This window comes from Megalops cyprinoides, chromosome 14 (assembly GCF_013368585.1).
Source record: "Megalops cyprinoides isolate fMegCyp1 chromosome 14, fMegCyp1.pri, whole genome shotgun sequence".
In the NCBI taxonomy this organism is placed as follows: domain Eukaryota; kingdom Metazoa; phylum Chordata; class Actinopteri; order Elopiformes; family Megalopidae; genus Megalops; species Megalops cyprinoides.
The window spans coordinates 6,581,036-6,815,000 of record NC_050596.1 but is presented as its reverse complement, the minus strand read 5'-3'; the positions used below and the strand labels follow the sequence as shown (position 1 = coordinate 6,815,000).

At 46.4% G+C, this 233,965-nt stretch overlaps 5 protein-coding genes across 8 annotated transcripts in view; 2 read left to right on the top strand and 3 right to left on the bottom strand.

Annotated features, from left to right (window-relative positions):
• The window catches only part of oca2 (oculocutaneous albinism II), a 79,383-nt gene extending 8,650 nt beyond the window's left edge, over positions 1 to 70,733 (bottom strand). Inside the window, exons 1-22 of the mRNA XM_036545995.1 lie at positions 70,492 to 70,733; positions 60,087 to 60,182; positions 57,876 to 58,067; positions 56,036 to 56,093; positions 55,472 to 55,544; positions 52,773 to 52,930; positions 52,016 to 52,098; positions 51,145 to 51,298; positions 46,043 to 46,114; positions 45,526 to 45,591; positions 44,270 to 44,326; positions 40,244 to 40,368; positions 37,517 to 37,655; positions 31,231 to 31,363; positions 25,034 to 25,181; positions 24,395 to 24,452; positions 23,601 to 23,709; positions 16,936 to 17,063; positions 15,124 to 15,183; positions 14,049 to 14,153; positions 10,327 to 10,420; positions 8,602 to 8,695 (exon numbers count right to left, since the gene is read on the bottom strand). Coding sequence (XP_036401888.1) covers positions 8,602 to 8,695; positions 10,327 to 10,420; positions 14,049 to 14,153; positions 15,124 to 15,183; positions 16,936 to 17,063; positions 23,601 to 23,709; positions 24,395 to 24,452; positions 25,034 to 25,181; positions 31,231 to 31,363; positions 37,517 to 37,655; positions 40,244 to 40,368; positions 44,270 to 44,326; positions 45,526 to 45,591; positions 46,043 to 46,114; positions 51,145 to 51,298; positions 52,016 to 52,098; positions 52,773 to 52,930; positions 55,472 to 55,544; positions 56,036 to 56,093; positions 57,876 to 58,067; positions 60,087 to 60,182; positions 70,492 to 70,733 — 2,444 coding nt within the window. The remainder of the gene's footprint in view (positions 1 to 8,601; positions 8,696 to 10,326; positions 10,421 to 14,048; positions 14,154 to 15,123; positions 15,184 to 16,935; positions 17,064 to 23,600; positions 23,710 to 24,394; positions 24,453 to 25,033; positions 25,182 to 31,230; positions 31,364 to 37,516; positions 37,656 to 40,243; positions 40,369 to 44,269; positions 44,327 to 45,525; positions 45,592 to 46,042; positions 46,115 to 51,144; positions 51,299 to 52,015; positions 52,099 to 52,772; positions 52,931 to 55,471; positions 55,545 to 56,035; positions 56,094 to 57,875; positions 58,068 to 60,086; positions 60,183 to 70,491) is intronic.
• Positions 70,734 to 82,586: 11,853 nt separating this feature from the next.
• Positions 82,587 to 155,392, bottom strand: herc2 (HECT and RLD domain containing E3 ubiquitin protein ligase 2). The gene is made up of 93 exons (XM_036545373.1): positions 155,322 to 155,392; positions 153,916 to 154,026; positions 148,998 to 149,091; positions 148,220 to 148,351; positions 145,233 to 145,455; positions 144,827 to 144,927; positions 142,916 to 143,057; positions 142,450 to 142,560; positions 141,594 to 141,765; positions 141,101 to 141,274; positions 139,287 to 139,475; positions 138,562 to 138,713; positions 138,089 to 138,246; positions 137,801 to 137,914; positions 137,085 to 137,336; positions 136,462 to 136,655; positions 135,065 to 135,265; positions 134,487 to 134,715; positions 133,418 to 133,542; positions 132,669 to 132,847; positions 131,958 to 132,142; positions 130,787 to 130,942; positions 130,177 to 130,362; positions 129,627 to 129,797; positions 129,107 to 129,210; positions 128,521 to 128,671; positions 127,885 to 128,099; positions 127,065 to 127,197; positions 126,499 to 126,626; positions 125,745 to 125,940; positions 124,447 to 124,583; positions 123,621 to 123,800; positions 122,893 to 123,029; positions 122,321 to 122,472; positions 121,543 to 121,734; positions 120,512 to 120,699; positions 119,896 to 120,088; positions 119,425 to 119,607; positions 118,927 to 119,111; positions 118,118 to 118,265; positions 117,752 to 117,948; positions 117,236 to 117,466; positions 116,642 to 116,780; positions 115,820 to 115,966; positions 114,786 to 114,928; positions 114,267 to 114,534; positions 113,076 to 113,218; positions 112,595 to 112,693; positions 112,137 to 112,305; positions 111,891 to 112,016; positions 111,581 to 111,689; positions 111,038 to 111,177; positions 109,901 to 110,091; positions 109,011 to 109,116; positions 108,805 to 108,896; positions 107,542 to 107,717; positions 106,400 to 106,511; positions 106,221 to 106,302; positions 105,845 to 105,988; positions 105,671 to 105,761; positions 105,400 to 105,577; positions 104,993 to 105,074; positions 104,362 to 104,533; positions 103,802 to 103,946; positions 102,769 to 102,994; positions 102,135 to 102,306; positions 100,996 to 101,182; positions 100,112 to 100,255; positions 99,497 to 99,688; positions 98,730 to 98,883; positions 98,203 to 98,310; positions 97,853 to 97,984; positions 97,418 to 97,576; positions 97,069 to 97,187; positions 96,758 to 96,883; positions 96,476 to 96,631; positions 96,253 to 96,368; positions 95,759 to 95,957; positions 95,170 to 95,384; positions 94,633 to 94,810; positions 93,916 to 94,077; positions 93,144 to 93,235; positions 92,162 to 92,301; positions 90,104 to 90,291; positions 89,734 to 89,931; positions 88,426 to 88,509; positions 87,530 to 87,671; positions 86,807 to 87,001; positions 86,517 to 86,629; positions 84,840 to 85,030; positions 84,150 to 84,255; positions 83,515 to 83,727; positions 82,587 to 82,888 (listed from the first exon to the last, which is right to left on the bottom strand). The coding sequence occupies exons 2-93, from the start codon at positions 153,985 to 153,987 to the stop codon at positions 82,616 to 82,618; spliced, it is 14,496 nt and encodes a 4,831-aa protein (XP_036401266.1). The 5' UTR covers positions 153,988 to 154,026; positions 155,322 to 155,392; the 3' UTR covers positions 82,587 to 82,615.
• Positions 155,393 to 156,182: 790 nt separating this feature from the next.
• Positions 156,183 to 160,588, top strand: nipa1 (NIPA magnesium transporter 1). Its single transcript, XM_036545985.1, has 5 exons — positions 156,183 to 156,475; positions 156,674 to 156,721; positions 157,091 to 157,181; positions 159,409 to 159,569; positions 160,027 to 160,588. Exons 1-5 carry the CDS (start codon positions 156,343 to 156,345, stop codon positions 160,533 to 160,535), a joined length of 942 nt encoding a protein of 313 aa, XP_036401878.1. The 5' UTR covers positions 156,183 to 156,342; the 3' UTR covers positions 160,536 to 160,588.
• A 386-nt stretch (positions 160,589 to 160,974) lies between these two features.
• nipa2 (NIPA magnesium transporter 2) lies at positions 160,975 to 168,140 on the top strand. 4 transcript variants are annotated; one of them, XM_036546078.1, is made up of 6 exons: positions 160,975 to 161,046; positions 163,842 to 164,079; positions 165,167 to 165,223; positions 166,026 to 166,116; positions 166,714 to 166,874; positions 167,133 to 168,130. In XM_036546078.1, the coding sequence occupies exons 2-6, from the start codon at positions 163,941 to 163,943 to the stop codon at positions 167,780 to 167,782; spliced, it is 1,098 nt and encodes a 365-aa protein (XP_036401971.1). In that variant the 5' UTR covers positions 160,975 to 161,046; positions 163,842 to 163,940; the 3' UTR covers positions 167,783 to 168,130. The 4 variants fall into 4 exon arrangements, with proteins under 4 accessions (XP_036401971.1, XP_036401969.1, XP_036401972.1 ...); XM_036546076.1 differs by having other exon boundaries at positions 161,004 to 161,081; XM_036546079.1 differs by lacking the exon at positions 160,975 to 161,046 and adding an exon at positions 162,311 to 162,389 and having other exon boundaries at positions 167,133 to 168,140.
• A 99-nt stretch (positions 168,141 to 168,239) lies between these two features.
• On the bottom strand, positions 168,240 to 229,714 carry LOC118789592 (cytoplasmic FMR1-interacting protein 1 homolog). Its single transcript, XM_036546075.1, has 31 exons — positions 229,457 to 229,714; positions 220,378 to 220,498; positions 219,991 to 220,080; positions 218,980 to 219,057; positions 218,368 to 218,469; positions 217,796 to 217,977; positions 215,305 to 215,401; positions 215,066 to 215,194; positions 214,657 to 214,761; positions 213,888 to 213,979; positions 213,386 to 213,503; positions 210,290 to 210,412; positions 206,411 to 206,536; positions 205,885 to 206,051; positions 205,182 to 205,329; positions 203,336 to 203,489; positions 203,060 to 203,216; positions 201,398 to 201,494; positions 200,806 to 200,882; positions 199,226 to 199,334; positions 198,511 to 198,630; positions 197,626 to 197,825; positions 194,281 to 194,368; positions 185,225 to 185,368; positions 182,509 to 182,599; positions 180,133 to 180,263; positions 172,078 to 172,150; positions 171,094 to 171,188; positions 170,667 to 170,905; positions 169,990 to 170,137; positions 168,240 to 168,987 (listed from the first exon to the last, which is right to left on the bottom strand). The coding sequence occupies exons 2-31, from the start codon at positions 220,492 to 220,494 to the stop codon at positions 168,823 to 168,825; spliced, it is 3,762 nt and encodes a 1,253-aa protein (XP_036401968.1). The 5' UTR covers positions 220,495 to 220,498; positions 229,457 to 229,714; the 3' UTR covers positions 168,240 to 168,822.
• Positions 229,715 to 233,965: the final 4,251 nt, after the last annotated feature.

Below are 233,965 nucleotides of genomic sequence, written 5' to 3'. Positions count from 1 at the left end.
TGACAAGAACTGCTGTGCGTGTGAAATGAGTTTACATACCTGTGCCTAACAAAGCAGAAAATGGAAAAAGCTGACGGCAAAATGCGTTGTGACATTTTTCATCGGGTTTAATTTGATACATCTAGGAAACACAGCGAGAGAGCCTCTTTACAGTGTTGGCAGGAGAACTTTCATTTGTCAAGAGCAGATTTACGCTTTGGGATGCTACCTCATTACTCCGTAACCCTCCTGGCCGGGCATGCAATTCCAACCACTTGGCTTGAAAGCCAGAGCACTTTCAAACACCTGTAAATGTGTCACTACAAGAATTTATTCGGCACCTTTAATCCCTAATTCTGTAAAATGTGTTTGTGGCAGAGCGGATATACAGCGCCAAGCTATAGCCATTAAACTTTTTACTGCGAGTCAGAGGCCAACGCTGGGACTCTTCATTAACTTGGAGCAAAAGCACAACAATACAGAAGCCCTGTCAGGACAAGATGGATGTCGCTGCACATGCTAGTCAATATTCAGAGTGGTAGGACAACCCGATAAACGATGAGCGGGAACTGCGCCTGCCGAGTCCAATCCCATTCCGGTATGCACTCGGACTGACAGGGAGCCAATGGAGGGGAAGGAAGAGGTTAGCAGGGGTCAGAGGATCCTTTCCCTCAGCACGGCTGCGACACGCTGCCCTGCCGCGAGGCCGAGCAATAAATCAGTCAGCGCAGTGCTGACGGAGCAGCGAGACGCTAGGAGTGACGGGCCAGCAAAGAGGGCCACGGCGATCCAGCCCCCCGATCCAGCCCTGCGCCTCACTGGTGCAGAAACGTTGCACTGCACACTGCACTGCATTCTGTCTATGCTAAGTGGTGGATGTGAAATATACTTACAGAATCACAACTTGCTGCATCACCACCACATCTCCACCTATTGTTGCCAGATGATGGGTTTATAACATTGATATCACATTTCCATTTTTTTATCTACTGAAGTTCCAAACAAAGAGCTGGGAGGGGAAGAAAATACCTACACAATTAACCAAACCTAGACAAACCACTTCAGTCCATGTCTATAGAATCCCATTCGCCACTTCCTCTGTTCATGGCATCCCTCCTCCATCCCATCTCCCCCCTTTCTTTTCCCTGATTATGATGTCCAAACAGCGAGGACAATAACCTCGGCCCACGGCCAGGTGTGATCCCTTCGTCTGAGTCAAAGCCAAATCAAAGTACCACTACAACCACATCAAACGCAACCTTCACACTTTGATTGTATGGAAATTCACATCTGCTGAACGGTAGGTGGTGGGTGTGAAATGTACTTATAACATCACTGCCACGTTTCCCAGCTTTTATCTACGGCAGGTGGGAGATGTGATACATACGTAAAACATCATGACCACGTTTCTACCTTCATGGCAAGCCTTTTGGGTCAAAACGTGTAAACCTTTTGTGTTTTACGTAAGATAATGACCAATGACTGATATTATATAGGTTCCCTTAATTTACATGTAAGACAAATGTTTAATTTATGTGTTTCTTATGTTATATTCCTTGCTAAATAAGAATATAGCAGGAAACAATATGATTGGACATTAGGAGAGAAAAATGATTTGTAGTAATCATTATCCTACACATGCCTTTACTAGGGGATGCATAAAAGTTCACACATTTTTACCCAGACGGCTCATGGTACAGCTTTTGGTAGGTGGAGGCTGGTTTGAAAGGGGGCAGTACCCCTGCAGAGGTGAGGTGCAGCGGTAAGGAGCACAGCTTATAACTAACAGGCTGCCCATTCAATTACAAGGTAGCTATAAGGCACTACTGTTGTACCCTTGAGCAAGGTACCCTGAAGGTACCCGAATAGCTTCGATAAATATCCAGCTGTGTGAATGGATACATATGTAACACAGTAAGTTGCTTTGGTTGAGAGCATCAGCAGAGCAAATAATGTAATGTAACATTGCATTAGTGAACCAGACCCAAGCAACATATAGCATCATGCTGGAAGCGTCATGAACTCAGTACAGGTAAACAGCGCACTATACTGTGCATCTGTGAGGTATACCATTCCTGTAAGTAATTTGCGTAATTTTCCCATGATCCAGTTGCTTGGCGGTTCTCACATTGTATAGCTGCTGCCACAAACACAGCATCGCATGCATCAATAGCAAGTGAGTAATGGAGGGGGGGATGGGATGTACAATGGGCACAGTGCAAACCACCAAAGGTCCCTCAGATGAGGCACATGAAGCAGAGGTCAGATGTCACTCAGATGAGGAATTGGAGGGAACGAGAGGCTTTAGCCGGCTCTCTCAGTCTCTCGGATGGGGCATCAGCAACGTTCTGCCTGATAGAAGCCACAGCAGACCAGCACGGCCCCCCACACCTGTTCTCCCCAAAGAACAGAGCTTCCACATCCACAGCCAGCCAATCACAACCCCTACCTAAAACAATGCCATGCATCAGCCGCTATCAAATGCATGGACAAAGAAAGAAAATGAAACACATTTTGATGCAAATTCTGCAGAACAGAGGACACAGCCAGCTGCAGGCCTTCCTTGTGTGATCCAGCCCCTCTCTGCACGCATCTCCAATGACATTTACTGCCAATAATAATTATGTAACTAAATTCTATTCCCAATAATGGGGGGAGGGGGGGGGGGCTGATGATAAATGAGCAATTACCCAACCATCTGCTGTCTTCCTGTTTGTTTTGCAGCCACTAAGAAACCCCAGGGTGATCCCGACCGCCTGCCCGTTTTCCTTGGCCCGCACAGCTGTTCTACCTGCCTGGTGACTCTGCCCAATGGGAGAGAAAGCTCCTGGAGCTGGGCAGCGGAGCTCTGTGGAATGTGCCCGCCTACATGAAAAGGCCAATTTCAAACTGAGAGACAGAGATAGTTATCACTAGGGAGACCATGTGCTCTGTATTCCTTCCTGATGCAGGAGAGGGAGTTCCTTAGCAAGTACAGATTCTAAGAAGTTGAAGAGTTCGGATGAAATGTTTTGGTTCAACAACAGCAAGAGCACTCATTTCTACATCAAGCATACAGAGCCCATTATCTTTGACTATAGAGTCCATTATCCTGGACTATAGAGAGTCCATTATCTGGACTATTGAACATCTGTAGTGAACCTGCATGTAGAGGTGCAGCCACTCTTACAGCTTATATAACTGCTGTCACCTCTGTGAATACTTTCTGATACTTGCGTTAAACATTAAAATTCACTTTCGTTCTGTCAGCATGTGTCAGTTTAACTTAAGCCAAGCTTGATGCAGTATCATCGAGCTTCTTTCAGATTCTTGCAATCTGTCTATCCTCCAGTGTGTTCATCTATAGTGAGAAGACCTGAAGTAGCACTGACCGCAGCTTCTCCTCTGAGCCCAGCACTTGGTGGCTTATTTCAGTTTATTTAACGCTGACTGGTCACTCCTCAGGTCTAGTGGTTCGCCATTAGACACCAGCTGCGTTAGGCACCCATGCCCACGGTACTCAGTCCAAAGGTTTCTAACTGCGCCTCGTCCCAACATGTAATGAATGTAATTTAATGTATTCAGAGATACGAGGGGACCAAAACAGCAGAGGCACTGGGCAATCAGCCAATCAGAGATGGTGGGGGAGAGCAGACACAACAAATCACAAAAAGTCTAGGAATGATAATTGAATTAAAACTTCTGGTTTTCACCATTCCGAATGAACCTCTCATCCACCAGTTTATAGACTTAACTAAATTCCTGCGACTGCCAGAGAAGTGCCAGACCTTGGCACCCCAACAGACATAAAACAAAGGTAAGGCACCACCATGGCAACATCAACAGATCTAACATCTTTCATCTGTGATTCTCCCCAGCGAGATCCACTTTCACTCACTGAAACAGATAGGAGCATAAGAAAATTGCACTGGGGAGAAAAGGCTATGAAGCCTGTCCTGGCTAAAATAATAATAACTTATTTAATTAATGTTGCATATTCATTACTAACAATTAAAACTGGAATAGCAACAAATATGCCAATTTCAAAGGAAAAAATAGATTTCATTTTGAAGAATGTTTTAAGACAGATATGAAAAAGAAAAAATTAATTTTAATTGTTTTTTGGAATTATAATTACAATGACAGATTGCTGGGCTCCCCAGTGATTCAGTTGGCAAGTGCGCAAGAGTGCAGCTTGAGTGCAAGCTGAGGCCTAGCGCCTGAGTTTGGTCCCAGCCATATCATCAGCCGACAATGACCGGGAGCCCAGAGTGGTGGAACAAATTGCCTTCACTCCTCCAAGGATAGGGTTGGGTTGGTCAGCCAGGGTTTTCCTTGTTTCAGCTCTCTCGGACATTCAGTTGTTTGTATGACATCAGTGGAGTGGCGCCTATCCTCCAACTGCTGCCCACTTTCCTCTGCTGCATTGTGAGACTTGTAATGGCAAAAACAGCCATTTTCTGAGTATATAGGAAGATTGAATTTATCTCACTTCAGTACTCTTCAGCCTACATGACTGCTGCGCTTACCATGATGAGACAAGCCTAAAATGAAAATGTTTGGCATTGCCTTTGTAAGCACTTTATTTTTTGTTCAAAAGCAACTCATTTTTACTGGGTCAGTTAACCTAAAATTAATAAAACATGGTTTCCCCTTCCTGATCCTCACTGTGGGCAGCAAACATTCAAGCTCGTGTCCAATGGCTCTGATGCATTTCAGCTCCTGGCACAACCTCCCGTCCAACGATCATCTGCTGAATTCCAGCTCACAACCAATGGCATTTCAGCGGCCTGCTGACTGCTGATATTTCCCGCCTCTTTGTGCCCGCCCCCTAGTTTTGCATCATTCAACACGGGCGACGTTTCGCGTTCCCGCGACTGGATGCAGCGAATCAACTCTCCCAGCTGCAGGTAATAGATTTCTACACCAAAGGATGAAACGGCGACAGCGGCTCTTTCACCGTGGAACTGTGGGGAAGCAGGAGTCTGGAGCGAGTGCATCTGGGTCTTTGGGCTGCAGCGTTTCGACAACGTCGCCCGTGCTTCTGGTCGCTCCCTTCCCCACAGCCCCTCTAACGTATCAATTACATTAATATTATCAGGAGACAGCAAAAGGAGACTGAAAGCTCCATTCAGTTTCGCGTTTTGACGGATGAATGTGCGAAGCAGTCTCGAACAAGACGTTTCAATGCGCCCTTTCTTCCGAAAATGGCTTTGCAGTGCGCCACTGTGTTTGGCGTGTCTGCCTGTCTCCTTCAGAGGCACTTTACAAACTACCTTTCACTGCTTCACACTGTGCATTCACAGGCTAATCAGCCTTGTATTCAAGCTTTTCTTTTAACCAGCAACCCACTGGTGCCTCTTACACTGCAAAGCCACAAGAGATGTGTTTGCAACATTAGCATGAAGCAGGTGGCGAGCTGGAAGGAGAGAAATCAAACGAAATAAAACATAACCGCGTCGCCAGCTACCACGGCACTCGAGAAATAATGCGATTTATATTTCGCATTCCAGATTCTTTCTTTTTTTTTCAAATCCAGCTGCCTCAGGCGTCTGACTTGTGTCATATCTGTTATATGCCAGCCCCAACCCACCACCTCCCCCTTCATTCCCACTGCCCCGAAAAATAAAAACAGGGTTTTGAAATTGCTGCTACCAAGCCGTGTTGATCAGAAAGTTGGAGAAATGAGAGAATGAAAAGAAATGAGAAACAAGAGGTGGAAATGTGATATGGGCTTGTCACTCCGTCTTTGATTTTGTTTTTAAAGGAAAGTGACGGGGACCATTTATTAATCGTAACTCCAGCATGTAGCTGCTGTGCAGACGGTTGGATGAATTGCACCTGGCTCCAGGGCCGTAGGGCATTGTCAAAAACAGTACACAGGGGTAATCTGCTGCTGGTGCAGTGGGATTTTCAAAAAAAAAAAAAAAAAAAAAACTGAACCCTGCCAGTCCGCCCTTCCTTGGGGAACTGCGCTTTGCTGCAGCCTTATTCTGCAGGGACGGCACACTGACCAAGAGTGCAGACAGAAGTGTGAAGTGGGTAAAGGTAGGCCCCCAAAACTCAGGGCAGCTCCACGTTTCACACCCTGCAGGAGCAGTGCACAGGGGACAGAGTACCATATCCAATCAGCCAACAAGGATAAGCTGCGATTTAAGAACAGCTCTGCGGCCAAAAAAACATGTTTACTTTGTTTTGCTTGGGTGGCATTGAATGTAATGAGTGCTGCGTTTCAGCTATTTACATGGCATAAGAGCTGGATGCACCTGGTCAGAACAGCTGAAAGTCGGACAAAGGAAAGCGTTCCAGAACGAAGAAATGCACTTTCATTTTTGATATTTAAAAAGAAACTGCTTATCATAAAAAAAAGTTAGAACAAACTAAAATTAAAGTTCCCTAGCTGTATTTTTTCCTTAGCTGTATTCTTGTCTCCTACACTACCGTAGCTTGCTTGCTGTTCCTCACTTGTAAGTCGCTTTGGACAAAAGCGTCTGCCAAATGACCTAAATGTAAATGTAAATGTATTTTTTGTATGTGAACTTCAATCAATGTCATCGATGTCTCTGATTAACTTCATAATGCAAAATTTCAACTGCTTGTTTTCAGTGCTAAACAAATGTAATTGGACTTTCATCACCAATTTGTCCTGCAGTAGTACAGGATCACCTGCAGCTTAGTCTTTACGATGACATCTTAGTCTATAGAAAGTTCACTTCAATTAATGTTTGTTTTCATGTCTTTAGTCATTAAATGACTTTCCAACACTCATCCTCAGTAACTTATGCAGCTAACAATTTTCACATTACCTGTTCATGACTGGATATTTATTGAGGAAATGCAGGGTAAGTACCTTACCCATGGGTACGACAGCTCTGGCTGACCTAGGAATCAAACCGGCAACCTTTGACCCCCAGACTTGATCCCATGAAAATCACATCACAATTCCACGAAAACTGGGCAAATTCACCTCGTTATTCTCAATCCCCAATTACAAAGGTCTTTAAAATGTTTAGCTTCTGTCCAGAAGGGACTATGACATCAAAGGATTGTCTAAGAGCAAAAGACCTTTTTGTTCTTTGCCGGGCATGTGGCTGAGGAGAAAATTTTTCTTCTCTGAGAAGAACAATTGTGGCCTCGACCACAAATCCCATCATCCAACTGCAGCACAGCCCTAGCCTCCAGATGCACACCTGCGTGTTTTAAAGGAGCAATAATCATTTAGAAAGCACTGATTATCTTTACTGCTAACTGAGACATACATTGCAAGTGTATATTTTTCAACACTTCTTTAACACTTCTTTGTGCTAACTGTAATACTTAACCATAAAATGTCATAATAACCTATCAACACTCAGCTGTATTACCCACATATTGCCTATTCTACCCAATTTATGCCCATCGATCACATATGTCAATATCTGAAATGAATAAAACATACATACCTACAGGACACGGCATCATCGTTAAAGAAATGTGACATGTGTGGCACACTGGCTTCATAGCTCACAGAGACGACCGTGAGGCATTGATTTGGATGACCGGTGTTCAGTCTTTGCGAGAAACTTTCCCTCACATACCAAGGAGTAAAAATTACACAGGTCAGCAGTGTAGCTAATGAAACCTGCATTTTTTCCTGATGTTCAAACTGTTGTGTTAAAATCATAATTTCACTTCAAACTATATTTATATCGTTTTAATAAGTTACTGAGATGCATTCAGATCTTCAAAAGACAATGTTATTAGCTAATGTAACAGTTTTATTGAGGTAACTTTCCAGTTTTATATCAACTGTTGATTATTCAATTGACTGTACCTGGGTTCCACCTTCGATTTAATTTTGTGATTAAATTCCATTTTTTATATGTGAAATATGTGCTATGGCATTTTCTAATTACAGGTTTGCAATTTTTCTTATTTACTTTGTCTTATTTACTTTCTTCTTACTCATTCCAAACATTCCTTCTTTAACTGAGCAAGGAACAACCTTCATGTTATGGCGTCGAACAAATAGTGGTTCAGCAGGTGCTGACAGCATACTACCGCAAGCAAAAGATTCAAAAGAACCTTGCAATGAGGACCAGCAATAGGGCTCTTCACCTTCATAGATTGCATGGTTTTTCTGTTCTCTTGCTTGATCCATGCAGAAACGACATGCTATGCTAAATCCGTCCAGTGTTGTGCAAGTTCACACTTCACAAGAGCTAGCTCAAAGTTCAGTTCACACAGATTAAAATGAACAAGTGCATGTTCATAGTTCACAATTTTGAGTTTTGAACAAGTTAACAGTCCCAGTTCATTTCTTCCATTTTTTTTAAATGAACTGCTCTGAGCTTATCATTTTCAGTAGAACCTCCTCCTACCCATCCATCCCCAGCCCCCAATCATTGCCACTTCTCACTGTTTGTGTATACTTGTACATTCATAAGTTATGTATTTTACTAGTGGAAGTGCACAAGTAACTTTAACACACCCAAGGATTCCGAATCTCACGCAAACCTGAACGAGCTCAAGTTTACGTTCTTCAGTTGCAAACAGATACGTTCAAGTTCACCGAAAGAATGAACACGTTCAACACGTTTTAACGCATCCATGCACAACACTGAATCTGTCCATCCCTCGGTTGTAAAATGAATGTGTACGCACCTGAAAAATTCCATGAAGGAGAACCCATAGCCGTGTTGCTCAGCGATCCCTGCACACACCACATTGGCTGAGGCACCGATAAGTGTCCCGTTCCCTGAAAGGACACATCGGTAACACAGAGGATATTAGCACCCCCTGCCATGCCATCAGCAAGTCTCAATGCATGCCAGCTTGTGACAAGGACACACTTCTGCGTTCTTGTCTGCCGTCTGTCATGCTGTCAAATTTGTACCATGTCAACTATTATGTGAACACTGGGAACGTCTGCTGAATGACAAACTGTGAACACCCAGTCACTTCTCCACAGTGCTTTTTTAAGATGTTTTCTAAACACACACTGCAACAGGGATTTTTTTTTTGCTGTACATTTTGTTTGTCGTACATTTTGTTCACTCCTTGTTTGTACTGAGTGTGTCAGCACCACATTAAATCTACTGGATAAAAAGAAAACAGAGATATTAATGTGAGGAAATCCAGCATGTCTTCAACAAGCGCTGTGTTTTATGCATGCCCGTTGCCATGAGCACTGAGAAAGCATATAGGTAGCAAATACTTCAGAGAGATCATTTCAGGCTTTTTGATTGCAATTCGAAGGTCCTGAAAGAGCAGCCTTCCTCTTCAAGTAATTAGGTGAATACATCAACAGGAAAAGAAGCAACTTGTAGGACGGTGAATTAACCAAAGTCAATTTCTCCATTGTGAAACCACATATACATGAGAACACAAGAACATTAGAAATTTGTGGAAAAGAACAGGCTATGCAGGCCAGCTTAGCTGGTCATATACAAGACATTTCTGAAGTGAACACTGTGAGGTTGTCTCATTCTGTTGAGAAAATTACCACATTTGATTGGTTTCAAAAGGGCAAAGCAACGTCAAGCAGTGCATTTCTATAACTTTCAAAATCATGAAAATCATTTTAATTTTAATTATGTTAACAGTAGAGGAACCCCCTGAACGAGCACTGACCATTGTTAAGCCTAGTGATTGCACCATTGTAAGTAAATTTGCTCTTCAGTCCTCTTGCAGGCTTTCTGATAAAATAAGCGAGTGCACATTCACTTTTTTCTTTTCGAAATAACCTCTCCCAGATTTGTGTTTGATATTTAATCTGGAAACATGTAGCACTTTGCCATTTCCAAAGATGTCCTCGCAGGAGCGCGCCTCCACCGTGCCAGCATCGCAGCCCTCGGTCGATATCAAGCTGTCACCGTGCTGCTGTCGATTGGACTAAAGTGCCACAGCTTCGTTTTTTTTTTCCTCTCCTCCGCCCCCTCCCTGCTCCCCCTGCGAGTGCGCGGCGTGAGTGGAGAACACCTGCAGCTGCCTCTGGGCCTAATGCCCCCCCCACCACCACCATCCCCCTCCAGGAACAGCCATTATCCCCGTCAAAATGGATTCATGGTTTTCGTCACGGCTAAGGACAGCTGAAGCAAAGCAAGGGGAAGAGGACGGAGGGAGACCCTCTTACAACCCTACAGGACACACCTCAACACCAAAATGTGAAGCGCTAACTGTGACTCCACACTCTGTCCTCACTGTACACCCCCCCCCCCTTTACCTCCAACCCCCTTGAGGTGGTCACCTGTGGAGAGCAGACAGTGACTGCAGCGTGACGCAGGCTGCAGCAGCCAATCACAGCAAGTTAGAGACACTTTTGTGAACTTTGAACTCTCGTGAAACAGTTACGCATGTGCTACTCAGACGCCACTTCCCTCCACTCACCTCCAAGACACGCCCCCATGGCCAGTGCGAAGATGAGGGGCTTCACAGGCAGGTTGACATCAGCGTCCTGACTCAGGTTGAGCAGAACAGGGATCTATCAAAGGACATAACCAAGAAGAACATTGTCGTGAATTACTGGCATGACGCAACATGTCTGCTGCCTTTTCACTCTCTGTCAACTACTATGATGAAAGGTTTTAAATCGAGCACAGAAGTGTGAAGCAACCAGAATAGTAATGTACAGATGTTCCAGTGACTTAGGGGATCTAATATATGTAGGAAAATTATGCAAAGCCATTAAATTGCCACAACTGGTAAGACTAAGTTTAGCTAGCGCCAGTTGCTTGCATGTCCATGTGGAACCTAGACTATGCTGCCAGAGGGATCGATCCTGACATGATTACAGACTGACATGCTCCATTTGAAAAATATAATGTGCCCAGGAGCTCTATAAAGTCTGTAGTTTAATTCATTATTCGGCAGTGATTACACAAGGCAAAGACGGATCTCGCGGCCAATTTTCAAGACCCAGAACACAGCTGACATACTGTCAGGGTCAGCATCATAAAGAATATTTTTCTATATTTCATTTTTTTGACCAGAATCCACGTATTACACCTCTGATGGAGCAGTAAATCTCCAGGCCTCCCAGTGACAAATGGAGTCATAATTCAGCCTGCTCTGACACAGCACTGAGAAAGCAATAAGCCTGGGAAATCAGGCCTATTTTTAGGCGCGGACAAACAGCATGAATCATGTGAGATTGAAAAGTTAACTGAAATGAAAGTTTCTGCGCGATTCGGGGAAATTGCTCCCCCGGCCGTTCGCGCTATCCCTGAACGGTGGCGTGACACGGCGTGGCGTGTGGCGCAGGGTGGTGGCGCAGGCAGAGAGTTCACACTCCCCAGACAGCAGCCAAAACAGCTGTGCGAAGCAGCGGGGCGAACATCGCGCTAGATAAGCGCATCTGCACAGCAAGTGAATGCTAACTAGACAGCTAAGGCTAATTCTGACATCAATGCTGACAGCCATAATCATAACAGTTCAATAATTCCAGTGACAATAATAACTCAGCTATGTTTGGAGATATTTTATTTGCAACTTATATTGTCAAAACATTTCTCAAATAGACAGCGTATTTGTATATAAATGTATCCATTGTTGCTGATACTATAGTTATGCAATGTCATGTGTGAAGACTGGATCAAGCAGTAAAGGTCATAAGTGAGTGTACAGGTCAGTCTGTATTAATTGTAGATTATTAATAACCAATGCAGAAAATAATGGATTCATTGTCCCTTTCATTTGTTATTCGCTCAGTCTTTCAGCGGTGACTGCATCTGATTTTCATGCATCTGTGCTGTTTCAAACTTGTAATACTCATCTACTGATTCGCCAAATATGTCCTGCATGGACGTTTGTCATTTGTGTTACTTTATTAATAAATCACAGGAACAGTAGAAACAGGAAAGAGTGTTACGAAGCTTCAAAGGCATTTCAGGACATTTTAATGGACTCTCCAGATCAATGAATGAAATCATAACCAGGTTCACCGATCATTCTGAGCCAATTATCTTTTTCTGGATAATGATACAGCTGTTAAATTCGACAATACAGACAGACAGTGAGGTGCACAGCATGCTAACAGACTAGAAGGGTTTTTTGGGTCTGGTTTCATAAATCTGAGCATACACAGAGCGAAAACGCTGCATTTTAAACAATGCCTCAGTCTGGAGTTTGAGTAGTGGAAAGTTATTCACAACAGATCCATCATATGCCTTTCTCTCTCAGAACCCAGTGCGTGAACACTTGGAGTCTTACCAGCTGGATTACAGCAGAACAGAGTTTGCACAGCGCGAATGTGATCGCATTGCCTTCAATGTTTCAGCTATGTTTATTTAAACTACAAGCACAGACTGGACAGAAAAACCCAACTGACTTTGAGTTCAAAGGCAACTGTCTCACCTATTACAAATCACCACATCAAACACCTTTTTTTTACAAATGTGCCGAGTTGATAAATACTAGTTTTGAAGGGAAACTGAAAACGCTGGCACTGCATTCAATACGGCGGGGCAGGAAAAAAGGCATCTTTCATTTCTCCTGTAGAACCACTGCTTAGACATGTTGCTGTCACTTCTTTTATGAGAAAATCCTCATTCATAGGAGATACTCTCACTCTGTTTGTGTGTGAGAAATAAGATGTGACAACTGAAACATCCTGGCGCTGTTTCAAGTGGGCTTCCAATGGATAGAATAAGCTGAGGATAACATAAGAGACTGTGTATATGCATCACCATCTAATGAGCCAGCAGTCTGAAATATGGCCTCCACAACCTGGATGATCTTCAAAAGCTATGGTTTTCCCTGGCTCCAATGGTTATGCACTGACATAAAAAAACAAAAAGGTCTCTTAACAAAATAGGGCAGAATTTCCTTCCTAATTATTTTTACAGTGTGTTATGAAATTGATGTTTAGCTGGTAGTCTGTGTGTGGCCGGGTGACAGTTGATGATTTTGTACAGTTTGAAAGTTCCGTGTCATGTGTCAACTTCAACCTGCTGGAAGCCAGTATTCTTTTTCAATTGGTCATTCATGTTACCATTTGCTTGGTCTGTCATGTGCAAAAACAGCCATATTTTTTTCCCACAATTTCTCTGTATTTAAGATATCTTTATTTTATTCATCTTTTATTTAATCTTGTAATTATATTTCATACAACCACATGTAGGTTGTCTGAACAAAATAGAGCTGCAGTATAGGTTTTGTGGATTTTGTTAACTTTCCTACTGTAACATAAAAACTATTGATATGACTATGATGTGATATTCTTTTTCCTGCAATATTTACAGGAGCACAAAAAGCATGGGTCGGGAGATACAATGATTTATTCTGAACAATCTGTTTTTATGCCATCATGTCCTCCTCTATTTCAACAACTTCTTTTTTTTATTTACTTACTTATTTAACCTTTATTTAACCAGAAATTCAGCTGAGATAAAATCTGTTTTTCAAGAGAAGTCTGGCAAAAATAGCAAACAAATCAAATATTTATATATTTATGAACATGACACGATACAGAGACTGCAATTAATTGTCAAAAGAATTGTGTTTAAATGAATAATTAAGGAGCAGTACACAATCCACAAACAATTGTCGAATTATAAATGACTTTAAGCATATGGAATGTATAAAGCACTTCCAACATCACTGATATTTAATTAGTAATCTTAAAGTACCAGTTTTAAAAAGTACATGTCATTCTTTTAGGAACAGCGCTAAAACAATGAACATTTCCGTGAAAAGTCTTGGCACATTCCTGGAAAAGAATGAACACAACCATCCATTTGAGTAATGGAGCAAATGTGGCCATTCGTAGTAGAGACACATCAGGAACATTAAGTCACATGTAAACAGATTGCCCAGGCCCATTTGACGTGGTGAGGCATTCCGCTTAATGAAACATGGACAGTTTTACTCCAGAGAAGCATAGAGCACTGCACGTTCTATTTAAAAATGGAAGGAAGGAGAACGATGAAGGAGCAGTTGCTGCCGCCGTATGAAAGCATGATGAATTTTAATGACAAATAAAATGAAAGATGCATGATGTGGGGAAACACATTGTTCCTGTATGTGTGTGTCTCTGTGTCTGTACCTTCCCCTGAGTTTGAGTGCAAATGCCGGTACAAAGGGGGCAGACGGCTGGGGGGGGGCTGACTCACCATGGTGGCGGTGAAAGGGATGTTGTCGATGAGGGAGGAGGCCAGGGCTGACACCCACATCACCAGGATGATTGCCACCGCCAATCGCTGCTCCTCCGGCACAGCCTTGGAGGGGAGGAGCAACAAAGGAGGAAGGGAAGTTCAAAAGAGCCAAATTCAATTTACATTCCTTATCCTATCTTTACTTTACTGTCAGAGAGCAAAAAAAACTTTAAAAACTGGGTGAGATGAAACCATTTGAGTTTTGACACCCCTTGCAGGGGGGGCCGGCTTTCTGTTCCTTCATACATGCAAACCGTAGCCAATCCCTTTGAAGTGTCAGGGAAGGACAGGGCATCGCATATGAAAAAAGACCTAGCTGAGCTGTCAAAGCATGACATGACGGTGGGGGAAGTATTAACATCTGACTTCCTCTCCCCCGGCGAACCACACCCCCTTTCGATACTGCGTATGCTTTAGGTTGAGAGAACGAAGGGGAGAGAAGGGGAGAGAATCAAATCGTCCTACTTCCTATCATATATCATTACAATGGGCAAACAGAACCTGACAGGTCAATCTGACTGTGATTTGCTGACTGCGGACAGGTCCATCTGACTGTGATTTGTTGACTGTGGACAGCTCCATCTGTGACTGGCTGTAAGAGACACCTGCCCAGCCCCCACAACTTCTGCTACATCTGCTTTGCACATATACTGAGAGGCTACAACACAGCTGCCAAGCAGGGCAAAACAGCCCTGCCTCCAAGACCTTGCCATCTTCCAACTGGCTGCAAGGAAAGCAAGTGTAAAAACAATAACTGAGTTCACATTATCACATTATATTACTAAATGTTTGGCTGGATGAAAAGAAGTCACGTATGTGTTTACATACCAGATCTCTTACCTCCCTCCCACCACACGCTGTCTGTGTGTAATATGCAGACGACCTACACTGTTCACATATAAATGCCTATTGTATAGACCTTCCTGGAAGTGTAAACATCTTGTTCAAATAAGCTGCTCTCAACATCTGCAATGTGCATTATAAAATATGTAAAAGTTACAGATGAGGATGAAAAAAAACCAAGAGTGCCCACCTTTATTAACAGTGCTGTCTGTGCTCCAATGTAATCTATGAGCTGAAGCTGGGCCAATGCCTGCAGGAAACACACAGTCAGAAAAGCTCTGCCGGGAGGATGCTGTCGTAGCACATTATTAATGGCACTTTGAAGCAAAAAACCCGCAATTAATGTTTCTGACCAAATCAATTTACCATTGCATGCTTGGCCGACCACAAACAATTTATAATTTGAAAAAAATGGACACAAAATGAAGCTTTTGTTGTCTGATACGTTACTTTAATTGCTATAATTTAAATGCTTTAATTAGTCATTGCTGATTAGCTTTGATTTTTTTTCTATGTGGTTGGAACACATCTTTTTTTTGCTTTTTAGAGTTGCTACATGCTGTTAAGCAAACACTTTATTTCCAACTTGAATTCAGCCTCCCTCTGGGCCTCCAGGTTCTTTCTGAGTGTATTTGTGACCTTCAAAACACAAAGGATTTTAAAATTGCATAAAACTAATAAAGAATAAATGTATCTATTTTAAAATTACCATTATTGTGAAAAAAGATAGACCTTCCCATCATATTGAAAAGAATATATATGGGTAGCAGTGGAAAGGCTATGTGCCCGCAGAGTGGCTCCATTGCCTGGTGGATTGAGGCCAGGCCACATCATCCAGCCAGCCCACAGCCACACACCTGTTGCCAATGAACTCTCCCCTGGCTTATTTAAGGTTCCCCAGTCTTACCCTTGAGGGAAAAGTGTGGAGAGAGAGAGTGTGTGTAGTGTTTTGACTGAGCCGATAATTGAATCTGTGTACTGAATAATTTTGTAGGAGAAAGTGCATTGGTGCTTGATCCTGAATTGTGTTTTGACTATGCTCTTGCCAGCTTATTTGGGTTTGTTTGTTGCACTGGGAACCAGCTTAGCTGGCCAATGATAAAGAGGGACTCGGGGAGGTGGATGTTAGGACAAACAGAGTCAGGATTTTTTTTGTTTTTACTTTGTTTTCTGAAATTGCTGTGGGCAGTGCATACCTGTCACACTGTCTTATGGTCCTTTCCATATTACATTCTGTTTGGTCCTTCATTTTATTGCACAACCCTCTGCCTCACTTCTTGTCCAGTCAGTGTGTGTATATATATATATATATATATATATATATATATATATATATATATATATAATATATCTATATATATATATATATATATATATACTGAAAAGAGTGTATAAGTATCGATTCAATATTCAATAAAGGTTTCTATGTTAGGGTACCTATATTAAGCTGATTTGGAACACTTGACCTGTTCTGTTGAATGTTTTGACCTTTTATCATTTCTCTGATTGTAACAAAATTGAATTAGCATAATGGTGTGGTAATATGTATGTGGTTCCGTATTAAATCCTTGCAAACAAAGTGGGATTTAAAAGATCATATGCATATGAGAACAATGTAGCACAGGCTGCCATTTCACAGGTAGTAATCTCCATTTATATTGTCATTATGAAATATAAAGTAGACCCATAAGACCTGTATGACAGCCTTTCTTACCAGGCATACGTCATGATTGACTATAGGACAGGTGACATACCTGATCCATACAGACATAATTTGGTGTTACAATCCCCTTTGGCAGGAGGAGAGTTGCTAAATAGTCAAGTTTTCAGGGAGGAGTTTTGAGGTGATCTTAACTGTAGGTTAAAAAACTTGAATTCTGGAGACAGGCCTCCCACACATTGATTGAACATTTCTGATTCAAAGAGCATTCCATATCATTATCTTGCTGTTGGTGGGTGAGTCATATGACATGCGGTTAAGGAGAGGCTACCTGCACCATACCTCCATGAGGACGAAGAGTGCTGCGAAGAACAGCAGGGTAGCCCACTCCACCCTGTGCAGGATGATCTCAAAGTCCTGGATGTCGGCGAGAACCAGCAGCCACAACGCCCCCAGAATGGCAATCCAGCCTGTGATTGGGCAAAAGGTCAGCCAATTGCATTGCACACCAGGTTAGTCTGGCTAATACAGTCATGATCACACAGCACATGCAGCACTGTAGTCAGTCTCAGCTTTAGTTTACCCACAATTCATTTTGTCTTTGACAAAATGCGTTTAGAATTATTTTCCATTTTTCGCGTAATATAATCAGTTAAGTGGTAATGGTAGTTGTTGTGAATAAGAAAAAAATTTTAAAAACTTTAATTACATTGCCCAAAGTTAAGGACAAGCCGCATATCAATTGGACAGAATCTGGGCGTCTGACCAAAAATTTGTAGTTTCAAGCATGAACTGAGTGAGCTTTGCACCAGTAACCAGAGAGAGTACTGAGAGTGTAGAACATCCTGGAAAATACAGGGAAAAACATGTGGAAAATACACGGGCGGAGACACACCCTAATTTAATTAATATCCCAACAGTCAAAGGAAGGGTGAGGGACAGAGAGGTTGTGATTGCTTGGGAGCTCAGAGGAGTAGAATACTTTAATTAATTCAGTGGAATATTATACAGCTCCATCTGTCTCCTATTAAATATCACTTAAATGCCACTTCCCTAAGCGTCGCTGTATTACTAAAATAATAATTACACTGACACTCCCTTTTCTCCCAGTTTATGTTACTCTTATATAAATGCTCTACATGTGAGTACTTGCTTGATTCATTGTGCTCTGGTTCAGTAACACAGGGAGGGGCCTGAGCAATTAATCAAGTTTGAACTACAAACAGAGATATGGTTTTTTAAAATTATTTATTCATTTTAGCCATTAGCTAATAATCTTGCATGCCACAGATTAAAAATCACATTCAGTGAATTAACCCCTCTTTTTATGGTGTGTCAATCATTACGACAACTCACATTTTTTGACAATGAACACATGAAATGAGTGGGCAAGGACAGGATGCGCACTAAAGTGTTCAGGGTGACTTCTCTCTGCTGCTTTCGAGTGGACAGACAGCGCTCTCACACTCAGCAATGCTGTGGGATATGTCCGGGCTGTGACAACAAACAAGATGACTGGCTCAGCAGAAAAAATGGTCTCTCTATCTCCTTTCGCTGTGCGCATTTCGATGAACGAAAAGTACCACAGATGCCAATGGATGATTTTTCATATATTATTTTACTTGATTTTTTAAAATAATGTATGGACTGTTAAAGAAAATGGCCTTGTTGGTCCACACTGCTGCTCTGGGCATCGACTGTATTTCCTATAGTTTACCCACAAGTTTGTTTAACCCTTACAGGGCTCAGCAGCTACAGGTCAGGGAGTCTTCCCTGGTTACCAGAGCTCCTGCTAGTCAATGGCACCCCGACACCCAGTACCTTGCATTCACCTCCATTCATGACTGACCACTGTGACTTCTGAATGCATTCAGATCAACTGTGTCCATCAGAGTGATTTCCTAACAACTTATAAATTTCCTAACAAGGGGGGGACATGAATTAGAGTAATACCTTAAATAATGTTACCAGTCTCACTCAAAAGGAGGCCTATTTTTTAATTGTCTGAGCTAAGAAAGGCTGCTTGCTAATGGCAGGGTGGAGAGAAGCTGAAATGTCAGCTTCCAGAATTTCCTTTAAGTGTGAAATAGGAAATAATATGACTGGCAGCCTTAGTGCCAATTACAGCATTTTAGAGGAAATGGTTTTAGAAGAATAACCTTTTTTATGGGTAACTGTTTCATCTGTTTTTCCAAAAGACTCTATATAAAAGACGGAATTAAAAAACATGAAAGATATGGTTAAAGAGCACCTATTTAAATGGCCAGTGTCATTGACTAAAGGCTTCATTTCTTTATCACTTTCAAAGGGGAATCTCTCACTATCTGGTGGGCACTCAGAGGTGGTTCCCTATTAGAGGAATGTGGATTTCAGACACCTTTACTCCTCAGAGAGGAAGTGTTGAGGGAGATTCACCATCAATCAAATGAGACATTGGCACCTGAAATCCAAAACAACCAACAGGTTCCAATCTTGGAAGATCTTCCTGTTCCAACCCAGCCAGTCGGCACAACTTGTAGAGTTGATCAATTCTCCATTTCATACTTCTGTAGCCCCTGGTTTAGCCCCAGGAGCACAGGCCTCACAGGCTGATCCCGGCTCTCCTCTGCTCCAAGGCAGGAGATTTCATTTAAAGGACTTATTACAGCGGCAGAACTTTTAAACAGCTTAGCTAAACCTTCACAGTGATGCAGACCACTTATTCATGATAGCATACTGCTTATTGAGTTACCCAGCAATAAGTTAATCACAAGTCTCTGAGTGAGACTGCGTCATAATTTCCCCATCTAGAAGCCGGTTTCGGTGGAAAGCCTAAAATAACCAGGCCACGTCTCACAGAAGCCTCTGTAGGAGGACCATTCAGCCAGCAATTACTCAGTAGAGTCCCTTCGGCATCGGCACGGCCAAAAGACCTCAGCGTCCAACCACCTGATCTCGCGGTTCCACTCCAAACAATGGACACGGCCCTACCAGCCAACCAGCAGATGGACCCTCAAAGATTTAATCAAGTCAGTATCACAACTCATTATCAAGTCTTCCGAGAGCTTAAAGTAACTTTGTGCTTTTTGATAAATTTGAGAGTGATTCGCAGTCTATTCTTATCAACTCACTATTAATTGATATTAACTTAAAGTGTGTATTTGCATTGTTATATTAGTGTAAACCATGTTAACATCATCTTAAGAGATTAATTAGTAACGAACAAATTCATTTATACTGTATATTAGATATGATAGCTGATCAGATATCATTCCAAATTTACACCTTCCATATTCTTCGGCTTCTGTTAATAAATCTGTTGACAAATGTTATGCATTCATAAATAGCGTTATTATCATTTTTCTAAGTTGAGCTCTGCTGATTACACAAACTGTCCCCTCCTTGATTGTCATTAATTGTTAATGTTAACTAATTACTTGGTGTTCCGTAATAACAGAAAACCTTTGATCACACCTCTTTAGTGGAAAGTAATTACCTAATAATGATTTAATAACCAATGTCACTCCCCCACCAAGCCTAATGGATAAGAAATACCAGAAGTGACAGCCACCTACTGTATCAAGTGCTTTTCACTGATTCCTAAAAATATGAGAGGCATATAATGTCCATGCTATCTCCCAGAGTGGCGTATGGCCCTCCATCTGTCTGCTCTCCCTCTGTCCTCCAATCCAGGGGCTCTTTACCTTGGAACGGGGCTTTGGAAGTGGAAAGTAATAAAGGGTGAAGTGTGTTCCAAACACGCTCCTTTCCTAAGTCAGAGAGCCAAAGGATTTCATTTTCATCACACCTAGCCACCCCAGGGCCTAATTTTAGAACAATCAGATTGAGTCAAGTAGCTCCGGCGAGAGACTGATTGACACCTCATCTGGTCAAGCTTGGCCAGTTTAATCAAGCCCTCATTATGCAGGCACGGCATTCTAAACACACACTCCGGCGCTGGGATTAGGGTTGGCAACGGCCACTGCCCGAAATTACCGGCTATCGTTGGTAAGCAGGAAGGGGAGGGGGGTTGGGGGTGGTGGGGGTGCTTGCGGGGGAGGGATTGGGGGGAGGTCGTACACAGCCACTTCAGGCGAAATTTGATTATCCAGGTGAGTGTGAGTGATTACCTGGGGGAAATCATTTCACAGCTGATGAGAGCGGGGACAGGGGGGGACAGGGAGGGGGGGGGGGGGTGCTACAGGCAGAGGTCCCCTCCATGGATCCTGAGCGCTCTGCCTGCATGGGTAAAGGGTGCTTAGTGGGTGTGTTTAGTGAGTTAGACAGGGTGTTTCAGTCCTGCGGATGAGCCGGCACTGAGACACACAGAGAGCTCATTACAGACTGGGAGCGCAAGCAGATGGCCAGGGAACACAGCTGTTGCTGAAGGTGTTACTGACTTCTGGGGTCCTTCTGTTGAAAGAGGTGTCATCTCAAAGGCCACTCTCCTTCAGACGAGAATAGACAAGTGCCCCAGGCCCACAATGCACCACCAGGGGGTTTTGTGTGTGTGTGTGTGTGTGTGTGTGTGTGTGTGTGTGTGTGTGTGTGTGTGTGTGTGTGTGTGTGTGTGTGTGTGTGCGCGTGTATATGCGTGCATGCGTGTGTGAGCGTGGTGTGTGTGTACGCATGTGTGTTTGTGTGTAGTGGGCGTGTGTGTGGTGTGTGTGTTTGTGTGTGTCTGTTTGCGAGTAGTTGTAAATGTGTGTATGGACACACATGTGTGCATGCATGCATGTATGTGTGCATATGGGGGTGTGTGTGCGTGTGTGTGTTCTGCACAGTATTGCCATTTTTCTTATTTACACGATGGAGTATAGGCCGATCCTGCAGTAGGTGCGCAACACTTCTGTACCAAGCTAAGTTAACATAAGTTTAAGAAGTGAGTCTTTTTATAACTTTTGATTTCCTGTCTCTGCTGATATCCCCTGTGGTGTCCCCCTAACGTGGGGAGAAAGAGAGACACGGCAGACCACAAGTGCTCTCCAATTAAAAACTCCTCGTGGAGGAGTCTGAGCGAGCTGATAGGATAATTTATCATTTACAGCCCAGCAGATTTCAAAGCTCCAAAGTGTGCTCTGCATATCATCCCATCTCTGTTGTTTATTTAAAGCCAGTGCGCTCTTTTCCAAGAATTCACTGCAAAATGCCAGAAGTGATAGATACGGCTATACTCACACCTTTAAATAGTCTGTTAAGGATTCATTTTCAACCTTCACAAGGTATTTTCCATTGACAGTATTTTTTTATTTGTGACAAATGACTATGTACCGGTCCTTATGGATTTTCTTTCTTTGTTAAAAGAATTCCCCTTAGATCTTGGAAGCCTAAATAACAAGCAGACATGCTGAAATCTTTGGATCACAAACACACCCCTCTCAAAAAAGGGGGGTGCAGGAACACAAAATATGAGGGCAATGCATGATGGTCTAAGTTCGAGATCCGGTCTAAATTGCCACCTGTCTTTATCTCTGTACAGCAGAGAACATTGGAATGACCTCACATTACAAAAGAGCAAATTAAATCTAGCCAGTGGCAGCTTAATGAGGCTTTAATTACAGCCCATTTCGAAAATATCTGCTCCAAATTTATAAGCACTGTCTTCGCTATCCTGTCCTGGTCTCAAACCGCACGGTTTAATGAGAGAGAGCCCGTGCTGCTCTTCAGAGGAGAAAAAACACGACATGCCACGGGTCTTTCACATTTCCAGCCAACAAAACATCTGTTTTCTACCTCCCCCTCACAGTCCACTCATATTAGGGAGGCGAAAGCCTTCTTCAAATCACAACTGGTAGAAAGTATTTACAAATAGTGCAACTGCGTGAGAGTCATATGTCAGGGACACTGTCGGGCTGACAAAATCGCATCCGCGGCACTGAATTTAGCATTACATCGCCTGCCTGATGCTTTCATAACGCCACACCCTAACGCTTCGGAATACCACTGTGTCCTGAGACAATTGCTACAGGTGCAGCAGAGCCAGAGTGATGACAAAGTGAGAGAGAGAGCGAGGGAGAGTGCACTTTCACAAAGCGAGACATCGCCTCATGCACCTGAGGAAATCTCTGTTCCACACTGAGAGGGATAAATGAAAGCCGGGCATCCGAGGCAGTGAGCATTTGATGATTCAGACAAACTAGATATACAAAATTGCGGGGCCTTCTCCTCTAGAAAATAAGGACACAAATGAAGTCGATGTAACGGCACAAAAAAAAGAGCCGACTGCCCAGCACTAAAGCAAAACAGTAACATGGATGCCATTTTAGGGGAGCCTCTCACGTCCTTACCTTTGCTTTATAGGACATAAATCCAGTGACAAACCAGTGCTGGTGACAAACACAAAAGCATAGCACTGGCAATTAGTGGGGTGACCTTCAGGCATACAGAGATGGAGAGGAACGCTCTGAAGAGAGCCGACTGATCCAGAGACGGACGACGTCCCACGAGCGACAATGAAAAAGAGCGCTCCTCTGACGCCGCATAATTGGTAATAGTGTTTAGGAAAACTTTCCTGTTGTGCTTACAGCATGACCTCCTGCAGTTCCATATCTGATTAAAGTTGTTTTTCTGTCGCGCACAACACCCAGATACAAACAGAATTATGGCCCTGCTAAGCAGACAGATTAATACATGCATGCGTTAACATTCCAAGAGAAATTGGCTGATTAGCATAGCAATTTCTGCACTTCTTTTCGTGGCGCTCACAGGCAAACTTGGAGGCATTCCGTGTGACATTGTGGATGTTCAGACAATGGTGTCTAAATTTATTTGAGCCGGTGGCTATTCATCTGGGGAGCGTGTAAATATTTTGCAGATTCCGATCACTAATCCATGCCAGGTCCTGCTTCCATCCTCCCTGCCATCCTGTTATTACGGGATCTCTTTAAGCGCTCACTCGGGAAGAAGGAAGTCATGCTGCGTAATTATAGACCGCGGCCCGTGACTCCACTGCGAATCCGCGAAAACAACGCCGGGGACTCGTAATAATTAACTTCTCCCGGTAATGACGAGGCAGACCCCCTGCTCACCCAGGTCGAGGTGTATGCCCGGGACGAAGGAGTTGAGGAAGAACATGAAGATGACCATCCCCAGCACCGTGACGCACTTGACCAGGAGGATCTTGTCCGTTATCCTGTGCTGTGAAAAGGGACAGGGAAGGAAGAGGGACAATAATAAAAAAAAAAATTAACCATCGACATGAATCCGCCGTTAGGTGTCGGCTTTCAGCGAAAATCCTGCAGCCTTTGTTAATGAGGTCACAGCTGCAGATTTGGAACCCCGAGAGCCATTTTCTGCAGAGGGTACTTTAAAGTAGGAGTCGGGGGGGTGCTTGGAGCACTTGTGTCTACTTTGTGCAATAATGTGATATTGTAGTAGGGTGGAATGAAACTATATTACCTCAACGCCAAGTGAACTCCGTGTTATGGCTCGGTGTGTACTAGCACAATGTGTGTTAGCGCTAAACATGGTGCAACAATATGCACTATATGAACTTTTCATAGTAGCCTCCATCATACTGGATAAGAGTCTCAGCCAAATGAAAAAAATACTACTAATAATAATAATATTACTACTGCGAGCATGTGCATAGTGTGGTAGAATTTCAGCAGCAAGAGAAAATCTGTAGTAGCCTAAGTCTCTGAGCTGACAGCACTCTGCATGATTCTCCAGTGTCAGCCCTACACACTTAAGGCCAGGACTCAGACACAATCAGAACAGAGAGATTAGCTTTAATGCTAACACTGGAGGGGAATCAGGCTTTGTTCAGAGTGGATCAGCATTATACCTGTCTCTGGCTGCTTTTTTCCACACTACTGCTTACCTTTTTCTGCAGCTCCTGAATGTTGTTCTCCCAGTTTTTGTCTTCTTGTGAAATTTGCCTGAAAAATGGCAGCATCGAAAGGCCATTTAAGTAAGGATGGTTGACGGGGGGGGTTGTAATTAAACATTTTAAACACGCCCTGCCACTCTGGAAACCTAACTTACGGATCTTTATGGGAACATAAAAGAAAAATAGAATGCCTCAATTGTCCCACCTCAGAGCAATGTTGCCTTCGGCACCAAGAACCAAATCAGCATATGTCGGGGTCATGCGAGGATAGCTGCCTAAGTTTCAAGGGCAATGCTGAAGGCTATGCAGCAGTTATTGTAAGTACTTGAAACTTAAACTCCAGGCACTTTGTGCCCTGTGACCCGAGTTATTGAGCCACTGAACTGCTGTGTATTTTTAATCCTCTGGGAGCTGCGGTACACAGTGTATATGCTCTCATGCCCCAGGGCCACACACCTGAGGAGGCAGTGTGTCGTGGAAAGTAAGGAGACTGTGACCCCAGGTGGGACACCACAGTCATGCCCTTGAGCAAGGTACACTTTGAATTGCCTCTGTAAATATCCCACTGTATAAAGTAAGAGTATGTTAAAGAAATGCCCTCAGTGAGAGAACAATGATAACTCCAGTCACCTTTGAAAGGTCCTCAGCTTCTTGCGCAGAAGGCTCTCCAAGTTGAGCACCTTCTGCATCAGGAGGCACTTCACCGCCGTCTCCTCACGGCTGGCGGGGTTGATGCGCTGAGCAGTCTGCCTCCAAACCAGGATTTCATGTTTTAACTCTACAGGCAAGAGACACAGAGGAGCCGTTAGGGAGAGAGTAGAGAACAATAATACAGTCAGCTCTGTATAACTGTGTATTGGATAATTGTATTCTCCATTTCGAAACAGAATCTGTTACAACGCCGGTTTTATCCCATTGGCTTTAATTACTCCTGTTATGATAACCTTGGATAATCTTTATGAGATTAAACAGACTCAAAATTGATTTGCCCAGCAATGTTCATGAAACTCTAACTGTTTTCAGTTAAAACGTTAAGCGTCAGATTTGTGTTTTTCAACACATTGACAAAAATGTATATTCGGATCGCACGCTCAAATCCAATTTCTAAATCCCAGTTTAACAGCGACTGTGAAAGAATCCACTTCCACCGTGAATTTGAGGTGCTTTTCCTATTTCTCGTACCAGAGACCACAGCGGTAAAGGGACCGCGTTGTATTTTAGCCGTGCTGTAACTAATGGTGGCAGAAGGCCTGCGTGCGGCCAGTCAGCCACAGTCGAGTGGAAGCTTTCAGCGCAGCGGCTCTCAGTGAGCGCGTGGCTGAAGGGAGGGGCCGTGGGCCCGACGCTGAGAATGTAAACAGAGTGCGCACTGGCCAGTAAATGTGACTTCTCCATCATTGTTATCTCGACCCCCGCTGAAGGCCTAATCCCGCCGCGCGGAGTAGGGGATTCGCGGAGCCCTGAGTGGGTAATGCAGCAGCTGCAGCCCAAAAGCCCGCTGCTGCCGCCGCTGAAGATCGAGGGGCCTGATGCACGTCTCCCCGTTGTGAAGGGGGGCCGGTGCATTATCAACGCGGCGCCCCTAAACGGGGCTAATTAGAATAGGAAGAAACACGCTGTTCGCAAACCTACACAATTACCAATCCCAGCAGGCAGGCCGGCCGATATCGCCCCATGACCCTCGCGCCCCTGCTTCGGTGAATGGCAGGCCAGCTTTATGGGTAGGGGTTAATCTGCATCAAGCTACTGGCAGGCTCGGCGGTGGCTGCTGGTCCAGCCCCGGAGCCCACTGCGTCTCTGCGGGCCCCAGCAGCTGGCCTTCCCGTCCCCGAGCGGATGTCATTAGGCTTAGCTTCCTCTCACACAGCCGCTAATAACACCCCCTCGCCGGCTTTCAGGAAATCAACGGGCGCGGCCGTGTGGGCGCAGACCGAGCAGAACCAAGACTCCCTGACGTTCGCTCCAGCCCACTGCTGTAGGCTCAGAGGGCGAGAGAGGTCTGGCGGTTTAGAAGTTCTGAGATTTTGAGAATTCTGCGGTGGATCTCAGCCATTGAAACAGTTTTCAAATAACATCGAAGAAATACTCTATCTTCTTCTCACTGCCGCCATTGTTCATATGAAAGTGTTATTTGTTGGTCTAAAAGTGAGTTGTTATTCTGATATCCTGCTTGGATAAGTCAGTGAATATCCTATTCGGACGAAACACTGTGGGTCACCATAGGAGTGACAGCACAGGAATAGGCTTTTCAACCTGTTACATTTAAATGAAGTGTATTTCAGTAGAGGTAGTGGTTAGAGATAAGATCTGAACTTGGCTTTGCTTTTGAGTAGAAAGTGTGAATGCTGCACAGAGTATTCACTTAGTCTGCTCTTCTTTTTAAGGAAAGGATGTTCCGCAAAATACTCTGTCTCTTTGGAGAAGATATAAATGTGCTGATAAATTGATTGACCAACTGATTGGCTGACTGACTGCATGATAGATGTGATAGATTGACAGCTCTACCTCTGTTTGTGAAAGTCAGAGGTAGTCTCCCTCTTACTGCTGAATGGACTGACTCCATATGAAACACCCCCTATATTATCTCTTTTGCTGCCAAGAAAAACCTTCAACATTTACAAAAATGCATCATAACTTCCATGGGGCAGTCTTTGAATTGGGTATGCAGGCAGATCTGTAGTCAACTCAATCAAATCAAAACCACTGACTGACTAATAAGTGGCATTAGCAAGCCCCCAACAACACCTGCTGTGATTAGCTGGTGGGAAATGTGCTATTGTAATGTGTCACATTAACCACAATGCCTCAGCGATAACTCCGCGATAACAGGGCATGAAGGGAGGACAGGACTGGCATGGCAAGGTCACACATGAATCTCTTCGTGATTGTAGTGGCGCGTTTCCTTGAGCAGCTCGATGGCCTCAGTGGACACAGGTCCATTTAAAAAGCAGCCTGGGTTTCCACTGCAGTATCCTGAAGTGCAGTCAGGTTCAGAGAGACTCTCTGCCCATTTGGTCACAAGTGTAGTGGCCTCCTCCTCCCATGCAGTGGTCAATGTCTCAGTCTGGCTGGACATGTTCAGTGGTTACTCTGGTGTTCTCTTAGGTCTCCAAACCAAAGAAATATCCTAAACTATTTACATGCCATTGCACCAGGCTATTTCCTCCTTAATCATATGACAAGACTCCATAAATACACCTACGTCCACCAAATGTGATGTAATCACATCCTGGCCCTACTGAGTTCAAGTATCCTTACTGGATCCAGAGCCTACAGGTGATGAGAAGTGGAAAACAGTCTCAACAGCACAGCCTAGTTCAAGTACACCTGGGCACAGAACGCTATAAAGGAGCCATGAAGGGACCTGGGGCTGAGTGACAAAAGCCTCTATGGCGAAGGACAACAGGACTTGTTCCCTTTTCACAGCAATCAGCCCCTGGGCTGCTCTGCCTTCAGCTGTCCCCAGGTGAGTCTCCAAGGGGCTTCCCCAGCAAAAGGGCAGACCCGGGCTCAAACGAAATGGATCTCAATTTTAAAGTGCAAAGGATGTAGAATGCCGGCTCTGAGCAGTGACAGACTTCTCAGAACAGAGTTCTCAGAGAGCAGTAATTGCCTCCCCGGCGTAAGGCTGCAGGTTGCGTTCAGTCATATTCACAGGAATTACAAACCTGGCAAGAAGGAGGACTCATTCAGGGGCGCGACTCGCACTGAGAATGACAGCTGTCACTCACAGTGACGAACTGCTGCTTGCGCAAAATGAGCTTCCTCTGACTCAATGCACATATTGGCTGGTTTTTGAAGAGTTTTATATGTTCTGTTAGTTTTTAAAACCTTGTTTTTTATCTTAACAAAGGCCTCTATTTTGGCATTAGGCAAGATAAACACTGCAAAAATTTATATTGTCAACTTTTTTCAGCATTTGACATATTTCACCAGATGAATACATTTTAATGTCATAGTTATCAAACATTTTGAGGTAAAACACATATGATACATATGTATGATGCACTCTGTTTATAAGAATCGCATTTTATAACCACACTTAATCATTGACTCTTATAAGCTCCAATTTTAAGAGCTTCAGTTCAAAGGTTTGCACCGCCCTTTCATCCTGTGATTCAACAGGTGCCTGTAATTCTCCCAACGATGACTTCTCAATGATATCAGGGAACAGGGCAATCACTGCTGGCATATGAGCTTCTCAGAGGACTGCCCTGGCCATGTCCCAGAATTGCTGCATGGGTGCACAGGATGTCACAGTGAGATGAATCTATTGAACAACCGGCAATTGTAACAGGGTGAAAACTGGAAAGCAATGATAAAAATAAATGAAATAAATTCATAGCCAATGAAAGGGTACAATGGGAATTTATCTTTTAAATAACGTTTTTCTCTAATTGAGAAATTTCTTTAGCAGGAGCTCTTCAAACATATAAACACATTTGAAATCTTCAGTGTTTTTCTGCTTTCTTTATGAAATACAACAAAAATAACATTACTCATGGTAGTTACAATGCCACAGCGCAGTCAACATTTTTGACTGGATTAAAACATAAAATGATACTTTGACTCACATTAATTATTTTTCAGTGTGTCTATGACAATTGGCGCCATGGTGCCTTGCCTGTTAGCATTCATTTTCATGACATGACGCCTCCTTAGTTCTTCACAAAATCTTAAGAAAGTGCAGGCTGTGGTATGCCCAATTTCTCAGCTGCATTTCTTTCATTCATCTTAAGGCTACTGTAAGACAAAAAAAGCCCTTTTTTCATCTATTGAAAGCATATTTGTTATACTTGTCATGTCAACTGGTATCCAGGCACTTAGCTAAACTTTCTAAAAAAGTTTACTTGCCGGGTGCTTTGAACACTCATTTCATTAATTATTCCCCATTATGCTCTATTGAGTGCCACACAACATGTTGCAAGAGAGCCCAGATTGATTATCATAAATGGACTGCTCTGTTCTTACCAGCAGGGTTTTTAAACAGCATTAGAATAGGGATGATTGAGATGGTCAGGATCATGAAATGAACAGTTTTATCTCGTGCCAAGCCCTGGATGAGCTGAAGATGGGCTAGAGTAGGCCATCTCAAAGAAAAAATCTTACAAAGGTTTTGAAAGTTTGAGTTACCTGGTGATGTATGGCTGAAACGCCGCAGAACATTCTGTGTTCCTACCCTTACGCTACGCTGTCTTGCCAGAATAAATGAAAGTGCTGTTCTTATCAGGACGAAAGAAAACAAAAACTGCAAGTACAACAATCTGAGAGTTTGCAGACTCCAGAGTATGGTTTTGTTGGTGGCTGGGATTAGGTTTGTGTTTCTTCTCATGGTGTTGTCTTTTTTAATGTACTATCTACACTGTGCACAGCTCTCCAATGAATACGTCCCGTTCTCTGAGTTCAGGGTTAAATTGATCTAGGCAGGAGGCAGTGAACCGTAGTATTGCCCTTGTAGATGAGGCACTCTGACTGTGTTAGCACCTTCACATACAGATTGCACTCAGTGGGTCCCATTTGACCAACAGCTACGATAACACTTTCTATCCCCAAGTCACTAATTCGTTTACAAGCAACTGAATCTCACGTACGCAACACCAAGGCTGAAGGAGGGTTTTTGCTCTCCGCTCAAGGAATGAAAACTATGGGACCCACAGGCAGTAACTGCCATCGTAATTTATGAACACCATACACAGTATTTTGAAACAATAACTGCAGTCCCCCATGTAATAGCTGGAATATTGTGAACACGGTGTGAGGGTAAAACTGGGTTTCATCATGACGTAAAGTGTCCGTTCAGTGAAATGTTGAAATGGGCAACGTGGCCAGATTCAGATTTAGACTGCACAAATGAATGCAATATTCCCATGGGCAGTTATCACAGTTTTGGCCCAGAACTAAACCACGTTCATATCCCACCATAATTATGATCATCCCAGAATGAATGAAATATGCAGGGATTTTGTGGTTATTTCTTCCTAGCATCTCACTTTTGTCAATTTGTCAATTTGACATAAATTATTATCAAACAATAATGCAAGCTAATTTGACTTTATTTTGTAGTTTTCTCACGAGGTCTATGGTAACCAATGTCACTGCAAACACAAACTCAGTGCTAATGCACCTGTTAATCAGGCATCAGTTTCCACCCCAAATCCAGGAGTTAGCCACAATGTTAATGTGTGCATATATATTTCTTATTATCATTTTTGCAATATCCAAGTAGCAAAAGTGCTGGATAACGTTGTGTTTTGCTCCAATGCAGATTCCTCGAGGGGGACATACTACCCTCATAGAAACAGTTTGAGGGTATTTCACTACTGCATAGCAGGTGCTTTTAATAAATAATCCATCAGTTTGCATGATTTTTCCATACTATTAAAATCACTTCACCTATAAACCAAATAACATGCCTGTGAAGTAACCATTTTGGATTTTAAGTGTGGCACTTAATACACTTTTAATCTTCTAGATGTAGGTCACTGTGATGAGAGTGACTATTCTAAATTCAGATTAAATGAGTACAAAGTATGAAAAAAATCTTCAAATATCCCACTCCAGGAAGTCAGTCAATTCCACATAAAGTCTTTGCCTTTGCCTCTGAAGTCCTTCACGTTGTTACCAAGGACAAACAGATGAAGATCACGAAAGAGATGGATTTTGTGGTCGACTTGCATTTTTGTCTCAGGTTATTAAACATCAAAGCTTTTACGGCCATGACCCCTGTGTCGCTGTGTTATAAAAAAGAAACCGTTTTCACAAAGTAACTCAAAACAGTGTGTCACTTGCTACCTCCTCACAAATGGGAAACAAGCACTGCAACTCACCCACAATCTCCATGGGCTCTTTGTTGTAGAGCTTTTTGTTCCAGTAAAGCATCCGTAGGAAGGGGAAGGAGAAGAGCAGGACCAGGCAGATCCCAAGGAACATGTACCCAGTGAAGGCCGCAAAGTCAATCCCCTGCAAACACGCAAAATGAAAAACACGAACACATGGCATGCTTCATATTTTCACTCAACTCTTACACTGGACATTTTTCATTCATGTACTGGATGTCCATCAGAAACAGACAAAACAGAATGGGCTACAATTACATAATGATGTCAGCCTATGGGGTTCCAATTAACCTGGCTGGCAGGCTTCTTTGCGAACAATTAGGTGTCTGTGAGAAATTCGTTTTTCGAGTAGGGAAATTAGTGCTACGTACAGAATAATTCCACTATGGCCACAGAGCACATTAGCATTTTCATGCTGGCCTTCTTTTCTGGATCAGGTTCAAACTGTGAAAAGAATGGCTTGCTGCGATAATTTGAGTAATTCGGATAGAAGGCTAGAACTATAATCCTCTAAATTTTACGTGCTTACAGGATATTAAAGATTGCGTGTACAAAGAAATATTCACAGCGTGCATGCATGATGTCACCAAAGATGAATGTACATATGTACAATGTTTTTTTGTCCCTCAGAAACATGATCCAAATAATGACTCTCCTAAAGCCTTATCTCAGAATAGCTTTTTTGTAAATTACACAGAGTGGAAATATGGGCTTTTGTACATTGTTAACCACACAGATGTATGACTATTTCTGGGAAATTACATAAAGAAAGCTGAAACTCAATGAGGGAGGGGAAGGATGATTGTAATTGCCTGCTTGTTATAATTCTGCTCCACACAGCGAGCATTTGGCAAGGTCTCAGGGCTTACATCCCCGGAAAAACCCTGCCTGCTTACAGCGTAACCCTCTAAAAACAGATAACACCACCAAATCCTCTCTTGCTGACACAATTGCATCATGTCCCGGGCACCGCTGGAAGTGCGGATGTGCACCTTGCAACAGAACATACAGCAATAATGAAAGGAATGAATTTCACAAAACCGGGAGAGCAGACATGGCTATTCCCCCACCACAATGTCACTGATGGCCGCTTGCAGAATTCTGTTTAAGGGCAGGAGAGAAAGGCTGTAAGAACACTGGTTTGCGGTCACTCTACAGGTCAAGTCCATTGTAAACAGAGAGTGAGAAATGCAGAAATTTCTCTCAGGCTGAGCAACCACACAGAGGCCAGCTTTACCTGGTGCCCATTAATTCTATTTACGTACCTCATTGCTACATAAATCTTATTCAGCTTGAGCTATGAGGTTTTCTCCTTAATCTCAATTCCGTGCTTGCTGGGAGTTAACACAGGATTGGGCCTGTTTTATTTTCATTAAATCATGAAACAACACAGTGGCTCACTACACACAAGTGCGTATTTGCACCAACAGGCTTTGTACATCTAAGTAAGTATATGTTTGCCTGCAAAAAAGCACAATTACTTCACAGGCCATCATACCTGGTAATAGACTGAGAATTTTAGCACTGTGCAGAAAGGCATTCTCCCCATTTTTCCTGCTTTTCAGAGCAGAGCAAGCCCTCAGAAAATGCCACCTCTCCAGTCATCTCTTTAATGCCCTACTTTCAGTGACAGCGGCAGACGAGTTGACAAGCTTAGAAAATCCCTCCCTTCATTTTTCTGTCAGCCTGATGATAGATTGCGGACCACGGCGATGGCATCGGTGGTATCCTTCGATACCGAGGTGCCGGGGGGCACAAAGCGGCCCTGATTAGGCGCCCCTGTGCACCCGCGCCACCGCCTCGGTTATGAGCCCCAGGAAATGGTGCCGAAATAGCTCATGCACTCTGAAGCCCCCTCACCCCAAGGGGGGCCGCTTGTAGGGAGCCATCTACGACCCGTGCCATCTATGCCTGGGGTGACCCATCACAGCTGCACCCCGCCTGCTGCTCCGGGGACGCAATCCCCCCCCCAACAACAGTTATATAAACAAACACACAGCCGTTACCAGGGAATGGCCCGCCACTCAAACACCACAGCAGTCTGGTGGCATCCAAACAGATGGGCTCAGATCCTGTAGATGATGTCAATGCAGAGGTCCCTAATACACCATGCCACGCACAGGTACCATGGACACAGTGTGCCAGCCAACTCGCCAACCCGCCCAGCAGAGAGGGACAATACGCGGGTCTCTCTGCTGCAACACGTCAGCCTTTTACAATGACGAACTCCCTCACACCTACTCGCAGCTGGGCCTCTGCGTGTAACAGCAGGTAAAGCTCCAGGCAGAAGAGGCAGCCAAATTCACCTGCTTATTAAATTACGACCCTCAATGAAAAAATGTATATATTTATATATACATAAAGAAGTCTGTGAGGAAAACAAACCCACAGCTTAATGTTGATGTGTTTTAGGTGTGTGTGTGTGTGTGTGTGTGTCTTACGCAACGTTCATCACCACAGTCCGCTTCACTCCAGCAGACTGGTATTATCTGTTCATTAGTGTGGAAAGAGGGGCTTCATTTAGCTTCCATTTGCTATGAGGATTGAATGGAAGATTGAGGCTTAAGTGTCTGACTTAAGCTGGGGTGTGGGTTTTCCTATTTTTCAAAAAAAGACTCTGCTATTTAAGATATGCAAATACACCCTCTACAGCGTTTGACAAGATCTCCTCTCTTATTTTTTTTTCTTTTTCGGACCAACACGAGCGGCCGAAGCCGAACCCGTAGCCTCCCTCTCTTCTGCGTACACAGCCAGGAGCAATCGGCGACGGGCCGCTCACAAAGAGGCCGAGATGAAAGGTATTTCCATGCGCTTAATAATGAGGCGAGCGCTCTCGCGTGTCACCCGGGTTGCAGCGTTTCCGTCACTCTTGCATCAGGGCCGTGAGAGCCAGCGTTTGATCACAAATTCAGTCCCGTCTCCAAATAAAGAGCCCTTGGTTTGTTCCCGCGCGTAGTCAATAGGTTCTTGGTGGAAATGGCTCTGTAATTGATCTCGGTGTTGAGTGGACCGCAGGTATTCATCTTGACAGACGAAATGGACCCTTGTGCGCCAACGCTTGTGTCTAACTCCGGGACAGGCGCATTAGGCGCAGCTGCCTGCGTGGCTCTGATTCTGTGAGTATCGCTGCTCCAGAGGAGCACCGTGTGCTGTTGAAAGCAACTGAAGAGTCAAACGAACACTCTAACAAAGCATTTTTACCTGGGTATTCAGTTTGGGTACCAAATTAAAACGGGCATGCAATAATTACAAAGAAACACAAAGAACCAGATGTGAGGGTATCTCAGTGCAATACACAAATGGGTGTTTTCTGCAAGTGCAACCATAACTGATACATGGATGTTCTTAATGTATTCAAATTATGAGTACCTGTAGAAGAAATGAAGAATCAGTCACAATACACCAGGAGTATGTTTCCATTTAGCACCCGCATTTGGCACGATCATGTCTACAATTTCTGTATACATAGCTTTAGCTTGTGTAATGTGCAGATGCCAAGAAACACCCTAGTAAATAATTACAGTGGATAAAATCCCCCTGAGAGCACATTAACACGTGTGGCGTGCAGCTGAGTTAGCTTACGCTCATATGGTTTTGCATCACTGCTGTGTTCATGGTTACACTGTCAGTACGCAGTACTGCAAAGAAAGGCATCTGAAAGAAATTCTCACTCTTTGAATTATGAATCTGTATTATAACATGCTATTGGCCACCCTAGACCCCATCTCTTCAACAGAAGCACTAAGGCAGGGATCAGGACCATGAGCATGAAGGTCATGGGTTCATACGGTGGTTTGGGAATTTGTAGGGATTTGCTTGTAAAAGTTTGCCCAAATTCATGCTGTACAAATGACTTGTGAAATAAAACCAGACTACAAAGTTATGTAGTTAGCTGAAAAAGAAAAATAATATGTGATTTCCTTTAATGTAGTTTCCCTGTACTACAGGAATCTGAGGGCATGAACACATACATGCCTGTCCACACCCACACACACACACACAAAAACATAAACTCTCACACACACACACACACACACACACACACACACACAAGCATATACACACACCCACGCACACACACACACACAAACACAAACAAATACACGCACACACGAGCATGTGCTCGTTTGCATGCTCTGCAGAGAGGGGCCAGTTCCGCTCCCTCCTGCATCCCCCTGCAGTCCAGCTCCTGGGCCACAGTGGCGCCAGCGTGCAGCTGTGCCAGCGAAGATCACAGTATCACCACGGTCTCCCTTTATTTAGCAAGGGGTCACAGCTGGGGAACACGTCGCTCAGCTCTCTTTTACACCCAACACAAAATGTCAGAGCCTGTCCCGGCATCGCCCATAACAGAGCCCATCAAATTTTATTGGGTATACAGATGACGGTCACCTGGCCGTGTGGGTCTTACTGCCAGACACCTGGAGGCCGGGCCGAATCGGCGAGCGATATTTCACCTGATCACATGCATAAGTGTGCCTCCGGCGTGATACTGCTCCCATATGATCTCACTTAGTGGGCACAGAGAGCCACTTTAAACCTCCAGGTGGTCGTGGACCCAGCCGGTCAAGCTCTGAGAGGCAATCAGCAATGGGGATTTATGCCTCATTGTCATCTCACTGTTTACAGTCCCAGTCACGGAGACCAGGTGACAAGATGTGGCGTGTCCCCCAGGAAACATTGCCACTTAACTCTGAAGCACTAGAAGTGCAGACACTACAGTAAGACACTTATGAACAACTTACTTTGCAACATGATTTTACTACCTACAATGTACTGTTAAAGCATTTTTTGGCATCTATGCTTAAAATATTTCCCTCTCTCTGAAGCTACTTCACGCTGAGGACAATTCAGTGAGACAGTGAGGCATTGATCACATATTCATGTGCATGTGCGTGACACTGGAAGCTGTATTATGACCAGATATTCAGCTCCACAAGTTCCCTTGCCTTCTTTCTTTCATTCTTCCTTGTCCAGGGGGGTTATAGTTGGTGACACACAATTCTGGTGCTGTCTGGTTGCTCTTTTAGTGATAGCTGTTCTATTTTACACCACTCCCTCAATAATGTTTACAGGGAGCCAGCAAATCAGAAAACTGTAAACGCTCCTGAAAGGGAGTGATTTACAACAGGTACTGGTACAGGTACTACAGTAGCAATGCAAATGGCACTGGAAAGACCCACACTGGGAACCCCTCCCAACCAGAAAGAAAGATGACATTAACTGCGGAGGTTCCTCCCTTGTTCTTTATGGGAGAACATTGTGAAGACACGACACAATCACAGTCCTAACTGACACTGGCTTCCTCAAGAGCGAAGTGTGGAACTGTTAGTGCCACGCCAGCATTGTGTCAGTCCTAGCTCTTCATCTAAAGGTCAGGGACACTGAGGACTACTTCCCTATGTCATCCCAGTGCGGACTGCTCGTCTTCCATGCTGTCCACCTTTACCAAGATTAAGAGATTTCTGTCCTTTCATATGTGTGTCTTGTTGGCAGAATGTTTCCCGGGTACAAGATTTAAAAAATGCCAGATTACTGATCTCTGGAATTAATGTAGTCCTGTGCTGAAAGGGACAGATCGATTTTTGTTGTGATTCACGGCCACAGTAAAGTGTGTTATATGATTAGATTTGACCCTTCGACCCAGTGCTCAAATAGGACATTTCCGATCATCCGAGCTTTCTCAAATCCATTACTTCACTTCCAGGCATCTGAGGCTGACATTATTTGTTGACAATCATATTCACAGCAACATGAACTTTCCACATAAAAATCAATTTGCGGGATAATCTGTGTTTCATAAATGGCCAGCCCAGTGCTGAAAGGTCTTAAGGAATTGACTGGAACTAAAAATGAGAGAGTCAATGCCATGTATTGAGCACAATAAGGATGGAAGACGGAGTGAGAAAGACAAAAATGTAACAATCGCTTTACAAACTTGTTGTTACAAAATTGTGATAATCCCTCTGGAGTAGAGGTAGGTTCTTTAGAAATATGTATATGTATATGAATATGTAGATGTATTTCCACAGTGTGAAATGAGGAACCAGTCCTTATTCAGGTAAGATAGCATTAGTGATAGGACTACAGAATTAGCAGCTGTTGTCACTGGTAGTAAACTGCTACCCATAATCCCTTCCTGTGAGATTCAGAGTACCACTAAACCCTTGAAGAATGTGCAGTATGTACAGTATCCATAAACAAAGACACAGTGGGACACCCCCCACCCCCACCCCACCTAACATCCCTGCCCCCAGACTGTTGAAACGTCACATACATTTTTGCGCAGGTCCTGGTTGGAGACTATAATCACGTTGGGTGGATCACCAACAGCAGTGGCTGCCCCTCCGATGTTGGTGAAGATTACTTCCGCAATAAGGACATGTCTGGGGTCTAGATTAAGCACCTCACACAACCTGCCGGATCAAGTAAAAAACAGAAAAGCCCTTAAGTCTTGATTAGACTGCTGAAAAGAAAAAAAAACAAGCGTAAATTGATTTAAGGTCTTCAATCTGTCCAAATAGTCCTGGAAAGTAAAGGGGGTGGATACTGTGGCAGGATGGGGCAGACTGGGGTCGGGGATAAGGGATGAGCTGGGGGAGGGGCATGGGGCAGGGTGTGGGTACATGCACAGGGGTGGGGCAAGGTTGTAAACTGAGAATCAGGACAAGCAGCGCTTGATAAGCCTTTATACAGCAAAGCTACTGGTAATTTAGCTCTTCTTCCTGCCAAGCATTAAAATAGAGGTGCTTCTCTTTGACTTGCAGGCTGAAATGAAAAAGATCTCAGCTCCTAACATCTTATTCAAGAGGCTTCTGTGGGTTACCAAAAGTGATGTGAGGTGCAATTTTCCTATTCCCAGATTTACTACATTTTTTTGCCCCACATATCCCCAAAACTTTGATTGTGTTTCATATTTGTCAGGTTTCAAAATAACAACTTCAAATATTAATATCATGTTGCAAAATTAAATATTTAAGATCAAATGCAAATTTAACCTAAATTATTTTGCCACTTTCATCATTTAGTGAATATTTCAAATGTAAATTTGAACTTTAGAATACATATATCAGTTAAATGCATGATTTATGTACATAAGCCTTTAATTGACATATCATATGCTTAGTAAAGGTTTCATTATATAAACATTCTAATCATTTTCTGAATGACCAAGAGATTTGCATGGATATTTAATACATTTTACTAATACTTTATACATTTATTCAATTTTCAATTTCTTAAATGTTTCACACATTTACTAAAGGTTTCAAATATCGAGCGCATGTGTTCACCATTGGTAAACTTTGTTACCATAACCATCGTTAACATTCCTTGCATTTACTAATATAGACAAGGAATATAACAATATAACAAGGAATATTCAGCTTACAGGTGGGAGGGGGCTGCTAAAATGAATAATTTCATGTCACATGTGGCACCCCATAATGTTCTGTAATCCTCGTGCATATTACGACACTCCTCTCTAAAGAGTTATAAAGGTGCGGCCTTTCCTGTCAAAAGCAAATAATACATTCAGAACAGTGAACACTTAAGGCCTTGAAAACTAGAGCAGAGTAGGTTAATCATATTAATACAGGAAGAGTTTACAAAGAGGCAGTTGAGAAGATGAAAGGAAGGAGCTCTCATTTTTCATGGCTGTTTACAATATGAAAGGGATGTTTCCCCCCATGATCAAAATGCACACTTTGATTCTACACAATGGAACAGAGGGCTACAAGCTGGCATGAGAGGAAGAGAGAGCCTATTAGGTACAAAAGGTGGCATGAGCTCTGTCGCTGAGATGGTCCCCTGCATCTCCATCGCCCTTGCTTTCCGGTCCTGTCTTCTCCGGAGCCAGAAAATTGGGAAAAAACATCAAAGTTTTCAAAAGAGTTTTTTTTTTCTTCTTTCAATTTTAAGACCAGGAAAAATATAACTGGTAACAATTCTCTCATTATTCCCCTTGCCTTTTACAGCTTTATGGCTGCAAATGGAGTTTGAAAGAGAAATCAGCTGAAAGGAACAGGGGGATGACGGAGCAGAGGAGGAGGAGGGAAGTGGTATAATTCAGTGTCATTCCGTATAAAGCTCAAAGTAAAAGAGAAACTCGCAGGAGCTTTCTCATATTACAAAGTACCCCCTAGGATTTCCCAGTCCTTCTGTGGAAGCGAAATTTCTAAACATAGCCTCTAATTAAATTCAAAGAGCAGTTAATGCTGTGAGCAAAGTTTTCAGCCAAAGAGAGGCGTTCTGGAATAAAGAATGCACCCAGCTGGAGCTGCACCAGGGGCTCAGGACATTTACGGAAAAGCCCTGAGGAAAAGCACCTTCAGCTTCCTCTGCCCCATCTATGCTACACTGACCAATTATACTGTAATCCATTGCAGGAAAGCCCGGGATTTTTCCCATCAATACAAGTCTCTACAGACATCTCACTACACTGGGGGTTAATTAGTTTAAATTCATGTGAGAGTTTAACGATGTTCCATTTGTCTCTCTAAATGAATGTGCAGTTATACTGAGTCCAGTAGAAATGAATTTTAATACAATAAGAAATGTAAGCGTTCCTGTCAATGAGGATATAGGGGTACGGACCTTTGGCTTGGAGTCCGATGAAGGGATCGCACTAGGCCATGAGCCGAGGTTACTGACTCTCCCCCATTTGGACATCATAAACAATAACAGAAATTAAAGGCAGAGATCATGAGGAGGAGGGATGTTATGAACAGCTGACAGGAAAAGGAAGTGGTGAGTGGGATTCTTATAAATGCAGGCAGGTTTGTTGATCATTTAGAGACCAGTTGGAAATACTTCTCTCAAATTTTCCTTTGGAACTTCAGTTGTTTTTTTTTTTTTTAGTTTTTGAACAATCAATCCAGTCTAAGAAAAAAAGGAAAGGGCCATGCTATTTCTGTTTGCACCTACATATTACCACAAATGATGAGAAGAGCTGAAACACAAGGGAGAGAGAGTGGCATGAAGTACGTGAAATCATGGACAGCACCTTATAGTGACAGGAGTGAAGAGCATCATGGTGGTCACATTGTCCAGGAAAGCTGAGAGAATGGCCGCAATGAGGCAGAGGATGATGATCATGGGCCATACTCTTCCTCTCGACAGCTGGTAGGCCTGATGGGGGAAGAAAATTTTCACAACAAGGAGAACACGAATGGAGATGTCAGCAGATATGCCTTCCTGAGAACGCCAACAATCGTCTTTGTAAAATAACCCACAGTTAATTAGTCATTGGTTTGCTGCCTATTGATCACCCCAATCAGTAAAAATAAATCAAAGAATCCAGGAATCAGTGGTTCTGTTGGAAAGTAGGTCTTTTATTCATCTTGCAATACCTCTTTTGTTCAAACATTGAGTACTCTGATCCTTGAGATTTTTTCATGCAGATCACTTAATAAAAGTTTACCTACACAAGTCACCAAAAAGGGTTTTTTTAAACTATGGATATGCCCAGTTCTAAATTCATCCAACTGATTCCAATCAGAAAGATTTGCGGATGTTTGATGTTATCTCAAATGATATCCCGTACTATAATGCAACCTGCAAGACAGTTCGCGGCAGGATGGCAACGCTCTCGTGCGCTTAAGCATTTCCACAGAGACCATTAGAGCGGGAGGTACAGAGACCGCGTGTTGCACATCCCAGAGATGGGAGCGGAGCCAGTAGGATTTAAGGTGCTGTCACAGAGCCAGTGACAGGCAGACATAAATCGCCCCCATCAAAGCCCCCATGTGGAGGGAGGGGCACTCGTGTTATCGTACCGCCGTGATTAAAAAGACACCGATCCACCAAGAGGGTAGAGTGTCCGCCCCGCTCTGGAGTCCCGTCCGCCTCACTCACCCCACCCCCTCCACTCGGGGGAGGAGCCTTACCGGAAAGGTCGTTTATTTGATGAAAATAAAAGGAGAGGCCGTTTTCTGTTACATTTGTAAGTGTGAGGCTAAATTCTGAATTGGAATATGGAATTGGCTTTTCAAATGTATGTGTGTGCATGAGACAGAGAGAGAGAGAGAGAGAGATGGCCAGGGATAGATTAGTAAAAATTTTGTTAAGACCTCTTGATTGCATCAAAGCTGGTCACAAGAGATCACTTACTGAGATGAACACAAATACGACTTGCTGATAAATCTGTTCAAGTTGAATGAAATATGACCGAAGACCTTTAAGCAAATGGTACACATCAGCTGGTTAAGCTTCTCCTCCTCATTTAAATAGCTATCCTTATCTCAGCACCAGCCCCTCTCTTCAAAGCATCTGTATTGATAAAAAAAATGTTGTCAGTAGACTTTTTACTTTCTTTCTCATGACTTGCGGTAAGCCTTTAGAAACGGTGATACGTTGAAATGTCTCTTTTTATCATCAAAACATTCTTTGTTGTTGTGTTGGTGTAGGAGTCAGTAGCCAGTAAAGGCATACATACTGTGTGTGTGTGTGTGTGTGTGTGTATTTGTGTGTGTATTTGTGGGTGTGTGTGTGTGTGTGTGTGTGTGTGTGTGTGTAATAGATAGATAGATAGATAGATAGCATATCAGAATGTTTAACCAATACTTTTATCCTCAGTCTTTGGTAAATCTTTGCCTCTGCACTGCATTAGAGCATATCATTAAAGCACAATCTTGTCTATCTGGAATACAGAGGTTATCACTGTTAAACTTTCTGTCCATTCCACTCACAGGGTATTAAGTACATACTGTATCAGCAGTACTCAACAGAAGAGTACATTAAGCATTCACAAGACCCCTCTCTGGTGAGTAAATCTAAATATCCCAATGAGCAGCCATGCAAAAAAAGAGTACATGTGGCTCTTTGATGAAAAAATCAAGTAGTAAACTAACAAAAAATAAACTGATAATAAGCAGAGAATGTGTGAAAACACAATAGCCTCAACGTTCTCTGGGTTGAATGGAGAGATGTGAAAATATCTACACCAATGTGCTCATCCCCACTGCTTCAAACAGAGCCTTCATCAAAATTTCACCAGCAATTTAACTCTAATTTAATGTGATGGAATTTCATCTCAAAAGCTGCAGAGTAGATGCAAAACTTCCTAAACTCTGACAAACTCAGAGAAAAGACACCGTGCTGGACAGCCGTAGAAGAGGGAGATTCTCTCCGTAGGGAGAAAGAGAATAAAAAAAGAAAAAAATCACAGATTTCCTAAGAACAGACGAGCACTCAAACAGTGCGGGTTGGTAGCCAGCCGAACGTTCACACATGCCAACATCCCGACACAGTCAGAAAAATGTTTTCATTTTATTAGAGCTCCTAACATTTCATCGATTTTCAAAGCAGATAAGCAGGCACAGAGTGCCCTTAGTTTTAAATTGAGGTCAACTCTGCTAAACACAAGGAGAAATCAGATATAAATACAATAGATTACAATACATTGGCAGAAAGTATTTATAGTACTGCATAGCCGATTGAGAGTCACAATAATGTCTGTGAACGTTTAACCTTCTTGATGTACTGTATGGCATATTGCTGTTGTATTCACAATGAACCCATACAAGCTTTGAATATCAAGTAGATAGTATGCATCCTGATCTCCTCAACAGAGAGAATCAGGATTAGCATATTTTTTATGAATTACATCTGAAATATCCCAGGGTACGAGAGCAGAGGTGTTCAGCTTTTGTGATACACACAGTGAGATGTTTACTTGATGGGTATATCTAGACAAAGATGGTTGTGCAATTGCACATTCAAAGGGTTCAGAAAAGGATGCATGAAATAAAATTAAGATGCCACCAACATCAAGATTCATGCTTCCTTTATAATTATGTTTTTACAATGTACAGTATATTGGTAAAATAAGGCAGTACTTATGTGGTCATTACACATCAATAACATTGTTTCTGATTTTGGGGCTCGAAAGCAATCTTTGGCTGTGTGGATTATTTAAATGTGTGTAGACAGCCTCCTCTTATCTTTAACGATACAACGTTATTTCAGAGTTGATCTTTCAATTTTTACAGCTCGCCCTTGTCCCGATACCCATTTAAAATTCATGAACTCAAGCGATCCCCTTGAATTCTGAAGGTCTAAAAGCTTATATTATTTGAAAGGCAGAAGAAGAATGCTCTGTTGTAATCCCCTTATAAAAATAAAAATGCAACTAAAGCCGCAGTGACTCTTTTAGAGGTTCACCTTGCGCCAAGTGTGATCAGGGACACAGCACTCCTCAGCCAACATAAGCCAGCTGCATGCCTTTGAATACTTTCATCATATATCACACAATTTATGTGCTTTCATTACACCACAAAGATTCCTTTGCCACAAATTTAATTTTGTGGCACTATAAGGGCCTTGGTATCTCGCCGTAAATTTAAAGACGAATCGTTTTTATTGCCCCTTCCACCTCACAGAGGGGGAACGATGGGGCTTTCAAAAGCAGACTTCCTGGATGCATTGCATTGCCAAGCAGAGCGGAGACCGCCCTGATCCCAGGAGTAACGGGACGGCTCACATCAGGAAATGAGCATCTTCTCTGCTGTTTCATTTCCTGCATTGCGGCCTATCTCGAATAAGGGTGTTATGTGTGTAATTAGGATCAACTGGTACTGTGAACTCTGGAACACAGTGATGTCTTACCCTGAAATCAGGCTGCGAAATCTGGTCCCCCCCCCTCCCCCACAAAATCAAAATGATCCACATCTCTGGTAGTGTAGGCTGAACATCTCCTGCTGCGTCACTTGCAGATACCCTTCCAATGCTGTGGCTACAAGCACATTTCACTTCCACTTCCATTTTCATCATTTAGCAGGTTCTCTTACCCAGAGCGCCTTACAAAGAGCAAGTACAACATGCTGATCTATTAAAGTGGCATGAGAAGTTGTACAGACAGGGAGGTACTAATCACATTTGGACATGCGTCAGCGCCAAACATAGTGCTGAGATCACGAATGCATGCTTGGATCAACACATTAGTGCAATGCATTATACCCAATAGCAGGACTACACCATTTTAAACAGGGAGCATTTTTTTTTTATTTCATGTGAAACGCAATCAACGTACCTTCACTGCACAGTAATCGAAGAATCCAGTTTCTGAAAATATGGCCACCAAAATCATCTGGAATAAACCCAAAAGAAACTGTATTATGTAAAAGTTATGGACTATTCTTGGGCAACGTCAAAATACCACACAGTTGGACAAAATGTCTTCCAGCAAATATGACGTGAAATATGAAATATAAATGCTATATCAAGTGTACTTTTATTTTGGTGGAAACAATATTTTATTGATGAGGGAATATATATTTATATTTCACAGCTGAAACAGTGTAGTTTTTAAGATTTTCCCATTAAAATGGTAGAAAGCCTTTCTGTTTGGATGCTCAAAGACTTTCTGTTGTGCTTCCAACAATTACACAACAGGATTCCACTGTTAATTACTGGAGCATGCAAGAGGCAAATGCAGTCCTATTCTTTCAACATTGTCTCTGACACTGTCCCTAAGATACCTGCTTAATTCATTATTAAACATGATCAAACTCAACAGGATATGCTTAGCATCCTCTTTCTATAATTCATTTGATGTTACAATAACAGGAAATCTAAATGTGACAATCAGTGTGTTTTTAAAGCAGGTATCCTGTTTGCGACTTTGCTGGCCACAGTAGATAGCATTGTTTACGACAGCAAATGATAAACAATATCTCATGTAAGGCCGGTAAAAAATTGTAGTTATTAGGCAAACAAAAAGACTGCATATTTTACAAGATCAACAGCTTCTCACCTCATTTGCGTTTGCTCTAAGCTATTTCTATAAAGCCTGATCTGTTTCATAGTTTCATTACTGTCTGCTGCATTAACAATCATTTTGACAATTAGGTAGGTAACTAAGAAGAATGAAATTCAATATTAATAACATTGTGTGGGTAACTGGACATTATTATGACATTACAATCTTAATTAAAATATTATGATATACATAATACTGAAGTAAGGATTGAGATAAATATACAACTTAGGTTTATTAAGTAAAATAAAATTAAATCATTATTTAAGTAAATAAAAGTATCACCTTGTATCAACACTGATTGTTATTGTTTGTTTCAGTGGAGATTTTGGAAGTGTGTGGATTGTACTAATTATTACTGTGAACTTAGCTTAGTGGATTATAAAAATAATAACAACACAACAACTTGCAAAATATTACGGTTACAAAACAGCCTTTGCAATCATTTTATGCCTCGTGTCCTCAAAACAAGGAGTTTTTTTAACATGAGAAGTTCTGACAGATTTACAGTTGTGAAAGGTTGTAATTACCATGCCAAACAACAGTGCTAGAGTTTCGTAGTCAATCCAGGCTACCACTGTCAATAGACTGGGTCTCTGCAAAACATTTGGAAAAGAATGTTATTTTTTATATGTTCAATCTCTTATTAAATGTAAATTAAATGGCTGGCCCTGCCACTCACAAACAATCTAAAAGTGCCCGCCTTACAGTAAAATAATGGCAATATGATGAAATAAACATAAATTACTTGAGAATAAAGTCTATCCCTGGGGGTAATCAAAGTGATTTCCTTTTTCAGCGGGCAATACCATTTCAGACCACTGTGAAATCATCAGACACCAATCTAGAGTAACCCTCCAATCTGAATAAAGACCAACATTTCAGCCTTCCCATAATGCATTGTGCATGTGTGCGAGCTGGTAGCGCTTCAGTGGATTCGTTTTCTCCTAGTTCATTTCAGTTGGTGTAAAGCAATATGTTGGTAGAGGTAGTTATAACTGCAGGCATTTTAACACAACACAGAGGAGTAGAAAAATCATGTCTTACATCACCAATGAAGGCCAGGGCAGCCAGTGCAGCCAGGGATCCCAGCATTGCAGCCAGAGTCCGATGAACAATCTGCAGGGACATGACACAATCCATTATACACTCACACTTCACCCAGCTCTAACCTAAGGTATTCCACACAATTACTTGTCCAAGCCTATTGCCTTAATTACCAATTTAATTACAGCTTGGCAGCCCTCTGTCCTGTTAAACTGAACCTGTTCTGTTGCACATTTCATCCACTGGGTCCCTTTTGCAGCTTAAGTAAATTTAAAAACAAGGCTCCAATGTTCTCCAGCTTCTCATAATCTATCTGCAGTATCATTTTTCACACATTCCCCCTGTCCAGAGACCATCATTTCCTGTTAGAGAGACAGTTTCACCTCCTCATCTTTTCTATGGCTAAAATGCACCCTTTCTCTGCTCTAGCTCCAGGGTGACAAAGTAAATTGTCTTAAACACCAGGACTGTGCAGTCTCCTCTTACGTTTCATAGTTTTCTAAAAACACATTTTGAACAGTGACTATGAAGGTCCCCTCCTACTCAATCTCAGGCTCATGTAGGCTGTTGCTTTCCCTTCCAGATATTGTCTGTAAATGGCTGTTTTCTTATATCTGAACCAGAAACCTACATACAAAATTCCTTGTATATTAAGTGCATAATTTCACATATCTAATATATTCTTGATGTGCTGACACCTATATAGTTTTATGCTTGATTTCGTTTGATATGGTATTGGAGTAATATATGTCGTAATTTGGAGTGATGTAGTGTAATGTAAGGTGGACTGGATAAGGCCGGATGCTAAACAACACACAATCTTACCTTTATACGGAAAATTAGCTATTAAAGTAAAATGGTCAAATAAAAAGTCATACTATGTCTTAAACCAATTAAATAACTTGATTATCATTGAATTGTGTGCATGGCCAGTAAAGATAACCTCATACAATGATCTTGTGTCCTTTGCTCATATGTTGCACTCTGGAACCACCAGAGAACCACCTTGGCATAAAAATGCTGCAAATAAAAATTCTCTCAACATTTTAGCCGCAGACTTCTCATAGAGTGGTCACTGCCATTCAGTGGTTTGCAACTCCTGGCAGTTCGTGATCATTCGCTCATAAGCAGACTCCTGAGGTAGTTTAGGTGCAGGAGGGATTAGGTCAATTCCATGCTGAAGAAAGCTGTCCCTTTCCGAGGTTTGCGAAAAGACACACTTTCAGTTTGCACCCCAGGCATGCTCTCATTACAAGGCCTCCAAAAGCAAAGAGAAATGTTTTGGGAGGAGCACAAAACCTCAGCAAGAACTGCAAACAAAGCACCAGCATCATTCTAAAGGCAGTAGTCCCTGAAGCTCTATTTATCACTGTCACAGGTTTATCCCAATGGGCCAGAGTTACAATTCAGGATGTACAGTATTATAACTCAGTGAAGCACACTGAATGAAAAACATCAAAAACTAGAGGGCCTTTAACCAGACCTCACCGAACTGTTTGTTACTGAACACACCTGTTCCCCGATTACTCCATTCCTTGACCACAAGACACCTTAGATAGACGGTAACTTTCCAAAATCCCAGACCAGTCAGTGTAGTGTTACTGAAGCAAAGTTCAGTCAGAACCAGTTCTAACTGGGAATAACCGATCACACTATCCCAGTCAGAGCAGCGGTGTGACCTGCAGCCCTTAATGCGGTGATGATGTAAGATGACTGTCTTTTCAGAGCCTGGAACAGGAAGCCATGACACATGGCACTATCAATTACAGGAAGTCTCCAGCCACGGAGAAGAACCTCCCGCAGTCAGCTGTCCTCTCTAGCCCATGACACCAGAAGCCAAATGATTTATAGGCGATACAGGACATTTGATGTGGAAATTAGATGGATGCTTTTGATGGATTGCATGTGGACTGTAATGATTAATTAAAGCATATAGCTTGATTCTTATGTTGCATGAGAAATCAATGCCACCATGACAGTTTCTGAGACATACAAGCAGACAGCCTGTCAGAATATATAGTAATTACTATGTAGAGTTTTACCCTTGCTTTCACCTCTATGTTAATTGTTTCAGACCTCCAAGTATCATTTATGCATGGTTACACTAAAACATGAGCATGTGTTTTAACCTTTTCTAAATCAACATCTGACAAGAATAAGCTCATCAAGACAAATGAAATATTCATAGAGATAGCACACTAGGATCTGACAGAAGAGTAGACAAGGTATTGTATGTTCTGGAATGCCTTCATGTTACAATGGAGTGCATACGTGTGTGGTGTGTGGCATTCAGTTCCACAGAGATTGACTTGTAAGCATGTTATACTGCATGCCATCATTAAAAATGAAAGATTACAGTGAGTATGCCAGTTCATTCTGGGAGCAAAGCCCTTTTCCTCTCATGTAATCTTTATTTCAGCGCAACAAATGTCAGGGAAATGGGTCGTTGGATGTATATCCATGATTAAAACAACACTGGATAATAGATCACTCAACCAGCATCACTCGACTAGCTTGCCGGAGGTCAACAAGATCTCAGGGCTTCAAGTATGCATTTTCTATAGGGTATAACAGGCAGATGTATGGATCTTCTCCTCCAATCTGACTTGAGGGCATTTGAAGTATGGCTGCCCATAACAGAGTCAACCCTTGAAGTACTGCAGTCAATGGCATGCACCAATCTACCCAGAATGCATAGCGTCCTTCAGTTTCCCTCTGAGAGCTACTGACGCTTGTACTCTAGCTTTGGCATTTATTGAGGGGACCAAAAAAAGAGGAAAAAAAACTATCACTTACAAAGGCTATAATCTCTGAACATTCCTTTTGGCAAGCAGAGCTCAATTTGCCGTAATGGTGCAGATACTGTGTGCAATTTGTAAAATCAAATAAATAAAAGGAGGAGCTCACTCCAATCCACCATTACTGAGTACCCCAGGCTTTAGAACAGAGAAAGACAGTACAGGAAAAAAAACTGCATGGCAAAATTACTAAGGTTAAACAAATGAAATAGTGACGCCATTAATTAGGCATAAGGAGTGCAACAGTAGAACATTCTATTAAAATCTTCATAGAAGTTATAAAGGGTTAGTTGTTAAGTGAGTAATTCTTCCAATAAAATGAATCACCACAACCTGAAATTCATTACTTTTTAGCAGGCTAACTCCTTGTAAAAATGTGCTTGTTGTGCATGTCTTTCCAACTTACATGATTGACACAGCACCTTCTGATTTCTGTAAAGAATCAAGATGGCATTTCTTCAAAGTACAGTAAACGCATATAAATCTCAAGTGAGAAATTTGTATCTTTCAGCTTGAGGCCACAGACCACTTCTGCAGATGAACAGAGATGCAAAGGATAATTAATAAATAACTGGGGGGATGGTAGCCCCGGAAGGACAAAAGAGGCAAGTTCTGCACTCTCTTTGATTAGCTGGTATGCCACCGAAAACAATCAGACATTTTCAGAGGACAGTGTTTGGAGTGGAACAGACAGAGGCTTTTAATTTATTGCAAAGTTTCCACTCAAAAAGATGTGTGTGTGTGTCTGTGTGTGTGTGTGTGTGTGTGTGTGTGTGTACAGGTACAGGAGGTCGAACTAAGAAAAAACATTTTTCATAATTCTGTCATTTACTGGAAGAATCAACTATAAAATCAACAAAGCATTTCCACAGTGCAGCCAGACTCTTTTCAGGTCTGTACGCATACAGTAGAGACAAAAAGAAGATCTCTATTCTTCGGCACTGACCACATGTGGGCAAGAGAGAACCAGAAGACATTCTCCATGGAGACCCCTAGTGCCACCCAGTGGCCATTAGCCAGACATCATCCATTTGTTCAAGTTAGAGGCTTACCTACTGTCCTCAGCAGAATGTGTGTGTGTGTGCGTGCGTGCGCGTGTGTGCACATGCATTTGAGAGTACGTGTGAAAGTCTGTCTGCGTGCATGTGCATGAATATGAGTGTGTGTGTGTGTGTGTGTGTGTGTGTGTGTGTGTGTCTGTGAGAGAAAGAATGTCCTCTCTATATAGTCTTGATTAAAGACATGACTGAAGACTGTTAATACCGCGCTCTCTGAATTTTCAGTCAATACACTGCTGCTGTGATCATGCAACCAGCTCAGAGATATTGATGAATGATTGATTTCTTTGTGAGATGTTATTCTTTTTTTAGTCAACTAATCTCTGAAATAAAACTGGATTATTCATTGCATCATTTTAAGTCAATTTATTTTCATTCCTTCGACCAAAAACTAACCATGAAGACGAGTGACCGATAATACACATATCTGATTTTCTCAGAGTAATGATGGCAGTGGTGTAGATGGCATTGATTAAAAGCTGTTCTGTTCTGTGCTTTGCTGTGAGTTGACTTTGTGACAGGACTAGAATGGGAATAGGACCATGCTCTTGTCTGTACTGATAGGGAATATGTGTACACGCTAGTCTGTACCACTAGGAATGTAACCACACCCTGGTCTGTACTATTGAGAATGTAACCACGTCCTGGTCTATACTACTGGGAAAACAACCACACACTGGTTTGCACCATTGGGAAAAGAACCACATGTTGGTTTGTACTACTGCGAAGGAAACCACAGCCTTGTTGGGTCACTCTAGCTCTGCTACACTCTGGATACAGGAGATGATCTGTGTCTGGCCTAATGTGAGGAGATTATTGGTTTCTATTTTAACTGCACAGAGGTCAGAAAAGCCCCAGACATCCCCGCCAAAGTGCATCAGGATTTGTAAGATATAGAAGTCCATGATCTAAATAGGCTGCTTATTCCAGGGGCTGTCTATAAATGTTGCTAACCAATCCCAAATTTTGTGGCTGCTATTTCTGTGCTTGGCCACCCGTGGCTGCGTGCCGGGCTGTCACACGTGGGTGAGAGACAGAGAGTGTGCATTTAGTGAACTGTGTGTCAGGTGTCATGACAACAGCAAGCCCAGCTCATACTGGCTGAGACATAAACATCAATCTGTTGTTGCAGGTAATGCAGCCTTTAACATGTCAGAGGGGAGGGGGGGTTCCTCGTAGCGCGCTGCTCATGAGGAGACACCGGGGGGGGGGGGGGGGGTGTCAGGTGTGAGACAGGCGCGTTCACCTCGAAGATGATGAGGACGTAGACCCCGGCCAGGATCACTCCAGCGATGACGACCTGCGTCTCCACGTTGACGTAGAGGGACTGGTGAGTCAGGGTGAGGGGGACCACTTGGCTGTCACGCAGGAAGGCCTGAATGCTAATGAGGATGGGAGCACTGTGGAAAGCAGGGAGGAGGGGGAAATAATTCATTACCAGACCTCACTTTAATTACACAGTCACCGCGCCCCCCTCCCCACCCCCCACCCCCCATACCCCCCACACCCCCACCCAAACAGAGAGGGCCGTGAGGGCTGGGGGACTCCCGCTCACAGATACATCCCTCCAAACAATGGCGCTAGAAGAGAGGGGCCACGCGAGTAACGGCGTCGGACAAAAAGAAACACCCCGACAATTAACAAACAGTGCGCCCGGCGCTGACGAGGATCCGGCTAAATCCCATCCCAGGGCTCTGATCGATACAAATGTCTGTCTGTTCGGCGCTCGTCTTTGTTCAATCATCCCTCACCCAGGCTTTGTTCGAGCACGTCTGGCTTTTTCACATGACAGGACAGTCTGAGCCCAGGCAGGGGTGTGGAAAGGGGGGGGATTACCAAATTCAGTCCAGAGTCCTGGCAATGAGCCATCTCATCCCCCCCAATCCTGAATGCAACACAGGCCAAGTGTGAGTTGTGTAAACCTGAGAGGCTGCCGTTCCTAATGGGGCCTGTCTGTGGTTTTACAGTAATACCTTCGCTGCACACGGCTACATCAACACACACTCAGTTATGTCATGTCACACTCCAAGCTGCTCCAGTACTAACTGTGGGCGAAAGCGTTTCTAAGATTCATGTACTCCCCACATGAAATACAATTGCAAGATCACGCTTTATACCTGCTTAGCATCTCGAAGGTTCTGGTTGTCAGCATCTGATCATCTCTTTGCGAGTGTAACGGTATTGTCCAGTTGTGCAGGACCTGTTAAAAAATAATCAAGAGCAATCACTTTCAGTACTGTAAATCACGCATGACGTTCAAACCTCGTATGAAGCTGTGTATGATCAATACATCCAAAATGTCTGTTTTCTATCCAACTCAAACATGACACCATGCTTGAGTTGGAGAGAAAATAAATGTCTACTCAAAAATACCACAAGGACAAATTATTACAATAGCAAGAGATATGTAGCCTCTGAATATTGGCTGCACAGTTTCCACTATCCATACAGATGTAAAATAAAAAAATGACTGTCAGTCATTTCTAAAGAGAATGTATTGCTTGACAGATGAACCAGAGGCTGAAGAGAGCTGATAATGATTGCAATCGCTGTTACTGAGCCATGCAGGCTAATGTTATTTTATGGAGATATGCCATTTCTGTATCACAGTAAAGCCTGATTGATTAGACTTGAAAAGGAGCGGCACTGCTAGCAATCCGTTTCTTCTATGACATCACAAAGGCTTGTATGTGTGCAGTGGTGTGGATGGGGGCGGCTGGCAGCAAAGAAGGGAGGAATTGATTGCACTGTTACATTGAGTCACAGAGAGAATGGATCAGTGGGTGGGGATCAATCCGGGGAAGGGTGGCCGCGGATTCGCTCAGAGAGCAGGTGAGGGTGGGGAAAGGGGCATGGGTCCAATCCGGGGCTCACCTCCTGCGTACGCCTTCTCCGGGACCCCGCCTCCTCTGTCTGCTCCACCTGCACCAGGATGTACTCGTCCGTGGAGCTGTCCGCTGCCCCACCCACAAAGGGGCCACCCACCTGCAGCTTCAGCAGGGCGTTGTCATGGAAGTCTGTCAGATTCATGGCTGGGCATGATTGGTTAAATACAATAACTTAAGAAATGCGTGGTAGTGTTTCAGCAGCACAACAGACTGCTGTCTGTGTACCTGAGCTAACACCATTTTGAGGCAGATGCCATTAGCAGGGTGAGTGTCCTTTGGTATAACTGTATATTCAATCATCCCCCTAAATACTATGCTTTAATTGGTCATTGGAGTGAGAAACAGAGTAAAAAAATAAAAGCAGCACAGCTTTCAATCAATGTTGTGACAGGGCCTATGTGATCTATTGTCTCTCTTATGTGCAATTAGATATGCAGAACTACATTTCAAAGTTTTATGTAATTGGGTGTGTGGAGGTTTACTTGCATGCGTGTAGAATGTGCAATATATTTAGAATGATATTGGCCTTAAATTGTGCATATTGCTTTGTATGTTAATCTAGGCGCAGCACTAGCGCTTGCTCATGTGTGGTTAGCGGCGTCCAGTTTGTGCAGCTTTTCATGTCGCCTTATTACATGCGCTGTATAAGTCACTGTGGGTAAGAGCATCTGCCGAATGACAATGATGTAATGCGATGGCTTCCCAGCACACCTTGCACTGCAGCGTGCGTGGGGTCACCTCGGCCACACCCCACCGGGCAGGTCGACAGACTGCTGAGGAATGAGCTTCGGTTTACTCCAGCCTGCCAGATGGAGCCGGTGGGCTCATAATTACTCTGATTGCAATCAGCTGGAGGGCGCCGTTTGAGAGGGCCTGCGTTTAAGAGCGTGCAGTAGTATGAGGGAGAATCTTCCAGAAGGCAGCTGCCGTCTCTTCGCGCTGCCCCTCGAAAAGCTCGACAGACTGCCGCAACAGGAAGTGAACGATGGCTTGTCAGTCAAAAGGTTTTAATAGGATTACAGACACGAGAGTGCACTTCTGGTTATCTGAAGAAGACATTCGCCACTTCTCTGAGCGCACAGACTTAAGTCAGAAGCCAGAGTGTTTAAACTTTTGAACTGCACATGATAGCATGCTCAGAGTGCTGTATGACAGGCTGATGGGCTGACTATTAGCCCCCTGAATACTGTGGGTGTATTTGAGGTCTGTGAAAAAGAATAATATAAAATCAAAATTCTGAGCTTGAGTCAACAGTGTTGTTCGTCCATTGCAAATCCATTAGACTGCTCCGCACTTTTAACTCTGAGTGGGAAGATGTTATAGTGCCCTTACAGCACAGGGAAAATAAGACCAGCTGAGAAACGCATGCAATCAATGACTCAATGACAGAGGGATAAAAGGAGGTCAGGTTCTCTTCTATTAACCCATGCAGAATTATAGAAATTTGGCTATATAAGGAATAGGATTTATTAAAACTATAACTCCACCTGAAGACATTAGCACACAGTCTTTTATTTGCCAGTTAAAGCTGACATGGCACATGTACACACGTACATATACCCACAACCACACAAATGCATGCATACATGCCTCACGCAAACACACACATACACACAACCACATATACACACAAACAAAGAAGTACTGTACATATATACAATCAGACACACACACACACACGCACGCACATCCACACATACAAAAAAAAACACACACGCACATGCATACCTGCACTCACACATATACACATGTGCACACTACCACATATACACACAAACATAGTGCAGGAATACATGCACACACACATAAGCACACATATACAATAACATATAGACACACCCAAACCCATAAACAAATGCACACAAACACACACACACCCAAACGCACACATATATACGCATGCACTGACTGAAACCCAGAGAGAAAGGAAGACATTCGAGGTGAGTTTCCAAGTCTCTCAGCCATTTTCAGCATAGACATCAGACACATCTCAATGAGGAAGCGGGACCGTCTATCCTAATGAATGCATACTAAACCAACCTCTCAAAGGATGCTGCTAACCTGTGCCCATTGAAATGCTGACCCCATCATACCCATTGGGTTCTGGGCCTGTGGGCACTTAAGCCATCCAATCAGCAGCCAGCACACACTCTCCCTGGCCTGTTACTGAAGCTTGAGTGACAGCAGAGGTGTACAGCAGGCGTCGGGGTGCAGGAGCTATGAGATCCCCAGTCTCTGCTCCTTGTAGAGGACAGAGCCCCAGGGAGGCTGGAGGAATGCCTCTTCCATGCTCTGGGTACACCCACCCTGGGCCAAACAGAAACACTGTATATCAGCAGGGTAAGGGCAGGCACAGTCCTTGAAGTCCAATTTGCTCCTCGTTATAGAGGTGCTGTGTGTTTATATGTGACCCACGCTGCCAATCAAAGGCCTGTGACTGTGCCGTGGTGGTGGATTATAAAAGAGAATGAGCTGGGCCCCCACCTGCGCAGATCTGTCTGTCATCAGCCTGTTTCATTGAAAGAAAGGAATTGTGGGTGTTTTTAATTCCCGCTCACTCTGCCTGCGGCACCTTAAATGGAAGCTTCACTCCGAGGGCATCTGGGTCTCCCCTGACCCACCCACAAAGGGGTGAGCGCAAGCCAGTGACTGACAGCTCCGTAGATGAATGGGAGTTAAGGATACAGAAGCTTTGTGTTGGCGAGACAGTCAGCATTCTCCAGGGGTTCTCGTGGTCTGGATACATACTGAAGAACAGCTGGAAATAACAAGCATGGAAATTGTAACTGTTTAAGGGTTTCCATGAACCCTAGGTAATGCAAGTTGTCACAGGCTTTGAAATCAGCCTCTTTTCAATATGGAGGGACTTGTAGCTAAAAAACAAAAAGCATCAGTAGGAATGAGGATGACCCACACTCCCTAGAATGGGTAATTACTCCACTTCCAGCTGCCCTTAAAGCAAATGGATAGGCCTGATTGAGGAGTATTCCAGCTTATGTCCCCATTGGTACCTCTCTCTGTAAAAACACGCTGCAGACATGGTAGATGTACAACAAAGATCTTACAGATAAAAGTAAATTTCCAAATTCCAAAATTGGAATTGCAGCAATTCAGATTTTGTTTTGTTTTTTATATATACTCTTACTGTAAGAAGCAGACAATCATGCTACAGCAAGACCATACCATTGGTTTGTTTTGGACACACAGTCTTTTCCCCAAGCAACTGAAGAAATATCAAAACACGCTCACCGAGGAGAGAATAACGATGACGAGTGTACTGGTAACCTTGGAAATCCTCAAGCAGTATCTAAAAACAGGAGAAAGAGCATGTCTGAGCGATGTGTTTTTGGGTGTTTGGAAATGTACCACTGTTGGCAGGTGTTTCTGCTTCACCTGTTTTTAAAGGAAAAGGAATTCTCTTCTCCATTTCACCTGCTAGGGATACTAAAATGTTGTAATATCCAATTCTCCTTAAATGCATAGCACAGCTGCAAATATATATGTCATATTATTATCATTACAGTACAGTCATGCGCTTAACGTCCATTCGGACCACGTTTGTTTGCATATACGTCTGTAGTCCCATAAGGTTATAATAAAGTTTTAAAATCCCGATCGCAGAACGGGACATATCGGACATAACCAGACGTTGCAAGGGCAATGCTTCCTGCACGCAACACATGTCTCATGGAAATAAAGCGATTGTGCTGCCAGGCGTACAATGGTACAGTACATTGTATACCATATACTGTATATAGTATGGTTAAATATTGTGTATTATATTCAATATTGCATAATACATTATATTCAGTTATATATTATATTCAACATTATTAACGGATCTTTTTTTACATGTTGTATGAAAAAATACCTTCTTTATCAGGTTACTTTCCTCTACTCTGTCCCATTCTCCTGTTCTACAACTCCCCTATTATCATTGTTATTATAATGGTACAAATTCATATGGAAAAAGCAATTATGCTGGTTTGAGTCCCTGAAGCTGACCTCAGAACAGTGAGGAGCATCGTTTGTTTTCATGCTGCTAATGAATAATTGTGAGGAATGAAGAGAAGGGTGTTCCTAACGGTCTATAAATCTGAGGGGTGCTGTTGAAATAGGCTTGCGATAATTTTGGGGGGTTTACCCATTGCTAAAGGCAACACAATGCAAACAGACAGTCTAAAAAAGCAAACAGGAAAGGGCAGAGGCTTCAAGGGTTAAAACAGTGTTCACCCAAACTGTCATGACCCTCTAATTCATAGTGTATCATTTACAGATTAAAAGATCACCAGCTGCGTTCTGTGTACCCACAGATGGGTTCATTCTCAAGCAACATCTCAACACACACCAGCAAAGCACCAGGAACACAATTAATTTTCCCTCTTTCCTCGAGTAGAGCAGGAAGAAAAAGGGTTTGTTGACCTGAGTAACAAATGTATTGCTCTTCAGCTGGTATTCAAACAGCCGCCAGCTGCAATGGGGAGAGAGAAAATAGTCTTCCTCCCCCCCCGTTCATCTCTCCGTCTCCACAGACAGCCACATTAGCCGGCGCTGATAGATGTAGGAATCTCACAGCTCTCTGTACGCCTTCACATCCCTCCATCCTGGCCATTACTCAGCGCCCTTCTGCCCCCCTTCTCTCTCTCTCTCTCTCTCTCCCTTTCTCACTTATAATCCTCTCATTCCCTCACAAAGGTAGATGGTGCAACAAGGAAAAAAAAGCTTTTGGAAGGTTGGAAATACATGAAAAAAAATTATGATGCAGTACTGATGCTATGCAAACAGAGGCCATTTTCATGTCAGGATACAAGGCAGAGTGATATCCTCAAGATGCCAGTATGCGAATAATATCGTTGCCCTGGCTGACGGGAAATTCTGCACTTGTGAATGTGACATCAGACTCTGACCCTCACCATCTTTAATGGCTCCACTGTTTTTGCTTTCATGTTTCTGTGGAGAATGAGGCCCCCGGGTGAATTGAGGAGCAGTGTACACAAGTTCTCTGTTTAAATGGAGTAATGGGATGGGGCACAGCACAGCAGGTATCTCCCCATAGGGAGTGGGGGGGGGGGGTGTTGGGTCATCTCACCTCATCCTGCCGGAGAGGGTGAAGCTGAGGTGCAGGTTGTCCAGGGGGTCACCCCTGTCGGTGGAGTTGGAGTGGGACAGGCTGGTGACCTCGCTCCCCAGGCGACACCTCCTCTCCAGCTCCATGGAGCCGCCATCCCAGGACTCCTCCTCCACGGAGTAGCCGGAGTCGTGCAGGGTCATGTAGGTGATGCTGAGGACCGGAGACAGGCTTCGTCACGGCCGTCACCAAGGCAACTGTTCATTTACAGCTCATGCAACCACGGCAACATGATTAAGATACATTGTGAAAAAAGGATACATTGTGAGCTTGTACTACATTGCTCCATTAATCCACAATCTGGTTTAGCCCAGGTCATACACCATGGCACAAAATGGCTATGGCTATGGCTATGGCTAAAGCTACCAACATAACATTACTTGAACAATAATTGAGCAAGACAAAGAGGTGTTGAATTCTTGTTGTCCTAGACAATGAAAGTTACATAAGATCTGCATGGTGTGATGAGAGATCGACAGATACACAGGACCAGATACTGTCGAGAGCAAACTGCACGAAGGAAGCAAGAAAGAGATGATTGGACAACAGTGAAAGAGCTTTGTATTCTTTTCACACACAGTCAAATTCATATAATGTGACATAAATGGATCTGAAAGTGACACAAAGGGCTTAAAGAGTGAAGGCAGAGCATTACATAAGAGCATAATCCTGAGAAGTCCACAAACGTGTTTCAAACTATTTCACCGAGCGCACCGACATCTAATTCCCCTGTATATTACAAACCCATCAAGGTTCCTTACGTGAGAAATACGTAATCCTGTTGGACATTACACGCAGATCACGTTTCTTATGTTATAAAAAAGAGGCAAAATTGAAAACCACCCTCACATCTGCCACTGTGTCTGTAAAAAAAAGGTTAAAGCAGCAGGTGAGCTTATCATGTCACTACATCACTCAAAACCTTTGAGTGAGAAACTGCTTCCCAGCTTTCACATAACTCTCACACATTCTTTGCTCATATGGAAAAAGTCTTCAATGAACAGTCTCACATTGCCTTGGCCCAGGGAGCTTACTTTCAGAGGGGTCTCATTGTCCTGCAGCTGTCCAGCAAGGACAGTCACCTGAAGCACAGACATAGGCCGGCCAAGCGATGGAGCACAGATACACCAGCCCTTTCTCTCATTGTACTCAGTGGCTTTAGGTTTTCCCAGCATGATTAAATGATCCAGGACAAGGTGAAGTTCATCCACAGATACCAGAAGACAAACCCGCTGATGAAGAGAGCTCCAGCAGCCTCAGACCACGGTTCGAGTGCACCGTCAATTGCCATAAATGATTTTTTTTTCTGGCAAAGGTCACATCTTCCCCTGTATTTGCACCGCTGAATGGTAAATCGTGTAATTACAATTTTTTCCCCAGCCGTACTTTAGAGAATCATTATGGGAAGGCAGTTACTAGGGTCAACGTTTTAAAGGAAGTCATTTTAAATACATTTTGAAGAGGGAAGTGATAAATCACACTGAACAATATAATATTTAATAGCTTTCTCTGTGTGAGCCTGAAATGGGAATAGACTGTCATTGCCTAGCATTTGAAGCTTTTAAAGAAGACTTGATTGCATTTCATGTGTAATTTGCAGTGGAGCTAGCTCCATACAATATGGCTTCTGAAACGCAGGAACTTATGTAAAATAAAAATTGCTAAATAGAGGAACATGTACTTACCTTTTGGTATAAAACCTTGCTAAAAAGCGAAAATTACTGCATAGACTGAGTACTACTGTGTGGAGAAGCAGACAATAATTCAGCTCAAAACCAGAGAATAGAAAATATCACCGGTTTATAATGGCTACCAAGGCCATAATGCTGATTCCATCCTGAATTGCTTTTCAATGTTAAAATCATCTCTAAAGTCAGCAACACAAAAAATGTTTAACGCTGTTCAAACCCACCGCCCACAACAACTGATCTTGTCTCTGTCACAAATTGTGACACTTTCAAGTCCAGCATTTAAGATTCGAGACATGCAAGCACTGAAAGCCTGATTCAAAATAAACTACAGGTTTCCCAAACCGAACACGCAGTGGAACTATCCAACAGTTCTCATCAAGGGTTGGAACAGAGCTCTGTTCTGGCGTGTTCATCTGCACTGTGCTCACTGCATGGGGGTGCGATGGCTGTTGGCTGGCGCAGGGGTCAGCTGGGACCTCACCTGTCATTTGGGGAGCACTTCAGGAGGGCAGTGCTCTCTGTGCAGGGGTCCTGCTTTGACTTGCCCTTGAGGTATTTCATCACATTGAAGTTGTGCCTGAAAGGAAAAGTGACTATTTATCAAAAACAGCACAGTATCATCTTGCATTGTGAACACAACAAATTAAAGACCACAATCACAAATCAGCTCTGGTTAGTAAGTACACAAATTGCCTATACTGAAGCTTTGAAAGTTTGAACCGCTTTGCATTAAAACTTAATCAGTCTTCCATCCAGTCTCATTGATCATGTAGTATTTAAAGGCTGAATAATAATGTGAATATCTGAATAATTTCTTACTGGGTTTTTAAATATATGTAACTACTAATGTAATTACACCCTGCACACCTATAGGTGTATGTACTCTCCTACAGGTACATGTACTCTCTTATAGTAAAGCAGTGGTGTATGGAAAAGCATTCTGTGTTGTATCTTTTCTCTTATACAAAGTTCACTAATATATCAGAGATAAAATTTCCCATCATTGACCAAAATATTTCAGACTAATCAAGAAATGCTGGAAGTTAAGTGCTCAGCCTATAATCTTTGAATGGCATGTGACTTTTATAAAGGGAATGGACAGCTACAGAAAAACAGCAGTTTCAGTCTCAACAAAAGAAATGCATTTTCCTCTCATCTATTCGACGAAAACTGACAATGCAATGGTACACAGCAAAATGGAACAGAATTTATGGCACAGTGAGAACTAACTCAAAGTACAATTTGTTTCCACGAACATCATTTTATACCACACATAAGTTCTCTGACAAAGACAAGGAACTGGCTTTCCTCAGACACTCCTGTGACGACCCCCACACCTGGGTAGCTGTCACTGGCTTGGCCTGACTGACAGACAGACAGCTGCCTTGCTCGTTAAAAGTTTTACAGCGACTGGTGCGCAGATGGTACCCCTGGTTCATTCGAGAGGTTCATTAAAAAGTTCACCCCCCCACCGCTGCCATCCTGTGCTCTGGGGCTGTTTACAGGTACACAGGAGGGGCCTCAGTGTACAGTACAAAGACACTGTATGTTCTACCACTCAAAGCTATTTTCGGCTGCAGCTACTGGAGGAAGAGGCTCCAAAGAGCATTGTCCCTCTCTCCCTCTCCTTCTCCCTCTCACTGAGTGAGTGGCTTGCCTAGCAGTCTAGTTACGATTTAACATTTAAGAGCAAAAAAGTCACCATGTCACCACAGCAGATGCAGTCCTTGAACTGACTATGAACCGGCATGTGTTTAAATCATCGGCCATTTTGGAAAAAAAGTCACCCTTCCAGAAGGCACGATGCTGATGTCACAGGCCTCAGACCTCCCCACCCAAGCGCCAACATCACGGCCTGCCCCGCCATGGCTCACACAGGCACAGGGAGAATTACCGCAGTGGGAAACAGGATCACGGTGCTATCCAGTTACCCCACAGTGATGCTCCACAAAAAAATAACCATTTGAGAGCAGAATATTAAACATGAACCTATAATCCTGTGTTTGGTTTTCTGCAGAAGTCAAACACTTCAGGGAGGAGGTCTGTGTTGACAGGCAGTGCCAGAGTTTGCACACGGAGGGCTGGCTGATGGCGTACATTGGAGGACGTCCACACACTGTGTTCGATTGATAAACTGTGCCCACAACAGAAAACAAGGGGGCGAGGCGAGGGTATCGAAGTTAAAACAGTCCCTGTGCAACGTTTCTAATCCTGGAGCGCTCGCAATACAAGAATCCCTCGCTATTCGCAGGGGGGGACACCGATGGGGAAATCCGACAGTTCTGCACTGCACTGATAATGATGACTTACACGCAAATGGGATTCACTCCCAACACAAAAAAGGCATTCTCCGTATAAAACAATATAATAATGAAATAAACAAGAGATTAATATGCATATTTGTGTAATAGCGCATAATAATGCGCTCGGAATGTTGTTTGGTTGTGAGAGCGGTGTTGGAAACAGAGGATTTTTTGGGCAAGAGCGGAAAATGAGAATGAATGTCATGGCAACTGCGTGAGATCAGGCGAGCTTGCCCCCACCCCCGAACCTTGCAGAGCATAACCCTGCAATGCTAAAGGCTATGTAGCAATAGCACTAAAATGTACCAAAAGATCTAATTACAGCAGTAGGTTTCCACTCGTCCCAGGAGCATCTCTGAATCAGCCTAATTAAAATCTATAGTGAGTGAATAGCTACAAAGTGATTCTTTCTTCATGTTGAAGGGATCCTTTTGTTACAGTTCCTAAAAAAATGTTGCATTATATTTTTCACAATACAATTAATCATCCCGCTCATGGACACCACATGAACCTTATGCTTCCATCCAACCTGACATGCAAATGTGTTCACGTTGCTAATTCTAAGGCTTATCCCTTCATTAAATCCAAATTTCTACTGCGATTTACAGCTAAACGCAGGTGTTACTTTCTTCCCCACAAACACAGTTTAGCGAGTTCAGCAATCACTGAAATAAATGTAATAGATGCATTTGTGCTGAAAAAGTAGCACATGATTTTGAATGATTGGATGCAGGTGTTGGGTTTCTTTCAACGGCACACCTATTCATAGAATGAACAGAGCAAGACTTTTAATTTAGCGTTTCACAAATTAATCTGATGAATGAATCTGAACAACAAACTTGCCTCTTAAAACAATCTGTACTCTTAGTTTTTTCACTACTTTTAAAAGACACGATAATGAGCAAAGCCAGGTATACATTTTTACCTTACAATAAATTACATTATAATAAAAGCAAATCCCATTCAGTCCCATTCACCAACAATAATAATTCTTTGGCATCACAAGGTAATACAGTTGTAACATAACTGTGTCCTCCTGCTTTTATCTCAATATGATTCACTATGGACAGGTTTACAACTTACTCCTTCATCATCCAGGCTGTTCCTCAGTACTGTTTGAGAGAATGAAAAGTGAACATTGTCCATGTAGTGCACCTTATTAATGTTATTTGACCAAGTGCTTAAAATATTGTGGCTTTTCAGGACTTCTCAATATCTTGACCAGGGCAGGCAGGAGTTAATCTCGTAAAAATGTCAAAAAGCACTCAAACAGATCACGAAGCACAGAGGAAAATGCATGTCTATTCTAAGGAACACTTTTTGACCCGAACTGGGAAGTTTGCACAGATTTGGAGACCTTGCTGAGACTGGTATAGCCAAACATTTTGAAGGCAGGAAGAGGAAACTGTCATTATGAGTTGGCCATCACAGCCACCTGACTTCAATTAGGTTGAGGGGGTCTGGTACCAAACTGTAAGCCAAGTAACTGAAGCAGAACTCTGGGAACCTGCTGAGAGCTCTAGACTACTGCAAACACAGCTATTGCGGGAAGGCCTGCAGATCCTGCCAAACAGCTTGCAAGGAGTATATATGAACCTACTTATATAGGGATGTACAAGGAGTTAAATTATTCATGATCCTTGATCAAGAGGGTGTCTTTCTGCTGAGTTATTGTCTTTGAGTCCCCATTCTGGAACTATATGTTTCACTGAACCAATACACTATCCCTGTGAACCCTACACATTTACAAAAGCACAGTACATTCTAGTAAATACACCTCTCAATACATATTTTCATGTTAACTCCTCACCTCAGAAGCAATCCACATCTAACATTAATAGGCACAAAGGTCCTTAATTCAGAGAGGAAGTGTCTGAACCCTGAGGGGAGGGGGGTTAATATCCTAAATCCCTCTTTGCAGTTACAATATCTTCATTTACATAAATTCATGGATGAAGTTTCTACACTTCAAGGCCTACTATCTCTTTAGCAAAACAAAAGACAAAGTGTTGAAGAAAGTGCTTTTTTCTTTTTTTGAGCTAGTGCAGAAATGTAGAGGTTGATTCAGCCACGCCATATGATCTAAAGACAAACAGGCCACAACCACAGATGAGAGTACCACAACCTCAGCTGAAACCAATTAGTGGAGCCTGTATTCTAATCTTTTAATCCTAAACGGACCCCTCTCTCAGAGCAGTCATTTTGGTCGAAATCTTGTCCGGGCCAGTAACAAACCCCCCCTTGCCGCAAGGGTTCCTGAGGTACGAGCCCTGTCAGGTTTGTTTTACTGTGACAAGCAGGTTTTCCCTTCAATGGGGCATGACTATGTGACAACAGAAAACTATACCATAAACCTGAGGGTCAACCATGAAATAGAGCGCTTTCACCCAAAGACTGTATGTCACTTCAAATGCCTCACTGGTAGGCATAGACCTGGTATCACTTTAAATGCTGCACTGGTACGTATACCACTTTTATCTTCCTTGTTTACCAGTTGCAATCTCTGAGCAATGTGGTTAGGCCTGGTTTGCAATGGGATGGAGGAGTTTTGAGCCAAGCCTGGATTTGAAAAGACTGGGTACCTATGTGTGCACTACATGGGCCTTCCATAGAAAGAGCATGTGCATCTTATCCCTGGGTCATTGCTGTGAAGAGACTTTTCAACTGGCCCAATGAACAAACACAAAGATAAAACTCTGCTGGTAAATGCCCTTGCAAACAGAGGCCTTGCACATCTCCACTTGTGAACATCTTTATAAAATATAACAAAGTGAAAACGGATCTCAGCAATGCCATGCTGGTGAGTGGTGGACCCACAGAGCCCAGATGTGGCCAGGATTCTGTACCTCAGTACAGATGTTCTCTTCCTGGGCCTCTGCCGAACGGGATGCCATATTACAGAATTAAGGCACCAATCTGTAGCAGTATCAGCTTCTCAGAATCAGTAACCCGGGTTTTCTACTGTTTACATTTCCAAATCCTGTTCCAAAAACATTCATTTTTCCAGAAATGATGCACATTTATAATGACCTTCCCATGTTGTTTTGGTGTGGTTACGTCTTCATGCCTGATTTCATGCATGATTCCTTTCACACTCCCTGTCACTTCTGAGGATTCCAGCCGCACCCTGAACGGGGCACAGCTGGGAGGTCTTGTGTAATATCAGGAAGATGGCATGATTTTGCATCCTCCTGGAAATACCCTGGCTTTTTGCAAATCAAATAGATTAAACAGGATATTTCGGGCACAGTAATCCTCCCCGATACTGTTATACAACTCTGAGCAGATTTGTAATGTAGCTCGCTGGACGCTGTGAATTTCAAACGGCAATGGGATTCTATCCTTTGTGCAGGCTCATCCATGCCTCACCCAGATGTGAAATTGGGGGGGGGGTGCAGTGTGAGTGAGCTGGCAAAGAGGTAGAACTGTACCTGATTCATACCCTTGGCAGCGTGATTCACTCAGAGACACCAGGGGGAGGACCGGAATGGCAGGGCATTGTTAACGCACTCAAATGGAGAATGGAACCGGAATGGCACTCCTGACTCATCTGGTCACGTGCGGACGTGCAGCTCAGCCTCTCAGCATGGAGCTAAATCCCCCTGCCATCGTAACCACAAGGCTGGGATTAGCACGGACATCCCTGTGTGGCCAAGGGCCTGGCTGCTGTAAAAACACTGTATTTACCCAGGAAAATCTACACCAATCTCTCCTTCCCCCCCACTGGAGACCACCAGAGTAACCATTGGGACAGTGCTAACGTGACTAAAAAATGTGAGGCCCAATCCTCTTTTCCATCTATGAACAGCTGTTTCACCCTTTAAACCTCTTATGGTGAACAGCAGGTACTGACCTCACCGTGTTCAATGAACAAAAATAAATGGATGTCGCATTCACAGGCAGAAATTGAAAAGAGTAGAGCACTCAACACAACTCATAACAGGCACAAAGACTACACTGCATTCAGGAATTACAGAAGATGGAAACATGCCCTTATTTGGATGGAAATGGTCTTCAGCAAGTGTGAATATTAGTAATCATGTGATAAGCAGTGTGATGCAAGCTGATACAGTGCACTGATCGTGCCACTCCCTCTGTGTATTACAGCAGAAGATTCATGATTAAAAACGTCACATATAACTTTTCATGTTATTTGAATACCATGAGAGGAAACATCAGTGCAGTCAGCACCAGTCTAAAGCAAATTCCTGATAAAAATTTGAAGAAACATCTCTGATGTTTTTCACACACTGAGCAAAAAGTGATGTGATATCAGCAATCCGATAAAATTCAACAAATTCAACCTGATAAAATTCAACCCGATCTAAATAACGTCTCTTCATCCCAGAATTTCAAATTCTACCTTCACATAATTTGTTTTTTTCTCATTTGAAAATGGAATATTAATTGCCTTTGCCAGTTTGGTCCAATTTATTACCTCTTCAGCTGCCACAGATTGTTGAAAGACATGCAACTAACATGACTAATAGTCAGAGTCCTGTACCAGCCAGCATGTGTTTGCTGATCATCTGCTCCATGTGCCCTTCAGTACCAGGCTGTGGCCAAAGGAATGACTCAAATCAGGCAGTGTTATGAATTCAGTGGTCATTTGAACTGAAAATAAATAACATATCCAACAGAACAACAAACTATCATACAGTCCTTAAGAGGCCCATATGACACCCTCAGAGGGTCTCTAGAAAAGGCCTTCACAGAGACACTAATGACACTTTTCTATAGTGCGTTTGGCTCACAGTGTGCTGCTGGCAGTGTTTAAGGTAAATACACCATGTCTCATTTTGCTTGTGCTAACAAAGATAGTGCAGCATAGGCTGAGGTAACAAAATGGTTGTTTAATTATCATCCTTGCTTCACAGCAAGTTCACTCCACATCGAAGATACGAGGCTTTGTATCCAATAAAACTTCATTAATGCTATCTATTGATTTTGCTTGAGCCAGGATCCAGGGTTTGTAATGAAAATGGAATGCATTTTGACAGTCCTGTTTACCGAAGCTCACAGCTACGGCATACGAGATGCGAGCAGGGGCTAAGGGTCAAACACGCTAATGGTGCTCAGAGAGACGCCCATCACCTCTTGGTGAGGAGTTTCTAAGAGGTAGCAAAAATAATGCCTATCAGTGAGGGATGGCCTGCTACACTCTGTCCTCTTTAAGACTCTGACAAGTCAAGGAATTCTCAGGTGTGGAAGCGAAGGGGTTTCTTCCAGACATACAGTATAATATTCCTGTTCCTACAGAATTCTATATACAAATACAGTACAATGTACTTATTATAATAGAACATTATATCCAAACATACAATACAGCTCTTACCATGTGTACTATGTGTATATTGTGCTAACAGCCTTGTAAGTCAGGATAAGAGCATCCTCCAAATTTATAAATATTAAACATTGGCTAAAGAAAGACCTGTAAGCTTAGAAAAGCAGGATTTATTTTCTTTTAAGATGGAAATACATCATTAAATTTGGCGAAGGGGCCCTCTGAAAGGAAATATACAACAGGTGCCTGGTTCATTAGGTACCTCCTAGTACTAATTGGACTGCAGTGAAACAAGATTATGCACATCTGACTCATTAGAGCCAAGACTCGAGTTACCACACAAACAGGAAGTGATGTGTGCCGCTCATAGCAAACTGCCAGCATCAACAAATGCATTCTGCCTGACAAAGAGGCCAATTCCACATCACTCTTCCCATGGAAACATGTGTAAACAGTATCACATCTGTTTCCATAGAAATAAGCATGACACAGTTTACACATGAGTCTACTATATGCACAAACAGCCATGTTAAATATTTCTTTTAAACACACATTGCATGTTGCCATTTCCAGATATCTTTATCTGAAGACACGTCAGCCCCTGTTCTCTGTTGTTGTGGAGAGATGCACATTTGCAACATGCATTTCATGCATTTCAACATATGCTCTGTATATTAAAGCAAAACATACCTTTCTGTTCTGGAAATGACTAGTCAGGAAATGACAAGTCCTTTCCTTCAAGGTGGCCTGATACATAGCTGAGATCTGAACATCATGAATGCATTTGAAATAAAGCTCAGGGATTTCGCCCTGTGGGTCCAGGTTCTCACTCTACAGACAAACAGGCTTCACCCTGCCATCCCCAACATCTCATCCTGTGAGCCACAACATCTCACCCTCTGAGCCCCGACATTTCACCGTGGGAGCACGGGAAGATCATGCTCCATGATGTCGCCTTGTCATCTTCGCCATCCCGCCTTGCAACCCCCAACATGTCACCCCGTGAGCCCCAAGATGTCGCCCTGCGAACCCAAAGATCTCACTCTATAAAACTCAAAATCTCACCCTGCAAGCATCAAGATCTGGCCCTATGAGCCCCAAGGTCTCATCCCAAGAACACAGTGCCATTCACTTCTGTTTTCACTGGCACCATGGCTGAGGATGGCTGAATCTTTGTGCTTTCCAAACAGAGGCTGTTGGAATATCACCAACACACTGGTGTTTCGAACACGTGTGCAGCATTGCAGTAAACATGCTGTTTTGCAGTGTTCTACTGCTGTTCTACAGACTCTATTCCACAATTACGTGAGTGCAGAAATCAGAAAAAAATAATGGACGTTTTGGAGCCAAAGTATGGCGGAAGATGCAGCAATAAATCTTTATAAATAATTTATAGATTGATATTGTATATTATATACAGTACATGCAAAACTAAATGAATGAAAGTGGCAATAATGTATAGCATAGTTGATATATTGTATTTGTGAATTCCTCTAGATTATAGATTACTCATCTACCAATAAAATACGGTGTTCATACGGTGCTCATTACAAAAAAAACAAACTCAGATAACATTTTAACACAAAATCAAACAAATCATTTTACAGTCATAACAGTTAAGCAGTTAAAACTGCAAATCTGACAAAAAATCAGTCATGCTCAAGGGAATGCTTTGGACTCCAGAGGCCCATTGGAGCATAATGATCAGATGACATGATAACTGCAATGACCCTGGGGTGCACCATAACTCTGACAGTTCAAGGCCGCAGAAAAGCACATTTCGGTTTTGAGCAATAGAGAGCAATCAAGCTTTCCTGGAAGGCAAATCCATTACAGGTTGTTGTGCCAGTACTGTCTCCTCTGTCTGTTAGCCTCGATAGTAGACATTTTTAGAAAATGCATTTTATATTATACACCATGTATATGAGATATACTTATCTCTTAAACTACCACATATTTAAAATTTATCTACCAACCATAAGGGACACATAATACAGTATGCAATATAATATAAAAATATAAAAAATATATAAAAAAATAGCATGAATTTCTATATACACGTGGTAAAAATCGAAAGAAAAACAAATTGGCTAAATTTGGAGTGAAGTATCAGGCAGCAAATGAACACTGAACAATTATTCTTCTCATATTCAGCATCTCAGCACTGAATAGTGTTTTGGCTGTGTTTCCTATTTTTATAGCCTCTGCTAAGCGCCATGCACCTCCGGAAGACTGCACGAGGCTTGACCTCTAAGGTTCCAATATTAACTCTAATCTGTGCAGTAAAAGGCACTAATGACAAAGTGCATGGCCTCACATTAGCGCTTAAAAAGGAAACAAATATTGCCTCTTTTTGTTGATGTTCATAAAAGCAGCCAATAGGAAGCACAATACTGTTGGCATAAAGGTTTTTTTTACCCAAGGCATTCACTGTGACCCAGATGCAAATGAGATGCAATGAGTACTATAGACCAATATAAGGAGAGTGCATCCCACAAGCATAGACCACCATGGTTCACTGCATAGACCACTGGGATCTCATGATCCTCTTCATGAATGACCAGACCAACCCACAGCCCCAACTACATTACACTTACAACAATGGGACATCTTGAAGAATGGAAAAATACTGTTTTTAATGTTCACTCGACCAGCAAGTGTCATTCACAGTCAGCTTTGTGCAATCGTATTTCACAAAACCGACTATGGTGCAAGTGGTCTGCAAACCAAAATGCAATTGGGACTGTAGGAAACTGCTTACAGACTGCAAGCATGAGCCCGCATGGAGACCAGTCCTACCAGTTTCATTTTTGAAATTTCATTCTTCATTTTGCTGAAACACTGAAGGTTATGCTATGGCCTTCACTCAGCAGCTGAAATGGTTGCCAGTTTCTTCTACCCTCCTGCTTTCTCACTTTCTCTATCTCACTGTTCCCACAGAACATGATGCTTCAGGCCAACCCTTTCTTCACTGTCATGGCTTACCTAGCAGGGGGAGATGGTGGGTAGATATCTGTTAGAGTACTAAATACACTATTCTCCATACAGAGTTTGTATTCAGTATGGCACCAGTTATTATGATACCATTTCATGTCTTGACATACATCAATTGACATTTAAGATGTGATCTGGGTTTTCTCTGTGCACTGTTGTCTATCGGACCATGTTGTACTACCTTATGTACCTTTGTACGTCACTCTGGATAAGGGACTCTACCAAATGACTAAATGTGAACATAAGAGCAAATTCATAATCGACGCTGTTAAAAGTGTGTGTACAGCAGAGGTGTCCTCACTTACTCGTCTTCCTCGCGGATGGTGCCGAAGTCCTCGGCATGGATGACACAGTGCCCCAGAGGCCCCGCCCCGCCCTGCTGCAGCTTTTGGGGCTCCCTCATCTCTGAGAAGCTCTTGAGCAGGCGCAGCTCGTTGAAGTTCCCCGCCACCGCGTCCGGGGTTCTGTGGCTGCTCCGGCTCTGGTGGCCCTGACCAACTGGCTGTGACATCTCGAGCTCCAGATTACTCTTGTTCTCCAGATACATCCTTCAGCAAGGCCCCCAGTACGGAACCTGCACAGCCAGAAACCGAGAGGAGTGGAAATTCATATATCACTCCTGCGGGCCAGGAGACTAATGTTACTACATTTGAGAAGTATTCTGCTGTTACCTCCCATGTAATGAAACAGGTGTGCAGTAAGATCTATGTAAGCCTTGGGTGTTATTTGTGTACATTCAACAGGAAAGGCCAAAACTGTGCAGCCTCTCATCTGTGCCAGTGTTGCTGCAAAAACTGTAAAAGGGTCATTGTGTCAAAAAGGAAGTCTGGGTAATGATACTGGACATAATGAAATTTGCAAATGACTTGACAGAATACTGAGTGTAAGAATGCTTGAAAATAAATTGCACGTCGCGTTTTGATGAAAGGCATGATTGTTATGCGCGGAAAACACGGGGGAAACGCGCCACGAACTTGCAACGGTATCAATGTGTCGCTAGCGCTGTGAATATTCAGGGTTGTTTGGTGGGGTCTTAAGGTTGCGCTCCCGCAGTCTCATTCAGATTGCTTCTGATTTTCTTGGGGGAAATTTATTTTAAATACAGAATTAGCATAAGTGCATATGCATGTAACGTGAAGTTGTACACAAGGGGTTTAAAAAGACGCGTCAGGTGTTATTAATAATGTGATAATTATATGGCATTATTCCTCTGGTATTTTCGCATGAACTTGTGATATAGATCGCATTCAAATTGATTCACCTGAGACCTACGTCCTCATTGGCTATCAGTACGATCAGGTTTAAATAGGAGAGATACAGAACGCCACCTCGTGGAGATGTGAAGTAAAACTAATACAAACAGCAAATAAGTACTCACGTAGTAGTTTGTAATAGTCGTAATGACATCAGATCAAGCGCTGCATTCTCCTGAAGAATAACAATCCACTACCCTTTAGAGTTTTCATCTGATGGTTGATGCTATAGAGCTGTAATTTGTCACCAGAATCAAATTTTCAGAGATCCATTAAAGATCCATTAAAATGAAGGGGCAGAGATAAACACTAATTCTGGTTAAAAAAATAATAATAATAATAATAATCAATGCCGAAAGAGACAATAAACAACTTCTTAAATAACGGGAAATAGGCTACTAATTCATGTTATTTGTTTATCAATGTCTTTTTTTTAACTTTTTTTCTTTTACCTTATTTTAATCATCTCTGTTGGCTTCTGAATAATCGAGCGTGCTATCATGTATTGCAATTTTATATCAATAAACTTGATTAGACGACCACGAATTAGACACATAAATCATAAAATAATCACAGGCATAAATCATACGCTTGCACGTGTTTTCCTCCCTTTCCTTGTCTGGGGCCTTCTTTTAATAAAGCGCTCTCTGCTGGCCTATTCAGTTCACAGTGAAGGTCAAATTACAAATCGTGACTTCACTCAGAACTGTAGGGTTGACCGAAGGCGAAGTGAGCCGTATCAAAGCTCACATGCGTCGGACAAGGCATGTGAGCGTCAGTTCACACGAACTCAGCCACCCCTGCTGATCCGTGAGTCAGGTGACCATCATACTGCGCATTTGTGCTAGTTTTATCAGATCATCATCCTCCACGTTCCAGAGCTAATCATTTATGTACATTCAGACCAGGAAACGCCCAAAGAAGGATGTGACCCTGGTCCGAATCTTTGCGCAAGGGATATGGCAATGGAGTATCAACATCCAAAGTGCGCTCGAGGACAATAGCGACCAGATATAAAACAAACATAATCCTGTTGCAATTAAGCCTTAGTCAAACATTTCTATGGATTCTCAAAGACCGACCAGAATGTGGGATCGCATTTGTCTCGACCGGCTCTGCGTCGCATCTGCGCAATCATCTTTCATCCGCTTCACAGACAACGCACAGGGTTGCCAAGTTCATCTTAAATGCTTCAATTTGAAGCTGTTTTCACTGATTTTCCCTATTCCTCCATCCATCCCTCCCACATGAACTGTCAACGTCCTAAAGTATTACGATTATTTCATCCTCTACCAAACACCTTCTTATTGATTAATATTTCTGAATATAAATTCCATCCTCTGCAAAATACCTGCCGAAATTAAGATCAAACAGCAATTGTGGGATGCAGCTAGCTGATTGGTTAGCACATATTTGAGTCATTAGGAGAAATCATGCTAATGCAATATTATTTGTAAATACAACACTTGGTTTTACATAATGTAAAACAATTTGGTAAGTGGGTGACTAGCGTGTGTGAGCGTGAAAGAATGTGATTTTGGGGTTGTTTTAGATTTCATTAGCACGCATCCGCAGCCATAGAAAATCTCACTGGCAGAAAGAGGTACCGAAGTTTAAATGTACTGTTTAAATGACCAATTTTGGGAGCAGTTCGGTTATTAGGTCCATAACCGAATTAAAACTCGCGCGTTTGATGGCTACGCTATCCTCAGGTATTTGCACTGCAATGCTACAATGGGGATGGCAGGAATGCTATCCGACAAATTAAAGGTTGGCGAGGAATACAGCGTAACAATGCAGCACCGTCGTTTTTGGGCGTTCCTACAAAGATGAGCACAGTGACCCTGAGGTGTAGACAGGCAAGGACGCTGTAGGATGTCACATATATCATCACAGCTAGGGGGCGCTGTTAGATACAATGCCAAGTTGAGTGTTGAACCAAGCCAATCTAATATTCATTACATGTTTTCATAGCTGGGGCTCTTATCCAGAGTGACTAACATAGCTTATATTTTTGTTGGTGATTATAAGGATGGACTCCTACTGAGGCTTAAGCACCTTGCTCAAGGGGACAACAGCAGTGCCCCACCTGGGAGTTGAACCTGCGAACTTCAGGCTACAAGCTCCTTAACAATACTACCTTACTGCCATCTATAATGCAGCATGGTCTCAAGTGCTTCATTGCACTTAGAAAATGGAATGGCATTGTCACATGTACTGTTTACATCTCTTAGAAACATATTTCTGTCAAAGAAGGAGCTAAATCATGACTTTTTCTATCCCTGCATATAATGGTATGGCATGTTTTTAGCTTTAAAAAATGATTGGGCTCTTATTCTGCTGTCTCTGAAAAGCGAAGGGTTACTTCCAGGCTATTATTTGTCTTATTCTTTTCCTTCATGCAGGTCAGCTTTATGGTGGAGGAAGGGGGAAGCATTGACGTCACATCTGAAGTTCTCTGTGGTTGGTCACCTTTTCAGCAGGTGGCTGCTGTTTCACAGCTCCGACAGTGGGAGTTCAGGTGATGCATGTCGTGCTGTGTGTTAGAGTTTCCTCTCTCTGACCTTTGACCTTTATCTCCTCATACTGTTGCCTAACTTACCCTTGGTATTTCATAAAGGAATCTTTTCTCATTAAGCTAATCCACCCAACAGCCTCAAAGACCATTCTGAGAGGCTGAATATTCAGGCAATATACATTACTTAGAAATAAATGCAAATTATTCCTTATATAGATTGATGGTCCTCTATCACCAGCCAGCAGCGTTACCTTGAGCTCTCCGATGCTATTCATTGTATTCTCCATTAGTTTAGCCAGGTGCCAGGTACACCAGCCAGGTAGCTACAAACACCAGTCACCAAGGAGATGACGCTGTGACACACCCCTTTCTCGATAGAAGCGTCAGTCCCTCACGGCCCAGTCCTGAGGGAGGGAGGGCCAGTCAGAAGGTCTCAAGAGCAAGCCCTTCGGCACGGGCTGTAAACCCTAGCTGCACGTGATGCCTGTCACTGAGAGAAATAATACCTCGTCCACACGGCCACTGCAGACAGTCGTTCAGCTGACATGGTGTGTGAGCTCACAAAGGGGATTGACTTGTGCTTGACTGTGAGTGATTGTGTGTGTGTGTGTGTGCGCCCGTGTGTGTGTGTGCACCTGTGTGTGTGGAGGGGGGGGGGGGGGGGGGGGGGTGCTATGGAATGCAGTGGAAGTGAACTTAGAGAGTGATGAATGCTGCTGAGGAGAATTAACATGCTATAAGAGGAAATGGTTGTATTTCCCACTTTACTCTAAGAGGCTTTAACAATCAGTCTCCAGTGTATAACCAACTCTTCTCAAACAAAGCTGGGGCAGAAAAAGTGAAGTGGCGGTGTGAAATTATAGACAGAATCTGCTGCTCGCAACATTCTCTCTCTGTCTCGCAGCTCGTTAGTTTGTCTGAGGCAAAAAAATCGCGGTTGGGCGTAGATTTGTTATTCATGCGTGACATCAGATGGCCCCGATTTACTAGTACCGCGTGTCTGATTGAGCTGCACATATTGAGCGTGACGTTTTATTTGGGTTTTGTAAAATAAGAAGAAACGGCGCGCGAGTGTCCAGCAAATCAAGAAAACGGGAACTTTTCTACGTCGCAGTTTCTTTGCGAAATGGGTCAGACCGAGCGATGAAAACCACTGGATAACAGCGTCAGTGGTGTTTCTGAAAGTGGGTCGGATTAGGGTTTTAAATGGCTTCATTAGTAACTGGATTAAAACACAACCCTCGGCGTTTCCTGCCCAGTCCTGCGAATTACAAGTGTGAGGTCAGTGTATGCGTTAACAGAATGCCCTGCGTTAAAATGCACGTACAAGGACGTCATTGTCACACCTAAGGCATTATGGAGATGCGAGTGCATGTATTTGGTTACAATCCCACTGCTCGTAAATCAACACAATACTGTTATGGTTGTAAGTGTCCGTTGTACCACAGTTGTTAAAGCATGTGTAAATGATTATTTTAATTCGCTGTGTGAAAAGGAGCTCTTAAGTGTCGAGACTAGGAAATAGAATGGAACTGCAGGTTTTCACTTTTATAATTAGATACCCCATTTGTTAACCTGGCAGGCTGCGTAAAGAGGTGATATGATGTAAACGCAAAATAAGCACTTCTCGGTATCCAGTCATACAGAAATTTGTAACTGAATCACGATGCCTCCCAAAGAATTATAATCATATTGTGTATAGATGAATTAACTCGTAGCCTTGATAACACTGCCTTTGTTCAGAGTAAATTCAAGTGGATTTTCCTGGGGTTTGATTTACGATTTGCGCATTGTTATAGAGCACTGTAAAAATTCTTAACAAAGGAATGTTAAACTGTAGGGCTTGTAACCTGAGAAGTTTTAAGCTCTAATAACACCAACAATCTTAAACCCACTACACACAATGCATGCATACAATGACACTCCTACCCCAACTGTAAATCCAGTTTTTACAGAAAAAATGCATAGAACTATGAACAGATCTTTCACAAACTAAACACAATAAAATATTACCAATCTGTATCCTGAATCAAATCCCGATATAACTTTAATGATGTATGCTTAGTATTTATTGTAGTAATAAATTGTATTTGTAATTTAACTCCTTATAGAAACAATAGAATTGTTAGCCTTACATAATTAGAGATTTATCAATGTGTTTTTGATTTAAGAAGGTAATCTAATTTTAAAATACTTGTGATATGTGAAATCCAATGGTAGTGATTGGAAGAGTAGGTGTGTGAAATCATGAGCAAGTGCAGTGCAGCAAAGGTGAGTCTATAACAACTGTGGTAAGTTTCAATTCAGTTTCAAAGTTTCAATTCATCCAGCACAGATAAATGTTAAATCACCTATCAAACATTAGTATGCAGGTATTACACCTGTCATTATACAGCAGACACTGATTTGAATAGCTGGTCTTTGCATTTTTTTCAACCATTTTCTCTGGAATTGGAATGCATAGGACCATTAGAACAGATGCATAAATGGAGTAAAAAAAATTACCTCTAATTGCTGATGAAGAGGAGGGGGGCGGATGATGAGGATGAAGATGTAGGTGATGATGATGATGTTGATGATGATGATTACGATGACCACAAAAGCGAGCAGCAGAGACAGAGGGTGGCTGGGAAACTCCCCATGAAAAGAGGAGAGGGAGTTTGAACCCTGAGAGCCGGCGCTGGACTGTAAAGCACAGAGGGTTATGAGTGACAGCGCAGTCCTGCTACATGCCGCCCAGGGAAGTGTCGGGTGAAGAGCTCTCCTGGCCGGCTCCTGAGGGAAGGCTGTCTCTGGGTGGGAGGTGGAATGACCCACCACTGGCACTGGCGCGTTGACAGCTGAGGAGAGAACCGTGTGTGATGCTTAATTAGCAGGCAGGCGCTCGATTGCAGAGGGGTGGTACGACTGCAGCAGGGAGGGGCCCGGGCTGTGCAGCAACACCAGAAAGTTAGTGCAGGGAGGGTGGTGCAGCAACACCAGCGAGTTAGTGCAGGGAGGGTGGTGCAGCAACATCAGAGAGTTAGTGCTGGGAGGGCTGCGCTCTCCGCCTCGCAGACTTAACAAACTGTGAGCAGATCAGCAGAGTCCGAGTTCACCCTGAGTCCTCAAGCTCATTTTCTCTAAGATCACTCTCTTTCTCTCACTCTCTCTTCTAAAAACAGACATGCACACACACACGCACACGCACATGCACACACAGACACACAAACTGTGGGATAGAAAGGGAAGGATGCCCCTTTTGGCCTGCCCAACCCCACCATGTCATCCCCTGTCCACTATACTGCCCATAATCTTGAACTGGTGCAATGAGCTGATGCCCTTTTCATGATATTCCACTGTTGACATCTCTGCGGATTTCAAGGAGCTAACCTTTTCCTAGGGTCAGGTAATTTTATTCCAGATTTTTCCCCATTGGCCCTGGGTTGTCTGGTTTTTCTACCTCCAATGGGCAGTGCACTAAACATTATGCTCAGTGCCATGTGGCAATTTCAGTTGTAAAAGCACACTGTAATAAATAAATTTAACTGATGCAAGCAAACAAACACACACACACACACACAACTGTTGATAGTTTACAGTTACCAAATTTTAATTTTTAGGAAATTGTGATATCCGTGGAAGTAGCAGGTTCATGGAACAAGGTTAAAGAGCACTGAATAGTATTAACAGAGGAAAGGCCACTAGATAGGGTTCATGGACACCCCATCACATGTCACTCATTTTCACAATGGACTGTGTGATCAGATTAGGAATTGATTAGTGTCAGTGCTCACTGAGGCTGAAGGTCTGAGCACTCTAAGCCTTGAGCAATTAAGACTATCCATTCTTCCAGGAACTCAGCTTCATTCTCACATCCCTCATGCTTTCAAGCCTCAACAGTATATTTCCTCAGGCAAACGTTTCATTGCAATAGTCTTGTGTATGGGATGGAAATTGCATTCGTTTCTCTGCCACACACTAATGGATACATCAGACACTATTTAAGGTGTTAATATTTGTTGCTGCATTAGAGACTGTCTCCAAATGCCTGGTTCCTCCTGAAAATTGTTCCTCAAAATCTGATCCCTAAAGCTTTTCCCCAAGCTGTGAGAACAATGGAGTCCACTATTTCTCTGCGCTCCTTCTCAGCATCCAGGGTAACTTGTGGAATCAGAGCCCTTCAGGCAGGGGATGCCGTTGAGCCTGGGGGACAGCTATCACATGTTGGGCTACAGCTGTAGCATGATACACACATTTTGTGTCTTACAGCAATTAATAAAAAAAACAAAAGAAAAAGAAAAAAAAAACCCAAGGTGATTTACCAGGAACAAGGCTGTGGCTGTGATCAGTCTCAGACCCCCAAGCATGGTGTGGTGCGCACACACAGTGAAAGGAATTCATTCACTGAATGATTGTTACTGTATACAAGGTTTCAATGGTTGTGTAAATTTCATGAGTACACAGAACAGTCTCTTCCTTTCAGAAAATATCAAGTTTGTTCCATTTCCTCCTCTGTAATAAATTAAGAAAAGACATTTTCTTAGGTTATTAAAAACTATTTTTTACATATATGTTAATTGCTAAGTTTGATCATACCTAACAGTTGCTTCTGAATTTTAAATAGGACTCATTTAAATATATTGCAAGTTTTTTTCTACCTCAAATAACAGTATCTGTATACTTTAAGATGAAAGCAAATGGATGCAGATATACTATGTTTTGCTGTAGCAAGCAACAAGTAATGTCAGTTTAGAAAGGTTTGTGTGGAGTGCTTGTTGACTGGTATCGTGAGCCTTTATGTTGGGCTGTGTGCCAGACTCTCTCCATCTCCACTCATTCTCAGGCTGAAATATTCAGGGTAAATGCTAGCAATCAGACAGTGAGATGTGGGATATTTATCAATTTTTCATTTATTTGGGACATTTATGCATTTTGATATTTTCATAACTCCTTGCACAGTGAATGCTTTTATCCAGGGAGAATTACATTGCTAATAATTTATATTTATAGAGGCAGATATAAATTGAAACAGTTCAGGGTAAGTACATTGCTCCTGGACTTAAAACTGCAATGCCTTTTTTTGGACAGAGATCCATTCTATGCCCCACTCTCTGGGCAAAAGCCTGGAAAAATGCCAAATGCTTTAATCCATCAGTTTAAATGCGGAGGTCAGAGAAAAATGAAAGTATGTATATTCCTATCTCACTCAGCCCTCCTGGGAAGAGGTTTTTGGGTTTGCGCACTGAGACGAATCACGAGAAGATGGGGGGAACGGAGGTCTGAGAGGCGGACAGAGCGCTGGGAGGAAAGGAGAGAGGGAGGGAGGGGTGGGGGAGAGGACCGATGTTCTGCCCGACGCGGCTGCATGTGATTGCGCGGGGAAAGAGAGCTGACGCTCAAGTGATCGGGCTTCACATCTCCAGGGCTTCTCTCTCTCTCTCCCTCTCTTTCACGTGGTCTCTCTCCGTTTGTCTCACATGGGCACCGCTCCAGTTCATTTTTTCTTTTTTTGGGGGGGTTACAGGTTTTACCGAAAGGATCCTGACTCTTACTCTGGGAAGGCAAGCTCCTTTCGTCAACTCCACAGATCGGATCTGAATCCGTTTGCTCTCCGAATGTCCCAGAGACACCGACAGGTTTAATCGCCCATCCACTTCACTAGACACCAGTTCAAGGTGGCTTCCACCATCAGAATCATCAACACAGAATGAAGAAAAGGATTGTGTGTCGACAAGTTTTTTCCCCCATCTGCTGCCTTTACAGAAACTCACTAAATCTTGCCGTAGATTAACGTGGCACTGATTTTTATCTGATTGGGATTTTCTCCACACCCTGCCTGCCTACTGTAGGCTACACCCCATCCACTAAGTCTGAAGTCGGGTGTACCATGATAGCAGTCTCTGGGACATCCCTGACCCTCTCTGAACGCACAGGGTAGGAGTGGAACAGCATTCCACTGTAAGGACGACTGCCTTACAGTGAATGACCACTGGAATGCCACTGCAGTTTCATCGGTGGGCCAGCAGGAATCCCACTGGTCCATTCAGCCCACCATCTAAAATAAAAGTACATTTTGATGAAGAATGTTATGTGTGTCATGATATTTATATGTGGCTGTTTGGATACCAAAGGTTTTCACTAACAGCCTTGATTATCATAAATCTTTTTTTGTCCCAGAAGAAAAGGCAAATGGTGAGACAATTAAGTCTTCTGCCTTCCAGTTCTACAGAATCAGTAATAACCAAGATGATGAATAATCTCTATCCATTTAAAAGTGATCTCTACCTTTTTCCCTGATTATGGTGTGTTTATCTTAAACATGGTACCCTGTACACTCATGGACAACATGTATTGGTCCTAATAAACTATGTGCTCTTGAGCAAAAATGTATATTTACCATTTACCTTGAAAAATTCATGCGTCTCTAATCTCTAGTACATACATGGCATTTCACTCATTCATCCCCAAGTTATGGAACACATGTAGCAGCCATAGATTACAGCGTACGATGACGCAATGAGGATCCTCAGCGAATCAGCCACAGGCATGGAGCAGATCATCAGGGCTGTGAGCACAGTACGGCGTCCCGGGCAATTTTTACGCAACACACTCTGGAGCTGAATGTGTGCATTCTACTCGCGGCCATTCACTGCTCTTTCCTGCTTCAACTCTCCCCCCCCCCACTGTCCGTACGCCCGGGGCAGCAAGTACATGAGTCAGGCACCTGACCAAGCCCACTGTAATGTACGCACTGATTTTTTCCAAGAATGACAAGTTAAGCCGGCGAAGAATGCTTATGATTTCTAAGTCAAATTAAGCCATCATAAAACAGTTTCATGTGGAAATTGTAATCCTTTGAACTGCAGAAAAAAAAAAAAAAAAAAACTTTGCCACAGTTCTGTATTATTCAAGAGGGAAAAGGGTGGAGATCAGGCAGAGGGAGAGACTAGTATTTTTTTTTTTTTTTTTGGGGGGGGGGGGGGGGGGTGGATGACCTTTGACCTGGTCAGCCTATTATGGGCTGGTGAGAAGAATGTGAAAGGAAGCCAGACCATGAGAGGAGAATGAGAGGACTGGATGGCCTTTAAGTCTGCCCTTACACTAAAAACATCACGCTTCTTTCTCAGCACGTGAAAAGGGAAGCTAATTCGTGTCAATGAGTACCACAGCTTGATTTACAGCAGGGAGCTTTTAGGGTAATTATGAGATATTTCAGTAATCCCGCAGCTCAAAGAGCTGAAAGGAATGTGCTCAGTGCCAGAGAAACACTTACTATAGGACGGGATCATGCTGCCCTTTCATATAGATATTATGACTTCATACTCAGGGAATGTTTGTTGAAAAGAAATGGTAGATTCAGATACGATTGTTTGAAATTGTCTGCTTTGCTGGCAATGTACGTTTCAGCAATTACATGCTTTACAATAGTTATAGTAGAAAGTAGGTAGCTTTCAAGCCCCTTTACATTTTTTGTGTAACTGTATTGAAATATTTAAATAAAACTGTCAAAACAATTTGACATGCAACAGGCCCGCTGACTTTGAAATTTGAAAAATGCAAATAAATTTTTATTTTCATTACGTATTTCATAAGTAATTGCCCGCTCCAATACCTTAGGATGTCTCTTTTGTCTCCGTCCTTTCAAAACTGAATATTTACAGCATGTGTCACCACTTCCAAAGGCAGATTTGTACAAAGTACTGCCGTTGAAGTAAAGAGTAAGATAGTTATTGCGATATTTTAGTTAGCGTTCTTCAGAAATACCCTTGGGAGACCACACTTGTCCTCATATTAGGTTTGTACATGGCTATGAAAACGCCCCTGGGGCTGGACCAGAAGATCTTTCAACACATTTCACCCCTTAAGGCACCATCATTGCTGCCACTGAACAGAAAGCATAAAGGCGTTGGGTCATTTTTTGGTTGAAATTTATTCTCAGGAGATGAGACACAGTTCATGAATACATGGCACAATCATATTATATACATTCCCAAACGAGGACAGTGCAGACACACGTGGTGGGGGGGTGGGAGGTGGGGGGTGGGGGGAGGGGGATGGGGGACAGTGACAGACATCTTTAAATGACACCTCAACGGGCTTGCATCTGACGTGAGTCAAGTGACAAACACTGACACTTCCAAAGTCAAAAAAAGGTTCTTATAAAGAAAACACTGCTATCGCCAACAAAAATATAATACTAGTAATTTGTAGCATATTATCTCCAATGTACAACAAACTAAAGTAAGGTAAAAGTCACAAAAAACAACAAGAGAAGTCTACCACAGTGAAAGGCAAAATGCCCTGTTTCAGATGTCCCACTGCTCTCTGACGCTGGGAAAACGCAAACGTCCATCTGTGAACCTCCTCTCCCAGCTCCGTTTTTCTTAAAGAAAAAAAATTAAATAACAAGGAGCACCTACATTTCTCCAGGTTACACTTGCCTTCAAAGCTAATTGCACATTATGATTTACAGGACTTAATATAGCTATTCTTTTTTTTTTTTTCTTCTTAACGTTAAGTAGTATTAGTAGTATTAGTAGTAAGTGGGGTTAAAACGGACATTGTGGTTCAGTTCTGGCATGGCAGCTTCTGAGGACTCGGGTTCGCCTCTAGCAAAGACCGGTTGGGTCAAAGGGTCAGGGTGGGTGGGGGAGGGGGGGGGGCGGTCAGAGGCCCTCAGTGCCCCGTTAAGTAGTCCTGCGTAGAGTCGGAGGCGAAGGAGTCGGCGTCCTCGTTGTCGGAGTCTTCGCTGCTGTCGTCGGCGGCCGGCTCGCCCGTCAGCGCGATGCGCGCATAGTCGTCAGTGTCTATGGACTTGCAGAAGTGGATGGCGTACTTGAGCTTCTCCTCCAGCACCTGCTTGCAGGAGTAGCGCGGCAGCTTGAGCAGGAAGAAGCAGGTGTACGACTCGGGCAGGAAGTGGTCCGGAGGGCTGTACTTATCCAGGACCTATGTGATAAAGACAGACACATTTACCCAGAGGAACCTAAGGCATTTCCTAGTAATAATATATTACTATATTACTATTATAATAATATATCTGTTTTTCTATGTGGCACTTAAGAGAGAGATAAAGGGAAAGGGGAACCCAGTAGTGTTTCCTGCATGAGGGTAGAGATGTGGGGAAAACAGCCTTATAGTAGGAGGAGACTTAATGCTAAGAACACTGAAAACCAAAGAATCCAATACAGCAGCCACTCAATGTGACCGACACTAAATCTGCATTCCCTATGCCTTGCACAATATTGTGAATATTCAAACAGTGTTGTATTTATGGCCTTTTAAACAGCCTATACTTGCAACACGACAGGCTCACAACAGCCACCCTTACCGAAATATGAATGAAATTTACTTATCTACTTATTACAGACAATTTAATTACTTTATTTTTGTTTGACCTCAAAATCTCTACTGAACTCAACTGAAAGGTGGGAGTACATACATTGTGCCTGCCAAGGAGCAATTCAGTTGAAGAAATCGTGTTCTTTGGCCGATGTATATATACACAACTCACAAAAAGTTGTATATATAAATGTATATATGTGAAAATGCATGTTTGGCCGGAGCGCACCCACCTGCACGACGAAGTCCCTGCCGCGGAAGTCGGCGATGGTGCGGGGCAGCCGAGTGCGGCCCCAGACAAAGCGCAGGAAGAGTGAGCGCTCCGTGTTGGAGAAGGACTCCATCACCTCCCAGAACCACTGGATCAGCGGTGCCGTGGGCTCCACGCCCTTGTAGGTGGCCACCGACTTCAGGAGGTGCAGGGGGATGTCCGGGCTCCCACACACCTGGGGCAGACAGACAGACAGACAGTGTTCAGGAGTCAGGAAGGACGACTTGAGCTGGAGGCTTGTGCAAATTATTTACATATTATTTCGACATTCTCATTCAGGAACTTCTTATATAGGAAGTGGCAGATCCCATAAATACTATTATTACTACTAATATGATATTTGTATAATACTAATAATTACTGTATTTTTAGATCTCAAAATTCCCAAACAACCTCTTATTCAAATGGGTCATCTAGTAATCCCTCGTCTTAACTGGGTATGTAAATCCCCTTCTCTCTGCCTCAGCCGAAATGTGGTGAGTGTTGAGCTGCAAAATCAGCGCTCTGACATCCTTAAAAGGCGCTCCATGTTATTGTGATTATTAGTGACAGTGGTAGCAGTGGTGTTATGAAATCTGTCGTGGTTGGCGCCCTTACCATGGTCTCCAGCTCGTAGCCGGTGAAGAGAGAGAGCAGGGGCACAGGGACCACCCGCGCCATGCCCTCTCGCACCGCCCACACCTGCTCGTCAAACTCATGAAGCCTGCAGGGAGAGCAGCTCACAGGTTAGCATAGCTAGACCCCACCCAGCGTAGCCAATCGAACTCACTCTCCAACGCCACCCAGCAGAGTTAAACCCCACCTGCCGCAGCAGGACACCAATCACACTCACTCTTAAACTCTGCCCATCGCTGCAAGACCCCGCCCGGCACAGGTAGACACAGTCCAGCACAGAATACCACGTAGTACAGCAAGGTACCACCCAGCACAACCAAACACACTCATTCTCAAACACTTCTCAGCACAGAAAAAACACGCTTAAGTCCCTCCACTTCAAACACTACCCAGCCCGGACACAATACTAACACACACCAATAGCTTTAACAACACCAAAATTTTACCTGGTTCTTGTGTTATAATCCTGTAAAATTACCATATTAACGGCTTGCCTACACAAAAATGGCCAAAAATGACTACAATCTAGCGTATTTAAAAAATGTTCATAAAAAGAATTCAAAATTTCACCAGTGACTGCATCTCCACATTACAACTGTATGTGCTAACTTAAAAGACACACACACACACACACACACCTCCTCCTCCACACCCTGACACCTGTGGACTTACCTGTAGTTTATTGCTAGCCTCACATACTCGGCACGGTTGTCCAGGGTGATGTGTGAGTACTTGGAGCTGAGCTGGATGTCCTGGCCGCTGGCGTTTGGCACAGTAAAGGGCAGGGTCATGGCCTCAAACTCCTCCGACGTGGCCTCGTTGTCACGGATGTACATCAGTCCGGGGATGAAGTCTTTATCGACCTGGGGGAGGAGAGTTCACATCAGGAGAGGCTATAGGTGTTTGTCCACTGCAGTCTGTCCATAGATCTGTCTGCAAGACTGTGTGGTGTGCGGTGTATAGTGTGTATCTAACGTTAACATTTCTTTACATCAGAATGCCAGTGTGACTGGCTCAATGCATTTTCTTTGGTGCGTGTGTGTGTGTGTGTGTGTGTGTGTGTGTGTGTGTGTGTGTGTGTGTGTGTGTGTGTGTGTGTGTAAGGCATGAGAGAAGGGGTGCTTTTTGGCACACACAGAACATCAGCAGTCCTTCCTTGCCTCTACACCTGTGATCCAACCAAATGCAAACGAATGAGCACTCCTGTCAGAACGGCCTTAATGAAATGTTAAACACTGCCTTAAAACAACGCAAAAACAGGATACGCACAGAGCAACTGGCTGCTTTACCGGCATAAACAGAAGGAGGGTTTGTACAGTCTAACTCTGAAATGGCTCTCAGTCCTACGCCAGTGTGAGAGGGCTGTGAGCCCTGTGAGCTCTTGGCGGGGAAACGAACGCGCGCCTGCTCGCTAGCCGCGTGCAGAACTTAACCTTTCCAATGCCTCCGGGCGACGGGGCTCAACAACGGCCCCTCTGTGCACACCGTCAAAAGCCACCGCTGAGCGCCGCCAGGGCGGGGGCCAGACAGACAACGGGCCGCGCTCTGTCCAAGCACCGGTTGCAATAGTAAGGTCTGGTTATGCAGAGCTGATTAGGTGTCTTAAGAAAGGTTAATGATCTTACATAATCTCAAATTACAAAGACAACAAAATTCCACTTCTCCTAAGAAAAACAAGGTTTTAAGAAGAAGAAAATACATGTAAAGTATTTATTGTAAGTCTTTAAAACTTGAATGGAAAAAGCAATATTTAAGTTTTACTGTATTACAGTTTACTCCGATCAAAAGTAGGTGATATTATTTTAATTTCATTTCAATATACTTTTTAGTGAAAGTAAGTGTTTTATAAGAGTCTGTGGTCGTGACATTTTTCCCTTCACTCTGAGGTTCTTAACAGCCGTCAGCTGACACACATGCAGCCCCAGCACCGAGCGCCCGCTTCCCATGGAAAAGTAGACCGTGTCCAATGAAAAACTTTGGTCCTCCAGGAGCCAAAAAATGTCAGGCCTTCACTGCAGCTGGGTGCCAATTAGCTGAAATGGTTGTTTAACCGGACTCAGCTCCACGTCTGGCCCTGTTGTTTAGCCGGTCTGATGGAGACAGGTCCTTCAGAACAGCAGGTGGAGCCCTGTGCTTTACTCCTGCTCTCTTTACATTATTCAGAGTGTGAAGTCCCTGTCCTGCTTCCCCCCCCCCGCCACGATACAAAGCTCTGACCGTTACACCTTCAGAACCTCTGGAAACCTCCAGAGCTCACACACGAGACCGGTGTGGAATGCGAGCTCTCAGTTCCCTCTCTTGGGTGCAGTCGAGTTGTGGTTAAAACGGGCGACCGGAGAAGGTGGTTACCTCACTGAGGTCAGCGATGGTCAGGTTCATTCCAGCCAGCTGCTTCCACACAGGCTCGGCCAGGTTAAGGCTCAGGGGGCTGCCCGTTCGGATGGCGATGCCCAGGAGAACACCTGCAGAGGCGGGTGACAGCACAGGGGTGAAGAGGAGGACCACAGGGACGAAGCTAACCCCACCCGACAGACTACTGTCACCCTTAGCTCTGGGTAAATGACGGATCTCGAGATCTAAACTTCAGACAGTGTAGTTTTTGTGCCGGGCAGGTGTGGCGCCCCCTTGTGGCGACCCACCTAGGAAGCGGAACATGTTGATGTGCAGCGGGGACTTGGCGGCGGGGTTGAGTAGGAAGCAGTCGCGGTTGGCGCCGGACTCGTCGCGGCCATTGGGCGTGACGATGAGGAGGGGGGTGAGGCCGTTCTGCAGCTCCTCACACATCTCCGCAATTGACTCACTGTACCCACCGCCACAGTCATCCACTGACTCCCCTGAGGTTAGACAGAAAGAGGCGCACACACACACAATTTTACACCCTCCCTTAACACCGTCATCATGCCCAATGATAATATCTGTGCCATGGCGCAGACAGATGCATTTCAGATGGTACAAAAAAACCACAAAAATTCTGCATCACACAAACACGTCTTTGTTGCTAATCATTTATTGTGAATGAATAATCAATGTTTTGGTCAAAGTGCCCTCTTTCATTACTAAGTTCTACATAGTACACATCTCTACAAACGAAAGGAGAAAAAACCTAGGCTATGATCACAAGGTCTATCCAGCTATTTATTTATCTCTTGGGTGGACTTTTCTCTTTAACCTGACCACATCCATTTTCCATTTCTTGAAACCTTAATATATGACAGGAGTGGCAGCGAGATACAGTGATGTGAATGTGTAGTGGTGTGATATGAAAGGTGGAAGGATACAGTGAGATGAAGGTGTAGGGGTGTGATTGGGTGTGTGGAGGGATACAGCAGGGATCAGGTCTCCTGCACTCAAGGCTGACGTACCCACAAACTTGACCTTCCAGACGCGGTGGGGGAGCAACAGGCTGTCTGGACTGAAGGAGCTCATCTTGGCACACATCTGACCGAAAACAGACTTGGTCCCATCTGGGCCGGCCAGCCCCCCTTTGCTCCGCGAGCGCTTCACCTGGAAACGGGGTGAGGGGAGAGGAAGCATACAACGACTGAGATCACAGGTCTCCCTGGGCTGCTGCGGACCGAGGGAGGGGGCCCGACTCCGAAATCCGGGGACTGATCATTTTCCACACCATGCAACAACAGTCCCCCCCCCCCGTCCCCCCCGTCCCTCCACCAGACCCCGGATGGGCAGCGTAGCCCATCAGAAGGTGCGGTGACCTGGATTCGGCTGCCACATTGCGTAACAGTGAGCCAGACCTCCTCCTGATTCCTGACAGGGCCCGGGCACGGCGCGCCCGCGTGGATAACGATCTCCCTCCGCTATGAAAGGGATCACATGCCGAGCGTGGCCAGGGACCTGCAGCTAAAACACCTCCCCCGGGCTGGAGCAGAGCGCGTCCCGGGCCCGGCGTGCAAGACAGGGAACCCGTGCAGCCCCGCCCCCTTTACCGGGCAGCCACTCCCGGCGGTCCACCCCGCACTACCCCTCCCCACGAGGGATCGGACCAAGGCTAGGGAGTGGCACTCTTCAGTTAGCTTCAAGTAGCACTGAACAAAGGCTAAGCCAATCTATCACAGGCAATAAACGCAGCACAGATCCTTTGCGTTTCTAAGGCAAGTCCACAAAAAGGAGGGAAATGGAGGGAACTGTGAATAAACTTGATTCCCCTTCATTAAAAAAAAAAAAAAAAAAAAAAAAATTGCACAAGCATGCCCGCACATTGACAGGAAAGGGGGCATGGTTGGACCTCAGGCTACTGTACCTGAATCCTGTTGAGCTCGACCACCGGCCCGTGCTGTCGGTCCCTCACCATCGTCGCCTGGACCACCTTGCGGAATGCCGCTTCCTAAGAGAGGAGGAACATCGTTACGCACTTCCAAACGGGCGAGGGACGTCAGGCCTAATCACTAACGGGCCAGACATCACTGATCTGCGATGAAAAGCCAGTCCTTTTCAAGTGCCCCTTTCTCCGGGGACGCTAAATATATACATTACTTCTTGCAACGGGGGAAGAAGAAAGACTCTGTTTCAATATTTCATCGAGGACTTGGCGCATTAGCTGGGACCCGCTCTCACATTCACAAACACTGTGCTGCCTCCGGAGAGATTAGCCTGCCTTTCTTGGCTTCCTGGCCTAGTTGCACAGTGAACGGACTGCTAAACCAGTGCAGTCCATGTGCGTCCGGATGTGTGTGTGTGTGTGTGTGTGTGTACTGTATTTAATACTGATCGAACACACACTGTGTATGCATGTGCAGTGAGTGTCTGTGTGTCTATACTGTGTGTGTATATGTTACACACGTATATGTGTGTATACGTATATTAGGATTATCAAAATAATTAATTATAAAAAAAAATAACGCGTTAATTGAAATTAACACGTCAAAAAAATTAACGCAGATTAATCGCACTCTATGATGCCCCTTGACCCCATATGTCACTGTGCATTTAATCATTTATCATACCCAACTGCAGGCTAGCTAGGTTCTTTTATATCATACACGGAAATGTATCCACATTTGTGCTGATGGTAAATGCAAATTAAGTTCACATTGGTGCAATCAACGATTGCATCGGGACGTCTGTAAAGCAGAGTGATGTGTAAGTGTGTGTATGTGTGTGTGTGAGAGAGTGAGTGTATGTGTGTGTGTGTGTGTGTGTGTGTGTGTGTCTGAGAGAGTGTGTGTGTGTATGTGTGCGCGTGTGTCTGTGTGTGTGTGCGTGCGTGTCTGTGTGTGTGTGTGCGTGTATGTGTGTCTGTCTGAGAGAGTGAGTGTGTGTATGTGTGCGTGCGTGTGTGTGTGTGTGTGTCTGAGAGAGTGAGTGTGTGTGTGTGCGCGTGTGTGTGCGCGTGTGTGTGTGTGTGTGCGTGCGTGTCTGTGCGTGTATGTGTGTCTGTCTGAGAGAGTGAGTGTGTGTATGTGTGCGTGCGTGTGTGTGTGTGTGTCTGAGAGAGTGAGTGTGTGAGTGTGTGTGTGTGTGTGTGTGTGTGTGTGTGTGTGTGCGTGTGTGCGCGCGCGTGTGCGTGCGTGTGTGCGCGTGCGTGTGTGTGTGTGTGTTTTGACCTCACTTTGCCCTGCGAGATGAGGATTCCGCGCAGCGTGTCGAAGCCCACGGAGGGGCCCTGGCCTGTGTGTCCGAGGCGGCCCTCCAGGTGGAACATGGGGATGCAGGGGCAGAAGAGCTCTGAGATGTGGTGCAGCAGCAGCAGCCGGTTCCGCAGGGCGATGATGGGAATCTCCTGCAGGTGGTTATACTCCATGGGAACCTGAACGGGAGCGAGAGCCAATCAGAACCCTCGCCTGCTGTCCCACTCCCAGCAAGCCACAGACACATGTGGACACATATTTCCTCCTGCTGCCCTCTTGTGGCCACCACAGTGCATTACTCTCAAACGTCCTCTGGGAACACATGACAGCCGGCCCTGTACATTTTCCTACCTGAGAGGGGAGTTTGCCGGCGTTGGCGGGCTTGCTGGTGGACCAGGCCAGGGTGTGAGCCGATCCGCAGGCCACCCGGTTTATCTTCTTACCCTGCAGCGCCGCCACCAGCCGCGGCCTCTGGATGGCGTTGGTGGTGCCATCCCCCAGCTGGCCTTCATCGTTGTCCCCCCAGGTGTACACTTCACCTGAGCCGAAAAACAGAACTGTGACCCTCCCACACCCAAGCACCACCCATAAGGCCTCAGCTCAGGGATAACACAGCTAAACACAACTAAACATTCCCATAACACACTGAGCACTGGACCAGTTCAGACACCATTTCATTAGAGGCTATGAATCCCAGCTCAATGGCACTGTGCTTGTATAGAATAATGAAATGGTGAAATGCCAATGCCAATGCCTTTTTGCCAATACTGTATGACTAGTCTTTTTGGGCCCATTTTCTTCAGTTCTTGAAGGCAAAATTGGTATGTGTGATGCGGTGCATTTCAGCAAGAAAATGTAATTAGTTATAAAAGGGAGAAATCATTCCATTAATGAATGACTAACAGCAAGAGAGAAGAGAAGGGCCATCAAAAATGCATTCGGTGATGCAAACATGTGTTCACCGTTCCTCAGTAACTGTCGTATCCATCTGCTGAAGCACTACAAGCAGCCAGCCGGTCAGAAGACTACAGCTCCAGCTTTTGAAATGGTGCTGAGAATTTTAAATGACGTCAGCATATAAGTACACAGTCCTCGGTAGCTGTAATGAACAATGAAGTCAAACACCCATCTTTAATTTCCTTTATGCCTGGTGCACACTAGAGGATTTTCAAATCTTAACCTATGTTAAAAACGTGGGAGACCGCAGACATAACGACAGATTTAACCGATTTTTAATATTTTAATCGTAAGAACGCACACACTGGACGATTCAGTCAAGACGCAGGACCACACACTTGGTGTTTATACTAAACGATTTCAGAGTGGCGAATCCAGGGACTTGGGATGTCACAGAAACTCGCGTGATCGTGGACCGTTGTCTTCAGCTTGTTGCACTTGTGTGTGCTATGTTTTGTACCGAAAAGAAAATAGGAGAAAAAAACTGTGGATGAAGTCATGGCTGACAAGACAGAATCAGCATGGCTTATACATTTTGCAGCCCGAGCTGGAGGTAAGTTGGAAATAAAGTTTTATCGTTAGTCTCAAACGGGGCTAGTGCAAGCTACTGCTACAAGCTATTTGTTATTTGTACACAGGTGGAGGGGAGAGTGAAACCTGTGACCATTAGAAATGTAGTCATTTTTATTCATTCTCTGACCTTCCACTGCCATGGAGATGCCGTTCCATATTAATATTACTGTGCTCTGCTCTTGTACAAAGGTTACTGTCAATTGCTGGGTTGGTGACGCTTCCCGGGCAGCTCTCTCTCATTGGCTGTTGCAGGTTTCTGTTCAATATTCCATCGCCGTTCCTTTCACACTACAGGATTTCAAGTCGTAAATATCAAACCTCTTTGATATTTCCTTGATTCGAAATCGGGGAGACTCTGATCAAGTCGGTAACATTAAGATTATGTCTGTAAATCCCTCACACTACAGGACCATTTGGGCAGTTAATCGGTTCAGACCATCCCCGAGTCAGGAACGCCCCCGCGATTGTCTGGAGGGGTGACGCGGACCGAAAATCTGCCCAATTATCCTCTAGTGTGGGGCCAGCATTATCAGACACGTGAAAGAGAGCTGGCGTAACAGTGCCACAGCACTGCAGTGGACAGAGTGAGAATAGCACCTTTACCTCCAGCACATCAGACACAGCTATCATACAATAATGGGGAAAGCAGTTCCCAAGCCAGCCTGCGTTTTACCAAAAGCACTTCAGTGTGCCACCAACAGGCAGCTTCCATTCTGTATGCTAACCTGCGTAGGGTAAAACATGGGCTGGCTCAATCTGCTATTCACTGGGAGAGCTGTGGTTCAAACTGCTATGCGCCGGGAGTTACTGTGAGAATACTTTCTTTACATTAGCCTGTTTGTGTTGTGAGAGCAGTTTCTGTGCAGTAGTGACGCATACCATCCTCTGTGCAACAGACACAGTGCAGGGACCCGGTGGCGATGGCGATGACCTTCTTTCCCTGCAGGCCCTGGACCTGCCGAGGCCTGCGCACGTGGTCGTCCGAGCCGTGTCCCAACCTGTGGTAGTCCCCCTTGCCCCTAGAAACACACGCACAAGGGTTCCCACTCAGATCAGCGCTGAAATTTTACATGGCTTTGTAGTGACATTTCAAGGATAAATGTGAAATCTGTCACAGCTGTAAAATTCCTGTGAAACTGGGCTATTTAGAGGACGAGACTGCAGGGTGAAAACATTCTGAGGCGTTATTCTGAGAATATCTTTTTGTTTCTGCATGGAGACACACTTGTGGAGGAGCTTGGCAGTGAACAACAGTCAACAATGACTAGCCAATTTGTTGACAACATCAGCACATGACACTGCTGGACTTAATAGTAAATGACATTGAATTAATGAGTCTGCGCTGGACAGTGACAGAAATTTTAGAATGATCCATTTAAAGATTTGAGCAGTATCCAATGGCTTTTCCAGGACAGAAGGACACTGTCTGCTTTCTGTGGCTTTATCTTCAAAGACCCTGCACACAGAGGGGTACGAAAGAGCCTTTTCCTGGTAACCTGACAGCGCCTCTTATAGCTGTGCAGTGCCGCTGTCGCCCGCTGTCACGGAGAGAGAAGAGCACCGTCTTACTTCTTACAGGACTAAATTAGTTCAGCTAAATTAGCATAGCGCGCACGGCGCTGTGGCCCATATTAATATCCGAGAGGGGAACAGGCCAGCTGTTTGAGGTCAGCAGGGAGAAAAGTGTGGCAGACTACAGCTACGAATGCAGATGCAGCCAACCAATCAGGGGGATGAGTTTTTGTTTTGTGTTTTTTTTTTTTTTTTTTGACTGCTTTCACTGCCAGTGTCAACGGAGGCAAGCCTGCAATCTGCAGCTATGCGCAATCATTTGGACAGAAGGAGACGGGGATCTGCCTACCATGTGTACACGGCGCCGGACTTGGTGAGGGCCACGGAGAACTGGGAACCGCACTCCACCTTGACCACCCCGAGGCCGGTCAGGGAGTCGATCTGCAGGGAGAGAGAGGAAAGGCCTCAGGTGTTTATGGCATAGAGGAGAGGAGAGGAGAGGAGAGAGCTCCTGGCCTAATTAGTATTCTTTCCAGCTCTCAGACCAAACACACGGAGCATCTCTTCTCAAGAGAGATGTACCAACGTGTGCCAAAAGCTCCTCCGGTCGCACGGACAGGCGAACACATCCTGCACTACTCCAAGAGCTGCAGCTGCTTCCTCATAGGCTGTTCCAGCAGAGCGTGCTTACCAAACCTGAGGTGCCAACTGAGCTGTACACATCAACAACATTACATTATTACATTCTGTTACTGGCATTAAACAGAGGCTCCTATCCAGAGTGACTCATATTTACATTACAATTTTTACATATTATCCATTTATGCAGCTGGATATTTACTGAGCATCCAGGTTAAGTACTCTGTCCAAGGGTACAGCGGCAGTGCTCCAATGGGGAGTCAAACCAGCAACCTTTCGGCCTTACAAGCCGTGCACCTTACCACGATGCAACACTGCCGCCCCATATCCTCATCACATGTGGAAATGGCTGCTGCATCTGTTACAATAGCGTCTTTGTGTCACTCACTAGCAAAGGTAACAGTGCAAGCCAATATGGGGTCCCTAACGTAACCCCACTCCAAAAAGGCCAAACAGGAAGAGGAAGTGACACGCGCTCTCACCTTCATGGGGACCTTGCAGCCGTCGCTGCCGCCGCGGCCCAGCTTGCCGTAGTCGCCGTCGCCCCACGACCACACCATGTCGTCGTCCGTCAGACACAGCGTCTGGGCGTCGCCGCTGCCGCACGCCACATCGATGACCCTGTGACCCTGCAGCGCGTCCACCTGGCCGGAACACAGAGACACGGATTGGAAATCAGTCCTGCCAGGGGGCGGGGTCAAAAGCTTTCTGCGTAGGGCCACGGGCAACCAATAGAACTCGTCCTTCGCGCTTCCCGTAGCTGTGTGAGGTTAGCCCCGTTGTCGTCTCACGGGAACGTGTGTGTGTGTGTGTGTGTGTGTGTGTGTGTGTGTGTGTGTGTGTGTGTGTGTGTGTGTGTCCATGTCAGTTTTTCAACAATTTAAATTTGCCAACATGTGCATATGTATGTATGTATGTATGTGTTTGTATGTTTGTACTGTGAGCTTCTATGTGCCAAAATGAGTTTGTGCAGGTGTGTATGTGCTTATGCGTGTGTCCGTGTGTTGAATGGGAACGTATGTCGGTATGCTTGTTTGTATGTGTGTATGTATGTACGTATGTATGTGTATGTGTGCATATGTATGTATATGTGTGTATGAGTGAGTGCACAAGTGTGTATGTGTTTGCACGTATGTATATGTGTGCACGCGTGTAAGTATGTGCATGTGTCAGTGTGTGTGCGCGTGTGAGTTACACACCAGTTTGGGTTTGAGCTGGTCCTCGCTGTCCCCGTGCCCCAGCCGGCCGTAGCGGCCCTTGCCCCAGGTGTAGAGCTCCCCGCTGGCCGTGATGCAGGCGCTGTGGGCGCCGCCCGCGGCGATGTCCACCACCTCCACCCCCCGCAGAGACTCGATGACGCGGGGCCGGTCACACGGGCTGCAGAGGCAGGGCAGGCACTCCTCATCACCAATCAAAATCACACAGCTTTAAACAGGAGGATAAATCCCCCAGAATCCTCCATATTTGCTGTATCCAAGATCTCACGGTCTTTTTACTGCTAGCCCATTTTCAAAATCTAAACAAGTGATTAGAACGGGAGTGAGTGAAAACGCATATTATTATAGGTATTATGGCGCCATCTGCAGGCTTCATAGGCTACTGCATCGTTAGAATATGAATCCACATAAAAGGGGCTGTGGTGTTATATTTAAGAGGGTGATTAAGTGAATGGCTCCTGTGACTGTCATGCCTGCAGCGTGCAGACTGGCAGACAGGGGGCGACGGTAACTCCTGACCTCCTGTTCCCGTGGCCCAGCTTGCCGTCCTCGGCCTCGCCCCAGGAGTACACCTCTCCCTCGGAGGACAGCGCCAGGCAGTGCTTGCCGCCGGAGTTGACCGCCACCTTCCTGATGAAGACGTGCTGGATGGACTCCAGCAGGGTGGGCGTGGACACCGACTCGGTGCCCCCGATGCCCAGCCGCCCTCCGGCCCCGTAGCCTGTGGCGTACAGCTGGGGAGGGGCAACCAGGGAGATCCCACTTCAATACATCCGCTTACCTGAGTAGTTTACAGTGTACACATCACCCGTTTATCTAGCTGGATGTTTACTGAACCGATCTGGATGCCTTGCTAAGATGTGCAACAGCAGTGGCCCACTTGGCAATCAAACTGGCAACCTTTGGGTTCATGCCCTTTTTCTTAACTCTACGCCACACTGCTGTCCCACTTCATCACTCATGCATTTCCCTGCCACCACAGCTCCACTGGGATCAGCTGAGTCTGCTCTCTCTCTGCCACAGCGCTCAGAGTCTGTGGACTGAAACGGTGGAAGGGATACGGCGGAGCACAGCACTGCCGAGTTTCCTCCGGCAGCGACGGCCTCACCTTGCCGTCGGCCGTCACCGCGAACAGCGTCTGCTCCCCGCCGATCAGCTGCACGGGCCTGAGAGTGGCCAGGGCCTCCGTGGGCGTGGGCACCTTGACCTTCGCCCCCTCGATGCCCCCCAGCTGACCCCTGTGGTTGTGGCCCCAGCCGTAGATGGTCCCGCTCCCCCCCGCGGACAGCGTCCAGTCGTCAGGACGCCTGGAGGGTGGAAATCAAGAGAAAAAGCGTGACATCCTCTGTCTCACCACAACTTCATTCACTGTATTCCAGAGAACAGATTCTGAACCAGGATTTTATAAGAGAACTGCATGAGAAAAGCTTTAAGACAGGTAACGCTGTACAGTAATACAGTCAAGTTCCCTGCCAACAGCCCCTAAATGACTGCCTGTCTCTGCATTACATTAGAGACCAGCTGAAGGAGCCACAGCTGTTGGATAACCTGGTGATCTCTGCGGAGGACAGATTTGGACTCGCGGTACGGAGCAGCCCCTACCTGTTCATCCACTGCACCAGCTGCTCGTCGTGTTCCCTCTTGAAAATGTCATGACTCTCATGCAGGGCGTTCATGTTCTCCTGGTCCGCCATCAGCTCGCGGATTTTCTTAGCCACCTGGTGGGGGGGCAGGGAATTGCAATGAGGCAAGCGGCGGCGGTAAAGGGGATAAGCAGCCGCTCTGAGCTCCGCGGGCTGTGAATGGGGGAAGTCGTGGAGCTCACCTCGTCCAGGAAGGGGCGTGGCAGCGGGGTCCTCTTGTCCAGGGCCACCGCCACCCTGGAGGCGGTGCAGTACCTGCGGAACCACGCCCACTTGTGGGTCTCTGCGCAGCAGGGAAGGGTGTCGAGCTCCAGGTCGCAGGCCAGCGCCACCAGAACCTACGCACAGGGTCACAGTCATCATTTCCCTGAACACAGGGGGACATCTGTGGTCTTAAACACCGGCATGGCAGTACAATGCTCACACACCAACGCACACACACTCTCTCGGGCCGCGGTTGGTACCTTGAAGAAGGGGCTATGGAGCAGCTGCTTCCCTCCTCTCACGATGGGGTCCTCGTACTCATACTGTCTCTGCAGAGCCTCAGGAAGGCCCTTCACCAGGGCGGCCAGAGCACTGCCCGAGAAACTCTGCAACAGGCCAAGGATTGGAAAGCTCACATTCAACCCATACATTTTACGTGTACACGAAAAGTCAAAGGGCAAGCACACAGCAATGACAGAACGCTACCGCTGGTGAATCTTAAACACATTATCAGACCGATAATGGAATCCGATTTTGGCATTGTGTCCAACAGTGAGTGGCCAGGACTCACCAGCGACCGGGCCTCTCCCTCGGTGTCCCCCAGCAGTCGGTTGATGTTGATGGACTGGCCGAACTCTGTGGTCAGCAGCTTACGCAGCCTCTGCAAGGCCCACATTCTGTGACCCGCCGCTGCACAGGAACAGGGGAAAAAACTCAGTGGGAAAATGTACTTTGTTACTGCAGTCAAAAAGCACAGCCAGTCAGTCAGGCAGTGAGTCAGTGAGAGGAGTGCTACCATTTATAAGACTAATTCTTCAAGCCACAGCTAAAAGTGATTTTAAAAGCTGTGGCGAGTTAGCTAATGTTAGCTAGCCCGATTCCTGCACAGTGGTGGCGGATCTGAAGGTGGGCCGACCTACCGAGCGCGCTCAGTTGTGCGCATGCCGCCAGAGAGGCAGCCAGCCGGGGCACGATGCTCCGGTTGGAGGCGAAGTTGAGGCGGAAGTCGAGCAGACAGGTCACCAGGTCCATGGAGGGGCAGGAGAGGATGCAGCGGTCAGACAGCAGGTCCTTAGGCCCTGCAACAGAGGATCACGGGAAGTACCGTCACCTGCAGGCACTACACCTGTATTTCACCCCACACTAGAGTCTATTTACCTGTGGAAGCACTACTGCCATATTTCGCATCACAGTAGGGTCTACATACCTGCTGCAGGTACTACATACTCATTTCACCCTGCACTAGTCTATTTGCCTGCTGCAGATACCACACCTTCTTTTAACATCAAACACTCAATGCTGAAATCTGAGCTCTGTTCCACAGAGTGGGTTGGTGAGTATCCACGGAAGCGTACCCGCAGCAGGCATGATGGGATACACGGTGAAGCGCCAGCCCCAGCCGTTAACGGAGCCATCGCTGGTGAACTTCCACTTGAGCTCGTCGCCGGGGATACGCAGCTCACTCGACCAGTCGGACCACTCCCGGCCTTTCAGGTGAAGGAGAGAGAGGGGACATTATCAAAAGACATTACTGACCCCTTACAGACTAGGTGGGTTCAGTCAGAAAAGTGACCTAAAAGCCAGTGAGACTTGCCAATCCACACTGACATGAAAAACTAAACCAGGGACTAAATAAAATCATCTCATGTCTGTTCTTTAGGTAGCTCAGTGAGATGTGGTGCAGTTATGGAAACAGTGAGGTCACCTGATCTGACAGACACAATCCTATTGGCCCCGTCCATGATGGTGAGTGGATCATGTCGCCTCTCTGTGGAACACTGCCGGTCGAATTCTACCCTCAGCCCCTCGGCACCTGGATAAAGTAAGAGAGAAAGAATCAATTTCATCTGCGGATCAACAGTCAATGGAAACAGTGCTATAAACAGACTGCACAATTCTTCAATGGAAACAGTGCTATATCACTTTAGAGGCCACCTGGAGATGGAGTCACGTTTTATATTTCAATATACATGTCTATATTTTATATTCATAGTCTCCTATAACAATGCTACAGGGGTGGCTCCTCAGTATTCATGAAATAAATATGCATCAGGTTTTGAAACATAAGATGTAGAACTGCCACCCTCTTCATATATGTACTGTTTTTTGTACGTATGTGCTGCGAGCGTATGTATGTATTCAGAATACGTACGTATGTGCCGTGTGAATGTGTATGTACTGTACGTATGCAGTGTGCGTATACGCGCTCTGTATGTATATGTATGCCTGTACCTGGGATCTTGACCGTGCCGCTGGTGGAGGTGTCGTCGGTGTAGGGGTGGCTGCTCTCCACCACCACGGGCTGGGAGGACAGCCGGCCGCTCTGCGAGTCTGTGGCCACGTCCTCCAGCTCAGTCACACACAGCTCCAGCAGCATGTCTGCCACCTGCACGGGCGCGCACATACGCACACACGCATACGCACACACACACACACGCATACACGCATACGCACACACGCATACGCACACACACACACACGCATACACGCATACACGCATACACACACACGCATACACACACACACAGACACACACACACAGACACACACACAGACACGGGCGCGCACATACGGGCGCGCATATACGCGCGCACACACACACACACACACACACACACACAGACAGAGACACAGCCACACACAAACGCACACACACATGTACACACACATGCATGTATGCACACGCATAAACATGCACAGACACACACATGCACACGCACAGAAAAATTCAGGAAACCCATTAGTCTCAATTTCATTGTGGTGGAAAATGTCCGGTGTTCCAGTTTATCAATACTGTCACTCTGACTGAATTCATTTTACAATATTTGTTAATAACATCATTTTCTACAGCTCATTTAGAGTACATTTCCATTCTCACATTCAGTAACCTTTATAAAATACTGACTGCCCATATGAGACTGCACACATCTGACGGCGTGGACAGAGCACAGAACGTGAGATGAGCAGAGTAGAGCTCCCCCTGCAGGAGAGACACAGACCTGCGGGTAGGCGGTGCCCATGCCGGAGAGCACGGCGGACAGCACCTCCTTGCCCTTCTCGCCCGAGCGCACCGACACGGCCAGCTTCAGCAGGTCCACCATGACGCGCGTGTCGTCCGGCACCAGCAGGCTGGTGAACTCGTCCAGGTACTGAGGCTCCGGGCCCACCGTCTTACTCTGACTCTCAGAGTCCTGTCAGGAGACGAGCCCCACGTTTTACCACACCGCTCTCCCATGTGGAGACAAAACCCAAGCAGTAATTTAAAATGACATGACTTTACAGTGTGGAGGAGCACTGTGAAACAGGGCTCACTGCCAACTCCGTTCCCAGGTGGGGCACTGCTGCTATAGCCATGAGCAAGATATTTCACCCCAATTGCTTTAGTAAATATCCAGATGTATACATGGATGACGTTAAAGCTATCTATGCTGCTCTGGATAACAATATCAGGTAAAGTAATCTGATGAATGCTAATGTAATGTACTACATTGTAAATCAATGTAATGTAACTTAGTGTAAGATAATGTAATGTAATGTAAGCTAAGGTAATGTAATGTAACAATGTGATGTAATGTTCTGTCCCTGGTCAGGATGCTGGCACACGCAGAGCAGACCTCTTTGGTTTTGGTCATCGTCTCGGCGATGATGCTGGCCGCGCCGGGGTCGTCGGTGACGGGGATGAAGGGCCGCGAGGAGGCCGCCGCCGCCGACGGCGTCACTGCAGAGGACGGGGTGATGGCGTCTTCGGATGGGGCCACCTGACCATACGAGACACCCGATCACCATGCCGTCCCGCGCCCCCCAAACCTCAGTGTACATGAACACCGTGAGACTGAGACTCAGGACAACACTACCATCAGATAAACCACTGTCTCTCTAACACCTGCACCGAGAGGAGACATACCTGACAATCTCATAATGTGTTCATACACTCGTTTCAAAAAAGAAATGCACTCTTCCTATGATCGCATGGATGATACTGTTTTTCACATCAGTATAGATGACCCTACTCTGCATAGGACACCTGACAAGCAGCTTACATTTGACTGAATCTGCCTAACTAGTATTTTTCGCATTTTTAACCAGCTAGCTAGAAAATTGTGCTCATGATTTTGTTCGCAGACCAGGACTGGAGAGGATAGCTACAGAAAGATGTATCACAATGAGTAATTAATTTAAATCATGCTATTTAGTGCGGACACTTAAAAGCGCATTGATACTTTTGGTTTCCCTCTCCCCAACAGCAGCGACTCCCCACCTGTGACATCCTTTATCTATTCAGGTCTTTCCTGAGCTAGTGGGTCAAAAATGAAAATTTACTATGCTTTGTGATATATGTGATATCTAACACTAAAAAAGTAGAAATAAGTTAGTCTCACTCTCCAAACAGGTCAAAACTGTGGATCTCTTTATCTACCCAGACTCCATGGTAGGATAGTACAGTGGAAGCTGTCCCTGTGGTTTCTGCTGAAGAGGGGATTTTGTGGCCCCTCCTTACCTCGCCCCTCTTGTCCTGCCAGGGGCTGGGGCTGAGGCGCTCCTCTGTTTCCGGGGGTGCGGAGGGCTCCTCTGTCTCAGTGGGGGTGGAGGCCGTGGACTCGTCGGATGGGGGGATGGGGGAGCTGGAGGGGCACTCCACCGGCATGATCATGCAGGCAGGCATCAGCGCTCCCACCACTGCATCCCTGGGAATGTGCAAAAACACAGAGAGCAACAGCCCTTAATACCAGGACAACATCCACCACCACACAGTACAGCAGCACTAAATACCAGGACAACATCCACCACCACACAGTACAGCAGCACTAAATACCAGGACAACATCCACCACCACACAGTACAGCAGCACTAAATACCAGGACAACAACCACCACCACATAGTACAGCAGCACTAAATACCAGGACAACATCCACCACCACACAGTACAGCAGCACTAAATACCAGGACAACATCCACCACCACACAGTACAGCAGCACTAAATACCAGGACAACTTCCACCACCACACAGTACAGCAGCACTAAATACCAGGACAACTTCCACCACCACAGAGTACAACTGCCATAAATACCAGCACAACATCCACCACCACACAGTACAACTGCCATAAATAACAGGACAACATCCACCACCACACAGTACAGCAGCACTAAATACCAGGACAACTTCCACCACCACAGAGTACAACAGCCCCAAATAACAACAGTACAACCGCCCTAAATAACAGGACAACATCCACCACCACACAGGACAACTGCCATAAATAACAGGACAACATCCACCACCACACAGTACAACTGCCATAAATAACAGGACAACATCCACCACCACACAGTACAGCAGCACTAAATACCAGGACAACATCCACCACCACACAGTACATCCGTACTAAATAACAGGACAACTTCCACATCACTCAGCACAACATCCCTAAATAAAAGGGCCACATCCACCACCACACACATTCCCAATGTCGGTCACCATTAATGTTCAGACAAGCCACTGAAAAAGTGTATTACGACCAATGAGTCCAAACCCCTCAGACCTAGGTGAAAATTTATGAATCCAAAACACAAAAATGCAACTGATTTGCATAACCGCTGACACCTGGCAGAAAGGTGCTGCAGGCGTGCTTACCTGGCGTATATGATCTGCAGGGCAGAGAGGACGTGGGACAGGGCCTGCTGCTTGGCCAGGTTTCCGTCCAGAGACAGCAGGATCTTGGCCAGCGACGGCCGGTTGGGCTTGGCGTTGCTCTGGCCGCTCATCTTGTTGCTAACGGCAGACGAGTCGCTGTCCGACGGGACACCTGTGGGACACAAGCGCACCCCTGGGGATTACCAAACAGTCCACTTCACTCCAGCTCCTTACTTCCACCTCCGAGGACGGTCAGCACTGAACACCGAACAGACTGGAATGACCTTTTTCACTCTACTGTGCTCTTATGAGGTGGTTGTTCCTCAGGTGAGTTATTCAAAACAACTGCCCCTAAAACACATATATTATATACACAAATAACACTGTTATGGGAGAACTTGAGATTTTATACACGTAAAACCCTAGAGTACTGTCTGGATATGAAAAATGAGGCATGTTGCCGCAGATGTGTACAGAAACAAACAGATCAATAGCCCTGCAGTGGTTTGAAGCTTGATTAAAAGCATCACTGAATGAAGCCTGAGGTATGACTGAGGATGTTTTTAAGGACTGTAGCACAATGGCCAGACCTCCAGAGAGAGAGAGAGGGTAGAGCCCTGCAAGAGCAGCTTACCCAGGTAGGAGGCGCCCAGCGAGTCCCTGGCGGTCTGGAAGAGGACGGGCTCGTGGACGGAGGGCGTGGTGACGTCCACGGTGGTCCAGGCCACGCTGTGTGAGGAGCCGCAGGCCACGCGGGTGATCTTCTGGCCCTCCAGGCCCTGCACCAGGGTGGGCTTCCTGTTGACCGTGGTGGTGCCGTTCCCCTGCTGGCCGTGGTCGTTGTCTCCCCAGGCGTACACCTGCTCGGGACGGGGAGAGCATGTTCTGATTGTGTGGTCTACTCAGGACTGGCAGTGTGATCGACCCAGAGACCGCGGTCTTCTCAGGACCAACAGCACGGTCAACGTCTGAGACCACAGTCATCTCACGACCAGCGGCACGGTCAACCTCTGAGACCGCGGTCTTCTCAGGAACAGCAGCACGGTCAACCTCTGAGACCGCGGTCTTCTCAGGACCAGAGGCAAGGTCGACCCCATAAGCCACCCTACCATACCAAGGAAATCCAGGCCATTCCTACATTACACTTCAGAAAGCTTTTCTTTGAGAAGCCAACAGTGACTTAGGCTGCCTGAACATAGTGCTTCCGATTTCCGAGAGAAACCGTTAAACAGACTGCAGAATCAGCAGGGCAATCACAGCACAGACAGAGCATCAAGAGGAAGCTCATACATCGCTCCACAAGGTCAGACCAGCTGCTGCTCACGGTGATGGATCACTGATAACAGGAATACAAACGCAATGGGGGAAAAAGGCATCCCCTACTTAGTCTTGTCACAGGGAAACGGGCTTTGTACGGGAACACTAAAACGCACTGCAGAGTGCGAAATGATATTTGTCCCTTTTTCACCCTTCAGAGGGTGATAGCCATACAGGGTCTAATCTTGGATCTGCCGGCTGTGTTTAACAGCTGAGTGGAGCTGCAGAGGCCTCTGAACTGGCAGAGGTCGTTACTCATTCATACAAGGTAAACTTTTAGCTAAGGTGAGATGCCCAGTAAACTTTACTAATGCTGTGTTTTTAGATTGGGGTGCGTGAGAGGGCCCCACCTGTCCTGTGTCGGTCACGGCCAGGCAGTGCAGCGCCCCGACCGCCACATGGACGATCTTCTTCCCCCTCAGCCCCTCCACCATCTGGGGCTTGCGCACGTGGACGTCGGTGCCATGACCCAGCCGGAAGTAGTCGCCTTTGCCCCTGAAACACAGTGAACGAAGACACTAAGCCACAGAGGCTATCCTGTTACAGTGAAAGCTCTCTGTGGCCCATTCAATCATGGGATGAGCATTTCCCTTTGCCCACCCAATCACAGTGAGTGTTTCCCATAAGATATCCAATCGTGGTATGACCATTTCTCCTCAGCCACCCAATCACAGTGAGTGCTTCATATAGGCTGTCCAATCATTGGATGAGCATTTCCCCCTTGGCCATTCAATCATCAGAGTGAGTGCTTCCCACAGGCCAGGCAATCACAGAGTCAGCACTTAGTGATTTACAAATTACTTTCCCTGCTGTACTGTTGAGGGAATGCTTCCATTGAAAGAAGATAGAATTTTTCCCGGGTAAAACTGCTTGTGAGTGTAGCCCAGTGAGGGTGCTTTTCCATGCCTACCAGGTCCACACCACGCCGGACTTGGTGAGTGCCAGGGAGAACTGGGCTCCACACTCGATCTGGCACACGCCCTGCCCGTTGAGCCTCTCGATGTTCTGGGGGATATTGCAGCCCTCGCTGCCCCCTCGGCCCAGCTTCCCAAAGTCCCCGTCCCCCCAGGAGAACACCAGCCCTGCACAGACAGAGAGAGCATGGTCAAACACGGTCATATGTGGTGCCACATGGTCTAATATGGTCAGTAAATAAATATGGTCTAATAAAGCTGCATGTGCCAATCTCACTGATTCCACCTTCCCTTTGTCCTCAGACTTTTCCTCCCTACCAAATGGATGGAACTAATACATTTTCTTACTGCCCTAACCGTAATTGGACAATTCAGTGCCTGCCAGAGGCACAGAGGATCCCCTTTGAACTGAGTTCTACTCAAGTCTTCTTCCTCTGAGCCAAGGGAGTTTTTCCTTGCAGCTGTCGCCTTGGGCTTGCTCTAGAGGGTTCAGGCTCAAGATCTTTGAAAAGCTACTAAAACTGAACTGAACTGAATATGCAGCCACATTTTTGCACCAATTTTTACTTGGTTAAACACTGTGTCGTATGGGGTCTCATTCAGATGCATATATATTTCCAGTGTTACCTTCATCTGTCAGAGCCAGAGTCTGGGCGTCTCGACTGCCGCAGGCCACCTGGACGACACGATGCCCCAGGAGCACCTTCACCTGTGTCACACAAACAGAGAACACAGGGGACATACCTGTCACTCAACACCAAGAACAAAAAGCCCTGTTTGTCACAACAAGTGATGTTTTACCAGCTATTATGCTATTCTGGAGTGACATATTAGTGTGTGTGTGTGTGTGTGTGTGTGTGTGTGTGTGTGTGTGTGTGTGTGTGTGCATGTGTGTGAGTTTGCATGTATTTGAGTCTGTGTCTATGTGTGTGTGTGTGTGTATGTAGGTGAGTATTTGAAAGTGTGTGTGTGTGTGTGTACGTATGTAGTGTGAGTACACCACGTGCTGTTTAAATGTGCAGCGGTAAGCGCACCAGTTTGGGCCTGAGCTGGGTGGTGTTGTCTCCGTGCCCCAGCCTGCCGTACTCCCCCAGGCCCCAGCTGTACAGCTCCCCGCTGGAGGTGATGGCAGCGCTGTGGGAGCTCCCGCAGGCGATGTCCCGGATCCGCTTCGTCTTCAGGGCCTCGATCAGCCGCGGCTTGTCACAGTTCCTGCCGGTTACATTACGAGAGCATTTCAAGCACGAGTTATGGGTGCGCCACTCTGTACCAAGGGGGAGGGAATTTGACAGCGGCGTTCTTTACATTCTGCTGAAGTGGCCCAGCTTCCCGTCGTCACCCTCGCCCCAGGAGAACACCTTCCCGTCCACCGTCAGGGCCATAGCGTGCCGCCCACCTGCAGGAGCACACAGGCGAGTCAGAGCCACTGCTTTACCTGAGAGGGCAGCACTGGGAGTGTGAGAGGGGAGCTGGACTGACCTGAGTGCACGGCCACCTTCTTCACCACGTAGTTGCTGAGGGCGGAGATCTGCCTGGGGATGGGGATGGTGCCGCTGGAGAGGCCCAGCCCCAGCCTGCCGTTGGTGGCCTCTCCGCAGGCGTACACCTTACCCTCCGCCGTCACTGCAGCACGGAGCCAGGGTTAGTGCTGTGCCCCCCACACACACACACACACACACACACACACACACACAGACTTCCCTACACAGACTCTTCCCCTCCACCCTGTCACTAGAGCTCAGAGTCAGTGCTGTCTCACAGACAGTCTCTCACACACACACACACACACACACACACACATATACACACCCTATAGCACTTCTAACACCTCCCCAGTAGAAAGCAGGACGCTCACCTGCAAACAGGCTTTTCGATCCTCCTGCCACCTGCACCACGTTGAGAGCGGAAAGGGTCTCTGAGAACGATGGTACTTTGATCTGCGGTCGGACACAAAGGGGCAGGTAAATGGGCTGATAAATGCACCTGGACACTCCCTGAGCACTGCCATGCTGATTCCGGTGAGGCGGGCCATACCTTCGACCCCTTGAGGCCTCCCAGTTGGTCTTTGTCATTCAGCCCCCAAACGAAGACTTTGGTCCTGATGGAGGCCGCAGACTCCAGGCCAGACGATTTCTTCCGCGCCAGACTACGGGACAGCAAGAGGATCAAAAATCCTCAACATTCAGCAGGCTTCACATTTGCACAAGACTTTAAATCCACACATTCAGTTTGCCTTCCAGCATTCTTATTCCAAATCTCCTAAAGTTTTATAGCGTGCTGGAAAGAGGTAAACCCATATGGGTCGACTTTTAAAGCACTTGCAGTTATTGTAATTGGTTTTAACACTTTAAAGACTCACAAATCCTTACAATCCACAGTAATATCAAACACAATACTTCCACTGTAGCTGGAAACCCCCACCCCCCTTCCTGATCGAAAAGGTATAAAAACAGCTTTCAATGCTTCAGGGCCTCCGTCATGGTGAAAGTTTCACCACTTTTCCTTGTCCGCTCTTCTACCATTTTCCACTTCTCCAACTCAACAGCATAACTACTGTAGCATGAACATGTCCCAGCTCATTTTGGCTCAGATGTTAGATGGTTTCAGTAAGTGACACAGATGTACTCAGATGTAGGGCTGTCATGATTCCAGAATTTCACACTGCATTGAGCAAAATGGTTTTCCCAGCAAGCTATGCTTTTAACTGCTTTTCTTATTTCTGTGTGATGTCTTTTGATTGCTGCTGACATGAAGTGGTCTAATTTTGAAGAGGTCACAGATGCTCAGTGTTGTAATGTAGTGTTCGTGTGTTAAGCCAAACGGGCTCTTTGGTTCTAAGCTGTTAAGCTGAGTGGTCTCTTTGATTGAAATGGCCCTGAAAGAGGCACGTGGGCACACTCTGAGAAATACCGCGAGCTAAGGCCACTTATACACTCAGCTCGTCTGGCGTTTTGATTCTAACTGAAGTGCAGCTCAGTCTGCTTTGGAAAGACTTGTGAAACCCTGGCAGGGACACAATCACACCATAGTGTTGACTATAAGTCAAACCCAAACCACCACAGAAAGGGGCTGGTGTGGCAGCCAGTTTGGATGAGATCCACACGGTCCCGTCCCATCAGATACAGACTCCCCGTCCCTTGGGGGGGTGCGCTCGATCCCCTGCCCTTTCGCCGTACCTGCCGGTGCTGGTCTTATCATCGTCCTCCTCCTCGTTGTCAGATGCCAGGAAGGGCACGGTGGCCAGGTCTTCGTCCTCGGCGCGGATGCGGCCCACAATGCCGAGCCCGTGGATCTTGCAGTCGATGCCGGAGCTGCGGCACTGTTTGATGGCGATCTCGATGTACCTGTGATACTGAGAGACAGCGAAACGCAAACTCAAACAATGAAACCCAAACTCAAACAATGAGGCACACGCTCACAGGAGGAGACACAGACTCAAGCAACGAGATGTAAACTCAAACAACAAGAGACTCAACAACTCAAACGAGACACAAGATCAAATGAGACACAAACTCAAACAACAAGACACGCGCTCAAGACATGAGCTCAAACAGCGTGATCCAAGCTCAAACAGCGAGACACAAACTCAAACAGCGAGGCACACACTCAAACGAGGAGACACACACTCAAACGAGGAGACACACACTCACACGAGGAGACACAAGCTCACACAACAAGATACAAACTCCAACAAGACACAGACTCAAAGGCCACTGGAGTTCAAAGAGCAAAGGTGGCCATCCCTAAGACAGATAACCAACACACACTTCTGTAACAAATAATTATGTCACTTCAGAGACACAAACACTCCATGTCAACACTTAGGCAAGAAGTGGCCCATCTGGCCCCCAGAAGTACCCAGTGTCAAAGGGACACAGTCAAAATGTAGTATGCAATTCCTTTATTGTCCAGAGGACTGTGCATTCCTATCCAGTATAGTTTGCACTTGGCATGAGTTAGAGGTGACAGTATGGGCCACACTAGCTAATCCACCCAACATTCACTACAGTTCCGCTGGTCTTGTAATTCGGGTGAAATGACCCTCCTGACCTCAGCACTCTGTGCTCCCGAATGCCCTCATGTGTCTCTACTCTGTAACAGCACTTCATGTCTTTCACAGGACCCCAAGAGTCACATTTTTAATCACAGCATCAATTCAGTTTACGATTCTCCATCACACTCACTTCACAGATGTCGTGTGTGACCCCCTGAAGACCACCTACTCCTTTATAACACAATAACTGTAATCCTTGAACACTGTACAAGCGTAAGAGGTATTTACTTCGCACACAATGTCAAAAAAGGGTCAGGGAACCTGGCTTATGGCCATATGGAAGCACCTTCAAAACCCAGGTGAGACGCTCCTGGTGTTCTCTTGTGGAGGGTGCTCTATCTTTCTAGCAAATGTATGACAGAATAACATGCACACATACACATACCTCAGTGCAGTCACTGAGCAGGTGAACAGTAGTGTCGGTGGGGTTAATGTTGATTGTCTTCAGCTCGATGAGGTTATTCAGAGAATTCCCGCCTGAGGATGAGAGCAGAACAGAATGCACAGTGACATTAAAAAAAAAGAAACGAAAGAGAGCTCGTGGCTTACACAGGAAAGACTGCCGGAAACTCCGCCGGAGCGCCTCCTTACCCGACACCACCACGAGAGACGGCATGTAGCTGCTGTCCGCTGGGTCCACGATCATCTTCAGCCTGTGCACCAGGACGTCCGGGAAGAGCTCCAGACGGATCCAGTGCTAGACAAGAGCGGAGGGGGACGTGACCCAAAGTACACGGAGTTCAACTTGACCGACTAAATCTGTCCCACTGAACGACAGGAGAAGAAACCGGGCCACTCTGCTACATTTACTACGTGTAAAGTGCCTTCTTAAGTAAATGTTTTCCCTCTAAAGCCTCAACTCTCATCCTAATCTGTGTTCAGAGTCAGGTGGTAGTTTTTGAGAGGTCTATCTGGAGTGGTACATGTGCTGAGCTGATATCTGTAACATTGATGGGACCACTGTGATGCAACTCTATCGCCTAGCTAAGTTCAACACTATCACCTAGCTAAGTTTTCTCTCATGTTCATAGGATACTGTACAGCAGTTGAGTAAGCTTTAACAGCGGTCATTAATTGGCATTCATAGTTTACCCTGTGAATATGGAGAAGAGATTCATGTTTTAACTCAGTTTAACAGTAGTCATCACAGCACTTTTTCTTATTTACATCGATTAAAAAATAACAAGTGTTATCTTAATCTCCACACGATTTCCTCTTGACTAATGCTGCTGGATCAGTCCAATTCTTCTTGTGGAAACGCAGCCTTTACTGGGAGCAAAGTCGTTTTGTCGTTTTTCAAACACATTGAAAATGTCCCTGAACCAGTGAGCCATACTACTTCATCAGAACTATTCAGCTCAACAATTTAAAATGGTGAGCCCAGGCACTCCTTACAGCCGAACAAGGAAGGAACGTGATGTGTGCCGTCTCCCTGTTGACCCCTCTCCCCGCTCTCTCCCAGAATGCCGTGCGGCACGCACCTTGCCCTGAGAGCCGGAGGACTGCCAGCACAGGTCCCCGCAGTCGATGAGGCGCGAGGCCTGGTTGACGGAGGACGACACGCTGAGGTTCTTGACGGCGCGGGACCACTCGTCGATCAGCATGCCGCGCTGGCTGCTGTGGTGCCGCTTCAGCTGCTTCCCCGAGCGGCCGCAGAACGCCGGAGACTGGCCTGCAGGGCGGGGACACACACGCGGTGACGGGGTGAGGGCTCCAGCGGCGAACATTACTGACGAATGTGTCTACACTGTTCAGCACTGACCTGGATCACTGACTGAATGTGTTTCCACTGTGCAGCACTGACCTGGATCACTGACTGAATGTGTTTCCACTGTTCAGCACTGACCTGGATCACTGACTGAATGTGTTTCCACTGTGCAGCACTGACCTGGATCACTGACTGAATGTGTTTCCACTGTTCAGTACTGACCCAGGCTCACTGACTGAATGTGTTTCCACTGTTCAGTACTGACCCAGGCTCACTGACTGAATGTGTTTCCACCATTCAGTACTGACCTTGGCTTAACGATTGAATGTGTTGGCACTGTTCGGTACTGACCCTGGTTCACTGATTTAATGTGTTGGCACTGTTCGGTACTGACCCTGGCTCACTGATTAAATGTGTTGGCACTGTTCGGTACTGACCCTGGCTCAATGATTGAATGTGTTGGCACTGTTCGGTACTGACCCTGGTTCACTGATTGAATGTGTTGTCACCGTTCAGTACTGACCCTGGATCACTGACTGAATGTGTTTCCACTGTTCAGTACTGACCCAGGCTCACTGACTGAATGTGTTGGCACTGTTCAGTACTGACCCAGGCTCACTGACTGAATGTGTTTCCACCATTCAGTACTGACCTTGGCTTAACGATTGAATGTGTTGGCACTGTTCGGTACTGACCCTGGTTCACTGATTTAATGTGTTGGCACTGTTCGGTACTGACCCTGGCTCACTGATTAAATGTGTTGGCACTGTTCGGTACTGACCCTGGCTCAATGATTGAATGTGTTGGCACTGTTCGGTACTGACCCTGGTTCACTGATTGAATGTGTTGTCACCGTTCAGTACTGACCCTGGTTCACTGATTGAATGTGTTGTCACCGTTCAGTACTGACCTGGCTCGCTGATCCTGCCAAAGGAATGCCTGGTGTGATGTTTGCGAGTTTTGAAGCAATTTTCACAGAAGTCAAAGTCGTCACAGTTCCTGCATTTGAACCGGGGGCCGTTGATCGGGAACATCTGGCAGCCATCACATCTACAGCAGAAGATCAGAATCCTTCTGTCAAGTGCACAGCATGTTCAAACACTCCAATAACATACCCTGAAACACACACTCTAGCCTGGCGTGATTATAGACATTTTTCATTTTCCATTGTTGGAATTACCTTTCCACAAAAAGTGCCATGAGCAATGAGTGTTTGACTGTACAAAAGAAAATAATTACGCATACTAAATTAAAAGTTCACAGGTCAAAATTAGTGGAACATGCTGGTTTTCCCGGGCACTCAGTGCTTTAACCCAGGCTTCATTTTAAGAGTTAAAGCTGACACTAGTTCAAAATCACACAGCGTGTTTGGTGTTGAGGTGGGTACTGGATGAACAGGTAGGCCAGGGATAAGCCTGGGGCTAGAGTGAGTCCCGCAGCCCCATGTCCTCACCTGACTCCCGGGTGAATGCTGGGCACCAGCTCCATCTCTGACAGGAGGCCTGTCCAATGGGACTGCTGGGGGAAGTCTACGATCACGTCCTTCCCGTTGGCACTGAAAGCTGGGGGGAGGGCAGACCTGTTAGCCTCCTGCGCTGCTAATGCTTCAGCGCCCCCATATCTCTAATTTCCGCCAAGGTGATAAATGTACAGCTTTTATGGAGTGACTTCACACTCATAACATTTAAAGAATAAACTTTAAATACAATTTCATCTTCAAAATGAAGGCAATCCAAAAAAAAAAACCATCAAACGTTAATTACCCTTCACAACTCCGACGCTCCTGTGAGTGACCGAACCCCATTTGTACTTTGGCGTCGTGACCGACGGCTTCACACGGACTTTGTCACCGATCTTGATGTGGGACGGGGAACTCTGTGGCGGGAAACCTGCAGGTTTTGGGGGGGGGGGGGGACAGAGGGTGAGAGGTCATACAGTAACACACCGCACCTGTATATCTGACACATGTATCTTTAAATGGCGTGAGCGATGCAGGAAGCCTGGCTTACCCAGCAGCTCGGTGTGGATGTAACGGACCCAGTAGGTCCCCCCCTTCTGCTGCCAGTCACACTGCACGTTCAGGTCATGGAGCCCATCCCGGTCCAGCTTGATCACCTTCCCCACATCTCCCTCGTACACCTCCTCGTAAGTCCGGCAGCACTTCACCATCATTCCCACCTGCAGGGGGCACCATCACACCACAGCGAGATGTCATTTTTCCACTTGAGAAATGACATTTTCACAAGACAAAAATCAGACTTTAATCAGAATTTTTCCACAACTAAAACAGCCCAAAATTATTTAGTTGTGGAGGGCTTCTCACTTCATTGGGAGATTTTTGGACATATCACATACTGAAGCAAAACACCACAACAAAGCTATGTATTCAGTCTGAAAAGGGAGATTTCAATCTTATCAGTTAAGAGAAGGCCGCCAAATGTTTTACGAGCCAATGAAAGAGGCTTACCTGAATGTTCTCTCGGACATACACGGCGTAGTCGTCATTGCTTTGGAAATCCGATCTCCTCTTGAATGTCTGACTCTCTGTCACCACGGCTCCAGGGGGCTGAAACCACACCCCACTGCTGTCAGTATCGCCACGGCTTTGGCTGCAGCAGTTGCTCATTTATACAATGTTAATTAACAGTAAATCTCCAGGCGGCACCTGTTCCAAAGCAGTACTGTTTTCCGCCCATTCTTATTCATCACACCCATAAAAAAAGGTGCTGTTAAATGTTTTACCAGACAAAATCCCAATTTGATGCTAAGACTGAGGCTGTAGAACGCAAACAAGAGTGAGCCAACAAGCAAAACTTCTGTCTCTCCTTTTTAATCTATTTTCAAAAGTGGCCCTAACTAGTACAAAGTTTCAGTGCCAGTACCAGTGATGTTAACAGGACGATGCATGAACAGGAAGGGGGGGAGCCTATGCAGGAAGGAACGCTCACCACAGGGAAGGCCGTCTCGGGCTCTTCCAGCTCCTCCAGAACCTCCTCATCCGAGTACTCGTCGGACACGGTGTCGGCGTCGGACAGCTCGGTGATGTGGACGTCGGGGTGGTCCAGCAGCCAGCCGACGAGGGCCTCCACACCTGAAACACAGGCAGAGTTTCTCACACACTCCATCGTCAGGGAGAGCGCTGGAATCTGCCGCTCAGCTCCATGACTAAAGGGGAACAATGGGTTCAAACATACATACATACGTTCTAGTACTAAAGGCAAGGGCACGCGGGTGTCTGTTCCCGACAAGGGCAATCTAGATATTCTGTGTGTGCGCGTGTCTGTTTGTATGTATGCATGTGAGAGGGCAGACGTGACAGGCATTAACTTCAGGTAATGGGACGTTTTCTACCAGTGGCGTTTCCACCAGTGGTGTTGCATTGAGGCCCTGATTAACGTCAACATCTTGAGCTGCAACGTCTTCAGCCACAAACCCATGTTATTTCCTCCTGTTTGCACTCATCTTTTCACATGCCCTCACAGCTTGTAAGTCACCCTGAGTAAGAGCGTCTGGTACATCATTAAATGTAAATGCAAATATTACCATACTGACAATTAACTTCAGCCAACTGTCAGATCTTGTCCTCTAAAACTGTGCCAAGCTGGTTTAATCTGTGTTAGATGAGTACTTGCTCTTGAATGTGCACAATCTGCGCGTACTAATTGATCTTTACGTCATCGGCATGCCCTTGTTGCGGGCACGAAGAATCAAAAGCAGACCTATCCACATGATAGATAATCGGTGGAACCGTGCAAACGCAGCACTATCAACCCGTGCACACAGCACAGAGAAAGGGAGATGCCAGAAGGCTTCACTGAAGTGTCCAGATTATTGACTGCTCGACTGTCAAACCGAGGAAGAGCAATGAAAACAGGCAGAGAGCAACGCTAAATTTAAAGTGTGAGATTTCAACCTCTACCACAAGCTCACAAGCCGCTGCTGCGCTGACCTGATCAATGAAACCTGTGCTTCCATCACAAGCTTTATGATGAATGAAAAACGTGGGTGGCTAAGAATTTGTGAGATGGACAAACTACTGTGGATCAAATTTTTTACTACAAGAAAGACTTATTTTTATTATTATTATTTGTGTCTAAAATATGAGATGTGGTCCCAGGCTTGCAGCTATAATTCTATACCTGGTATCCCAGAGGCACTTCCTGTGGTCCCAGACAGGGATTTGAGGGCGAACTCGATGTTCTTCCTCTGGAAGCCCATCTCCATGAGCTGGCCCACGATGGGCAGGGGGGGGACGGGGGAGGCCTTGTGCTTCTTCTGCTTGGGCGGCCGGACGTGCTGCACTGTGACCGGCGTGGTGGCCTCGCTGGAGCTGCTGTCCTCAAACAGCGGGGAGGACGGGTGGGTGGACTCCACCGCCAGGTACTGGCACACCGCCAGGGCTGCAGCCTACAGACACACATACACACACACATGCGTACACATGTGCACACACGTGAGCAGAGAGAAATATGAAAGAATTAGCAGCAGTGGTAAAAACAAAGGCTACAGAACATTCCCGTGGCAGATCTTTAGGCGATTCTATTTATAACGGCGGCTCATCGCATTTTAAAGACACCATTCATTTGGACGATCGCATGCGCGCAGGCTCTTGCACATCCGCTAACCCTATCCTGCACGTGACTCCGGCGCACTCTCACCTCCAGCTCCTGCCTGTCGAAGATGGCCTTGATCGGGGAGGGCTGGGTGGCGGCCGACAGCAGCTGCTGCAGCAGGATGAGGGGGGGCAGCGGGCCGTCGGGGGACAGGTCCCCCACATCCGGCGACGACGCCACGGCGTCCTCTGCACAAGGAGGAGAAGGGGGGGTGGGGGGGGGACGACAATGTGAGAAGTGCCGCTCTGCTTTAGAAACCTCCAAACCATTGTCTTCAAATGGAGTCCCTTAGTGCTCAGAATAAAATAAAAGAAAAAAAAAAACCTCATAGCCATTCAGATGGCTACAGTTCTCTGTATGTCATCCAAGAGGTGTATACTGGCCTACATTGGTCATTGTTTCCAACACTTTCAAAGAAACTAAAAATGGTGTGTAGCATTAAAGGATAGTCCTCCAGGTGGCAACATAGAGCTGCAGAGATCTCCCAGAAAGCCTAGGCTAAACTCACATCTCAAAAGCAATTATCCACACCCCAGAGACTCGCTCTGCGTCACTAAGAGACGTTATCGGCCAGCAAAGCCATCTGGATGGCTCTGGGATAAACGTGCACAGTAACAGACAGTAAGACGGAGTGCTTTAGGCAGCCATGCTGCACAGACGCGACACAGATTCACTGATCTTTATATCATGTGGATCTGCTGATACTGCGGAAACGGAATGGGCTGTGCAGATGATGTATAGATATAGAATGGCTTTGCGTGAACTGCGCAGAACGATAGTCTTAAAAAGCAGCTGCGGATGCGCCTGCCCACACAGGACAGCGCTGAATGTGCAGCCCGCAGCGGGGGGGGGAGGGACCCCCAGAGAGCGGAGAGCAGTCGCAGCCACCCCCGCACCGAAGCGTGGGAGGCGGGCGTCGGCGCGATCCGTTATTGCCTGCCTTGCGCTTCCCTGAGCCGAGGAAGGCACCCGACCGCGAGCGCTCGAGCGTGGGCGAAAGAGTCTTATTCGACAGGAAGTCCCACGAGCGCGCACGCGTGGGGGGGCAGGGAGAGAGAGAGAGAGAGGAGAGCGCTCACCGCTGGGGTTGGAGCCCGTCTCCAGCACCGCGGGCTGGGAGAGGATCTGCCGCAGCTTGTCCTGGTGTGACAGCAGGGCCCGCGCCGCCTTCAGGATGTAGAGACGCAGCTGCTGGCACCGCAGCAAGTGCAGGTCCACCTGGTCCGCTGGGAGACACACACACACACACACACACACACACACACACACACACACACACACACACACACACAGACACACACACACACACACACACAGACACACACCATACACACACCATACACACACCATACACACACACACACACACAACACGCAGGGCTTTCAAATCAAGATCTTTTCCTCTTTGAGTGCACATCTTTCACAGGGGCAGTGGGGTGTGCCTGAGTTAACAGGCTGACGCTCTGAATATGTGAGCGAGCTTGTGCATAATTCATAATCCATTCTGTGTGTCTGGCTAAGCAGAGAGGAGCACTCAACCACCAGCCCCGCAGCTGAGCCAAGGCATGGCAGGCAGAAGAGGCGCATACGAAATAACCCGCCCCCCGCGCCCTCCTACACTGACTTCTAGTTGTTTTAGTTGGGAGCCATAATATGTGTGAACAAATCCATTAAAATATGGCTGCGTCACACCAGCAGGAAGTGCAGTCTGTTTCTGCCGTGGTGTACTTCCTGTTCGCTGCTCTGCTGCTGTGGAGCTGTGAGTGGCGTGTGTCTGTGTGTGTGTATGTTTGTGTGCGTGTGTTTATGTGTATGTGTGTGTGTGTGTGTGTGTGTGTGTGTGTGTGTGTGTGTGTGTGTGTGTGTGTGTGTGTGTGGGGGGGGGGGGGGGGGGGGGGTTACCTGTGAGGCCACGGCTCAGAGATTTCTTCATGCGTTGTTTCTCCAGCTTGCTGCCGGCCAGGTGTACCAGCTGTGCCCACACCCCCAGCATGGGCTCGGTGAAGGGCAGGTTGTGCACGCTGAAGGCCACCACGGGCAGCTGCGGGGGGGACAGACACCGACACTGTCACCGACACTGCCACCCACATGAACTGACCCCATGCTCATCTGCTCCACAGCATGTAACACCCACAGACTGACAACCATCCCATTACACTTTGTGAGCCTGGTCTGTCGCTGTTGCTCTTTTCAGTTGAATGGATACACTTATGTTCTATTGTGCTGGAAGCTACTCTGGATAAGAGCGTCTGGTAAATGCATTTAATGCGATGTAACGTAACACACTGTTACAATCAACCCATTACAACCTGCTACCATCACCCTGTTACAATCTCATCACCTCCTGCATCTTGTCTGGAACTTGCGTGTACAGTGTGAGAGTGTGTGTGGTGTGAGTGAGGTGACAGAGGCTGATTGATGCTGATGTGTGTATGGAAAGTGTAGCATGACTGTAAATGAGGTTGTAGTGGCGTGTTACTCCGTCAGGGCCCGTACCGGTTTCAGCTGGCTGAGCAGACACACCCTGCAGGTCCTCATTTCGTGGAACTGCACGGTGATCCTGCCCTTGGGCGTGATGCGCGTGACAGTGCCCTCCCCGAACTCCTCATGGACCACCTGACCGCCCAGCCTGAGCCGCCCGTCGATGCCGCCGATCACCGCCAGCACCGCCATCAGGCTGCCCACCGCGGGGCCCTCCGAGTCCGGGAAGTACTCCTCCAGCAGGGTCTGGAGGGGAAGAGACGCGGGACAAACTGAGCCGAGTCTGAGGACCGCTGGACCGCACGCGTTGGAGAAGGTGCTCACAGAACCGTTTTCCTCGACCTGCTTTTGTTAGGTCAGCACACGGTTGCCCGAGGAGACAGCCAAACAGAACAGCAGCTGTCGAATGTGGAACCCAACAAGTGACTGAATGTGTGAGCTGAGACGTAACAGACACAGCGCACCTACTCAGCCAGAACAGCCAATCGGCAGCCTTCTTTCCCCTCCTCCCCCCCTCCTCCTCCTCCCTACCGCTTCCGCGTGGCGGCCGGCCATGACGTCGCCGATGCAGCTGAGCTGGGAGTTGATGTACTCGTTGATGAGGCCGTTCCACTGGGCCAGGGAGTGCAGCGTCCGCAGCACGGCGACGATCTCCTCGGCCAGCGTGCTGCTGTGAGTGGCCGTCAGGGACGCCTGGGGGCGGGACTTCCTCCTGCGCAGGGAGCCCTCTGCAGGCAGAGACGGGAACAGCGGTGGCGTGACCGCCGGGGCACGGAGGCACAGAGGCACAGAGGGGACTTTTGTCCCAGGTAAAATTTGGTCTTTTGACAGGAGAGTCTAAATATATCTGGACCTTCTTCCTGCAGTCCAGGCTAAATCGGATACGCTGCTCCTTACCTCTCAGGAGTGGGAGGTCTGAGGAGCAGGTGGTCAGCAGACTCCCCAGGAAGCCAAACAGCTTCTCCACCAGGAACTTCATGTCCTGGGACCTCTCCGTCTTGTCCCAGGACGGGAGCACTGCTTGCAGCAGGCGCAGAGCCAGGATCTGGGAGTAACACAGGCGTGCGACACATTTAAGATAAGACTACAGCATTAATTTCAGCTGGAACTCAAAGGAGATGCCCTCACACTAACTTGCACCGCATCAAGTGACCAACAGTCACTTAAACAACTGACAACCTAGATGTTGAAATCCAGATTAATCTTGAGGGCATCTACAACAATACTGTATATATTGACCAGAAGTTGGCTCTCTGTGCTTTACACTGAAAGTTCTCTCTGCCACTGCTGAAAGTAAAACTGTTCCGATTGGCTGGCTTGTTATGAACATTCTTGAAAGTGTGTGGGCAAACACAGAACATCCATAGCTAGCACAGTGTAGGGAACGGCGAGAGCAGTCACCCCACCCGGCCTCGAACCCGGGTCTACGGGGTACCAAACATGCGTCTTTGACCGCGACGCCAAAGAGCCAGGCTCGCTGGTACGGCAGTTAGAGCGCATACTCAACCGTAGCGACGGCACTCACACAGCAACACAGAAGCAGGAAGAACACAAGGACGGAAGGAAGCAATTGAGAATCTGAATATCTGTGGTACTAAGCTAACAAACAGCATAGCAGGGGAGGGGACGATGTTGCAGCTGGGCCAGCCCGACCAGAGGCGGTGTCAATCGCGGAGTGACTGACAGCTCAACGCCAAGCCTCTCACCTGTCTCTGCAGCGTGACGGCAGTGAAGGGCTGGTGGCCCTCGACGATGCGGACGAGCAGGCTGATCCAGGCCGGGGTGCTGAGGGTGCTGCACATTTGGGGCATGAGGGCGATGCTGCGGATGAAGCCCAGAGTGCACCAGCTGCGGTGCTGCTCCCGGGACACCTGCCTGTGGGCGGAGCATCCTGCGGAGGGGGTGGGGGCATGTTGAAAAGCCTTAATGTGACAGTTAGCAAAATCACAACCAGCGTTAAAGCACAATACCAACACCCTGAGGTGCTGAGGAGAAAGGTAAGCTTCAGGTGCAGTGAAAGGCAGAGGAGCCAAGGCTCAGTCTGAAGTGGTGGGGGGGGGGGGGTTGTTATAGATTAACATGTTCAATATCTGACGTTTCCTGTATGTACTGAAGCCTTGTTATATGAGCTTATACGGGTGTGTGGTGTCGCAGAGGGGGGGTGGACGGGGTGGGGTTTCGGTGAGGCTGCGGAGACTGCTTACCGCTCTTGTCGTTGGCTCCGCTCTCCACCAGCATCCGGAGCAGGCCGCAGAGCGTGCGCATGGCCTCCGTCTGCATGCCCTCGGCGTGGATGCCTGCAGACAGCGCCAGCGTCTTCAGCAGGTTCACCGTGCTCGTCAGCATCAGCGCCGTGGGGTGAGAGCTCCGCTCCACCGGCTCCCCTTCTGAGACACGCACGCACGCGCACAAATACACACAGACACACAAGGACAGAGACACAGACACACAGAGAGACAGAGAGAGACACACAGAGAGACAGAAAGAGACACAGAGACACACAGACGTAACACCAACGATACACCAAGACAAAGAGAAACAGAAATAATCAGGCAATAGCATTTTGAAGAGGTGCATACCCTAGGGCCTAGGCTGTGCTGACAGCCTTGCTCATTACACTGTACACAGCTACCTGTACATGGGAAATGTTCTGCCCCCTCCCTCCCCCCGCTCACCGGTATCATCCTCCGTGTCCGAGTCCTCCGTGGTGGGCTGGGTTGCCGGGGGCGGCTCTGCCAGCTTCAGGTCGTACTTCCCCTCCTTGCCCATCCTGTAGGAGTTGGTGCTGCTGGTGTCCCACTGGACCCGGATCCAGCCGTCCTCCCCCAGCTCTCCAATTACGCGCCCCAGGCCCGGCGCTGGCCCGTCCTGCCGTTAGCACAGAAGTAACGGTTACACACACACATACAACCACATGCGCACACACACACACACACACACACAACCACACACCGACCCACCCACACACACACACACACACACACACACAATGAACGAACAGTCACAACGTGCAGTTATAATGAACAGTTAATGAAGGAACAATCATAACGAACAGCTATAACAAAGTCTAAATCAACATTCACGTAAACATAAACAGCTATAATGAAATGCCATTCCTAGCAGGCATGATTAACAGTCATAACAACCAGTCAAAATGAAGTCATACTGTAAAGACATAAAGAAGAGTAATGATGAAGTCTCGGTTGTAATGAACTGTCATGACGAGGACTGGTAATGAGGGGTCACAATGTGCACTCATACTCCCAGCGGGCAGCAGACAGACCCCCCCACCTGATCGCCCCACTTCCAGTCCAGTCCCCTCATGACGCGCGTGCCGATCTTCATCATGGCCGCCAGCTCGGGCCCGGACGCGGGCATGGGGGCGGGAGCCGCCTCCTTCCTGGACTCCTCCAGCACTGTGGCCGAGCCGCCATGGGCACTGGAGCCCAGGTCCTCCTCAGTGCTGTCTGTACTGGGGCCTGCAGCACAGGGGGGAAACACACCTCAGCACCTCCCCAGCACTGATCCCAGAACAGAGACCGCAAACTAATACCACTGAGCCCAGAACGTACACTGCACACTAATACCACTGAGCCCAGAACATAGCGTGCACACTAATACCGCTGAGCCCAGAACGTACACTGCACACTAATACCACTGAGCCCAGAACATACACTGCACACTAATACTACTGAGCCCAGAACGTACACTGCACACTAATACCACTGAGCCCAGAACGTACACTGCACACTAATACTACTGAGCCCAGAACATGCCCTGTAGACTAATATCACTGACCCCAGAACATACCCTGTAGACTAATATCACTGACCCCAGAACATGCCCTGTAGACTAATACCACTGACCCCAGAACATGCCCTGTAGACTAATACCACTGACTCCAGAACATATCCTGTATATCAATACCACTGACCCCAGACCACACACTGGATTCTGTCACTGACCCCAGAACATACTCTGTAGACTAATACCACTGACACCAGAATGTACACTGCACATTTTTACTGACCCCACAACATATCCTAGCACACTAATACCACTGACCGCAGAACATACACTGGATTCTATTACTGACCCCAGAACATACCCTGTACACCAATACCACTGACCCCAGAACATACCCGGCACAATAATACCACTGAGCCCAGAACATATCCTGTATATCAATACCACTGATCCCAGATCACACACTGCATTCTACAACTGACCCCAGAACGGACGCTGCCCGAGGCAGAGGCCGACCAGCGGCTCCAGACTGAGAGGTGAAGGCTGAGGAGAGGAGCGTGAGGGCGGGGTCGTACCGATGAGCCGGAGGATGCTCTGGGTGAGCGCCAGCATGCCGGAGTTGAGCAGCAGGCTGAGGCCGCTGGCTCCGTGCTTCAGGGACAGCATGTTGAGCATGACCAGCAGGAAACGTGCCTGTGGTATGGTGCCCAGGCTGGGACCCGCCGGGTTCTCATTAGTGATGGTCTGCAGAGGGACGGGCTGCACCCCTGAAACCGTACACACGTACACACAGGGGGGTTACCTCTGAAACCGTACACACGTACACACAGGGGGGTTACCTCTGAAACCGTACACACGTACACACAGGGGGGTTACCTCTGAAACCATACACACGTACACACAGGGGGGTTACCTCTGAAACCATACACACACACACACACACACACGCACACACACACACACACACACAGGGGGGTTACCTCTGAAACCACACACACACACACACACACACACACACACACAGGGGGGTTGCCTCTGAAACCATACACACACACACACAAACACATATACACATGGGGGTCCCCCCAATTCCACACCCACACACACACGCACGCACACACACGCACGCACGCACGCACACACACACAAACACACACACACAAATGGGGGTTACACTTTAAAACTGTACACACATACGGGGGGGCCCCCTAACACTTTGTACACACACATGTGCACACACGCATAGAGGCCTACACCTGCACGGTCAGATACACACATACCCCCACCAGCAGTGCCTTCACTGTCATTCGTACTGTGTAAAAGCAGTGTGTATTTCACGAGACCTGTTCTTACCTAGCTCTTTAAACCTGTTGGTGGCGTCCAGCAGGATGGAGCGCACGTTCTGGATGGCCCAGGCGTACAGCTTGCCGAAGGTCACCTCCAGCAGCATGCGGTTGAAGGGAGGGATGAGGTCTACATCCTTCAGGCAGTCAGAGAGGGGCTCTCTGCAGCAGGAGGGGACAAACAGGACATCAATCAGTCCGCTGCTTAATGAATACATCCACAACACCCCAAGAAAACCGTCACACCTGATGTCAGATTATGACAGACGTTTTTTTTTTTTCTTTCAATTGTTTCGGGCAAAACCTGCTTGAAATTCTCTTGTTTCAGCAAAACCAAATAGCGTGACGAGGCCAAGGGGTTTATGCACACGAGACCCAATTATCCAGCAGAAAACTTGACACAAACTCTAAAATGTTGCACTAACACCACAAGCAGCACAGTGGTAGTCCATATCCAAACATCCACAGCCAAACATTTTACTGATGCGACTCAGGTTAACTGTCCTGCTTGAATGCCCTGCAGCAGCGCCCCAGCTTGGAGGTGAACGTGTGATCTTTGGCACCGCTGTCAGGGAGACGTACCCGATATTGGTCCCTTCGGGGATGAGCCTCTGCCAGCCGCACAGCATGGCGTACTGCACCGACGGCAGCAGGAAGCTCTTAGACGCCAGCTTCAGCATGGTGTCAATGCCCTCCAGCCTCACCTCCGCCCGCTCCAGCTGTAACAGATTTACCCATCAGCCTCCCGACTTTAATCACAGGTAATGGTGATATGGCTCTCCCAGTTCCCACTCACACACCCCTTGAATCCATCTGAATCCCTCTTCACTGTCCTCCAATCACACCTCAGCCTTATCTGAATCCCTCTTCACTGTCCTCCAATCACATCTCAGCCTTACCTGAATCCCTCTTCACTGTCCTCCAATCACACCTCAGCCTTATCTGAATCCCTCTTCACTGTCCTCCAATCACATCTCAGCCTTATCTGAATCCCTCTTCACTGTCCTCCAATCACACCTCAGCCTTATCTGAATCCCTCTTCACTGTCCTCCAATCACACCTCAGCCTTATCTGAATCCCTCTTCACTGTCCTCCAATCACACCTCAGCCTTATCTGAATCCCTCTTCACTGTCCTCCAATCACATCTCAGCCTTACCTGAATCCCCCTTCACTGTCCTCCAATCACATCTCAGCTTCAACTGAATCCCTCTTCACTGTCCTCCAATCACACCTCAGCCTCGACTGCACGTCCCATCCCTTTGCTTTGCCCACTCCTCCCACCTGAGCCCCACCCCGTCCTCCTCCTCACCTGCTTTAGGAGGCACTTCCTCATCTTCTCCACATCCAGAGGCTCCTCCTTCAGGGCGAACTCCACGATGGTGGCCATGAGGCTGGACTGGGGGATACAGCCCTGAACGCTGTGCTTCAGCCACTTATATTTATGCACGCTGGTTACCGTGGACAACAGGGGCTGCCACTTGTCCTGCTGCTAACAGAAAAACACACACAGACGGACATCAAAGCCTCCACTCCCCCATATAAGATCCCATCTTACAGACCCCATTAGAGAAACTGTTTCAACATGCACTTTGTAATGTATGGCAACCGGCCACAGCTGCTCATTGTCGACATGTAGCATGAGCCTGGTGCTTAGATGTACATGTTAAATAAGTCAGAGTAAAGCACTGGGTGCCAGCCAAAGGCAGGATCCTTCACATGGAGCGGAGGTGAGTGCGAGCCAAGTGTGTGAGCGGGAGGTCACTGCCCCTGAGCTCAGGGGTTACTTGGGATCTGCCAGCCAGAGAAGCACTTTGATTCCTTTATAAATAGACACAAATGTTACTGAGGGGCTTCCTATGGGGTCTTCTGATCCTGGCTGGAAGTCAAGTGATCAGGAGAGAGAGAGGCAGGCAGAGATGGAGAGAGACAGAGATGAAGAGAGGTGGAGAGGGAGAGAAGGAGAGAGGGAGAGAGGGAGAGAGGGAGAGAAGGAGAGAGGCAGAGAGGGAGAGAAGGAGAAAGGCAGAGAGGCGGAAAGGGAGAGAGGTGGAGAGAGGCAGGGGGAGAGAGGCAGAGAGGCGGAGAGGGAGAGAGGCGGAGAGGGAGGGGTAGAAACGAGGGGAAGTTTTTTTAACCTTGGGCGACTTGGCCGGGGCGGGCTTTTTGTCGGCGGACGCGGGGCTGATGGGGACAGCGCAGGGGCCGTCCCCGTCCGTCTCGTCGTTCTCCAGCTTGGACTCCTCCACGTCGGCTGACTCGGACTTCTTAGGCACTGAAGGGCATGAATAATGAATGCTCCATGAGGATCAATCCATGCACAGTACTTAGCACCTCCTCGGATTACCCAACACGCAGCGTACACAAATGTCAAAGCACTTACAGGCCTCGGGTTAGCAGGCATCGGACACTGAGCGGGGCAATCCTATGCCACTCCATAAAAGGAACACCAAATGATATCTGAAAACATTCTAGATGGAATATGAAACGGGCTCGAGAGAGAGTATACCAATATTCCCGCTGCGTATCTTTAATATGCGGGCTATGTCTATGTTATTATTATTTTTTAAATTTAGAAATCTAAAGCCTGGATAAGCCCCTGAGATAAGGCATCTCATGTCCCAGGGGGCATGAATACATACCCGTGTACTGTGATGCCGTAAAAGAAATAATAACGGCTATGAAAACAGTGAATAAAAATAGGATACATCCAAAGGCAAAAACAAGCCAAAAATTAAAACTGCAGTTCTGGCAAAACTAGAGCACTTTGTTTCCAATGTGTTTTTAAAAGCAATTAAATTTCTAATTTTATTTAGATTTTATCCATATAACTCCAAAATGAGATTACATTCTCATTCTCTGAAACAAGTATACATTCTCAATGATACAATCTACTGCCGTAATTTTAAATTGGTCAACTGAAGCAGTACTTTTCTTCTTTGAGCCAAAGCAGCATGGAATAAAATTTTATTTATCCCCAACTTATTTTCCATAAACCAAGCCTGAAGTGTATTACAGTCATTTTGCAGATTCAACAACCGATGGTATACTTTTAACTGCACTATAGGAAACTGTTTCATCTGCAAGCAAAAGCATTTCTGCATACAGCGCATCATCAAAGCTAGAAGACAACAGGCCCCTCTATGTTTGCACACAATAGACATCTATATCGATTCAGGTATAACACAGTATTTTAAAAGTAGAGTTTTATAGTGGTATAGCACGGCATTGTACTAGTACAGTATTAAATTTGTAGAGCACAGTACCACAGGTGAACTGATATTGTGATATTGATCAAAACTATAGTAAAAGGAACAGTAACTTTCCTCATCCGAATCTTTTTAACTACGCAAAGATTTATGGGAAGATGGAGCCGGGAAACATAACGCCAATGTAACAGCAACGTAAGAGCAACGTGTCCGCGGCTGGGACCCACCCCTCTTCTTCCTGCTGTCGCGGATCAGCTTCTGCGTGATCCTCTTCCAGCGCGGCTGGGAGCTCAGCAGCTTGAGCTTGGACACGATGGACAGGTCGTTGCTGACCGCTGGCCGCAGCTCGTTGAACAGGAAGCGCAGGCGCTCGATCACGGGCGCGCACACCTCCTTATAGGAGCGGCCCTGCTCCTGGTGCGTCTGGGGCGGGACGTGGGGGAGAGGTCAGAGGCCACAGGAAGCGATCGCAAAGATCGCACCAGAGAAGATGTAACATTAACCCTTTCACGTGTACAGTCAAACCAGTGTGATCAGAACACTAGAATGGATAAATTCTAGCCAACGTTAGCTTTGAGGACACAGTGATTTAACATCGCAAGGTATAGCAAATGCGGCGGTGAAAACTATGAGAAGTTTAGTAACACTAATGAAAATAAAATGAACCATGTAACGTAACAAGCACACTACATAGCATAAAATAAGTCATGTACGAAAGGGTTACCAGAGCATGCAGTTTGGGTCACACCTTCCAGGCACAGAATTACGTGGAAATGGCTCTACCTTAAAGCCATGCACATACAGTACATCCTCCATTCAGATCACTGGTGATTATGTATTTTTCTTACTATACATGTGTTGTGAAAGGCTTTTTTTAATCTCTCTCATATCTGTCATTTCAGGCTTAGCCCTCTTAATTCCTCTTGTGATTCCAAAGCAGGAGAGCGACTGTTAATGAGGGAATGGAGATGAGAACTCTACCTTGATCAGCGAGCACTTGGCCTGGTACACCATCCGACACACGTCGATCACAGATTTGGGGAGGGACCTCTGCTTCCCCTGGTCCACGCCCAAGGCACATTGCTTGATGAGTGAGAGGGCGACGTGACCTGTGGGAGGGGCCAGCAAAGTGGGCACACATGCAGCCGCTCACAGTATTCACACGTCAGCACTGCTGGGTTACTGACACCCAACGGGACCCAATCACACTGAGGAACTGAATATCATCCCGCCTCCTTCATCGCCATGCCAACACACAGCAGCTGTGACAGCCCTAAGGCTTGGACAGCACTTTTTGAATTATGTAACGCTTGCACATATTTAAACAGACAACCTGGAATGAATTTACTTACATACAAAATTTTTCACAGGAGGAATTTATACATTTCATAAAGGGATTTATAAAGGTTTTCATAAATTTCAACTATGGCAGCCATAACAGTCCACTAAAACTGAAGCCCCTTTTTTAATTTCCTGTAGTTTGTGCGCTACCGCAGGTGCTATCCCACGATCCCCTGGGGGCGGGGGGCGGGCGGCGGCCAGGTTACCGAGGTCCTGGTGTTTGAGCAGGCAGCAGAGCAGCAGACGGCCCACCTCCTCCACGGGGTGCTCGGGGGGGAAGATGATGGGGGTGATCAGGTGGTACTGCTTACAGCAGCGCTCGATTTGGCACAAGAAGTCCTGCGGAGGGGGAGGGGGTGACAAGGAGACAAAAGTTCGACATGCCCAGCACAATACCCGCCATCTCCACACACCTGGCCATAGCGCTCCTGTTTCACTACCTGCTCCTTACATGGCTCCTGAACTGAGGGTGCACCTACATCTATAACACAACGGATTATGTTCTCATTTAAAAGCGGTCGTTGCTGGGCCCTGTAAAACACATAAAGTTCTACTCCAGTGTAGAGCTCTCTGCAGGAGGAAATGTGTACACTATCCCTGCCATCTCACCATACGGACTAATGTATGCAGCACTGTCATTCTGTGTCTTCCCCCCATGTGAAATAACACTAATTTCACATATTTATGATGGGTAATAAACACACGGAAGAGTTCTCTGTATAATAAAAGATCTGGGTATTAAACTCTGGAACAATGTTTACTGATTAGGACCGTGATTACACTTTAAAAGTAGTTTACCACCCCAATTTATTGGCTCCAATTGCCCGGTAAAAACCCTACTGGTCCCACAACAGACTGCTGTTGTCCCAGCAACATCTTCTGTTGCTGGAATGTTAGCCAGTCTGGGGCGGTTTCACCATCATGTTTTTCCAAGCTGGACTGGGAAAAAAGAGGGTAGAAATTCCCAACCCCTCCCCCGCCTGTAACCACCCTGCGATGGTCCGCCCAGCCTGGGGGGGGCGCTACCTTCACAGTGTGGTCCTGGATGTTGTTGTCGGCGATGGCCTGCAGGAAGGGCTGCGAGTGGTCGCTGAGCGTGAGCCGGCGGGAGTTGAGCCTGGCCTTGTCGGGCGCCGTGCTGCCTGGCAGGCTACAGTGGTCCTCGTCCTTCTCCTCATTGTAGTTGTAGTGGATCTGGCTGGTCTGCAGGCCCCCGGAGAAGATGGAGGACTGGAGCCACTCTGAGAGGAGCACAAGTTTAAACTCATTAGCTTCTTTATATTTCCTTTATTTGCAGTTGCAAAAACTGAAATGTTAACGTAGCATGCCAAAGGACACAGGTCCATATGTGGTGACAGGCAGTAAGGATTATGAAGGACACACACCGGATAATTACAAGAGATTGCAATTATGTCATCATAATGTTATGCATGAACTAGTGTAGTAATAAGCATGACACATAAAACCCAGTTAAAAGAGAACACGAAAATCAATACATGAACTGCTAAGAGCAGACTGACAACTTAATCTACTCTGCAAGGACGACAAACATTCATCCCACACAGCGTCGACTGGTATCAAATAGCAGCAACAGCAGCAGGCATGCCCGGTACTGAGGAACTCTGGGTAGAGTCACGGCTGTGGTCGGCTCACTGCACTCACTGGCGCACTCGATCTCCATGGGGGACAGGGGCGTGCTCATGGCCAGGTAGGAGGCGTGCAGGCCCAGCAGCAGGCCCAGGTTCCGCTCGGTGTCGATCAGAGGAGAGGACAGGCTGCTCAGGTCGGGCGTGGTCACCGTCTCCTGGTTGGGCTGAGAAGAACAGGCGCGGGCTTAGACACATCACACCACAAGGAGGAATAGGGGGGCCTTACAGGCCACTCGAAACAGTCTAAAATCTATACATCACCAACTAAGTACAGGGTCACCTTTATAATTGGAAGTAAATTTATAGCCACTTACCCATGACATGCACTATATCTCAAACATGAAAACTGAGGTCCAGTGAAACATTGTACACAAGGAGAAAACGTAGGTGTAGCTTTTATATGTGTATGCAGCCAAAGGTCACAGCCACATCTGCTCAGGCAGGCATGGTACAGTTACGGAAAGGTTATGATATGGCTTTGGTGAATATAAAGTTCTTTTGCAAATATAAAAAGTGCTTTTTCACTTCAAGAGATCAAAGAAGTGGACAAGTGGACAATACCCTTCCTATGCAAATACAAAAGAAGTCACCGGGCGTACCTCCATGTATTGGCCAACACAGAACGCCTGCATGGACTCCCTGGTGTCCTCGAACTGCAGCGCGGCCTCAAGGGCAACGACTGGATCTTCTCCAGCAAACTGGGCTATGTGCGGAGATCACATGTTAACCAGGGAAACACAACTACGATCAGCAACAGCATGCAATTCAAATGTTTCGAACTTATTACTTAATGTGTTAAAATCACTCTCCTGCCAAACAGAGGACTCCAGAAACTCACTTCTACAGAATACTGGTAATCAGCGGTAGGTAACTCTGCTCATTGCCAGAGGTATTCCTGGTTTCTGCTCCATCTGAGCTCTTGATTGCATCGTTTCGTATATTTTCACACTAAATGAATTTCCCCTCATTTCCCCAGAAATAGTTGCCTACGTTAATTTAGTGTCGAAATGTGTGAAATTCTGTAACAAAGTGGTTAAAGAGTTCAGACTAGAATAAAAGCTAGAGATCTCTGGCACTGCAGATGAAGCCTGCTGCAGATCAGGGTTTCCAGGGGCCTACCGAGGATGCTGTTTCCAGTCAGGGACTGCGCCTGGAAGTCCTTGATGTCGTAGACCTTGCCTTCGATGACGGTCCAGAAGCCCCCGTCCTTGTTGTGGTTCTCCAGGTCGGCCTTGCGTATGAGGGACACCTCCTCATTGTTCCTGGAGCTCTGGCCTGTGAAGAAAGACCCTGCCGAAGCAGAGGGGATCCGGTTACTCCCCAAACTAGCGGCTCCCCACCCCAACATTACAGCCTCATCATAATAATTGCTCCATTTCACCAGGCTAGGCAGTCCACCTCAGAGCAGACCCAAAGAAAGGGTGACCGAAGACAACGGCCTGCTGTAACCCTTTGCCAGTTATCATACATTAGCATAGGGTAATCCTGGAACCCTACAGCTGGGAAGCCATTATAAATCTGAGCTCCAGGAGACCCCAGCCATGCCACCTTATTTAATCTGCATTCAGCCTTACGGCCACTTACACAATGGCAATACTGAAAATGCCGACTACACGGTGGTAAATCACTGTAAGCCACATCCCATAATCCCCGTGTCCCAGCGGGTTACCCATGATTCCAGGCCAGGCCAGGTCCTCGTTGTCGTCCCTCTCGTGGCCGGGAGCCAGGTGGTTGAAGCGGTCGAGGTGCTCCAGTAGCCCGGCTAACAGGGGGATGGAGCCGGTCTCCTGCATGAGGCCGGCGTCGATGGTGAGGAGCAGCACGATGGAGACAACCAGCTCCGGAAGGAGGACGCCTGCAGCGAGCAAACGCAAAGCCAATCACAATCAAGGAATGCTCTCAGCAGCCAACCGCACGCAGTGAAGCTATTCAGCAGCCAATCACAAGTAACAAACTTACTCAGCAGCCAGTCATAGTGCTTATATTCATATTTATATATTTATATTCATGTTTATAATGAATATTTCATATTCAACAATCAATCATACAATGCTCATACACAAGTAAACACAGTGGGCCTAGTAGCAATTATTTCCAAATACTGAATACTGATAAATGTATCCAAATATATAATTTACATCCAGTACAACACAGTTCACCAATATCTGCATTAAAATGTTTTTGCTCTGTTGTTTAGATCACCTAGTTCAGGACTTATACTAAAAAATAGAAGCTGACATGTATTACTGTAGTTTCACAATTCTAAGACTTATTCTTACCGGTGAGATCACCCTCAATGATGCGAGAGACCTCGGCGAAGTGCCGGTGGCTGGCGAAGGCGATGCTGGTGGCCACAGGCAGGATGTCCCCGATGTGGGTGCACAGCAGGGCGATGTACTTCTTCAGTAAGGATCCCACGCCCAGGAGGTCCGGGTCTGCGGGCGTTACACACACAGCGCTCTGACTAAGGCTCTGCATCCCGGCTTCCTCACTGCGGCTAGCACACACACTAAGCCTGCAGGACGCTCTCTGAAACCCGCGCTCGCCACCACCGACCGCTCGTTTCTGTGTGAACTGCAGTGACTGTCCATTAATCGCTTCTGGCAATCTGTCTAACAGCTGACAGGCTAACAAGCGAGGATCCGCGACTGATATTATGCGTGAATGGAGAGGAATCCCTCGCGCCAAGTGCTAACAGGACGACTTTTGTAAGATGAACAGGACTGACCAGATCGATGACACAAGGGCATGGGGCTACCTTACCCATGAAACCCTGCCTCTCCTTTGAACTGACAAAAGCCTTTCCATCAGAGGTAACGCTATCGTCCTCCTCAGCACAAAAGCGGGCTTGAAACAGTCGTTTGTAAGAATATGCTGCAGCTCCCCGGCCTAGCCCATGCATACATTCACACATAAACACCCACACTGCAACCAACTGTGCAATGGAATGGAACTGACATTGAATCAACATTGCACATCCTACACTGCACTGATGTCCTTTTTGCACATTTAATGTATATATCCTTTATTTATTTTTTTTTTCCCTTACACTCTCTGACCTTTTTTATATATTTTCTTTCTTAAATTCTTGTTCTGTGTTCTACTCCTAACAGCACTCAAAAGTGGAAGTCAAAGGAAGAATTTCATTGTACAGGGAACTTGTTTCTTTACTGTGCATATGACAATAAACTTTGAACTTTGAACAGTGGCGGTAGTGTAACACAGCAGTAAGGAACGGGGGCTTGTAACCAAAAGATTGCCGTTTCCATTCCCCACTGGGGCACTGCTGCTGCACCCTTGGGCAAGGTACTTAACCTAGAATTGCCTCTGTAAATATTCAGCTGTATGAACAGACGAGATGTAAAAGCCACCTGTGTCAGTCGCTCTGGATAACAGCGTCTGTAAATGGCAATAATACCATGTAACACATTCGGCGCCGCAGCAACTCACTGTATCCGTTGACGACCTCGGGCCCGTTGACGCCCAGGTAGAGCTTGCTGACCAGGAGCCTCTGGAAGCGCAGCAGGAGGTCCAGCGAGGCCGAGCGCTCCTTCCCCACGTGCTCCGAGTCCAGGCAGTTGGAGATCCTCCTGGCCACATCTTTCAGCCTCGCGATCGTCTGCGAGGCGATGTTCCTGCAGACAGGGAGTTTTCAGACTCCTTCTCCTGCTGAAGGACTACAGAAACTCAATTCTATTTGATATTGTGGATGAGTGGTAGGTAACCCTGCTCCTACAGCGCTAGAGATGTTCCGGGTGTTTGTTCCATCTAAGCTGTTGAGCACATCATTTCAGATCTTTTCAAACTAAGTGAATGCATCTCCCAAAAAAATCCATCACCTGCATGAATTTAGTATAGAAATGTACAAAATTCTGTAATGAAGTGATTAAAGTGCTCAGATTGGAACAAAAGCCAGAGACCACTGCAAGCCATGGGCAAGTCCCCGGTCCAGGACATCACTAAAGCACACCCCACACACACACACACACACACACACACACACACACACACACACACACACACACACACTCTCTCACACACTCTCTCACACACTCTCTCACACACTCTCTCACACACTCTCTCACACACTCTCTCACACACTCTCTCACACACACCTAACATTCATATGGTGGTATGGTTAACCCCTTGGTGGAGTGCTACCTCAGCAGTTGCTGGACCAGCTGCACCAGTGGCAGGCTCTGTTTCCCTGCGGACTCATAGATCCCCGTGTTGATCAGGTCCTTGTCCAGCGGAGTTCTGCTCCGGTGCAGCGTGGAAGCGTTGGCCTCCTGCTCGTCGATCTCCTTCTCTTTCTGGGCCTCCTTCTTGGCTTCAATGTCCTGAAATATCGAGGGGTAACAAAGGAATAATCACCAAGGGGGTAATGTTGGCCCTACTAGACTCCGCCCCCTCCCTTTCAATGTGGCAGAATGAATCCAACACATGTTCCACACCTATTTCCAAAACCCGGAAAAGAGATCTATTTTTTCCCCTCTCTCTGGAGAAAAGCAAATCATTTTGAAAGCTGACAGTGGATGGGCCGCAATTCGTACCAAAAAGCCAAGTGAGTGGAGTGAGACCATGAATTAAACATCAGCGAGAGGCAGGCAAAGCTGCCAGCACTCATGAATTAGAAACACTGACCTGCATCTCTGCTGTGGCGGGAGTGTTCAGGGCCCGCTCCAAACAAACAATCTTTCACACCCAACAGCCGATCGTCCACAGAGTGCACACACCCAACAACCAATCGCTCACAGTGAATTATGATCACCAGCCAATCACGCACAGGGAGCAGATACTCAACAACCAATCACGTGTAGTTTGTGCCAGAAATCAGGTGTGGACTGTGGCGCTAGGCGCAGGGCAGACGCATGAAAAGCTGGCGAGTCTCAGGAGCGAAGCTCGCTGACCTGTATCTCGGCCGTGATGGCAGCGTTCAGCGCCGACTCCAGACCGCCGTCCGCCATGAGGCTGCTCACCAGAAGGTCGATCATGAATCGCCGACCGGGACTCACGCTCATCTCATTCCCAGACACTGAGAGGAGACAGAGAGATGTGCGTCACACAGCATACAGCTCACAGCATATAGCTCTAACTCCTGATACTGCTACCTGTACTACAGCTCCTGCTGTTATTAATGCCCCTGTTCTCCATACTATAGCTCCTACTGCTACTCCTGCAGTTCTCTATGTAACTACAGATACCCTGACACATCACAGGTAATGCAAGAGGCAAGAAATAATGGCAATGATTATAAAGCCCAAAAAGATGATGCCAATGATCCAGCTCTAACTGTCGGAGCCAGGGCCACACGGGCGGAGAAAGGAAACGAAGAAACATAAAAGAGCCCTCGTGTTCCCCTATCAGGCGTGCGAGTTTGGCACGGGCAGCAGTCAGATCACTCCCGCCTCCATGGTAGCAGATGTAATCTTTTAGATCAGTCACGGCAGATGCCTTTGATCGTGCTCCGGCACCGATGCCGAGCCCTGGCTCTCACTTAAAGCCTGTTTTCTCACAGCGTCACAGTGGAGTAAAACATCAATGAGCAACCGCCATATTTGACAGGATAAACACTTTAAAATAATATTACCTAAGGTATCCTCACCCTTCCTCCTCCTCTATCTCCTACTGCTACATGGTGGAAGTTATGCCAGAGAGAGTCATGAGAATGCATGCTTGCCTGTGACATAAAAGGGCTTTACATCCCCTTACACCTGCTGGACAGCACTGAGGACAGTAGCCTGGCTCTATTACCTTCCCCTATGTAGTAGAGAGGACAGTAGCCTGGCTCTATTACCTTCCCCTATGCAGTAGAGAGGACAGTAGCCTGGCTCTATTACCTTCCCCTATGCAGTAGAGAGGACAGTAGCCTGGCTCTATTACCCTCCCCTATGCAGTAGAGAGGACAGTAGCCTGGTTCCTGGTGCCTAACCGCTAGGTAGCACAGAGGACACTGGGACAGCACTTCGGTTCTCTTACCTGCGCTGGGCAGGAGGGAGGACAGCGCCCGGGCCCTCTCCTCCGCCGTGGGCAGCAGCACCGACCAGCCGCTCTGCAGGACGGCCTGGGCGGCCGACTGCACGGTGTTGAGCACGCCGGCGTTGCTGGCCAGCGTCACCACCGCCTGCTTCAGGCTGTTGAGCAGCACGCTGCCCAGGCCCAGCCCCAGCTCCTCCGGGTCCACCTGGTTACTGATGGCGGCGTGGAGCTGCGGCACAGCGCACCACACACACTCAAACATAGGAAACAAACACCTGTGCTCAACGCGCCAAATAAACCGCAGCAGCCCAGGGACTCAAACTTCAGAACGTCAAAACGCAGATATGCAGTATGTTCATCAAACTCCTTTGCTGCAAAATGGGGCAGTACAGGCACAGAGTTGTTATGAATGAAATAACTGAAGGTCAGCAGTATAACTGTAACTGTAACGTTCTTATTTGCTGAATGCGGACTATATTATATAGAATGAGTGAACCCCTGCATTTCACTCAGATTATCTGTTGAACAGTTAGTCAGTATGCGGAGCTGCTGACAGCGCGAGGGGCGGACTCTCTCACCTGAAGCCGCAGCAGGTTGAGCGTGGCCACCACCATGCACTCCTTCTCCTGCGGGGGCGGCCAGTCGGAGCTGCCGTCCATGCCCTCGCTGACCTGTCGCAGGAGCAGGTCCAGCTGCTCGAAGGTCATGGGGCACACGTCCACCACGAAGGGCACGCGCTGCCCGACCGACCACTCCGAGCACGACGACCAGGCGAAGTTCTGCGGGCGCAAAGACAGCGCTGCGCGTTAGAGCGGGGACAGGAGACAGGGGACAGGAGAGACCGGGGGGACAGGAGAGACGGGGGGGACAGGAGAGACGGGGGGGACAGGAGAGACGGGGGGGGACAGGAGAGACCGGGGGGACAGGAGAGACAGGAGAGACCGGGGGGACAGGAGAGACCGGGGGGACAGGAGAGACGGGGGGACAGGAGAGACAGGAGAGACAGGAGAGACAGGGGGGACAGGAGAGACCGGGGGACAGGAGAGACTGGGGGGACAGGAGAGACGGGGGGACAGGAGAGACGGGGGGACAGGAGAGACAGGAGAGACAGGGGGGACAGGAGAGACTGGGGGGACAGGAGAGACAGGAGAGACCAGGGGGAACAGGAGAAACAGGAGAGACAGGGGGGACAGGGGGGACAGGGGGGACAGGAGAGACAGGGAACAGGAAAGACAGGAGAGACAGGGGGGACAGGAGAGACAGGGAACAGGAGAGACAGGAGAGACAGGAGAGACAGGGGGGACAGGAGAGACAGGGAACAAGGGGGACAGGAGAGACGGGGGGGACAGGAGAGACAGGGAACAGGAGAGACATGAGAGACCGGGGGGACAGGAGAGACAAACAGGAGAGACAGGGGGGACAGGAGAGACAGGGAACAGGAGAGCCAGGAGAGACAGGGGGGACAGGAGAGACAGGGAACAAGGGGGACAGGAGAGACGGGGGGACAGGAGAGACATGAGAGACCGGGGGGACAGGAGAGACAAACAGGAGAGACAGGAGAGACAGGGGGGACAGGAGAGACTGGGGGGACAGGGAACAAGAGAGACAGGAGAGAAGCGGGGGGGGGGGGAGGGGGACAGGAGAGACAGGAGAGACCGGGGGGACAGGAGAGACAGAAGAGACAGGAGAGACCGGGGGGACAGGAGAGAAAGGAGAGACCGGGGGGACAGGAGGGACAGGAGAGACAGGAGAGACAGGAGAGAGAGAAGAGACGAGGGGGACAGGAGAGACCGGGGGGACAATGGGCCAGACCATGCTGTGTGTGGCACAACAGTTACACAGATGTTCTGGAGTGTTTTGACCCCAGTGCCATTTCCTCCAAACCCCGCTGGAGCGCAGCGGTTCCCTCCACTGCGGCTTTTCGCTGACAAACTCCATTAATAAAACGCACGCCGGACCCCCCGGGCACACGCACCTGGCCGGGCCCACAGGCTATGCCCACGATGTGCTTGGAGTTGAGGCCCGGCAGAGCTTTGGGCTGCTTCTTGTTGGAGAAGAGCGTGTCGAAGTGCTGGAGCTTGTCGTTGCTGCCCCAGCTGTGCACCTCCCCCTCGTCTGTGAGGGCGAGGCAGTGGGTGGAGCCCACGGCGATGTCCACCACCTTCTTTCCTGTTTACAACAGGCAAAAGCGAGCCAATTTTAGCCACAACAACTACACTTTAAAGCAGCAATACCTCTAACAGCTATCAGCAGATTCTTGTTGTCTAAATCTAAACTGAACGCTTTCTGTGTAATTCATTGCTTCCTTGCACATTACATAACATTATCGTCATCCAGAGCACCTTACACAGACTACAATTTTATCAATTTATACAGCTGGATATTTACTGAGACAGTTGTTAAGTACCTGGCCCCAGGGTACAGCAGCAGTGCCCCTGCAGGAATTCAAGCCAGCAATCTTTCCGTAATGAGCTGTGCTCCTTACCACTACACCACGCTGCAGCACACTGTACTTTTATACCCGCTCTTAGCGTCAGGTGGATATCTGTACGGTGGTAAATGCGTCAGGATCGGAGCGTGCAGGCCGGCTCCGCTCACCTTGTAAACTGTCCAGCAGCTTGGGGTAGCGGACGTGCTCGTCCGTGCCGTGGCCCAGGCGCTGGTTGTCACCTTTGCCCCAGGTGTACACCTGTCCGTCTTTGGTCAGCGCCACGGAGAACTGGCTGCCGCAGCACACCTTGACGATGTCCAGGTCCTGCAGCTTCTCCACCAGCTTGGGCGTCTTGCAGCCGTCGCTGCCCCCCCGGCCCAGCTTGCCGTAGTCGCCGTCGCCCCACGACCACACCTGGCCTGCAGGGGGGGGCGGCAGGAGCACCAACGTGAGTCCACCCACCCCAGCTCTGCTTTCTGTTTTCCCCTTTTTCCACCCCAACTGTGGAATCAGCACTGGTATACCAAGCCTGCAGGCAATGCTGTTTTTTGCACTACAAGTCCCACAATGCACCACAGGAGAGCAAACAGCTATTGCAGGATTGGTGATCTCTTGCTTGTATCTGTTGAGCAATAGGCACCTGACGAGTCACTAGTGCCAAAGAACAGTGTGACATGGGACTCTGGCTGATGAAAGCCCACCCAACCCCACCGGAACAGAGCTAATAATATCCTGTTACTTCAGACTTCCAGTCATTATCTGCTAAAGGCACAGTCCAGGCTCGAATTAGCCATGACTGGGCTGTGGGACTCGGCTTATGTTCAGATCACGCGGCTTAACCGACTGAGCCAATGGGGAGCCTCTGACCCGCCGCTGCTCTCACCGTTCTCCGTCACGGCCAGCGTCTGCGCGTCTCCGCTGCCACACGCCACGTCCAGCACCTTCAGTCCCTTCAGCGCCGTCACCAGCATGGGCGTGGTCTGGTCCTCGCTGGAGCCTGCACACGGGAGGAGGGGGGAAAAACACCATCAGCGCTTAGATCATCCAGCTCAGCTGCACTCATTCTACATCCGCTCTTCACCTCCCCTCCACCCATTCCACTCCACACAATACTCATCCAGTCTACACCTGACCCCGCCTGAAGAGGCACGTGGCTAACTGAGCGCGTTACCGTGACCGAGCCGGCCGTAGTTGCCGCGGCCCCAGGTGTACAGCTCCCCGTCGGCGGTGATGGCGGCGCTGTAGGTGCTCCCGCAGGCGATGTGCACCACGTGCTTCCCGTGCGGCTTCCCCGAGAAGGCCGTGATCATGGTGGGCTCCTCCAGGTACCTGCACCGGGGGACAGCAGAGCCCGATCAACCGCCGCGTTTCTCCCGGGGCAGGGCACCGAAAAGACACCGTGTCACACTGGGGGCTGGGGCCCATCTATGTTACACATCTTTAGCAACCAATAGGATCACAGTTGTACAGACTAATAAATATGGTTCAGTTTTCTGGTATCCATCCATATGGATATGGAGCACCGGAGGTGTACAGAGTTTGCTCTTATAATTCAGGCGATTGGAATGGATAAATGATTTGATCTTTCAGGAGTCATCAGTTTAGAAATTATCAGCTTGCGTGAAGTGCGCGCTGAGCACCCACGTAGTGTCCCCGTGTCCAAGGCGACCGCCGTCCCCGCAGCCCCAGGAGAACACCTCCCCATTGGCTGACAGAGCCAGGTAGTGCTGCCCGTCTGGATGTGCTGCTATCTTCACTATCTTCCTGGAGGAGAGGGCCTGCACCAGCAGAGGAGCCTAAAGGACAACATACACACCCATCCAGTAAGAAGGGGAACCGCATATTAACCCCCTGCTCTGTGGATTTGAAGGGAAATGAAAACCAACCCTGTGTATCAGATTTTTTTAAGAATGTTTACATTTTTTTAAACCTAGGGGTGAAACTGAATATGTTGATTTAAACAAATATATGTCCCTGACAACAAAATGAACGAAATTATTTTTGACACTTCATGGTTCTACGTTGCTTATTCATCACATCTGTCACCCCATATTTTGGGCAAATCAGAAGTTTTTCTTTAAAATATGTATACAAGCTGACTTAGATGTGACCTATTTTCTGGTATTTTCAACCCATTACTTTTTTAATGGCAGATGAGCAGATTTAAGATATTCATTCAAAGAAACAGAGGTAGTTTACATACAGTTTGGGTGAGAAATGCATTGAGGGGAAAATATGTTTCTGAGGGGACCTGCTTTCTGTCTGGCAGTTCTCACAGCTGGATTGACGTGCTTCAGGTGGGACCCTCTGCTGTATTTAAGCGACGTGTGGGCGGTTAGCGGTGCGGTCGGCGTGTCACGGACTCTCACCAGGGTGGTGCTCTTGTAGTTCTGCGTGTAGACGGCGCCACTGCGGGACAGGATGAGGAAGCCCTTCTCAGAGCAGACGATCTGGGTGACCCCCAGGCTGGACAGGGCCTTGCACTGCACCGGCCCGTTCACATTGGCGTGGAGCTTCCAGCCCAGCAGGCCCCAGCCAATCACCTCCTGCAGGGTGCCCTGGGACGGAGGAGAGGACGTCATGTCAACACGTTGCCGTGACAACACGCTTTCTCTGGAACAGCAGCGCTAACACTGAAAGTGCTAACATTTGAACATGTTTTACTAACTGTGGCAAAAATTAAGATAATTCACACATTCAACACATATCACTTATAACTGTGAAGATTACATGTTAACAGAGCTATAAACTGGTAATATTTACTAGTGAGAGTTTTCTGCATTGTTTAACATTTTAATTGAGACAAAAGGGATCTTACGAGAGCTAGTCACAAAAAATATTATTTTGAAGTAACATAACCATCAACCAAGTCAGACCGCTGGGGATAATAACGGCCTGATCATTACTCCACACTGCTGCTACCAAACACACACCACAACCTTTTACACTACAATGCACTGTGGGGAAAAATGCTCCAAATCATCGACCGGACTAATCCTACTAGGTGGGGCTATTTATAGGGGTGGGCTGACAACTCTAAATAGCAGTGTGTTTATGAGTGAGTTCAGTTCTCTTTTACTTGATGAAAGGAGTGTTTGCATCTGGGCACGAGGCCAAGAAAAGGTTTACTGTGCATCACAAACACCACTATCTTATCAAAACGGAGCTCTTCCCGACAGCGCTTCAATCTTCGTTCATTACAATGACTACATTTTCGACTCGGGACCATAACAGAGACCAGACACGCTGGGAAGTGTTTCATTTAAGTCTGATGAATCAATGCGCAACAAACACAAAGAGCGTTCGTACTTTTAGGAGAGGGAGGGTTTGTATCCTACAGGAAAGGACAGGTGTAAATATCCACTCAGAATGGAAAAGAAGTCAAAAAGAATGTATGAATATTAGGAGGACACCCTCCACTCGTTGCTTGTGTGAGTGCACTGTTTCCTCTTCGTTAACAGTGGCTGAGTGGGTTGGGGAGCCCACTGAGAGCGTTCCTCAGGAAGGCTGGTGATCTATTAAAAACGCTCATGCATTCAGACGGCCACGCCCCTCCTCCTCTGCCCTCTGCACTCCCGTAACGCTCTGAATGTATTTTTAACGGGAATTGCCCTGAGGGCAGCAGGGAGGCGGCCGGCGGCCGGCGGGAACCAGCTGCGGCCGCGTCCGGAGGAAGAGAGGCAACGAGACCTGCTCAATTACCTGCACGTTGCCGTGGTCCTCCAGCAGCACGTAAGCACAAGGGGAGAGAACAGGGTGAGCACCAGCAACGGCAACCGGCAACACTGCCGGCAACCATTAACAGCAGCAACAACCAGCAACCAGAAACAAAAACCAGCAACAGCAACCAACAACAGCAGCAGCAAAAACCAGCGACCAGCAACAGCAACAAAAACCAGCGACAGCCACCAACAACCAGCAACAGCGACAAAAACCAGCAACAAGAAACTGACTCTTCACACTACCAAAAAGGAGTCCTTTCTGAGTTCTCTGCAACCTTAAATACTATATTGATTAACTGGGTGATTAAAGAAAGAAGAACAACAATGAACAGCATTTGTTTGTCTTGCCTGTCTTCTTAAATAGACGTGGATATATTGCTGTTGTTGTGAAAGCGCATGAATGAAGCGTTTGTGTTGCGCTCAGCCGAACGGGAAGGGGAGTGTGCTCCGTTGTTTGGTACCTTGCTTGAGGTGGGCGAGCTGCACTGCGGGGGGCTGCAGGGGGCGGCCAGGCGGTCCAGGTGCGCCATGATGACCACGGCGGTCTGCCGCAGGTCGATGGCCAGGTCGTTGTCCTGGGGCAGGGTCAGGTAGCGCAAGAGGCTCTCGTTGGGGCTCAGGGGGGCGGTGAGCACCTGGAGGTAAAGCCGGCGCACACAGCTTACAGTCACAGTGCTGCAATTTCTGCAGCCTGTACAGCTCTTCACAGTCAGAACCATAAACGCATCAGTCACGCCCTCCACAGCACTGAACACGCAGGCGGCGTGGTTTAAACACAGGAAGGGACAGAACCATAAAGTCCGTAATGCATTCAGGGTGCGACTATCAACGCACTCCCACCCACGCGCAGAGCCAGTGCGTCTTAATCTGACTGCTGTTCCTCCACATGCAATGGGCTCTGCGGCGGGCAGCGGTCGTCTCCCGGGCAGGGGAGCGGTCGCGGTCGCGGCTCACCTCGGCCTCCTCCTCGGCGCTGGGCAGGTCTTTGCTGGCATGGATGTTGTGGAAGCGCTGCAGCAGAGGCAGGAGGGGGGCGCTGGTGCCCTGGGCCGAGCGCTCGTTGTCCATCTCTCGCGTGCCACTGTCCCACAGACGCAGCAGCAGCAGCACGGCCGACAAGAGCTGACTGAGAGACACACGCACGCAAAGGGTTAATCCCGCCATACAGGAGGAGCTGAGTGTGACACACACACACACACGAAGGGTTAACCCTATATGGGACAGGTATATGACTGAGAGACACACAGCTAACCCACACAGCTAACGTCAGCGTGGGGTATCTGAGTCATGGTCAGTGTGAGCTATCAGGTCACAGGTCACAGTCAATGTGAGTGCGGTCATTACGGTCACTGTGAGTGCGGTCATTACGGTCAGTGTGAGCGCGGTCATTACGGTCAGTGTGAGCGCGGTCATTACGGTCAGTGTGAGCGCGGTCATTACGGTCAGTGTGAGCGCGGTCATTACGGTCAGTGTGAGCGCGGTTGTTACGGTCAGTGTGAGCGCGGTCGTTACGGTCAGTGTGAGCGCGGTCGTTACGGTCAGTGTGAGCGCGTTCATTACAGTCAATGTGAGTGCGGTCATTACGGTCAGTGTGAGTGCGGTCATTACGGTCACTGTGAGTGCGGTCATTACGGTCAGTGTGAGAGCGTTCATTACGGTCAGTGTGAGCGCGTTCATTACGGTCAGTGTGAGCGCGTTCATTACGGTCAGTGTGAGCGCGTTCATTACGGTCAGTGTGAGCGCGTTCATTACGGTCAGTGTGAGCGCGGTCATTACGGTCAGTGTGAGCGTGCTCATACGGGAGCCCCACCTGAGCGTGCCCCTCTGTACAGCCAGCTCCAGGAGGATAGCCAGGGCCAGGTGCTGGTCCTGCAGTGGAATGTTGCTGGGGCCTTTGGCGCTCGCGCTCCCATGGACATCTCTACACACCACAGGAAACAAACACACTTTAAATCAGTCCCATTAAAAACACGACTGCTTAGGCACCGTTCAGGGGCTGTGACGCGCTGATGGACTTTTCACCATGTGGCGGTAAAACAGTATTGCCCTTCGCTGCCAAGGGACCCACCCACTCCGTCAATCTGTGAGTGAGTTACTCGAGAGTGACAGATGGACACAACCCTTTCCAAACCTACTTTTTTCCAGTCAGACAAAATGGTTAATAATTGATATTTGCACCCATACAGCAAAAACAAATCACTGCGTTAACTGTTTGGCTGTGTAAATTTCAGTGTCGCACTCCCAGCACAGACCAGCTCTTGGGGGGGGCGACTCACGTAAGGAACTTCGTGGCTCTCTCCACCACCTCCAGCCAGACGGAGGACACCGTTCCCTCGTCGAACAGAGAGGCTTCTGGGAGGGCACGCAGGGCGTCCAGGGACTCCTGCAGGAGCTCGCTGCACAGGTCCGCGTCCTCACCTTATCCCAGGAGACACCGGGGCGAACGGCACACATTAACAAGGTCCCAAAACGCAGTCAACACAGTTGAGCAACCGTGACTTTGCAATAGTGCGATTCAGGTTCTGCCAGCTCTGTCTCTGTCTTTCTGTCTGTTCAACTTCAATTTTAAGGCACTTCACTGGCAGGACAGACAATCACTGTGTTGCCAAAGCAACAAGGTTAACAATACAGCAATTCATCAAATGTAACCATATGAATCAAAAGAAAACACATACATACAGGTTAACTTGATAACAATAATCAGCCCTACATCCAACAGTAAACTATAACTTGATCAATTACTAATTCATTAATTATTATGATTAATATATACATCTCAATGTACTATTTGAGGTGCAGCACATTTCTCTGTCTGTCTGTCTGTCTTTCGCTCTCTGTCTCTCCCCATTCCTCTCCACTGTAGCAGGGCTCGGCTCTGTTAGAGACGGGGGTGGGGGTGGGGTGGCTTTAACTCGGAGCCCGGCCGGCAGATCGCGTTACCGCACACAGACATGTAAAGAGCGCCGGACGCACTGTTCCCGCCCGTTCCCAGAGGACCACGCTCAGCACTGAGCAGGCCCTTCCACCCGCTCTCACGAGTGGACCCAGCCAGCAAGTTGGCCCAGAGTCCTCACAACATGAGAGAGACTGCCACACCAGACAGGAGACCACTTGTAACAATGCACAAATGTATTTGGTGGTTATGAATCCATAAATATGAGTGCATGTGCTTTATAAAGGAAATTGTATACATTATTCACACCCTCCTCTGTCTCTCTCTCTAATATTTATATATGTATATATACACACACACACACACAGATATAGTGACAGACACACATATCCCACAGAGACATTCCTATACGCATATATATGCATGTAAATAAACACAGAAAAAAAAAGAACCTATCTATAGGTGTGTGTAAATACAGCCATTCGTTCTCAAGGGAAACACATGACGCACGCATGTGACAGAAGAGTGCAAAATGTTTCCTCTTGGAGAGCCGTTTCATAACTGATCATAACTCCTGGCACTCCTACAGACAGCCTGCGATGCATGATGGGCCCGGGGCCGGGCGATCCGCGCACTCGCCCCACAGCTACAGAGGGGGGATTGCGAAATGCAGCCCTCTTACGTAACCCTTTGCGGACATGCACGCCATTGACCTTAGTGCGTTTGGAAACAATTTATGAATAGCGGTGCGGGTCTCGCTGACAGACGAGCAGCGCGTCTCTGTTCCGCATCCGAGCGACGCGCCAGCCCGACGCTCCTTTTAGCACAAAGGCACAGAGTCAGAAGGTCTGGGCAGAGGCTGCTCCGCTATCAAAGGTCCTGAAATCGAACCCCAGCGCTGAAACCATTCATCTATCTGAAACAAGAGAAAGCCCTCCCGTTTCACTGCTGTGAACTGACTTCTTATGCGAGCTTTGAGGATGTCGGTGCCACAGATATTCTATATCGTGACCAGATATTTGGCTCCTGCATTCCTTCCGCCTGTCCTCTGTTCTTCCTTGTTTAGAAAGTTCTGGTTGGAAATGAGATTCCAGTGCTGTCTTCATTGTTATGCCAGCCGTGGGTGTGCTATTTTAGGCCACACCCCCTCAGGAATGTTCACAGCGAATCAGAACGCACGCAGATTCAACAACAGCCTTCCAGTGTGAAGCACACGGTGCTGGATATCTGCTCCATGTATAAGGTCTCTGTGACGGTGCCTTGTCAGCAGAGGAGGGTGCTGGGAGATGCTCACCTGACCTCCACGCCCTGCGCAGAAAGGCGAAGGCGAAGGACAGCGCCGCCCTGGAGCCCACTCTCGCCAGGCCCTCCACCCCCTTCCCTGCTGGACGGGGACTGCAACGGAAACACACCCCGCCCCCCCTGCTGTTACACTCCACATCAATCATCACAACAGCACCGCCACTCCAAACAAGAGGCAACCGAAAATTTAACCTGAAAGCTCAAGACAGGTCAAACATTAACAGGTATTATAAAAAAAAATAAAGTACATTAAAAAAACAGGATACAGGAGAACAACAGTATGAAAACACCAGGCAAAACCGTGAGCCAGCACAACATTCAGTCTACATAAACCCACACTTTCGACCCTGCTCCCAGCCAATCGGCTGACGCGCTTGGGCGGCGACGGGCGGCCCTACCTCTTGTTGTCGGAGGCGGGCAGCGGCGGGCTGGGCGGGCTCTTCCAGCGCACCTTGTACTTCTCCTCCATCATGCTGTGGCTGAGCGAGATGAGGTAGCGCTCCAGGATGACCAGGCGCTGCCGCAGCCGCATGGCCGACAGCGTGCTCCTGGCCGTCTGCACGGCCAGCTTCTGCTGGTCCTCCACCAGCACCATCAGGCACTCCTTCAGCTCGCCGTCGTCTGCGGCGCAGGGGAACACCGACCCACAGACAGCACCGATTACTCTCAGAGGGAACACGCTCAGACCACAACGGTTATTCCCAAGGGAAAGGGCACAGGGAAAGGAGGACCACTGTCAGAACATACCGATTTACTGCCAGGAGAGAGGACACAGAGGGGGAAGACAACCGCTCTAAGCTAACGTAGAAGCTACCAGAAAATAAACAGATGACTACTTCATACAGTTGTGACGTCTTGCGAGAAGCACTTTGGCCACCCCTTCAACCCAAGTGCGTCACCACGATCAGAAGCAAAGGGATATTTGGCGGTGTATTAAATGCAATAAAAAGTATGCACAACGCAGGAGACTGGTCCAGATTCTGACACCCACATATATGATATGGGCATTACTTTTCATCCATATTTAAACCTGAAATGTCAACTACGCAAGTTGAAAAGGGTACAGCTGTTGCGTACTGAATGGTCTTAACAGCCACAGAAGAACTAGTCTGCAACACTTTAAGGTCACATACAGGAGAAAGTCACGCATAATCAGTACACATTAAGAAATCAATTGAAGGCATTACAGTATTATGGAGTCAAGTCAGACTAATTCAATTCTCAAATGAAATACGTCATCGTCATACATAATTGATGACCAGTGTTACTCCTTTCTTGCTTCTGAACCTCGCTCACCGCTTGCTACCTAGTAGCTGCACCGACGATGTTCAATCCACTCTTAATTGACACCCATAAATTTTTTTCTTCGCTTCATGCTACCTTTCCCGAGTCACGTAGTCGAGGTGATTGATTGGTCGTTCTTCATTCATTTTTTAGTACTGGGGTGTGTGGAACAGGAAATGTTCTGTCCGCTGAGTTATTGATTGGGTGAATGTAAGAAGTTATAGATCTCTGGCAGCCGAGTACAGAGGAACTAGACCTTAAGCATCGCTTCCATTCTCAGAGGCCAAGTGATCTCAAACTCTCACAGTTCTCATGAAATGGAGATGTAGGTAATCATACTTGTCCACTGTTGCAGCTTGCTTCCCCTGACCCTTAAAAAATTGTTCTTTGCAGCAACCACTTGCACAACGTATTTTGCCCTTTGGATTAAAGTCAACAAACAAGCAAGCAGACGCCTGCGAGTTTCTACCCGTGGGATGCAGCTGTACTCAGAACAGTGCAGGCGACCCAGGCTGACTTCGCTCCCTACGTCCCTCGCCCCGTCTCGCTGTACTGGGTGGCGCACCCTTCGCGCGAGCGAAACTGTGACCCGCCGCTCCGCTTATCTCCAGTGGCAACGGCGCGGCCACGCCCGAGCTGGCCTGTAAACAGGGCGCCCGTGACTGCTCCCGTCAGCGCTGGGGGATCTCCAGGGCCACGGCGGGGCGGGGGTTAAAAATAGCCCTCCCGCTGACAGACTGCACAGAGACTCAAGCTGCCAACGGCCCACGTGCCAGCAGGGGACCTGCAAGAGTGCCCGGAGGGGCTGGAGAGGACCTAACGGGATAACGAGATGGCAAACCCGTCCGACAGCGTGCCGGAGAACGCGCGCCCCTTGCACGGGACAACTACTCTGGCCATCTGTAAGGGATCTAGCAATCCTAGCTATTCTGCAAACCACAAGACACGTTTAATAACATTCAAAATGGGCAAAGCAAATGCACCCCTTCAACAAGCTTTGTGGAAATTCTCATGTTTCAAGACAGAGAAATGCATGAAAACTTTGTAAGAGAAATCTAAGCGGAGGACAACAGGCAAAACTGGAAAATAAACACAGCCTTCTGACAGCATAAGACTGCCATCGCCATCTAAGCACACCTTACATGAAGAAACGTGCATGCACGCACCACATATACTGCACACAGTGCTGCCTTCCCAACATGTTATTTCTGTCAGATCAGGTTCTTAAACCCAAGACTACCGGAATTCTGTGAGGTTATTTTTAGCCAATGTTCTGCATGGGAAAACATAGCCAGTGCTAACAGCAGTTGCAATTTTTAGATGACAAAACTTAGCTGTACCCAAGCCGGTTTAGCTTTCCCTGAACCGGACAAGGTGCAGACAGGCTTTCATGGGGGAAAAAAAAATACAGGCCTGACCGATTTTACTCTGACCCCAGCCTGTCACCGGGCACTCGTTTATGGGTTTAGAAAACGGGGCTATTTTCAACCTTTCGTTTTAGCATAACATTCGGACGACATTGTGGTGGAGTAAAAACAGCTTTCATTTTAAAGGCATTAAAGGGTGTTTCGCTTTTTGGGTGAAGCAGAGTTCGTTAAAATGAGTGTGAGTCGTTCAATATAAAACAAACGTTTTATCGATTTTTCTTATCACATTGGGCAGGTGGAGGGAAAAGACAATTCTCACGCCCAACTGACACACGCTCTCAGAAAAAGACCTTTTTGGTCACGTCACTGACCACTGGAAGGATCCGCCTCAGTACGTATTCAACCCAGCTCCTAGTTCAGGCCCTGGTCCTCTCATGCCTGGACTACTGTTACTCCCTCTTTCCCTTCCGCCCCATCTGTGCAATCAAGCTGCACAACTTGTCTACAATCTTCCTAAAAGTAGTCAAGTTACTCACCTCTCCACCTCACTTCATTAACTTCCTGTTATCACTCGCATCAAGTTCAAAACCTTGGTGCTGGCATTCAGGACAGTGAATGGAGGAGCCCCCTCATACCTACAGCCACTCTTTAAACCTTATGTTCCCCAGGTTCCCGGAGACCTGGGCTGGGACGTCCTGCGCCCGCAGACACCCTGCCGACCCCCACAGACCCACCTGGCTGCTGCCCCCAGTCCCACGTCTCAATGATGGAGTGGTGAACGGACGTCGACACCTCCTCCTCCTCCTTTTTCTCCTTGTCGTTGGGCTCATCCTTCTTCTGACCGCCAAAGCAGTCGGCACAGTCCTCTGCGAGAGGGAAGAAAAGACGCAGTAATGATCACGGCTGGGGGCCTCGGGTTACCAGCAAACCTTTCACCGCTGTGGATATCGCTTCGGTGCACCTTGCTACCGTCCACTGTGCGCTTTCTTTGCACTGATGTTTAAAAGGGGAAACTGTCACTAAGTGCACTGAAGGCTCTTTCAGGGCTGATGATTACTGAAAATAATTTCCTTTGCATATATCACCCTCTCACAGGGTGATTTACAGCCTGAGATTTTTAACACTTTTTAGGCATTCACATTACAATTTCATTGTCATTTAGCAGACACTCTTAACCAGAGTGACTTATATAGATTACAATTTTATCCGTTTATACAGCTGTAAATTTACTGAGGCAATTGTGAGTTAAGGACCAGCTCCTCAAAACAGTTCCTTACCATTATGCAACACCATGCAAACTGCTGCCCCTAAACTCACCTAAAGCTGTGCTGTGGGTCAGTAGGGGGGATTGGGGTCTGAAGGTACCTCCCTCTGGCCTAACTAACTTCACCAACACCTATATCTATATCAGTGGTTGCCCTGAGTCAGGGCTGCTGCTAATTGAAGGTATTTAAAAATAGTGACTGTTACTAGGACCAGAAGCAGAGCGTTGATGACGTTAGCGGGCCTCACCTGGATGGGTGGATTCCTCTCCGTTGCAGGTGATCTCCTCATCCTTCACCATCTCGTTCCACATCTCGCTCAGCCCCTCCGGGGAGAAGGCACGCTACGGGAGAGGAGGACAGGACGGCGCTGACACTCACTGACACGCTCAAGGGACAAAGCTGCGCTCGGGGCACAAAAACGGCAAACTGACAGTGCTAAAACTCACCGACACAGATCCGCTCTCCCTACACACCTTCACAAGCCAGATCCGCTCTCCCTACACACCTTCAAACGCCACATCTGCTCTCTCTGCCACCTTCACACCCAAGTCTTTCTTCCGTGCCCTCTGTCCCACTCAATCTCCCAGCAACCACGCAAATGAGAAAAGCCAAGACACATTTCTGACAGATCAGCAAATAACTCTTTCAGGCCTTATATAATTTGTCTTTCATCGCAAAGATGGAAAAGGAAACCAGAGACATTAGAGTCCATTATGCGTGATTTGCCACCAATTTTAAAATCATCAGATTCTCATTCTAATACCGGCAGGTATTAAAGGCAGTAATCGTCACAGTGCACTGCACTCGAACAGGCAGTCGTGTGTGTGTGTGTGTGTGTGTGTGTGTGTTTGTGTGTGTGTTTGTGTGAGCAGCCAGCCTACCGGGCCCCTAACACCGTGCCGAGAGGGAATGCAACACCACTCTCCCTGTGCCAAAGAGAACAATGGCTCAGGTCTGCTTCCTCTCTCCTGCAGACTTCACATGTGTTCATTCCAGCCCAGATCCAAGAAAGGAATGAACCATGTCGATGCGCGCTGGCCACCGCCGACAAAATTTAACCCACAGATTCACTTTCTTCCACTCAAACTGAGGTCAGTCCGCGTGGACTCGACTTGATTTTAGCTGTCACGATACATCAGACCTTCTGGAAAACTGACACAAGTCTCCTGTGTGGTTGGGAGCTGAGCCTGGACAAATTCACATCCGCTTCTGAAAGTACCGCTGAGTACTGCTCAATTAGTGGCTTTCGTAATCTTTAAATTAATGTGTTACTGTTTGACTGTCAGCATTACAATTTCAAGTATAGCTTTGTCCAATGCGTGATTACTGTAAGTATAGTCAGGAAGAGAACATTCTAGAGCAGCAGTTTTTACAGATATGACCATATTAATATGTGACGGGGTTGTCATGACAGCAGTGAGAAAAGTTTCCACTAACACGCATTACACTCTGTGCAGTACACCGCAACATGACCGCAACAAATATGAAAGCAGGCTCCTGTATACAAAAACAGGAACCTAAGTATCAAAAAGGGCTCAAAAATAGTAATGGAACACCGTTTTAATTTCCAGATATCCTCCACTGTGTGGTAAACAGCAGGAAGCAGGGTGCACCAGCTGAGAGGGTCACAAAAAAAAAAAAAATGCTGATTTGATTTCACATGGAATCCCAGCACTGGAATTGCCACACATTTACATTTACATTTATTCATTTGGCAGACGCTTTTATCCAAAGCGACTTACATAGGTTACAGTTCTTTACAATGTTATCCATTTATACAGCTGGATATTTACTGAGGCAACTGTGGGTTAAGTACCTTGCCCAAGGGTACAGCAGCAGTGCCCCAGTGGGGATCGAACCGGCAACCTTTCGGTTACGAGTCCTGCTCCTTAACCACTACGCTACACTGCCACCACACTGCACTCACAGTCTAACACGCAGATTGCATCAACCGCGAAACTGCTACAGAGCAGCCAAGGGTAGGGAAAAACCTCTGATCCAATTAAAACCACAACAAATCCATCAGTTTTCGCATCAAGAAACCTTTCAAGACACATTTCCTTTTCGTGCTTATCAAGGGGAAAAAAATAACACATGGAGGGGTAAATGGTAAATTCATCAGTATTATCTTGATCTTCAATGACAACATAAAGAGCTTTAATTTGAACCAAGATTAGAGGAGCCAGTTCAATACCACCGACACATAAAGTATCTGTACAGTGTGCACAGTTCTGTTCTTTCTGAACAAAGGATGACAAACAAACCTTTCGCTGATGGATGTCTTAATCGCTGTAGGTCGGCCCGAGAGGCTGTAAACGTCGTCTTGTAAAACTGACATAATAAAAGCTCTGCTAAAGAAAGCATCAGAAAGGCATCTTGTAATCAACCTGCTTCTCTTCACCTGGCCATGAATCTATGCGGCACCAAGTGCAGAGGCTCATTAGACCAACTTGAACAGGAAAACTGCACACTGATATGTATCCATCTGTAGCTCAGATCATTAGAGCAGCGCTTGCAACATAAAGGTAATGACTATTGACGGACAGACTGGAACACATGCTTTCCAAGATTCGGGTGTCAAATGTCAATATAACACGGTAAATCAAACATGACACTCGACATTCAATGCCCGTGACCAGGCCAGCGTCGCTGGCTCTCTCCAGGCCCCATTGAGACAGGTCTAATTTTGGCCACAGGCGCATCCCCGAGTCCTTGTGCAACGCTGGGTCAGATGTCTTTGAAAGCAAAACAGGCACGTGATGTCCTGGGCCCCGGCACAGTCCGAAAACAGCTGAGCCAGGCGCTGCGAGCCCCCCACCAGCGTTCGTGAGGGAAGGTATGCAAGCAGGCAGTGGGAGAGGCCCTGTGGAATTCGAGCGGCAGTCACGGTCGCGGGGGACCTGCTCTACACATGCACCACCGAGATAAACACTATCTGGCCTCCCAGCTGAGCTACGTCCACATGGCTACGAGGCTATGTGACTGTGAGGCTGTGACGCAGGCAATTAATTAGGTAATTCACCATATTCACGCATTTTCAGGGAATTAACAGTTTGTGACCAGGATATTTTCGGTAAGTTTCTCTGTTGGATGTGGCACGGCTAGAGGACACACATACACAGAATTATCTGTTCTCAGTCATACCACAGAGACATGTATCTGGGTGAGGCATTGCGGAGGAAACCGGCTACGTGTTGACAAAACACACAGACTGCTTCTTATTCATCCACATTCCTAGCCTAATTTATATCAAGATGCTAGCTGTATTCACCTAATCATCCGAAATGGAGGTTTTACAGCTGTGTCAACCTGCAAACATGTGGCATTGTACTCAAGTGCAGTGCATTTACGGTCCATTAAGACACCTGCAGTCTTTGTATAACTGCATTAAATGCAACACTCTCTCTCCAACTCCATTAATCTACACAGGCAAAAGCAGTACATGTAACTTACAGGAACTTCAGAAATGATACAAACCAAGCCAACTTGGCCTAATCTGAGAGGGTGGGTCTGCTGTGTTGAAATCGTAAGAAGTATCAGCCCACTTAATGTTCTGGCACTTAGAAGACAGGCAGTGCCTAACAAAGACAATAAACCTCAGTTAAAAGCTGCTGTCATTCTTTGCATTCGGGGCACAGAAACAAAAAAAGCTGTGTAAATCAAAACTTATACAGACATCAGAATCCGATAAAGACGAAAAGGGTGGCAACAATTGCCAATTCTACCAAAAATTGAAGAGCCATCTCTGATTATTGCTGTGGCTGTAACAGAATCATGATATCCTGTAGTTACCCAGGAAGGACCCTCCGAGTCCCAAAGCATGATACCGTGGCACTGATGGCTAACTGAAAGATACACGTCACCTGCCCTGCCCTTTGAGCAAGCGAGCGAGAATCGATTGTATCACAGGGCACGGCACGTAAGCCTTGTGACAGTGACTGACCCCAAGTCGCAGACTCGAACCGCGGTAACTCCCACTGATGGAATGGACCTCAACCTGGCAGGTACATGACGCCTTGCAAAACATTCCTCACAGCTGCTGGGTCGGGCCTTCCAGTGACACAGATGTCAGCGCAGAGCCCAACACGGTTCCGACAGAACAGCAGAGCACACACTCATGCTTTAACTCTGCCAGCACCAGCATTTGTGGAATGCCTTTAACAGGGAGGCCTGCCGCGAAAGCTCAACAACAGAGATTTTCTTGTTAATTAATTACTCAACTTCCTGGCTGAATTTGTGACAAAGCTGCTCTAACGCCGTTCAAAGGAAGGATCAACAACATGCAGAGAGCTGTTTGCCATTCATCAGATGGAGGTTCAAGGCACAATGCTACCAGGCTAAAACAGCTAATGTTGAGTTTGGGAATGCAACCTGGTTCTCCTGCTGCTGACCAGATTCTTCTCTGGGAGCTATTGACATCAGTCTACCTAAACCATAGCAGAACACCCTAAAACTCTACTGGGTGAATGAGACCCAATTCCAATTGCCCAACTGCTGAGCTTTGACTCTTGACAAAAAATGAAAAAAAATTCAATAAAGCTGAGGAGACTTTTGCCCCCACAACTATCCATGTCCCAGTCAAGTGGCTCAATGTTTGCATAACATTGCTTCAAGGCTAGCTTGCCCCACTTGTTGCTGATGCATTAATACTTAAAATAGCACTCAAAGAAAAACAAAAACACATGAATTGGGGGAGGTTATGTACCGATAAGAAATAAACAACATCCGAAAGCCATTACACCGCTGCAACTTCCCAGCACCGATGCAAGAGGCGCCATCAAATCACCCAACAAAAATGTCACACAAATATTGCGGGCACGGTGTCCTTAAAGACGCCCAAATGCCCATCTCACCTACTTACCACTCAGGCCTGAGAAGGGGCCAGAGAAAAACTGCCATGGATCTAAGCCAGGGGGGATTAGGTTCCTGCCTGATCGTCATGCCCGAATTCATGGCATGGTGATTAACCAAAGACCAGAGGACACTGCCCAATCACTGATGCCAATCAGTGACCCGCAAGGTGCATCAAGAGGCCCGAGACCAAAGGACGTGTCACACAGCTAAGTACACACTTAAACCCTCTCAGTCGGTTGCACCCTGACCTCAGGAGCTGGGAGACTGGATAAGGGAAGGGGAGGAATCGAACTCAGGAAAAACCTGCTTACCTGCAGATCTATCTTCAGCCATTTGGTGTGAAACCTCAGCTGGGCATCCAGGGAGAAGGACGGGGAAGGCATCTTTCCCTTTTTCTCGCCCGGCTGCGATCGCAGCCTGTCCTAATCACGAAAAACAGACATCATATCAACAACTGTAAGGGCACACTAAGTTACTCCAATGATAAATGACCTGCTTCGTTCCTCGCATGTGCCTACTGCTTCCAACCTGAGCAGAGCTTTTTTAATAGAATTGCCATACCAGCTTAAACAGCTGGCTTTATGTCTTGAGAGCCAAGCTTATGGCTAATTAGTTATAATGACAGAGATTATTTATTTTATTAAAGCAAGAACAATACAGAATTTACTTCTTAGAAACACAGTGAGCAAGGTACATCCTTTCAGTGTTAGCTAACGTTAGCTACCACACCTGGAAGTCCCTCTCCTCTGTACTAACCCCCTGCTAACACCTATAGCTGGCGATCAAACCACTGGAGGTTGAAAATGAAGACATGAGCTACTTGATACATAAATCGCAAGCTAACAATACCGAATACCGGCGGATTCCCCGCAAAATGGGATTCCTAGCTAACTAATGTATGTGTAGCTCTACGAGTCCTCACGTTGGGTGGATAGCTAACTAGCGAACACGATTTACATTCCATAGAGAAGGAAAAAATAAATAAATATTAGACATGGGAGGTTCCTCTACAGTCCCTGTTTTGCACTAAATTAATGTTCATCAGGTCTAGATTTTCGTTTATTATATGATGACAAATGTCTAAAAGTACACACCATATTTGCTGTCACGTTTCGATATCACTTTTGAAAATGTCCGCTTTTAATAGATATTTTCTCCGCGGACTAGCACGTACAAAACTGGTATCCTTCATTACGGGATTAAAGAGCTAGCTAGCCAATTATCATTTTTCAAGGGTCTTTTTCTATCATCGACAGCTTGTTTCGTTATCAGTGGTTTAGCTAGCAAAGCCATCCCCTACAAGATGTCGCTTATGCCAATTCCATACCTTATCAACCAATGCCGAACGTCACGGTCCGACATGGTTGTCAAGCAAAATAAATTAATAATCGCAGACAAGGGTGTTGCCGTTGTAATTTTCTAGTACACTGCACGACCCAATTGAATGGAAAGGAACAGAAATATATATATTTCTTGAATCATACTGCACATAAATTCAGCCACCATAGCTGATTGCTAGCTCGTTGGATACCTTAGCAGCTCTGCTCACTGTTGTTGATACTGCCTTGGTGCAGTTTGCTAGCTGGCTAGCTAGAACGCCACAATCTACAGATGAGGATTTTATTTTACCGTAAAACCTTCAACTTGACTGCTCCCATGCAAGTAAGTGTATTCTCTGAACTAAATTCGCTGCCTTTTAAAACAATGTTTTGCTTACCTGTTGGCTTTGAATTTTTCTATTTCTGTCTTCAGTCCTGTTACAGTTTCCAGCTCTGCTGCATTCTAATGTCATCCATGTTGAACCATGATTGACAGCCACAATATCCAAGGGGCTAAGGAGGGTAAATCAGTGACGTCAGAACTACGGCTAAAAATAGGCGGGGCAATGGGCCTCTCATTAACGATAGGTGGACGTAAGGCATAGTGGGAGGAGTCCGCTTGATTGACAGCTGGCGTAACAAGTCTGAGCACTCAGATGTTGAAGGTTGCGTTAAATAGCCTTTAATTTAGCAATATTGTGTCTGGCGTCTTGTGACTCGACAAGAGATAATTGCCGAACCCAATATTAAATGGTGGCAAACATCGCGAACCGTGCGCTGGGGGTATCACAAATGCACTGTTTTTCGCGGTATAAGAATCGGCAAACGCAGCTAAGTCGCTATTCTTAGCGATTGAGATTCGTCGCCTAACTGGTTTAGTTCTATAGTATGTCCATAATGCACGTACACATAGCAAAGCGGTTGCTGCACTGTATGTCATCTTTAACGGTTGTTAATATTAGAGGTGAACGGTATGTCTCGTGGATGAATTAGCCACACATATTTTGCCGACCTATTTCATTGGTTTGCAGCTCAACATGCCACACACAAGCATATGTCATTTTTTGCTGTGGGTATAAATAAATATTTGAAAAATACGCTTGCAAGAAGGTTTTCAATGGGAGAGACTGTCAGAGAATCTGCTGCAAATTTGCGTTTCTACAGTTGCCGAAGGAGGGCGCGCGAAGAAAAGATGGAGCGTTTTTAGCGAATGTCACAGCCCCAACTTCCGGCCGAACGAGGGGAACCAAAGAGAGAATCTTTGTTGTTACAATGAAAACAGTATGCAGTGTCATGATGTGGATAGTTTACCTTTAGTGACGTCTGTTGTAACATGCTACCAAATACATAGCAAATAATTTCCACGTTGTGGCTGTTCTGTTGGTTGCACGGAACATTTCAACTAGTTGAACAACTAAAATGACTTTGGAATCAGTTCAAACTCCATCTCAGTCTGTGGTTGTTGGAGTTACAGTAGCCGTTGTGTCCAGCTTCATAAATGGATCGACGTTTGTACTACAGAAAAAGGGCATTTTGCGTGCCCGAAAACGAGGTAGGAATACAGATGTGGCAAAGAAATCTAAGCTTTCACTGAAAATTCACCGTAACCACAGCTAGCAAACTATGGCAGTGTATTCACATTTTAAATATTGTCAGTCTCCTACTTAAGAAGAACAAATAATTAAGGTAGTCCTTTGTATCGGAGAGATGTGTCAGAACTGACACACAGCTTCACTCCTGTGCATTTTAGGTGACTCCTATTTAACAGACTGTGTGTGGTGGAGCGGCACCTTCGCAAGTGAGTACAGCGCCCTCCTTTGGCGCAGTTTTCTTGCTGTATTCGGTGGCTGAATTATAAGTTACTACAGTCAATATGTTTCAAACGTTTATTTCACACATGCATTATAGCAACTGCCATAAATGGAAATACGTTAAAAAGTAACCAGAATTATCACTAAGACCGTGGTAGCTTGTTGTACTGGCAGAAATATAGAAGAAATTGTTACGTGTGTGCGCGCGCGCCCGCGTATATACTGGTAGCAAGCGGTATTATCAAAACTTATATCACAGCACGCTGTATTAATGGATGCAATGAGGATTACAGTTCAGGTTACCAAAAGTTAAACAAGCCAGTCATTTATACATATCCTGTGGTCCTTCCAAACAGTGATCGTGGGCCAAATAGGGAATTTCTTGGCATACAATGCTGCCCCTGCTGTGGTTGTCACACCGTTAGGAGCTCTCGGCGTGCTCTTTGGGTGAGTATTGCCATTTCACCAGCACTGTATTTCTCTCCCTTTAAAAGAGCTATATTCCTCAGAGCATAGGGTCTGAACCATGAAGCCGAAATAAAACCGCACCCTCACCTCAACCCACATTTACTAAATACACCCTGAACAAGTCTACTATTTCTTATTCTCAATTTACATTTCAACATGTTCTGAACTGATTAACATGCATGCATAAAACTGAAATTATATAACTTGTATTCAGAATACAGGTCTTTCCTCACCGTCAGTGGAATGGTTTCTGCATTACCGGTGAGAGTTCACTACCACAGAACTCCTGTAGGTGGCAGCAGTGCATGACATTATGTTACATCACATTACATAACATTCATTCAGCAGATCTTATCCAGAGTGACTTCCAGAACAAGAGAATGGAAGTATATCCATATAAGTTAAACAAGTGATGTACTGTGTTTGGTGCCAAGCCATGTAGAATATGGATGGGGTATGAATTGTAAACCTGAAACAGAACTGAACCCACAAAAACACAGACTGGTGCAAATCCCAGTCGCACAGGCGTTCTTCATGTGGTTACCTGAACCAAACTGGAAGTAATTTAAAATATAATCTACATACGTGATCCTGCCTGTATATCACTGGAAAACGTTACATGGTTATATCCATGAAGGACAGAGAAAACTGTTGAGCAGCTGGATGAAATATCTGCCCGCCACTTTCACGCTTGTCAAAATGCACTGCCATGAAGCTCCGGAAACACCAAACCCAGAACAAACATGGTTGCTAGGTAATCACAGCAAAGCAGTCGTTTTACTTGCTAGCCACATAATATGAACTACATAAAGCACACATCAGAGAGAGAAAGCAAGGCATCCACTCCAGAATGCAAACAATATATTCACTGTACAGTTGTTATTTAAGAAACAACCCAACAGGATGACAAAAAGAGCATGCATTACTGGTGAATTATGGTGCAGTCCATCCTTCTTGTTAAAGTTAATCCTTGGCCTGCTTAAGTTAGCTAACAGTATCAAGACTCACCCATCTGCTTCACTACCATTATTAACTCTCATGATAAGAGCATTGGCATCCATTTTGTGTACTAGTTGCATTTGTATCCTCAACTCTGGTAACTGCTTTTTTTCCCTCCAAAATGATATGCATCACAGAGACACGATTTGAAGCAATTTAACTGATCCTTAGAGTCTAATCAACCAGGTCTGTTGTAATTCATTATTTACTGGAAGTACATAAAATCCTAAAGTAATACCCAACCCAAGCTAGAGTAAGTGTTCAATATTTACCCAAGTGACCTTTTGCCAGTACTAGTGTTTATTGCCCAGTTGGAGCTATAGGGCAGTTAAATGACAGAATTGTTTTGCACGATATTTATTGAGAAAGCTTATCAAAGTCAGAATTGTGTCATTAATTTAAACATTACATATATCTTTTTTAATAAGTAAATATGAAAACAATAACATGAATGGCAAAAATAAGGTCATTTACAGAATGTGATAGATTGCACATGTACTCATCTTAAGCACCGTTTTATAAGATTTCTGTATGTGTTTTTTGTACCTTTTAATTTTTATATTTATGTTTAAAACAGCGTGAAAAGCAGGTCAGGCCATGTAAAATCTCCAGTTCAAAAATGCAGGACCCTGACAGTCATATAATATGTACAATATTCCACGTAATCTTTGAAAAATGTTAACATTGAGCATTGTGAGATTAGAGCTGTTTTTAATCTAATTTAGCAATTGCAGTGCATCTTGTTAATTTATCAGCATGCAGAATCTAGCGGTCTTTCTTTTTATCAAAACGTAAATGACTGCATAATTTTAAAGCTCAGTACTGATAAATGATGCACACCCAAACTCTGACCAACCCCTCTAAACCCTCCCTTCAAAAACACAGGCAAGGCACACACACACATAGATTAGTGTCATTAGAACAGCGAGAACAGAAATGGAAAACAGTGGTAATTTTAGTTAGATCATTCTGATTGTATCGTTTGCATAACACAGTTACAGTGTATTTACCTACTCGACCATTTGATGTCATGTTATGACTAAATGGGACTAATGCAGCAAGTTAAAGATCTGCGACAACCAGGCAAGAAGTCGTTTTGTGTTGCCGGGAAACAGAGGTCCCATTGAAGCCTGCTGGCCCGGTGCACCTGCTCCTGTGCTTGTCTCCGCATTGTCAACATAACCACAATGCTTGCTTTGTGGCACAGGGCTGTGCTGGCCTCTCATGTTCTCCAGGAGCATCTGAATATTCTGGGGAAGCTCGGCTGCATGCTGTGCTGTGTAGGGTCCGTTGTGCTGATCATTCACGCCCCAAAGTCTGAGAACGTGACCACCCGAGCAGAGCTGGAGGAGAGGCTGGGAGATCCAGGTACGTGACGTAACGGCAGCTCAGCTTTGTAAGGTGTTTGTTTTTAACCATTTGCCTGCTGTTAGCACTGCTCATATCCTTTGTGCTGCATGCCTCTCATTATATTACACTGACTGCTGAATGACAATAATCTTATCCAGAGTGACTTACGTAGGTTAGAGTTTAACATGTTAGGCAATTCTGGGTTAAGTACCTTGCCCAAGGTTACAGCAGCAGTGCCCGGGCGGGGAATCGCACCAGCAATGTTTTCATTATTAGCCCTGCTCTTTACCACTACACTGCTGCCCTGCCTTAGCATTTAGGTTGCACATTTCATTCACAAAAAAAAAACACGCGCTATTCAGTTCAATGAGCAGTAAGGGTCCAAAGTGAGTGTAGTGTTGGAGTGTGTGATTGCGAGACGCTTTGCGTGTGGTGTGAGGGGAGCTTGTCAAAAGCTTGCCTCCCTGCTCTGCAGTGCTCCAGGCCTACATCGCGGTGGTCACGCTGCTGCTGGTTGTGCTGATCGTTTGGGTCGCCCCGGCCCACGGCTCATCCAACATCATGGTCTACATCTCCATCTGCTCCCTCCTGGGGAGCTTTACTGTGCCCAGCAGCAAGGGCCTGGGGATGGCTGCCCAGGACGTCTTCTCGGGCGGGCCTTCCAGCGACGGCGCGCTCTCCCTCTCCCTCGGCCTTCTGGGAACGCTCACAGTCAGCATCCTCATTCAGTTCACTTTCATCAACAAGGCCTTAGAGCGCTTCAGCTCCAACATGTTCGAGGCCATCTACTACGTGACTTTCACCTCCACCGTCATCCTGGCCTCGGCCATCCTCTTCAGGGAGTGGACCGCGGTGGGCGTGGCCGACTGTCTGGGCATGCTCTGTGGCCTCAGCACGGTATCCGCAGGTGTTTTCCTGCTCCGCTTCTCTCAGGAATCAACCATCACCTGGAAAGAAGCAGAAGCAAAACCTAAAGAAGACTAATAGACATTTTCAAAACTTCTCCTAAAGCCTCTGAGGACCATAAATTAATCAGTGGATATGTCCAGATATCAGGGATATTTGTAATGTTTTTTTAATCTATTTAACTTTGTAACAATTGTTTAATGAAATAAAGAGTAACACAATTATCCAGCTCCCTTTTGGGGGTGTTAATGGTATCCGAATTGTTTTGAAATGTCTGTACAAAAGAAAAACCACAACGGAAGAATATGAAAACAATTTCTATTTATTTCCTTTCACCGTCTGCTCAGGCTCCTCCCCTCCCTGCTCACAGCTGTTCAGGTGGGAAACAGAGGCCTGTAGAGCTTGTGTAACTTGCACAGGTCTGCTGAGCAGGTCCTCCCTCCAAAGCAAGACAAGCACTGCTGACCTCACGGGGCGTGTTTATCAGCTAACCCTGCCCGGGCTTTTGCTTTGATGACATTCGTATTCACTGATGTTATTATCCATTCCAACAGACAGCTTTTTGTACAGCACTGGATTTCATTCAGAGGTTAGAGAGTGATTCTGACCCATTGTTTACCTTGAGTAAGTATGTTTACGTGTGATTGCTGACTGGTTGACTTCTTTGGCTTTTTCGATTGACCTGTTTTAAATACAAGCAAAAGAGCATGAGAGGGGAAGAAGTACATTTGTTTCTTTGGATACAGAAAATTCCTCTTTAGATGGAAAACATGGTGGAGATTAACATTCTTGGTGGAAAAATGTAGTTTGGCTAAATGAAAACAGGAAGAAAGAAAATTGTTAGGTTAGTTCATGGTGTACAGATTTACTTAATTTAATTAGTTGTTGGATGTTCGGGACTTTTCTGCTGATACTCAGTGTACACGGGCTTGTTTTTAATTTATTGGTACAAATGGAAAATTGGAATACATACAAAAACGTAATTGTTCGAGAAAGGATCGCTGTGCTCTTCAGTACAAAATGTTCATTTTTCCCACAGAAACAGAAAAATTAGCTAATATTTTGTAGTCAGAAAATCATTTTCTTTTGCAAGGTGCAGCAGATTTGGGACTGATAACCTTGGGCAATACACCTAGGGTGTGGTGCTCTGTTTTGCTGTAATTATAATTACAGAGTGCTTCCAACACTCCTAAGAAATTTTGAAGTTGTACACAAACATGGAAAGTTAATTTTCCAGGAAGCATGTACAGGTGTTCTGACATTGGAGATGAGGATCTGTGCATTTTGACATAACAAGCCACAATGTGGTGGTCATGGTGTATTCTTCAAGTACAGATAGAGAATATTGGATCTGCAAGTCTATTTTTGTTATTGAAAAGGTTTGGTTGAAGATGCATGATCCATAGCGTGCGATTTGGAGCAGCAAATCTCTGAGACGTACTGAAATACCTCAACATTAAGACAAATTTCAAAGATAAGATCAGAGTGAAGAATTTACATGACGCTTCGAGAAACATTCTTACTACAGATGGATAGATGTCAAGAGCAAAGCAATATTTGCGTGATGTCAAGAGCACACGTTACAAAAGAATTGGTCAGATGCAACTTGTTTACCGTATTGGCTATAAATAGGATTTAATCAGCAAAAATGTTTTCATTCATGAAAGTGTCCCGTTTGAAATGATACAGGAATTCCCCTGTCCATTCAAACTAAATCATTTCAATTAATTATATACACAGTGCTGTAATTCGTATTGATGATGTCAGTCAAACATGGTATCGTGCCAAAAGTTGACCACTCGAGCCATGCCTGCAAAAACACAAGTACCCAAGCTACTTCCTCATTGACGCAGTGGGTGCATATGCGCACCGCCCACTGGCGTTTGTGACGCATAAGTGGTTATTGGGAAGTGCTTGCTTTTCCGAGGCGAGGTGAGTCAAGATGGGGATAATGGGGAGTTAGTGAAATAATACACCGCCTCTAGTCCACTGCCGAAAAAAATCACCCCACGAACTACTAACAGGTAACTCAAGTGCAAATCATATTTGTGCCTCGTTTAGTTGTCGATTATTGTGGCCTGCTGAATTTTAGCGCGGTTTGGCAGATGGCTAGCAGGCTAACCCGGAGTAACAAGGGAAACGATTAGCTAGCTAGCTTGATGATAGATAGAGTAACTCAGTTCGCTGAAGTTGGGTTGCCATCAACCTAACAAACGCCGGGATATGTCGCTTTGCCGATGTCCCGATGAGCGTAATTTGGCTGCTGGCTAGCTAGTTTATTTGTATTGGTCGCTATCAGATGCTAGCTAAAATAGATTGGGACATTAGGTAACTAGTATATTCAGCTAGCAGGATGTACTCCAGCGTTCTAGATAGCTAGCCGACTATCCTGCCGAAACGCGCAGCGTGTATATTGGAGCTATAATGTGTGGTTAACGGACTATCTTGGTTTTCTGTGAGTGAAACGAGGGAAAAGTAGCTAACCAAATGGTTTAGTTATAGCTATAGGTTTAGTTATAGCTGTTCTAGTGATGTAGTGTTCTAGTTCTATGTGTATGTGCATGATCACTCTTGTCGAAACCACAACTGTGCGTGTTCGGTTAGCCAGATAGCTAGCTGGCTTATTTATTTTGGTTTGATCTCTGAAATACCCAACTGGTTAGCCACCCAGATAGATCATAGGGGTACAATCACAGTGTTGATTTTAAATGGGTATTTTAGCCAACATGTCTAAACGGCCATAGCCGCTAGCTAGCTATATATGGCTTCAAAGGATAATCAAGTCGCACAATCAGCAATGGTGGTCACTCAATACGGGCAAGAAATTGTGACAGTAAGCAACCACTGCTTAATTATAGGACGGGAACAAAACGTGGCTTATTGTTGTGTTTTTTCCCGGCGTGCTAGCTGGCTAGTGGACATTAAGTTATGTTCTCGGAGCATTGCATTGGATATTCCGTTTTATTTTTAATGAATAGGTGTCATTTTGGATGGTTGCACCGGTAGCTTGTCGTTTCCTTATACCCTCAGACAATGTAGCAAAGCTAGCGACAGAGGAAAGTAGCTAGCGCACAGACCTGGGCCGCTGCATGAAATGAACAATTTGCGGATAGCTGAACGCTTCTCAGCGTTAGGTGTAAGCGAGACGCAGAAAACCACGGTGGAAGATCAGGTTTATATATTCGAAATACAACACTGCATGGAGAAGCCGCGCTTAATAATGCATGCAGGATCCCTCCCGTTTTGCATTCATTGGCCAGCAGGCTGACAGTAGGTGTCCGTTTTCTGCAACTTCTGTCCTGACCTACACAATAGAAAGTCTGTGCATGCTGGTGGTCAGTGAGTGTTATTGACATTCTCGAATTTTATTTTTTTTCCTCCTAGGTACAGCTGTTGGCCAGGCCCGTCTTGCTTCTGGCCAGCAGCTTGTCTGTGGGGGGTCATCAATGTAACGGATATTAACCGTGTGCATCCAGCTTCGCCATGGGTCAGGACAGAGGAAAGTATGACTTTTACATCGGACTGGGGTTAGCCATCAGCTCCAGCGCTTTCATCGGGGGAAGCTTCATCCTCAAGAAGAAAGGCCTGCTTCGCCTGGCCAGGAAGGGCTCCATGCGAGCGGGTACAGTCATTCTTACACCCTGAACTCTGACACGAATGACTAATAACTGTGTGCACGCAGACGCCGGATATAATTGCCAGTCAGTACATTAACGCTCGTTCTGTGATCGTTTAGGTGATATTTTTACGTGGAAGTTAATTCGATTTGCCTGGATCTTAAATAAGAAGGTATTTGCTGGAAGAGTTTAGTAATTATTTCTGCGAGCTGTACAAAAGGCCATTATTGTTCCACATTCCTAGAATGTGGAGGGAGTGTGCCGGGAATTAGGGTTTCAGGGATGTCCTGTCTGTGCTTGCATGTCAACAATGGCCTGTGCTGTAACATAATCGGGTGTGCCGTGTGGCAGCGAACTGCGCAACTCTCCCTTTATTGCACACAGCTGTTCATTAACCCAGCTATTTACTGGACCTTGACTTTCATTTTAAACTGCCGTTTGGAATGGCTGCGATTGAAATTTGACGAGATCGTTAGCTTATCTGATAAGCCACTCCCCTTTCAGCCCATTCGTTTATAATTAGAGTGTTTAAAACTCCGATGTCAGGTGCAGCAGCGTGGTGTAGAAGTAAGGAAGAGAGCTTGTAACCAAAAGGTTGTTGGTTCAAATGGGACATTTAAGTTGTGTTGGGCAAGGTGCCTAATTCAAAGATGCCTCAGTAAATATCTAGCTGTAAATTTGGAGCCATGTAAAAAATTGCAAGTTACACAAGTCATTGTTAGACTTACATACTGTAAGTTATGTAAGTTGTTTGTTAAGCAGGGTCATGTAGATGTATGAAGGTTCTTTATCTGTAAGTCACAATGTATTGTACCTAGTAATAGATAAAGGTATTACAGGGTAGTAGGAATGAATGAATAGGCTTTTCCCTTATTAAAATCAAGACTTGCTTTTGCAGAACAGGAAACTTCCCATGCAGTAATTAGTACTGACACCTTCAAAACGGCAGTAATGAAATATTGAAATCCATGTTAATAAATAACCAGATGTTACTTTTGTGTGACAGTTGCTTAGAATGACTGCTGCTCTTTACAATCAATAGATCAGAAGAGTCTGCTCTGTTCTCTGACTTCCATGTTGTTGGTTTCAAAGGTCAAGGTGGACACGCCTATCTGAAAGAGTGGCTTTGGTGGGCTGGCCTGTTATCCAGTAAGTGCTACATATCCGAATACACAAAATTTTGCGTACCTCTTAACTACAGGATGATTATATAGTCCCAGACTCCCAATCTATTTGTCTGAGAAGCTTAAAATTCTCTCAAATCTACATGTAAGTGTAATACTCTTATTTCAATTTCAAGTGGAACCCAAGAAGACCAAAAATAGATTGAGTTCATTCTCGGACATTTGAAATGATTATACTTCCCTGTTGAAATAAAGATGTTTTTACAGAAATAAACTGGGACTTCATGACCACCTTGTGTATACACAGCTGTGCGCTGGTCTCTGGGTGGGTTCTGAGAGTGACTGGGCCAGTGTGTTGCTGTGCGCTGGTCTCTGGGTGGGTTCTGAGAGGGACTGGGCCAGTGTGTTGCTGTGCGCTGGTCTCTGGGTGGGTTCTGAGAGTGACTGGGCCAGTGTGTTGCTGTGCGCTGGTCTCTGGGTGGGTTCTGAGAGTGACTGGGCCAGTGTGTTGCTGTGCGCTGGTCTCTGGGTGGGTTCTGAGAGTGACTGGGCCAGTGTGTTGCTGTGCGCTGGTCTCTGGGTGGGTTCTGAGAGTGACTGGGCCAGTGTGTTGCTGTGCGCTGGTCTCTGGGTGGGTTCTGAGAGTGACTGGGCCAGTGTGTTGCTGTGCGCTGGTCTCTGGGTGGGTTCTGAGAGTGACTGGGCCAGTGTGTTGCTGTGCGCTGGTCTCTGGGTGGGTTCTGAGAGGGACTGGGCCAGTGTGTTGCTGTGCACTTGTTGCCAGGTGTTGGCTCTCTGTCTGATTTCCGCTACTCTTTCTTTGTCAGTGGGAGCTGGAGAAGCAGCTAATTTTGCAGCCTACGCATTTGCCCCAGCCACGCTCGTCACCCCGTTAGGAGCCCTGAGCGTGCTCGTCAGGTAAGTCCCTGTCTATATCTTTATGCATGCGGCAGACTACAAACTATGCAAGTTCCAGAAATTGGGAAGACACCAAGTCCCCCGATCTCCCTTGTCTTAAACACTGTAGATAGTATTTGGATCTAGGGTTGTCACCATACACTGGCCTTCAGTTCAGTTTTGATACCACAGCAGAAAAGGAAAAGAATTTTGCTTTAATGAAGGTTAGGACTGGTGTCTGGAAAACTGATTCTAGATCAGCACTAGAAAGTGAGTTCTGAGTGTGGTGTCCCTGTGCAGACATGAAGGGAAACTTTTATTTTGTCAGTAACTGACAAACAGCTCATTTTCATCATACATTTACATGCAGCTCCAATACCTTTGCAATTTGGTCTTACCGATTGCATAATTAATGAAGCTCCCAACTGTTTTTGAAATTTAATATCTCTGCATTATTGACGTATCAGCATTTTTGACAACTGTAGTCAGATCTTTGTAGTAGTTACTCATGTTGTCGGTTCAGTATGGTGCTGTTTGTGTATGAGAGCGTTGTGTTGCACGCTGAGCATTAGAGGGTGGGATTGATGTGCCATATAACAGCGGTGCTGTGCGTTCCAGCTCGGTCCTGTCCTCGCACTTCCTCTCGGAGAAGCTAAACCTGCACGGGAAGCTGGGCTGCGTGCTGAGCATTCTGGGATCCACCACCATGGTGATCCACGCCCCCAAGGAGGAGGAGATCAGCAGCCTGGAGGACATGGCCAAGAAGCTGGTGGATCCGGGTAGGGACGCAGTCGGACCGCATTCACCAAATGCTTCAGTTTCTAACATCGCAATCCCTAATGACACAGGGCACGTGGCTTTTTCGAGATGCTGACTTTTGAGTCTTGCGGTGTTTGTTTTTGTTTTGTTTTTTTTAGGGGTGATTGAACAAAGTACAAAAAACTACATCCGTGAAAACAGGTTACAGGATAGTCAGAATCTGGCAAGCTGAGTGAACCGTCTCCTTGATTGCTTTGTCTTTGTTGGCCTCTCCTCAGGCTTCTTGATATTTGCGACCTTTGTTGTCATCGTGGCCCTCATCTTGATCTTCGTGGTGGGGCCTCGCCACGGACAGACCAACATCCTGGTGTACATAGCCATCTGCTCCGTCATCGGGGCGCTGTCTGTGTCCTGCGTCAAAGGCCTGGGCATCGCCATCAAAGAGGGCATCGCGGGGAAGCCCACCATCAGGAACCCGCTGTCCTGGATCCTGCTGGTCAGCCTGGTGACGTGCGTCAGCACGCAGATCAACTACTTGAACAAAGCGCTGGACATCTTCAACACCTCCCTGGTGACGCCCATCTACTATGTCTTCTTCACCACGTCGGTGCTCACCTGCTCCGCCATCCTCTTCAAGGAGTGGGAGCACATGGGCTCGGACGACGTCATCGGCACGCTCACCGGCTTCGTCACCATCATCATCGGCATCTTCCTCCTCCATGCCTTCAAGGACGTCAGCATCAACCTGGCCAGCCTGGCCGTCAGCATCAGGAAGGAGGAGCGGGCCGCGCCCCTGGCCAACGGCCTGGGAGGACACGCCTCCTACGAGCTGCTGGACAACGACACCTCATTGGACATGGAGGACATGGAGGTGGGCCCGCCCTTCGACAGCATCTCCAGGAGAAACGGGACTACAGCAGCCTTGTAGGGACATTTTAAGGAACTAGCTGTGCAGACTGCCCGGTGGAAGTTGTGCATTTGTTTGAAATTTCAGACAATCTATACTTAAAAAAAGACTTGGATGGACCAATGGATTGTGCTAATATTTCTGTTTGCCTTATCTGTCACATGGAATTTAACATGACTACATGATTAGGTTCCATCTCACCCATGTAGCATTGTAAATATTATTCCCAATGTTTTTAAATGATTTTCTTATACTTTCTGTACAGAGATCTGTATTTACATGCACAGGGTTCATTTCTATAAATTAATTTGTCGGTTCCCTTAACTTTATAATAAATCCAACCCTTGTGGGAACAAATGTCCCTTGAACTGTTGCTGCAGCATTTACACACTGTTATGAAGCAGGACCATGCACTTTCTTACACTCTGAGTGATACTTGAAGGTAGGCTTTTATAAACCAGTGTGAGTCGCATTGAGGTGATGGTGATTTCTTTTATTCAAATGAGATTACACTTAAACGGTCAAAATGCAATAAATGAGTAAAAACATGGTTAAATTCACAAATTCATGTTGATTTAAGCTTGATTTTTAGGGAAAAAAAAGTAGCATGAAAATTTAACACCATGAAGAAAATGTTCTCTACTGGCAGTCCCATTTTATCTGATATTCTGGATACTTTCCCACTACAGAAACCTTAAATAGCCATTTAATAAAAACCCACATTCATTTAGTTCTCCCCCACCAATTCTTTAAGATATCTAAGTATAAAACAAAAAATGAGTGTGGTAGTAATAGAATAAAAATATTTAAACGATAGTTACTATTCACTTTTTTTTAGTAAGGCACATGTTAATTCAGCTCTTGCCTCCAGATTCTATGGAATGATACAATGAAATTCTTTACACTGCTGTTCCGTTGATAATCAAAGATGGCACATAGTATCTGATCACTGACTAGAAAAATAGAGGGGCTTGAAGCTGCAGCCACATCAGGCTATTATAAACTCAGTGTTTGATATCTCAGCAACTGTCCAAGGATTAGAGGATGGTGTCACCGGAGCCTCAGTTGCTGGCCAGGGATTGGTGGATGGGTGGCTGGAAGCAACGTACGTGCTCTACCGGTAGGCTCTCCCCATCCCCAGACTTCAGGTACTTGTTGAGGATGGCGAATATCTCATCGTTCAGCATCTGGAACTTGCGGATGCGGTCCACCATCTTCTTCAGAGGCTGTGGGTTGGGAAACAGGAAGAGGTCATTTCCAGTTTCCAAACACCTACATGACTCAGAAGTGTACAATATAACACACATCCCACTCCTGACTAAACGGTGCTTACTAGTGGGATGACGTTATCATACTTGCTACTGTTGTCAGCAATGAACACACCACTTAATCTCAGTTCTTGACGGATAGGTTACCACACCTCAAATACCTTACACCTACTTGGCCAATACACCAGCCCACACACATGTGATAAGGTGGAGAGGAAAGGAGCATTTAAACAGGCTGGTTAGGGTGTTGAGACACTCACGCCACATTAGGAATTTGGCTTGCACACTAGGGTTACCACACAACCCTTTGCATGGAGAGACTATTTCAGATGTCCGTTCTAGCAAAGTATTGCTATAAGTCAAAAGAGTGCATTCTACAGACAGAGGCCTCAAGGACAAATTAGGAAAGTCCTATTTCCTCTGAAGATGGTGGAATATAATGGTGTAAGGTAACGAATGTAACATAACGGCTGTCTGCTGAATAGCAGTGAAGTTGCAAAGCTCTTTCTCAATGAGCACTTTCTTCATAAGAAACCACAAAATGAGAGAGGAAAAACAGCAGAGGTCATGCTTCTACATCCGAGGGTCAAAGGGCATGAAACGTTACAGAATAACGATCCCCATGTGACAGGATCTTCTCTGACAACTTGTTGTTGACAGCTGAGATTGTAAGCATTCACCAGTTTATCCGGCTCAGTGAGTTGACAACATTCTGCAGACCTGAACAGCTTCTATTTTTTCCTGGAATCTGCCCAGATAGGTTGTGTTTTTGGTCTGCCACATGTTTCATCAGCATATCTTTCATCAGAGCTAGAGGTTACGCTAACAGTCAGGATTACAGTTTGAGGGTTAGGTATTAGGATTAGAGGATAGGGGTTAGGAGTAAGAGGTTAGGAGTTAGGGGTTAGGGTACACTTCGTACGAAGTGTGGCAAGACCTGTTCTATCGTCTCCCACTCACCACGCTCTTGATGATCTCGTCCTTGCCGTCGTGCTTCTGCACCTTCAGCAGGTGGTAGCAGAAGTCCAGGATGTCGAAGCGCCGCTGCTGGCCCAGGAGGCTGATGATCATGCAGCCCGCCCAGTGCAGCCCGTCCCCGAAGCACTGCCTGAGGGGGACAGACAGGGTCTGCAGCACCAGTCACAGGCACGCATGTACTCACTGAGCCGGAACGCTTAGCGGAAGAAGATATCGCTCTTACACATGAAAAATAAGGCAGCAGTGTGGTGTAGCAGTAAGGAGCAGGGCAGCAATGCGGTGTAGTGGTAAGGAGCAGGGTAGCCGTGTGGTGTAGTGGTAAGGAGCAGGGCAGCAGTGTGGTGTAGAGGTAAGGAGCAGGGCAGCAGTGTGGTGTAGCAGTAAGATGCAGCAGTGCGGTGTAGTGGTAAGGAGCAGGGCAGCAGTACGGTGTAGAGGTAAGGAGCAGGGCAGCAGTGTGGTGTAGAGGTAAGGAGTGTCAGTGTGGTGTAGCAGTATGATGCAGCAGTGTGGTGTAGCGGTAAGGAGCAGCAGTGTAGTGTCAGCAGTAAAGAGAGATCTTGTGACCCAAAGGTTGCCGGGAATTGCCCTTGTACCTTTGAGCTGTCTGAAAGGACGACACGTGAGCTACGCGAGTGTAATAAGCATGCATCACTCACTCCACGGTGAACTCGTGGGCCCCCACGGGGATGCAGTAGACGAACTGCATGGCGCTCCACAGCCGGTGGAACTCCACACACTCGTCCACGTGCATCACGCCATTGCTGGGCAGCGGTCCGCGCCAGATGGGGTCGTCCAGAAAAGCCTGCACGCGCGTCAGGATGACCTCGAACATGGACAGGCCGCAACACAGCCGCTCTTTGGTCAACAGGTCCCCCTCTCGGGCGATGGCGATTTGCTGGGGCCGCAGAAGAAGGGAGGAGGAAGGAATTCAAACTGCAGTTATTCAAATTGCACTTGAATGAATGGAGGGGTGTTCATCAGTTTATCTTTCAATGCCAGATGAATATTTTGGTGTAACTGTGGTGATGCTATCAGTGGAGAGAAGCAGTTTCGTGGCCACGGGTCCTCGGGTGTCCTGCCTACCTGAGGGGTTCCCAGACGCTCGATCAGTGGGACGAGGTGCAGGGAGGTGTATTTGCTCTCCAAGCGCTTCATCTTAGCGTCCAGACGCTCCCCCTCTGTACAGAGACAGGGAGAGATGGAGAGGGAGAGAGAGAGAGAGAGGGAGGGAAGGAAAGGAACAGAGAGAGATGAGAGGCACAGAGACAAAAAGAAGTGGAGATAGGGAGAGAAGGAATGTTGGAAAGAGACAGAGGCAGGGGGAGAGAAAGATGTGGGGGGAGGGACGGGGGAGAGGGGGTGAGAGTGAGAAAAATGGAGAGAGGGGGATAAGGAAGAGAGGGAATGAGAGACAGGGCAGGAGAGGGTGAGAGATAGAGTAAGAAAGGGTGAGAAGAGAGGGAAAGAGAAAAGGATGGGAAAAAGAAAGAGAGTGACTGATTTAACTCATGCACTCATTACAGTGCATCATAGATGAGGTTACCACCACATTTCTCACACGCGTCTCTACCATAAGACTGGTCTGGTCCACTATTACTACCATTTTATTCTGTAATCAGCATGGTTTTCCGTCACTGGTCCTATTTCTGTTGTACGAATTACAGACGTCTGTTTCTCTCCTTCAACTGCTTGCCAATGCTGCCAACCAGGTGCATCTGTTGCAACATGTTTCCTCTGAAGTTCATTTAGTAACACTCCACGCAGATGAAATTTAAAAAGCAAACTATGTTATCTTTGTTTACCACTAGGGGGCAAAACAGAAGCTTTCCACTTTTTCCTACATTATCTTATTTTTCATGGTTTCTCATCATGTCAGGAGCACACTGTGTCAACAACACTGTAGAATATTTTAAAAGACATGTTTCTGTGGAATGTGATCCATGAAGCATTCTGTTACAGGTCTTTTACTAAGAAAGCTATATGATACAGAATGTGACTGATCAGTTGGTTTATTGGGCCACAGGCACGCAGACAGGCACTGGAGACAGGATGGAGAGAGACGCTCACCTTTGACATGGACCCTGGGCAGGATGTTCTGGAAGGGCGCAGCATGGAGCAGGTCACACACTTCTTCCTGAGACTAACGGGAGAGCAGGAAAGGGGAGGAGCTCGAGAACTGATCGATGAGGCAACACAAACACAATGTAAAACGCTGTTTTTTATTCTGTTGCATGCTTGTGTTGTGTTTGTAGTAGAACAAAGTACTAACAGTCTCTGAAGGAGCATCAGTCAAGTATATGCGCAGTGATGTGTGTAAGATTTCCACCTTAAACGAGGAACAAAACCTTATATGACCCCTTTTTCTCATCTGGTTGATGAGTTTGTCAAAAGTAGTGAGAAATGGAGGTGGGGGGGTTTGCAGTAATAGGACAGCACAATGAAATTAATCAACAACTAAAAGCTTAAATAACAAAGCACACAGCGTAATCACAATCAGATAGCACTGATTGCCTCTGACTCCGCGCTCTCCCTCAGACAGGAGCAATTCCAGGGCAAACAAAAACACCTCACACGGTGCCCTCGCTCCACAGAACAATCAATTATGAATTATCACCGACGCTGCACTCCAGCTCGTCAGAACGGAACGAGCCGAGGGCTTGGAGGGTAGGTAAGGGAGGGGGAGAGAGCATTCCCAAACATTCTGCGAAGCCGGACACCTTTCAGGAGGCCCGGTAACACGACTGTGGCGGTGATTTGCGAGCGGCCCTGACTGGATCAGCACGCAGGAATGAGTAAGGAGTCGTGGAGGCAGTGCGTGTACAGGTTAATCCAGGGGGACTGGTGTAGCTCACCTTTTACACATTAAACATTTACACACATGCATTACGCCACTCAGGGTGTACACCCAGCACAATGGCACAACAGCGCTGCCCCGCCCAACACTCAAACCTGCAACCCTCTCACTGAGTGAGTGCTGAACAAAGCCGTTTGAACTGGAATGGTGGGGAACAGACACGAGAAACAGGGATAGTCTAAACATGAGGTTCCAGGGAAAGTGTGGGAGTGTGGGGGTGAAATCACTTGTAACCCCTTTTCTAAGCACTTTCTTTTAAAGCACTCTGAACAATGCTGCCACTGCTCGGACGCTTGATGAATAATAATTAGGATCAATCAATCAATTTCAATCCAATAATCATTCATTTTAGGACTGCTGTTTCATTTCATGTTTTGACTCATTTTAGAGAAACAAGTATGTTCTTGAATGTCATGTGTTGAATGTGCAGATGTGGTTCCCTTAACGCTGAAAGTAGTTATTTGTTTCCGTCACAGAACAGCCATTTTTGTCACAGTACTGGACCAAATAAAAAAATATGTATTATCCAACAATGCAAGTGTGAGAACCTGGGGGAGGGGGCACACACCTCTGTTAACCTGTTATTTCACGCAACATAACAAGCCCAGCATATATATCACCCTGAATTATCCTTCTTGTTCATGTTATAATAACTATCACTGAAAAGTGGGGATTTATAGATGGAGAATATGTAGTGGCCTCTAAATGCATCCAAGCATTTGATAAACTGTAGTGAAACAATTTTTCATGATATGGTAATACATATGCTGTGTGTATTACCATATCAAGTGCTGGGTAACATTACAGTTTTATAGTGTAATGTGCTGGGTAACATTACAGTTTTATATGTTCTGTTTATTTAAGCCTTTTTATAACAAGTAGAAGTAGACCACGCTGTTACTTCAGCCTAATTTAAAGCAAGGGTGCAGAGATCTAACGAACTTCAGTAACTGCATCCATAAAAGATCGACACAATGTTTTTTCAGTGAGGGTGATTTCAGCGTCAGAGCACAGTGCTCTCTTTAGTGAAATGGTGTAATGGTCATCTTTTAGAGTCAGGTATCAACAGGTTGCCATCGCAAAAGCACACTTCTGTGAAGGAGGTAGCATGCCAGGGCGTTTGAATCTTTCTCCTCATCCTCATTTTTACAGGAGGCAGTTGCATTTATATGTAGAGGAAACATTTTATGCCCTTGCATTTCTTCCAATGAATGGCGTTTTTGTTCAATAATACACAAATAGATCTGGGAGCCACTGAAAAAGGCTGGGAGCTGCGGTGTGGTACACTGACAGAAGATGGCACTGATATGCCACAAAGGGAACCATCAAAGCCGCGGTTCAGTCCCAGTCCGTAATCAGACGGATCCCCTTCCACTGCAGTTATTTCACTTGTCCCCTGCTGTGTGACACCATGACAACGGCAGAGGGCTTTAACAGCCTCACCATTATCACCTTTCAGGCCGTTGCAAAAACAAATCAAGTGTAAGATGCCAATTGGTTTACTTCCCTACTGTGATCAAAACAGTCTCATGGCTGAGTTTTCTGGAAGGTACAATTTGATCAAAAAGATCCCTGGCAGTCCCTTCACTTCCCTGAGGGTCACACGAAAAGCATAGGTGTGAGAGAGGATCACTCATTCTAAACATCCACAAGGAACCTGACCTTCTACCAACAGCTGTACTGGTCAGATTATCATGTGTCTTTATCACATGATCAGTGAACCAGGTTAGAAGAGCAGTCCTTGCCCTCCAGAATGCTGTTACAAGTCACACCCAAAATAACCTTCTTTGTTAATAACATTTCACAACCATGAATGATGGGGCTGTCATTTTTCTGTTGAGTCACATACACATGCCACACCCCTACCAAAGTATCTGTGCACAGATGCAATCTTCCTCCACATTTGAGGTCATTTTTCCTTGATTAGATGACTGACTGGCAGTTAAGACTTACAGCTTGTTACAGTACCTCAGTGGAATTAGCACAGCTGAAGGTGTTTTGTTAATTGTTTTATTAGTTCTTGTCCAGTCCAAAGCTTCCCTTTCAATTCGGGAATGTGAAATTCCAGTTCTCATATGGAAAATTAAATTTCGGCACATACTACTAGAGCTACACACCATTAGTTTTAAAACATGAAAGCGTCAGATTTTAAGATTTTGAATATTCAGATACATATGATTTTCCTGAAATTGAAAATGTCCAAAAATATTTTCTCTCATTTCAGGAGGATGTCCTTCCATAATTACATATTATGGAAGGACATTCTCCTGTATTTTGATATACAAGAGCACTTCATGCCCATTGTAGCAGCCACAAAACGTCTGCCGTCTTCTGTGCATTATATCCCAAAACATTGGGATTATAAGACAACAAAGCATAAAAAGAAAAGCCAAGGCAGGGGCTCTATTTGTAGTTCAATTTGACAATTATATCTGAAAAGACTACTTTGAATAGCGCTCCTAAACTTCATGTGTTTGCAAGCTGTGCAAGGTTGATGTGAGACCGAATGACCCTGGCTCAGTTCTGCTGTTCTCTCCTTCAATCTGCGCTCGAGTTCTTCAGCCTTTTCAATCACAGTGCTTTCAGGTCATTTTCTGGAGGCGCTAAAACCGCCACACCGCCAAGCGGAGAGGAAGCTCTGCCTCTCTGAGCCGCGGCGGGGCCGAACCTGACCATGTCCTCGGTCAGCTAGCTGAAAGCCCATTCTCTCTCAGGTTAAAGGAGAAAGCCAACCAGCCACGACACAGACAATTCCTACATCTCCCTGCCTTTCTTTTCTTCATTTAATTCTGTCTTAAGAGATGTGCCTCCTCCTCTTCTCAGTGCTCACAGCTCGGGGAGAGACAGCAAGGTGTCAGAGGGGATTAGCTGATGGAGCGGGGCCTGCCTTTCATGGCATTTTCTGCCCAAAACAGACTTTACTGCGAAAATTCCAACAGGGCACCCTGATCGTTCCAGCCAGCCCATTCAAGGGCAGACGAAGCTCTTTAAATATGGCGCTGGGCAGAACTGCTGCTTGTCACAGGTGTTCTCATCCTGAAATGTATTTTTTGGAGGGAAGGATCTTGCTGTACCCTCACAACCCCTTTCTTAGGTGCTATAAATCTGTGTAAAGAGACATAGGGCACATTCAAACACAACACAACTGGTTATTTCCCCACTAAAGCAATGCAACCCACTGGGATAAAGCCCACAGTTGATCTTGGTGTGACCTCACTTGTACCCATTTGTGTTTACTGCTGAAGGACATGACCGGTTCCACGGCAAGCACTTCACTTCAGCTTGGCTTTTATAACACAGTTGAAAAACACGTTTACTTGTTTGTTTTTTCAAGCACTTTCTCCCTGACCACAAAGCTGGTAGAAGTAACCTCAGTGCTGTCAGACTGCCATACAAACTCAAGCCAAAGAAAGAGACCTGTATGACAGAAGGTTTCTGGTATTTGTTCCACGGAAGCAACTTTTGACTGCGTAGGCAGAGACAAACATAGTGTTCGGTGTGTGTGTGTGTGTGTGTGTCAGTCACTGTGTTTCCTGACTGCTTTTTCTCTGGCCTAAAAAATACGAACCATTTCCAACAAAAAGATCACAAAGTCCACCTGCAGAGAAACATTTTTGCTAAAATTTCAGCCTTACTAAATTGGTTAAGAACAACATACAGAGTAGATATACAGGTAATAGCTGTGCTGACCTTTACAACAGTAAAAACATGCAATCAATGGGCCAGCTGGTCCCCCTCCACACCCCCCAACACCCAGTATTTGCTTTTCATGGTGATACGCAGATAATGAAGTGATCCATTAGGAACATTTTGCGCTTGACTAATGCACTTTGTGGCTTAAAGATCCCATTAAAATCAACGCTCGCAATCAAACGGCTCACTCTGAGGACTTGGCATGCAGCCATTCGGAGTTAGAAGTTCAGCTGGGCACAGTAATGGATGTAGCGAGCGCACCCTTTTGTGCAGGTGCGCCTCCGATAGCAGGACACTGCATTAGCATGGCGGATACCTCTGCCTCTCGATTAGCACTCTGATAGCATCGCACCAGTGCATCCCGTTCTACAGCTTTACCGCTGTGCCTCTGTGACTCAACCTCAGCCAAACCCCGTAACATCTCACGTTAGGCAATGGAGAGTCACCTGTCACATCCTGTCCTTCCCTCTCAACCAAAACTACGTCTAGTCAAGCGGCAGCAGTGTGGCATAGTGATAAGGAGCAGGGCTCGTAACCGAAAAGGTTGCTGGTTCAGTTCACCTCTAGGGCACTGCTGTTGTCCCCTTAGGAAAGGTACTTAACCCGCAATTGCCTCTATAAACATCCAACTGTATAAATGAATAAAACTATGACCTGTGTAAGTCACTCTGGGAGACAGCGTCTGCTAAATGACAATAATGTAATGTAGCTTCCAGGAATCCACTTCACGTCGAACCCTGTTTGTTTACCCTACTAATCTTGTTTGCAACCACCACTTGTCCTTCCCCCCAAATAACAGATGGAGTGAGCTTCGGTTAGCACTCTTACTCTTCCCCGTTTGTATGTTTTGCTGTTAAGCTAGATTATAGCATGTTCCGTTCCAAAGCACTGAAAGCCCATTATCGGTCATACGCTGAACAGTAAGCTCAAGACATAAAGTGTTCCATATAATAATGCGAAGGAACACAATGTTCAAAGGCAAAATGTGGACGGATTCAGACGGCCCTAAGGCACTCTTATCGGAAAAACAAAGGAAAGAAGGGGAAGAAACGGGAAGCGGCTCGGCGGACTGGGCTATAAAAACGGACAAAGCCGCACGCCGCTGTGTTTCCATGACAACAGATTAGGCCAGGAGGAATGAACGACAAAAACAAAAGCGGTGTCCTTGCCAACAAGAAGGTGAGGCTCGGGTGGGAAGACAGGAGCGCGAAGATCCTTCGGCCTCATCTCGCGAACGTCTGCTTGAGAGAAAGCCTTCACGTCGCAAATTCCAGAGACGGCACGGCGAATGGGAGAAATCGGCGTTTTTTCTGTGGGATGGCCGCGCAAGACCAGAAATGTGGGCAGGGCTAGTGTGGCCCTATCAGATAACAGCAGTGGGCCCCCTCGTTGCCTTCAGACTCTCGAAGGAAATAAGGGAATGTCTTTTCAGGGTCACTGATGGCAAGGAAGATTTTTGCAATTTACTTACTGTGTGTAATGGGGCCCATGAAGGTTGCTAACTGCATGATTATAAATGCATTTTATCTAATCTCAACTCCTGAATGTACCGAGGCTGTCTGGACCACTGCTGCACTGTCTACTGTCAGACGGAGTGTCCCCAAGGCCAACAGGCCATCCCATGTTAACCACACTGGAACTGATGCAATGAACTGACACCTTTTCATATTATTCTGCAATTGTCCATTGACCATCTTTTCCTAGGGTCAGGGAGTAATCTCCCATTTTTTTCCTCTAACTGGCCCTGGGTCCTGTGGTCTGGAGAATGCACCATGTTCAGCACTATGAGACAATTTTGATTGTTAAAATGCACTATATCAAGTAGAGATGCACCGATCCACTTTTCTTCAGTTGCGATCCGATTCCGATACCTGAATTTGTATATCTGCCAATACCGATACAGATACCGATACCAGAATTCTTTTTTCTTGAATATTATTATTATCTTTATTATTGTTGTTGGTGCTATTATGTGTAAGGTTACGTGAGGCTGTAGTAATCCACACAGCACTTCTTATTATAAGAGCCAAAAATATACCAAAATGCATTAAATCCAAAGCAAATTATTTTTAACTGTAGTTTAACCCTTTCGTATGTAACTTTTTTTTTTTTTTACTATGTAGCACTAGCGTACGTGTTAGGATGCATGGTTCGTTATGTTTTCATTAGCGTTATTAAGCTTCTCATAGTTTTCAGTTAGCATTTGCTGTATTTTGCACGTCATGTTAAATCGCTGTTTCCTCAAAGCTAAACTTAGCTAGAATTTTTCCAATCTAGTTTTCTAATTGCACTGGTTTTAGCATATGTGCTAAATGACTAATCACACGGTGTGACCGTACGTGCGAAAGGGTTAAATGCTCAAAAATATGTTCCCACGACTCTGTTGCATTTGACTATGTTAATGTGGTCGAAATCATCACTGAAACTCATGCAAATGGATTTTCTGATTCCCAGATAGTCTATATGAAAAAAGGAACAAATGGTTGAATCTTCATATTGAACAGCCAAATCCGATTGGACTGACAAAATTCTGAGTCGGGTACAGCCCTAGTAGCCTATTATACGCCTCTCGGAATGTTGGCTTTACACGCCTTACAATTTTCTGTCTTGCTTTTCTGTGTTTCTGGACTAAAATATCTCCAAACTAAGGACATGTTGAGTTGATAGCCAACTGTTAACGTTACTAGCTCAATCAGTTGCAGACTAATGGTCCAGCGCTCCGCCTGTACATCTAACTCATAGAATTCTGGGAGACAAAAAAAAAAAAAAATACACGGACTACTGGATATCTTTGAAGAACTGTTTACATACTAATTAATGTGCTACAAGATTTTGGCTGTGGGCTTAAAATTGCATTATTATGCTACATAATTATAATTCATAAAAACATCAGACTATGGAATCTGGATCGGTACGTGGATCGGTAATGGCCGTCCGATATCCGATGAGTGAATTATGTCAGTATCGGCACCCGATACCGATATTGGATTGGATCGGTCCCAACTCTAACATCAAGTAAAATGTGATTGAATGATTGACTGATGTCACCCACTGCATTCTGGGGACTGGAGGAGGGAAGAAAGGAGGACTACTAAAAACCAAACCCAAAACTGAAAACATAAGAACACTCCGATAAATAAGCAGATGTACCGTAGCTGTAAATGCTTTGTAACACCCACCTACAGATGCTTTAAAGGTCAGAGGAAAGCTTACTGATTGCATTGAGCTATACATCAAGCATCCATGCATCACTGGCATATCACAGAGGCAATGTGCATTACACCAACGTCACAGCATGAAAAAACTGTGAGGAAATGTAGGTTTTTCTGCTGTGAGAGCCCTCAAATATTGAGTTTGCAAGAATTAAAATGTAAATGTAATCTAAATAAAGGTAAAACATTAAATTCTAGACTTTAGGTGCAGACACCTTTTACACAGACCAGACCAGAGCAGAGTATAGCATGGTATGCCAGGTGGAGGGGTAAAGAACAGTATGAGAGGAGCAGTTCCCGGAGGGTAAAGACAGTGTGAGAGCAGCTGTGTTTTGGGGGTGTGGGGGTGTGCAGGGTACGTACCAGGCTCTGCTCACTCAGCAGGCAGAAAAGCAGAGCGTTCCCCACCTCCCGCAGGTTCTGGAAACACACCGTTTTGAGCTCAGCGTACTCCACAATGTCCTTGAGCTGGTGGTGGAAGAACTCCAGGATACCTGTGGACGACCGCAGAGAGGGGGAGGGAGGGAGGGTGTAAGCCCGCTGCAGTTCATTGAATAACAGCAGCCATGAACTGAAATAACATACACACATACACACGGGCACACACACACGCACAAACACACACACGCACATACACAAACACACAAACACACACACAAACACACACACACACACACACACACACACACACACACACACACACACACACACACAGACGACACAGACACAGACACAGACGACACAGACACACACACAGGCGCGCGCACACACACACAGACACACACACACACACACACACACACACACACACAACCACACACAACCACACACAACCACACACAACCACACACACATAAACACATAAACACTCAACCACACACATACGCACACATACACACACACACACACACACACACACACACACACACACACACACACACACACACTCACACAGACACTCACACAGCCAGGGGGAAACCAAACATCTCTAACTTGTACAGAGGACACAACAGCACAGGGATCCCCAAGGCCTCAGTCTCCATGAGGAGGAGGAAGTCAGAGCTGAGAGGCCTGGTGTGACCGCAGGCATACGGGTCACTTCCCATGCTCATGAGCAGGCTGCCAGAATGAAGCCCAATAAAGCACTGACACCTGTCCGTACACTCTCTGGGTAAGCTGGCCACCTCATTAAGCTCCTCCATTCTTAATTAGACTGAGCTCACGACTGTGGCGTGGATGAGATGAGCGATGAGTTAAGCCAGAAGGGCATCTGTAATGGCAGCTCTGGTTCTACCAAGTGTCGCAATCCACAGGAGCCGTCCCGGCACGGACTGAAATCTCAAACGGCACCGGTCGCCTTTGCTGTCTGCTGCGCGGGCACCCCTCTCAACACATCCCAGGTCCCCGCACGACCCCGTCTCCTTAACCTGCCAAAATCCATTTCACCGGTCGCCCCCCTCGACAGCGTCTCGCGGGCAACCGCATTTCAGCAGTGCCAGGACATCAACACTTTCACTGACAACTCTTAACAACTGTCAGAACAAAAACGCCTCGAGAGGAAGACAGAGACTCAGAAAACATCTTCACCTCTGAAAAGTGGCAGCTAAAGAGGGCCAGACACAGAAGGCGGGGGGGGGGGTGTCTGGGGTATTTGGACACAGGCAGAAACAGGACCCTGCGTTCTGCACTCCCTCCCATGCCCAGCTGTATAACCTCAGGCTTATCCACACTAAACAAGTGTCACAGGGACAGCTACGCTGGAAGGAACCACAGCAAAAACAACAAAGATGATACATCCTGCAGATTCAAAACAAAAGGCTTGTGTCCTCTCACCGCCTTGGCTCCACTGTCAAACTCTGGTGGTAAACAGTCATAACTGTGCCTCCCCCCCCCCCCCCCCCCCGCTGCTGCAAACAGACAGCCGGACCAACAGACAGACAGTAAGAGAAAGACGGGAAGAGAGGCTGGGAGGCAAACAAGTCAGACAGAGACAGACGGAGACAGACACGCAATAACCACAGGATGAGGGTAATAAAAGTATTGATGAGCAAGCGCTCTGAACATTTAACAATTTCACTTGTGAAACAGGGGCAGGCTGGGTGTGAAAATGCTGTATTACCACAGGGAGAGATGCAATTTAGCAATGCACAATTAAAATCATTACAGAGAAGGCACACCTGGCCAGCTCAGGGCTGTGCTGGCTCAGGTAACGGACCCTGAGCAGGTAACGGTTTTACCCTGAAATGTGTGCACAGCCTGCAGAGAGCTTCTGCTAATCAAATAAGGACATTACGGGAAAACCAGGCTTATACAAACAAAGGACCTTCAAGCAAGTCTGAAAAATTAAATTCCCTTCCTCAATGCCTGAGGACCATTCCAGATAAAGGGATTTGCTGGGCCTCACAGGAGATTGCTCTTTTGTTATACATATGTATGGACGTCCAATTGCGCTGCTCAGACATTAATGTACTTTCCAATACACTGACAAATGAAGTCGCCGCTTCACGGTCTTTACGTGACAACGCACGCACGTGTGACAAGCCCGCTCTGTGCTGAACTCAAGCTGCGTGCGCACGGCCTTCGGGAACAGTGAGGGACAGGGGGCAACTGAGGCAAGGTGGAATGTTGCTAGCGTACCCTCACCCCACAATAGTGACACAGGTCTCTCCCTCCTCCACGGCGTTTGTTCACGGAACGCGCACGCTGGATACCTGTTCAGCGCCGCTTCCCTACACTAACCTGGGGAGCCGTACTCGTGGCGAGGCAGGCGGCAGATCTTGGGCATCACCTCCATCAGGGTCTTAACGTACTGCATGATGGTGCCCTGGAGCTGTAAGGGAGGGGAGAGGCAAGGTTCAGTTACAGGAGATCTACCACAGTAATGGAATGGGCACGGTTCACTCGGAGTAGATCTGCTACAGTAATGGAATGGGCACGGTTCACTCGGAGTAGATCTGCTACAGTAATGAACAGGCACGGTTCACTCGGAGTACATCTACCACAGTAATGAACAGGCACGGTTCACTCGGAGTACATCTACCACAGTAATGAACAGGCACGGTTCACTCGGAATAGATCTACCACAGTGAGGAACAGGCCTGGCTCAGTCAGACTAGATCGTAGTTTACACCGGTGTGAGGGGAGGAACGGCTGTGTGCCCTCATTGTGTTGCTGTAATCCAGTAATCTTTGCTTCAGGACAAAAAGAATTTCTGTTTCAGCACATCTGATGTGTGCAATCTAATGGAGGACAAGCTAAGCCCCTCCAGGTGCCTCAGGCAACATCTAAGCGCATTACCGAGAGCAATCCTCATTCTTTCCCTGGCATGCCAATAGGAAGAGATGTGGCAGGTCTGCCCACTATACATGAACAATTCCATCCTGCATGAGGTTTCATCATGCCCTGTGTATCCAGGGCTACAAGTCCTGAGCCATTATCAGTGTATTTATGGAGGTTTTACACTCCCCTGGATCCATTCCAGCAGGGACAGAGGCCAACCGTTTCAGCAGGGTCAGAGGTCAAACGCCCCTCACTCTGCCTCCACAAAAGCGACATGGTTTCAAAATGTTTTTTTTTCGCATTATTTTTTCCGTTCTCTGTGCAAACATCAGTTTGACAGCACAGGAGGGATGATAACAGGAGTCAAAACAGATTATGCAACTGCTGCGTCATTTTTACGCAGACTTCTGTCCTGTCTGTTCTGCCTGTGTTTTTCCCTTTCAAGATGACTGCTGCCATAATCCAATTTCAAATGAACTCTAATTAAAAGACTGACTCGTCACAGTAAAAGGCCCTGTAGGAACTGAGAGCATCAAAACTAACAAACCTTTACACCCCCAAATAATGACTCTCCACTCTTCGCTTCATCCAAAGGTTTTATAATTACAGCAATTCCAGCCCTCAACGATCATCATTAGTGGTTATTTCAATATTCCACTGAATTGCAACCTACACAGATTAGTACACATTCTCAGACATCACATCCAATCCAGCTCTGTCAACTATAATCATAGAGGCAAAATATGATCCTTTGGGGACAGAGTACTACGTGGTGCAAACACAATAAAAAAAAACAACGAATACTCATACAACTCTCCAATCCATAAAACCTTACCCCTTACCCCTTTCAAATCATTTCATGTCAATGTTTACAAAGCTGATGAGGGCAACAAAATGAATATCAACATTTAAAAAATAACCTTTAAGTTACTTAAATGATTACAAGTTCAAATTGACATTCTTGAAGAATGCAGAAGAAATCAAGGAAGCCCAGACCTTTCCTGCCACTGACGGACCTAACTCAGACTTCTCCAAACGCTTTGAAAATAAATGGAATAAATGAACCAGGTCTCCTTGACTGCGCGAGAGAACCCAGCAGCCCCGAAGAGCCAATTCAACTCTGCATTCAGCTGCAGTGAGTGTCTCTAACTCCAGACTGAACAGCAGTTCTCCCACAGAACACCATCTTAAATCTGTACCCTGCTCCTCTATTTCTTAACGAGCACTGTCTGTTCTCACAGGGGACGAGTGAGCTGCAAAGCATCAATAATAGTTCATGATTTTCCTTACGCTCCTTTAGCTAAATACTTTGCCTACATGTAACCACCACCCTGCAGTTTCTTTTTGCTGTCTTGAGTGTCAGTTTTTCTTAAATGCGTCTCCTCCACTGGTAATATTCAACTGAATCTAGTATTTTTACATACATTTTAAGCATTTACTGAGCAAATGGCTTTGTGGTCATTGATATTTTGGATTTACAGGCTTGGCAATATTCATGTTTTGACCTTTAGCCATGCAGAGCTGAGGAGAGTCATATTAGCACAGAATGGCAGCCCTGAGTCACACACCCTGCATGAAAATGTCTAGTGTAAACTCAAGAGTGTCGGGGCCTGGTATTGCTCCTGAGACCGCGGGCAGAGATAACCAGAGCACAAACAGGTTCCAGGGGAATTCCCGGCGCGGCAGAAACTCCCATCAGAGTGTTCTGATCCGCCGGTATTTCGAGCAGAACGGAATGCTCGGCTCTTCATCTTCAGAGCCATGTGAAACTGGGTAATATCCTGCAGCTCCCACTACAGCGCCCAGCCCACAAAGGCTCCTAAGACAATACCACACGAGGCTGCGTTGGCAGCTTGCTCTCACACCACTGCTTATTCGCAATAACGGCGCCGCCTCACTCCAGAGCACATTCTGTCATGTTTGTTTCCTCGCATGTGAACACGCAGAAGTGGTGTGACATCTATCTACAGCAATCTAAGTGAGCATTAAACAACACAGTGTATTTTCAGGTTTACTGAGGGTTGGTATTTTGCCAAGCATAGTACTCAGTGAGTCCTCTCTCTTCAATGTGCTCCAGGGTAAACACGTCAGCTCTTGCCACTTGGACAGGTCACCGGTGGACAGCAGCGCGCGCGGTCATCCCTTCCGGAGTGACAGCGAGCCCTCTGGCACTCACCAGGCTTTTGACCACCTTCAGCAGCTCCTCCATCACCACGGCGATGCCCTGGTATCCCAGCAGCCTGCACATGGCCTTGATGTGGGGCGGGCCCACAAAGTTCCGGTAGAAGCCAAATATGCTGCTGTAGGCCAGGTTCAGGGCCTGTGTTTTGAGAGAGAGAGACAGAAAGAGAGAGAGGTTTTTTTAATGCATGCTGGTAAACTGAAACAGCACCTTAACATGTGACTCCCCAAGATTGGCAGGTGAATACAATAAGCATGATGAAAAGAGGACACAAAGTCAAGTAGAGCACATCAACATGGTGTTCATTTAGAAAACCACTTTAAGAGACGGGCAGAGCAGACGCTTCTGAGAGCTCTACTGCTTCATACATTTTTCCATTACATTTCTGACCACCTTCTTCTCCAAGGTTGGTGCAGTCAGAGCTTGTTCTCCATGCTAATGTAAGAGCGTGTTATCAGGAACCTCATCTCCCCACGAAGCTTGCAAACACATTACTCTGTGCCAAAGCAATCGAATGCAATTTGCTCGTGCAACCTCCAACCGACTACAGAACTCTGATCACTACAATGGGGGCCAGACGTGGGGTCATGATCTCAGTTAAACTTGCCATAGCTCTTTCAGGAAGGTCAGTGCAATCTAAATCATTTCCCTGACAACCACACTGACAGTAGGTGCGAATTAGGCCGGCTTCTCAGAAAATGCCTTTCTGAAAGACCTTCCCCTTGTCCAGCTCTCTCCACAGAGGGACCTGCATTACAGAGCTCAGAAAATGGTCTCTAAGCCACTCTGTTTGAAACCTCTGTCTGAGGAAGAATGGAGACATTGAAAAAAACACGACTACAGATTACATCTCATGGCTTTTATGCAGGCAACACAATAAGTGTGTTAACTATTTCCATATATCACAGTATCAGAGCTACTGCCACAATGTGCTACTGAACGCCTCTGCAAACGCTTTGTGGTGATTCCCCTTTACAGACAAGGCAAGGTGAATTATTATATGGTTTCTCATGAAAAGGATAAGAATCAGCTTTCACAATTTAAAATATATATTTTTAAACCTTTACAGCATCAGATGAAAAATGAAGAATAGACTTTATTGTCATTGCACGGTGGAGGTGCAACGAAATTGTGGAGAGAGCCTTGAGCCGCTGCGTCCGTACGCGCCGCCATCTGATAAAGAGGGATGATTATGTAGCCGAGGTAGAAACTGTTTGGAAAACTTGACCAGAACAGTGGGGTTAACACTTATTCAGTAAGTGCCACAGGATGTTCAATGTCAACTGTCGCCTCTCCACCTCAGTTTAAAGTCACGTCCAACAAGCGGCACCTTCTACAGCACACTGCCCCCATTGCTGCAGCAGAGGGGAGGAGCGCCCCCTACTGGTCCACCTACACCACTTCCATCAGCAAGCTGCTTTTCCTAGTTCCTTTCAAATCCGAGCACCAACCATCCCCAGCTCCCCTGAGACGCAGCTGTCCAGCATGACAGGGCTAAGGACCGCTACGGCTGCTGCAGGGGAAAAAAGAGGTGCGATTTCCACAGTTAGCAGTGGCAGATGTGGCTGAATTCAGACGATAAAAGACCTACTTCCATACTCAAATAAATCCTTTTCAGACTTCTGCAAGATCCATATGTTTAGCCTGAATTATTAAAGTGACATTTTTGGGAAGGAAAAAAAAAAGCCTACCCATAGTCATGCAGACCTTTCCAGCTTCATCTCAATAAACCCTTGTAACAATTAAAACAAGAAAAACAATCCTTACAGCAAAAACAGTCCACCTTCTCTCACTGATGATAGCAGTATGAAAGAACCTAATGTGCTAAAGTCCTAATCCCTGGAGAGGTGCTGACTCAGGGTCAGCCCTCAAAAGCCCTGAACCTAAGCACCTGTATAGGCCAGTCCTGACCTGGGCTACTCCCAGGTCAGGACCTGGTGCAGGGGAATGAGCAGTGGCCACACCAGCAGCTAGACCTGTGAGAGTATGCCAGCGCCTCACACCACACAGAGGAGGGGGGGACTCCAGGCAGCCAGCTAATGGGGAGGAGAGGGGCTCTGCTGCTACCCTTTTCTCTCATTCACTGGCTCCTCTCCCCTCCCACAGCGAGGCAGATCATTAGCGCTGCGCTCAGTCTTTGTGCTGCCTCTGCTAAGCGGCCACCACTGCTGCTGCTGCTGCCGCTGCTCCAGTCAGGAAGCTCTCCGGCTCCCGTTCACACGCGCAGGGAGCAGGTGGCGAGGAGAACAGCCCCGAGACCCTGATGGGGGGTGACGTGCCGGGAAGATCGGCTCCAGGGGAGCACCGCTGAGGGAGGGGGAGGGGAGCCGAAAACACCATCGCCTGAACGCCCGCTTTTCCCGCCTTCCCCGCTCCACTCGTCGCCTGCGATTACAGTAAGTCTCTGATCTCCGCTAACCTCCCCCCGATCACTGACGGACAGGTGTCAGCCAGGGCTCAAAACTTACCCTCAGCCGTTACTAATGACAACAGAGAGAGAGAGACAGAGACAGAGAAAGAGAGAGTGGAGTTCTGAGGGTTCTGAATTGTACGTTGTGACTTAATGAACCGGGGAGGGCTGGGGAAAGGGGGAGAGAGCCGGGAATCTCAGCAACATTAAGCAAACCGTAAACAAAGGCGAAAAAGTACAACAAGAGAACGGTACACAAAAGTAGCTCCTTTGTCTGGACTGCAGGGGGGGGTATGAATTGGAACGCTCCCAGCAGCTGTGTCAGAGCTCTGCACACCTGACCGGCTCTGATCGCAATCACACCTCTCCTGATGGCTGAATGGTAATCACCACACACACATCCCTCTGCATACACATTTAATCACTGCTGCATCCGGCAATTCACAGGCATCCACCAACTGCAAACTGCTGGAAACTGCAATTAGCAGGCATAATTAAAAATATTTCACTGCCATGAGGGGTTGCAAACTGAACTACTATTTTTTGAAAAATGTGAAGGTGGTTTTATGTGTGGATAACACACTTAAAACTCACAAACAACCTATGATACCAAATGGAAATGTATTTTTAAATTGGAGTTGATCTTATCCAGGGAGCTTTACAAGGCCAACTCAAAAAGAGGCACAAAGTCATGTCTGAGGTAAACCCTAAAAATCATTTATTTCATGTGAAAAATATTTTAAAAATCAATGCATGCTACATCTTTTTTTCCCCTAACTGGATGTGTATGGGTCACAGACCCAGAGCACTACATATGGTCGGGTTCTGAGGGAAAGCTGGAATCACAGGAGCAATTAAAACAGGGACAGCTGGTGAGGGAACCGCAACGTGACCACAGCCACAATAGCAAGGACCGCAAACGTAACTGCAAAAACAATGGAGGTTTGCCTTTATTTGGTTTCTCCCCGGCCCCGCCTCCGTGACCTTCACGTGTTCTCTTAAGTCACATGACCCATCAATCGATGGTTGACTGAACTGGTAAACTACCCACCTGCCGGCTAGTATGAATATGACCAGAAATCAGCATACAACCACAACTGATACAGGCAGTGCTCTCTGGGAACATTTGTAGTAAACTAGATTGTATGGAATTGAAATCCTGTTTTCCCACAGATACAATGCCAAGTGTGGTTTACCTTCCTAACCACAGGCTAGAAAGAGAATTTTGGGTCCACGATTCAGAAAGTGTTAATACTTGACTATCTGTACGTTAGAATGTACTTTGGTTTGAATGTCCTTGCACCTGAAACACAGCATAAATGTTATGACAGTATGACACAATGGGTTAGAGCTCTCTCAAAGCAGGATGTTAGGAATGGCTACAGGGCTAAAGTAGAAAAATACACAAACTCAGAATAAATAAAGGAAAAAAGAAATAAATCATTCTGCTCTTCTGTTCACAAGCCCACTGAAGGAGCACAACAAACTCAAATAAGGAACACAACGCATATAAAACATTTTAATAGATTCTGTGGCCTTTTTAGACTTTTTGTCTTGGCTGATGAGGCTGGCTGGCCTGCTCTCATTCTAACTCCCCAGCCTCTTGCTGTAAAGCAGATTTTCTGCCTTAAAATAATAAAACACACCGCTGTGAGGGAGAACAGTTGTGAAACAGAGCTTGACCAAAAAATTTTACATTTATTAAACGTTTTATTAAACTTTTTGACTTGAACACACTTATTTAAAGGGACTTTTTGTCTTCCCTTGAATTTTCATAATTCATCCAGTTATGAATTTCTTCTTTCTCCAAAAAGTCTCCCTTTAATTCAGACATCACCTAGAGCTGTCTAGAGCTGTCTGTCAGTCAGTCAAACAAAATCACTCACCCATTTTAGACTGTCAATAGATCACCTACACTTCTTTTCATATTTGAAAAGAAACATATGCTATTTTCAGCAAGAAGCACAACGAAACGGGTTAGGCAATGCAATGCAGCTTAGAAAGTTGAAAATATTTAACTTTATATTAAAAATATTCACTAGCCAACCGCGGGGGTGATCCAGAACCTGCCAGAACAGAGAAGATGGAGCATGAAGTCTTAGTTCAGCAACAGTCATTTCAGTCCCTATAATCACAGTTCCACAGACTCCATGAGAGCACCCGTCACCTGTCATTAGAAATGCACTAATATGGGACGTTAGTCTGATAACACAAATCCCATCAGCTTTCCCTGGAGGAGGAAAAAAAATGACATTAATAGGATACGCAACCTGGAACTACCACGCCATCTTTCAGTGTCAATAACCCGATATAATCTCCTTTCACGGGGAAGGATTCAGCAAATACCACAACAAGGCAAGCGAAATATGTCAAATCTCATAGAATAATAATGACAGGCCCGACACAACTCAGACAGCATAAACTCCATAAACCACGCCGGTGTTCAGCTGAAATGCTCCACTGTGCCAAACTTAACAGTTACAGACAGATACTCTGAAATTCTGAAAGAAATAAATTAAAAACACTGACATGGGGTGGTTAGGGAAAAAAACGCACCAGAGTTTGATTTATTAGACAGCTTCTTAAACCTCTCTGATACAAATCAAGCCATTGATTGGCTTTACTTCACATGGAGTTTATGGGAAAAAAAACTACACACACAAATGAATAATGCCTACAGTCTTGACTGGACTCTGTTTCTATATTCTTCTCTATTCACATGTTTTTTTAAAAAAAAAAAAAAAAAAGAATAATAAAGAGATGTGTATATTGTTCAGTAAGAGCTACTCGTTATAAATCTGAAAAAGCAGCCAGCCATGGGTTTTTTTTTTTATGTTGTTTTATTTAGGAGAAAAATACCAATAAGGGTTATGGCGGAGATCCAGGAGAGCTTTTAGCCTCCGGCTAACTGCACGTGTCACCATCAGAATGGAACTGCATGCATCAGACTGATTGCTTGATACCAGCTTTTTCAGCCAAAGTATCATCTATAGGAGAGCAGAGCCTCGCGCCGCACGCTACCTGTAAAAACAGCTCCCTGAAGAACAATCCTGCTGAATGCTTAGAGTGTGAACACCAGCACAAATCCCTGTCTCTGCAGCTCCGAAGCCCCCGGGCCTTCCTACAGCCGCCATCACCGCGACCGCTTCACCGCCAAATTCATCACCGAGCGAGAGCCGGGGCCCGGCCGGAGCAGGACGGGTGGCGGGATGGGCATCGCCGTGCGGGACATCACGGCCACCTCAGCCACCGTCACCTGGCCACCCTCCCCTGGCTGCGCGGGTGGCTTCTACAGCGTCCTGTACCACCCCAACTGGAACGGGCTGCTGCTGGGCTACGCCCGGGGCGGCCTCCTGCGTGAGGCGGTGGTGCCCCCCGGACGCACCTCGGCCAGCCTGGTTAACCTGAGCCCGCAGACCGCCTACGTGCTGTGCGTGGCGTGCCGCCCGGGGCGGCCCGGCGGGGAGCAGTGCCAGCTGTTCCACACGCTGGAGGAGAGCGGTGCGGAGCCCAGCGGGGGCAAGGAGCTGGCGCTGGGCGTCTGGCTGGCCAGCACCGTGCTGCTGCTGCTCATCGGCGCCGCCCTGCTGTACGGCTGCCTCCGCTCCTGGTGCCGCTGGGGCCGCGACCCCGCCGACACCGCCCAGTCCCCCCGCGGCCACGGCGGGAAGGGGCCCGTGAGACACCCGTACTCCCCGAGCAGTCCGGAGGGTGACCCGCAGCCGGACACCGGCCCCCTAGAGAGCCCCTGCGGTTTGGCCGGGAGCGCCCCCATCTCTGACCCCGGCCAGGAATCAGTCCCGCTGGCCGTACGGGCTGTGTCAGAGGGAACCCCTTGAGACTTTCATTCCAGGTTTTCCATTACAATCCATCTGCTTCTGCCACTGCCTGGGCTTAAAGCAGGGTTACAGGACAAGCTCTTTAAAAATGGGGACAGACTACATGTGGTGGCAAATGACTTTACCCTCTTCAGAAGATGCCATCAATTGTGAACTACAGAGTTTAAAAAAACTGCTGCAATTTCTAACTCCTTAAATCTATGGTCAAACGGCCCATACTTTTCTGCACTGCTCATAACTGTGAACCATTTTCAGTATTTTGAAAAATATGTAAAATGTCTGTCAACACGAAAAAATGGAACTTTCACTGTAAACTTTATAAGCATTTTCAACTACAAGTATATCACAGCTGATTTGATTTGCCCTGTATGTGCATCACCAAAATAAATAACTACCCTGCTAATACCTCCACAACATCTTTATACAACTGTTTTAATACGTAAAGTGCCGATAATAGCTTTATATTACATTACAATTGCTTTTATGCAGAGAAGTTTACATACCTTACAACTTTTACATGTTCTCCATTTACACAGCTTGATATGTGCTTAGGAAATTCAGATTAAGCACCTTTTGAAGGGGTACAATTGCAGTGCCCCTTCCAAGAATCAAACCAGCAACCTTTTAGTGACCTGTGTGCTAACTGCTAAACCACACTGCTACCTTTCACAATAACAATTACAGTGTTGGGTCTGGGGGCCTGCATGCTGGTCTCGTTAAAGAAGCATTCAGACTAATTACAGTTTTATACACTCACAAAACATTATTTCAACTGTACAAAATGCAGTTACTCACATGTAAGAGCTTATTCTTTTATGTCAGTAGACACACTTGGACACATAGGCTACGCCTGACATTAAAACTACTGTTATAAAATAAGTGCAAAAAAATAAGTCAGGTTACACTAAACAATCTGGACCACATTACCTCACAACTAAAGCACTAGCCCAAAGTAAGCCTGCCCAATGTTCCCTGAATACTTCTGAGAAACTTGGCCTTGAGCTGTTATTCATTATCCCGCTTGAAGAGAACGTAGTCAGTCTGAGAGTTGATTTTACATTAAAAAAATGCATTTCTAAACACAAGTGTCAAATTTTCACAAGTGCAAAGCCACGCCACAGTTTTGCACTGTTTGTCTGTTCTGACGAGAGAAGGCGAAGGCCGCTGAAATCGCATCTAATAAAACAATCGGCACGTGGAGGCCTACTTGCAGTATGCGTTAGCATTGTACTTGGAATGATACAGTCCTTAAGTTGTACACAAGTGCTTTGCACTTTCATGTTGATCTAGGCACACAACTGTGATCTCAGCACTATGTTTAGCACTAGCTCTTGCTCGTGTGCGGTTAGCGGTGTCCTGTTTGCGCAGCTTCTAATGCCACTTCATTAGATGCACTGTTTAAGTGGCTCTGGATAAGCGCGTCTGCTAATTGGCAATAATGAAATGCAATGTAATGACACATGTCAGAGAGTGTGAGGTGGCCCCTCTGCAGCTTTAAAGAGCAGGCTGGGGGGGACGAGCGGGGAGGGCAGGGGGGGGATGGGGGCGAGGCCTGATGTCAAAGCTCTTTCAGAGCCGCCACGGCCCACTATTACGCCAGTGCTGCACTTTGCAGAACCATTTTGCCACACGCAAGGACGTGATATGTCAAAGAAAGGGCTCGGCAAATTGGATCGGCAGCGTTTTTCTCTCTCTCATTGAGCAAGAGGTGCACTCTGCCGACAAGGGATGCAGTTCACCCCCAGAAAGAGCGTCCTGGCCCTGGCCAAGCTCGTAAGCCGGTCAAGAAAATACAAGGGGAAAAAGAGTTGAGGACTCACCACAATCTGATAATCAACTTTTAATATCTCACTGTAACTCAGTGCTCTGAACACTACCCAAAAAAACAGAAATAAACTTCTATTAAGCCAGTATACATACACAAACGCACACAGGCAAACACTTCTGAGCTACAGACCTTGTAAGGAAACAAACAAATGACAACAGACGAAAACTAAATATCTGATCATGTGCTGCTGCTACAGTGCAAGACTTTCATACGTACTCTATGTTCTGTTTTCAGTCAAACTTTGAGAACCGTATCAATATTTGATAGCATGTTTATTAAATACCCCAGTGACACTGAAACAAAATTCACAGCTGAGATATAGATGACTGTCACTAAAGCAAATTTAATCATTAGCCATTCGCGAGACACACGTTCCCCGTCCTCGATGGACGTTAACGCTGGCACACCTGAGGTTCCCAGCGGCCTGTTACGGCTGAATTCAGCTAGAGTTGTCAAACAATACTGCTGGGCTCTTTGCATTGACTTTTCTTCTCATTTGTTCTCCGTTTCAATAAGCGACTCCCCTTCCTTCCCAAACTGACCGAGTGGAAGCCGAGGCACACTGGGACCATAGCGGCTGCGTTTACACTCAGTTTGGCCACTCCACACAGGCTCTTTCCCCGCCACTCTGCCCCCTAATATTCCGCTTCACCCAGCTGATGCCACAGCCACTTGACCAGGGCACAGACATTGCTCAGACCACGCAGCATATATCCTCTGACAACAAACACACGTTCCACGTCGATCTCCCTCAAACACATGAGGCCTAAACCGAGAAACACTTCCGCTTGCGTTGCAATGCATGGTTTAAGTGCTTAGACTTGGTGGCTGGCGGCTTGGACTGTGAGCATTGCTGATCAAGGCAGGGGGCAGGGAGTTCGTGACCAGCCAATGAGGTGGCAGTGGGCGTGTCTATAGGAGGACTGAGGGTCCACATAGAAGGAGGCGGGGAGAGGGTGGTCTCGTCACTGACCTTCGACCCATACAGGTACTGCGGCTGGGCGTTGGGGGGCTTGTCTCTCTGGAACTCCTGGGAGAAGGGCAGCACTGTGCGCACAAACCTGGAGGGAGAGAGAGCGTGGGGGGACAGGGAGGGGCACAGAGAGAGAGGGGGAGAGTGAGCAGAGGGAGGGAGACAGACAAGGGGGAGAGAGACAAAAACTCAGTCTGTCTGGCTTTCTCAAAACAGTCGGGAAGGCCATCTGTCTAAAACCGTATTGATTTCCTCTGCTGCCTCGCTGGGCCCTCATAGACAAGTGATGCAGTAATCTCTTCACTTTAAACACAGAAATGAAATGTTTGATCTCTCGTGCACACACACGCGCACACACACACACACACAGTTCCCGTGGAGCCGTCAGTCTGTAATTGACAGGTTAATGGGACTCAGACTCAACAACCTCCACACGAGGAGGAACAAGAAGACAGCCAGAACTGGCCAAAGGGAACTGTCTGACCACACTGATGAGCCATGGAAACCGCGCTGACTGCAAACACCAGCATGACGGAATTAGAGGAAGGGAACAAGTTGTTTAAAACAACTGTGCAAGCATTGAAGTGACAATACCAATAATAATTAATCTAAGCAACAGTCAAACTGAGGCTAAGGGAAGAAGGAAGTCCCTTTCATTTCTGCCAAAGACAGATACTCTGAAATTCTGAGCCAAAGAGCTCCAAAACATCTCATTTCTCCTTCTCCTTCCAGTTTCTGTATTCCACGCAGCAGGAGACCTGTCAGTCAAACCCTCACACCTTTCAGTTTGACGACCTTGCCCAGAGAGCTGGTGCAGGAATCGGTAATGAGCTGTTAGGAGAGGAGGCGCAAACATCTGTGGGAAATCAATGCGCTGAACTGTCTTTTCGACAGTTGATCTGTGGTTGCCCCCCTCCCCATTATGCACTGCCACTCATTTAAAGGCCGGCTCCGCCTTCACGCGGCCACACTCGAGACCACTCAAAAGTTCTGAGCTTTAGAACCGGGCACACTCCCGGCTTCAGACGCAGGACGTGGGACGAGCCCTCAGAGAACAGAGCTGAAAACTGCGCTTTTCAAAAAAATGGCCCCCTAACAAAGGCTGACGAGAATGACTCCTCTCCCGGCTCGCATACACAGCCAGCCACATGCTGTGGTGCTCAGAGGAAAATGGCACTTGCTTCAGCGCAACAATGTGGAAATGGGTCAGGCGTTGCCTTCTGCTCCGATTTATAACTGCGCTTATGCTGGATAATAGGGACAGTCTTGGGCGGCCTCTTCCTTTCAAGTGCGTGCCGCTGCGCTGATTAAAAACCCCGGGTCAGGCAGAGGCCAACAGCCGAGGTGCGGAGCGCTTTTCTGGCAAAACGACAGCCAGCTCCCCGCGCCCGTCGGAAAGAACAATAACGAGCACCGGCCGCCAATCTTCAAAGCGGCTCTAGTTCCCATTTCTGCACCCCGCCCCCCCCCACCATCTTTAACACCGAGTCCTTTCGCTTCATTTGATCTGCTGTGATGGCTCAAAGGCATATTCTCCGTGGATCTTGGTATGAAATCAGTTCAGGTCTGGCCCAAAAATCTTTAGGAATGACATTCAAGTGCAAAATAATTGAGTAGGTTTATTGTTGAGTAAAAGAGTTAAGTTATTATAAGAGGAAAGTGAAAGAATTTGGCAATAACAGGCCATTCAGCCAAGCCAAGTACATCAGCAGTCCATAATTGGCTATGTAAAGCTCTTGTGGATGACAAAAACCTATAGAGTCTTTCATACTTCTAATTAACATTGATAGTGTAAACACTACTTTGCCTTAGACACATTACAGATTGCAGTTCTAATGACCACAAGTTACAACTGTAATGTTCCAAACTGCTGATTGGTTAATGTTCAAACAACACAGCTGGAATCAACCTTGATGCTTGAGCAAACACAACTCATAATGCACTACTACATGCATGTCATTTTTTTTATTACAAGTATTAACGATCTAACTCCATGTTTATTTCGCAGATGTAAGCCTGCTACTTTGAAAGCAAAGGGAGTGTGAAAATTAAAATGATAAAAATAAATAACATAAGTGAGGTTCCCTGACTCATATTGTGCCTTTAACAGTCTGACGGGATAACCGCGAGGTGTCACGTTGAGCCTCGAGCCACATTGTGCGATATGAACACAGGTCATCTCTGCTCTGCACGGTGAAGTTTCATAAGTGTTATCAGCAACTTTAGCTGAAACAGTCAGATGTAACCCATAAGACATAGAATAGCTGGATTTTATTAAACAAACACTAGATGTTCACCTTGTTAATACCATCTACTTCTAGTAGTACTTTGTACTACTGACTATCCTAATGTTACCTCATTGTTACGCGTGTGGTCATGCCACATCAACCTACGGGGTCAGGTGTCTATGGATGTTATTACAGTTTTAAACACACTTCTTATGGGACTGTTCGGTTGCTCTATCAATGATGGAACTGGTCTCTTCCAAACAGAAGGAGCTGTTAAGCCAGGCTGGAATAAGCCTAGCTGATCAGTGTCTTTTTTGCCCCGTTGACCTAAAGCGCAAAAGGACTTGTGGAAATGCTCGCATACCCTCTCTTCTCCATGCACACGGGAATGGAAAGGGGGACTAAACAGAAATATTTAATAAAACTACAAAACTTAAAATATATGGACAAAGGTATTTGGCCACACCTGTTTTTCAGGGTTTGGGCTAGGCCCCTTATCTCCAGTGAAGGGCAATTATAATGCTTCAGCATACCAAGACATTTTGGACAATGCTATGCTTCCAACTTTGTGGCAACAGTTTGGGGAAGGCCCTTTTCTATTCCAACATGACTGTGCCCCAGTGCACAAAGCAAGGACTATAAAGACATGGTTTGATGAGTTCGGTGTGGAAGAACTTGACTGGCCCGCACAGAGCCCTGACCTCAGCCCCATCACGCACCTTTGGGATGAACTGGAACGGAGATTGCGAGCCAGGCCTTCTCATCCAACATCGGTGCCTGACCTCATAAATGCTCTACAGAATGAATGGGCACAAATTCCCACAGAAACACTCCAAAATCTTGTGGAAAGCCTTCCAACAAGAGTGGAAGCTGTTATAGCTGCAAAAGGGGGACCAACTCCATATTAAAGTATATGTATTTGAATACAATGTCATTACAGTCCCTGTTGGTGTAATGGTCAGGCGTCCGAATACTTTTGTCCATATAGTGTATATCTAATTTCCACACATTCCATACATCTGACAGCTCACTGCCTTTCCAGCATGCCCGTTCCCATGGGAACAGCAGCAGCCGCTCTTTGGCAGACAGAGGCCGGGTGGGGGCATCTGTAGATTACCTGTTTGTGGAGCCGTTGTAGCAGTAGTTGGGCAGGAAGTCGTAGTTGAGCTCCCAGAAGACGTGCAACGTGACCCTGCCGTAGGGGGCCGACACGTTGTGGTTGGCCTCACGGAACATGGCGTTGAAACTGTCCAGGGTCAGGAACTTCCCCAGCAGCCGGTGGGTCATCCGGTTGATCTCCAGAAGTCCGTCCAGTTCCTGCAGGGGAGGTTGCTACTGGTGAGTCAGCCTGCAGGTGTATACCCAGCCTCTAAGCGCCCACTGAACTTGACGCGCTTTTCTACTACTCTAAGCCAACATAAGACAAGTCCCGAAGCCCAAAACAGCAGCAGGAGAGCTCCATTCAAAATTGAAAGCAGCATTTATATAACACCTCTAATTTGGAACTTCCCAAAGCATGAAAGCTAAGAGTGAAATTAAAGGCTGACTTTCCCTATGCAGTGAGGCACTATGTATGAGATGTGAGCCTACGGCAGTGCAGAGCAGAGCTGCTGTAGTCTTCTCTGCAGTGGCCATGTTTGTTTTTTTTAAGCAGTTAGCTGATCCCGTCTTCATTTAAGAGTTGTGCTACCTTTTATGGTCGTAAAATTTGCTCAGACCACACCAGTGACATTTACACATTTGGTCCTGTGTGTTTAGCAGCAAGATGAAGTTGCTTGGAGGTGAGCTGGATAAGGCTGGAATCTCAGAGGAAGCTGTGGGGGAGGAGCTGTGGGAGGAGCTGAGGGCGGGACTGGGGGGGGGGGAGTGGCTGAGGGAGGGACTGGGGAGTGACTGATGGGAGTGGCTGGGGGCGGGGCTGAGGAGGGCTGGGGGAGTGACTGAGGGAGTGGCTAAGGGCGGGCTGGGGGAGGCGCTTGGGGGAGGAGACAGACAGACGCACCATGATGGAGGTCAGGTCCTCGCTCTCAAAGCGGTTGATGGCCAGCTCTAGCGATTTGTACATGGCTGCAGAGACTCGCTGGGTGATGAGGCGATTCAGGTCTATGGAGCGGCCCAGGAGCTGTGTAAAATATAAATTAAATAGATAAAGACAGATCGTGGAATGAAGCTAACAGCCTGCAGTAAGGGCACCCAGATAACACATACAACAGTGGACCTGCACAGCTGTTCCTCAATTCTAATGCTCACAGCTGCCACCTGCTTAGGAAGGAGCAGTCTGCGGTGGCACTGACTGCACATGGAAAGCTAGACAAAACTCCAGCTGTCTTCAACCTGAGGAACTACACAAACATTTGCAGCAATGATTTAACTGAGCTTTCCACAAAAATTAGATGAAGAAGTACTTAAATAAACTAGCTTATGAGATAATGTTGTGGTTCCAATATACTTATAAACATTAACTATCTTTACCAATTTTTTTGGTAGATGGCATAAAATATATGAAATGATATGAAACATAGCTAACTAACCTTAGCTAGCTAGTTTACAACAAATAAGCTGACATAAGTTATGATAGTGTAGTTTTCATGACTGAACATACCTCTAGAAATAGTAACATGGAAAACACTGACAAACAAAACGTGTGTGTGTGTGTGTGTGTGTGTGTGTGTGTGTGTGTGTGTATGTGTGTGAACGAGCAGGCGTGCTAGCCCTACCTGCACGTGTTTCTGCTTCAGCAGGGTCTCGTATCTGTTGGTGGCAGGCCAGGGGATGTTGGCTCCCTGGTTCTTGCAGTCCGCTCGCAGGCGTTTGTCCAGGAGCAAGCTGAAACCGAAAGGCAGTGCAGAGGACACACATGTTTGAGCAAAGTCACACGGGCCACCAGACGCAGTCACCTCTACCCAAGCAATGATTAATCACTCGAATGGCCAAAACACTTTACTGGAGGTTTTGTGGAGACTGAACTATGTTTGCTTGACAGATGTCTCTGCAGCCCTGAATACAAAGTAAGCTATAATTCATTTAAATGAATTAATCTATGTGGAGAGAAAAGCTTCCAAGAAATGAAATGCAATGGCAGCAAGGCTGACTACGTCATATACATGAATATAAGCAGGACATTTTCATTTTGAAAATGATATTGGGGAGAAATCTATTATATATGTATGTTGTTATTATTTTTCACATTCAAGGACTGAATAGCATCTTGACCTGAACACCCTTCCCCCCGGGATGAAAGAGAAGACCTTTCTAAGGGGGAGAGGTGGACATCCGCGGGCAGATCTGACCTTAGCAAAGGCCAGGCTTCAGAAGTTCGCATCACAGCCCATTTCAACAGCATACTCAGCCATCCACTCTAACCCTCTCCAGAGCCTCCCTGATTTACTCTCCGCTTCCCCCGTGCGACTGCCAATCACTGTCCTCCCGATTCTTTCATTTTCCCCCTGCCCTTGCTGTCTGCTCTGACTCCACTTCTCCGGCTTCACTCCCACTGGAAGTTAATTGCCTGCTGGCACGACACAGCTAGCTGCTAGCTGGCTGCAGGTGAGGTACAGCACGTATTGCTGTTGCAGACAACAGCGAATGAAATGGTGGGAGAATGCATTTAACATTTTTGCAGCTGTAAATCTGTCATTAATTTTACCGTAAAAGGCCAATTCATTACATTTGTTGTAGTGTACCTGGTACTTAGCTAGCCTGTTTTGCAGACATTTTTTAGTAACACATACTGTTACACATCTCACAGACTGTTTCAAAATGTTGCTTTGGTGACAGGTTCTTTAGTTAGCCAAAGCATCTGACATCAATGCACCACTTACAAAAACTTGCATGTATTGGCAACCTGCAAAGTATCACAGGCTAGCTAAGTAACCAGGTACACTACATTGCACATACCAATCCCAAGATGCGCTTTAGATATTACTACTACTAGACTACTAGCCGCTATCTTTGAGACTTCGCGGCTAGTTAGATTGGCATGACATTATAAACATATATGTACACAAGAGGACTGAGCAGCATTGCAAGAGGTGACAGAAATTGAGTCTTCGCCTGCATCCCAAGCAACACACTCTAAAATGGTCTTGGATCAGTAACGGCCAAATGACACACAGTGAATGCTATGTACGATGGCCTGAAAACTGATCTCAGAACCTGCATCATCTAAAAACCCGTGGCTCAGCCATGCACTGAGCTGTCTTCCCGGAGAGCCAGTCTTCTTCAAAAAAACATCAACAAGGTCACCCCGTCCCAGCATCCATAAATCATTCATACCAAAGAAGAGGACGAAACATACCTTCCGGCTAGAATCTTGTAGTAGGCAAATATTTGGTCGGCAAGCTTGTACACAAACTGGTCAAAGCACAGGTTCACCTTCAACAAAATCAACAATGTATAAATACCTAGAAGTATATGGACATCAACTGTAATATCAAGAGGGATATGGCTTTTTCTTGAGAATTCAACATAATCTCTCTCAAGTGTTTAGATGTTCTGGCGACACAGAAAGCAGAAGCATAATCAATTTGAGATGCTACAGAATAATTAACGTAGGCTTAGCCACCAGTCTCAGCTATAAACTGTCTGATAGCCCCAGTCTCCACTATACTTTGTAAGTCTGGGTGAAAATGGATGTTTCTGAGGACACTGAATGCAAACATGCAAAAAATAATGGGGAAAAAAAAACCCTGAAGGATTCAACAGCTAAAAGGTTCATCTTACGTTCAGCTTTTGCTCTTCTCTCATGAATGCAGGTTTAGTTTTTTCACAAATTGTGCTGTATGTGTTGAATATTGTGTTGAATTGTGTCACCGTTAGGAAAACAGTTTTCCCCTCGCTTTGTCTGGCGTCTGAGGGTTTTCGAACGACGCCCTGAAAGCAGGCCGTACCTCCGCCTCGATCTCGTCGTACAGGAACTGCTTCTTGAACTTGGTCAGGGCGTAGTGTGCGCTGTCGTTGTACAGGTCCAGGGGATACAGCACGTATCTGCGGGGATGGGAACGGACAGCGCTCACTGTGAGAAGCTCCGTTTTTGGTTCAGGGAAGCTGAAGCCCGCCTCGGTTCAGAGAACTCTGCGGTTTCCTAACGCCGGGTCTCCGGGTTCGTTCTCGTTATGGCCGGCGCTAACCGCTTTTCGTTAGAAAAAGAAAACGTTCCTCTACTTCGTCCTCTTTCTTTAAATCAACAATAATTCCATTATTGTCCTCTCAAAAGCATACACAATTACAAGCTGGCTTTGCGGTTATTACAGTTATTACACAAATTTCAAGCATCTTAGAGAATTAAGATTCCTTTTTTACATTCTCCAAACCAGGGTCCTTAATGTATTGTGTTCACACCTTTTTTACTTTTGAAGGGCCTGTCTGAATTTCTGGAGAAAATGGTAGACTCCTTGTGCTGCTTTATACAGACATTTGTTCTAAATTTAATAAAAAACGTGAAACAGGGTGAAAGTCTTGCAGGAAGGTAATGGCATTTAATACTACTTGGGCACGGCTTTAACAAGCTTCTGACTCATCTGTTCATCAGAAACAGTCATTAAGGTCAAGGACAGATATATCTGCTTCTCCAGAGTCTTGCAGTCTAACTGTGAGCCCTTATTTAACTTGCGTGATTTTGTGTGTGTGTGCATGTGCGTGTGTGTGTACTGTGTTTTTGTGTAGTGTTTTCTATCTGTGTATGTGTGGTGTAGTCTAAGAGTTTCTGAGTATTGAGCTTTCTGTGTGTGTATGGTGTAGTCTGAGGGTCTCTGCAAAGTGTAGTGTATATCATTCTTGTCCATGTGTCTCTGTCTGGATGCCTGAACTCTCTGTGTCTCTGTGAGGCTCTTCAGCATCTCTCTCTCTGACTCTGGCCTCCTGCACAAACAGCTCTTCTGGTCTGACATCCGCACTAACAAACTTCACACAGTGCTGCTCACACACACATGTATTACATGAGCCAGTACGCTCCCTAGAAGACAAGCTCCAATGGCTGCAAGAGATCCACAAAAACGAAGCAACGGCTGCATCAGAGCTGACTGCAATGAAGTGCGGACACCCCGAATATGTTGTGTGCAAGCTTGTATTTCAGCTGTCCTTACGGATGCTACACTTGAACAGGGAAACTGCTACACTAATTTATATCAATAAGTGACCAGTTACAGTGCTTGCCTTCATTAGTGGTAAACATGTTGTTGATAAGTACAGATGGAACAATGGCAGAATAATGGAACACCTCCCAGCCATATATACAAGTTAATGTTCCTCAGAATACTAAGCAGTACAAACAACACATTTTGATACCTGCATTTGGAGGACCACAGACTTTTATCAACCCAATTAAGAGCAGCTGATGGAGCTCTTAACATTATTTAGGCTCTGAGTGAATAAGGCCTCTCTTGTTGTACAGCGATCCGTTTTAGCCATTTCCTCAAAAAACTTTAAATAGCAAGAGCTCTGGTCTGACCAATCAACACTGCTCCTTCTCCCATCCCCTCCCTTGGGGGGCAGAGTAAAAAGGGCCTGAGATTCAGTAGGTTAAGCTTCGCGCGGTGGTTAAGAGCCCTTACTCCATCATGGACGCCTCCTTGGTCTCCAGGATGTGGTCGGTGAGGATCCAGGGCATGGACATCTCGATGGGGAACTGGATCCGCCGGCCCATGGTGAGCTCCAGGAAGAACTCCCGGAACCACAGCTGGGATAGGTCACAGCACTGCTGCAGGGTCTCTGAGGGAGGGGGTACATGCAGGCATTAGTCATGCTTGAGCAACTTTTAAAACAGCTGTGCCGCTGCTGTTTGAATGGAGTGACATCACAAACGCATGGTCATCAGACCCGAGAGTTACCGCTGAAATTCAGCAGATGTGTGTAGAAGAAGGACTCCCGGTGGAACTTCTCAATTTCCAAAATGGTGGGTCCTTCCAGGCTGCTGCGGAGTGTCTTCTTGAAGCCGCTCTTGTCAGCAATGAGGGACTCCAGCATAGTCCTCACCATGTAGAGCTACGGAGAGGGAGGGGTGGGAGACAGGGAGAGGGAGGGAGAGAGAGGGAGGAGATGAAAGGAAAGACCAGGTGTGTGGTGTGTTTGAAGGTGGAGATGGAAAGGACATAAGATGTTTAAGAATGAGAGCAGGCCATTCAGCCCAGCTAGGCTCATTATTCTTGCTGTAGACCGGAGTGCAACTAGCACTGTGTCAGGCTTGGTCTGGAACACTAAAGGATTGTGCTTCCACTGTGAACCCTAATAAACTATTCCATGCCAGTGCACTCCATGGGAGTAGAGCCCAGGCAGGCGGAATAGAGGATCATCAGTCACAGCACACAGTGGCATAAGGAGGAGCAGCCTTACTCCCCACCACCTCAGCCATCAGAGGAAGCGCAGTATACACTCACACTCTCACACTCACACACTCACACTCACACTCACACTCACACTCACACTCACACACTCATAAACACGCACGCATAGGGTTTAATGAATGCGTGACAACTCAGCGCTACTTCTTTCAAGTTTCAAGAATTAAACAACTTCAGCCTTACAACAAATGAAAATTTGCAATCAAAACTCTTGAAATAAATAATAATAAGTACTGAAGGCATGATATCAGGGAGCACTCTCATGGGGTTAAGGGGAGAGATGTTTTTTTCACACCCCCTAACAATAATTTACACATTTCTGCCTCTGTGCAGGCAAAAATCATAACATTCTTATGGCAAAATCTCATTTCTTCACACAGCTTTAGCTCTGAGGCAAACTCCAGCAAGGAAATTAAGTATTTCTGACAATACAAACAAGAACTTTGATATAAAAATTCATCACTCCACACCAAAAGTACTATGGTCAGTTTCTCTGTAGAGTTAGTTATAGGCTTCAAAGTTGGCTGTGAATTTCAGTTAAATAAGCTTTTTTTTATCTTACTGTAAGAACTTTAAAATATTATCGCCTCAAACGTGATGGTCTGTAACAACCTCTGAAAGAACTCACAGATTTGATCTTTATGTTGAAGAGTGTATATCAATCTGACACAGATCAAAGCCGTTTGGATTGTGAGGAGGAGAGATAGGTGCATAGGAAAGAGATGGTGTCTCCTGTAAAGCTGAGAGGGTCGAAAGGTTTCCATCAGCCTTAAAGCACCAAAGGGGCTGAATGGATAAGCGCTTGGAAAAAAGCAATCACCCAACAAAAAATACCCTGAAAATGAAGTAGTCTTGGATCTGGATTCAGACACCATCATCGCTTCCTAAAAATAAACACCAATGGCACGCATCACTCAGCATTTGAAATTCAAGACGAGAGCTTATCGGGCTTTTCACTTCTGCTTAAGGAAAACAGTGTCGGCGATGTGTGCTGATGTAACAGCCTGGATGGCAGTCCCATCTTGCTCTCTAACAGGACTATCTATTTACTATCCCTGATCAAATTAATGAATCGATCAACCACATCTGATTTATCACAGAGTACTTTACAGATAAAACATCAGCATGCAGACAGAAAATGATATACAGGCACACATGATATACAGATGCACAATATCAGGCTTGATATCACAGCAGCATATAGGCTGAGAGAGACCTGGAATGCATCCTAAGGGAAAGGGTGACAGTCATTTCTACTCGCTGGTTTAATTTCAAACAGACAGAAGCCCAGAGGAGGACCAGTCGAGGGTGCTACCGCGCCGCGAGGCACTGATACCTGTGTGCTGGACGGCCCCACGGCGCGCCGTGGCACTTTGATATCGAATCCCCCCTTGGGGTCCTTCTCTCCACGGAGGGCGGGGTCATTGTGGGGCTCTCGCCCCGTCTCCCAGTCGCAGATGGTCTTCCTGATGGCCTGCAGGACACTGCAGAGAAAGCAGCGTAATTCAGATCGCATCACCCTCATCCAATCAGGGAAAGCTCTCCCAGACAGGGGGCCGAGGTGGCTTTACATCAACAGCTGTACAAACAGCAGGCCTTGGTACAGCCACTTTATTAGGGGAGTTCTGAGAAATGCAGGCAAACAGTATCCCTGTTTCAATTTAGGCGCAAATTGAGCTGCTCTATTCATCTCTGCTCAAATAACAGAGCCAGGGGGCTGAGGCTGAGTTAACCCATGCTCACAGTGCAGTGAACACGGGAAAACCTCATCAGCCAGGGGCTGTCTCCCACACTCAACAGCAGGGAGCAGAGAAATGGAAGAAACTCCCTTTCCAATCTTAGGCCATCAGACCCAATACCGGCCTGGGTTTGCCTTTCACCACTATATGTCCCCCCTCTCCAGGACATTAGACCCACATCCACACCCACAACATGTTAGCGAACTACAGAGGTACTTCACACAGACCATAGACGTTTCTGTGGAAACGGCACTGCGCGTTCTGTGCCCTGTGCTTTTTGGGCCCGGTGGGGAGCCGTACCTCTGGATGACGTTCTTCTTCTTCTTGATGGCCTGCCGCAGCGGCTCGCGCAGGGTGATCTGGGCAAAGTCCTGCAGGGCGGCGTAGATGGTGTGGCGGATGGCGTGGTTGAAGACGCTCTCCATGCGGCCCATCAGCACCTGCAGGCCTTTGATCATGGCCATCACCTGCCGGAGAGGAGCGCAGAGACACCTGTGGTCACCCACAGGCCCGCATACCTGCATACCTGCATGCAGGGCTACGCGCAGCACAACACAGGGTGGGTTTTATGGGATCATATGGGACTACATGGCACTATGCCTGTCACTGTGTCTGCAGTCATTCACTGACAGCCATGGCCGCTGACAGCAATAGTCACTGACACCTATAGTCACTGGAAAAAATAATCAGTGAAAGTTATAGCCAGACGGCTACTTCCAATGCCAGGAGACTGTTTGAGAAACAAGGCAAGGAATTATTCTTAGAGCTAAAACACACATTAACAATTTTCATTAGATTATATGGCAGCTGGAGAAGCTCCACTCACCTCGACCAGGGCGAACTTCTCCTCACTGGTGTAGTTGTACCTGGTGGCTCTCTCATACTCCTCGGCATTGTCGGGGCACTCCTTGTTGGAATACTTGTCTGTCGGGTGCACCAGCTTCCACGAGTACTGTCAGAAGAGATGTGCGGCCCACATTAACCCCGCTGTGTGCTTAACAAACATCCTCGAACGGGAGCAGGCAGCGGAGGCTTCTGAGCGCTCATCAGCCTGCAACAGCCGGTGACACTTCCACTGCGATAACTGAAAGGCTGAACGTAACGGCCGTCCTCACAAATGGGCCTGTCAGTCAGCAGTAATTGTAATTTCTTATCTCTCGTCATGTAGGCCATATTACAGTCCTGTGCCAGCTGCCTCAATGTCAGGGTGAGATTAATGTGAGCACACGAAGGATATCACTTCAAATAATGAACCTGGAGGTGGGGGGCAGAGATGGAGACCATTTAACATCATCATCCCTCACAAAAACCATGTGGAGATTATGGCGACCAATGGGTCACATTTTGAAAGGGGCGTCCGCGGTCCGCTCTGATAAGGGCAGCTTGTGGCCGCCGGCGGCACCGGAAAATTTAGCGTTTCTCCTCAGGTGAGGGCAGGAAGCACGGGAGGAGCTGAGGGCGGCCAGGACGCGGCTCTCCGGTGAGAACAGATGAATTATTCTCACGCTTCATTATGATAGAGTCCAGGTGTCAGTCAGGGAGCCCGAGTGTGCTTGTTAAAAAATCCCATTAACATGGATAGCTGCATGAGAGGCCTGCTGCCGGATGTGAAACCTAATGTCTGCACCTTTTCAAAATGACATTATTTTAAATTATTTCATTAATTTTTTACACAATTAAACACTTCATAATTTGAAAGGCAAACAGGCGGAGGGTCCTGAGGCTATTAGGATACTATGACCCTGACAAGACTTCCCTCACAGCACTACACACCATGCAGACTGCCCTCACAGCACCGCTCACACACCATGTAGACTGCACTCACAGCACCGCTCACACACCATGCAGACTGCACTCACAGCAGTGCTCACACACCATGTAGACTGCACTCACAGCACCGCTCACACACCATGTAGACTGCACTCACAGCACCGCTCACACACCATGCAGATTGCACTCACAGTATGCAGACTGCACTCACAGCACCGCTCACACACCATGCAGACTGCACTCACAGCACCGCTCACACACCATGCAGACTGCCCTCACAGCACCGCTCACACACCATGCAGACTGCACTCACAGTATGCAGACTGCACTCACAGCACTGCTCACACACCATGCAGACTGCCCTCACAGCACCGCTCACACACCATGCAGACTGCACTCACAGTATGCAGACTGCACTCACAGCACTGCTCACACACCATGCAGACTGCCCTCACAGCACCGCTCACACACCATGTAGACTGCACTCACAGCACCGCTCACACACCATGCAGACTGCACTCACAGTATGCAGACTGCACTCACAGTATGCAGACTGCACTCACAGCACCGCTCACACACCATGCAGACTGCACTCACAGCACCGCTCACATACCATGCAGACTGCACTCACAGTATGCAGACTTCACTCACAGCAGTGCTCACACACCATGCAGACTGCACTCACAGCAGTGCTCACACACCATGCAGACTGCACTCACAGCACCGCTCACACACCATGCAGACTGCACTCACAGCACCGCTCACACACCATGCAGACTGCACTCACAGCACCGCTCACACACCATGCAGACTGCACTCACAGCACCGCTCACACACCATGCAGACTGCACTCACAGCACTGCTCACACACCATGCAGACTGCCCTCACAGCACCGCTCACACACCATGCAGACTGCACTCACAGTATGCAGACTGCACTCACAGCACTGCTCACACACCATGCAGACTGCCCTCACAGCACCGCTCACACACCATGTAGACTGCACTCACAGCACCGCTCACACACCATGCAGACTGCACTCACAGTATGCAGACTGCACTCACAGTATGCAGACTGCACTCACAGCACCGCTCACACACCATGCAGACTGCACTCACAGCACCGCTCACATACCATGCAGACTGCACTCACAGTATGCAGACTTCACTCACAGCAGTGCTCACACACCATGCAGACTGCACTCACAGCAGTGCTCACACACCATGCAGACTGCACTCACAGCACCGCTCACACACCATGCAGACTGCACTCACAGCACCGCTCACACACCATGCAGATTGCACTCACAGCACCGCTCACACACCATGCAGATTGCACTCACACCATGCAGACCGCACTCAGAGATCTTTAATCCATTTTCTCTTGGGGGCAGGAAACTGACACACTATGTGCTGCATTTGCCACTTGGTCAGAATTTGAAAGAAGCAAAACCAAAAAGGAAGCTGCTGTGACTGTACTGCAGAGATGATTTCTTTAAACAGCCTCAGATGGGGCGAGATGAGAAAAGACACACTGAGCAGCTGGTGCTGCGTGAGCAGGCAGACCTCAGCTTCACACAGACATGACAGGCGTCTGCGCGACTCTAGGCCAACTCAACCCATCCAGTATCTTTTTTTTTCATTTTTCCATTTTTCTCCCCAATTTAGGATGCCCAATTCCCTGAACCTTTTGGAATGCCCAATCTGTCAGTGATGTTCGGTCCCATTGCACAACCCCCACTGTCAATCCGGGAGAGCGTGGACAAGCACGTGCCCTCCTCCGAGACACGTGATGTCAGCCGCTGCTTCTTTTCACACTGCGGTCCGCAAGCTCTGCTAGCACAGAGATGAGTCGGAGGAAGACATTTCATACGCAGCTTTGGCACGTGGACCACATGGGGTATTTATGGATGTAAATCTCTTCAAATGCAGCTCCTGGCACTGATCACGTTTAACAGCACACCAAGACCTCATGCCCCCTGATCAGCATGGAGGAAACGTTGTGTAGCTCTCCCAAACCTCACCGAACCTTTCTGAAATGTCACGTATCCCGGCTGGCTTTGGCCTCCGGCACCCCTCTCTAGGGGCAGTGTGGTGCGGAGCTTCACTGCACTGCAGTACGGCATCTGCCACGTCACCCCCTGCTCTGTGCTCTGTATGAGCAGCAGAAGGCCACCCTGCTGGTCTCTGAGGACAGCCCGGGGACACTGCTCCGCCAGGATAGCCTGGGGACACAGCCCTGTTGTCACCATGGAGCGGGACGCGGTGTAAAACATGACCGGGAGCCTTTTCGATATCCCCTTTGAACTGAAAACACCAGCTCTGACTGCAAGCCCCTCCCCCCCCCTTTCCGTGTGACAGAAACACGGAAAGTAGATTTCGGAGGCGAGAAGAGAGGATCAACAAGCCAACAAAAGACAAAGCTTCAAAACAAGCCTTTCTGGGTCTGTCAGACGCTCCTGCCCGTGATGAATACTGCATGAGTTTCTCAATAATAAACAGCTTTCCTCAGCTGCTCTGAAGAATCTGCAGAATGCTGAAAGTTTATATCTGCGTCTGTCTGTCAGGGAACTCAGAGAGCTCCCACTAACACATCACCATCAACTTCCATGCTTAATTCACACTGTTGAAGTTTGAGAGAAACAGAAAAGAGTCAACACTACACTTCAGAACACTGGAAGACATTTCAAAGTGCAACAGAAACTCAGGATTAAAATGCCCAGGCTGTTTTAGACTATAGGCTTACTTCACTGTATTCTTATTAAATCCACGGAGATTTGGTGGGATTTTTTAAAAAACCCTTCATTGCCTAATAGAAACTGAAAACTGTGCCACATTTGAGCCTCAACATTCTTCAAGGAAAGGAAAGCATCCATCTGGTCATGTGACCTGCAGGAAGACCTACCGATTGGACAGCACGTGATGGGATACTCACCACCTCCATGACGTGGGCACTCCACTGGGACAGCAGCTGCAGGCCCTGCAGGGCCAGGTCGAACAGCTTCCTGTACTCAGAGTCGGTCTTCTGGGCCTCCTGCCGCCCGGACCCCGTCACCACCTGCGGGAGGGACATGGTACACCCCTGTGAAACACCTTTCAGTCACAGGCAAGCGTGTCTTCACACAAGGCCCCCTCTCACCTCCCAAATGGCCAGTAGTGTGGCCCAGTATCAGGAGCAGTGCGGTGTAATTGTATTGACCTGGGTTTGTAGCTGAAAGGTTGCTGGTTCAGTTCTCCATTAGAGTGCTACTGTTTTACCTTTGAACAAGGTACCTGACCACAAATTGCCTCAGTAAACATCCTGCTGTATAAATGCATAAAATTGTAACCGATATGTTGCTCAGGATAAGAGCATCTGCTAAATGACATTAATATAATGTAATGTTACTGGCAGCCCTCACATACTCTCTACACCTTGTAATGACTCCTACTATTGGTTGAGACACTGCTGATCTGTCCTCGACTCAACTCTTAGCCTGAACTTTTTGTATGGGTTTATGTAAGTCACCCTGGATAAACCAACATTACCCTCTACTCTGCAGTCGTGCGAGGCAGAACTTCAGAGATACATTTAAAAGGTTTTTTACCCTTATAATAAGGCATTTCTACACTCATTTCCCATAGATGAAGGTCACAATGATTCCGCCACTGCGCAACCCAGGAGTCACAGGCATCAGCCACAATAGACCCGATTCCATCCACAGTAATGAAGCCGGTAACGACTTAGCAACAGTGCACCCACACAACGGCGACCCTGTAACACCTGATCTCAGAGAGCCTTCAGCAGGCTGCACGGAGTCCTGGCTCAGAGAGGAGGCCTCGACTGCATCCAGACTACCAGCGCCACCAGGCTAAGGGGATTCTGACAGCACTTTCCAGCGGCCCCTAGCACGGATACACCCTTTAAAATGCAGGTGATCTACAGGTGAGTGCAGGCTGTTCTGGATCCCGGGAGCCACAAACTCGGAGCACGGACACATGGACACGGCACTCTCATCCTCCTAAACCATCATTTAAACAGCACTGACTGAATTATTATGAGCGTACTGCACCACACCGTGCCAAACACCAATGGAACCAAAACTTTCCACAGCTCGTCCTCCTGAACAGCCAGCATCTGCACACGCTTTAAATGTGTGAAGCAGTGAGATCCACTTCTCAAGCTCTTTCATCGTCTCCATATTGAGTGAGAATTTCAACCGCTCCGGTCTGGTGAGAAACGCTAATCGTAGCAGTTCACTCAACAATCCACTCACCTCCCTGACAGTTAGAAACAGACCATATGGATGTCTTTGAAAACAGATGCATCTATTTTTATTTTAAGTGTGTTGGATTTAGTCTTCAAAATTTTATGCGTTCAAACATATGTTCTTGAGTCAAACAGATACACCAATAGGAAATCATGCTGCGTGTCTCCCTTGGATCTGTCATTTTCAGCATTCACCTCCTGATCCTGAATGACATAAGTGGGGTCACTGCACAACTGGCCATTCTTTCCCCCTGTGTAGTAGGAAAGTACAGCTTTTAGTGACACAAATTTGGATGCAGCCACATGATCTAGAATCTTCTACAACAAGCTCCCTTTGAAAGTACTGTGCTGTGTGCTTGTCAGAATGTGTGAATGCAAAAGAAAGTTACCAAGTATGTAAAAATTACATCTGCAATGTTTCAGAACAGAGAGCAGTATGCACCAAGTCACTAGAAAAGTACATTATAATCCACCCCCTGAACCAGATCCTATTACACTCATTCAGATATGCTGAGCATCTTGCAGTCTCCTCCAGAACCCGTGACAATATTTACTGAATTCACATTAGACTGACAGATTTTTTTGAGTGATTTTACATGTAAGCAACACAAGTGATGCTGGGAGTCTTGTCAAAACCTCCAAACTGTAAATAAAAATAACCATAAAAAAGAGGAAGCTAAATTCTGGTGTGTGAACAAGTCTGACAGTAGATGTCTGTTACTTTGTGCTGTAAATGGAAATGCAGTACGTGATGACTGGTAGACTATTTTATTGAGTTTATTTTATGCTTTTACAAATTTAACGCATCAAACATATGTTCATGCTATCTACAGCATGTTATTTTTATCTAAAGCAGAGACGGGTATCCTGTTTACAGCAAGCTAGCACCACCCTGAACAAGAAACACACAGGGACATAGGGCGTATTAGCATAAATAATAAAATAAATCTATGTTTCTGCTTTGAAACTTTGGGAGTTTAAAGGATTTGGTTCTTTTCCTGGAGAGGTTATAAATGGAGACCCAGAGCTTCTCTTATCACGTGCACCGGCCCACGTGCAATTTGCATTTCATCATAATTCATACATGATAAACAGATTTTGAACTGCGGAGCGTTTTTTTTCGAGTGTGCTTGACGCTAATCTGCAGAAACCCGGCGCCGCCAGCAGCTCCTGACTGAAACTCTCGGCTCCTCCGGAAAGACTCGTCCACCAGGAGCACTACAGAGAGGTCATTAAAATTCCTGCCGTTAATTAGGGAATAATCAGGACCGTCTCCTTCGGCTCCTCGGGATGCGGGTGCGCACCTCACGGATCGGGGGGCATTAAGGTTTGACAGCCCCCTGGGGGTGGGGGGTGTCCTCGCCGGATCGAGGCACGGACATTTGCAATTCCAATACGGCTTCAGCGGGATCTCAGATCAAAAACGCACCTTTTCATCCCCTTTGGCTTGATGCCACTCATTAAAATGAACAGTGTTATTTCGTTCCATTGATTAATTAATGCTTTTTATTTTTGGACAGTGATTTTCATACATAATTATACCCCCATTAAGTCAATTTCATGTCTGTGTCATTGCCAAAGCAATTTCTCAAAGGCAGATCTCGGGCAGTTAATAACACACTCGGACACCCCCCTGCTAATGTCTTTAATGAGCATCCAGAGTGTGAACCCCAATAAAGTAACATTCACATTCCCAGCAGCACAGATACCTCAGCCTTCTGTGAGGCCGAGTGCGGGAGGGGCAAGAGGAGGGGATGTGACTGACGGGCAGGCTCCACCCACCTCACTGTTGCTATAGCGTGCAAGCTCGGAGATGAAGCGCATGTGGTCCTCCCGGATCTGGATCATCTGCTCGCAGATGTTGTACTGGGGGCTGCTGCCGGTGGAAGTGCAGGACCACCTGCGGGACGGACAGAGAAGGGTTAACTCACCAACCTGATGCTTTCTGCTGCTCTGCCCAGCTGTGCCCCAGTGCCTGCTGGGAAATGCAGTTTCTCAGCCACCTTGCTTGGCCTACACCCCCCTTACAGGAAGTGGAGCTAGTTCTGTATGATGGATGAGGCAGGCCGATTTTTACCTGGATCCGCCGGGCATTTCAGACCATGGGGACAATCTTTGAATGTGTATGCCTCTTAATGGCAGTTTGAGCCCTGCCAGAATGCCAGCTGTCCCTGTAATCAGGGGACTTGGAACCAGCGCCACCGGTGAGACAGGACTTCAGCGGAGCAGAGCAGCTCCCTGCCTGGGACTGCCTGTCACACGGCGGGCGTGCGGCGGGTCTCACCTGGACTTGTTCTCCTCGAAGTGGGCGCTGGTCTTGATGTAGCGGGACAGCTCGATCTGCATGTCCCCGAACAGCGGCACCACCTGCAGTTGCTGCGGGTGACGGGGAGAAAAACAGAGAGAGAGGTGCTCTTCAATCAACGGCATTCTGAAAAGCGGTGATGACAGCTCTTCTGAGAAAAACATCTCTCCCCTTGTGCATGAATAGGAAGCAGGACTCATTTGAGGACGACTGGCAGGTAGAAAGAGGCAGGGATCAATTAATTGAAGAGAGGGACATTTGTCTGACGATGAGTTCAGTTCTGCGCTGAGATTAGAAGGCTGCTCTCCTGTGATAAGTGACCTCATCATGTTCCTCAGCACAACGGAGACAATGAGTCACAAAGCAGTTGCCTTCTATCACACACACACACACACACAAGCCCTGCTCAACAGACACACACACACACACAAGCCCTGCTCAACAGACACACACACACACAAGCCCTGCTCAACAGGTACACACACACACACACACACACACGCACGCGTGCACACAGACACACACACACAGAGCAGACAAACAAACAGACAACCACACACACTCAATAATACACACAGCACACAAACACACACCACTCCAATCCATGTACACATGCAGACCAGAGATACTCACAAACACACAAATACGCATGCACTAGCATAACCAGGTATGCACATACACATATACGCACAGTCAGACACACAAGGGCATGCAAACAAGCAGGGAAACATACTGCTCTTCACCTCACCTTGAAGAACTTGTCGATCTTGGTGAGGTTTATCCTCTTCTTGGCATCCAGTTTGTAAATGTTGCTATTGGTTCCATCCATCAGGTACAAACCGAAGCCCATCACCTAGATTAGAGTGTCCACACATACCCCTTCTCACTCATCCATAAGATACTCTCAAATAGCACACTTCAAGGATACAGCTGTTACAGACCACTTTGATATTATCCAGGGAGATTAACAGCACACGCAAATGTCAATTGATTTACACATTAATAGAAAACTTAATACATGATAACACGTTAAACCAACTGAATTCTGCACCAGTGGTCATATTCCAGCTGGTATAGCAGAGGACTGTGCTGATGTCTGACCTCTAACGACCCTGCAGAGACGGAGTGTGTGTTTTAGAGAAAGGGAAGGGGCTTACTTTGAGCAGCATGTGCTTCTCGCTGGGTGTCAGGTACATCTTGTTCTCGTAGTAGTCCACACACAGGTTCACGATGTCGGCCAGGAGCTCGTCGTAACCGTTAATGACCTCCAGCTGCTGCTGCAGAGACTGGGGAGGAAAGGGGCCCGGTTCGTTAGTGAGTGTTACGAGCGGAAGCCAGACGTGACAGAACTGCCGGTGGCGTCCAGGCCGGGTTTGAGAGGGCCGAAGCCGCGCACCTGGGTGATTTTATTGTGGTTGGCCAGGAACATGGAGAGGTTCTGCGACTCCTGGATGGACTGGGGTTCGGACATCTTCCTGAGGAACTGGGCGGCTCTGGAGGGAGGGGAGGAGGTAAGGCGTGAGCGAGACCGGGCCAGGAGGGCGACTGCTGCCTCACAGTCATGAAGCTCTGAGCGCGCTCCGCTGGTGACTACGTGGGTACATGGACACACATGCATATGTACAGCCACAACACACCCTTGCGGGGTCATAAACTGCATCAGCAAGAAACACAGAGGGAGCACATGGGGTAGGGATTTGGGGGGAGGGACAGTTAGGGAAAGAAAGAGAGAAGGAGAAGAGTGAGAGAGAGGGAGAGAGAGAGGGAAAGGCAGGAGAGAGAGAGAGAGAGAGAGAGAGAGAGAGAGGGGAGAGGGGGAGAGAGAGAAGTAGGAGATACAGAGATAGAGAGAGAGAACTGCTGCAATATTACAGCTCAAGCCTCAGGACACTAAATTGTTTATGGCACTTTGAAAACACCACTAACTCTCTGCTGGAAAACATTTCGAATGAAGCTACTTCAGATTGTTCTTGGTCACTTTTAAAAGTTTGAGGAAAAAACATCTTGTGCTTCCCTCCAGTCAGTCAGGAACTGTTCCCTTGCCTGAGTGTGAGTGCATGTGTGGGTGCGTGTGCACGTGTATTGATTTGTGTGAGCAAATTTGTTTATGTGAGAAAGTATATGTGTGTGTGTGTGTTCACGTGTATGTGAGCAAATGTGTGTGATCAAATTTGTGTGTGTGCATGTCCCGTGTGAGTCTTTCCCACACTCTCAGAGAGGGAGAGGGCTCCAGTTCTGAGAAGTGTGACTGGTGACTGCAGTCCTGGGAAATATCAGCTGCATAATTCATGAACTCTCCAGCTCTGTGCCTCTGTGATGGGCACACCCTACAACACTCCCTCAGTCTGATTCATCTTCCTCCTACTCGGATCCTCTGCCCTTGAGCCCCCCGGGCCTCTCGAACCCTAACCCATCCTATTCACTGCCTTTATTATTAGGGACCTTCAGCACCCCATCCACACAAACTCCTGTTTATGAGAGTTTTATCAAATGAGACAGACAGCAGAATGCAGGCGGTTCTGTGATTTTCAGCCCTATGTGAGCTACCAGCCAGCTGGCCAGCGCAATGAGCACAATTTACAGCTACTTCTACATGCACCTGCAGTGGGGACAATAAGCAGATTAATACTGCCACCTAGAGGCCAGAGGTACCAAAACACATTCACCAGTCTTACAAATATAGGTAGAGGTGGATTTAATAACCTTTCTACCATTCAATTTTTATGCTTTTTCCCCCTTTATCCAAGCCTATTTTCTGACTTGCCAATTGTATACTAGGCTCATCTCACTATTACAACTTTTACACATACACACACGTCCTAGGTGAGACAAATGCAATCCTCCAACACACCAGCACACAGCAAACAACCTTCTTGCACTACAAGTCCCACAGTGCACCACAGTGAAGTGGGTGCCAACTGGAACATATGTGCTACTCCACTGATGTCATCTGAGAAACTCATAGATGCCTGACAAATCAGAGGACATCTGAGAGCAGGAACGTGAGGAAACCATAGTGGTAAGGAGCAGGACTTGTAGCCGAAAGGTTGCCAGTTCAAGTCCCCTCTGGGGCACTGCTGCTGTACCCTTGGGCAGGGTGCTTATCCTAGAATTGCCTTAGTAAGCATCCAGCTGTATAAATGGGTAACATGTAAAACTGTAGCGTATGTAAGTCGTTCTGGATGAGAGTGTCTGCTATATGCCTATAATGTAACATAATGTAATGTAAATCCTGGACAACCCACCCACCCCTACAACCGGTACTACTAATGCAACAAGGAAAGTGTTTTCTCTTTGTGTTAAGAATCATTAAACTACCCCTTTAATATGAGAAGGTGCGTGGTCATTGTTAACAATTAAATAACTGTGTGCTTTTATATTATATTATATTTACATTTTATATTATATTTTTTATATTATAAATTGTTAAATGTCTTGAGGATGATTTTTTTCAAATCCCTGTCTGTGCTGGTCCCTCAGTGGTGGAATGAACTTCCAATGGGGGTCAGGACACCAGAATCACTGGCCATCTTTTGACACAGACTGAAGACCCACCTCTTCAGACTCCATCTCGGTTCCACCTCAATACCCACCCCCAAACACCCGCTAATTGTAGTGCTTGCGGTTTATTTTACATGTAGTATTGCGATGTGTTTGGATTCTGTGATCTAATGACCGATGTATGGTAGTGTGTAGTGTACAGGTGTAGCTGAAGGTTGACCGTGTTGGTTTGGCTGTGCATGCAGGCTGTGTCCTTTGTTTGGTGTTTTTTAAAATAAATGATCGTTTTTTTGAATATTTGCTCTTCCTGTTCTGTCATTTGGTGAGAAGCGTCGGCCTGCTTCTTCACAGCGTGACGCTCACGTGGAGTTTGCGCATTTGCGTACCTCTTGTAGGCGGAGTGGTCATTCTTGACGCTGCACTTCATGTTCTTGAGCTCGTCCAGCACGGCGAACATGTTGATGAACTTGCCGAGGGTGAGCAGGTAGGCCTCGGACACGAAGTCCTTCCTCCGCTCGGCGTGGCACAGGCGGCGCACCTCCCCGCAGAAGCGGTCGATGGCGGTGCGCTGCGCGGAGAGGGGGAGGGGGGTTATCCGGACAGCACGGGAGAACCCTGCAGGCCTTCACCCTCGGCTTCCTGATCTTCTCACACTATCAACGCCCACCTCCCAATCCACACACGGACCTATAGCCTGTGCTCTGCCATTACAGCCAACCCTGGAGTGCATTAAAACTGTAAACTCCATACTGGTAGTAAGCATTCAGTGTCTTAGATAATGATACTTAAAGATATTAAATGTGTCCAGCCAGTCAAACTAATTGCTTGGATAACATACTGTATGAAAAAAACACTCTGCAAAGATCTATGTCTACAAAGATATTAAGACACAGTAAAGTGGCATTATTGTGTGTGTTCTTGTGTTAGGTTGCGCCAGCAGGCTCGGTTGAGACGTTACCTGGAAGTACATGAAGTTCATGAGCTTGGTGACCTCTGGCTCCAGAACCTCGACCGTTTTCTCATAGATCTCCACTCGGTTGGGCTGTTCATTGCATTTCACCTGGAGGCAGGGGTGGGACGGCAGGGGATCAGACAGGTTAGTCATTAGCACAGCGTCAGTCAGGCTAAAGACCAGCATCAACAGAGGGCTTCAGGGAGTCTGACAAGAGGACGGTAACAACAATGCAGTACCAGTCAGTCACTGTGAGGACTGTAAATTCAGGGGGGTACCAGTCAGTCAGTGTGAGGATGGTAAGATCAGGGCAGTACCAGTCACTCAGTGTGAGGATGGTAAGATCAGGGCAGTACCAGTCAGTCAGTGTGAGGACTGTAAGATCAGGGGAGTACCAGTCAGTCAGCATGAGGACTGTAAGATCAGGGCAGTACCAGTCACTCAGTGTGAGGACGGTAAGATTGTAGCAAAAGGCACAAGGGAAGATAGGACATACACTAACAGTGGGAAATCACCCCCCACATACTCACGCACACACACACACACACACACACACACACACACACACACACACACACACACAAACAGACAAACATGGCGAAAGCTGTGAGAACGTACCTGGGGGATGGCCCGGGAGCAACTTCTCCAGGTATAGAGCATGACGGCGTACTCCTGCCCCTCCTCCAGCATCTCATTCTGCACACACACAATTGCAATACTGTCAAATGCACATGTGCTCACAGCCCTCCAGCTACACAACCCTGGACCATCCTAAACCCCGACAATACTTACACAGAAACTGCCATTCAATGGTACCACTCATCTAAATGATGCAGCAATAACTTACAGGCATAAACATTTCCTCTTGGATAACAATCACACATCATCTACTGCTATGAGAGGGACACTGCTGGTGTCACTTACAATGAACAAAAAAAAACGTGGGCCTTATTCCACTCAAGCATTCAAGTCTCTGTAACACACAAACACTTACAAACGCTACCACAAATACACACACAAATACACATACAAACACACACACACACACACACACACACACACACACACACACACACACACACACACACACACACGCGCGCACAGGCAGTGAATGGGCCCTCTATCCAGGCCAGCTTTCAGTGAAGCGTGCAGCTGCAGCGCTCCAGCAGGTCGAGAGCGGTACTCTCTGCATACAAAGTGCTGCTTTATTCAAATCAATCACTGTTACACAGCAATTATCCCTCTCTAATAAGGCACAAAATGGCAGCGCTCCTTTGGCCGTAAAACAGCCACGGGCGTTTCTGTCACTGCGCGGTCCAGGAGGTGCTGCCGCTGACTGCAGCTTACTCAAGCTCCCGAGCACAGAACAGACAGCGCTGGGCACAGTGGCCAGGGTTCTGCCACTCTCTGTGGGGGGCTACCAAAGCCACTAAAATTTCCCACAAGCCCCCCCTTCTCAGCGGTCAAAGCTCTGTTCCGGAGAGGCGCCTTGCCAGGTCAGGCAGACAGTGACAAAGGGCTTCAGAGGAAGTTAATTGAGCCAAGCCTCTCTTCATTAAACTGAAGACTCTGTCCATAAATTACAGCCAGAGGCTGAGCCACACGAGAGAGAAGGAACGGCCGTGTTACCATGCTGGAGTGGACGGTAGCTTGCTCGATGTATCGGGCGATGCCCGTCACAAAGGCATTCCGGTCCTCGAAGTTGGTGTTGAAGTTGGGCTGGAAGCAAAGCAGAAATCCAGAGATTTAAAGCGATAAAACTTTCGAGTTCTACCTAATGCACAATGACAGGTTTCAAAGGTGGGCGGCGACAAAGACAGGGAGCATTATATTACCGCTGTGACACAGCAGTGCAACAGTGGAAGTCAACTGCAGTTTAATTATGGGGCTTGAAGAATTAGAATTATTTCAGGGCAGAAATTGCAATGGAGAAAACTACACTGGCTCTGCTTGAGGGAGCATGGGAACAGGTTCATGATGTGGATGCATTTCCCGATGGGACCTTGTGGGTCTGACCTGGTAAACAAGGGAAGAGGGCAGCGGCTCGATGCAAGGCTGCTGGTCCGGGAGGGGCAGCTCCTCCAGCAGGTCCACATTGGACAGGGCATCCTCCAGGGTCACCGTCGACGTCATGGCGCTGGAAACAGGGGGAGAGTTAGACAACAGCTGGGGAGGGTGGGGTTAGACGGCAGCGGGGGGTGCTGGGGGCGGAGTTAGACAGCAGCTCGTGGAGTGAGACTAAGCCAGAAAGCATAACGACAAGCCTGTAAAAACACCTGAGGTATTATCAATACTCCAATGGAGTAGTATCAACACTCCACTAAGCTCAATCAGCTCCTGTCTACAGCCATTTCTGTAGCAGCAGTAATATGTAATATTACAGTGAACAAATAACAAAAACCAAAAACCCCCAGGAGAAGATTACTGCGCTACAATGATATTCTTAAAGCCATAGGCCATGACGAGGACGGAGACAGGAAGTTGCAATCGTGATGAATGGTAAACCGCAGTCAGATATCACAGATAAATGCCAGCCTAATCTGCACGCAGGAAAAGGAGCAGAGGAGTTTTTTCCTACGGTGCTCAGACCGTTGAACTGCCAATACACGTTTCTTTAACGTGAAGAATTTTTTTTTCCCATTTTCAAAAACACATAAACTGAGCTCAATAACACCACATTAAACAGCACGTTTATGGGCTGAAAAACACTAGCGGTAGAGATGCTCTGATCTTGTTATCATTGAGGGTGTAAATCACGGCACACCCAACTAAATTATAGCTTTTAGCTCACGAGGGGCCGTGTGCTGCGATTCCTACGCTGACAAGCAAATCATGCAGCTGGCTCTCAATTCACACTGAATGTGACACGCCCATCCACAAAGACCAATAAATAAATGGTATAATATTAATAACTTCTCATAGTAGAGCACAGTTCATACAGGGTAAATGGACCTAATAATCCCATCCACCCGTTAGGGTCAGTGGCAAATGTGGCAGAAGTGTGGTATAGTGGGAATCAGCAGGGCTTGTAACTGAAAGGTTGCTGGTTCGATTCCTAACTGGAGCACTGCTGTTGTACTCTTGGGCAAAGTACTTACTGTGGCACTAGTACTTTGTACTAGCCCACAATTGTTTCCATAAATACCCAGCTGCATAAACAAATAAAAACGGTAACCTGTGCAAGTCGCACTGCATAAGCGCTTCTACTACATGAAAAAACAAACAGAAAGAAAAGAAAAAATTTAAAACAGAAAAACACACATTTCCTCTTGATAATCACCTTGAAACATTTTATTTTAAGCCATGAAGACATTTCCTAGTTAAGTTACTGATGGTCATGTTAGTACTGGTGGCTATTTTACAAGACAGACAAAAACTGAAACCCAAGAGAATCACATTACACAGCAAATTACTCACACGCTTTACTTTCAAATGTCACTCTTTGATTTCATCAGATCATGAAATGTGCATTAGTAAAAACAACATTATTTGTTGCAATACTCATTTTTTCCTAAGATGGGCTTAAAGGGTACAGTACCATCCAAATAAAACAGTCAATATGAAATGTAATATGAAAGAAATTTCTTTTTTAATGTCACGTCCAATACAAGTATTTATATCCCAGAATATTTGTTTCTCAGTTTCCTCTTTGAAATATTGTAAATTCAGTCTTTTCTATTGCCAGCTGCTACCGCTCCTATAAAGCACAGCAAGCCTCCAATATCCTATTCACACAGACAGAAGAGACATATTTTTATTCAGTTCCCAGACTGACAAGACAACAAAACCTCTCTTCTTTTCAAATTTAGCACATTGCTGAAAAGGTCTGCACCCTGAATAAAACCCAAGTTACACAAAAAGGGAAAAAATGAAATTAAAATTATTCTCTGATCCCTTGCAAAAAGCAATGAAGCAAAGTTGCCACAGAGTACTGAGAGAGGGTGCAGAGACTCTTGGTTCCTCTTGGCTGTGAAATGCTGGTCTAGAGGCCAGTGACAGATTACCTGGTTTGGTTGAAGGTCAGGTGCTTGCAGCCAAAGGTGGCCTATTAACTTCTTGGAATAATGACGTCTTACTCAGGACTTACTCAGCCGTCTTAGTAGGACTGTACATAGGATTATGATGGTAGTTTCTTGCAGTAACGCTGACGTATGTGGCAACAGGCTACCTGTTGATGTTTACTGGACCATACGATGCCATTTGTTTGTGTTGTCTTTGTGAATGGGCGTGCCGCAGCTGGCCTGTTGACCTATTGCATAATTAGCATTGGAATCACAGCTAGCGCCCCTTGTGAGGTAAGAGCTGCTATTTAAAGACGGGTGTGCCCTGACAACAACATTTTCATGCTTCAAAGACGGCTGCAAGAACGAAACATCTGGCCAGCTCCGTTCTGCACTTCTTCTTTTAGTTTTCACGCGTATTAATATACATCTTAATTATCATGCATTTCTGAATGTTTAAATTGTAGTGCGTGGTTTTATTGTTCGGTGAAACTAGCGCTGATGCTTCCAGCTTTATGCGCTTTAGTTGCCTAGATTCAAAGTGGACTTTTTTACACGCATGACTTAACATGAAGTTGGTACTGAAAACGCAGATTTGTGCATGGCTGGATTTTAGCATTAGAGCAGTGTGTTGAAACCTCCATTTCCTCAGGAGTTACCATCTGTGACAAACCAGCTAAAATACTCTGGGGATGTCATGAAAACTACTCTTCTGAGCAGGACTTCAACACTGCAAAGCGCTCCTGAGCAATCGGGCCTTTACCTGTTCAAACTAATTTACCTGTATACTCTAGTCCTGTGGGAACAGACGTTTACCTGTATAATCTAGTCCTGTGGGAACAGGAGGTTACCTGTGTAACCTAGTCCTGTGTCAACAGGAATGTTACTTATGGGGGAACACAGACCCAGCCTGTGCCCTGATACAGAGCTACCAAGCAGATGCAGACGCATATGCAGACACCATTGACTGCACAGTCCCACACTCCCTACCAGCAGCCCCCGCAGGAAGAAACCCACAACCACTGACTCCGTTACCTCCAGGTACGGTGAAAAGGGCAAGGAGGAGGGGCAAGGTCTGAACTCTTTTCACTGGTGCGTACAGCAGCGCCCCTGAGGCTAAGAGGCATTCCTGCTGCAACTGCAGGTGCCAGGTGTGAAACCCTGCACGGTCTAGGCTGCGGGGGGGAGAAGCAGGAAGAGATTCTGCTCTCGGAAATGGCAGTCCACACCTGGGCCTTAAGAGGCAAAACTCAATTTATATTTTCCTTCTGTTTTTGTTTTTAAACAGCAGCAACAACAGCTGCCCGGTGTGTCGTCAATAACCCATGAGCGTCTCAGCTGTGAAGTAACCAGACAGTGAGATTCACACTACTCAGGCTGAGTTTGACAGTGAGTGCAGCAATGGTTTCTGTGACACCCAGACGCTGCAGCTGCTGAAAGTGTGATGTGTGAAGTTGAGAATGCTGAGAGTGTGAAACAACAAGAAGCAGAAGCTCCAGTGTTTGGGGGGGGGGGGGTGGGCAGGCAGCAGGCTGGCACCTGACACCTCTCTGCACATCTCTCAAATTTTGCAAGACCCATAACCCACACACTGCTCTGCCCCCCCCCGCACAGATGCTCGCGTGCCTACTGTGCAACTGGTAAGACCCCAGTGACTTTGTTCCAGTACAGTTAGAATGTTTCTGACCTCAATATACATAATTTCTACATCTTCTCCTGCAGTGCTTAAAGGGCACCACCTCCTGTGTGCTCTGGCTCTCTGTCACGACTCAGACCAAAACCCTCTGACACAGAACTGAAGCACATCGTCAACAAGCCTGTGGCTGATGGCTCTTCTACAGCATGCTTTAAAAGGCGACTGATATTGAGATGGGCACTGACGATGGGGACATTTATGACTTTCATATATCAGAACTGAATATACAAATGTATTGCACAATGGAGGACAAGTGAACATTGCTGGTTTGAATGGGTGGGAGAGACCGGTGATAGCTGAGCATACACGACTGTGACCATACACTTGCCTCTCAGGTAAAGACGACTTGAGACAAACGTTGTGCCGGATCAGCACCAATGCACTGACCCTGTGACACCTGCACCTGTATATGACATCATATACAGGTTTATGACATCATAGACTTGACTCTGACATCACAAGCTTGCTACAAACCACCCAGGTCCATTCAACGTGCGACAGAAGGAAAAGGACCACTCCCTGTTTTAAAGGTAAAACACTTATGTATCAAAGATGTATGGAAGTATTATTATTTCAGTAAAGTTCCCTTTTAACTGACCACACACGCCCACACTTTTTATAACCTGCAGAAATAACCAAACTCAGAACACCTGTAACATCCTGCTGTACTGTTCTTCTGGGGGATTAGCAACCTGAGATATAACTACTCATTTTGCACGGCACCATTTCCCAACTCTATCCTCTCCGCAGAGCGGTAACCCACCTCATACAGTCATGGCTATGACTGGGCATTTTTACAGGATTACAGCTTTTCTCAGCATGGATGGACTTACGCTACTATGACGGCTGTGTCGGGTGTGTGCCACGTGCTGCAGGAAATATGATTCAGACGTTCTGCTCCACTGTTCAAACCGAAAGCACCCAGACAACATTCCAAAAGGGAGCACGTTTGCTGAGCGGCAGCTGGGGCTAGTCCCGGCCTGCTCGTATCTGGGGGTGGGGGATGATGAAAGACGACCACAGCGAGCCTCGCTCAGAAAGCAGAAGGAAGACAGTGAACCGCAGCTCCTGGCTAAAAAAAAAAGGCCGAATTACAGGTCTGGTCATACTTCTGTCTGTCACACAAGTCTCAAGAGGGCCTGTGCTAGCTCCATAGCCACAGGCCCAAAAGTGAGGGCCAGGATCTCTAGAGCTACAGGGCGTGGCCATTCTTACAGGGCCCAGGAGCTTCTCAGCCTACACGGAGGCCTTTTTAACACGCATGCGGTATGCGCTGCCACTCTCTGAGACACAGCGCAAAGTCAGTTTCACCACAAAATGGACGACAAGGAGAAGAAATGGGAGCAAACAGGCAGCACTTGTAGCACTGCGGTGCTCTGTTAAAAAAAGAAGAAGAAAGCAAGAGCAGACACATTCATGTGGTGACTTTGGATGAATGACAGGCTGGTTATTCCCTGTCTGAGGGGTACACTCCAGCCCTCACCCTGAACACTGTCTGTGAGCAGGGTAACCAACCCAGAGGAGCGCTGCGTCCCCACCGGCGGCCGTCACCTCCACGCTGTTCCCAGCCCTCGGTCACACTCTCCCCTCATCAGCACATGACCGTGTCAACGTCTTGTCAGTGTGTAAGGGGAAGTGGCAACCGGTCCAGAGGAAGCAAGGCAAAGGCGCAACGACCGCACTCTAAGTGTTATGATGGAAGGACGGTCAAAGTTCTGCGCTGTGGGTCGAGGGAAAGGGGGAGGGGTCCGCAATTGCTCTGGACGTGGAGCCGCCGTTTGACCTGACACCACCCCGCCCACCAGCCCCTGGACCGGACAGCCGTTCACCTCATCTTAGGGCCACATGACACCCAGGAAGGGCCACCGAGTTAAACGCACAAACTACGCTCCATGGACGCAGCTATTCCACTCTGACCTACAGTAGCTGACACACAGCAGACACACAGCCAGGCACACACTGATTCTAAATGCACACAGAACCAAATTAGAAACTGAGTTCACAGGGAGGCGCACAGTGTCGAAGAGGCAAATCCTCCACGCAATAAAAAAAGCAAAGCAGGAAAAGAACATAAAACTGTAAAATCACTGTGGTCACCATCTCTAGCACTAGGTGACAGTACAGTGTGACAGACTCAGATAATCTGTCACCTGCAGGGCAGAATGTGCTTCGGATGAGTGGCCATGGAAGGATGTGTCAGTATGAGGCTCAAAGCTCTCTGTCTGTCTCTCTCTCTCCGTCTCCATCTCTGTCTCTCTCTCTCCCCCGCCGTGTCCTCCCGCCCAGCTGTCAGCCCCCAGTGCTGCCGTTTTCACTTCTCCTAAAGCTCAGCTGCTGCTCCATCTGCCAGGCTTGCCTACGCCCCTCAGTGTATCATTTAGCAGCACAGAGGAGGGTGGTGTCCTCCCTGTCCTAAGCGCCCCACGTCAGCCTGCAGAGGCCCGGAGCACACATATCCACCTCTCCTCAAACTCTAAACATGCTGTAACATCTTCCACATTCTGAGCATGACCAACGTCCACTGCCGTGCTGTCAACATAAAACAAAGCACGAAAAAAATGTCTGTCTGCTCACCGGCTCTGCTCTCCTGCCCTTGCCTGAAACTCGGCTGACGAGGTCCCTCAGCACATCATAATTGAGCTTAATCCTTCCTGGCAAGGGCACATCATGGCACCGACTGAGCTTGGGAAAAAAAAAAACATTCCTACCTATGGGCTAACAAATAATACATCTCTGCTTTCGTGCAATGGTGAGGGTTGGGTCAGGGTTGTCCACAGCCTTCAGTTCTTTATGGTGGGGACACTTCAAGACTGCTTTTAGTGGGACTTTAATCCGGAGACCCACCTCTTCAGAGAGTGTGCTGGCTCCCCTCGCTAACACCAGATCACAAGGCTTGCCTTTACACACCGGATGTTATCATTTTTTATCACACTGACATATATACTGAGCACAGTTGGTGTTGCTGTTAACAGAGCTGCTATGGTTTGGTTACTGTAGGACACGGTCTGTATTTTCAGCATGACCCTAGTCATTAAAGTGCTGTGCTTCTGTGCCTGATGAGCTGTGCTTGCATTGAAACCCAGGTTTAGTTCCCAGGTGGGAACACTGTGGTTGTGGTTTTGAGTAAGTCACATAAACCAGAACAGCTTCAGCAAACATCCATCTGAAATAAAGCAACAGCGTGTAAAACACCCTGTGATCCCTGGATCAGGATATTGTCCAAGCTGATAAGTAACTGAATGTAAAATCTTATCTGTGCCAGGGAAACTTGAACCTGACTCGGTAACAACTGGAAACTTGCATCTCTGGTACAATTTACACATAAATATTCAAATTTTGAGACAGACTTTAGCAAAATGTGGACTGAAACATGCAACTGAAAAAGTGTGGCATATTTGAAGAATACATGGATGGTGCTCAGTAACTTGCTAACATGAGCAATATGGAGCTACATGGCTAATCATGCTGCCCTGTGTGGAGAAAAAAAAATACATATGTGTGGGTATATATATATATATATATATATATATATATATATATATATATATATATATATATATATATATATATATATACACACACACATATTTTTTTCCTCCACACAGGGCGGCAAGAGCAACCACACAGAGAACAGCCAGAATTAAAACTACAACACCTTACTACAGTGGCTTCTTACAGTGTTGCAGTTAGCTACAAGGTGTAAACAGACAAGAACAACAAGCTGAGTGTATCTTAAAACTGAAACAGGAAAATAAATGCATCTCTTTGGCTACTTGGGCCTCACATTTTTGCATAGACAGATGCACCCTCTGCAATAAATCAGTTTTCAGGTAACTATGAATACCAAAACTGATAAAAATAAGCAGATTATTAAATACCAGAGAACAAAAGTGGAAACAGGAATGCTGGGATAAACGCTGTCAATGTGACGCTTAACTTTTTGTAAATTACTTTTTAAAAGAGAAAAGGAGATAACAGAAATATACATTGAAAAAATTTTTCCTTCACATTATTTAGTCCAATTCTTGATTTTTTAAAATTACTATGGCCTCTACCATGGTTCAGCCTTGTGTACACAAAATTTGCCCGTTTTACTTTTAAGTTACTAGATATTCTGTTCTGTCCTCGGTGTCAATGGGTCAGCATATTTTCTCTGGAAGCAATTAACACAAATAAAATCCGAAAGTGTTACACACTAAATGTTACATTGTTTCATTACGAAACCTTATCAGACTTAAACCTCTCGTCCTGAAACCAATGCAGAATTTAGATGTATGTGCCGTGTTTGTCTTCACATCACAAATATGCAGCGCCTTCTGTCATGGAAGAACACCACTTCTGTGTTTGCTTGGTGCCTGCCTTCAACCGACAGATTAAATTTCATATATTGTGGGATAAAAACGCGTTTTCCAGAATTTATCAAGCTCCAGCCAAATGTACATAATGATCGTATCACTGTAGCCGTAATGCTGGTAAATATTGACACTGACGTTTGCTAACATCTGACTAGCTCTTGGTTAGACTTGATAAACGTCTGCAACATGTAGAGGACTAAGGTCTTAAAAATTAAATGCTGTAAATTATTACACGCCATTTTACGGAGATTGCATGCTGATCATTCTCCTATCTTGCTGCCTAGCTGACCTAACGAACTAGCTAACTTAGCCAGTCAACAATTTGTTTAGTATCGCATTGCGACGGTATGTTATTGGATACAACAGCTGGTTAGCTGGCATGGGCGCACTAAATGCAACAGATGTTAATTTATTACTCTCCTAAGACATTCCAACAGAAAGTTTTAATTTTGGCTACGTTATAGCTAGCTGGCCTGCTGAACAATGACATATTTTATGACTAATTTGTGGTGAGCGAAAAGACAAAAAATCGAACAACTTTTTCCAAGTCGACAGCAACTAGCTAGCCAAATCTGAGACGCAGGAGCTAACTAGAAACTTTGATTTCTAACATGGCTGGACTAGTTAGCTAAGGTTAGTAACTAACTAAATCGTTGCTTTCTAATTAGTTTACATGGCTAACTAACTAACCAATTACCCGACTAGGCGAGCGGGATTATAGACTCCAGCGCTGGCGAATTTGGGTATGTGCTCAAAATTCACGGTTTGCCAATGTCCAGCCATACATGAATGAGTCACGGACTGGCCTACAAGAGTAGCTAGCGAGCTAACTGGCTATTTATCGGAAATAAAGTAGCCAACGTTAGCGAAGTTAGCTGCAATGTTCCCCTTTCTGTTCTTGCTTTAAGCCTGCAAAATCTATAACAAATACTGCTTCGCTAACTTCACCGTCAGAAACCCATCACGGGGGTAAAGCGCAGATCCAAAACAAAACAATGAAAAAACGCGAAGACAACACCCAAGATCAACAAAAACTTTCTTACCTTAGTAATCCGTGTAGCTAGCTAGCCAGCTAGGCGGCTGGCTATGCACCCGAAAATGTTCTTTCTCGGGAAATCAGTGCTGAAATTCCATTTAACGACAGTGTTACCGAGATCTAGAGTTTAAGATCTCCCCTCTACGTTTTCTCAACGAAAAACGAAAAAGCTGTCTAGCTGGATGCTTTCCTAAACTTTCCTTTTTCCGGTTGCTGATGATTCCTGCCGCGGTCGATGCCGATCGCAGCCAGGCAGGGAACCCTCACTGGGAGTTCCCACCTACCAAACAGTTAGCGTAGTGAGCTAGCTCAGGGAACAGAAAACTTCGAGCCGTTTGATGTCGTGCACAAAACATCCACTGGAGGGAGTTTAGGGAGCACAACAGTGGGAATATGATGCGCACTGCAGGATGTTTCGAAGATGTACAGCCCCAAGAATGAATAGCTGCAAACTTTATTAATACTTTAAAAGATAATACATCTTTCCTTGAATTGCACTAGATTTTCATTTTCCTGGATTTCTCGTTTTAACCTTTTTTACTTTCTTTTAACCTTTTATTTGCGCTTTCGTAAGGTAATACAGAACTGTTAAGAATAGTTATGACTGAATTAATCTGGTCAATGCTGTGAAAAGTTTTTCAATGCGTCCAGGGAGTCATGAGCACTCGATGCTGGGCTTCTAACCTAAAGGTTGCTGGTTTGATTCCCAGATGGGGGAACTCTTGAGGGAACCCCTGTTGAACCCTTGAGACAGGTGCTTAATCTGTATAAACAGAGAACGTGTAAAACGGAGAGCTGTGTGAGTCGCCCTGGATAAGTGCATCTAAGAAAATATGCAATCGTGTGAAAACTGGTGCTGTGAAAATTGTTTTCGGCACATTTGCAGACTGCAAATAATCTGTATGCAAACTCCGAGCCCAACGAAGCTGTGCGCGAGAGCCCATGTAAAAATTACCTTTGGCCACTATATTGACTATATTTAATCACTATATTGAGCGTGGCGGGCTGTGGCTATGACAACAAATGCGAACAGATATAGCGAAGTGAACCAAGTATGGAAAGTGTGTATGCTATCAATATTGCCACACTGACATAAAACGTATGACATAAATATATCAGAGTTTCACGAACAGACACATGCTTCACAACAAATACAATTAATATATTAAGACACGCAGTATCACTTGTGGACGGGAAACATATTTTCTGCACAAACAAACGAACTTGTCCAGCAGCTATATTCTGACACGAGCACATTTCAGAGCATTCCTTTATTTAGAATTGAGAGTGCAGGACATCCTTGGAATGGCCTATGGCCTGATGGAAAGCTTTGGAATAATGAACACAGTGGGTAGGTGCCGTCTTCATTCATCATTATATAATCATGAATCTCTTGGGTGTGTCTGTTCCCTAAATATAAGATGGTTACTAAGCTGAATGACTTTACAGTAACAAGAAATATCTTGGGTATGTCCATGTGTTATGACCAACAAGTGCAAAATCTGAGCACCACTAACAAATGCTTGTGCATAGAAACAAACAGGCCATCTCAACACTGGTTTTGACTGGGCTTTCTTTTCTCCCTGTTTTTTTGGACATCACTGCTAATGCTCACCGTTCCACACCCTGTAGTTCATAAGTAGCTCAGGCATACACAAAAATATATTTTTCATTATGGAAATATATTGTCATATTGGGTATGATCTGTGAACTACGGCAACAGAAAGTATTTTATGTAGATCTGTGGGCAAGGATTGATTGCTTTGTGTTAGAATGTACAGATTCCATGGGTGAGCTCCATGTTATGTGCAAACGATACATGAACAGTACAGCTATAGGCAGTTGTCTCTGATAACACCCTTATGACAGAGACAAAAGCTTTCACAGCACAAGTCTGTGACAAGAGAGGAATTCACTGAAAATCATCAGCTCATTTTTCTTGCTTCAAAACAGCAAATTATCGAATGCAGACTTAAGCCGTTTCAAAAGAAAATAAAGGCAGATGCAAAATAACAGAGATGTAGGATTCATGTTTCCTGGTACAGTGAGTGCTTTCAGCATCTCAATGTGAAGACCCACAGCTGTGAGGCTCAGCAACACTGCTGCCATGGCACCCCAGCTTCACTCAGCTTGACCAGCAGCTTTGACTTCAGTCACTTAAGTGGGAAAAAACAGGTAAACTCGAGCTTGGTTCTGGAGGTCACATGACAGGCTTGTCCTTCCCTGAAGCTGACTCTCAGCACCCTTCAAAGCCAGCCATTAGAGATCAGGAAAAAGGAGAATTAAAGCACACATGCATTAACTGCTGTGTCTAACAAGGGAATATTAAAACGTAAAAATTCCCTCCCAGTTCATCTTGTGGGAGAATTTCCGTTCTGACCAGTAAGGCTGCAGCTGGTATTAACAGCTGATTGATTTCATGTATGTAGCTCATGAATAGGTTGCAAATTACCTGAGCATGACTGAATCTGTAGCAGGAGCTGAAAAATTGTATATTTTCAGATTGTGCATTCTCTAAGATGATCCCAAAGTCTACAAACCAAGGGACCTTCAAAAGAAAACCAGAGGACATGGTTACATGCACTGGCTTTGTGTATGTCTTTCAGCATTATTGCTAATAATCATATCATAAGATTCTAGAGTGCTTTGTGGCTATGTCAGTGTATTTTAGAGTCAGGTGTCAGGCTAGGATCTAGGGCCATGAGGGTCTGTATACACATGCACCTTCTTTAAACATACAGTAGGGGTCGGTGTTGCCTCACTAAATGGACATTACTGCCTCAGTGCTAAAGCAACATTTTTGGATCTATGGAGGATTATGACCAAGACACCAATTCAACATTTCTCCTCATGGGTGTTTTAAAGAAGTTTTGTGCCAAATGGCTTGAGAGGTAGATCAACAAATTTGTTAAGGCCCAGCTATAATCTTTTTCTGACTAATGTAAAAACTATTTTGTACAAATAAAAGCCATGATTTTATTATATTTTCACATCATCATCTTAAAAATGCTTTGCAGATAGATAAGCTGAATAAACTCTTTAAATTTGTGTTAAGAAACATATCCTCATCCCCTACCATTGGCCACCAGGTGGTGCTGTCTTACAGCCTTCTGGCAGCTGCCGTTGAGCAAGGATAGCCAGGTTCTCGATGCTGTCCAGTTCTTGGTGTCAGCACATGACAGACTCCATCTGGATGAAGCTGCTCTTGGTAGACTGTTGCTCAGATACTGTAACCCTAGGCAACCCTGCCACCAGCAAAGCAGCCAATACTCCAGGAACATGCGGTACAGGCACTGCTGTTCCACTGCTGGAATGTGAACACAAGACCATAGGAGTGAGTGAAGCCCTCCTGTGCCTCGCTGATCCCTGCGCTAACTACTTTGGTTTCACTCGCTCTAATGTAAAACAGGAGACCGTTAGTTTGCACAGAGGATATATTACAGAGATCCCCATGAATGGTGAGGTCAATGAATATGGCACTGACCAGATCACAAGATTTACATGCAGAGGGGCTTTGTTCTTGACACAAAACAAAATCTTCAGTGTAACAGAACAATGCAATGATGCAATAAATAAGTGACTGATAGGCTTATTTCCATAGTGCAATAAGAGCATAATCTGTAAATATGAATGCAAGAGAGCATTAGTTGATATGGCAGTCTGTGGCACAGGAACAGGCAGTGCTGCTTTTTGCAAATATTCAAAAACACTAATCACAAATCAACAAATGGCAACAGCCTCCTGTAGTTAAGTTATGGTTTATTATAGAACAGAGTGGCACCTGGCCAAGGTGGATGCAGCTCTGTTTCTAAGATAATTGCGCTGAACACACACAAGGACAACACTCAGCATGAATAATCGCACGTCTCAGTAGAATTTAGGTCTCAACATGGTATTTGGGTCGTCCTGTCCAAAGGCACCTCCTGCCTGCAGAGAACCACTTTCACAATTGTACGGATGCATTGCTTTTTTGAATGCTGCTTTCTGTCTCTTTTAATGCTGGAAAAGATGAACTCCAGTCACTGTCCTGGTTAGAAACAGACTGTTAATTATTCATTATATCAATTGTACAGAGATAAAGAAAGGGAAACATGGCAGCTGTGCAGGCTGGACTGACAACTGCAACCTCGTTATGGAAGGTACAGCAAATACATCCCATGAATAACCCTCCCACGAGCCGGCATTTGGATCAGCGTGCATCCATTATCTGCATCCTGAATGTTTGTTTTAATGTTTAATGACACCCCTTTTGACAGACACAAACTCCTCTTTGAAGCCAATGAAGTGCTGTGTCCACAGAGAACCCAGACGGAGGTCTGCAGGGACGAAAGCTGAGATCAGACTCGCTTGTGGAGGAGGAGGTTTGCATTTCTGCCCTGAGGGCAAGGCTTCATATCAAACTCGTTCACCTCATCCCTGGACATCGTGATGGAGTAACACAGGGAAGTCATACGCAAAAAAATAAATAAATGTAAATATGCCTCAGTGCATAAAGAGCATGCAGCCCTGAGACACA

What these genes read in the sequence shown, in the direction of transcription:
- nipa2 (XM_036546079.1), top strand. Translation starts at nt 163,941, where the DNA reads ATGGGTCAGGACAGAGGAAAGTATGACTTTTACATCGGACTGGGGTTA. An exon ending in GAAGGGCTCCATGCGAGCGG is followed by an intron (nt 164,080 to 165,166) that starts GTACAGTCATTC and finishes TTGGTTTCAAAG; the next exon opens with GTCAAGGTGGACACGCCTAT. An exon ending in CAAGAAGCTGGTGGATCCGG is followed by an intron (nt 166,875 to 167,132) that starts GTAGGGACGCAG and finishes GCCTCTCCTCAG; the next exon opens with GCTTCTTGATATTTGCGACC.
- herc2 (XM_036545373.1), bottom strand. Translation starts at nt 153,987, where the DNA reads ATGCCTTCCCCGTCCTTCTCCCTGGATGCCCAGCTGAGGTTTCACACC. An exon ending in CTGGTCCAGCAACTGCTGAG is followed by an intron (nt 132,143 to 132,668) that starts GTAGCACTCCAC and finishes CCCTGTCTGCAG; the next exon opens with GAACATCGCCTCGCAGACGA. An exon ending in TCCGGCGTGGTGTGGACCTG is followed by an intron (nt 103,947 to 104,361) that starts GTAGGCATGGAA and finishes ACTGTGTTTCAG; the next exon opens with GGGCAAAGGCGACTACTTCC.
- nipa1 (XM_036545985.1), top strand. Translation starts at nt 156,343, where the DNA reads ATGACTTTGGAATCAGTTCAAACTCCATCTCAGTCTGTGGTTGTTGGA. An exon ending in GCTCTCGGCGTGCTCTTTGG is followed by an intron (nt 157,182 to 159,408) that starts GTGAGTATTGCC and finishes TTTGTGGCACAG; the next exon opens with GGCTGTGCTGGCCTCTCATG. An exon ending in GGAGAGGCTGGGAGATCCAG is followed by an intron (nt 159,570 to 160,026) that starts GTACGTGACGTA and finishes CCTGCTCTGCAG; the next exon opens with TGCTCCAGGCCTACATCGCG.
- LOC118789592 (XM_036546075.1), bottom strand. Translation starts at nt 220,494, where the DNA reads ATGACGTCGACGGTGACCCTGGAGGATGCCCTGTCCAATGTGGACCTG. An exon ending in GACCACTCCGCCTACAAGAG is followed by an intron (nt 215,402 to 217,795) that starts GTACGCAAATGC and finishes CCCTCCCTCCAG; the next exon opens with AGCCGCCCAGTTCCTCAGGA. An exon ending in AAGAAGAACGTCATCCAGAG is followed by an intron (nt 205,330 to 205,884) that starts GTACGGCTCCCC and finishes CTTTCTCTGCAG; the next exon opens with TGTCCTGCAGGCCATCAGGA.